This window comes from Gorilla gorilla, chromosome 14, assembly GCF_029281585.2.
Source record: "Gorilla gorilla gorilla isolate KB3781 chromosome 14, NHGRI_mGorGor1-v2.1_pri, whole genome shotgun sequence".
NCBI lineage: Eukaryota > Metazoa > Chordata > Mammalia > Primates > Hominidae > Gorilla > Gorilla gorilla.
In genome coordinates, this window is record NC_073238.2 from 95,853,992 (window position 1) to 96,142,349 (window position 288,358).

General features: G+C 35.1%; 3 long non-coding RNA genes, 1 other non-coding gene and 1 pseudogene across 7 annotated transcripts; 3 read left to right on the forward strand and 2 right to left on the reverse strand.

The window, feature by feature from the left end:
* Window positions 1–24,153: 24,153 nt before the first annotated feature.
* Window positions 24,154–27,013, reverse strand: LOC129526500 (uncharacterized). 2 transcript variants are annotated; one of them, XR_008671158.1, is made up of 3 exons: window positions 26,899–27,013; window positions 25,865–25,986; window positions 24,154–24,305 (listed from the first exon to the last, which is right to left on the reverse strand). It is a non-coding gene; the product is annotated as an uncharacterized lncRNA (long non-coding RNA). The 2 variants fall into 2 exon arrangements; XR_010130685.1 differs by lacking the exon at window positions 24,154–24,305 and adding an exon at window positions 24,760–24,838.
* Window positions 27,014–58,705: 31,692 nt separating this feature from the next.
* LOC134757083 (uncharacterized) lies at window positions 58,706–112,142 on the reverse strand. The gene is made up of 3 exons (XR_010130686.1): window positions 112,007–112,142; window positions 82,824–83,004; window positions 58,706–58,745 (listed from the first exon to the last, which is right to left on the reverse strand). It is a non-coding gene; the product is annotated as an uncharacterized lncRNA (long non-coding RNA).
* A 125-nt stretch (window positions 112,143–112,267) lies between these two features.
* LOC129526273 (uncharacterized) lies at window positions 112,268–180,830 on the forward strand. 3 transcript variants are annotated; one of them, XR_010130687.1, is made up of 6 exons: window positions 112,268–112,351; window positions 153,352–153,435; window positions 168,780–168,933; window positions 170,643–170,793; window positions 172,577–172,670; window positions 180,296–180,830. It is a non-coding gene; the product is annotated as an uncharacterized lncRNA (long non-coding RNA). The 3 variants fall into 3 exon arrangements; XR_008670908.1 differs by lacking the exon at window positions 153,352–153,435 and having other exon boundaries at window positions 112,290–112,351; XR_010130688.1 differs by lacking the exons at window positions 168,780–168,933; window positions 170,643–170,793; window positions 172,577–172,670 and adding an exon at window positions 156,934–157,061.
* Window positions 127,607–127,716, forward strand: LOC115930525 (U6 spliceosomal RNA). The gene has a single exon (XR_004067154.3). It is a non-coding gene; the product is annotated as a U6 spliceosomal RNA (small nuclear RNA).
* Window positions 128,846–135,028, forward strand: LOC134757051 (HIG1 domain family member 1A, mitochondrial-like; annotated as a pseudogene).
* Window positions 180,831–288,358: the final 107,528 nt, after the last annotated feature.

Genomic DNA, 288,358 nt, shown 5'->3' on the forward strand with positions numbered 1-288,358 from the left:
TTTTCAATTTTTGGGGGAACCTCCATATTGTTTTCCATAGCAGCTGCATCATTTTACATTCCTGCCAATAGTGTACAAGTAAGTGTTACAATTTCTTCACAGCCTCACCAACATTTGTTATCTTGTTTCTTTTTTTTTTTTTTTTTAATGGTTTCTTCTTTTTTTTTTTAATGGCTCTCCTAACAGGAGTAAGGCAATATCCTTTTATGGCTTTGATTCACATTTCCTAATGATTAGTGACATTATGCACTTTTTTGGTATACCAGTTGGCTATTTGTAAATATTCTTTGGAGAAATGTCTATTGAAGTCCTTTCTCCATTTTTAAGATTGGGTTATTGGTATTTTTAGTTTGTATTTTTATTTTTTGCTATTGAGTTGTAGGAGCTCCTTACATATTTTGAATACCCTTTATCAAATATATGATTTGCAAATACTTTCTCTCATTTTGTGGGTTGCATTTTCATCATGTTGAATGTTTCTTTGTTGTGCAGAAGGCTTTAGTTTTATATGGTCTGACATCTATTTTTGGTTTTGCTACCTGTGTTTTCAGTGTCATATCCAACACATTATTGCTAAATGTCCAGAGGCTTTTATGTTTTCTTCTAATAGTCTTAATTTGAAGTATTACTTTTTTAAGGCTTTAATCCATTTTGAGCTAAGATTTTTGTATGATGTAAGATAGAGTCCAATTTCATTCTTTTGCATGTAGACATCCAGTTTCCCAATATTTAAATAAAAACTGTCCTTTCCTAAATGTATACTATTGACACTCTTGTCAAAGATCAATTGACCGCATATGTGTGAGTTTATTTCTAGGCTTTCTGTTCTGTTTCACTGTTATATGTGTCTAGGTTTATGCCAGTACCATACTGTTTTAATTCCTATAGCCTTGTAATATATTTTGAATAAAGAACTATAATTTCTCCACCTCTGCTCTTCTTTATCAAGATTGTTCTAGCTATTTTGATATTTTTTTGCGGTCCCTTATAAATTTTAAAATTCTTTCTGTTTCTGTAAAAAAATAAGTCATTTGGGATGTTGATGGGAATAGCATTGAATCTACAGATAATTTTAGGTAATGTGTACATCTCATCAATATTAGATCTTCCAACTATGAACACAAAATGTCTTTCCATTAATTTGTGTCTTTAATTTCTTTCATTGATTTTTTTTTTTAAGTTTTCAGTGATGAAGTCCTTCACTTCCTTGGTGAAGTTTGTTCCTAAGTATTTAAATCTTTTTTTATGGAAGATAAAATTGTTTTATTTCTTTTTTGGATACTTCATTGTTAGTGTACACAAACAGATCTGATTTTTGTGTGTTGATTTTTAAAATTAAATTAATTTTTAATTGACATGTAATAATTATATTTTCATACAAGTATATAATGTGTAATGATCAAATCAGAGTAATTGGCATATCCATCATCTCAAATATTTATATTATTTATTATTGTTGGGAACATTAAAAACCCTCTCTTCTAGCTATTTGAAAATATACCATAAGTTATTGTCAATTGTAGTCACCTAACAGTGCTATAGAATACTAAAACTTATTCCTCCTATGCGTTAACCAACCTCTTCCTATTCCCCCACCCCTCTTTCCTTCCCAGACTCTAACAATTACAATTCTATTATCTACTTTTATGAGCCCAATTTTTTTAGCTCCCACATATGGGTGAGACATTCTGCTATTTATGTTTCTGTGCTTGACTTATTTCAGTTAACATAATGTCCTCCAGTTTCATCTATGTTGCTGTGAATGACAGAATTGCATTATTTTTAAGGCTGGATAGTATGCCATTGTATATATATGCCACATTTTAAAAATCCATTCATCTAGTGATGAATATTTAGGTTAATATCCTGGCTATTGTGAATAGTGCTGCAATAATTATGGGGGTGCAGGTATCTTTTGATATACTGACTTTCTTCCCTTTGAATAAATACCCAGTAGTGAGATTGCTGGATCATATCATAGTTCTATTTTAGGTTCTTTGATAAACTTCTAAACTGTTTTCCATAATGGCAGTACCAATTTAACCTTCATACTGACCATAAATAAGAATTCCCTTTTTCTCTGCATACTCGCCAGCACTTCTTTTTGTTTGATTTTCTTTTGTTTTGTTTTTGATGAAAGCCATTCTAACTGCAGTGAAATGATGTCTCACTGTTCTTTTGATCTGCATTTCTCTGATGATTAGTGGTGCTGAGCATTTTTTTTCATATATTTCGCCATTTTGTACCTTCTTTAGAGAAATGTCTATTTAGAGCCTTTGCCCATTTTTTAATTGCATTTTTTTTTTCTGTTGAGTTCCTCGTCTAGTCAGGGTATTAAAATCCCTGTTGAATAAATAGTTTGCAAATATTTCCTCCCATTCCATAGGTTATCTCTTCACTTTTTCAGTTGTTTCCTTTGGTGTGTAGAAGCTTTTTACCTTGATGTGATCCCACTTATCCATTTTTGCTTTGGTTGCCTATGCTTTCTTTTGTGATCTTACTCAATAAATATTTGCACAGACAAAATGTCCTGGAGAGTTTCCCCAGAGTTTTCTTCTAGTAGTATCATAGTGTCAGGTCTTAGATTTAAGTCTTTAATCCATTGTGATTCGATTTTTGTATATGGTACTAGGAGGGGTTCTGGTTTCATTTTTCTGCCTACAGATACCTAGTTTTTCCAGCATCATTTATTGAAGAGGCTATCATTTCCCCAATTTATATTCTTGGGACCTTTATTAAAAATGAGTTGACTATAAATATCTGGATTTACTTTGGGATTTTCTATTCTGTTGCATTGTTATATGTGTCTGTTATTATGTCAGTACTGTCCCGTTTTGGTTACTATAGATTTATAGTATAATTTGAAGTCAGGTAATGCAATGCCTTCACCTTTTGCTCAGGATTGCTTTGGCTATTTGGGTTATTTTGTGGTTCAATAAAAATTTTAGGATATTTTTTCTATTTCTGTAAATATGTCATTGTTATAGTGATAGGAATTACATTACAACTGGAGATCACTTTGAGAAGTATGATAATTTTAACAATATTATTTCAAGTTGTGATTTATGTTGATAATTTTTCTTTTTTGATACAAGGTGTCTGTCTGACATCCAAGTTGGAGTGGAGTGGCATGATCCTAGCACACTCCAGCCTCGAACTCCTGAGCTGAAGCAATCTTCCAGCCTCAGCCTCCCAAGAAGCTGGGATTATAGGTATGCACCACTTCACCCAGTTGATTTATTTGTATTTTTATTTTTAGTAGAAACTGGGTCCCACTATGTTGCCCCAGTTGGTTTTGAACCCCTGGCTTCGAGCAATACTTCTACCCTGGCCTCCCAAAGCTCTGAGATTATAGACATGAGCTGTAATACTACTGGGTACTTCTTATTCCTACTGGGTATTTATTCAAATGCCAGATATATGTTGATAATTTATTCTACAGCTTTACTGAATTGGCTTACTAATTCTAAGAATTTTCTTGTGGAGTCTTTAGGAATTTCTACATGTAATGTCATGTCATTTTCAAATGTTCTTTTATACCCCAAGAAACTAGCAAAAGAAAAACCAATTCAGCCCAAAGTTAGCAGAAGAAAGGAAATAATAAAGATTGGAGCAGAAAAAAAATAGAGAGTAGAAAAACAATTTTAAAAATTGACAAAACTAAGGTTGGTTTTTTAAAATGATAAACAAAATTAACAAACATTAGCTATACTATGAAGAAAATGCTTAAATAAATATACTTAGAAATAAAAGAGTAGACTTTAAAACTAATGTACATAAATAAAAAGTATTATAGAAACTACTGTGAATGATTATACACCAACAAATTGAGAAACCTAAGAGACATAGACTCTTTCCTTGAAACATAATCTACAATGACAGAATCATGAAGAAATAGAAAATTTGAACAAACACACAATCAGTAAAAAGATTTAATTGGAAACAATACATATATGATTAATTTACATTTATTACAGTGTCCTAACAATGTAAAGTCCAGAATCAGATGGTATCACTGGTAAATTCTACCAAATATTTAAGAAAAAATTAATGTCAATTAATGCTTCCAAAAAATTGAAGAGGAGGGAATATTTCCAAAGTTATTTTATGTGCCCAGCATTACCCTGATACCAAAGCCAAAGATACTGCAAGAAAAGAAAACTACAGGCCAATATCCCTGATAAACACAGATGCAAAAACCCTCAACAAAACACTAACTAAACAAATTTAACATCAAATTAAAAGGACCATCTACCATAACTAAGTGGGAGTTATTCCTGGGGTGTAAGGATTATTCAGCATACGCAAGCCAATTAATATGATACACCACATTAACAGAATGAAGCATAAAAATCACGTAATCATCTCAATTGATGTACAAAAAACAATGGACAAAATTTAGCACTATTTCATAATAAAAACTCAACAAACAAGGTATAGAATTAACCTCCAGATAATAAATGTCATGTATGACAAGCCCACCAGTAGCATCATGCACAACAGTGAAAAAATAAACACTCTTCATCTAAGACGAGAAAGATGACAAGGTTGCCCACTCTTGCCACATTTACTCAGCAAGTGCTGCATGTCCTTGCCAGAGCAATTAGGCAAAAAAAGCATTCAAATTGGAAAGGAAGAAATGAAATTACTGTTGAAAAGATTAAGTCTCTTAAAATGTATATTCAAAAACAGCTTTTAAATCTTATATTTCAATGGTGAATAGTTATAATGAACATGTAGATATTACTTTGGATTTTATATTATTTTGCTTTTCCCAGGATTTGGTCCCTTTTTCATGTTACTTTTTTTAGTGGAATGAACATACTCCTGCAGATTTTTATCCTTAAGGGCAATTTGTGGTGACTGCCTCTACATTGGAAGCCAAGGAAATCAAGTTTTTACCTCTCCTTTCCACTTATATAATCAGATTTTAGGCAATGGAATTGAGTGTATCCAATTTGAGTAACTGGATGTTTGCCCCCCAAACATCATGTTGAAATTCGATCCCCAGCATTGGCGGTAGGGCCTAATAGAAGGTGTTTGAGTCATGGGAGTGGATTTCTTATAAACAGATTGATGCCAGCCGTGGGATCGGGGACAGGGAGTATGAGTGAGTTATTACTGTTAGTTTCCTTGAGAGCTGTTTTTGAAAAATAGCTTAGCACATCTTTCCAGTCTCTCTTTCACCATGTAATCTCTTCACTTGATGGATCGCTTTGCCTTCCACCATGAGCGGAAACAGCCTGAGGCCCACACCTATGCCAAATCTTGAAACTTCTAGGCAGGAGAACAGTGAGCTAAATAAACCTCTTTTCTTAGTAAATATATATAGTACATATATTATATCATAAGTTATAAATTACCCAGCTTCAAATAACAATTATCTACATAACTTTTATACAGCAACACAAAACAAACTAAGACACCAACCTAACAATCTTTAACAGAATTCTGACTCTTTAGCCAACAATGCAAGAGCTACTTTGAGGTTGAAAATAAACCATTACAACTTTAGGGCAACAAGATTAGTGGCTGCAGAGTCCAAAGCAGACTATCTTCACTTTGAGATACTGTATTTTCTGCATTGTCCCTCTTGCCTGCAGAAATCGCCTTGCTGTCTGTCTTTTCCCACACTTAGTTAGCTGGCATCCCATCTATTCCAACATCTCAATAGATTTCCAGTTTCTTGCTTAAGTAACTGAAATATGGTATGGTTACTATTGTTTGAAATCACCCATTCATTAAATTATTCAACAAAGTTCATTGATGTCTATTCAGTGTCAGCATTGTTTCTGTCAGTCAAGATATATCAATGAAAAAATCAAATATTCCAATGTAAGCTTATGTTTTAAAAGAGAGACATAAACCATAAACAGCAAACATAGTATGTATATTATATCATGTGTTAGCAGTTGATCAACCTTAAGGAAAAATTAAACAAGGTAAAGAAGATCTGGAAGATGGACAGTCAAGAGCAGAAAGAAGAATGAAGTTTCTTATTTCTTTTTTGATGTATCCATTAGATCCATTGTGATCTCAACATCCTGAGAAATTAAAGCATCTTAACATTTAATAGAAACCTGAACTTTTCTTCATAACAACAATAAATGTTCAGCATAAAGTTGGGTGGAAAAAGTATTTTACAAAATACTACATGTTACTTCATTATATAAATTATATCGGTAATAGAGAATGCTAAAAAGTGAATTGAATTGTTCTTAGGGTTACTTTCTAGTGGTGAAGGTGTGAATTATTCATTTAATTTTTAACTTCTTCACTGTCTCAGAATTCTTACATTTCCATGTATAACTTTATAATAAAAAACTAAATTAATAAAATTTAACTTCCTGGTAAAATGATAGTTTATGAACTCTCATGTACTCTAACCAAACTTGCAAATAAAGCTTTAAGAAGTCACTAAAGAATACAAAAATTTCTGACAATATCGATCAATGATATGAATGACCTGTATATCAGAGACTGAGAAATTTCAACTAACTGAAACACTCAAGGGAACTGAATGCAAAAAAAAAATCAAGATCTAGTCAAGCATCAATTTTGAACTAGAATAATGATAAAAGTACAACACTAAAGTGAGCAATTACATATAGGCACTATTCTGAGAACTTGCATATAATTTTTATATACTTTATTTATTAGTTTCATCTAATTTTTTCATGAAAAATCTCCATATTACTGGCGAATAAACCAGTAGGCCTGTTATTTGAAGGAAGGCCTGACTTTCATCAAAACCTCATCCCAATTGTCTACTCACATTTCGTAGTCATGGGAGTTGGATACACAAACAAATCCAATTTAGCACTCTCCCCATTATTGGAAAAAGTTATTCTTCCAGTAACCAGGTCAGTCTTTGCCACCCTCATTTCAATCTTGCCCAATTCAAACAATTATGTATATATGTGTATGTGTGTGTCCACCTCAATCCTGATAAGCAACAGAGTTTTTTTGGGATTTGATATGGTTTGGCTCTGTGTCTGCACCCAAATCTCATCTTGAATTGTACTACAATAATTCCCACATGTTGTAGGCGGGACCAAGTGGGAGATAATTGAATTATGGGGGTTTTTCCCATGCTGTTCTCATGATAGTGAATGAGTCTCACAAGATCTGATGGTTTTATAAAGGGGAGTTTACTGGCACAAGCTCTCTTCTCTTGTCTACTGCCATGTGAATCATGCCTTTCATCTTCCACCATGATTGTGAGGCCTCCCCAGCCATGTGGAACTGTGAGTCCATTCAACCTCTTTATTTTGTAAATTGCCCAGTCTCATGTATGTCTTTATCAGCAGCATGAAAATGGGCTAAAACAGTAAATTGGTAGCAGTAGAGTGAGGTGCTACTCTAAAGATACCTAAAAATGTGTAAGTGACTTTGGAACTGGGTAACAGGCAGGGATTGGAACAGTCTGGAGAACACAGAAGAAGACATAAAGATGTGAGAAAGTTTGGAACTCCCTAGAGACTTGTTGAATGGGTTTGGCTAAAATGCTGATAATGATATGGACAGTGAAATCCAGGCTGAGGTGGTCTCAGATGGAGATGAGGAACTTGTTGGGAACAGGAGCAAAGGTGACTCTTGTTATGTTTGAGCAAAAAGACTGGTGGCATTTTGCACCTACCCTAGGGATTTGTGGGACTTTGAACTTGAGAGAGATGATTTAGGGTATCTGGCAGAAGAAATTTCTAAGAGGCAAAGCATTCAAGGGGTGACTTGGTTGCTGCTAAAGGCATTCAGTTTTATTTGGGAAGCAGAGCACAAAAATTCAGAAAATTTGCAGCCTGATAATTTGATAGAAAAGAAAATCCCATTTTCTGGGGAGAAATTCAAGCTAGCTGAAGAAGTTTACATATGTAATGAGGAGCTGAATGTTAATCCCCCAGACAATCAGAAAATATCTCCAGGGAAGATATGTCAGAGGTCTTAACATCAGTCTGTCTTATCACAGGCCCAGAGGCATAGGAAGAAATAATGGTTTTGTGGGCCAGGCCCAGGGTCCCCATGCAGTATGCAGCCTAGTGGCTTGGTTCCCTGCCTCCCAGCCACTCCAGATGTGGCTAAAAGGGATGAATGTAGAGCTTTCGATGTGGCTTCAGAGAGTGCAAGCCCCAAGCCTTGGCAGCTTCCACATGGTGTTGAGCCTGAGAGTGCATAGAAGTCAGGAATTGGAGTTTGGGAACTTCTGCCTAGATTTCAGAAGATGTATGGAACCAACTGGATGCCCAGGCAGAAGTTTGCTGCAGGGGTGGGGCCCTCACGTAGAAACTCTGCTAGGGCAGTGCAGAAGGAAAATGTGGGGTTGGTGCCCCCCACACAGAGTCCCTTCTGGGGCACCACCCAGTGAAGCTCTGAGAAGAGGGCCACCCTCCTCCAGACCCTAGAATGATAGATCTACTGACAGCTTGAACTGCACATCTGGAAAAGCTGCAGACACTCAACACCAGCCTGTGAAAGCAGCTGGGAGGGAGGCAGTACCTTTCAAAGCCACAGGGGCAGAGCTGCCCAAGACCATGGGAACCTACCTCTTGCATCAGCTTGACCTGGTGGTGAAACATAGAGTCAAAGGAGATAATTTTGGAGCTTTAAGATTTGACTGCTGCACTAGATTTTGGACTTGCATGGGGCCTGTGTAGCCCCTTTGTTATGGCCAGTTTCTCCCATTTGGAATGGTTGTGTTTATCCACTGCCTGTATCCCCAGTGTATCTAGAAAGTAACTGACTTTCTTTTGATTTTACAGGCTCATAGTTGGAAGGGGCTTACCTTGTCCCAGATGAGACTTTGGATTGTGGACTTTTGAGTTAATGCTGCAGTGAGTTAAGACTTTGGGGGACTATTGAGAAGGCATGATTGGTTTTGAAATCTGCAGACATGAGATTTGTCAGGAGCCATGAGCAGAATGATATGGTTTGGCTGTGTCCCCACCCAAATCTCATCTTGAATTGTACTCCCATAATCCCCAAGTGTTGTGGGAGACACCCAATGGGAGACAATTGAATTATGGTGGTGGGTCTTTCCTGTGCTGTAATCATGATAGTGAATGATTCTCATGAGTTCTGATGGTTTATAAACTGTAGTTTCCCTGCACAAGCTCTCTTCTCTGTCTGCAGCCATGTGAGACATGACTTTCACCTTCCACCATGATTGTGAAGCCTCCCCAACCACATGCAACTGCAAGTCTATTACACCTCTTTCTTTTGTAAATTGCCCAGTCTCAGGTATGTCTTTATCAGCAGCATGAAAATGGTCTAATACAGGGTTGAACTCTGAGATTTTAGTCTCTTTTAATTTGTGAGTGGGAAAGAACTTCATTGACAGCCTTTAAGAAGTAGACTTAAATTATAGGAGGATACAAATAGCTTTGCCTTCTCATAAAATGAAATACACACACAAACACACAGAAAAAATTTTTCTATATCAATAGAAACAAAAAACAAAGTCTTTCAATAAAGTTTAATGAATAAATAGGAGATTAAGATCTTTAGTTAATGTATAGCTATCTCAAGTCAATTTAAAAAAAAAAGCTAAGTCTCTATTTTGTATAGAAGAACTCTTCCAATTACATTAGCACTAGCTTAAAAGATTCCAAACTAGAGCATTTATTTTACCACAACTGGTTCTTACCGGACATAACAGATAAAGAACCATGAATTCTTGTGACCTCAGTGTGCCAAACTCTTTCTGGACCTAACTGTAGACATAATCTTGACCAATCAACAATGGTACTTGTTTTAACCAGGTGGATACAGGCCTATGGACTCATTCTTATGTGGTTAGAATATTTTCTTTTTATTCTTAATGAGTCACTTCCTTTCTTTTTAGCATATACAAGCCCTTTAACATTTTTCCTAGCAATCTGGTCAGTGGATTTCTTCACTGTTACATGTCCCCTTGTCTGGCAAGAGGAAAGTGTTTTTATCTTTATATTGCAATCTAAATGAGCAAAAACCAGTATATGTTTCAAGAAAACGTTAAATACCAATGACATACAAATTTAGCTAAACTACACATTTACTGATAATGAAGTAAATAAAAACAAAATAAGAATAATTTTATATTCGCTCAAGAATTTGTTATTATATGGGGGATGAGAGTATATGGAAGTGAATAAAAATATAGAGTAACTGTCTTTAAGTATTTGATTGTATTTTTAAACACTGAAAAACAATACAAATCTAAAGTATGGTAAAATAGGTGCTATCACATACAACTTCATATATACATTGATGCAACAATTTTGAAAAGTAGTTTGCTAGGATACAACAATAGTTATAACATGTGCATATTCAACAATTTTACCACTTGAGCCTCCATCTTGAGAAACTTTATATTAAAAATTATTTGCAAAATTTTTGTATGCTTACTTATAATGAAGAATTAGAAATAATCGAAAGATACAGTGAAGGAACTACAAAATAGATTATGCCAAATCTGTGTAAACTACATTATGAAATACCAAAAAAGATGCTTATGTAATATCTACCAAAATATAATAAATGACTCAAAATAAATGTTACTTATAAGAAAACAAAATTAAAAATTGTATAGTAATATAACCTTATTTGTGTAAAATATGCTGAGAAAAAAGTGAATGTTAATAAATAACAATATTTAAAATTATTTGTCTTTAGGTGATCCTTTTCTTTATATTTTTCTATATCACACATTTTCCAAAATAAGAACATTTTCCTTTCTAAAATTTTTTTCAACTTTGCTGTTTCTATGTCATTTTGTTTTGACACTGAAATGTTAGGTTATCAGGAATTAGAAAGACTTTGATGTAATTTATTTTACTTTTTTTTCTTTTTAGAAATTCTGTGGGGTAACAAGTTGCTCTCACATTGGCTTTTTAAAATACATGTATATGTTTGAAATACACATGCACACAACTAAGTTAGATTAGTCCACCTTTACTAATAGAAAACTACAATGTAGTGGCTTAAAAGGAGAAGGAATTCTGTTTCTCATGGTTCAGTGTGAATGAGTGCAGTATTCAAAAACATGAAGTCAGAGTCCAGTACTCAAGTTCTGTATCACTGAACATCCTGGGGAAGGCCACCAGTCAAAGAGCAGCAAGAGCACACCTAAATTAGGATTATTAGCTTGCTTCAGCTAAGGAGAAAGTTCTTCATGAGAGCCATCTAACCTCCTGGAATCAGTTCAATAAGTGGTTACCTTGGGAAGCTTTTATTAAGAGTCAGAAGAAATGAAGCTAGGCTGGGCATGTCTTTGCTCAGAAGAAAAAATTGTTACCATCTTGCATTAGCTTTGTGGTCTTTTTGAATAATAATTATATTACCAAAACAAGAGAGAAAAATAAAAGATCTATAGCATTGCTAACATCTACTGTATGTAATTTGTTATATTTTTTGTTACGTATAATAAATAAATGCTATTCAGGCTCTTCTCAATATTACATGCTTACATTTCAGCTAAGAAAATGGTAAATTGTATTCCATAGACATATAACTTGTAGAAAAATCATTAATTTAAAAAGAGCCATAGCCAGGCGCTGTGGCTTATACCTATAATCCTAGCTATTCACGCTGTCTAGATGGGAGCATCCCTTGAGTCCAGTAGTTCCAGGCTGCAGTGAGCTATGATCCTGCCACTACACTGCAGCCTGGGAAACAGAGGGAGTTCCCCATCTCTTGAAAAAAAAAAAAAAAGCGGCATCCATATTCTAAGTATAAATTATTATTATTTGTCTAGGTTTTGCCAATGCACTTTATTATGTAATATTAAGTATTGATTAAACTTACATATGGTATACAATTAGCTATTTCTTTCCTAAATGTAAGAAATCTTGTTATGTTTTTATGTTTTTAAGAAGAGGGAAACTAACCTGAATCTTAAACACATTTCATGTATGATGCACTTCCTATATTACTCTTATAAGACAAAGACAATATCAAATAAAGAAAATCTTGACAATTATGTAGTCATAAGCTTTTAAACAAGAACCAAATAGATACTAGATGAATTTTCTCCTTTGGATATAAAAAAAAATACTGAAGATCTAGTCATTTCGGGCAGCTGCATTCCATATTTAGGAAAAGTTATACAGGTTTTTTTTTTCAAAAAAATATTAAATATTATTAAAATATTGAAAGAAAATGAGATATGTTATGCATGTTCCTAGTATATCCCACACTAATAAACACATTTTTACAAAACTTTATAATATAATAGATATGTAATGATGTATTTATATAATGTGATTGTTTTCTAAAAGCAGTAAAACAAAATGTTCAAAGTCTAATTATTTATATATATTAATATTATGTTTGGTAAATTTTTTCTTCTAATTGAACTTTTAAAACAGTTTTAAAGTACTGTCAGAAACTTATGGTGATGACTTTGAAAAATAAAGGATAATATAGGAAATGACTAGTTACACTGCCTCAGTGAGTGGATTTTTGTGTGTGTGTGTGTGTGTGTGTGTATTTTTTTTTTTGTGGAATGTTGTATGATACCAGAGCAATGAGCCCCTGGTTATTAAAAGAGTGTCTTTTATGAAAATCTTAAGTTATCGATTGGCAATATAAACTCTACTGTTTAAAAAGAACTTAAAATATGAGGAGAAAGAAAAAAAATGCTGAGATGAAACAGGTCCATAAAATACAATGGAGTATAAAATGTAGTTTTAATATAGAAAAATAAAAATGATGTAGATACAGAGTGGTTCTCACAAGGAAGTATAAATGTTAGTTAAAAATACTTTGGGGATATACACAAACAAGACTGATATATAAACATGGAGAGTAGTTTCAATATTCAAATGAATTTACACAATGTATACAATATACATACAAATATAACATTTATTTGAAATGCATAGGTTGGATTTAATAGATGTAACACAATATTAGATAAAGCCCCATTTAAAACCAGTCATCTTTAAAATCAGGTAGATAAGTGTAAAACTTTTTCATATTTTAAAAAGCTATGATTAATTTTATTTTACTTTAGAATTATTTTTAAACAAATTTAAATGTAGTAATGCTATTTGTCAAAAATGCAAATGACCCAACACAAGTCTACATGTTAATAACATGAGCATTGTTAGTAAGCAAACTAGTCAGAGAGGTGATATTTTCCTTACACTATTAAAAAATTGTGTCAAGAAAATAAATAGCTATAATAAAAGTATTCTGTCAAATGGCTATACTTTTATAAAATCACATCAAAACATTGGATTTACTTCCTGATTTCTTTTAGCAGATAAATGCTACTCAAGTGAAAGAAGGCAATACCTCCCCCTCCTCTGGGGATGAGGGGTGAAAGGAATTTTTTGGAAATGTGTGAATTTTCGAGTTTATAATAATGACTGCAAAGAGGGAATAGAATTTCAACCCCAGAGGTCAAGAAAGCAAACTGTTTTCTATGACCCAGAAAATGTCTTCACAGCAAAGATGAATCATGTAACCAAAATGCCAATAGTGGCTTTGTTGATAACAAGTAAACTGAGCAAACAGAACTGTTAACTTTGTACTCAATTTGGATCACTGATAACATCATGATTAATCAAGGGAAATGTACTTTATACGGCTCACGCCTGTAATCCCAACACTTTGGGAGGCCGTGGCAAGCAGATCACTTGAGGTCGGGAGTTTGAGACCAGCCTGACCAACGTGGAGAAACCCCATCTGTACTAAAAATACAAAATCAGCTGGGCATGGTGGCATATGCCTGTAATCCTAGCTGCTCGGGAGGCTGAGGCAGGAGAATAGCTTGAACCCGGGAGGCAGAGGTTGCAGTGAGCCGAGATCATGCCATCGCACTCCAGCCTGGGCAACGAGAGCAAAACTCCATCTCAAAAAAAATAAAATAAAATAAAAATAAATAAATAACCACGAAATAAGATATAATACCTTAGATTACAGAAAATCTAGATAATTCTGTATTATAATGCAGAAAAAATATATTATGATACAAGTGTATTATAATTCTCTATTATTATAAAACAGAATTATCAAGGGAAAGAAGGGCATCTTGCCTTTCCATACCTAACTCCGTATTTAAAAAAAAATTATCAATGCAGTCCATGTTTTAAAGCTTTTTTGATTGTGGTAAAATGCACACATCAGAAAATGTGCTATTTAAAGTGCACAATTCAGTGGCAGTTAGTGAAGAACCTTACTCCTGGCTAAAACCCTACCTGTGATTTTTTTAGGCACAAGTACAGGCAACTACAAAGGTTTACCTGGCAGGCCTCAAGAAGAAAGGCTGCCTTCTCCACATCAGACTTGGTGCATGCACAACAAACATGCTGCAGTCTCTGAAGAAAACTGTACTCAAGGACTCAGGCTCCCCAGGCCAGTCATGTACTCAGGCATAGCTGCAATTCTAGCCCAGGTGCCACCATTCAGAGGCCTCTTTATGGTCTTTATTGGACAAAAGCCTTTCTCAGATGTCTCTACTAAGATCTCACTATGGGATGCGGGAGATTTGAAGACAGTGTTCCCCACTCTGACTGGGGACTCAGCACTTTATTGTTCTTAGCCCTTCCCCCTCCCACTTCCTCTGGCTTCTAGTCCATAAAGCAGCTGGGGCCTTTTGTTTAAATTCCCTTGGCAGTGAAACGACCACTAAGCCTGTGCTGATCCACCTAACCCTTTTATGACACCGTTACATGTGGAAAAATGGAACAGTGTGGGAGCTGGAACTTTCCCTGGGTTAGCCTCTTTCTTGCACTATTTCAGGAAAGGATTAACAGGCCTGGCTGTTAATTTCATTTTGACTTATGTAAATGGACAACTTTGACACATGACATGTCAGGTCTTTCAGGTACTGACCACAGGTTCTCAGGCCCTCAATGTTGTAGAAATAAATGTGAGGCAAAAAGAGTTTTTCCCAACAAGGCTTTTTTGGGGTTGATGCCTGGGCAAAATGGAGGCAGCACAAAAAAGAGATAATTCTCTGGCTGGCTCCCCAAAGAGAGTGAGCAGAGTAATTTTAAAGAGGTTAAAGCAAGAAAGGAGTGACGTTTAAGCATACAGAGGCAGGGAGTGACTGGTACCTGCCCACTTTGGTGACAGGCTTCTTCATGCATTGCATGTGAAATCTCCACCCCTAGGCGTGATCGTTGGTAGTATAATGAAGCTAAGGTAAAGGTTGATCATTCTGGTCTTGTACATATGGGGAAGATAGGGTTAACTCCCTTAAGTAAGTTTTATGGTGGAAGCTGTTTATTTTAGCTTCCTCAAAGTCTTGCAGTCAGTGGGTATGTCACCTTAGGCAAGATTTAAGGTGTGGCTTCAGATGGCCTGGCTGGGGACCCTGCTGGCCACGGGGCCCCTGCTCCTCACCAATTGTAGTAGATGCCCTCAGTGGGGTGCGAGGTGGTGGCGGCGAGTCTTGTCTCTACTCTCTCTCACCCCCAGCTCAGCTCCTGACATTGGTACATTCACAATATTGTGCAACCATCACATTGTCTAGTTTCAGAACATTTTCATCACCCGAAAGAGAGATGATAATGGAATAAATATTTCTTAGCAGGTGGAGGGGTGGTTATCAGAAACTTCTAGCATTATATAACACACATTCATTTTCAATTAAGTGGATTGAATTTTTTAAAAGTTTTCATTAAGGGACACTAAAATATTGAGAGCTATGAATGGGAGTGAATTAAGGTCTTAGACTATAGCTGTGTTCAAGCATTTAAAGAAGTATCTGTCATTTAGTTACCATTTATCTATTCAAATCCAAAGGATAGATTAAAAAGTGGAGATTAGAAATTTCAAAGAAATATAAATAAGTGGAATTTGAGCATTTTTAAAAGCTTCTAATATTTTAAAAAATCTTTTAACAATGAAAAATAAACTTTTTCAATTAGAATTGTATGAAACTTTCTAAACTTGATGGAAAGTTGAATTAGATGATACCAATTTTCATTTCCATAGGTAACTATTGCTGAGTTAATTTGCTTATCAAACAGAATTCAGAGGTAAAAATTAAAAACAATATCACTAAGATCAAAACTATTTTACATATTCCAAAATATTTTCATTTCAATGTTTTCTATCTGAATCCATTCTTCTGTAACTCAATTAGTCTGTGTCTTGACAGTAAACATAAACAGCAAGTATGTTAAAGAGAGGGAATTTAATACATAAGAGAGTTACGCAGATGATACTGAAAAATCTAAAATAGCAAGTAAAGGGTGATGAAATAATTCAAAGAATAATAACTGTAGGAAGCAGCTACCATTTATATAGCTGAGGAAACAATAAAGGAATGGATGATGTTACTAGAATGAAAGAAAGAGATGGTGTTACTAGAACAAAAGGGCTCAGATTTTGTTGATTTATATTATTCCAGCCTGCAGAATATGTGTGGGAATCAATTTTAAGGATGTGGTTTGAAAGAGTACAGAATGTATCATTGCACAGGGCCAAATGTGTTGATATAGCCGCACTTCTCAGAGACTCTTCATTTAATATGTTAAATCTGCTCTAATATTTTGTTAGCTTTGCTGACTGAAATCTGGGCTTAGCGGTTGCCAACATTCAGGGAGGCCGAAATATCAGAAATTCTCTAACATAATGTAGAGGGAAAAAATTCAAAAGCTTAGGAAAATAGGAATGTTGGAATGGACGTATCATATGCCATCTGCTTCCCCATTATATAGTATAAGAGGCCTGAGAGGATATCCCCTTCCCTAAGGCAGTGATAATACACGACCAGAATGGAGAGAGACACATCATTAAAATGCACTGTAGCAGCAGTCCTCCGTAGGCTGGGGAAGATGGTGGAAATGAATCATTCACTGAGATGGGCTTTCTTTTTACAGTGATGATGAAGGGTCCCAGAAGGGTGCAAGCCCAACAAAATATTTACATGTTAAAGCAGAAAGAAGGGGAATACGTTCTATAATAAACAGCAGAAACAAAGACAGAACAGGAATTCTGTGACTCCCATGGATTTTTAACAGATGCTAATTAGTAATAGAATCCTCAGTTTGAGTAGAATGGCATTCAATTAAAGTATTACTTGATGTTTGTGACACAAACTCTGGATTTGGTGGACAGAAACCTTATTTATTGAAGCAATTGTCAGAGTCCCTTCAAAAATATAAATTATAAATCTTCCTCCAGTCTTCCCTAAAAAGACTTTCAGTCTTTTCTATGTTCACTCTGCATCACGGAAAGGGAAAATTTGGTAGATTTCCTGTTATTGATTCTGGTTTTGTGGCAGGCCAGATCTCACTAATGCAGGCTACCATAACAACTGTTTCAGTACTGAGTGGTTAAGTGAAGTATTAAAGACTGAAAGAGCCAGTTTTCTTATACAAAGGCTGGAACGTAACAAAAGCCCACCAAGAGTTTTGCCTAGGCATTTCCTGGGCCTTAAAACATGACAAAATAACGAAGGAATTCTTAACAGGACCCATTTGGGATTAAACAACTTTTATTAGGGATCTGAGGAAAATCCCCAGGCCTCCACAAACAAGTGGAGGAATTCCCCAAACCTCCCTGATTTAGCAGGAGACAAGATAAAGGTAATCACCTCAGCACCTGGACCCATTTAGATTAAGTAAATTTACTGAGGCTCCAAAGGACGGTCTTGAGGACTCAGATCTTAGTTACAGATTAAAAGAAGTTAATCACTTATGTCTTTAGATGAATGCACACTTACACATAGACATATAGCTTAGAAGGTAGATAAACTCTGGAAGACTTTGTAATTTTCAGTTGGTCTGGTGATATTTTCCAGGTCTTTTATGTGTAACCAACCGATTACAGAAATAAAAACTCTCTTCCTCTCCAGTTCATCTGCATCTCATTATTGGGCCATGAGAGCATCAGTAACCAAAAATGGCATTAAGGGTCACTGGTCAAACTGGGGATTATGAGTCAGTCCAAATAAGTAGTCTTGATTCAAGTTCTTCTTCAATCAAGTTTATCTACATAAATATCTTATAGTGTGGACTTAGTTTCTAATATAATTATATTCAGTAACTGACAGAATACCCACATTCAGTTCTCTAACTGGTGAGGTGAATTATTATCGTAAGAATAACCACATGGAAGTCTATGAAAACGTTTCTCCCTATTTGTTTGTAATCTAAGAGCAATGCTACTTCCCTGTGAGTACTGCAGAGATTAGCGTCACTATAAAAGACTTCAAAGATGCAGAGCTAGTAGTTCCTGTCACAATGTTATATAAATAACTTCTTTGTCCATGCTATTTGAGAAATTATTGTGAATTAACATAAACTTAATTGGGGAAGACATAAATTGCAGCTGCTTTTCCAGCTGTGGTAAATTAAGGAAACAAGTCCTTATATTCTCTGACACATGACATTCGGTTATTGATTTAGCAGATGGTTTTTTCTATACCAGGAGTGCCATGGGATGAAATGCATTCCCCTGAAATTCCTGTGTTGAAGTACTAACCCACAATACCTCAGAATGTGATCTTCTTTGTAAATGAGATCATTGAAGATGTAATTTGTTAACACGAGCTCACACAGGGGTTTGGCGGAATATAATTGAAATCCTTTATAAAAGGGGAAATTTGGACACAGATACACACACAGGGAGAACACCATGTGAAGATTGGAGATATGCTGCCATGAACCAAGAAACTATTAGAAGCCTGAAACAGGTATTTTCCTAGCGCTTTCAAGGGGAGCATGGCCCTACCAACACACCTTAATCTCGGAGTTCTGTGGAAAACTAACACAAGGGCTCAGAGATGTTTTATTTTGTTGCTGTCATTTTTGTTTTTCTGTAAAGGGACATCTAGTAAATATTTTAAGCTTTCTAGGCCATTTCATCTCTAACACAAATACTTAGCTTTTGTATAGCACAAAATTGTGGCAGGAAAATAGAGTCCGGAGGGTGGGAACATAAAGCCAGTTTACACTTCAGCTATAACAGGAAATATCCTCTCCATAGGTCATAGGCCGTAAATGACTTTGTAACTTTACTTCAGTCTCTCCATTTACACAGGGTGTACCTGAAGTAACCAGTGGAATCCTCTAGGGGGTATTTAAAGACTCAAAAAAATTCTGTAATGGGGCCTTAGAGCCCCTATGCTCTGCCTGCTCTCACACTGTGGAGTGTACTCTATTTTCAATAAATCCCTTAGTCCTTTCCTTGCTTTGTCTGTAAGTTTTGTTCAGTTCTTTGTTCAAGGCGCCAAGAACCTGGACACTTTCCACCATTAATAAAATTAGCCATAGGCAGTATGTAAAGAAATGAATATGACAGGATTCCAATAAAATTTAAAAGCAAACACACAAGCAAAAAGACAGTGGGCTGAATGTGGTCCATCTGGTTGCTCTGGTTTGCATATCCTTATTTTAGACCAATTGGCAGTGCAGTGCCAGCAACATGTTTGTTCTCACCTTGCAGCAACAAATGGGTATCTTCATAGTTTTGCCTCAGGGTCGTGCCAACTGTTCTGCCTTCTACCACATTTTAGTCAGTCTAGATCTTGATCATCTTGGCATCCCATGGAATAACTGACCCATTACATTTCTGACATCATATTAATTGGATCTAATGTGCAAAGGTTGCAACTACCTGAGACCCTTTAGTGTGTTAGAGAGTGAGGAATAAAACCTGTTCCCTCTACCAAGTACTTTAGCAGTCAGGGTCCATCGAAGACTGCTGAACCCACACTAACTATTTAAACAAAAAGAATTTCAAACAGGGAATTAGTTATACATGTAACAAAACTGGAAGTAAAAACAGGTGATGCTGAGATAACACAGATATTGCTTGCAGGAAGCAGTTCCCATATCTAGGCTGAGGGGAATATAAAAACGTGGTTTACAGTAATATGGGCCCTGTCTTCATCGATTTGGGCTGCTATAACAAATATGATAAACTGGACAGCTTGTAAAAGATAGAAATTGATTTCTCACAATTCTGGTGGCTGGGAAGTGAAAGATTAAGGCGCCGGCAGATTTGGTGTTTGGTGAAGGACACCGGAAGTTGTCATGCTGCTGCCTCCTCACTTGGCAGAATTGCCAAGGCAGCTCTTCAGGCCTCTTTTATAAGTGCACTAATCCCACTCATGAAGGTTCTCTACTCTCATGATCTAATCACCTCCCAAAGCCCCCACTTCCTAACACCATCACATTAGGGATTAGGTTTCAACATATGAATTATGAGGGGACACAAGCATTCAGATCATAGCATGATTGATTACAGGAACTGATCATTATGCTATGTGATCAGATGTCTGAGGGACATACAACATAGCTAGGGCTCAGACCTCTGGAAAACCACAGCACTATTGGTGCTTAGAACTAAGTTCTGGTACTCAGAACTACAAAACAATGTGGTTGGCTGGTGTAAGTACCCCCGTGGGACATGGAATGGCTGTGGCTAGCAACGATAAAGGAAGCTGAAATCTGGGCTCTACAACTGGTATAATACTGACTTAGACTAGAGAAGGGAAGATTTTTCTCTTCCCCAAACTCAAATGTTTTCAACTGCCAGATTCATAGATGAAGGCAGCTGGCAATGCGTTGCAAATTCAGCCCCAGAAAAAGAAAGCCTCTAAAAGAAAGGCCTTAAGGCCAATAGAATATTGATAAAGAATAAGCAGGAAATATAATGAATTGCTCTTTTAGATATTTTAATTCAATTTCAAATGTTTATGTAAATGAAAGTTTTCTGGAACTAGAGAAAATATACCTCTTGATTACACTCTGGGTATGCATAATTTCCAGGGGGCAGAGTAGAACTGTAGAGGACAAATACTAAATACGTTTGTTTTTGTAGCTTGACAAAGCACAAAGAAGGGAACAATGTTCAGTCTGGCTTTCAGCTGTGATGGTGTATCATGAACAAGTAGGAAAACATTGCCAAATGTAAAGGCATGGGAACAGTTTCTGTACTTATCAGCTTAGAACAGGCATATTAAAGAGATTTTCTATTAAATGTCATTATGCTTGAGAAACTACCAAAATAAGTCTTGTAGGGTAACGCAACTCACTTTGTTATCCAACATCAAAGTGTAACTAAAATGACCCAACCAATGTTCAAAAAGGAAATAAAAATGTATCTATGTTGAGAAAACCGTCCACAAATTTATAGTTTCTACAAAATTATATACTGTAATATGTTCAGTATAATTAGAAAATAACATCCAAAAATTTTATTGTCAATTAAAAGTAATACTAACCATATCAAAAACAAAACAGAATGGATAACATGCAATTTAAGAGACAGAGCAATGTGTAGAAATTTTAAAAAGGCTTATTTATTACCAACAGAAACCGAATTATATATAATAAATGTAAATATAATTAAGATAATCAAGAATTATTTTACTAGTAGAACACTCAAAAGAGATAAACATTGTGAATGTAGTATTTTGGCAAGAATGTTATTTGCCTATCTCTCCCTATTTATGTTCCAAAATGTAGTTTATAAACATACAGTAAGTTTTGTCAATTCATGCATTTATGTTTTAAATTTGAGATATATGTTTTTCAACATGGATTCATGAAACAATTATACAGACAAGTATTGAACTTATATTAATAAATGAAAACTATATGTGTTTTATTATAGACCTAACTAAATGATAAATATACAGTGTACTGTGCATAATAACATATCTAGAGTTAAAATTTTAAATGTCTTAATGATATGAAATTTCATGTGCCAGTTTGAATTAGAAATTAGTTTTACTTCTATTCCTGACTCCTTTTTTATTTGTGCATCATGTAACATCTTTGGATTCTTCTCAGTGTCCCAAAGTCTTATTTTACCACATCCTTTTTTTATTGTGATGGCATTTTCTGTTTCTTGGCCCAGTTACTATCACTATTCTTAAATGTGCACTTATGTTTCACCTTAATACTTTGTCTTATCAACCGTCCTTTCTTAAAAAGCCTTCAGGATATTTCTTAAAAAGCCTTCAGAATATCCCTTCAGGATATTCTGCATATAGGACTGCTTGTTGCTTTTGCTTCTGCAACCTGCTTCTGCCTAGTATGACTCTGCTGTCCTCTAGGTGTATCTCTGCTGTCTCCAGTATTGCAGATGGGGAGCACCTGGGCACTTTTCTATTGGGAAGTCACAATCTGATTAAAATAAGATCTGAACCTCAATTTCATACAGGACACAGAGAAAATAAGCATAAAGGAGATAGAGAAAAAGGGGGCAGCATGGACAACATCAAGGGCAAAGGGAAAACTTGAAGAACATGTTTCTATAGATGTGAAAAATATTAATTATAAAGAAACTGTATGGTTGATCAAGACAAAAGCTTCCAAATAAAATTCCTTTAGAATAAATTTAGTTCTTCACAAACAGGTACTTTGAATATAACACATTAACTTAGAATGGTAACTTCTGGCTCATTTGCCAAAACGAATCAATATGTAGAAGTCAGTTTTCTTGCCCATGGTCAGGATCTGGTCTGCAGGTGCCTTTAGTGTGTCAAAAATAGTATTAAAATATGAGCATCACTGAAAATGTTAAAGTAAATTACAAAGTAATCTACATTTCCACTACTTTATTTACAATATGTTTACCTTCAATTTATAGAGTAATTGACTAGTAATCAGTTACCCAAATAAGAGTTAATTTTCTCCCACGAAAATGTTCATAGTGACGATATTGTTGCTATTGGTTCAGCTACTCAACAGTATTGATTCCAATGTCCCAAGATGGATATTGAAGCTCCAAATATCACATATTCTTTAAGTAAGGAAGAAGAACAAAGAAGATGCTAACCACATTGGTCATCTTTTATGAAGAGAACAAAAGCATTGTCATAGTCCTGAAACCCACTACAGCTGGTTTACTTTTTTGGTCCACAATTGATTCACATAGACATTCTTAGCTGAAAGGAAGATCAGAAATAATCACCAGAGTTAGGTATTTGCTGTCTTTCCAGAATATTTTTTTTAACTCACAAAGAAAAAGAGAACAGATTTGGAGTAGGTAGCACACAATGTCAAACATACCCACATACATACTTTGTATGTACCACATACAAAGATAAGAAGAACTGAAACATAGGACCCCGTTTCTACATGGCATCAATTGGCTGTAGTTGGAAGCATATCCTTTCCACCGGATATCCCATTAATTTTATTGCTTGTGAGTCTCCTTTATGAATTTCTGATTATGATCCCCGTATTTCTTTTTTTTTTTTAACTTTTAACTAAAAAGTAAACTTTAATGTCGAAAATGCAAACTTGGGGAAGACAGAAAAGATCACACACAAGGCTGTCTCTTCACACTTAGAAGGTTGCACAGCGGCTGGGCAGAGGTGCTCCTCACCTCCCAGACAGTGGGCAGCCGGGCAGAGACGCTCCGCACTTCGCAGTTTGGCAGCCGGGCAGAGGCGCTCCTCACTTACCAGACGGTGGGGAGCTGATTCCCCTTATTTCTGTATGTGTTAGTCTGTTTTCACAGTGCTATAAAGAAATACCCAAGGCCGGGTAATTAATAAAGAAAAGTTTAATTGACTCACAGTTCCACATGGCTGGAGAGGCCTCAGGAAACTTACAATCATGGTACAAGGTGAAGCAATGACCTTCTTCACATGGCAGCAAGAGAGAGAAGTGCAAAGAGGGGAAGTGCCAGACACTTATAAAACCATCAGATCTCAGGAGAACTCACTATCATGAGGAGAGCATGGGAAAAACCAACCCTATGATCCAATCACCTCCCATCAAGTCTCTCCCTAGACATGTAGGCATTATGGGGATTACAATTCAAGATGAAAGATTTGGATGGGGAAACAGCCAAATCATATCTCTGTAGTCAGAAAGGAATTGACTATTTATCTTAGAGCATAAAATGGCTCTATTTAATGACTAAGCCATTCTTTAAGACAGTTTCCCCATTTTTTCAGTCTCTCTTTATACTTTGCTTAATTTCCTGGTTTTCCTCAGATTTTTTTCTTTTTATTGCCTTTTTTTTTTTTTTTTTTTTTTTTTTTGCTTCTATCTCCTTTCTCTACTTTTTCTCTTCTCCAAATTCTGCTTTTTGGTTGTGATCAGATACATTTAATAACACATTTTTTTGTTTCCAATCCCCTGCATTATCTTTTCATTGAAATAGTCTCTCTTCTCCTCTCCCCTTCTCTCATACCACATTTTGTGCTCCCAACTCATTTCATTTTGTTTTTCACTCTCACCTTCCATTGTGCTCTTTCTGTTTACATGCTATATTTCACTGTTTTCCTCATTGTTTTTTATAGCTCGTTTGTTTTCTGCTTTGTAGCTGATTGTTTTTCTCCTATATTTCAAGGTCATAGGCCTCAGTCTCTCATAATTTTCTCTATTGAATTCTTGCTTTTACTTCTAGAAGAAATTCACGTAAATTTGAGTGTGATGTGAGATTTTCCAATAATTAAACACATTCTTTTACTAGTAGAAGATTAACCAAATTATTCCTAATTATGTAAGCATCCAATACACATAAAACTGAGTTTGAACACTTCCTTAAGGAAAAAGAATGCGATCTCATCAGTTTCAGTAGGGTTATATAAAGTACTTTGCATCAAGTGCAGACTTTCTTATGTCATAGAAAAAGTCTTAAGAAAGTAAGCTGAGAACTATAATGGCAAGATAAACAAAGAAACTGAGAGAGGACATAGATGGGTGGTAGAATGATTAATGCTGTATCTACTCAGTACAGGTGTTTGGTACTTAAGCAAGTGGTTAGAAAACAAATTGAACATTTATTCTTCCTGACAAAGGGATTAAGAAATGTGGTTGATTATACCTTTATAAATGAAGCTTTGAGTAAACTGCTGTCTTGATTGATTTCTTTGGTATTTGCTAACACTGCAATTGAACGTTCTGTTGGGAATTCTTTTGTTTGTGTTTGCTTCCTGAAGATGTGAATTAACTTTTAATTAATGGAATTAATAAAGACATTATGAAACAGCAGTGATTGGTTTATTAACAACTATACTGGATCTAACTAAATACAAAACATTTCAAAGGCATAAGACTTTCTCAACATTAAAATGACAAAGCTTAGAGAACATTTCACTAGCACTTGATGGTGAAAATAATCTTACAGTGGAATTTAATAATGAGTCCACCACCCTACTGTTTATTTGAAAGCAAAGAGCCAGGTTTTTTCATTCCAATTTATTCAAACTAGATTTCATCACCCATCAAGCATTTTGAGCACTTTCTACTTACCAGGCACTGTAAGGATACAAAGTTGAATACAACAGCAGGGGCGGTTAATACATTTGAAGATCTGGCAAGGTGGTATTAATAGCCAAGATGAGGATTATAAACAAAGCAAAATGATGCTCTGAAATGAAATCATTTGAGTGGTGGGAGCTTCTCTTGGACACATTGGTCACAGAAAGCCACTCTGAAAAGCTGCTACTTAAAAATGAGAGCTGAAAGGTGACAAATGGCCAGCCATGTAAGGAGTGAGCAGAAGAGCATTTGAGACAAGGGATCCCAAGCAGGTCAAATCACCTTAGGTAGAAATCAATTGGTTTGTCAATAATCAGAAAGAATTACCAGTATAGTGGTAGGATATTGTGACCGTTGGACTTTGGCAGCTAGGTCAGTTAAGAAGTTTATATATTGTTCTAAGTGCAGTGGGAAACAGACTATTAATGTGGCTTTCAGTTCCATAATTTGTAATGAAATACATATTTGTTGTGAACTTTTAACACTTATAATACCATTTGTTATAAACAAATGCAACTATATGTTAAAGAGGGAAGTATAATAAGCCCTCATACATCTGTCACTGAGATTACACTACTAATGTTTTTATAAGTGTTCTTACCCTTTCAAGTGATTTATCTTCACACTCAAAGGGCTATCACATGCCATTTTTACATACCTAATTTTTGGAAAGAAGCATATATGTCTTTAACACATACCTCTTGAGAGACTGCAATAAATGACATATTCATTTTTTGTAGATGTAACTGTATAAGGTGGATGTTACTGAGCAAACAACGGGCTCGCTGCTGCGCCACACACAGAGGTCAATACAATGGCACTGGCGTTTGAGAAAAGAAAGGTTTTATTGCAAGTCAACTGGCAAGGAAATAGGAGGAAAAACCTATCTCCCTGCGCTGGGGTCTGGGGGGCAGGTTGGATAGGCAGAGGATATTTATTGGGAAGATAGGAAGATATGATGAGGTGTGATCTGATTGGATCATGCAGAGATGGAGTAATGGGTTCTTGCCTCTTAAGTCCATACTGCAGCAAAACAAAGTCACTTTGTTTTCATTATGAGTCTTATATGTTCTCACTTAGGAGGAGGAGCTCAGTGATGAGAACACATGGACACATAGAGGGGAACAACACACACTGGTGCCTTTCAGAGGCGGGAGGGTGGGAGGAGGGAGAGGACCAGAAAAATAACGAATGGGTACTAGGCTTAAACCTGGGTAATGAAATAATCTGTACAACAAACCCCCATGACACAAGTTTACCTACGTAACAAACCTGTGTTTGAACAACTGAACTTAAATAAAAGTTAAAAATAAAGACAACAAAGTGATTTTAAATATCTCATAGTCAGAAACAAAAACTTACAAGTATTGTGGAAAGATACCTTGCTGGGATTTATTAAATATTAAATTCTTCTTAACTAGCGAGTACCCATTCCTATAGTCTTTATCAACAAAAGACTGAGGCAAGAGAAGGAATCAGTGACCATGAACCACCAACAGAGGGTTTGAGTGTTTCTCTCCTCACACACATCTTGCAAATCGAATGAAGAATCAGGGTAGGAGCAGCATCAACCAAACATTTTAGAAATTGAGGACTTTTCTGGGGCAGACAATCTCAGAAACAAGAGGGTTTGGAGTGACCACTTTCTACAGCTTGTCAGAGGTGTAATCAGGCAAAATGTCCTTCCTTAGCAAACTCCTCCATCTCACCACAGGACCCCCGAAATACTTACACTTTTGCACCACCAGAGTGCCAGTGTTTAGATGCCATTCATAGCAGCCGATTGCTGTGAAATCAGGAAACATAGTGAACCAAGAGTAATTAATGATATTCCCTCAGAAGAGTATCTTTCACATTTCTTTTCTCTCTTTCCTACCTAACATGACAAAAACAAAACAAAACAAAACAGATTTGGAGTGAAACTGAATAACAGAGAATATTTTAATATACGCAACTAGTCAGAAAGTTGTAAGATCTTCTGCCATGTCATTTTATCACTCAGGAGCCTAAAAGAAAATTGATGTTATATGCAATTTAGTATGATTTCAGGAGAATTAAATAAATGGGCTATTAACAAGGGTGTGGATAGGTCATCAAAAAAGACACAGGATAGTGCAGTAGCCAGAGTTAACAACAGCAGGACTGCAGCTTCCTTAAACCTGAAGGAGAGAATGGTTACTGGATCTCAAAGGAGAGTCATATGGCCAAACCATAATAAGAGGACCTGTGACCTTCAGTCACAGGTGAGCTGGAAAATAAATGTGCTGACCTAATTCTCCTCCTCTGATCTCCTGCCTGGCTTCGCATTAGCCAGTCAGACTGGAAGCCAGAGGTTAAGAGATATCTCTATTTATTCCATACAGGTCAACTCCCTAGGGAAGAGATCAGTGTGGGGAAAGGGTGGGAAGTGCATTTGGAGAGACAGGAACATTTCTGGTACATTATTAAAGAAAAGGAATTGAATACTCAGCAAAGCATAGCTGAAGTAAGTAGAAAAAAGCATTATGTTTTAACCCACGAAGGTCAGACTATAAATTAAACTAATATCTAGACTTCTCAGAAACATGGCTCTTGAAAGTTACTGCCAAGAATTTAATATAATTATAGTTTCTAGAATGTCTTTCTCATTTTTTAGATTAGATTTAGAAAAGAAATAATTAGGTATTCTTAGAGTAAGAAGAAAAAATAATTCAGTCAAATGAAGAAATCTAAATTTCTATCTTCAAGACAAGCTTTGCTGTAGAGTTCTTAGAGAAACAGTAAGAGACGTGTAATAGTAATAGAAGTGAAATTGCCTTTGTCATCAAAGAGAACTGAGTTTGGTTCTTGGCTCTGTAATTTAATAGCTGAGCATTATTAAAGTCACTTGTTCTTTTGGAGCCTTGATTCCTTCCTCCATTAGATATTATTATCCATCTACAAGTCGGCTGTAAAGATTAAATGAGACATAATAACAGTAAGTATATTATCATTTTGACTAGCCCATGGCTCACCTTTAATATTCATTTAAAGAAGTTAAGTAATTTTTTAAAACGGGGAAGAAAAAGAAAGTTGGTGTATCAAAGTAACATGAACACATCGTAATTGAATACTTCCAATTGTTTTGTATTTTTAAGAGAATTTAAACATTTTGGTCTGACAAAGACAAGTGAATCACTATCTACAAATAGGCTTAGACATTTTAAGAAGGGATTTATTGTTCTAGGATTATGATTTCCAAAAATTAGCTGTGACTAATTAAGGCTATTGTTTTCTAAGATCCCTGCATATTTTGTCATTAAGAGAAAACAAACTGATTATCCAAACAGTCATCCTGAGTGACAAAGTCAGGGAAAAGTTGGGAATTGGGCAAAGGGCTAGAATCAAGATACAATTTCTGACAATGAGAATGAATCTTCTGAAGTAAAATTACCTAGGCAAGGCAGAGCACAAAGCACTGGTGGCCTGCCTTAAAATAACCAGAGCTAAGCATCCTTGAAAAAGATTTGCTTTTCAGGAAGTATCGACTGATGCTTAAAGCTCTGTGCTTGACTTGTACTCCAACAAAAGCTTCATGCTGTTACCAAAGTCATATATGCAAAATGCAAATTAGGTTACAGATTAAATATTTCTATTCATTTCAAAAATATGTAGGAAATGATTCAAATGTCTTCTTTAGAAATAAAAGTACTAGCATCTTCTTAATCATACGTACACTGCTCTTAAGGCATGCCAAAATAATTGTTAGTTCCCTGGATCTATCATATTCCTTCTCACTTCTGCCTCTTGACCTTTTTCCTCTGTTTGCAATTTCATATCTTGTCTTACCACCTCTCCTGCCAGGGCTAGTTCCTATTTTTTTGTTTATGACTTAGCCCAAGACTTGGCTTTGCTGAACCTCCATCTGAATTAAGTGCGCCAGCCCTTAGCAGAACATTGCGCTATACATTTATCTCTCATAACTTTTACTATACTATGATATTACTATTAGATTCCTAACTAAACAGTAGTTTACCTGCTACATAATATTTTTTCCCTAAATAAATGCATGAATGGCTGAAAGAATGGATAAACATTAGAGGCCTGATAATATCCTGCCATTAATGAAGGCATCAATAGAGGTTTGGTTAAGGGGTACAAAAATACCGTTAGATAGAATGAATAAGTTCTAGCATTTGATAGTACAGTGAGAAAATTATAATTAACAATTGTTAATTTATTGTATGTTTCAAAATAGTTAGAAGAGAAGAATTGTAATATTCCCAATGCAAAGAAAAGATGCATGAGGAAATTCATATCGAAATTACTCTGATTTGATTATTACACATTGTATACAGGTATCAAAATACCCCATGCACCCCCAAAATATGTATGATAATTATATATCATTTTTTTAAAAGACATGGTTAACCTTGACTTGATGTCCAAAAAATGTGACTTAAGGTCTTTCAAGCTGCTTAGTAAAGTTCATATTCTCTTTACTTGTGTTATTTCCTATTCTACTATAATGTATTTTAATTATTTTTAATACATATTCAAATTTAACTTTTTATTGAATCTAGATTTTATTGAATCTTTTAGAGGAAAAAATTCACAACTTTTTCTCTAAAAGAAAAATATTAGCTCATTTAGCAAGTTTTATGATATAATCAGCCCTATGTTGCCTTCACCAAGTATGGAACACTTGGTTAAAAATAAATGCTTAGGAGCAGGCCAGGCACAATGGCTCACGCCTGTAATCCCAGCACTTTGGGAGGCCAAGGCAGGTGGATCACCTGAGATTGGGAGTTCGAGACCAGCCTGACCAACATGGAGAAACCCCGCCTCTACTAAAAATACAAAATTAGCGGGCATGGTGGTGCATGCCTGTAATCCCAGCTACTCGGGAGGCTGAGTCAGGAGAATCAATTGAACCCGGGAGGTGGAGGTTGTGGTGAGCCAAGATCACGCCGTTGCACTCCAGCCTGGGCAACAAGAATGAAACTCCATCTCAAAAATAAATTAATTAATTAATTAAATTAATGCTTAGGTATTAATGAATAGGTTAATGCTGACTCAGATTCTTCCTTTCTTAAGTACATGTTAGATAGGTGCAACACTAGGAGAAACTTGAGATTCTAATGTTGTTTGACATTAACTAAGGAGGTTTATCCTTCATATCATTCATGAAGATGTGAATTAATTTCTAATTAATGGGGGGACTAACAAAAATATTACAGAACAGTGTGATGGTGTTATTAACTACACTGGATGTAAACAAACACAAAATATTCTGTTTCATAATATCAACTGTGTTTATAGTTGCTCTATTTTGGTACAAATATAAGAGATATGTTGGTATAATAATTATAGTGCATGCGTTATGGTTTTCAATTATTTACTTGAAATTATTCATTTGTATTATGTTTTTCAATGATTTACTTTTTATTATAGTGAGTATTGTGGTACAAATATTATGCTTTATCATTTATTTTTTAGATAAATATTTATGCAGTATTTAAATCATTTTATTTATATAAAAATGCTATTTGTTTACTACAGCTTGTAAGGAAGCACCTTCCCACCAATAAAAAATTATTTAGATGAAATAAACCTGAGGTATTTCTTGAAGCATTCCATAAAAATTGTTTCCACATGTATATAATGAATGGTGACACAATAAGAATAGGAATAAAATCACTAATCTGAGAATTGGCTACTAGGTAATCAAAAGATTGGAAATGAAAGTGTACTGAACTAAGGTGGAATTCTTAGGAGATGCTATTCTATGAAGGTAGTTTATGGGGAGACTGTGTGACTTGAAGAGGCAAGATTCCCCTTCACAGGCTTGGTAGTGAAGGGAAGGAAGAGATGGAGGGTAATGTTCTTGCAGACATAAAAAAGATGCACAAAATTAGAAAACGTATCACCACCTTCCCCATTCTCCCCCCAAAAAACACTACCTAAAAAAATTAGATTTCATTGTCTATCTACTAAAATGGGCATCTTGAACTAAGCAAGCTAGTAAGATACCTTAAGCCTTCATCCTATCTGCGTTGAAACGTTACTGCTGATTCACAAAAATAATGTTACAAAATAAATAGACAATAGAAGAAAACATTCATAAACCACTACTATAAGAAAAATGACAATGAGAACTCAATTTTATTAAGAAAATCTCCTCCAAACTATAAAGCAAAAACAAAACAAAACAACAATAACAACAACAAAACTCTTATTCAAATTACGTATCATTAAACAAAACTTCTTGGTTATGAAATAACTCCTCCAATCACAATTAAGATTGATGGACAGACTAAAGAAATAAATCTTAGTGAAAAAGTTCATGCCGCCAAGGGTTTATTCCATTCAATTAAAATAAAGATTTAATTTGCTTGAGAAGTTTTTATAATTACACTAATCCGAAGTCAGCATGGGGTCATTGAATCTAACATTAATGTTTAAGTTATGCTGTTATATCAACTTCATTTCCTTCAGCACACAATGATACCAATTTGACTTTTAAAATGTGTCCTAAGAATTATAGAATCAAGTTGTTCATGTATTAGAATGGAATTACCACCCACTACCTTAAAATGAACAAAAATTAATAGATTTAGCGAGAAAATGGTTACGAAGAAGGGTGCTTTCTTTGAGAGATCAAGGGCCAGAGGCAACAGAAATGTTATTTTGATCTTACATTATTTAAGACACACATGGATGAATTTGTAAATAGGATACTTTAATCTTTACCGAAGATATGGCAGAGTAGTCCTAAAATATTTTCCTCACACAAATATTAACAATGATTGACACAACTGATAATAAGACTACATCATTCATATCCTGTGGTGACCTTTTGCTTCAAATATAAAAAAAAGCACCATGAAAACACTATATCTTATCACACTCATTTGCCCAATCATGTTTGTGTCAATAAATCAAGAGTTTGGATAGGTTTTCCAATAACTCAAAATGCCAGAGATTGAGTGAATGTATTAATCTTTTAGAGGAACAGTTTGCCTTGAGAAAGTACTGGCTCTGAAATTATTCCTCGATGATTAGACTGGCTGATAAGGAAGTCTAATTAGGGTAAAACAGGGGTATCACTGCTTCCTGGAAAAGAAATGATAGAATGTCAAAACTCAGAACAACACAGAAAAAACTCAGAATATTATGACTCAGAAAATAGGCTTCCACTATGATTTCCACATAAACAATTTTGGAATCAATAGTTTTTGGAGGCAGGTTAGAGAAATTGGTCTTACCGTATTGGCAGCTAAGATGAAATAAGGAGAATAAAATGAACTGTTCAGAGAATAGTGTATTATTTAGAGAATAAGATAGTATTTGTTTTTAATTATATTCAAGACATGCACACACAAAGAAACAAGCTCAACATATAATAATTTGAGAATATAATTTTCACTCTAATAATATTCAGAAATATGTGATACTATTCTGAAGCTTTTGCCTATCATTTCACAGGGCTGGGTACATTCTTTGAGGCATTAGTTAATGAAATGGCCCCAAGTTGCTGGAGAGAGTCAGTCTTCATCCCCCTTCCTTCTGGAGGAAATAAAAGTGTTTAAGGCTTTTTAAAAATCAGGGAGGACATATTTCATGAGTTTTCTCATAGAAAAAACTACCCTACAAAATCATAACAATGTTTTATATTTGGAATGATTTTCTTTTAACAACATTCTGTCAACTCTAAATATGTGTATTCTATTATTAGTGTCAACTTTTCAATAGGGACATTTTCAATTATCCTAATTCCCTTTTCAGATAAATGAGATCTATTTTTAAAGAACAGATGTATAGACTTTTTAATATTTTGTATTGTCCGTGCTTTGTTAATTAATTCATTCAACTTGGTTTAGTGACTCTTTAAAAGAAGTAAAAGCCGATTGTCATCCTATTAATAGGCAAAGTCATTCTTGACTAGAAAAATCAGTCCAAAGCACGCCCTCCATAATTAATACAGTCTATGTTTAAATAAACATGACTCTTAATCTTGTCAACTTTAAAAACATAAAAACAAATTTTATGCATATTTAATCTTATCAATAATCTTTCTACTTTTAGACAATGTGATTAATATAGGATTTCAGAAGGCAAAATAATGCATAATTCCTATTTTATCATTACGCTTCCCTCAGGATTAGAATTGGGCAAATTTAAAGGTCTTACTAATCTGTTACTAATTATTAAAATATGTTCTTATTTTTTAGGAGTAAACTCATGGAAAAGACAACACTTCAAAGTTAGATTTACTTGTTTTATTTGATTAACCTTGTTAAATGATTTATTTTTCTTAGAATTATTCAATGTTTATAACTTTCTGCTTACATGTTATACTTTTAATAGACATTAAAAATTATTTTTTAATTAACAGACATTTTTAAAGTACTGAAAAAACACAGATTATACGTAACCAATTATGTTGCAATGATAAAATGTATTGATTTGACCAAAATGGTAACTAACCTGTTTATTTCTAAATTACAATCACAACATTCAAACATTATCATTATTTAGGTTAAGTTTTTATCTCCTGAAAATTGACGACCAATTTATCTTATTATATTATTACTGTTTTAAAAGTTTGAATTGCTTTTTACATTATAATTATATGGTTTCTACAACTTTTCTTTTGAATCTCCCTATAGTAAAATGAACTAATGAGCATTTAAACATGTATGCAAACATAAAAATACATATACATAAAATATACATATACATAAAATACATACATACATATACATAATATACATAAAAATGCATATAAACATGTAGATAATGTATGTGTCTATATACACTCATACATACATATATACACACTCAAATAAGTACATGCACATACATGCATATATTATTAAAATAGTATATTATTATTTTATATAATAATGTATGTATTATTTATATACATTTATGTGCATTACTTATTTTATATGCATTTATATATACATGTACATATATATGTATACTCACATTTATCCAAAGAAGAATGAGAACATTTAAAATTTATACAAAGTAAAAGGCAAAACAGTACAGAAACCATAAAAAAAGAGATAATGGGAAAAAACTTTCAAGTATTTGTATTGATTCGAGTAGACCATAAAATTCATCTAAATATATTTTGTTTTATTATTTTTGGAGTTATGGAAATAAGTTAATATTTGAACTTTTTTGAAGTCATTCCTTATAAAAACAATTCAGAAGTTACTATCACTGGCAACACTGAGATTATCTTGGTAACTGATCATTAGGTAAGTGTCAATAATAATTCTAAGTAAATATCTTGGTCTCTTACGGCAGAATTTCTTTCTGTTCTTATATTCTTTTGTTTTTTGCACCTAGCGCTGATACTGGCATAGGCTGGGAGTAGGGGTGGGGGCAGATTACTAAACATCCAGAAGCTGGATGGCAGAAGCCTTGCTTTAAAAACTTGTCTTATGAAATACATAGGCAGAAGCAAATGAAGCAGGGCATTACAAAAAATAATGAAGCAGGGAGTTTCAAAAAATTGGTCAGCAATTGTTAACAAACTTGGTTTGTGTTTTTATAATTAAAAAACTTTCTTTACCAAATGTTGAATTCAGTCATTTTCTTAGAACCTCTTTATATGATCACTTTCATTATTGTAAAAATGTTAAAAAAAAGTCGGAAGGTAAATCTGTCATTTGTCCCCTTTATAAATTTCCCATTAAATATGGTCTTTTGTTTATCAAAGTTTTCTAATCTCACCCCTGAAATTTGTTTGGTGCAAACTCCAATTTTTCCTATTATATTTATATACTCCAAACACTTGCCTATTAGTCATCATAGTTCATTGCTTTTACTTTGCATGCAGAGAATTATACTTAAAATCATTTTGACTGATGATATACAATCAATTCTCTAAAGAATAAACCACAATATTGAGTTCATACTCATCAAGTATAAATAACATGTCGTTTTGATTAATCCTTTTTCTATAATTATTTCCTAATTAACTTGCTATATAAATGATGTTAGTTTTGCAAATCATATGAAACATTTTATAATAAATGTGTACTCCCAGATGAGTTTATTCAATTGAAACATTTCCCTAAAAGGTCAACCTATTGGAATTATATTGTTCCTATAGATTAATATCAGCTTTTAAAAGCAATTACCATTAAAATATAATTGTAAGATCTAACTATGGATCTAACTTTGCCACTTATATTACTTTAAAAAACAATGTTCTACTTCTGTTTAAATAAATTATAATTTAATACGACAAAATAGATAGTAATTATAATAAATTCATATAAAATTACACGAGTTTTGGTTAAAAACCATGATACAGTTTAAGATATTTAAGTTGCTTATGATAATTACTCTATTATGCAAGAGGTTATAATTATAAAAGCTCAGAAGTAGAAATTTATATATTATGAGTAATATACCATGTGTACATATATATGCAATACTCATTTAATATCCACTTCCATGAGTTTTAAGCTTCCAATGTCTCCCTGCATTCCTAGGCTGGTAGCCCCTACCTCCATTATTAAAATGAACCAACTTAACATCTGTTCCTGACCTCATAACAAAGAAGTTCTGAGGACTATATGCTTTGTTGATTAATTCTACCAAGCAATTTACAAAGGCATGCATACTGATCATTCTTAAACTATTCCAAAAAATATAAGAGAACATTTTCAAGCTCATTCCCTCAGTTTAGCATTACTCTGTTAAGAAACCCAGACATAATATTATAGTAGTGTAAAACAAAATTACATACCAGTTTTCCTTATGAATATAGAAACAAAAATTCTTTACCATTTAATCCAGCAATCCCATTACTTGATATATACCCAAAGGAAAATACATCATTCAACAAAAAAGATGAATGCGCTAATATATTAATTGCAGTCCTATTCACAATAATAAAGACATGGGATTAACCTAGGTGCCCATCAATGGTGGATTGAATAAAGAAAATGTGATATAGGTACCCTATGGGACACTATGCAGCCATTAAAAAAGAATGAAATCATGTACTTTGCGGCACTGTGGATGCAGCTGGGGGCCATTATCCTAAGTGAATTAACACAGGAACAGAAAACCAAATACCACATGTTCTCACACAAGTGGGAGCTAAACTTTGAGTACACAAGGACATAGAGATTGTAATAATAGAAACTTAGGGCTACTAGAAAGGGAAAGGAAAGAGGTGGGGAGTGGGCTGAAAAACTGCCTATTGGGTACTATGCTCACTGCCTGGGTGATGGGATTATCCATATCCCAAACCCCAGCATCACACAATATACCCATGTAACAAACCTGCACATATACCCTCTGAATCTAAACAAAAGTTGAATCTTTTAAAATCCTCAATAAAACACTAGCAAACAAATCCAGCAGCATATTTTAAAAGATTATATACCACGAACAAATAGCATTTATCCCAGGAATGCAAGAGAAATTCAACATGTAAAAAGCAATCATGGCTGGGTGCAGTGCCTCATGCCTGCAAACCCAGCATTTTGGAAGGCCGAGGTGGGCAGATTACTTAAGCTCAGGAATTCAAGATCAGCTTGGGCAATATGGTGAAACCCTGTAATTATAAAATATCCAAAAATTACCCAGGTATGGTGGTGCACGCCTACGTTCCCAGTTACTCAGAAGGCATAGGTTGGGGGATTGCTTGAGCCCAGGAGTTCGAGGCTGCAGTGAGAGATCGCACCACTGCACTCCAGCCTGGGTGCCAGAGGGAGCTCTATCTCAGAAAAAAAAAAAAAAAAAAAAAAAAAAAAGGCATTCAAATTGAAAAATAAAAAGTAAAACTGTATTAATAATAACATGACTTTATATACAGAAAATCCTAAAGAATTTATAAGAAGCTATGAGCACTAATACATTCAGCAAAGTTACAGAATACAAGTACAACACCAGAAATGAGGTTTATTTCTATATACCAGCAATGAACAAGCAAAAAAGGCATTAGGGAAATAATTTCATTTACAACTGCATCCAAAAGAATAAAATAGGAATAAATGTTAAAAGCTGTCAGACTTAGACACTGAAAACTACAAAACACTGGTTAAAGAAATTTAAAAATAGCCAAATAAGTGGGAAGACATTCTATGTTCATGTTTTAGAATACTTTATATTTTTAATATGACAATATTCCCTCAAATGATCAACAGATGGAATACTAGTCCTATTTAAATTTCAGTGTCAATTTGCAGAAATGGAAAAGCTAATTCTTAAATTTATAGGGACTCTGAACAGTCAAAATGATCTCCAAAAAGAATACAGTTGAAGGACTCACACTTCTCAATTTCAAAACCTACATAAAGCCACATTAATCAAAACGAGGTGGTACTGGCATAAGGATAGACATACAGATCAATGTAATACAATTCAGAGTTCAGAAATAAATACTTCTATTATTTTGTTTTTAGAAGTATTATTATTATAAATACATCTATGGTCAATTGATTTTCAATAAGATGCTGTGAGTACTCACCAAGGAAAGAATAGACTAATAAGTGGTGCAGGGAAAACTGGATATCTACAGGCAAAAAAAAAGCAAGTTGGACCCTTATTTCACATCACACACAAAAATTAATTCAAAAAGGATAGACAAACTAAATAGAAGAGCTAAAACAACACAACTTTTAGAGAAAAGATAGAGTGGATCTTCTTGATCTTGAATTTGGTAATGATTTCTTAAATGTGATAACAAACCCACACACAACAAAAGAGAGAAAATTGGACTTCATCAAAACTTTAAAAAATTGTGCATTGAAGGACACATGAAGAGAATGAAAAGGCTGGGCACAGTAGCTCACACTTGTAATTAGCACTTTGTGAGGCTGAGGTGGGAGGATCACTTAAGCCCAGGAATTGGAGACCAGCCTGGGGAACATAGCAAGACCCCGTTTCTACCAAAAAATAAAAAAAAAAAAAAAGAAAATTAGCCAGGTGTGGGGATACATGACTGTAGTCCCAGCTACTTGGGAAGCTGAGGCAGGAGGATTGCTTAAGCACAGGAGTTGGAGGCTTCAGTGAGCCATGATTGCATCACTGCACTCCAATCTGTGTGACAGAGCAAGACCCTGTCACCAAAAAAAAAAAAAAAAAAAAGAGAGAAAAGAGAATGAAAAGACCACTGTACAAAATAGAAAAAAATTTGCATATCAGGCATCTAATACAAGTTTTGTAACCAGAGTATATAAATATTCATATAACTCAAAACAAATAATCTAATAAAAATGAGCAAATCTTGAATAGCCATTTCTCCAAAGAACATATACAAATGGCCAACAAACAGAGGATTCTCAATGTCATTATTAGGGAAACACAAATCAAAACCACAGAAATATACCACTGTATATGCAGTAAAATGGCTATAACAAACAAAAAATGAAAAATAACAAGTGTTGGCAAAGACACGGAAAAATTGAAACCCTCATACATTGTTTTTGGGACTATACAATGGTGAAGCTACTGTGAAAAAGAGTTCACTGGCTCCACAATAAGTTAAACGTAGAATTACCATGAATCAGCAACTCCACTTCTAAATATATATCCTCCAAATTGAAAATAGGGATTCAAACATAAACGCCTTAACAAATGTTCATAGCAGTGCTATCATCATAGCTAAAAGGTGAAAACACCCTGAATGTTGATCAGTTGGTAAATGGATAAAGAAATGATGCCATATCTATACAATGGAATATTATTTATCCACAAAGAGAATAAAGTACTAATACCAGTTACAACATGGGTGAACCTTGAAAACATTATCCTAAGTGAAAAACGCCAGACACAAAAGACCACATACTGTACAATTTATTTTATGTCAAATATCCAGAATTAGCAAATCCATAGAGACTGCAAGCAGATAAACATTTGCCTGGGAGTGAGTGATGTTTGCCAAGATGAGATGTGGATGGGGACACAGCCAAACCCTATCATTCTACCCCGGCCTCTCTCAAACCTCATATCCTCACATTTCAAAACCAATCATACCTTCCCAACAGTCCCCCAGAGTCTTAACTCATTTCATCATTAACTCAAAAGTCTGAAGTCCAAAGTCTCATCTGAGACAAGGCAAGTCCCTTTTGCCTATGAGCTGGTAAAATCAACAGCAAGTTAGTTACTTCCTAGATACAATGAGGGTACAGGCATTGGGTAAATACGGCCGTTCCAAAAGAGAGAAATTGGCCAAAACAAAAGGACTACAGGCCCCATGGAAGTCTGAAATCCAGCAGGGCAGTCAAATCTTAAATCTCCAAAATGATCTCCTTTGACTCTATGTCTCACATCAAGGTCCACACAAGAAGTGGGTCCCTATGGTCTTAGGCAGCTCCCTCCCTGTGGCATTGCAGGGTACAGCCTCCCTCTCAGCTGTTTTCACAGGCTGGCGTTCAGTGTCTGCGACTTTTCCAGGTGAATGGTACCAGCTGTCAGTAGATCTACCATTCTGGGGTCTGGAGGAGGGTGGCCCTCTTCTCACAGCTCCACTAGGTGATGCCCCAGTAGGAACTCTGTGTGGGGGCAATGATCCCACATTTCCCTTCTGCACTGTCCTAGCAGGGGTTTTCAATGAGGGCCTCACCCCTGCAGCAAATTTCTGCCTGAGCATCCAGGCAGTTCCATACATCTTCTGAAATCTAGGCAGAAGTTCCCAAATCCCAATTATTGACTTCTGTGCACTCCCAGGCTCAACACTATGTGGAAGCTGTCAAGGCTTGTGGCTTGCACCCTCTGAAGCCACAGCCAAAGCTCTATGTTGGCCTCTTTCAACCATGGCTAGAGCAGCTGGGATGCAGGGCACCCTGTCCCTAGGCTGCACACAGCTGAGGGACCCTGGGCCTGGCCCATGAAACCATGTTTTCCTCCTAGGCCTCTGGGCCTGTGATGGGAGGAGATGCCTTGAAGACCTCTGACATGTCCTGGAGATATTTTCCTCATTGTCTTGGTGATTAACAGTGGGCTCCTCGTTACTTATGAAAAGTTCTGCAGCTGGCTTGAATTTCTATTCAGAAAATGGGATTTTCTTTTCTATTAAATTGTCAGGCTGCAAATTTTCCGGGCTTTTATGCTCTCTTTCCCTTATAAAACTAAATGCCTTTAACAGCACTCATGTCACCTCTTGAATGCTTTGCTGCTTTGAAATTTCCTCTGCCAGATATCCCAAATAATCTCTCTCAAGTTCAAAGTTCCACAGATCTCCAGGGAAGGGGCAAAATGCCTCCAGTCTCTTTGCTAAAACCTAACAGGAGTCTCCTTCACTCCAGTTCCCAACAAGTTCCTCATCTCCATCTGAGACCACCTCAGCCTGGATGTCATTGTTCATGTCACCATCAGTATTTTGGGCAAAGTCATTCAACAAGTCTCTAGGAAATTCCAGACTTTCCCACATGTTCCTGTCTTCTTCTGAGCCCTCCAATTTGTTCCAGCCTCTGCCTGTTATCCAGTTCCAAAGTTGCTTCCACATTTTCGGGTATCTTTTCAGCAACGCCCTACTATACTGGTACCAATTTACTGTATTAGTCCATTTTCACACTGCTGATAAAGACATACCCAAGACTGGGGAAAAAGGTGGTTTAATGGACTTACAGTTCCACGCGGCTGGGTGAGCCTCACAATCACGGTGGAAGACAAGGAGGAGCAAGTCACATCTTACATGGATGGAGACAGGCAAAGACAGAGATTGTGCAGGGGAACTCCCCCTTATAAAATTATCAGATCTCATGAGACTTATTCACTATCAGGAGAACAGCAGGGGAAAGGCCTGCCCCATGATTCAATTACCTCCTACTGGGTCCCTCCCAAAACACAAGGGAATTCAATGTGAGATTTGGGTTGGGATGCAGCCAAACCATATCAAAAGTTTCTTAAATTAGATGGTAATGATGGTTATATAACTGAATTTTACACTCTGAAGTGGTTAAAATGGTAATTTATTTTACATGTTTTAGACAATTAAAAAAATAACTATGCATACTGAATATCAACATGCGGGAAACTCATTCACAGATTAATTCAAGGAAAATTAACCTTCTCCAAGTATTAAGTGGCATATTTGTTTATTAAACGTATGATTTTATTTTCTCTTTCTTAAATAAAGAAACTTGTTTACAGAAGCAGGGACTGACTAGTGGGCTACTGCTATGCTCACTAGTGAGCATGCTTTATTTGCCAAAAGGCTCTTCTTTTTTTGCTCTGTTTCATGTTAATGAAATTCCACTTATAGTTATTTTACATGCTCATATCTTTGATTAGGAAAAATGCCTTTTGAATGGAGTCACTTATTATCAGCCCATCTCTCCTTTGGATGAAAAGTTTAAAAATAAGCATTTTTAAATATAACTAAAGCATTATTTTAAGAATATTGCCCTATCATTAAAAGTAATTGAATATAATATTTTCACATATAATTTTATCCCTGCCTCATTTTTTTACCCTACTTACGTCAAGTCCCTGATTTCATCATGCTTTTAATTAAAATATGTCTGGATTTTGTTTCTTTCTCATTAACTGATCTGCCTTAACCCTAAGGTAGACTCTTATCTCACACCAGGATGATTGCGTTAGTTTCTTGTTCTCTCTGATTTTAAGGCCTTTACATTTCAACCCGTTTGATATGCTTCTGCCAGATTATGCTTCCTAAAATATAGCTTTTACATATTTCTTATGCTTTAAATTCTGCTGTGATCCTCCATGCCCTCATGATCAAGTCTAATTTCAATTGTGTGTTATCTCATGTATTTTAGCAAATTACTGTTCTTACCTATATCTTTTTACACTTTTTCATTATTTGTTGTCATTTCACGATGACTAATTTAAACATAAGACTATTGTATTAGTTCATTTTCACACTGTTATAAAGATATACCATAACTGAAACTGGGTTATTTATAAAGAAAAGAGGTTTAATTGACTAACAGTTCTGCATGGCTAAGGAAGCTTCAGGAAACTTACAATCATGGTGAAAAGGGAAGAGGCACGTCTTACATGGTGGCAGGCGACACAGAAAGTGAGCAAGAACAGGGAAAACTGCCTTCTAAGACCATCAGATCTCATGAGAACTCACTCACTATCACGAGAACAGCATGGGGAAAGCTGCTCCCATGATTTCATCACCTCCCACCTTGTCCTGCCCTCAACAGGTAGAGATTATGGGGATTACAACTGGAGATGAGATTTGGGTGGAGACACAGAGCCATACTACATTGACTATGCATAGCAAGACATGCACTATATGTAAACAATCTGGTTTGTCTCTTGAGACAGAAGAAATATAATTGAATTTTAATTTTAGGATTTATTTCTTGAAATACTGAGAAAGTCACAAATTATTGAAATTAGTTTCCATATCTATACAATGAAAATTTAAAATGTCTCCTTTCTATCTCCTATAGTTTTTGTGAAGTCACAATGAGGTACTACATGTTAAACACGTTGAAAATAAGAGTTGATACTAGTTTGCATACAGTGCCATCATACCTTACTCATGACAGAACAGCAAATGTAGTACTTTCTACCAAATGTTTTTAAGATAGGTATAGCTCTGTCCTTTGTCATTCTTCTTTCTCATTATGCTGTGTAACTTTATCGAAGAGAGGAATGAGTGTAAAAAATTGGCTTCGTGTGAATACTCCTCAGGTCAGTGGAGAAGAAGCGTTATTTTTATTCCCGATTATTAACTACAACCACAGTCTGGCCTTCATAAAGCCAGCACAAAAGATGACTAATTGCAGGAAAACAGCTACTCCTAAAATAAAGTTGTGCTGTAAATATGTTTATTATTTTCTCCTTAGATAAGCAGAGTGTTGTCTCTAAAATATAAAATATAGCATTAGGAATACTGATCTTCTTGGTTGGCAATTTTTAACAGTAATATCTCAATGTTGAAAATTTCCCATACTAGTTAACTAATTTATTTATAGAGCACAGCAATATCTCTAACTCTGAAAAAAATTATCTTACAATTGCTTATTCCAAAATTCTACCTCCAAGAAGCTATTATGTTGAGCCAGTAACTGGTTAGTTTAATGTGGTCATATTTTTGTTTTAAATTTGATTTTTTCCCCTTTCACTGAACAAGAGCTATGCTGAGAATGATAGCCTCTTTCTTTCTTTCTTTCTTTCTTTCCTTTCTCTCTCTCTCTTTCTTTCTTTCTTTCTTTCTTTTCTTTCTTTTTTCTCTCTTTCTTTCTTTCCTTCTTTTTTTAACAGAGTCATGCTCTATCCCCCAGGCTGGAGTGCAGTGGCACTATCTTGGTTCACTGCAACCTCTGCCTCCCGGGTTCAAGCGATTCTCATGCCTCAGCCTCCTAAGTAGCTGGGATTACAGGGGTACACTACCATGCCCAGCTAACTTTTTGTATTTTTAATAGAGATGAGGTTTCATTATGCTGGCCAGGCTGCTCTCGGATTCCTGGCATCAAGTGGTCCGTGGGCCTCAACCTCCCAAAGTGCTGGGATTACACGCATGAGCCACCATGCCTGTCCAGTAGTCTCACTTTTAATAATGAGAAGGTAAAACTGAAGACTTGATTTTCTATGTCTGAAAATCTGTGGTTTGCCAGCTACATGGACAGAGACAAATATACCATATTCCTGAAGTCCTGTTTATTTTATTTGTTGCTAGTATAGTATACATAAAAACAAAATATTTTCATGTCCTGAATGCAATTGTAGTTGGAATACTTTTCTGCTTAACCTTTTTTTCTGTGTGAAATTATAAAAACTATAGATGAATGGATGAAATATTTTCTTTATGCTCACGATAAATGTGTGACACTAGAAGAAACAAGACTACGTTGAGTTCCCAAATGTGATGCTGCCTCATTCAGGAAACTGCTTTTGTCACTTTTCCCAGTTCAAAGTAATTTTTTTGTGTGTGCAAATTGTTCTTTCATGATATATGCAATGAAACAGGAGGTATAGAATTAAAATGGAAAGAAAATTGGAATTAGAAAAGATCTGGCTTTATGTGTGAATAGAAAAGTTCAATCCATATAGAAAGTCATGAGGAAATTTGAGACCCAAATATTTCCCATTCTAGAAAGAAAAACAACAGCAATCTAAGGTTTATCTCAAGTTCCACAGCTGTTCAAGTTCTATTTCATTCGCCCTATTGAAGGCTAAAATTCTAGTCTTTCTTCTTTTCCTAGTTAAGCCTCAGGTGAAAAAGCTTAAGTTAATCATACTCCTCAAACATACACATTATTTCCATCAGCCTAAGGCTTTTTATTCTTTATCAATTTGTTTATATGCTTGTTTGATTTTTTCCTTTTATCTTCATTTTCACCATTTTGTGCAAATCCTTATATTTACATATTTCTGTAGAAAATGTATTATTGTGCACGTGTATTTTAAGTTTGAATATGTAATGCTATTTTATAGATTACATTGTCATTTCAACTACATTTTCCAAGACCATCAGCATTTCTGTACCTTCTGCATAGTATTCTATGATATCCATCCACCACTTTCTATAAGCTCACTCAAGGATAGACACACAGGTTGCTTCAACTCCCTAGCAAATAAACAACTATACACTGCCTACCCTTGTATATGCTCCTTAATGGTCATATTGATCATGGCTTTGGTATATATACCCAGTAAAAGAATTGCAAGGGCATAGCATGACATAAATTTTATTTTGAAATATAATTTATAAATTTATCAATATAAGTTGAGCCATTGAATAATTTAATACCTTGCTTGCAAAAAAGGTAAAACAATATACCATGCCCTCCTTCTACTTTTCCCTTTTCCTACTTCTACTCAAGCTGTTCTTCCCAATATTTTTTCTCTCTCTATTCAAATCCTGGTTTTCATATTTCCAATTTTTAAATTGATCTTTTTTCAAAATTATCCTTAGCAGCAGAGCACTTCTTCAAAGAAAATCAGGTGTATAGAGCAAATTATGTGTGCATGTATGTGAGTGCATGTGAGTATGCATATATATGTGTACACTCATACACATATCAAATCAAAAACTTCCACTTTCATTGAGTTGGGTTGGGAGCTGTTCCACTGCTGCCTGCTACTCCCTCCCCTAGGGGCATCCTGGGAAGTTCCTAGAGCAGTAGCATCAGGTTAAAAAACTCTTAAATCTTTGAGATAGATTTGTACAAGTTGGGAGGAATAATAATATATATTACTCTTTAATAGATATTCCAGTATAATTTACATCTCAAAGCATCAAATTTAATGAGGAGTACAAGGAAGCAGAGTTTCATAAACTCACCAAAACTCAATGATTTTATAGCAAACAATCTCTTTTCCCCTTTTACTAACAGAATGTGTTCTATTTGGGTAGTTTCGCAGAGACAGATCGATGCAAGTTGAGCTTTGTCACTGTCACTGACCAAACTAGACATTTTACTATGTTAAGCATGTTAAGAATGAACACAAATTTTCCCGTACTCAGTATGCATATTAACTTTGAGTACTGTAGGAATTAAGAATTGCATTTCTCAGAATTAAGGATACATTTGTGGTTACCGTGCAAAAACTAAAACAGAAAAATCTCCTTCTCCTGTTATTTTCACTTTTTAAAATCCTTCCTCAAGCTGTGGTTTCCTCACATTTTATTTGTCTGTTCTTTTTCAAATGCAAGCCTTCTTACAAATCCCCTTCTACTCCAAAGCCATACCTTCATTTTTCACTTAAAATATGCATCTGAAGAAACACCTTTAGCTAAATTTTCTTTTGTGTATATATTTGTTCAATTTGCAAACTTCAAGCCAAGAACCATATCCTATTTTTTCTATTGTCTGTCTTAAATACCAAGTTTTTGTTGACGTTTTGTTGAATTTTGCAGCACAAATTACATTCAATAAACCAAATATGCAGAACATTGATTAAACATTGAGATCTGTGATATACAGCATAATTTAAGCAATTTAGTGAAAGCTCTGAAATGATTTTGCCTACTTAAAGCATTTCCCTTTATTCTGTATAATCTTTAAAAATCATAATTCATAACAGTGTCAAATTCTATTTATTTCTTAGCTTAAATGACCTAATCTACCTTCAGGAATATCTACATCTGTCGGGGGTACCTGGAAAACCCAATACTTCAGATGTCAGCCATTACAATATTGCAACAAATTAAACCAGTAGATGGCAGTATCACTCAGCAAAATTTAAAGTTGATTTTTTTAGGCCTTTGTACAATAATCATAGTATCCTAATACTTCCCCAATAGTATGAGCTGACAAAGGTCTTACTTAACCATAATCAACCTTTATTCTCTGGTAGATTAAAATGGTTAAATATACTTGATTGTATCAAACTCAGGATAAAACTTTGTTTTTTTTTAATAGGTTGAACATTTGTACCTTTGGCTTATTGCTATGTTTTGTGTTCATTTTACAAATATATAATTCTAGAGACACTTTACACATTTTTTAAACATTGAATTTCGTAATTTAAATTACAATTCTGAAAATAGTGTTCTCAATTTAGAAAAAGTGTAGTTTAGCTATTTTATATGATTATAAGTGCTGCATACTGCTATATTAAACCCTCAGAAGCATGAGGGCTCTGATAGACTTTGCCTATATTATTGAAGTAAGTTACTAGGCTTTTTTTTTTTTTCTTTCTAGCTAACTTGTTTGCTCAGATAACTAACAATATACCTAGTCTTGTGGCTCTGCTTGTCTTTACTGGCACTGCAATGCAGTTCATACTCTCATTTATCTTACTGGGTTAAGTAGCAGATGATGATTCATATAATTTCAAGAGATGAAATGCTAAAAGTAGCATAGGCTATTTTACATTGCAGATAATCATAAGTCAACATTATTAGGTTTTGTCTATTAAAATTACTTTAATTCTTACAATATATTTTAGAATACTGAATAGAAAAATAAAATTTCTATTAACATGTTTGGAATTTAATGTAGAAGAGCTCATATGAAGTAAATTAGAATTTGGAGTGGTTGATGTTATTTCACTTGTTCTGTTTCTCCAGTATTCTTAAGACAACTGACTGCGTCGTAACAAACTATTAGACTATTTCTTACATTTAATATCTTCGCTTTTTTAACGAAGGGCAAACAATTACAGCATTTGTATGAAAATCTACCATTAGCTAGAAGCAATGTTTGTACTATATACTTAGAAGTAAAGATGTGACTATGAAACATAGTGAATTGCATAGGTCTAATAAGTCTGGTGAGTCAGTTGCTTAATGAAAATGAATCGAATTGAGTAAAGCTCCAAGTGTATCCACTGGAGTAAATGAATGTTCTAAATTCTGCAGAAAGCAACTGGAGTGTGTCACACAAGCATCCAAAGAAAACAGGTGGTGATTTCAGATTTCCCAGGTGAGGATTACAATCAAGTTGCAATTGTGGATCTCTCCTGTGTAAGAGCAAATACGGATTGTTCTTTAAAGTCATGCTCTGCTGGTGTTCTGTTTGCTGCAGACACTGCCTTTTCAAGCGATGTCTCGTTTACAGGCAGGTAAATTCATCCTTTTGCCAAGGACATTCGTAATTGTCAGAGCCTTTGCTGTTTTCTTTGACTGGGGTGAATCAGCTGTTTAACTAAACAGTGACTATACATGCTCACGCATTTCTTCTTTCTTCCCCAGCTGTACCTTTCTTTCATGTTTTATGAAATGCCCCCTGCTAATCAAAGCCAAACAGTGCATAATGGACTTTCGTGAAAGCTGAAATGTATTTATTTCAAGTGTGGAGCATTTGAGCAAGCTGTGATTTAATCTTTGCTATCTGTTTTTCCTTGTCAAGTGATTGGCAGGAGGAGGCAAGCACAATCCATTTTTCTGATTAATACACTGCCATGCACTTTGATTTCCTCCACGTGAAGGTTACAAAGACTGCTGGTGCCATCAAGGAAAAGATGAGTTCTCATACAGGAAAATGTCAAATGCATCCTGTTTTGTGAAGATAGCTGAGGCCGTGAGGTTCAATGGAAGAATCAGGGCTTTGGAGTCAGAGAGGCCTGGGAATAGATTCAGCTCACCAACTTCTTTGCCTTAAACGGGTGCTTTACTACCTGGCATTACTCCATGGGGCACCCAACCCATCCTACCGGGATCATTTACCCACCTAAATCCTACCAGAATAACATTTTTGAGTCAGTACCAGTCTACAGATAAGTCTTACAGTCATGTTTGGCAGCATTTTCTGTTTCTCCTGGCAGTAAGGTGATACGTGTCTTTCAATGAATAGGATTGGTTTTCAATTCAATGAAATATTATAATCCTTATGAATTTCCATTTCATCACAGGAAAACAAATTTAGCAGTTCTTACTTCCAGCAGTTGTGTTAAGCATTGACTCTGGTGCATATATAAAGTAACTGGCAAATAATAGAGGTTCATTTATCATTAATCACAGTCTTCCATCATTTTTCTAGTGTAATCACTGCAAAGGTTGTGAATAACAAATTGTTATAAGAAGGAACTTTTCTGTATTTCCACAAATGGAAATGAGCTATTTCATGGAATTAATGTGAGCTAATATCCAAAAATTTCCTTTCTTCTCTTAAATTACTCTTTAAGAGAAGGTAAGGGGACATTTAAAGGAAGGATATTTCTTTAATTTGTCAGTTTATTTTCCCTATGTACGTAAAGTTATTGATTATAGTATTTCCAGAGCTCATAAGTCAATCAATTATCATTTAATACATTATTGATAATATATTATAAAATAATATTAAGCAGTTACTATATTTCCTAAAGGCACATGACCACTAGTTGTGTCTTAAGCAATTAACAAAATAGATTCTATTCATTATCGTAATATTGAATTGTTATTGACTCCCATGGTCAAGCAATTTAACATTATATACTCACTGTAACAGACTTAAAATGAGAAGAAGGACTTATTTAATTTGGAACTTAATGACTAAAAGGTAACCTGAATTTGAAAATATTTCACATTGCCAGTGTCTTCACATTATGAAGGTCTATGGGTTGAATAGGGTGTTGAGGTATAAACATTTCTTTGAAGTTGAGGTAAGGCAGATTGAATTATACATTTGTTGGAGTACTTGCAACGTGAACTTCTAAAGTTCATTTCAACTCCTGCTTATGTCTCATTTAAGCCTGTATCTCCAAAACAATTAACCTCTTGAATGCAGAGAGCATGTCAGGGTGATTTTGGTTTATACGGGGATAAAGTAAGCACCTCTGTGATAAATGATTTATCTACTTTCTTAATTTTAAATAGAAGCAACCCTTTATGTAATTCTAAATAAATTTGCAAATTCAAGAAATCTGTTTTTAATATACTGGGATTAGGTTCTTCTAATATTTTTAATATTGGTGATAGTGATCCAACTAACAATTACTTCTTGGTAAAACATATATGGTTAGTAACAATACTATTTTTTTCTCAACTCGTGTGTCTGCTAAACATTTTTTAAGTGTTTGGAATCCTAAGTACAAATTCATTTTGATATTAGACTATTTTTTTCTATAGAACTGGGGATAAAACAGGAAGAGAAAGTATATGCTTGGTAACAATAGTTGTCTTTAAATGATAGGATTTTAGACTAGCTCTTTGAAAAAAAATGCCTCAAAATAGTGCATCTTAGTTTGAAGGCTTAATCCTAAATAAATGAATTACATAAGATGGCTACGTAACTGGAAAAAAGAGGGTGAAAAAAGAGGGGAAGTAAACAATTTCCTCCAAAACAAGCATTTAAATTAGGAAGAGATTACAAACAAAAACCCTAATCTAATTTATATTAATTACATAATTTACAGTTTTCTTTTTTCTATATCTTCTTTCTCCTCCATTTCTGCTTTTTCTCTTTCTTTCTCTCCCTTATTGCATTAGCTCTTTGTTTAGATTTGGAAATTTGCTGATTCTTTATGAATATAATTTGTTCTTTTAATTCATGGGTGGCAGGTGGAACCCTCCAAAATAACCATTAAATTGAGTCAAAACAGGTATTTAAGGGGGTTTAAATTGCTAGACAAATGTAGGATATTAACTGCCTTGTAATTCTGAACAGTTTAATTTATCCAGCAGCATAAATGTTTGAAATGTTAATGTGCTTGACTTTCCTCTTTTTTTTTAATCCCTTTCTTTTCTCTATTGCTTAGTTTCTTTGATTTTTGTTTTTTATTTTGCATACATTAGTTCAAGAGGTTAGAGAAAAACAGAAGTCATCTCAATACTGGCCTGTTCGGATGCAAAATTAACCCCTCAGCCACCTTACACACACACACACACACACACACACACACACACACACACACACTCATGTCCATGTATATGTACATATACAGACATAGAACTTATCTCTATGGCATATGTGCACCTTAGAAAAGTAAAAATCTCACGTGAAGAGTCTAATGTTCCTTATTTCTATTTCTGTAGTAGAAAAGAATCAGTGGAAGTAAAGAAAAATAAGTACATTTTGTTCACAAGTCTGGTACTCATGGTGATTGACAAGATTTCAAATAAAGGGTACTGCATCTCAGATTGACTGCTACCCCTACAATGTTAGAAAATGATAAGGAAATGGCCACATCCCAATAGATAAGCCAATGTATAGAGAATGCATAACTCTCAGAAGTAACTGATAGTAACATAAATCTGAAAAAGATTCCAAAAGTACTGGATCTGAAATAGTACAAACAATGTTTGAAGTTGGTTAAGGAGTTACCAGTTACTTGTGAGAAGGAAGTTTGCTAATGCACACAGCTTGATTTAGTGATTTCATTCTGTGATATACATACCACAGAAAAATTCTTGTCCAATGTACAAAATTGTTCCAAGTAAAATAGTAGATAATAAAATTAACCTGGAAAACGTTGCTTAAAAAATAATGAATAAATAAGTTGTGGACGATTACCAGAATGTAACATTAGGTAGCAATGAAAATAAATGAACATAGTTGCATAACTTAAATTAACAAGTATAATATTTAGCTAAAGATTATATAATAGAAGAATATAGCATTTAACCTTTAATATACATTTCAAAAACTAGCAAAATGAAAAATATATTGTAAAATATGTTTATTATATATTTATATGTACATATATGTGGGGTTTGTGTGTATACATAGATAATATGTGTAGTAAAAATGAAAATAAAAGCAAAGAAAATGACAGCAATTTTTTAATTTTTGAGACGGAGTCTCGCTCTGTTGCCCAGGCTAGAGTGCAATGGTGCAATCTCGGCTCACTGCAACCTCCGCCTCCCAAGTTCGAGCAATTCTCCTGCCTCAGCCTCCCTAGTAGCCAAGATTACAGGCATGTGCCACCACACCCGGCTAATTTCTTTTTTTATTTTTAGTAGAGACAGGGTTTCACCATGTTGGCCAGGCTGGTCTTGAGCTCCTGACTTCAGGTGATCCGCCCATCTCGGCCTCCCAAAGTGCTGGGATTACAGGCATGAACCACCGCACCCAGCCAACAGCAAAAATTTTAAGACCTCTAGAGAGCAAAGCAAGGAACACCAGTGGGTTTCAAAGGTAAGTAAAATTCTCAAATTATCAATGTCATTACTGAAAGTTGGAATTTGTGTTAGTAATTATTTTAGCTATCACATATATTACATATATTTTTGCATGCATGAAATGTAAGAAATATTTTAAAATAGAAATAAAAAAATAAGTAATACAAACCCCTTTAAAAATAAATATTATTGGGAGTAGTCATTTGCCCTTTATGGAAATAAAAATTGGAGTAACCTCTTCAAAACAAATTTGTCAGTATGTACATAAGAAATTCAAAATGTGTCTACCATTTGCCCCAGCATACGACTTCCAGAAATTTCTCCTAAAAATATACTTATGGGTGTGTGCAAGGTCGCAGTTATAAGGATGCTTTACCCCCTGTACTGTGATTTATGATAGCAGAAATTATGGCTAAAGCAAATGTTTGACAATTAGGGAACAATCATATAAATAAGGGTATGTCCACATAATAAATTATGCCATAATTATTCTAAATAAATAAAATAATGCTGCATGTCACTATTGTCCATTTCAATGTCCACATTCTTTCCAAAGTTTTCACAGCATATTTAGCGCTCAGAGATGTTCCTTTACATTTTTGTCACTTCTTTCAAAAACTTTTTTCAATTATAAAAGCTTTTATTATTTTTGCCAGGTTAATTTTAAATTTTGCTTTGTTTTAACTGACAAAATATTGTATATATTTATTGCATAAAAATATAGTTTTAAAATATGTATACATTTTGCAATGGCCAAATTGAGCTAATTAACATATACATTACTTCACATAATTATTAATTGTGGTGAGAACACTTAAAATCTACTCTCTTAGCAATTTTCAAGAGTATAATACATGTTATTAATTATAGTCATTATAGTTACTTATACAATAGATCACTTGATCTTATTCTTCTTCACTAATGGAAATTGTGTATTATTTGACCATCTCCCCCAAAAGACAGGTACAAGTATTCCTTGTTTGTACTTAACTACTTATATATTTTTTCTATACCGGGGCATATATAATACCAATTATATGTCTTCTATTTGTTTCAATTTATAATTTAAAGTCTATATATACATTTAAAACTTCTATTTAAAACACATTGCTTCAAATATAATTGCTTATTTTTATCACATATAGTAGGAATTACAAATAATGTATCATAAATGTTTCTAAGTGACTGAAAGGCACTGATGAGCTTTGGCATGTGAGCATCCTAAAAAATAATGCAATGCAATATCTCTTTACACCTTTGTAATAGGCATGCCTGAGAAAGCTGGATAATGCAGAGAGCTGGTTGTATGCAAGACAGAAAATCACTCCCACACTTCAGGTGGGCGGGTGAACTAGTGTAGTCCATTTGTAGATCAGTTTGGAAAAGTCTAGTCAAATAAATATATGACCCAAACCTTCAATTCCTGGAAGTAGGAGCCAAAGGAATGTCTACATATAGAGGATTGTATTTTACATAGTATTAGGGAGTTGGAAGTGATCTGTGTTCATGGTTGGGTAGGGCATAGCAAAATGTGGTAAGAGCACAACATGAGGCACTTGGCTATAGATAGAATCAGTAAACTCCATAAAGACATAGACATGTACTAAGTATGCAAACAAAAAGTAGATTAATCTTAGAATTTTAGAGCAGAGTAAAATGAGTTGAATAAAAAACACAAAAAATGTACACTTCCACTTTCCTTCTAACTCAGGTCCCAGATTAAGCTATTTTAACAATGAGACCCAAACGTTTGTTTGATATGCCCAAGGTTACCACAGTTATTATATTCTTTATTGGTCTATTTTTATACAATCTGCATGCTAGCTAAGCATGGTTTTTAACTTTGTAAATGGTTGTTAAAGGAATGAAAGAAGCAGGAGGAGTAGAAAGGGGAGGATAGGAAGAAGGAAAAGAGGAAGTAGAGAAGAAGGGGAGAGAGACCGTAAGTCTAAGATATTTACCATCTGAAACTCTAAGGAAAACTCTTGGCTGGTCTTTGCTATTAACAGTCATTCAGGGACCCATCTCCTTTGTCTTACTGCTCTGGGCTTCTCAATCTGCAGCAAGCATCAATATCACCCACCTATAAGGCTGTAAACCAGATTGCGGGCCCCATCTCTGAATTTCTGACTCAGTAGGTCTGGTACACAGCCAGAGAATTCACAATGCTGAAACTAACAGTTTCTGAGGTGAGACGGATGCTGTGTACCTGGGAAGAACACTCTGAGGACCAGTGCCTTGGAGCACTGCTGTTAACTTGCCTACTTGAAACCACATTACCCCCACATCTGGGTAGCACAGAGTAGGAAGTAAGAGAAACAACACATTTAGTATTCTGAGGCTCAGACCTGGAAGTGTTTCACATCACCCTGCTTTCATTCCACATGGACACACCAAGCTGCAGAAAATTCTGAAAAATGTAATTTATAATTCTATTACTGTTGAATAAGGTGATGATGAATTTTGGTAGAAAATTAGCAATCTCTGCTACTGTAGTATTTACATAAATTAAAAGTGCATGAAAATGAAGTAAAAAATGCCCATTATAAAAGAACATATGGAAACAAAAACATGCATATTAAATCATGAAATTGATTGCCTCTGTGGGAACGGAAATGGGTGCTTGTGTGTGTGTGTGTGTGTGTGTGTGTGTGCATGTAATTTTTCACAGACCAATTAATAATGTAAACTGAGTAAAATAATTCAATTCTCTGCACTTGAGGTTAAAATAAAAAATCAGGGCTAGGCACTGTGGCTCACTCCTGTAATCCCAGCACTTTGAGAGGCCGAGCGGGGTAGATCACTTGAGGCCAGGAATTCGAGACCAGCCTGGCCAACATGACAAAACCCCGTCTTTACTAAAAATACAAAAATTAGCCAGGAGTGGTGGTACGTGCCTGTAGTCCCAGTTACTCAGGAGGCTGAGGCATGAACTGGGGAGGCACAGGTTGCAGTGGGCCGAGATCATGCCGCTGCACTCCAACATGGGTGAAAGAGCCAGATTTTGTCTCAGAAATAAATAAAATAAAATAAAATATCAGTCATCCTACAAATAAGCATGTATTTACTTCAGAAAAATACATATAAATTTGTCTTGGAAATTTAATTTATTTTTATACATTGGTTATAACTTAATTACCTAAGTTTTTGAGTAATTATAGTACTTAATTTATTTAAAATTTGAAGAACCTGCCGTGAGCAACATGAGAAACAAAGGCTGAATCGGTGCTTATTCAGACTTATTAAAAATGAAAACTAAAATGATTTGCTACTACAGCTCTTTGTCATAGAAAAAACAAAAGCCCATTTTGGTTCAAAGCCTATGATACTGCAAAGCTTCAGAAGATTTGGCGATTTGTCATCACTAAGAGAGATATTATGTTATTAATATAATAATAATAACATAGCTGACATTTACCAAAACTTATAGTACAATGAGCATGCTGTACTAAGAGTTTTGCATGTACCTGCTTATTTAATCATTGAAATGACTGAATGAGATAGGTACTACTACAATCACCACTTTATGTACCAGGAAACTGAAGTACACACAATAAAATAAGCAAGATCGCTAGTTAGTATCTAAGAGCCAGGTTTGAAACTTCTGTTGTCCTTCTCTCTGAGCCTGCATTTTTCAGCCACTACCTTAAACTTTCTGTTTGTAGAAAGAGAACATTGTTAAACACTGTAATAATGAGGGAGCAGCACACACACCCAGTGTGTGCACAAACACACAGAACATCATTAGTACATGAAATAAAATGTTTTGCTGTGATGTTTTCAGAGAAAGAGAGGATAAAGTCACAGTCACAGAATTAGTAAGAATAGCTTCTATATTCTTCCTAGTCCTAAAATAAGCTCTGCTCTTCTGTGATGTACTAAGATAGAGAGAACTGTTGTTTAAATAGTGGAAATAATGTTATCTCTGTTGGTCAGAGGTGGCCGAATGACTTCTTTTTGAAGGTATAACCTTGAAAATGAAGTTAAGTTCCTCAGAGATGAATTGACAGGTACTGACATCTGTTTGTATTTTCCACATTTTGAAGAGGAAAAGAGCATTGGTGCTTTCTTATCTCCAAGGGGAGGAGAGGTTGATGGTGATTATTCCAATCCAGGGTTGGTGAACAACTGCCCTCTGGCCAAATCGGCCTAGCTGCCTATATATGCAAATGAAGCTGTATTGGACTCCAAGCACACTCAGAATTTAGATAGCAGGTATAGTTGATTTCCTGTAACTATGGTGTAGGGATTTTTTCTCAACCCCCAAAAGTTCATAGTTGGAACAGACCCTTATTACAGAAGACAGATTAACAAGAGAAAAACAAACAAGTGGCTGGGCATGGTGGCTCCTGCCTGTAATCCCAGCATTTTGGGAGGCCAAGGTGGGTGTATCACGAGGTCAGGAGATCGAGACCATCCTGGCTAACATGGTGAAACTCCGTCTCTACTAAAATACAAAAAATTAGCTGGGCGTGGTGGCAGGCACCTGTAGTCCCAGCTACTCGGGAGGCTGAGGCAGGAGAATGGTGTGAACCCGGGAGGCGGAACTTGCAGTGAGCCAAGATCGTGCCACTGCACTCCAGCCTGGGTGACAGAGCGAGACTCTGTCTCGAAAACAAACAAACAAGTACATTAACACATATATTTCATATACACATGGGAGACACTCAGAGAATGAGTAGTTCTAAAAAGGTGGCTTTGAATTCCAACTTATATAGCATCTTCAACAATGAATAGTAAATTTTTAGAGAAGTAATAAGACAAAGGAAGAGGACTTTCAGTTTCCACAGGTGGTCACTTTGGGGAAGGGTAAATAAATGGCAGAGAAAGACTGCTTAGCAAAGCCTGTTAAGGTATATTCCTCTGGTACCATCTCCAGGTCCATAAGGGTCTACAGGTGTCATCACTGGTTAATGTTTGCTCTCCTTGGTTGAAGGGGGAAGGATACCTTTTCTTTGTAACTCTGTGTTCTGCTTTTAGGCAAATAGGGGAAGGACAGAAGCTTTCCTGAATCTGTTTCTTCTTAATTTCTTCAGCTCAACAATCCTTCATATTTGGGGTCAGCATATTCTAGTCTCCCACAATGGCAGGGTTGAAAGGCCTTCGGGACCAGATATATTTACTACATCAATGATTAGGAAAAAATTTCTAAACTGTATTTTAATTCAACAAAAGCAACTTGCCAAGATGAGGTTTGGGGAGCTCAAGTTTAAATCAGTCAGTGCTGACTAATGACACTCTCCTAGCCAATTGGATTAGGTTGAGAATGGGCATGTGACCTAATTCAGACAATGAGGCAAGAGGGGAGGTTTTCAGAGTGTGTATGGAAAATATTTCTCTAGCAGCATGTAGCAAAATGAATAGTGTCACTCCCAAATTATTGCTTGTCTGGAACTCAGAATATCTTAATTGGAAGTAGAATTTACGCAGATGTAATCAGTTAAATATGTTCCTAACAATATCCTGCTGGGTTTAGGGTGGGCCTTAAATTCAATGACTTGTGTCTTTATAAGTATAGGAGACAGCACAGAGACATACAGAGCAACAGTGTCAAAGCAAAAATTGCAGTGGTCAAAGTTAAGCAGGTGAGAAAGACTTTATTTGATTATATTACAATAGGGTAGAGAAGCTAAAACTCAGGCTGAGATCAAATCCACTGACAAAAATGGCAGATATTTTAAGAGCTGGGGTGAGGGGATTCTAGGCCATATGTTTTTGTTAATTAGCTTTACCCAAAGGAAAATAAACTTTCTTATCCTATCTTTTTGAAAATAAACTTTCTCATCCTATCTTCTTGAAAATAAACTTCCTCATCCTACCAATCTTCTTGACAGGAGGTAGTTTTACTACTTGGAGCAAAGTGCTCACTTTAGTTAGGCTCCTACTCTCCCAGATAGACCAAATTTCCTTGATAATTACATTTCAAAATATGGCTCTCAAGTTTTGAGAACGATAACTCAGGATTTTAAAACTGTCTAGTGACTTTGAAAAAGATTTATATGTCAAAGAGGCAGAGAACAAATTTGCAATTGCATGTTTTCTAAAGTAAATGCTGTAAGAAAAGGGAGGAAGAGCAACCTCCCTGGTTAGGTCACCTGGATTCTGTAGGGGCCAGAGTAGGAGGGAGGTGAGGTCTTAGAGGCAGAAAGAAGACTGTCTAAGGTTTATACAAGCTGAGGGAAACCCTGAGGCTGGCTTGAGCAAAGCCCATGTGTTGGCAGAGATAGGATTTATGCTGCCACAAACTAAGGATGCCAGGACCTACAAGAGGCATAGGAAGAATACTTCCTTAAAGCCTTCAGGGGGAGCATGGCTCTGCCAGAAACTTAATTTGGGCTTCTGGATGCTTGATCTGTGAGAGAATGCATTTCTGAAATTTAAACCACCCAGTTTGTTGTGATAGGTGATGGCAGTCATAGAATATGAATATACTATGGGCCATAAGTCTTCTTTCTCGTCGTGTTTGGATGTAGCCCTGGAAGTAATTGGTAAAAATCTTACTTTGGGATTAATTACACCCACTGTGGAAACCTGAGAATTGAGAAAAATTGTCCTAGTAATATCGATGAAATGCAAAATCAAGTCAATATACATTGGGCCTCTATTTATCCATCTTGTTTTTTGAAGCAATAAATGCCATTTAGGTTGATGTAGTTTTGAGATGGAACCCTGTTACTTGCAAACAAAAACATCTTAATTGGTGTATGCACTGCACAACTTGGGAGAGCAGCCCCACATAGATTACAGTGTGAATGGCACTTTCTGGAATTATTCAAAGCTGCAATTCTACCTACTTCCTTATGGTCATTTTGCATCCTTCAACATTATACCAAGCAAAGTAGTTTGAATGCTCTGCGAGTCTCGGGGTTACCACTACTACCTTTTGGGAGATATACTGTGAGAATTAAATAGCAGCATATATGAATTATTTTGTAAATTATTTTGTCTTTTAGAAACTTTATTTAATTTGTAAAATGTATATAATAATATGTACTTTGCATAGTTATAAGCATTACATGTGAAAGGAAAAATAAAATCACACATTATGTCACATATTAAAAAGTAATAGATTTACTAAGAATCTAAAATTTGCTGGTGCTGTTACTATGACGATGACCACAGCAGTTTCTCCTCCTCCTCTTACTGAAGTTATAAAATCATTGCAGGCTCTACAAACAAAAGAGGCTATAGTTGTATGAAAGAACACATCTGTAGCACAGCACTTTATTCACTTCAATACTGTAATCATCAAAGCCGAGTACAAAACACATTCATACATTTTTTGATGAAAAATATGCTTAGAAAAAAGCTAATATGTAATAAGTGGGCAAATGTGACCTTGAGAAAACAAATAATGAACTAATATCAATCTAATCATATTTAAGAGGAGCAAATGGAAAATCTTACTTTTACAAAATAATGCACAATTTTGGAGGAATTACAATACTTGATTTATTAGACACTATACAAATGAAGACAATAAAGAAGAGACTGGCCTAAAAATTGACAAATAGATCAAACAAACTAAATATACAGCTCAGAAATTGACCCACCTGTGTAACACAAAAATAAAATTCTAACCAATCACCCAAACTGACTAAATGGACCCCTTCTTGGCCAAGGAGATTGCAAAACAACTTGTAAACCAAAATTAAAATTCTAAGACCCCCAACCATCTGAATGGACGCCTCTCAGGCAAGAGCATTCCAAAGTTAACCTGAAAATCTAGTTCAGGCCATGATGGGAAGTTGGGGATGGACATGCCTCATTACCGTTAACATCAACGCAGACCTTGATAAGACTGATAGAACAGCCTCTTTAAGTCTGATAAGAAACGTTTACAATCTATTCTCTCTGAAGCCTGCTACCTGGAGGCTTCATCCGCATGATGAAACGTTGGTCTCCACAACCTCTTATCATAACCCAGGCATTCCTTTCTATTGATTCCAGGTCTTTAGATAATAACTCAACCAATTGCCAATCAGAAAATCTTTGAATCTGACTATGACCTGGAAACCTCCCACCCCACCCATCAGTTCCTTTTGTCTTGCTCTTCTGGACAAAATCAATGTACATCTTACATGTATTCATTGATGTCTTATGTTTCCCTAAAACAAATAAAACCAAACTGTAGCCTGACCACATTGGGCACAAGTCCCATGTCATCAGGATGAGGCTGTGTCACAGGCATGTTCTTAACCTTGGCAAAATAAACTTCTAGATTGATTCAGTCTTACCTCATATCCCTTTGGTTTACAAAGCTTAAAAACAGAATTCTCAGTCATGATGGGAAGGGAAGTTGGACATGCCTCATTGTACCCCTCCCTTTTGAAGTTTAAGCACAACAACTGACCAGCGATAATGTTAAACTAGAGATTATAATACTGACAAAATAGACTCTTTGGGGCAATAAGATACCAAATTATAAAGAAGACCTAAGGTCATGCCAGGCAAAAGTTAAGTCACACCTGCAGGCCATCTATCTTGCTAAATAGCATCTTTATCTTAACTAAACCATTTGTTTCTGTTGATTCCAAGTTTTAGGCACAGCTTTATTCCTTTAACCAATTGCAATAAACGAATCTCTGAATCCACCTGTAGCCTATAAGACCTCGTTTCGAGGTATTCTTCCTTTTGGGGCCAAACTAGTTACACCTTCCGTGAGTTGATTTTTGTCTTTGTCCGTACCTCCTGCCTGCCAAAAAGATGTTAAACCAAACCATGATCTGACCACCTCAGGGCCACTTACTCAAAGCTTCTTGAGTCTGTGTTTTCTCTGGGTCTTGATCATGCGTATTGACTCAGAATAAAGCTCTTTAAAAATTTTACAGAGTTTGGTTTTTCTGCTAACACATATATGCATTCATATGACACTTTTAAAATTAGACAAAGTAATCCAATGGGGATAGGATGCTTTTTCAACCAACGGTGTTGCAGTGTCTCAAACCCATATGAAAAAAAATACTCTATTTCACTTTATACACCAAATTTAATTCAAAATGAAGCATAGATCCAAATGCAAATGCTAAAATTATGAAACTCCAGAGAAAGGCACAGAAGGTATCTGGTCATGGCAATAGGTGAAGGTTTCTTATATTAGTCATGGAAAGCAGCACTCAAAAAGGAAAAAATAGTTAAATTAGGCTTCATTAATATTAAAATATCTGTTTATTGCCAGGTACAGTGGCTCACGCCTGTAATCCCAACAATTTGAGAGGCTGAGGCAGGTGGATCACCTGAGGTTAAGAGTTCAAGACCAGCCTGGCCAACATGGTGAAACCCCGTCTCTTCTAAAAACTACAAAAATTAGCAGGCACCTGTAATCCCAGCTACTCAGGAGGTTGAGGCAGGGAGAATCGCTTGAACCCGGGAGGCAGAGGTTGCAGTGAGCTAAGATCACACCACTGCATTCCAGCCTGGACGACAGAGTAAGACTCCATCTCAAACAAAAAAAAATTGTTTATTAAAAGACCCAATTAGGAAAAAGATTTGGCAAGACACAAACTGGAAGAAAATTTTTAGAAAACACATATGGCTTAAAAACATATATTTAAGAAATAACTGATAGCCGTAATGTGTAAAAAAATCATTTTCACTAAGTGATAAAAAGATAAACTAACAAATGTTAAAAAAAATGAGTTGAATAGAAACTTCACAAAACAAATAAGATACATAGATACAAAAGGCCAAGAAGCACATGAAAAAATTTTAATATCTTCAGGCATCAGGAAAATACAAATTATAGTCACAAAATAATACTAGCTCACATCCACCAGAAGAAAAATAAAAAAAATTCATGGCACTTTTTTTTTGCTATTCAGTGGACTCTTTTTGTGAAACAATGGAGGAATGTAAAATATATAGCCCCTTTGGAAAAAAGTTCTGCCAACATTCTTTAAAACTAATTATTGTTGTTCCTGGTACAATGCAAAGAATTGGTAGAAATGTAAAATGTATAGCCCCTGTGGGAAAAAAAGCTCTGCCCAATTTCCTTTAAAGCTAATTGTATATTTACTCTACATTCCAGAAATTTTATTCCTTGGCATTTAGCCAATGAAAATGAAAACATATTTTTACAAAAAGAATTTGTACCAAAATTCAAAGCAAATGTATTTTTAAAAAGACAAAAAAAACCCCACAAATTTTAACTATGAATTGTAGAAGAATGGATAAGTAAGATGAATTAATTTATGATTTGAGATATGTTAAATAGACATGCAATAAAGCATCTATAACAAAAGTATCTTGATGGTAGTTACATGGGTTTTCATTTTTAAATCCTTTGTTTATTTAATTATTTATTTATTTTTGAGATGAAGTCTCACTCTGTCACCCAGGCTGGAGTGCAATGGCTTGATCTCGGCGCGACCTCCACCTCCCAGGTTCAAGTGATTCTCCTGCCTCAGCCTCCCAAGTAGCTGGGATTACAGGTGCCCACCACCACGCCTGGCTAATTTTTGCATTTTTAATAGAGATGGGGTTTCACCATGTTGGTCAGGCTGGTCTCGAACTCCTGACCTCAGGTGATCCACCTGCCTTGGCCTCCCAAAGCACTGAGATTACAGGGGTGAGCCACTGCACCAGGCCTCATTTTTAAATTCTTTAATCATTGCTGTATAAGTTTTTATTATAAACTAATAGCGAGAAAACTGCCAGGTGCAGTGGCTCACGCCTGTAATCCTAGCACTTTGGGAGGCCGAGGTGGGTGGATCACCTGAGGTCAGGAGTTCGAGACCAGCCTGGCCAACGTGGTGAAACCCCATCTCTACCAAAAATTAGCAGGGCATGGTCGTGGGTGCCTACAATCCCAGCTACTCAGGAGGGTGAGGCAGGAGAATTGCTTGAACCTGGGAGGCAGAGGTTGCAGTGAGCAGAGATCATGCCACTGCATTCCAGCCTGGGCAACAGAGAAAAACTCTGTCTCCCCCTTCCAAAAAAATAATAAATAAATAAAAATAAAATATTTGGGAGAAAGCTGTTCAAAAGACGAATAGCCCACTTCTGATAGCCACATATAACATGCAAAATTGGAACACTCCAAAGGATGATCTTATGAGTTGGATGGATGAGAGGTAAGGAAGGGTCACTGATAAACAGGACCAAGGGCTTCATAAAAGGTCCTTAGTGAAATCATAAAGCAGCTTACAGCGGTGGGTGGGTGGCATAAATGGAAGAGGTCAATAAAATAGAGCACCTAGGAGTTTAGTGTGCTCATTTGGGGGAAGCAACATATTAAATCATCTTCAGCTGCAGTGTAGAGGAACAAGAAAGATAGTTAAGTATTAATTTCACAAATACTGGATAAAAGTATTCACATATATAGTGTAAAATATATATGTTGCTCTTTCCTTCACTCAAATGTTAAGAAGGTTCTTTGGGTGTCCTGCTTGGCACCCGGGTGTTTGCCTTTCACATTTGTGCGTTGAGTGCCTCTGTGAAATGGAAGAAGTTTAAAGAGGCTACATTGATTTTCGTTAGTAAGATTCTCTTTTTTTTCTCCCCAAATCCACCAATTGCTTCTAATTTCACTTACATAAAGTCTAAAGCCTCAAAATACCTAGAAAGATCTGGTCTCTGTGAGTGATCTTGCTCACCTCATTTCTTGCTGCTTTTCTTCTCACCTACTGCATTACAACAAATAGTCTCCTTGCCACTCCTGGAGAAATGGAAGGCCTTCTGCTGCCTTGGAAACTTTTCATTTACTGCTGCCTTCACCTGAAATTATTCTCCTCAGATACATCAGTCACTAAATTGTTTATTTCCTACAGGTCATTAATGTAACACTACCTTATGCGTCAAGCCTTCTCCAGCCACACTATTAAAAACTGCAATCTTCACTTCTCTGTTACTACTCCATTCCCATATTTAATTTTCTAACACCTAGAGCAATATAATTTACTCTATATTTTGCTAACCAAAATTCCTATTTGCCTTTCTCTTGCATTACATTTTAAACTACATTGGATATATAATTTTCCTTGTTAGTGTTCACTGGTAATCTTGAGGACTGAGCAAAGTGCAGTTCATATAACTGATGCTTGATAAATAATTATTTTTTGAAATAGTAATACATGAGTAGAATGTTTATAATTACTAATATTTTAGCACATATTATATACGACTTTTTTATTCTAAGTGTATTGCAAGGTAACTCATGGAATTCTCACAACGACTCTATAAGGTAGATATTATCATCCCTATTTTATAAATAAGGAAACTTACATAGTAATAATTTCAATAACTTTCTCAGGGTTAAAATCGCTAGTATGTAATGAAAGCTAATTTGTAATACAGAGTAGAAATAAAGGGGAGTCATCTTAAGATTGAACTTTTTAGGCATAAGAGAAAAAAGATAAATTCTAGGGACCCGTGCTGTGATCTGAGAGACTTTGAGAGGTAGGTATAAGATATTGAGATGTTTTTAGGTTTGTTTTCTTTGATATATGATATGGAAATAATGTTGCTGCCTCTATAAATATTGCAGCAAAATTTACATAAATTTAAAGCTATTTGACTCATATTTATGACTTTGTTGAAAATAAGATTTAGCTTACAATTTATTTGGGTTATATGTAAATATAATCTTTATTAAATGTAAGGGGTCAGGCTGTAGTAGGTGGGCCATTGCTCAAAACATTTCAATAAGGGTGCAGAGCAGGATGTATAACTTAAGAGCTTCATTAATTCATTTGAAGCTTGAATCTGTAAAATAAAATCTATGGTCAAACTTTATAATTTTATGAAAGAGAGATATATATGTCCATATTCGTATATTATACTTTATATTGTAATTTGTATTTTAAAAATTATATTAGGTCTTGTCTCATGTTATTTAACATACTTTATGCATATGGCATTTTATATTAAGCACAAGTATAAATTTACATTACTTCGTAGTGTCACTGTAAAGTTAAAATCCTAGAATTGCCTTTCCAAATCTATTTTGTGCCATGAAAATACAGAATGAACTATTGACCATTCTTCTGCTGCAGAATATTCAGAAGATTTCATTTTTAATATTAAAAACACATGCATCAGTTGACATTTCTAATTAATTTTATCTTCAAATGTCAATAAACTAAATTAACAAAGAGTAGTATCATGACAAGTAAAGTCATAATCATTTAGCAATATTTTTAATTCTACATTTAGGATGGAAATATTAAAGATTTTTGAACAGATTCTTTTATATTTTCTTGTAATTTCTCTTCCCTTGAACACATCAAGACTAAAGCTTTAAAACTTTCATTTTACTTTGATTTCTAAGATTCAAACTTCATTTCTACAGAGATAGAAATTGCAAGTTTGGCTGGTAGCTAGTAACCAGGTGTTAGCTATTCACTTTTTTGTTTCTGCCAAAAAGCTAGAAGCAATAAAATGAAATGTCTGTTTGCAGGGGAGAACTTCTAAATTCAATCACAGGGTAACACTATCAAATTGAAAATCTATTTTTAAAAACTCAAATATCTATGGTAATATTTTGGTAATGTAACTTCCTGTTGTACACACATCAGAAATTTTCAGACTTCCTATTCTGTGTTTGATGTTACATTAAAAGACATGGATCAAATAAGGATATTTTTTAAAATTAAATATAAAAACTCAATTTAAAAAATTGGTTTATTTGGAAGAAATTTTGTGTAGTATATGAAAAGGTAATTGTTCTGTTAAACACTTAAAACATTTTGTGTTTAATATTTCAAATAGTCTTGTTTCATAATTCTCAAATATCTGTTACTCTTAGGGTATCACTATCAGAGGTCACAAGATGATCTGTAGACACAGTGGGATGTCTTGCAACAAATCAATTGCTAAAAGCAGATAATTTAAATCACAGCATGTTGAATTATGATCTCTGTCCTTACAGGTTTTGAGTTACAAGTGCAAACAACAATTGATATCTTTTAATAACTCTTCATACAATAATGCCCTATTTTTAAATAACTGTACCTATGTGAGGCTAAGTAGCAGGATGAGTTATACATAGTAATTATTTCAATACATATCTCATATTTGAATTTGGCTAATTTTTGGCTAGTTACCCATTGGATATATATGCAACCTAATTTATTGTTATCAATAATTATTCACAATCATTATATCAATTATTAGACAAAAAATTAAGGTACTTTAATTTATAGGACTTGCCATTTGAACTCTACTTCCAAGTCATCATCAACTGCCAGTGGTACTTGGTAATTAGAATGTAGTTGCTTTCCTTCCCATCAAACCAATCCCATCAAAACTATATCTGACTATGTTAAATGGATTTCTTCATGAAGAAATAAAAATCAGAGTGATTTCCCTTTGACTCTATTTTGGGTCTGTTTACAACACCATCAATGATATCAGTCAATAAACAATGACTAAATCACAAAAATACCTGCTAAACAACTAAAGACTAAAACCAACTAAGGACTGAAATAGATTTCACTACAGTTGAAAATGACAGAAGCTAAGAAATTGCATAATCTTTCCAGAAAATAAAATACTAGAATGAACTCTAGAGTAAGTGTGAGCCTGGATCCATTATTAACATAGCCGTCGACGGGCTTCATTGGGCTCTGGTATTTTAGCTATTTCCTTTCTCTAGCTCATATAAATAATATTGTTTTCTTCTGTGGCTTTAGTGAGAACACCAAGGTGTTACAATAGCATGCATGTGCATCTAGTATTGACTACTTCCTATTCCAGATGTAAATTTGTCACAGCCAGCTGGGCCATTTCATTGAATATCCAAAGGCAATATTGAAAGTAACATATATAAAACTGCATTAATTAACTATTCTCACAAGTAGTTCTCCTTCTGAGTTATCTTTCCTGCTGTTGCTAATATTTTATTACTGTTGCATAACGTGGAAACATCTGAATAATATCTGCCTGTCCTCTTCCAAAGTCCTTGTAGACACTTATAGTGACTCCTTATAGTCACAAATCCTATTCATTAGCTCATGCTTACATCATCTTAATGCAAATGGCAACTTCTTTCAGAAGATATAGAATGCTGGAGAATGTAGCAAACTGAGTCATTAACCCTCAATTGTATCTGGAAATAAAATGGTTTTGGAAAACATTAACAGAAGAAAGGTAGCAGTTATTCAGGCAACCTATTTATTCCCCATTTTCATTCCCACCTTCTCCCTCAGCAGAAATACATCTACACACACATCACATGCACATAAACATCTACATACACACACATATCCACCCTCACATATGCACATAAACTCACAATCCAAAAGAGAACTATTCTAGAGATGTTTTATATTCACAAATTTAACAAATATGAGTATCTCTCTTATGCCAGGCATTGTCCTGACACAAGGAATATGAGCTTTTGATAAAACAGCAGTGATTCTACCATCATGAAGCTTATTTCCTTCATGGTCTGCTAGGCAAAACAAAATTTAAAAGGCAAATAATAAATGATAGTTTTCAAGTTGTAACGTGTTCTTTGGATAAAGCACACATGGGAAGAGATAGATAATGATATAGAAGGAAGATGGTTTCTTTTGCAATTTTTCAGAAGTGACAATTAAGATAAAACTTGAAAGGTAAAAAGAAATAATATAAGCAAAGAGTGTGAAAGAAGCATTCCATGCAAAACTGCAAATATGCCCAAAGCTCCTACCATAGGAATGACCTTGTCATGTTCATAAATAAATAAATAAGCTGAAATAAAACTAGGTGATATGGTTTGGGTCTGTGTCCCCACCCAAATTTCAAGTTCAATTGCAGCCCCCAGGGTTGGAGGTAGGGCCTCATGGGAGGTGATTGAATCATGGTGGAGGGTTCTCATGAATGGGTTAACACCATCTCCTTGGTACTGCTCTTGTAATAGTAATTGAGTTATCATAAGCGCTGGTTGTTTAAAAGTGTGTGGCACCTCCCCCATCTTTCTCTCTTCCTCGCACTCTGGCATGTAACATGTACCTGCTTTCCCTTCAACTTCCATAATTGTAAGTTTCCAGAGGCTTCCCCACAAGCAGAAGCTACCATGCTTTCTGTACAGTCTGCAAAACCATGAGACAATTAAATCTATTTTCTTTATAAATTACCCGGTCTCAGGTATTTCTTTTTAGCAGTGCAAGAATGGACTAATACAAAATATTGGTACCAAGAAGTGGGGCATTGCTAGAAAGATACCTGAAAATGAGGAACAGCATTAGAATTGGGTAACTGGCAGAGTGTGGAATGATTTGGAGGGGTCAAAAAAGACAGGAAGATGAGGAAAAGTTTGGAATTTCCTAGAAACTTGTTGAATGATTGTGACCAAATTCTGACAGTGATTTGAAAAGTGAAGTCCAGGCTGAGGAATTCTCAGGTGGAGATGAAAAACATACTGGGAACTGGAACAAAAGTCACTTCTGTTATGCATTAGCAAAGAGCTTGGTTGGATTGTGGTCCTGCCCTATGGATCTGTGAAACTTTGAACTTGAGAATGATGATTTAGAGTATCTGGCTGTATTAGCATGTTTTCATGCTGCTAATAAAGACATACTCAAGACTGAGTAATGTATATTATAAAGAAAAGAGTTTAAATTGATTCACAGTTCCACATGGCTAGGGAGGTCTCACAATCATGGCAGAAAGTGAATGAGAAGCAAAGTCACATCTCACATGGTGGCAGGTAAGAGAGCTTATGGTGGGGAACTCCATTTATAAAACCATCAGATTTCATGAGACTTATTCACTACCATGAGAACAGTATGGGGGAAACTGCCCCATTATTCAACTGTCTCCACCTGGCCCCACCCTTGACACATCAAGATTATTACAATTCAAGGTGAGATTTGGGTGGGGACACAGAGCCAAACCATATCATTCCACTCCTGGCCCCTCTCACATCTCATGTCCTCACATTTCAAAATCAATCATGTCCTTCCAATCATCCCCCAAAGTCTTAACTCATTCCAGCATTACATCAAAAGTCCAAGTCCAAAGTCTCATCTGAGACAAGGCAAGTCCCTTCCACCTATGAGTTTGTAAATGCAAAGGCAAGTTAGTTATTTCCTAGATCCAGTGGGACTACAGGCATTGGGGAAATACATCCATTCCAAATGGGAGAAATTGGTCAAAATGAAGGGGCTGCAGGTCCCATGTGAGACTGAAATCCAGTGGGACAGCCAAATCTTAAAATTCTAAAATGATCTCCTTTGACGTCATGTCTGACATCCAGGTTATGCCGATGCAAGGGGTGGACTCTCATGGCCTTGGGCAGCTCCACCCCTGTGGTTTTGCAGGGTATATCCCCCCTCCCAGCTGCTTTCACTGGCTGGTATTGAGTGGCTGTAGCTTTTCCAGGTGCACAGTACAAGCTGTCAGTGGATCTACCATTTTGGTGTCTGGAGGATGGTGGCCCCCTTCTCACAGCTCCACTAGGCAGTGCCCCAGTAGGGATATTTTGTGGGGGCTCCAACCCCACATTTCCCTTCTGCATTGCCCTAGAAGAGGTTCTACTTGAGGGTTCCACCCCTGAAGCAAATTTCTGCCTGGACATCCAGGCATTTCCATACATCTTCTGACATCCCAAACCTCAGTACTTGACTTCTGTGCATCTGCAGACTCAACACCATGTGTAAGCCTCCAAGGCTTTGGGCTTGCACCCTCTGAAGCCATGGCCTGAGCTACACATTATCCCCTTTTAGCCATGGTTGGGATGCAGAGCACCAAATCCTGAGACTGCACACAGCAGGGTGGGCCTGGACCTGGCCCAGGAAACATTTTTTCCTACTAGGCCTCTAAGCCTGTGATAGGGAGCCTACCATGAAGACTACTGTATCTGCTTTTATCTTATGTTTGTGATTCCTGAGGGGAAAAGATGGAGTATAGTAGATTATTCTGCATTATCTTAAATTTGACCAAGTGGCAGGATCAATTCCATTTGTTTTGCCAATGTGGCATCTTTATTGGAACAGATCCATACAGTCTCTGGAGAATGTTATGCAGCTTTTCATCTAGATAATGCATTTTTTTTTCAAACCCCATTAGTAAATAGGATCAAAATCAATTTGCTTTTATGAGGGAAGAATAGCTATGCTTTATCACTTTCTTGCCTAAGCTATATCAATGTTCCTCCAGGTCACTGTCAACCTTGATCATCTCGACACAAAGAGCATCTTGCTAATACCACATACACTGTCACACAGACAGTGCTACACAGATAGAATGGTGGGATGGCCTATGAAAGGCCTAAGTTTCCAGCTTTGGGATCAATTTATGTGGGATTGAGCCATTATCCCCTAGGAGGCATATATGCGTTGGTCAGATGCTAATATAGGTTACTTTGTCTCTAATATCTGGAATATCCATGTCTGGAAACAAAGGGTCAGCCCCTGTCACTCACTCTCAGTAGCCTACTTGCCAACTGTATGCTTCTTGTTCTATATATATATTTATATATATATGTGTGTGTATATATGTGTGTATATATATATTATATATACACACACACACATATATGGAGAGAGAGAGAAAGAGAGAGAGCTGTCACCAGGCTGGAGGGCAGTAGCACAATCTTGGCTCACTGCAACCTCTGCCTCCTGGGTTCAAGCCATGCTTCTGCCTCAGCCTCCCAAGTAACTGGGATTACAGGCATGCCCCACTGATATTAGGTCTCCTTAGAGATCCAATATTAGGTCTTCTTAGAGATTTTTCTTCTTGAGTTTGGGGCTGGAGGGTTCACACTGTCAAGGAAAACAAGAAGTGTTACAATGAACAGGAATCTGTGACTGTCATTTAGCCACTTTGACTTGTTATTCCTGTGGATCAACAGGCATGGAAAGGAGTTAGTATACTATCAGTGACAATTGACACTGATTACCATCAGAAGCTGGGGATGCTGATACAAATGAGTTAGGGAGGAGTATGCCTAAAACCTGTGACATTCACTGTGACAAATCTTGTTGTTTTGTTGTTTTTGTTGTTGTTTTTGAGATGGAGTCTCACTCTGTTGCCCAGGCTGGAGTGCAGTGGTGGGATCTCTGCTCACTGCAACCTCTGCCTCCCAGGTTCAAGCAATTCTCCTGCCTCAGCCTCCCGAGTAGCTGGGACTACAGGCACCTGCCACCACGCTCGGCTAAATTTGTATTTTTAGTAGAGATGGGGTTTCACCATGTTGGTCAGGATGGTCTCTATCTCTTGACCTCATGATCCACCTTCCTTGGCCTCCCAAAGTGCTGGGATTACAGGTGTGAGCCACCGTGTCCAGCCCCAAATCTTGTTTTTTAATACTAGTAATAACTGTGAAAGGGCAATTGCACCGAATTTAAACTAACGAAAACAATTAAGGGATAAAGGCTTGGTTTGCCCCTACCAGGCAAGCAAGCTGGACCAACTGAAGTGCTGAATGAGGGTAAAGGAGTTCTAGAACAGATGGTCGAGGAGAAAAATGATGGCATACCTATTATGGAACATGGATGTGAGACGTGATGTCAAACGAAATCATTTTGGAACTTTAAGGTTTAATATCTGCCCTATTGGATTTCAGACTTGCATGGGTACTCTAGCCCCTTTGTTTTTGGGCAATTTCTCTCATTTGGAGTGGGTGTATTTGCCCAATGCCTGTAACCTCATTGTATCTTGGACATTTGAGTTAATGCTGGAATGAGTTGAAACTTTGGGGGACTGTTGGAAAGGCATAATTGTGTTTTAAAATGTAAGGACATGAAATTTGGGAGGGGTCAGGGGCAGAATAATATGGTTTGGCTGTGTCACCACCCAAATCTCATCCTGAATTATAGTTCCCATAATCACACATGTGGTGGGAGGTAATTGATACTTACTCTCATGATAGTAAGTAAGTTCTCAAGAAAGCTGATGGTTTCATAAGGGGCTTCCCCCCAGCTCAGCTCTCATTTTTCTCCCTCCTGCTGCCATGTGAAGAAGGACGTGTTTGCTTCACCTTCTGCCATAATTGCAAGTTTCCTAAGGCCTCCCCAGCCATGCTGAACTGTGAGTCAATTAAACCTCATTCCTTTATAAATTACCCAGTCTAGTGTATGACTTTATTGTTAGCTGTATGAGAACAAACTAATAAAATTGGCTACAGCCGTGGGAACTATAACTTATGGGAAGAGACTCTGAGTTTAAATGTATTTGCATTTAGGGTCTCAGAAAAGTAGTGTACACTGGGTTTTCACAAAAGCGGAGCCCCATGTTGTGGAACTGGATATTGGAAGAGAATAAGAATAATTTGGTCTTGTCAGTGTAGACTACATCACTTACTCTTAGATACCACTTCAAGTTCTCTTGCACTGGGACACAGCATATTGTGTCATCCTTGCTACCATAGAGAATGGCCTCCTGTGTGCACAACCATCACATTTTGTCTCTTGCCCATGCTCTATACCATTCAGCTGCAATGCTAGGTTTTGTCTTCTGCACAGAGTCCTAAGATGCCGTCAAATTTGCATTGTGCTCATGTGTGTGCAACCAAAAGTGCAGGTTAATATCTTATAGGGAAAAGTCTTTGATCAATGTAATACTGGAAGCAAAAGATAAATTATTTCTTCTTTCTTCATGTGGAGGAATTTCCAGAAATTAATATAGTTTCCCAGATAAGATTTCTGAGAAGCCAAGTAATAAATTATACAAGATAAAAAATGGTAGCTAATTTAATATGCACTTCCAAAATTTTTCTCCTTTCTCAGTCTCATTACCTTTTAAAATCAATACTGTATTCTTGGTTTTGTACCTCTTCATCAAATATTAGCACACGATATTTTTCTCATATTATATTTCCTAGGACACCCATGCCAAGACAAATGTAGATAAGTGGACCAGTTCTCTTACTGAGTAAATATCTATCTTACACACATTTTTAGACAAATTTTGGATACTCTTACTCTCTGTCTCCTTTTCTTCTTTCTAAGTTACTTAATGTAACTACACCCCTAGCTATCTTATTTGTAAAAATTCCATCTATTCTTTAAGGCCCTAAAAGATTCCTGTTCTAATTGCTCGTACTACTATTTTATAAGGTTTTTCAAGATGTAATTTTTAAATATTATAAATTGTGTTAATATTCTACCTTTCTATCTATATTTTAAGTTTATTCATGCCAAAGATTGTGTCTATTTCATCTTTCTAGTACTCATCACACCTATTACAGTCTTTGTAAAATGCAGTATAAATGTTTACTTTGATGGTAATTTATGTTTTCTTCTCTGTGTTATTTTTTTTTCCTCTCTCTACACCTCCTTTTAATAAGCAGCCAGGACGCTGATGCTCTCATACCTCACAAGTGTTAATGTTTCAAGGTTTAAAGCTTTTGTACAAACTACCTTCCTACATTTTTCTTCTTAAATTCTCATTTTGTGGGACATTAGTCACAAAAAAATGAGTTTTTTTGGAACACCTTTTAGAATAGCAGCTGAGAGGATGGTTTTCTGCCTTAAATGTTTTTTCCTGAAAGATTATTGAGATCAGATGGTTTTGCTGCTATAATTGACTCATGCCCTGCTGGGTATTTGCATCCTCAAAGGGCAGTAAGGTCTCAGAGGGGGAATGGTTACATAATGCATCCAGGAATACTGGACATTAAGCTTTAGGGATAATGTAATCCATCAAAAATTTTGTGCTTTAATTGCCTCACTGAAGCAGTACCTTCTGAATTATTACACAGGCCTCAGGGGGGGCAAAGGAGATTGAATAATGAGTAATATTAAGTTTTCCAGCAAGCATACAAAACTGCAGTTCAAAGTGAAGTTTTATTAGATTAAATAAAAAATTATAATTTAAAATTTCTTTTATCCCCTAGCTTGTGGACTAGGATTCATGGCCATCAGACTGAAAATAAGCAATGAATTGAATTGGTCATACATCCCAGATATCTGAGTGAACAGTCATTCTCCTGCTCCCTTTTTTTTTTTTTTTTTTCCTCCCTGTAGGCTATTCTCTTTAGCAGCATTAGCTAAGTATTTGTTTGCTCCTAGGCTCTGGATAACATGAAGTCTTTTCAGTCATACCCTTTAAACACCAAGATCTTCTTTCTCCCTTAAAACGTGCATTTGCTTTTACCCTTGAGTTTTCTGTTATCTTCGTAGCTGGCTGGGTCATGTGAGTCTATTTGTCATAGCTATAAATCAAATCTTGATTAGTTAAGACCATTTTCCAGCCTCCACATTCCCTATGAATAGGACCTTAAAAGCCAGTCAAAAGTAATCATGTAGTTTTTTTTTTTATTATTTTTCCTTTTTTAATCACTTCTCTTTATTGGTTATTTAACTTTCCTAGTCTCTTATTTTTCAGAACCAGTATAATTACTTCTTAAAGCATATAAAACCAGATGGCTAAAGTGGACACAGAGAATGCTTTAACTTACCAGCATTTACAAGGTTTCATTCAAGATAATACAACAAATATTTTAGTTGATACATTTTATTTTAATTCATTGTTTTGAAATAGGTATTTTTGTTTTGTTTTGTTTTGTTTTTCTCCTTTTAAGACAGAATGTATTTTTAGTCTCTGGGATTTGCTCTAAGTATTTATTATTTACATTTTGAAATTGAAGGAATCAAAAAGTAAAGTGTCTTTTTTTGAGACTGAAAATTGGAATTCAATGTGATTTTCAGCTTTCATTGTTTATATGGAAACACTTTATTGCCAAAATACTGACAAGTCCATTTCTATCAGGAATTTTGATTCTTATTAAAATTATAAACTATTAGTTTGATATTTCTTCTGTTTTTTTAAAATCTGTGTTCATATATGTTAAATATATTTTAAAGTTTTTGAGAACTCGGGCTATGAGGGTGATGTCAGGTCTCAGGAGGTATGCAAGTTCATGTGTCATCGTTGGGAAAGATGAAAACTAGCATCATGCAAGTGATTTGTATCAGTTATCTCTTTCTGCATGACATATTACCCTAAACTTTTGCAGCTTAAAGTAAAAGACATTTATAATATCATAGTTTCTGTGTATCAGGAATGTGAACAAACCTTAGCTGACTGAATATCTACGTCTCAAGTTCTCATACAGGGCTGTGGTTAAACTTGCAGCCAGGGCTACAGTCTTGGCTAGAACAGGATCCACCTCCAGGACTTACTTATATGATTTTTTAGTATTGAGTTCTTGTGAACTGTTAGACTGAGGGCCTCCTTTTCTCTCTGGCTATTGGACAAAAGCCTTTTACAGTCCTTGCCACAAGGGCCTGTCTATAGGTCAGCTCAGAATATGGCAGTTGGCTTCCCCTGAAGAAAGTGTGTGTGAGAAAGAGAAAAGGCACTAAGAAGTATAGTCTTTGTGTAGCTAATCTCATTAGGAACATCCCATACTTCTGGCACATTCCATTCATTAGAAGTGAGTTAATAAATCCAGCCCATATTCAAAGAGAGAGGATTACAATGAGGCAAGGATCACTGAAAGTAGTCATAGAGGTGCCTACACATAACTATTGGTCAGCTCTTGTGAATAAAATGCAACACCACAAATAATAAAATAAAATTAAAGCAAGAAAGGTGCATATTTTTAAAAATAATATGATATTATTTAACCTCCAGACACAGCACTTTCTCAACTACAAATTCTTGCTATCTTGTGAGAACAAATTCTTGCTATCTGGAGTTAAGAAAACATAAGTGAGAAGAATATAAGTGCTGGAAATATTTGACATTTACAAAACTTGTGAAGTGAAACGTGTGGATTGTGAAGTCGTGGTTCAATTTGACTATGCCATCTTTAAAGGGAGATTAAAAACCTACCTCTGACATATTTGCAGATCTGGTATTCTATGATCTGTTCCCATACAGATTCAATAGCAAAATAATGGCCCTATCTGCATTGTTATTTTTAGGTTTAAAAATTGTTTATCCTTTGCTAATTAACCATTGAAATACAGCTCCTGGAGACTATAAATAATTATAAACATTTTTAACAAATACCATCGCAAATTTCACATAAGAGATGTTGCCAAACTTTGCTGAGTGATTTACCGAAGGGATGCCCAATGGAGTTTCTTAGCATGGATCTTCTAATACTTCAATTTATCTCAATGCAACTCTTCACGTAAAATAATTATTATAAGCTTTCTTTCCATATAATAAAATGAAGTCATATTTAGGTTTTTCTGATTTTCGTATAGTTAAATAGTTATTTATTCTGTGGAAAATTTGGGGCTACAGCCTGATTATGAATGATGATTTGAACATAAAACTGGCTAAATAAATATTTTTTCTGAACCATTAGACGGCCTCCAACTATTTAAATGAATGTTGATGCATTTAGAATCAGGAAAACAAATATTTTTAAAAATTATTATTATACTCATTCTATTATAAGAGCATACACTCAAATCTAGGCAATAATACCATAGCCAAATTATCTCTGCCCTAAAATGTTTGGTCTCTGTCTCTTACATGATTTTGTTAATTGGTATTTTCTCTGTGCCCAGAATCTCCAAGTTCTGTTATTTTCTGTGGAAATGAGCTGTGGTGAATTAGGTGGTTTTCGTCTTTGGTAGCCCTTTATCTGTCTGCATTCACAGAGACATGAGTAGTCTCTTAAAAGATGTTTGAGTATCTTTACTAAGGCCAAAGTAAACGTCGTTTTACATTTATTTATCAATATTAACTGAACAGAATTTTAACAAATATTGACAACACTGGGGATTTTTTGGTATCTGAATGCAATTATTTTGGCATGGGCATTTTTTCTTTGGTTTAAATAGTATAAATTTGTTTAGAACTAGCATAAAATCATAATAGAAAATATCATGAGATTTTACTATAAAATCATCATCTATAATATGTTTGTTGTCAGGAAATGATTTTCAGTAATGTTCATATTGCTTAACCTGGGAGCATATCTTTTTTATCACATATATTCTACCCTCTTATTTGGGGAGGAAGAGATCTTGAAGACCCTGCACCTTGTCCTTAGGCTAACTTAAGGATATGGCATAAACACTAAATTATTTGCTTCCTACACTCATTGCCCAGCCATTCATCTTCTCTTCTCCCCTACTGACCTTCAGGACCATTAATGCTTCAAGATGTTATGTGAGTTATGAGTTTCTAATTTATGTTCAGTGAATTCAATATATTCTAAGAAAAGAGGAGTAATCAATGTGACTCATTCTTTGTAAAATTTCAAAACAGCATAAGAAAACCAATTCAAGAACAAACAAAATATTGCCAACGTTCTCTGAAATATGAAAAACTTGGGGATGACTAAGACTTCTTTCTGTACATGTCATATTTGCTCTTTTATTGACTTACCTATCAATACCCATGGCAGCTGGAAGTCACTCAGTTTAGATTAAAAGATAAAATTGGTGGCCGGGCGCGGTGGCTCATGCCTATAATCCCAGCACTTTAGGAGGCCGAGGTGGGTGGATCTCGAGGTCAGGAGATGGAGACCATCCTGGCTAACACGGTGAAACCCCGTCTCTACTAAAAATACAAAAAAAAAAAAAAAGCCGGGCGTGGTGGCGGGCACCTGTAGTCCCAGCTACTCAGGAGGCTAAGGCAGGAGAATGGCGTGAACCCGGGAGGCGGAGCTTGCAGTGAGCCGAGATCGCACCACTGCACTCCAGCCTGGGCGACAGAGCGAGACTCTGTCTCAAGAAAAAAAAAAAAAAAAAGGTAAAATTGGTGAGAAAAAAAAAAACCCATCTACTGCACAGGCACCTTTGAAGAAGTTGGGGTTTCCGTTGTGAATCCAAACCAACAAATCCAGCCTTCAGAATTCTCTGGCAGTTTGTTTTCAGGGTTTATGAAAACACTGAAAACTCTGGAAAACATGAAGTCTTTTCAGTCATACCCTTTAAACATCAAGATCTTTTTTCTCCCTTAAAATGTGCATTTACTTTTATCCTTGAATTTTCTATTATCTTCGTATCTGGCTGGGTCATGTAAGTCTATTTGTCATAGCTATAAATCAAATCTTGGTTAGTTAAGACCATTTTCCAGCCTCCACATTCCCTATGAATAGGACCTTAAAAGCCAGGCTTCAGAATTCTCTGGCAGTTTGTTTTCAGTGTTTATGTATATTCTGATGACATAATTGCTGCCAGCCTTCCTCTCCACAGCACAGACAAAGCTTTCAGACTTTACTTATTCCTATTCTTAGATAATCTTAAGAAATATTCTTTGGTCTTCTGTCAGGATAAATTGTCAAAAACATCTCTACATTAACTTTTAATAGGCGCTGCCTCATGAGAATACTTACATTTCAGGATAACATATCAGCAGTTGGGCGAGTGGGCTAAAGCATGTGCATTACAAGGCAAAATGGCGAGTTTAACTGGTATATGCCCTTCCACTAGGAACACTCACCGGTAAACACTCACTTCGGTAAACACAGTACACATGCAGCCCCTCCCAAGTGCTGGAGGCCACTGAACCTGCAGACAGCCTGACAGCCCACTCTTGCTCACTAAAGCTTGCCTTGGTCTCTCACTCTGCCTTATGCCCCTTGGACAAATTCTTTCCTTTGAGGAGGCAGGAATCAAGTTGCTGCAGACCTGTATGGATTTGCCACTGCAAACATACTTTGGTAGTGATATTAAGAAAATATTTTTATAAAAAATTGTCTTCTAATGATAGACATTCAAAATATCATAATTGGCTTGGGAGAGGTGCCACTGAATTTACGTTAGAAATGTGACCACCAAATTCGTTATTTCTAAACTACATGTTTTATATGTACATAGGAGTGAATGAAGCAATTTAACACTAAAGACAGGCTTTGAGGTTGCCTTCAATATATTTCTGAAAATCAATGTGCACTCTGACATTTCAAAATTCATTTTTTGCATTGCAATAAAATTTCATCTATAATTCTTAAGAACCCGGTCTCTGGGTTTGGAGCATATTCTGGGTTTGCTATTGTCTCAAGGATTTGGCAAGCTGCCTTCTCCTTCCTGTGATTGTTGGCTACTGAGCTCCAATTTTCTGTTTCCTTTCACCCAGAGTGAAGTATTAGCCTTTGTATGAGTAAGAGTCTACTCTTGCTTTACACTTTTGAGAGAGACTGTAGTGAGGTCCCCTCATCTAGCAGTTGTCTCTCAAGATTCTTTCTGAAATGGTGTGGTTGAGGAGCAGTGTGCTACAGGAGTATTGCATTTTACTCCTGGTGGTGGTCATCCTAGCCTTCTCCCAAGAATGTCATTAGAAAAGGATCTCAGCTATCCATGTAGAGGCCATGAGCAGCCTCACCAATCCTCTCTACTTGCCTCTCTGGATCACAGAAGGATGCGGTCATTTTTATTCTATGTGACATGCTATGCTTCACTAGTGATGCCTGATCACTAGTCCATGAGCCCTACATCATCCTACAGCCTTTCTCCTTGAATCCTGCAATCAGCAACAAACACCTTTGCAGGCTTCTGATTAGCATATGAAAATCTGTTTGTGGTTATATGCTATGAATATCTACCTTTCGAAGCAGACAATCCACCTAGGGCCTTAGGATCTCAGATTTTATTGTATTATGTGAAATATTTTGTCTAGTTAAGATACATATATTAATTCTGTAATATTTTTAAATTTTGAAAATATGTATTTTAAATTTTGAATACACACACACACACACACACACACACATATTTCCTTAACAACAAGATGTAAGTGGTTGATAGCTGGTGTTCCCAACCAAAGACTGGATGATGGGCAAATAGTGTAGTTGAAAAAACTTTAGAGTTAGACATAAGTCATTAATATAAAGTTCCTTTGGGCAAATTATTTAAACCATCTGAGTTTTAGTTTTGTTATCTATAAATCCAAAATAATTATTTTTCACAAAGTTGTTAAATAAGTTGATGCATGTAAAAAAAAGCACAGTGGAAGAACCCATTTGAGAGATAAACCTGTTTGTCCATATTTTCTTCCAAACCCTCTATATTATTTTCATGGTAGTTTCAGTGGATAGACTGCTTGGCACCGCATAGGGTGCACTATTTCAATCATTATTAAGCACAAAATTCAGGTTACAACACCCAGAAGGGATGCTCTCTCTCTTTTCTTGGATGAACTTTTTAAATTCCCTTTTTCTTTCTTTTTTTTTCTTTCCATTTTTATTTTCTCTTTCACTTCTCAAGAAATAACTTCTTATTCTATCTCACTCACACCAAACACTGACATTTGGGAATCCCAGACCTTATCTGTCTCTTTTCTAGTTCCTTCCACACATTCTAAAACAAGTCCAGATCTATGTACTTGTAAGTAACAGATGCTTCATTTGTTTATTTCCTCCCTCCACCCTTATATTTGATTTCTTGTTTGAGGAAAAACGACCATCTAGACAGGCCATGAAAAGTGTCTGCACTTGTCTGTTTTGTTACTTGGTAAATAATGTTTTGAAAGATCTGTACCCTACCCTACCTTACAAAAAGCATAAAGTTCTGGTGCACAGACCTTATTTTAGTTCTTAACAACTTCATGTGTATAAAAAAAGTTTTCAAAATGTAAATGTAAATTGCTACAAGATCACTGTTAATATCTTATCGTGACTAGTTTAAAACTATATTTTGGGTAGGTGACAGTTTACTATATTCTGCATCTAAGAAACTTTTTCTCATAATTTAACTTCGGAAACATGTTTCCATAATTAAACTACTCCAGATCATTTGTGTTTAATTATTCTGAGACCTTGGATTAACAGTCTTCTATAAAAACAAAGTAAAACAAACATAAAAACAAAAAACTTATCCTTAAGGTTTAATGGAAGATCAATCTTATTTTGATTTTTTTAAACACCTGCTTTCTGCATTTTAGTAATCTTTATAAAAAATTAAGCACTAAGAAGATTAATCATTATTATTTCTCTGTAGTGATTCACATGCACACAAATACCACATTTTAAAACACTTAATGAATTAACTTTCCTAATTTCAAATCACAAGGCAAAAAGAATGTCTGATACTCTTGGTGCTATGTATTTGGAAGGTGCCCTCGGTGCTATTTTAAATGCTCGATAGACTTAACATTGTGTAAGTATGAAGTACACTGAGTGTTGCCTTTTTCTTAAATTCAAATGAAACCATTTTAAATAGATAATCTGCTATGTGACCAAATGAATGATATGGAGACAAATAGAAGGTTGAAATAGAAGGTAGTTCATATATTTCACACAGTAATAATACCGTTTGTAAATTTATTGCAGGCAATATTTATCCTAACCCCTGCATCAATTTTTTAGCAATGAAGTTTGTGAGTTACATGAATACTATACACATGTAATACTAGTATATATTAGTATATATACTATATATGTATATGCTATATATGTATATGCTATATATATGCTGTATATATGCTATATATATCCTAGTCTTTCCTCTTCTCATTGGATATTGTTAAGAGATCAATACAAAATTATATTTAAGAGGTAATAAAATCAAAGTATAGAGAGTTTAGTTGACTTATACATATATGTGTGTGTGTGAATCGGCCTTCTTAAAATTTCTATGTCACAAATCTAAAAGAGTCCTTTAAACCCTCCCTTATAAATAATTATATGATGACAATTGTATAAAGTTTAAGTTGAATGCTATCAGACGTCAAAGAGAAGTGGTTCTCCAGGAAAAAATAATAAGAAAACAATTATCAAAAAAGTATCTTGACTTCTGGATGTAAGCACTATAACTGAATTTTACAATCTGAGTTGATACTAACATCAGTCTTTATTGAGTTGTGATTTTCACTTCAGACAATAAAAATGTATTACCTTTTCTATAAGTTTTACCCAGGGTAATCTTGCTTTAAATGTGTTTCTTAGTTGCCAAGGCAACCAGCATTTCTTATCTTGCCATTTACACTTATTTTGAACACTTATTGTAGGTTTTTGGTCCTTTTTCTTTAAACAATGGCCTAACAAATATATGCAATATCTGCAAAAGTTATTAAAAATGATAATTTCAAAAATTATTCTGACTCAGTAGTAATTTCATCTTTATTAATGGTATTGTTCATCACAGTCACCTCCTATTTCACTTACCAAGTAAAGGTTACTAAAAGAAGAAATAAATGTATGGTTATAGTAGAGTAATTGCAAGCAATCATCTACCTGTCTAGATTGACTTAAAATATTAGCTGAAAATAAATATGTATATCTATTAAATAAAAAGTAATACTGATTAAAGTACCTCAAATCTGGCTGTATTTTAGAAGCCTTCTTTAAAAGTTATAATGAGAATGAACTAGATAATTTATTAATCTTTTCTCTTAACATCTAAAATTGTGTGCATGTGGGTCTCACTACTGAATGCTACCATAGGATAAAATACAGTTAAAAACAGGAGGTGAGAAATTAAATATATATTTTGTATGTGTTATAACTCAAAACATACACACACAATTTGTTAGAGATCAAATTGTTATTAGTGATTTCATTATGCTCATTTTAAAGAAAAATGTAAAGTTAAGACTTGTGAAACTTAATTGAAAATATTTAGAGATTATTGGTCAAAAATACGTCATTGATAATAACTGTATTTCCTCAGCTATTTGTCATAAAGAAAGAGAATTGATTAGCTTGAGTTAAATACATTGTTGAACAATAATGTATTTAATGTTTCAGTGTTTGGGGCTATAAATTTGTAGGATAACAGCTCAGAAAGAGATTTTTCTCTCTTCATATCCATCGTTGAAGCAGAGCTCAAGTAAATATACAGTCAATATAATACAAAGGTCAATGAATATAAGTACTATGGGTTTAGTCTACATTAAATGTCATGGACATTATGTATGTGTGGATGGCTTTTGGAGATCAGATTGTATGCAGAGGACAGCATATAAAATAAACTTGGGAGAATAAATGAGAAAATAAGAAAAACAGATCATTTTTGTGAAAGAGAATATGAAATCAGATATAACCAGACATAAAAATTGAGTATTTCAGTGAAAACAGGAATAAATTATATGATTAATGATGATAATCTCCTTTGTTATTGAAAATGTTTAATGCTAATATGAAAAAGCTGTTCATAGTTTGAAGTGAAATAGCCACTGAAAGATGACTCAAGATAGCCATTTTTCTTTAAGTGACTAACCACAATTTGAATAAGTACAGAAATAATTTAATTTTTAAGACTTATTACAAAAATGAGGAAAAATTAAGTAATTTTGATATTCAAAGAAAACATATTACAAAAAGCTTTACCATAAAAAGTGTACAAACCCAAGTGAGGCAGCATATTGGGAATTGAGATTGTTAACATATCATTAAGGGTTTTTTTTTTTAATATTCCATTTATTGCCAGGAACAATTATTGGCTTTCTCCCACAGTCTCACTAGAAATACTTACAAATTTCATATTGTACTTCAAGATGTTTGTATGCCTTCATTCTTATGATATTAGAAGAAACTCATAATCAACTCTCAGATACTGGAGCCCAGAAGACAGAAATGCTCAACAACATTTAAGTGAATGCTCCTCATTTCATTTACTGTCTCACACATCATCTAAGTAAGATCACAAATCTCTCCTACAAAGAGAAAAATGATGAATTTGTTTACTCTTTAAAAAAGTAGGACAGGTATCAGTGTGACATTGAAAATCCCCTTAGGTAAAAGATAAAGATCCAGAAAATTATGAGACTTTGAGGGGCCAAATTATTATTGGATGTCTAATATCACATGTGGCTGTTTTTATATTGATGAACTTAACATATAAATTATGTTCTACATATTATTCATAGGACTTTCTTAATACATGGTTATACATTATTGATTAAACATTCTAATGTATTTACTTAAGAAGACAAAGTTTAATTGCTTAGTTTCTTTTTTCCCGAGGTTCACTGAGGCATAACTAACAAATAAAAATTGTATATATTTAAGGTGTACAATGGAATATTTTGAGATATGTATACATTGTGAAATGATTACCACGATCAAGCTAGTTAACATGTCACTTCACACAGTTACCATTTTGTATGTGTGAGAATACTTAGGATCTACTTTCTCAGCAAATTTCAAGTATACAAGATACAATTTTTAACTATAGTCATCATGATGGGCATTAGCTCTCCATAATTTATTCATTTTACAACTGCCAAGTTTGTCCCTCTGACCGACATTTCCCCATTTACCCCAAACTCCTACCGCCAGTAATCATCCATCCATCTATTCTTTGCTCCCATGAGTTCAACTTTTTAGATTCCACATGTAAGTGAGATCATGTAGTACTTGTCTTTCTGTGTCCATTCCAATTCTTATCTGTTTTCCGGTGTGAAGTAATTTTTTTAGACGATTTTATAATCTGTTCTGTTTCAAGGCTTTCTTTTGTCCTTTGTTTTCTGCAGTTTGAATATGATATTCTTCAGTACAGATTTTTGGGGTATTTGTTTTGTTTGAGGTTTCCGAATCTGTGGTTTGGTTTCTGAATCTGTGGTTTGGTTTCTTCTATTAGTTTTGGACTATTCTCTGACATTATTATTTCAAATATTCCTTCTAATTTTTGTCTTTCTTCACATTCTGGTATTCCAATTACATGTATTATGTGTACCTTGAGAAGTTCTTCCACAGTTCTTGAATATTCTGTTCTACTTTTCTCATCTTTTCTCTATGAATTTCAGTTTGAGACGTGTCTATTGACATCTTGAAGCTCGCTGACTTTCCCATGGCTATTTCCAGTCTATCAATGAGCCCATCAGAATTATTTTTAAATTCTCTGTGGTAGTATTTTTTATTTCTAGTGTTTTCTCTTGATAATTTTTTGGTGTTTTCATCTGTTTGCTTACTTTAGCCATCTGTCCTGCTTGCTGTTTACATTTTTACATTAGAATTCTTATCATATAATTCATAGTAATTTCTATTTCCCTGTCTGATAATTACAAAAGCTGTGTTGTATTTGAGTCAAGTTTGATGCTTGCTTTGTCTTTTCAAACTATGTTTTTGTTTGTTGGCTGGGTCTATCTATATCTATCGTCTATATATCTGTCATCTATCTATCTATCTATCTATCTATCTATCTATCTATCTACCTACCTATCTATCTGCATCTTAACACACTTCACTTTAGGCTGCAGTCTGAATGTTTTTGTTCCCAACAATTTATATGGTGCAGTCCTAACCTTCAAGGTGGTGGCATTAGGAGGTAGGGCATTTTGGGAAGTGATTAGGTCAGTGAGGTCCGAACACTCATGAATGGGATAAGTGAAATGAGCGGAATTAGAGTTCTTATAAAATAAGCCCTAGAGAGCTCATTTGTCCTTCCACCATATTAAGGACACAGCTAGAAGGTGACAACTATAAGCCACAAAGCCACCCTCACCAGACACCAAACCTGCTAGTGCCTTGATCTTGTACTTCCCAACCTCTAGAACTGTGAGAAATAAATTTCTGTTGTGTATAATCTACCAGTTTATGGTATTTTGTTTTAGAAGCCCAGACTAAGACACCTTCTATTTTGTTGTTGTTGTTGAAAACTAGACATAATATGAACCAAAATAAATATACCTTTAGTATGAGGTTTTATGTTCACTTGGGAAGGAGTTGGGCTATGTTGAATATTTGCTGTGGCAATAGGTGTCAGAGTTTCAAATTCTTTTAGTGTCCTTCTTTTTGTTTCTTCTGTTGTCTTTGGGTTTTACTTAAAGAAAAAAATCAACAAGCAAAACAAAAAATCCTTCTTACATGTGTGCCTTGTATCTCCTTCAGCTATAATCCGCTATTATTACACTGGAGCCCTATATATGTGGTGGGAACGTGTGGGTGAGGGGTAGAGATCTACAACATTGTAATTAAAACTCAATGTTTTAGTAGGTCTTTGTTCTTGGCTTGACTTCCACACATTTTCTTAGCTCCCACCTCCCCCTCACCTTTTCTGAGGCAGTTGGGCTAATATAGCTAGAGTTGTAAAATTGCCCTTCTCCTGGGTATTAGAGTTGTAAAATTGACCTTCTCCTGGGTAAGATATAGCTCTGATAAAGTCTTTTTCCCTGCAGAGTAGGCCTTTGTTTTACAGAAAGATCTCAGTGGTTTTCAAAATAGTTACTTTTCCCCTGAACTTCCAGAACACAGGATTTTTTCTTTTCTGTTCACTATCATAACCTATGAGTTCCTATGGGTAAATTTCACAAAATTGTGGAGGACCATCCAAAAGGAAGGCCTCTAGGACTTTGCTTATCTCATGCTAATCCACATCCGGCCTCAGAAATTCACCAAAGTTATAGTTACGATGTTGTTCCCGCACCGAATGGGTGTCCAGCTGCTGGTTCTCGCAGACCAACAACGAGATGCAGACTGACTGGGAAGGAAGGGAGCTTATTTCTGCAAACTGTTAAAAGGAAGAGCTCGGAGTAACTCACCAGACCAACTCAAAATTACAAGTTATCTAGTGCTTGCATACATTTAATACACCTATAAGCTGAAAGCCAAAGTGTTTCACTCTATTCTTTATCTAGGGTCTGGGGTCTAAACAATTACTGCAAAGCCTTGGAAAAAGTATTTAATTTAAAGTGGGTCCTGGTACAAGGTGTACAAGAACGTCTCAATTGTTTTAATTAAACTCTGAAGTCTGAGAAAGCCCAGGCGGGGTCTTAAATGGACTTGGTTTTATATTCTAGCCTTTGTACTAAGGCACTGGTTTCCCCAGTTCTTTAATGTTTAACTTATGTATTCATCAGAGTTATAGCAAGGTGTTGGTGAAAGCTGACTCCTCTGTTTGGAAATGGAGACCTGGTCTGCCACGTTTTGGTAAAAAATGGAGGTTTTGATCAAAAGTAGACCGTATATACACGGTAGTCCCTTATGATTAAAATGAGGCTGAAAAATTCCTATGGCATAGTGGCATTGTAGCCATCATACTATGGTAGTGCAATGCATTACTCATGTGTTTGTGGTGACACTAGTGTAAGCAAACCTCTTGGGCTGCCAGTCGTATAAAAATATCACACATGTAATTATGTACAGTACATAAAACGGGATAATGAAAATAAACTTAGTTTCTGTATTTTCTGTAATATACTTCTTGTCATTATTGTACAGTGTACTCCTACTACTACTAAAATAATTGTTAATTGTACAATAGCCTCAGGCAAGTACTTCAGGAGGTGCTCCAAAAGTTATTTTTGTTATTACAGGAGATGATGCACTTATCTCAGTCATTAAGTGAAATATGACTGCACTCGTTTAGGCCTACCAGTTTATGGCCCCAGTGGCTTCAGCCCCAGGTAAGCAGATCTTTGATATGACTGTCTACATTCACCTGTCTCCAGATTTTGGAGTGGTGGTTTACCCTGGGAATCACGACTCTCATGAGTCAAAGAAAATTATTGATTTTCAGTTTGTGCAACATTTTTTTTCTATGTAAAGACAGGAGTGGCTGTATGCAAGGTATTTTCACATTGCAACTGGAACTAGTAGTTGTAGACAGATTTTTAAATTCAAAAATAACTCGTTTTATTTTTCAATTCACTTAGTATTTTATGTGATTATGCTATCTGTGTCAGCTAAGCTTCAAATCTGCATATAATCGGATTTGTTCGAGGAACAGATAAGGGGACTAAGGAGAAGAGTTTCCTGTTTTGCCAAAAGTAGAGGAGAGGAAACGATGGAGAAGCGGGCCTGGTGACTGAACTCTCCTACCCGATGGAGGACTAGCTGAGACCTATTGAGGAGTGGATGAATTTATTTTTCTAAGAAGAAACTCTGATAATAGAGTTGGTGCTTAGACTCAGGTGACAATATGCAAAAAAGAAAAAATGAAGGAGTGAGCTCTTCGGTTATTTTAGTCATGTGGAGTCACTTTAGTACTTGGAAAACAGATTTGGAAACATGAAAAAGATTGCACGCTGGTGTGTTGATTTCATACTCACAAGAAGAATCAGAAACACTGGTGGAAGCTAAGGCATTTATGTAGCATCTTCATCAGAGTTCAGCAATTAACAATTAATAGGTTTAGAATAGGAAAAAGGGAAATGGCCATAGCAAAGTAATTATTGCTGGCAATTTTTTTAAGCACATATGTAACATTCCCTGGAGACCAACAGAACATTCCCTGGAGACTAACAGAAATAAACAGCTCAATGCGAGGCTCATTTCCTGTAAAAGCAAGTGAGATGGGACACAACAAAATTTGTGTTATAACTTTTACTCTGATTTAAAATACACGATGGCACAACTTGAGAAAATTTAAATTACACATTTAAAACCCTTTCTCAAATTAACCTCTACATAAAATCCAGTTTTACTTTGACATGTGTATATTAAAATCTGAGTCAAAAAATGAAATGCATTAGATTATCCTTAAATGAAACAGCTGTTTATGATACTGTTCTTAATTTCTTTGCTAGTTACAAAGATATGTTACTATAACTGCAAACGAAAAAATTTTAATACAAAACAGCTAATATTATTTAAAAAATACTATAATACTTGTCTTCTGAAACAATCTAATTTCATATTGAGAGCTAAGTGACATTTTTATTTTCTAAGTTTCCAATCTTAAGAAAGGAAGACAATTAGAATGAATGTGGATACATAATTGATTCTGCCAGGCTAGAAGGGGAAAAAATATTTTTGTCAAAAATGTCAAAAATATTTTTCCTTGTTGTTATTAATTACAAAGCCCTAATTAAATAATACCCTGAGAACTCTAAATCAATGACAGATGACTTTGTCCTTTAGAAGGAGCAGATGGGAAGATGTCAGTATAAATTTGAATTATATTAGGTTAAAGGTATAAATAAACATTATTATCATAAAAATGACGTGTCAAAACACATTTTAGCTAATTTTTTTAATACAATTTGTCACTCTTGCCTTTTTTTAACCCTTTGACCAACATCTCCCCATTTACCTCCAATCCAAGCTTCTGGCAACCTCTGCTCTACTCTCTGCTTCCATGAGTCTGGCTTTATTAAATTCCATATATAGGTGAGATTGCATCTGGAATTGGTGGGTTCTTGGTCTCGCTGACTTCAACAATGAAGCCGCGGACCCTCCGGTGAGTGTTACAGTTCTTAAAGATGGTGTGTCTGGAGTTTGCTCCTTCTGATGTTCGGATGTGTCCAGAGTTTCTTCCTACCGGTGGGTTCGTGGTCTCCCTGGCCTCAGGAGTCAACCTGCAGACCTTCACAATAAGTGTTACAGCTCATAAAGGCGGTGCAGACCCAAAGAGTGAGCAGCAACAAGATTTATTGCAAAGAGCAAAAGAACAAACACCACACCGCACGCCAACAGACGGCAGCCAGTTGCTCTTGCTGGCTAGGTTGGCCAGCTTTTATTGCCTTATCTGGCCCCACCCACAGTCTGCTGATTGGTCCATTTTACAGAGAGCTGATTGGTCCATTTTACAGAGAGCTGATTGGTCCGTTTTGACAAAGTGCTGATTGGTGCATTTACAAATCTTTAGCTAGACACAGAGCACTGACTGGTGTGTTTATAATCCTTTAGCTAGACAGAAAAGTTCCCCAAGTCCCTACCCGACCCAGAAGCCCAAGATGATGTGGTATTTGTCTTTGTGTGGCTTATTTCACTTAACTAATGTCCTCTATTCTTGCTATTCTGTCTCATCTGTTTGTCCTTTCTTTTCATGAAATGTTCTATAAAATATTCTAGAATATCTTCAAAATGTTTTTACTCTTAGATGATTAAGGATAAGTTCCAATTAAATTTCCTTCTCAGAGAATGCTCTCTCAATTTCCCATTGCTTTATTCTGTATTTTTATTGGAAAGTTAAATACCAATTTTTGTTATTATCATTTTGAAGAAAATCAGAAAAGAACAAATACTGCCTGTTTATATATCATAATACATAGAATCATTTTCAAAAGAAATATTTTCCAGGTTGAATTTCAGTGAGAGAGTTGAAAGACTTTATATCCCTCGTTTCTTTACCCAGAATTTAACGTGATACTGTTCACTAAACAGAAAAATTAGTATAGCAATATCTAAAACACACGTACACTCAATGCATATTAATAAGAACATAAGAAAGAGCACAGGTATTGCTGCTTTTCTATATTTATTAAGCTTTTCAATTTTAAAATATTTACTATTTCATTCTCATGATTTAGAGAAAATACAGTTACAGGACTTTGTTTACCTTTGATAACCTAGTTAAGAGTAAAGGCATTTAGGGAAGAAAAGCCAGTGAAGTATATATTAGATATATGCCTATACTTCAAATAACATTAAATCATTTCCTGATCCTTGGAGAGAAGTTGCAGAGATTTAAGAGATATGAATTCTATCTCCAATTGTACAGCTATTGTTATGCCTGTACTTTTACTGCAAATGATTAATAATGTGAAATTAGTCACTGTGGGGAACTAACAGTATGATAAGTGTCCTCTTTAAATTAGCTCTGAGGAAGAAACATTAATAGATTCCTATTGCTTCAGTTGATTTTTCTTCTCAATTCTCTATACATGTTGAAAGGTTTTGAAGACCCTAGACAATACATTCAGTCTTAGCGGTAAAAAATTAAATAACTGGATAATTATACTTGGAAAAGTTAAATGAAGAGATGAACTGAATATTATAATTTTATACATCTTTGCTATCAATGACTCACCCCTGTTGATAATTCATAACATTCTGTCATTTGCATATTTTCTCATTGTGCTTTCTTCCAGAAATGTCATACTATTGTGGAAGTATTAATAATTTATTAAAAGGTCCAATTTAAAAATCCTTAAAGGACTAAGACTTGACTATAACAATGATGCATGTACTATAGAGAGCTGAAATATACCATCTTTGTAAATTTGTATTATAATCTAAGGTAAACAAAATCTTAGAATACAGATCTATTAATGTATTGCACAGTCCAGGTGCTGAGTTAAGTAGGTAAGTTTGTGAATAATGCAATGTCATTTGACTTTGAATTGCAAATTTGAACATTAGTTTTATTCTGTGATTTTGAAAAACACATATTACATGGAAATAATAAATTTAATTTAACTTAATTTAAATTGCAAAAAATAGAGGTGTGCATTAATCTGGTTATCACACCTGTTCAGAATTTATTACCAGCTCTTCATTTCACGCTTGTGTTGAACGTTATCTCATGGGAGAAAGACAAAATATGCTCCTTACTTTGCATTTCCCTTGGAAGGTATGATATATGAGCTCACTCATGAATTAAATTACCGCCCTTGGGATATGCAACTCTGTAGACTTCATATAGATTTCCATATAGTAATCCCCATTAGATTACTCTCATTTTTTAAAAAGTAACTTTTAGTGATTCAGGCACATTCGAAGGAGGGGAGGGGGGTAAAATTTGTATTGATTGTCTACTAGAAGTTATTTCATGTATCTAGCAAAGCAATCTTCAGCCTTTTCATTTCCATTTTGCAAATAATGCTTGAAAGAGAATTTAAAACATATTATAAGCTTCTTAAAGATTAAAATTAATTCAAATACATTTATGTTAATCAACTTTCTGTCATATTTCTCCTGACCTTTATGCTTTTATTTTAACAAAGGCAGATAGCCTTCATAAACTAAATATCTGTAAATTAACTCAAATTTATAATTCATAATCAGGATCATTTTTATAACATAGAAATGACTTAAGTTACTGATTGACATTGCTATATTTTAAATGCAAATGTTATGTATTAATCTAACTGTATATACTTTATGTCCCATCTTAAAAATTTGAGATTAGAATAAGGACACAGATCAAGCTTGAAACTAGAGAGCTTTCCATATATTGTTCTAGTGATCACAATGTCTTTTGTAAAAAATTGTCAAGTTGTTTTCTTCAGTTCAGTTTAAGTCATTAGTCTGAAGAGTTTTTCGAGAATTGTTAAGTGAGCTACACACATCTTAGAGTATATGAATTGTTTTTTATCCTAGACTCTCTTCAGCCAACTCAAATCAACAACAAAAATTAAAAAATAAAATCCAGTAGAAGATAAGGGACTTCCTGCCTCCCTCTATTTTGTAGTAGTTTGTATTGTTTGTTTAATGTATGTATTGATACCCCCTACAAAACATCTTTCCATGCAACCCTTTCATTAGGGAAAGCTGTCTTTCCCATGCATTGACTTCAGGCTTGCCTATGTGACTTTGACCACTGGGTTATAAACTTAAACAGCCATCATATAGTTTGAAATGCCCAATTTTCAGATACTAATTTCTTTCTTACTTTAGATTCTGGAGTCAAGAGTTCATGCTGTTTCTGCCAAACAATAAAAACACATGGAACAACAAAACTTAAACCTTTGTTGAAAAAAAACCACTAAAATTTGGTATTTTTTTATAGTGACATAACTCAAGCTGATTTATAAAATATTCAATTTATGTTATCTGACAGCATATATTTGCATTCTTTCGACTAAGTTTACTGACATAAAATAAAATTCCAGTGTCTTCAATTGGAAAGCAAGATGAGATTTACACATTTACTTTAGATAATACAACTAATTAAAAGCTAAAATGCACTTGCTGATTTGATGGCAAATTTAGTTATACATGATTTTGCTCTATTTAACTTTGGGTGGATTGTGATAAGAAAGAATTGACCACAAACTACATTATTCCCAGTATATCCCTGAATCCTAGAGCATTAGTAGCACTCCTTGATTTATCATTCCAATCTAATTTCACAGAGCTAGTCTATCAGCACACTCACTTTGACGATTTTTAGCTGAACTATAGCAATTCATTTATAACATTCTCCAAACAAATTTCAACTTCACTAACAGATTGTGCTTGACTGAGGCTGTTTGTGATCTAAAATAGCTAGGATCCTAACATAAGCTTATAATGAAATGTCTGACAAGACTTTAACATGGGAGTCTCCTAATGATTTTGTAATGTTTTGACAATCTTGAAAATATGTTTTTAAAAGAGCTAGCAAATGCAAGTGTTCCCTAAGCAAAATATCCCATCTGTTCAAAAAAATGTCTTAAGATACCAAAAGTACTAACCACAGTGCAGGAATAAGCAGTCGTGTGACTTAATTTCTTTAAATAAATGATCCTTTTATTAAATAAATAATAGGAATTATAGAAACCTTTAAAATCTTGAGTCTGTAATTCAACTGCCCAGTAATCTTTCAAGGTAACTAAGAGAATTGTCAGAGATCCCTCAACTGTAGCAAAGTGTGTCCTGAATGCTCCTATTAGAGGAGCTGAAAAGGATGTTTAAAACCTTATTAGTTTAAAGTACAAAGAAAAAAGGTGAGTTTTATATTAAAGAGTACTGAATATGCTGCCTTTAGACAGCTATTATGAACATTCATCATTTATTGCTCCAGTTGAGGGAATTTTGACAATTCCTTTTACAAGTCACCTTTAAAGCTACTCTGCCAAACTGATGAGGCCGAAATATTGATTTGAATTGTCCACATGTTAGCTCAAATGATTGCAAGTCAGCTTGAGTTCTTTGTTCTATTTTGAGTTTTCCATCTGTATTACCTCAAGAAGGTTACAGTGAACACTTTCCTTTTGTAGATGATACATAGGTTTTTTTCAAGATTTAGTTATTTTGCATGCTCTATTTCATATTATAGATATATACACCTCAACTTATTCATTTCAAATGTAATAAAACTGAGGTTCTGGGAAATAAAATAACCTATATGGTTAAAATAACTGAAAATGTGTAGAGTGAGAATTTCTAATGTCAATTTATTACAATGTCTTGTCTGCCTGCCTGTCTTCCTTTCATTCTTCCATTTGTCTCTTTTTCTATTTCTTTCTATAGGAATGTCCATTTTTTTCTTATAATTTAATCTTTAAACACTAGCAGGCCAGGCAAGGTGGCTCATACCTCTAATCCCAGCACTTTGGGAGGCTGAGGCTGGAAGATCACTTGAGGTTAGGAGCTTGAGACCAACATGGCGAAAACCCGTCTCTACCAAAAATACAAAAATTAGCCAGGCATCGTGGCACATGCCTGTTAATCCCAGCTACTCAGGAGGCTGAGGCACAAGAATCACTTGTACTCAGGAGGTGGAGGTTGGAGTGAGCTGAGATTGCAGCACTGCGTTCCAGCCTGGTGACAGAGTGAGACTCCATCTCAAAAAACAAAACAAAAAAAACAAAATGCTAGCAAATAAAAGTGTACCTATCATCATGAAGTATAAAATAGACACATAAAAATTTATTTTGATTTAAATTTATCTCTATTTTTACCAATTTAAGAAAAATTTGAATATACTTTATTTAGATAAGACATATTTATTAAATTAAAAATAAATATTTATCTCATTTTTAAGGCTTCATTTTAGCTAATATATTCAGAAGGATTAATATTTTTGTTTACTTTATATGTTCACAGACAATCACATTTGGATTTTAGGCTTTCTCTAACCATGTCAGCAATGTTACAATCAGAAACCTAACTAAATAGCAAACACCAACCGCCATTGGTGGTTTTGCATTGGTAGCTTCTAATTGCTGTTTCAGATAGCAACACTGATGTTCAAAGGTAGATTTACCATGAAGTTAATGGGTCTTAAGCTACAGGGTCCCTCACTTATTAAGACTGCTTCTAAATTAACAATTTTTTTTTTTTTTTTTTGAGATGAAGTCTTGCTCTGTTGCCAGGCTGAAGTATAGTGGCCTGATCTTGACTCACTGCAACCTCCACCTCCCAGGTTCAAGGGACTCTGCTGCCTCAGCCTCCTGAGTAGCTGGGATTACAGGCATAAGCTACCATGCCAAGCTAATTTTTGTATTCTTTTTAGAGATGGGAATTTCACCATCTTAGCTAGGCTGGTCTTGAACTCCTGAACTCAAGGGATCTGCCCACCTTGGCCTCCCAAAGTGCTGGGATTACAGGCGTGAGCCACCACGCCCAGCCTAACAATAATTTTTATACCTAATTTTATGATTATACATTATTCTTATTCTTAAAGAAGTTCCTCAAATTACAATGTTTTACACTCCAAAAGTTTGAATATCCCTTTAATTATTCTATGTATTAATACAAATTAAAAATCTTTAAAGCCTTTCTAATGTGTGCCCCCTTTCTCTTACAGTTATGATCAGTATTTGGTTATTTTAAAAACGGATTCAAAAAGAGGAATGTTCATGTAATTTACAGTTCAAATCAGGTCACTTTTAAGAGGTAGGATAAGCTAGGTTTATACCAGACAAACTGGAATATATAATCTCTTGATATAAGCTAGAATGTGAAAAAATTGTATAAAAATTCAGCATTTGATTGTATCGACAAACAAAAGAGAAGTTTCAGGAGGGCCTGACAAATGGTTTCAAATATTTGAAGGTTGAATGAATTAAAGATGTACTTGTGTTGTGTCTCTTGTAAATAATAAAAAAAAATCAAGAATTAAATTTGAGTTCAACATAAGAAAGAACTGCCTGTTCTCCTTTCTCCTGTTTCTTTTCAGAATTAAAACTACCCAACAGCAGAAAAATCTTTCTTGTGAACCAGTATTTACTTTGTCACAGGAAATATTTTCACAGAAATAAGATGACCCATTAAAAGATAAATAATGATGAGATAACTGCATTGGCTGGAAAAAGTTTTGTGAATTATACAATTGGAAGTAGATGACATAGTGGTTAATAGCTTTGCCTCCACTGTCAAACACACTGGATTTGGATTTCAACATGTTACTACAAAGTCTAGAATTTCTGAAAGGACATAGAAATTCATGTCTAGACAATGCTAACACTTTATTCATATCATTATAACATTATTTCAAAATGTTAACATTAACATTTTATTATTTAGACCTAAATAAAGTGCCCGAACACTCGCACTTATGGATGCTAAAAATGATCATTTTCTATCTAAGAAGCAAAATTTTGGAAGGTATATCCTTAAGTTTGCCTTGGGAAAACACACACACACACACACACAAACACACACACACACACAATTATCCAGCCTAAGAAAATAAGGAAATGTCTCATCTCACATGAAAGAAATGTAAAGTAAAGGCTCTAAAATAATTAGCTGATTTTGGATTCCTGGTCAGCTTTCACAAAGTCATCTGCATCCGTATCAGAAATTATAAACTCCTGTTACCATCTGGCAGATGTTTGATCATGTCAGTTTATACTGAAAAACATGTACACATGAGTCGTTAAACTGTAGTATCAATAGGCAGCACAAGTACCTGGTATAGCCCCTCTCATTAAGGAGAAGAAAGCATGTTATGGAAATGGAAGAAAACATTGAGATTCCAAGGCTGTTCACATTGCCCAAAGGTATTTTAAATTTGGTAATGAAATCTTCTTAGATAATACAGTATCTCTTTTGTAATTGAACATGAATATGTTTCCACAATCCTGAATAAAACTCAGAAAACTGTTACATTTACTATCCCTAAAACCTATCCATATTAGTAACATTAACCTAAGTTAGTTTGAGCTTTACATTTTCATTTTATAGCATTCCATATATTTTAAGCTCAATAAATAAAACAAATCATACCAAATGTTTGAGCTAATTAAGATTATATGGAGCCTACCATCATTCCTCTTGTATCTCCACATACTCTTGAGTCTTAGGTTGCAAGGCCAGGAAGGAAGCCTCTGATATCACATAGCAGATATCTGGAGGATGCTAAAAATATTTGGGTATAAATGACCCCTTGCTACTCGTATTATTCGGAATAGATAATTGAAACACAATTGCCAGATCATAGTATAAATGTCTTCAAGAAGGAAATGAGCCATTTATTTAAATAGTCATTTATATGTTTATGTACTTATACATGCATTAATATGCTTACATATGTTTGTGTGTGTGTGTGTGTAACATAACAAACATGAGAATGTTCATATCTCCAGAAATGAAGCATCATCGTGATTCTATTTATTTTCATAATTTTTTAAGTACAAACTATTTCAAAGTTGCATAAAAGTATAAAAACAAGTAGATCTATTTGAGAATACAAATTCAGAAAAGGTAAAACAGATACAATTTGCCATCTATGTAAAATATGCAGAATGTAAATAATCACTTTATTAGTACTGTAACTTGACAGTAAACTGTAGATTATTTCTCATTTGCATCATTTGTCTTCTTTCTATTATGTATAAGCATATTTTTAATTGACATACGTACCTTGATGAGTATGTATATATTCAATATGTGTACAGATGCAATTATTCTCTACAAAGGTAAAAGCTACATTACTTAAATCTTTACAATATAATCAATTTTCAAGTTATTATAGTGTCTTTACAACATTGAATTGACACAAAGTTTAAATGTTTTGAAAAAGCAGTAACTATATAAGCAAGTTTCTTTGGAATTTGTGTATAATGGTCTGTATTTTCTTGATGATTTTTACTGTTTCAATCGCATTGGAAACAAAATAACTATAAGCTTTTAGTATCACATTCACTATTAAAGGGGATACAATTCATTCACTATTAAAGGGGATACAGTTTTGTTTTTATTAATTTATTTTTCTTCATTCTCTTTTTGCATGCTGTTTCTTATTGTCGTTTTATTATACTGTAGTAATCATTGATATGTGGAAAAAGCATTCCCCTCTCATCGTTACAATAATGATATTTTATAGGAGGCTAGTTGACAGAGATCAAACTAGCATTCTTCCGTGACTCCTCTATTTATTGATCCTGTGTGTCTGTGTTCTAGTTATCAGGGCCTGATGGGACCTAATTTGATTTCTTGCTTCACTTTTTTTTTCCTTTTTTGAATTAAACTGAGAGTATGGTTTTTTTATTAAAATAATTTAGTTGATTAGTAATTATTTGGAAAGACAAGCGATTTTTAACTTATATTTTAGGGACAGTGAGTCAATTCCATTGAATTCCTTTTTTTTTTTTTTTTCTTTTTGAGACTGAGTCTTGCTCTGTTGCCCAGCCTGGAATGCAGTGGTGCGATCTCAGCTCACTGCAAGCTCTGCCTCCTGGGTTCATGCCATTCTCCTGCCTCAACCTCCCAAGTAGCTGGGACTACAGGCGCCTGCCACCATGCCCTGCCAATTTTTTGTATTTTCAGTAGAGATGGGTTTTCACCATGTTAGCCAGGATGGTCTCGATCTCCTGATCTCGTGATCCGCCCGCCTTGGCCTCCCAAAGTGCTGGGATTACGGGCTTGAGCCACCGCGCCCGGCCCCATTGAATTCTTAAAGCAACAACATACTTACAACTGAATGGGAAATACTTCGGGCACTCTCTGATGATTTGATTGGTGTTAGAAGCTGAGGGGAACTTTAACAGAGAAACAAGATGGCTCTACTGTGAAACATATGCAGTGTTACCCAAATTGTGATTATGGGAAGTGAAAATATGAAAATTCTTAAAAAATATTTTCTATTTTTATTCTTTTGTGTTTCTTTTTTGTTTGTTTTTTTCTTAGGACCAAAGTAAAAAGTTTAATGAGTTGTCAGAAAGAAAGAAATATGTCACGCCTCAGAATTTTGGAAGAATTAGGAATTTTAGGCATTATCTATAGAATCACTTTATTTGTAAAGTAAGAGGACTGAGTATCCAAGAGTATCTTATATCTGACATTCATCCTACCAATGGAGCTCTTCAGAACAACTTCTGACTCTGACATTACCCTTTGTTTTAAATATATTTTTCCCACTCATTCCTCAGTTGTAATGCTACTTAGTTGATTGACACAATTCTGTTTCTATCACTATTAAGGGAAATGAGTATTTACAATCCACCTTGAGATGGTTATTTATTTCTTCCTCTAAAACATGACTTAACTATACTCACAGCCTCATGGTTATTAACTGTAGTTCCTCTCTCTTGAGTAGCAAAGCAGACAGGATTTTAAATAAGGCAATTGTTTTCATTTTTGTTTGTTGACTAATAGAATTAATTAATCAGACTCAGTATTATTAAGTATAATTTTAATAGTTACATTTATTTAATCCAGGAAAAAAAACATTTAGTAAAAGTCTGGATCTATATTTTTTAAAAAAGAGAAAAAATTCAAGTAAACCACATGGATTTCCAAATACTGCTAAAGAACTCATAAGATGCATAATTATCCATGCTTGGTTTGCCTATAATTTTCTCATTAACCTTTCTTGTCTCAGCCCATTATAACTGGTTTAGATGTATTTACAATGTTTCAGTATACTTACTTTTTTCTACTTGGGAATTTTCTTTTTATTTTGTATCAAATGTTTCTGGTCTGAAAGTGATCAGCCTCCGCTGTTTTCCACTCAATTTGCTTTTGAGCAGCATCTTATCTGAGTCCTTGTGAATGCATTCAATTATTATTGTTTCTAAGACACTGGTGCATTTGGAGCAGCATCTTATCTGAGTCCTTGTGAACGCATTCAATTATTATTGTTTCTAAGACACTGGTGCATACATACTTCGTTCTTTGCAATGCCTCTCATTGTCCCCTCTGGCTTCATTGAAGCAGTTTCCTTCACCTAGTCTCTTCCCTGATTTTGGTAGCCAGGCCTGTGATGCCAAGATATCTGTCCTAGAAAACTTCTCAGTATGCTCAATCCACAAAATATCTTTTCCTGAAGGTTTAGTCATGCATCACCAGCCTTGAAATTTTAAGGATGGTCTTAACACTCAGAATATAACCAGCATATGTCTTTAAATGTTATCATATGTAATAAATTATTATTAGCTCAGAATTAACAGATAAATAAGAATTCTTCATCTTTGTATCCTAGTAATAAGCACAATGCCTGAAATGTAGTTGGTATTTAGTAATGCCTGTTGAAAGAAGGATGCCTTGAATGAGCCATGAATCATGTAGTGTTTTTTATTCACAGGCAGAGATGATATTTCAGAATTCTTTTCTAGTAGATATGTTTCACTTCAAGATTCTTAAGTTTTCTTTAAACTGTACCCTTAAGCTTATGATTAAGTGGTGCTTCAGAATTTAAATGTGTTCATAATATATAGACTTGTCTACCATGAATATTTAGGAACCTAGATACATGAAATGGCAGATAGTGTTATTTCATTATGATATATTTCATTTATCCAGAGGCAGTAAAATAAAAGCATGCCATTTTGTAAAGCAGGCTTATGAAACCATCTATATTATTTTGCATTTTTATTGTTCTATTCCTCTAAGGAGCTCAAGATGCTCTATCGAAAGGTTTTTTACTGTAATGATAAACTGCCCAGAATACCTTTGACACAGGTAAACATGCATAAAGTCATACCTAAGGCTGCTTTCTCTATTATAAATTTATTCTGTGTTAAGAAAAAAATGGGAGCACTTAATCACTTGAAAGTCTAAGGCAAAACTGTTGAAGTCATCATAGAATGTCCCTAAAAAAGTCGACAGCAAAGAACGTTTCTTACTGTTTTACACTAGCAATAATTTGTTTTTGTTTTTTTGACCCTATAGATTTACTGGAAAGGGGGTAATGATGTCTAGTTCAATTTTGGTATTATAAATTTGCCCAAATTTTATTAATCTTTACATAAAGATACAATAAATATGTTAAGAGCTCATAAGTTCTAATATTCTATAAAGTATGTGCAAAAGTAATTTTAAAAGTAGATTTATGCAAAAATTATTATATGTTATTTCATATGCTATTGGTACTTTATGATATTATTCCTATAAAAAGTAATTTTAAAAGTAGATTTATGCAAAAATTATTATATGTTATTTCATATGCTATTGGTACTTTATGATATTATTCCTATAAACACTAGGTAAACAAAAGTAATCTTTTTAGTAGTCATTTTTATTTAAAAAAAGGTGCCGTACAGAGAAAAACTTTGAGAACGCTGGGTACATGGAACTTTTATGCAGTACTGTAGGAAAGCAATATGGGAATTTAAAAATCATAAAACTATTCAAAAATTCTTTTCCTCATGCATACAGACATTTTTCAAATTTTATAAAGGTGGAAAGGCTAAAGATACACCAAATGTTCAGCAATACAAAGCCGATTAACTAAATAAAGTATAGTCACTTAATAAAATAGTATGGAAGTTATAGTAATAACAGTAATCTCAAGAATGATCAGAATACATATTGCTAAGTGAAAAAAATACAAATACAAATTTTACTTATACTATCACTAAAGTATTGTAGACATCTTATGTGCCCACTAACACAAATTGAAAGAAATTACTCTGTTGCCCAATCTGACTAATTACAGAATCAATCTTTTCTATTGAACTCCATACCCATTTGGCTACCACTCCATATCAGTTCAATACAGTGTCTCTAAATAGACTGCTTTTGCTATAGTTTTATACATTTTAAATTCCATAGCTTGAAATGAAGTTTCTCCATTTGCTGTTCTTGCCTACCTCTCCACTCTAATTTCTTCCCACTTCAACAAAACACTTCAGTTATAATAAATAACTTGTGATTTCATGAAAATACGATGTATTTTTATAATTTGGGGATATTAGGCATATTATATCTGCTCTTTGCAGTACTCCTCTTTCCTCTTGTTGAGCGAGCCAACACTGGTCATATTCTAGAATTCTACTCAAGTGTTTACCTCCTCTTGGCAGCTTTCTTGCCCCATACTTTCCAACACAGTAGTTGTTAGATATTTCATTAGGAGCTACAATGACATCTTGGGAAGTTGTTATATTATATCATTCCATATATTTCTAAGGTCCAGGATTGAAGCAGTATTTAGCAACCACCTACACATTTTTTAGCATTATTAAGTTAAATAGCAACAAATAGAAATAGTTGCATGTCTTAGTATAGTGCATTATTGCTAAGAGATTTTTTAAATGTACTGGTTATACTGTGTTTTTTTTAGTATAATATTAATTGTATTAAGTATCTTTTTTTATTATACTTTAAGTTTTAGGGTACATGTGCACAACGTGTAGGTTTGTTACATATGTATACATGTGCCATGTTGGTGTGCTGCACCCATTAACTCTTCATTCAACATTAGGTATATCTCCTAATGCTATCCCTCACCCCTCCCCCCACCCCACAACAGGCCCCGGTGTGTGATGTTCCCCTTCCTGTGTCCATGTGTTCTCATTGTTCAACTCCCACCTATGAGTGAGAACATGTGGTGTTTGGTTTTTTGTCCTTGTGATAGTTTTCTGAGAATGATGGTTTCCAGCTTCATCCGTGTCCCTAGAAAGGACATGAACTCATCATTTTTCATGGCTGCATAGTAATCCATGGTGTATATGTGCCACATTTTCTTAATCCAGTCTATCATTGATGGACATTTGGGTTGGTTCCAAGTCTTTGCTATTGTGAATAGTGCCTCAATAAACATACATGTGCATGTGTCTTTATAGCAGCATGATTTATAGTCCTTTGGGTATATACCCAGTAATGGGATGGCTGGGTCAAATGGTATTTCTAGTTCTAGATCCCTGAGGAATCGCCACACTGACTTCCACAATGGTTGAACTAGTTTACAGTCCCACCAACAGTGTAAAAGTGTTCCTATTTCTCCACATCCTCTCCAGCACCTGTTATTTCCTGACTTTTTAATGATCGCCATTCTAACTGGTGTGAGATGGTATCTCATTGTGGTTTTGATTTGCATTTCTCTGATGGCCAGTTATGATGAGCATTTTTTCATGTGTCTTTTGGTTGCACAAATGTCTTTTTTTGAGAACTGTCTGTTCATATCCTTTGCCCCCTTTTTGATGGGGTTGTTTGTTTTTTTCTTGTAAATTTGTTTGAGTTCATTGTAGATTCTGGATATTAGCCCTTTGTCAGATGAGTAGATTGCAAAAATTTTCTCCCATTCTGTCAGCTTATGTAGAAAGCTGAAACTGGATCCCTTCCTTACACCTTATACAAAAATTAATTCAAGATGGATTAAAGACTTAAATGTTAGACCTAAAACCATAAAAACCCTAGAAGAAAACCTAGGCAATATCATTCAGGACATAGGCATGGGCAAGGACTTCATGTCTAAAACACCAAAAGCAATCGCAACAGAAGCCAAAATTGACAAATGGGATCTAATTAAACTAAAGAGTTTCTGCACAGTACACTGTGTTTATAAAACAACAAAAATTTACACTTAAACTTCAGTGACATATAAATGAAATATTATTTAACTGCAAAATCCAAACTGGTCAGAATAGGTCAAAATGAAAAAAAAATCTATATAACCTGAAGGAATTATACAGAATATTCATTTTGATAAAGTAACAGTTTTTTTATAATATACCAAAGCCATTAAATAATTAGGTATGAACCAAATGTGTGCATGATGCATACAGACAATTATAAAATGTTGACGACAGAAATCAAAGAAGTCTTAAATTAATGGAGAGATATACGACATTTATAGACTGGAAGACTCAAAATTGTTAAGATGTAAATCCTCCCCCAGATTGATCTACAGATTAAACAGTCATAATTTAAATCTCAGAATGGATTCTGGTAGAAATTTATAATTTAAACCTAAAATTTACATGAAAAACAAAGGATCTAGACCAATAGTTTTTAATAAATGAACAAGGTGGATACCTCATACTATTATTAAATAGTAAGTGATTTCAAGGATTACTATATAGAGCCACAATAATAAGTATACAATGGTTTTATCCTAAAGATTGACAAATCTGTCAATAAAGCAGAGTCAAAATACTTCCACATATATATGGGCAATTGATTTTTGACAGGAAGGTCAAATGGAGAACGGATGAACTCTAGAAAAACATGGTATATGAACAATTGGATATCCATATGCAATTTCTGAGAGAGAAAGAGACAGAGACAGAGAGAGAATGACCCTTGCTTGACCCATTATGGCCACTGTGTGTGTGTGTGTGTCTGTGTGTGTGTGTGTATAATACATATACAGTAACACAGTGTGCAATGTAGGACTAAATTTAAACAATAAAACTTCTAAGAAAAAAACATAGTAGAAAATGTTTGTTACTTCAGGTAAGGCAAAGATTTTAGGTAAAAATCCCAAAGCAGGACTGATATAAGAAAAATTTATAAGTTGCCCCTCATCAAAATTAAAAAGCAAACCCTTGGAATAGAGGAGTTAAGAAGGATAAATCACATAATGACAGTAGTAAATGCAAACATGAAATTGTTTTGTCTATCTCTAAATAAATAAAACTTTTCATTTATTTTATGACCTTTTTAAAATTCTACTGGTATAGTGCACAATCAATGATATCAGATTATATTTCAATACATTTGGGAACTGGTTATGTTAAGTACAAAGGCTTAGATCATATATTCCACTATCAAAATCAGGGATAAGCAGTAGTTTTCCTAATGATCCAGATAGTAATTATTTTAGGCTTTGATGGCCATAAATTTCTGCTACAATTCAACTGTCGTTGGAGCTCAGAGCAACCATACAAAACAGGTAAACAAATAGACTTATCCAGTGGATCCCTATTAAACTTTATCTATGAAAACAAGTGGCTAGTCCAGCCTCATATTTTGTCAAATACCAATACAAAATCAATCATAGCCATGGAAAATCTTTTTTAGGTTACTGCTAAGTAACATAAAATCATAAAAATGGCTTGCCACTTTGAGTATTGAAGGTTTTTGTAGATACTCTCTGTTTGTTCATGGGTTTCTGTTTGCCAGATTGATTGTTTGCTTTTGTTCTTTACGTATTGCAGTGAAAAGATGCTAAACCACAACTTCAGTTTTACACTCTCGTTCTTCTACTTATTAAATTTGGTTTGAATCACTGAAATTTTCTGAATTTCACTTTCTCCTGCAAGTGTAAAATGTAATAATCATGAGGATTAAAGGAAATTCAAAAATCACTTTGAATCTAAAATCTATTACACATATATAGCATTGCTTTTGCTGCCTCATTCCCTACCCATTCTTCATGGTTGCTTCACTTCCAGGTTTGACTAAACTCTACTAAAGATCCTGACCAATAGCATTACCACGCATCCACCTTTTCTTTGAAGGAAGGACATTCTGCATTGATACAACTGTTATCCAAATGTTAGCATTTGGATAGCATTCTAAATTGCATTCTAAGTAGCATTCTAAATTGATTTCTCTTTTCTAAGTGTTTTCCTTTGGTTGAAGCAATTGTTTCCTCCCATGCTACCAAAGTTGTCTTGCACAAACTCATTATTCAACTGCTGTTAAAATGTGGTGATTTATTACTCCCTGTGCATAGAAACTCCTTTTTGTGGTACATAGGAGAACACTTCGCTTTTCAGCCAAGTGCTCAGTGTAACCCCTACCATTTCGTGCTCCTGGGCACTCCACATGGAGAGGTCTCATCTGGTATATAGTCGTATACCTTGCCTCTACCTCCCTCCTTCTCTTGACACTCTGGAGAAGCAGCCAGGCACAGCTCCTGTAAGTCCAATTGGTTGTGTGTCTCTGTCTACGCTCTGTAGGTGTCACACCAAAGACCAACCTTCTGGCCTCAACAATGATTTTTGAAGCTGCTATGGCCATGTGGATGTTGGTAACAGATGTATATATAAATTATCCTTATTACTATTGTACCCCCCCACACAAGTAAAGATTATTTTTTCTTAAAAAGAAAGTGTATCTTGGCTGTGCACTGTGGCTCAGGCCTGTAATCCCAGCACTTTGGTGGACCATTAGGTGAAGAGATAGAGACTATTCTGGCCAACATGGTGAAACCCCATCTCTACCAAAAATACAAAAAATTAGCTTGGTGTGGTGGCGTGTGCATGTAGTCCCAGCTACTCAGGAGGCTAAGGCAAGAGAATCGCTTGAACCCAGGAGGTGGAGGTTGCAGTGAGCTGAGATTGCGCCACTGCACTCCAGCCTGGCGACAGAGCAAGACTCTGTCTCAAAAAAAAAAAAAAAAAAAAAAAAAAGAAAGAAAAAAAGAAAGAAAGAAAGTGTATTTTAAGGTTTTAAAGATAAAAAAAACTTAAGCTCTTTCTCATCGTACATAGAATCTTGGCACACATTAACTTAAAAATCTTATCTCCTACCACTTTCCCCTTCCCTATTTCATGTTTGTGTGTCCTATATTCTGGTTACTCCAATATACCCCTTATTCTTTAAATAAGCCATGATTATTTATGTTCACTCTGTGCTTTTCCCTATGCCCTTCAGATTTCTTCCTATTTTGATGCTACCTCTTGTGTAAGACTTATTTGTACATGTCCTTGGAGTGAACATTCATATTTTCTCTTCTGTGTAACACTTTGTACTTATCTATAAATGAGGACTTTCTAATATACTCTCAATTTTATAATCTGACGTCCACCACAAATCTATTATCTTCTTAGCTCAGCCCAATGTAGTCTTCTTTTTATCGATATTTTCTAGTTCAAAGCCTGGAATAGAGTAGAAATTCAGGAATATCTGGTAAAAATGAATTAAAATTATGAAAAAGACATGATTTTGTCTCATAGAAAAACACTACTGTAGCATTTTCAGCTTTAGTGTCTTTCCCTACATTTTCTTGATTTATAAGAAATGATTGCTAATAACTTTATAATAACTTTTGGTAACTATATATATTCTATTCTTGATATCACTGGAGCTGTGAATTTAAGCATATTCAAATAGTTCAAGTTATCCATTGCTCACATATTCTTTATTCTCCTTAGAAATTGTGCCTTCTTATTCCTTATATATCTTCCTTGGGTTTTCTTATATGAGTTGACAGTTTAGATAATGACAGAAGGAAAAAGAAAATTGAAAGTTACTGCCTGTTTAGTGCCATCTGCTATTATATTTCCTTTTGCTAGTTGCTCAAGGAGCAGCTTTTTAAAATTTAATTTTGGCAATACTTTTCTATACGTTTTCAGCATCCTTCCCCCTTCCTTTTTTATATGCTGCATATCTCTGATTTGGCTTCTCAAATATATTGCTACATTTTCTACTCTGAAAAAGGTTTAAGATTTCTCTAATGCCAGTCACTTGTCAACTTTGATAGGAATCTAGACCTAGATTGGAAAATGTTTAAGAATTAGTCTATACATACAGGTCAGGGTAATTGAGATGCCTCTGCTTTCTGCATCCTTTCTGTCATCTTGGTTTCCAAAGATTTAAAACACAAAGGCCATTAGAGTAAGTATTACTGGGAACATAATTTTCCTTGAATCCTTTTGTCTTTCCTATCCAGTAACTTAGCTATATTATCAAAAATGCCTCAAATTTCACAGCCCTAAATGAGCACAGTATCCCTGAGAGCACTGAATATCAGCCAAATAATGCCATTTTGCTACTATGGGTTCTATCTCCATTTTTGGATGAGTTAATTTACTAAAAGTAGAAAAATAAAAGCTATATATGCTAAAATATTTATAGCAAAGTATATTTTTATATTTTATGATCTTTTCTAAGACATAAGTTACACACACCAGACACACACACACACAAAATTTGTTTCATTGTACTACATTACATTTCCCCCCATTATTTGCTTGCCTAAATTTGATCTTCTCTAACAGATCTCCACCTGGCCTGCGCCCCTTTCCTCCATTAAAATGGTAAGTTCTAGAAGCCCAAGAGGACTCTTTGTAGAGGAAACTGACATGAGGATAAAAGGGAGTAAAACCAATTCATAGAGAACTTTCAAAACCAATTCAGGAATTTCAAACTTCTTCAGAAAAGAAATGAAAAATTAGTAAGTATTTGTTCAGAGGAAAAGATTTAAGCAAACTTTTGAAGTTGTCGTGAATGTGTAGGAAGAACTGGAAGACAGACTAAAATTAAGGGATGTCAATCAGACAGATGAGGGGTAGCTATATGAGATGAAATAGTATACACATTCTATCTACTGCTATAATAATTTTAACTAGAATGATGATAGGTAAAAGAAAAAGATAAAGAGGCTAAATATGTTTAAATTAATTTGGAAGTTAATTAAATGTGAGAGGAAAGGGGCAAGAAGAGATAAAAGATGCCTCCTAGACAGAAAAAGGGAGCTATATTTTTAGGGTCATTATGTGCCTTATACTGAAATAAAAGAGATTTTCCTAACCCATTTCAAGATCTCCTTTTATTAAAAAAAACTTATTGTAATTCTTGATCTACACAGAAATACTTGTAAGAAAGATAATTAGAATAATATAGGTTTGAACAATGTACAGATAGTGACATAAGATGTCATTTGAAATGGTTAAAATTTTAGTAAATTTAAAGAAAGTTGATTTAAACTTAGCGCTGCTTTTCTTAAAATAAATTATAATGATCGTACAATTATGGGTTACAAAAGTAATACCACTCAAATGTGCATTTTACAATACAGATGATTTAGAAATATTTTAGCTGTCAAGCCTAAAAATACAATGGCATTTTAACAATTTGTATAGTAATAATGTATACACATTGACACAATGCACAGGTCATGAGTAAAGGTTGCTTACTTGTCACACAATCAATATATCTAGATAATCAGCACCCGGGTCAAGAAATAAAATGTTATCAGCATACCAAAATCACTCTTCAGTACTTCTGTCAATAACTAACTTCACTCATTTCTCTAAACGTAATAAAATCCTGTCTTCTATTGCATAGACTTGTTCTGCTTGTTTCTTTGAAATTCATACAGTTGGAACCATTTGTTCTTTATTTATTTTCAATTACATTAAGTTTGTGAATGATCCATGACATTGTATGTAGCTATAAAAATGATTAAAGCTAAAATAATAGAAAAAATAATGAGTTTTAAAACTTACAAACATCAATGAGACAATTTATGGCTATATTTATATGTGTGCATTGGACAAGGGTACATGTGTTTTTATCTTAAGATACACCTTAGTCTGGGCCGGAAATGGTGGCTCAAACCTGCAAATTCCAGCACTTTGGGAGGCTGAGGCAGGAAGATTGCTTGACGCCAGGAGTCTCAGACCAGTCTGGGCAACATGGTGATACTGTTTCTTAAAAAAAATTTAAGTATTAGCTGGGCATGGTGGTGCATGACCCTAGTCCCAGCTCCTCTGGAGGCTGAGATGGGAGGATCTCTTGAGCCCAGGAGTTTGAGATGGCAGTGATCTTTGATCGCGCCCCTGCATGCCAGCCTGGGTGGCAGGGCAAGAAAGTGAGACCCTATCTCTTATAGAAAGGGGGAAAAAAAGGAGAGAGATACACATTAGTCTGAAGTGGATTTTGTTGGGTCTACTTATCTAAGCTGGAAATACATTATGCATAATTTGCTTTCCTGCAGCGTTCTGGATTAGAGTCAGCCACAAGAGACGTGCACGCATTACGATTTGGAAGGCAAAAGTACACCAGCACTTATTTTCTTGTCACATTCAGAATACTGGTGCGAGGCACCAGGCACACTGTGGCTGTTCAAGCATATTGTTGCTGATATTCTGACTCCTTGTGGAAGTAGAGTGGCATCCAGCCTTACAGAGCATCAGCCAGATCTTTTTTTTCACTTTCTCTGATTCATGGGCAGGCAGGTGCGGCTGCTGGAGCAGGGAATGGGCCTGCAGTTTATTTAGCTCCTGTCAGATTCCTAGCTCCAACTGCTCTAATTGCAGGGCTAGGTGTATGTTTAGCTCTATGGAAGGAGGTGCCAGCTTCTCCTGCATATCTCAAACTTCATCAAAAGCTGGCAGCTTGGAGGTAGTGAGACACAGAGGTGAGATCCAGTTCATCAAGGCGAGTTCCAGTTTGTCTTCGCAGTCTTCTAATTCATGTCTGTCTTGCCTTCCCCACTGCTTGGCCTGCTGATTTTAGGCCTGGCCTCAGATGCAGACACCACAGCCATACACACACACTGTATAACCACTTTCCAAAATTACCTGAGGTCAAATCCTTGTAATAAATCTGTTATTCTGCAACACTCTTAGTTAGTGGTCCTGCTTCTTTAATTACTCACTATTCTGGGGCAATTAGTTAATTATCTCAAAACAAAAAATATTTTACACATAGTCACACCGTTAAAATCAACTAAGTATATTAAAATATTTCAGATTGCTTATTTCTGAATGGTAAAATTCTTTATAAGTTTAAAGTGCAAGGAAACATTTATACAGATAAACCAATTAAAATTCAAATGTAAAAATGAAAACTTGTGAACATTTAAATATCATAAATATAAATGCCAGCAACAGATTACAAAAATATTAGGATCTTACTGACAGACCTTAATGTCCTTAGTATGCAAGTTGGATTTGTAAATCAATACAAAATATGAATATCATTTGCTGTACTTATTAGGAAAAGCAAAAATAAGTTAACATTTAATAAATATAATTTCATACGTTAAACTCATTCATTCTAACAAAATTGCAAATTAAAATTTTTTGCCAATCAATTACAAAAAGATTAGGTTAGGAGACAAATGGTTTCTTTGATTGTAGACAAAGTAGTATTAAAGTATATATAGCCATGTGTTGATTAACGGCAGGAACGTGTTCTGAGAAATGTGTCATTAGGTGATTTCATCATTATGCAACATCATGGAGTGTACTTACAGAACCCTAGAGGGTATAACCTACTGCACACCTGGGCTATATGGTATAGCCTATTGCTCTAGGCTATAAACCTATTGTGCTGAAGACTGTGGGCAGTTGTAGCGCAATGGTAAGTATTTGTATACTCAAAACATACCTAAACATAGAAAAGGTACAGTAAAAATACAGTATAGGAGATAAAACATGGTATACCTGTAGAGAGTACTTATTACAAATGGAGCTTGCAAAAACTGGAAGTTGCTCCAGGTGAGTCGGTGAGTGAGTGGTGGGTGAATGTGAAGGCTTAGAACATTATACTGCTGTAGACTTAATAAACACTGCATACTTACACTTCCCTAAATTTATTTTAAAAAATTCATGTTTTCAGTAATGAATTCACCTTAGCTTACTGTAACCTTTTTACCTTGTAATTTTTAATTTTTTAAATCTTTTTGACTCTTTTGTAATAGTTTAAAACATACATTGTACAGCTCTACCAAAATATTTACTTTCTTTGTACCCTTATTCTGTAAGATTTTTTCTATTTTTAATTTTTTTCCTCTTCTTAAATTTTCTTAGTAAAAACTGAAACACAAACACACATGTTTGCCTAGGCCTACACTGAGCCAGGATCATCAATATCACTGTCTTCCATCTCCACATCTTGTCCCACTGAAAAGTCTTCAAGGGTAGTAACACCCATGGAGCTGTCATCTCCTGAGATAACAACGTCTTCTTCTGGAATTCCTTCTGAAGGACCTACCTGAGACTTTTTTACAGTTAACTTTTTATTTAAATAAGTAGAAGATGAACATTCTAAAATAATGATAAAATATGTAGTATAGTAAATACATACATCAATAACAGTCATTTATTATTATTATTATTACTATTGTTATTATTTATTTATTTATTTATTTTTTTGAGACAGAGTCTCCCTCTGTGTCCCAGGCCAGAGTGCAGTGGCGCGATCTCGGATCACTGCAAGCTCCGCCTCCCGGGTTCATGCCATTCTCCTGCCTCAGCCTCCCGAGTAGATGGGACTACAGGCGCCCACCATGACGCCCGGCTAATTTTTTTGTATTTTTAGTAGAAACGGGGTTTCACCGTGTTAGCCAGGATGGTCTCGATCTCCTGACCTCGTGATCCACCCGCCTCGGCCTCCCAAAGTGCTGGGATTACAGGCGTGAGCCACTGCACCCAGCCTATTATTATTATTTACTATACATAATTGTAAATGTGTGATACTTTTACACAACTGACAGCTCATAGTATTGTTTTCACCAGCGTCATCGCAAACACGTGAGTAATGCATTGTGCTGTGACATGACTATGGCAATGAAGTCACTAGGCGACAGGAATATTTCATCTCCATTATAATCTTATGGGACCCCTGTTAGATAAAGGGTCATTCATTGATCAACACGTCCTTATGCTGCCCATGACTGTAGTTGAACTTAACACCAGTTATAGTAAAGAACATGAGCAATAAGTGGCCTCAATAAATTAACACATTCTATTATGTGCAAGCCATAAGTGGGCTCAAAAATTAGCACATATATAACACATCAATGTTACCACTATCAAGAGTGAGAGTTGGAGTATAAGAAGCATCTCAGAATGTCCCTCTATTCCTTCTAATCACTGCATTCTCACTCCGCCCAGGATACCACTCTCCTAACTTCTAACATCATAGGTTAATTTTCTCCTTTGGATAACTTGACATAAATGTAGAAAACCTATTACTGACATAAAAGAAGAATGAAAGAAGATTCTTTACTGGGGAAAGTTGTGAGGGTTCAACAAATCACTGCTAAATTATGGAAGGAAGTTCAATAATTTTTACATTTGTTTAGGCCGAAACTGTCTCCTTCATGATTTGTGGGAAACAATCCTGGCAATTATTGTAGTACATTTAACAATGATTAAGTAGATTTAAATTTCCATTTTCTTACAAGCACTTTTGGTTGTTTCCAAGGGTATTGGAGGCCAACATCCACATGAAATGTGTCCATCTGTTTAAGCATATGTGCCAGGCAGCTAAACTTACAGAACGACCGTCAGGCCCCCTCAGGATATGTATGTAGTTATTTTTCTTTTAAATAAGCAAATCAGACTTCTAGAATATCTTGGTGGTTAATTTTATGTGCCAACTTGACTGTGCTAAGGGATGTCCAGGTAGCCTGTAAAACATTATTTCTGGGTTTGTCTGTGAGGGAATTTCTGGAGGAAATTAGCATTTGAGTTATTAGACTGTATCTGAAAGACCTACCCTCACCAAGGTGGGTGGACATCATCCAAGATTAAATAGCACAAATGGCAGAGGTAGGGCTCATTCTTTCTTTTGCTTCTTGAGCTGGAAGATCCATCTTCTCCTGCCCTTGGACATAAGAGCTCCTGGTTCTTGGGCCTTTGGGCTCAGGGTTTATACTAGCGGCCTCCCATCCCCACCCCCAACCCCTGCTGGTTCTAGAATCTTCAGCCTTGAACTGGGTGTTACATCATTGGCTCCTCTGATTCTCAGGCATTTTAACTCAGACTGAATTACCCCACCAGCTTTCTTGATTTTCCAGCTTGCAGGTGGCAGATAATGAGACTTCTCAGCCTCCATAATCATGTGAGCCAATTTTCATAATAAATCTTTTCATATATGCATATATTTATAAATATGTATTGTATCCCTTAAATAGATAACCTATAGACTATAGATCTCAATTTATGGTTTTATTTCTCTGGAAAACTCTGACTAATACACATATAAAGCCTGGCTCTGGTGTGATTTATTTTTTCTTCAATTTTAACATGAAATTGATTAGGAAGAATGTTACATCAAATAAAACAGTTTTATTATACAATGAAAAAGAAACACTGTACTTTTAAATATCAATTGTAAGACATGCAATTTTAAAATAGTTAAAATAGAAACAAAGGTTAATATTCTTTTCAGCTAGATGAACTAAAAGGAACCTGGTTCACGCTCTTATTTAAAATAAACAAAAAAGGGACAAAATATAAAGCAACAGTTTTTGAAACACAGGGTATGAGGCAATGAAAGACAATGATTTTTGAGAGAAGGGAAACCAATGAGGGGGTCCCTCAATCTGCCAACGCCTACTACTGTGTTGGGGTGTTTTCTGGCCATGGCTCAGTGATGGTAAATTTAGGTAGTCCACATCACAGAAGAGGAGAGATGGAGCTCAGAGTATGAGGCAGCCAAGGCAGCTAGAATTCACAGAACAAAATATTGAAGAGGAGAAAACTGTGCAGATAAAAAACTTTGGAGATATAAGAGGGTTTCTCTTAATTATTTAGCTGAGTAGAGAACAGTGCATGCATTTGAAGAAACTGAGACCAGGGAAAGAACCACCTGAAGGATTAAAGTCAACATGCTTCATGCTCACATAGGGCCAGTAGAGCCTGGTCTTGTCATCCAAACAGGAAATCCTCAAGATTCATGGGGCACTGGGTAGTGTATCAGAAGAACTTGACTTCAGCAGTGAGAATGATTGGCCCTAGGCTGAGCACTACCACCTAACAAATCTTAAAAGAAATAACCAACAAGGTCAAATTGTTTCACATAACTATCTCATAAAAAAGCTGAAGAAAATGTACAGGAATACAGAAGTACTGAGGATCTAAAAAGGTAGATTCACAATGTCTGGCATCCTATACAAAATTATCAGGCATGCAGAGAAGCAGGAAATTATCACCCATAAGAAGAAAAACCATTCATTGTAAACTAACTCAGGACTGACATAGATGTTAGAATAAGACAGGATATTAAAGGTTATTGTAATTATACTCCACAGGTTTAAAAAGTCAAGCACTGACACAAGATATTTTTTAAAAAACTCAAATCATACTTACAGGGAGCAAAATTATAGTATGTGAGATAAATTGTCCTTATTTGCAGACAACATGATTATCTCTGTATAAAATTAAACAGAGTTTACAGAAAAAAAAAGCTGCTAGAAATGAGTTTAGCAAGGATGAGAGATAAAAAAATCAATACATAAAAATCAGTGGTATTTCTATGCACTATTAATGCTACTTGGGAAAAAAGTAGCATTTACAAAAGTATAAAACATGAAACACTTCAGGATAAATACAATAAATAATATTAAAAACCTGCATATTGAAAAATACAGAACAATTTAAGGTACATAAAGAAACATTAATGAATGGAGAGGTAAACCATATTAAAGATTAATGAAAAAACTCATTATTGTTAAGATATCAATTGTCCCCAAATATATCTGTAGATTTAATACAATCACAATCAAAAGCTCAGTAGACATTTTTTTTTGGTGTGGAAATTGACAAACTGAATCTAAAATTCATGTGAAAATTAAAAGGAACTAAAATACCTAAATAACTTGTAAAGGCAGAATAAAGTTTAAGGAGTAACACTACCTGATTTCAAGACTTAATAGAAAGTTAAAACAACCAAGAAAATATTAAGTTATTGGCATAAAGATAGAAAAATATTGTCTGGAAAGAAAAGAACTGCGATAAAAAGAATAAGGATGTGTTATTATAGAATTTTGCAAGGGGAATATCTTCTCTAAAGAAACTAAAATACTAAAAACGAATAGTAGGTTCTGTCTGGACAGCAGTAGACAAAACAGTGATGATCTTGGCCTTATGGAGCTGATAATGTAGTAGAGATAGCACTGCATAGCTCGGGGAGGTGACTATGATTATACATGAAAAACAAAAAAGAGGAAACAAACCCTTTGCACACAATGGTGTATCTTTAATTAAATAAAAACTTGAATAAATAAAAAACGTTTATCAGCTGTCTTTGAGGATGGAAATTTTTGGAAAAGATTAAACTTCCTTTTATTCAAATGGATAGAACAAAACAATGTATTGATTATCTGGTGAACCCTGGGAACTATTTATTCTTTACGTAAATTGTAGTGCTATCATGTATATTGTTGCTGAGTTTAATGACTATCTAGATGAGCAGAGGATTAAATTAAATTTCATTTATTGATCTTATTCATGAGAGGCTCATAGGTCCTACAGCATAGAAATAGTTCATAGAAGGTGAAATTAAAAAAATAAAAGATAGTATTTTGCAGCTGCACAAAGTAGTATTAGTATTTTGCATGCATAAAATGGTTGTATGTATCTTTAAATTAATATTTCATTCTTCAGTGTTTTAGTCAGTTTAGGCTGCTGTAACAAATGTCATAGATTCGGTGGCTTAAACAACAATTTGCTTCTCATAATACTTGGAGCTGGGGAATTAAGTTCAGTTTCTCATGAAGGCCTCTTCCTGGTTTGCAGTGGGACTACATCTGATTTTCTGTATTATCACATTAGAAGGTGGTAGGGAGAGAAAGATCTGGGGTCTTGAATCCCATCCTGGGACCTCACTCTCATGATCTCATCTAAATGTAGTTACCTCCCAAAGGTCACACCTCTGACCACCATCACACTGGGGGGTTAGGCTTCAACATTTGAGTGCTTTTTATTTTTATAAATTTAAGGGGTACAAGTGCAGTTTTTTTGTTTGTTTTTTGTTTTTTGCTTTTTTTTGAGATGGTGTTTTGCTCTTGTTGCCCAGGCTGGAGTGTAGTGACGCAACCTTGGCTCACTGCAACCTCTGCCTCCCTGGTTCAAGCAATTCTCCTGCCTCAGTCTTCCAAGTAGCTGGGATTACAGGCATGCACCACCACACCCAGCTAATTTTGTATTTTTAGTAGAGACGGGGTTTCACCATGTCGATCAGGCTGGTCTTGAACTCCTGACCTCAGCTGATCCACCCACCTTGGCCTCCCAAAGTGCTGGGATTACAGGCATGAGCCACCGCGCCCAGCCCAGTTTTTGTTACATGAACATATGGTGTATTGGTGATGTCTGGGCTTCTATTGTTACCACCAACCAAATAATGTATATGGTACCCATGAAGCAATTTCTCATCCCTCACATCCCCCCGCCCACCTTCCCACACTCTATGTCCATGTTAGCTCCCACCTGTAAGTGAGAACATGCAGTGTTTGACTTTCTGTCTTTGAGTTGTTTCACTGAAGATAATGGCCTCCAGTTCAACATTCAGTCCATAGCAGGTTTCTATAATTGCTAATGATAGTTGCAAATACTCAAAGCTCATTTGTGTTATGTATTGGACCTCCTGTTGCGGTACTATCCCAGTTCCCAACTGTACCTCTTTCTTTCCTCTTTAAGTTGTAACTTTAATGAGTAAAACTTGTGGAAGATTCAATATCTTTTACACAGTAATTAAAATAATCCTACACATGCTACAAGCTGTTAATAAATTACATTAAGTAAGGGAAGGGGCAATTGTGTATCAGATATGAAGGAGATAGCCTTAAATATAAATTGATTGTTGATTTTAGAAAATATTTGACCATATTACTGACAAAGCACCTCAAACTTTCTTTAGAGGTAGAAACTTAGCATTACTAAAATACAATATGCATTCCATTTACTGCAGAATTTTCCAATTCATGATAAATTATTAGTACACACTTTGCATTACAACTAGCATGGATATGAAACCCAGACCCAGAAAATCCTTCCCGGTTCGTGGATATGCCTATGATTTTTTTTAATGTCGCTGCTGTTGAACACACACATTACTTTGTTTGTAGTGCCATCCTCACTTCCATTCTCTAACCTATGCTTTCCTACTCATCTTCACATATTTCATTTATTTTGTTTCTAGACAAAGAAAATTACACTTCTCTATTTGCTTTCATTTTCTTTACAAATCACTGTTATAGCATTATTTCATGGTTGTAAATTTTTAACAGCATTTTAATGTGTTGGGGGCTACATAAACGCAGAACACTAGGTTTTGTTAACGTGTGTTTGCCGAAATGTCAAAAGTGTTTCTGGCACAAGAAGTTACACATTCAATGCTATTAGTAGATGGAAAGATTGGCTAAATGGTAACTATTGTTAGATGATGTTTGCTAAAGAAACAGTTTGGTAATAGGATTGTTTTTAATACTTGCTTAGATAAGCAGACACATTCCAAGTATTTTGAGGGGAGAAACATCTGTGCTTTTTAGAATATTTAATTTTGAGAAGCATTTCGTAATTTAAATAACTTATTTTTCTGTTTTAGAAATATCTACCAGAATCTTTTACATGTTCCATCTTCCTAACAGCTTATTATGTAATTGTGCTCTGAGGGATAGAAAACATCCTTTAAAGATTAGAATCAGTTTATGTATTCAGGTATTTCAGGAGGTTCAACAAGAAGACAGAAAGGAATACATTTAATTAGAGAACTATAGTCATTTCTAGGAGTTTCAGGTAGACATAATTTTTATAAAGCAGCATTTCATAAAAGACAATATGAGACTTCTGTGTAAATAAAAATGATCAATGAAAACAAAATACTTTTTACAGTGTAGACCAGGATGTGTATTCAATATAATTACCTAAATATAAACAACAGAATGGAACCAATTTCCAAAACTTAGTCTTTAATTTAGTCAGCATTTATCCACTTTCCTAAGAATCATTATAATAGCCCTACTTTCATTATATAATATTTGCAAAGGGATGTCTTTTATGCAGAACATGATTGAGCTATTTAGATTAAAACTATAATTACAAATTGCTTTATCAAGTTTATAATCCTCTGATGAGAAAAATGCGTTATTTACTAACCATTCTAATGACCTCACTGCTCACATAGACATTTTTGGCAAACCTTCAAGGTAAGTTTCACCAAAATTCAGAAACACATAATATTGTAGTTAATAAGCAAACTAAGCCTGGAATATAAATATATCCATCCAAATAGCAGAATTTTACAGAGATTATGGATGTCTCTGGTTTTATGAGTAGATTCTTTTATTAAAATATTTGTTTTTACATTGAATTATATTAATATTTGAACCATACTTTAAAAATCAAAAGATGATTTAGCCATGTAATAATCAAGTGCAGTGTTTTATTATTTCACCTGCTAGTTTTTCTTCCTCATGTCAAATTTTAATTATGCTCAATGTATTCTAAACATAGGAAGAAAGATAAAGGATTAAAATAGTTATTACATTAAATAATGCCTATCCTTCCCAATTAAATGTAAGTTATTTGAAGTCAAGAATCCTTTTTTGTTTGACTTGGTATTCATAGTTTTTAGAACAATGCCTGGCACATAGCAGGTAATTAGTAAATGCCTTGTTAAATTTCAAATGAAATACTCAAGCAAAATATATAAATGGTATTGCTAATGGAAACAAATATTTTAATTTAAAATTGTAATGAAGCTTTGTGGACTCCAAATCATTTTATTACTTGGACAAAATAATTAGCAAATAAAAGTCTGTAGAAAGGAGAAATGGCAGAGTGCTCTTTAATACAAATCTTGTCTTTTATATAAGAACACTTAAATGCCCAAGACTTATAACATGGGTTTTGTTAAATGTTCATAACATGTGTGAATCCTTCATCAATATTTGGAAATAACTCTGAAGAAACATATTGATTTTATTTATATATGCATTTACACTGAGTGTACCATTCTTTCTATACTACTTCAAAGAGAAAATTATTTTTTCTTAGAGTATTAATGAGCTTCTTAATACTTACTAATGAGTAAGTAAAATTGGATATCTGAAAATAATGCTTTTACATTAAAAAGTTTGGTTCAGCAAATGAGAGTCTACTTGCTTGTTCAGTTCTGCTCAATTTTGCCTGTTGCAGAACAAACACATTTGGGTTTTAAATATATTTTCTCTAGAATACTTTTAAGCAGTCAGTGATCATCTCCTGGCAATTATCCTCTTCTGCACTTCTAACAAAGTAATTTCAGGTTTCTCTGAAATGTTGTCTTTTTTTTTTTCTTCTATTTAAGTTTGTGATTTGAATTGCATTTTCTGGCTAGGCTGATTCTATTTCCTTGAGTTCAACTCTCCAGTAACATTTTCAAGTGTATCTAAGCTTACATTCCAAGGTCAGTAAGATTACTGTCGACAGTCTAAATTCTATGTTAAAAATTTCAGACACAATTGGGAATTGTCATGTTATATTTTTAGCCTGAAGTTGTGTTTACACAGTTTTTTATTCAGATGATCAATTATTTTTAGCAAATATGCCTTTGAAGAAAGCAAAATAGACATTTCATGAATAAATTAATAACCTTATACCTAGAACTTTCATTAACTGATTTCTACTTGTGTTAGTATGCTCTTGCATTGCTATAAAGAAACACCCAAGGCTAGGTAATTTACAAATAAAAGAGGTTAAATGGGCTTATGATTTTGCAGGCTTTAAAAGAAGCATGATGTTGGCATCTGCTTCTGGTGAGGCCTCAGGAAGCTTACAATCATAGTTGAAGGTGGCAGGGAGCCAGAATCTCACATGGTCAAAGGAGGGGCAAGAAAGAGTCAGGGGAGGTGCCACATTCTTCTAAACAACCAGATCTTGTGAGAACTCACTCACTATCTTGAGGACAGCACCAAGCCATTCAGAGTGATTTGCCGCCATGTCCCAACAGCTCCCACCAGGCCCCACCTCCAACATAGGCAATTACATTTCAACAGGAGATTTGGAGGAGACAGATATCCAAATGATATAACTACCATTTTGATTGTGAAGCTCTTCTTTGTTTGACATTAGATGAACAGAAAGATGAATAGAAACTGTCATTTTTTTTCTTTCTGGGGCAGTGGCTCCTGCCTATAATCTCATCACTTTGGGAGGCTGAGGCAGGAGGATTACTCAAGGCCAGGAGTTCAAGGCCAGCCTGGTAAAAATTGTGAGACTCTCCCTCTAAAAGATAAAGAAAAAAAATAGCCAGGTATGGTGTTGTGCAAGTGTAGTTTCAGTTATTGAGAGGCTGAGGCAGAAGGATTGCTTGAGCCCAAGTGTTCAAGGTTGCAATGAGCCATGATCACACCACTACACTCCAGCCTGGGCTACAAAGCAAGACACAGTCTCCAAAAAGAAGACATTATCATTTTTCAGGATAGGAATATACATGATAGAGAAAACTACATATTAACAACTGACTACAGTAAATGTGTTTCACTATGACATATTGAAAATTCAAGTTTAATGTAGTCTCTCCCTGAGATAGTGGGAGGAAAATCCTCAGAAATGTGGTATGATGACTTTTTAAACTTGGATTTCAAGGGTAAGTGCATATACCATCTGTTTTCAAATATTTTATAAACTATACATAACTTAGCACTTGGTCACAAACTCTCTACGAAGAAATGTTTCCATTCGTTATATCAACATTCAGTGCATTAGAGAAAAGGCCAGCATTAGATACAATTGCCCACTCATGAGTGTATAACCTTCTAATGACTAGGAGTTAGGGGAGTAATGGCCTCTGCATGTTATAAGGATATGAATGCGGAGTGGAGAGGGAAGTTTGTTGCACTTTGCATCTTGCATGTTTTAATGATGCTTTCAGCCCAAATTGACTCTAAAATTAGCTTTCATTAAAAAAAGCAACTAATAGGAAAAAACTGGGCCCAATATTGACAAGCCATGATTGAAAAGATTCATTAAAATCTCACATGTCACCAGACACACATCTTGAGATGTGATTCACAGGTCCTAGGAGCACAATCCGCTGAGCAGTGATACGGCTTCAAGGAGATATCAATTTGCTGCCAATCCTTTCTCCTTTTTTTCTTTTGTTCACTAAACTCAATAAATAGTGCTGTTTTACTTGTACATAAAGATTCATGGTACATAGAGTTTTCAGACATGTTGAAAAATATGGGAGAGAAAGAAACAATTTTAATGGGGTGTGTATATATATTGATGGAGCTAGTTCTGAAGCCATTTGTTGATGTTGGCAAGAGGATAAAGTAAGAGCAGACTAAGTTTAATTTATTGTTTCTACTTCCTTGGGCTCTGAAAAAAGATCTTGGATAAGGGCTTTAAAAATAAGCACTGCATTTAATTGCTTTTGCAAAGAAAATCTTTCATGTTGATAGCCATAAATATTAATGAGTTATAAGAATAGAAAAATGAGATAATGGGAATAGAAGCCTTCATCAGAATAACAATGCATGAAAATCAATTTTAGGACTTCAAATTCCAGCCCTGTTTGGGTAACTTTTACTTTGCTAACCTCCTACTGAAAGCAACTATGAAAGCTGGATAAAGAACATAAAACAACTGCTTGAATTCTTCATTATATAATCCAGGCAACCTGAACTTTAGTGGTCAAAAGAACAGAGAAAACAAAAATCCAGTCTGGTGAGATTTTCAAATTAGTCTCTTGGACTCTCTCGTTGGGTAAATTCCTTTCCTTTTTTTCTTATTCACACATCAAATAGGGAAACTGCCCTTTTAACTCACTTTAAGAGGAACATGGTACTCTAGGAACACGAAACATTTGTTCTAACTAGAAGACAGAGATTGGCATTTTGGAGTTCCACGAACACCAGGAGTTGTTCAGAAAGATCCTGAACTGCAGAGTGAGGCTAACCTACTAAAATTCACAGAGGTAAAACTTAAAAAATAAAGAAATAAACAAAGGGTACTTCTATATATTTTCCAGAAAGAAAACTTCAAACACAGATAGTTTAACCAGTTATATTTACCAACACTTTAAGAAAGAATTAACACCCATCTTAAACTCTCTAGGGAAGACAAATTTAAAAATAAAGCATCTCTTAATTTTCTTTATGAATTAAGCATAATAACTAAAACAACAAAAACGTTACAAGAAAAGAAAAATTATATCTTAGTTTTTTACTTGAAATCAGATGCACAAATGTCTATAGAAATTTTAGCAAATTAAATAAAGTAGAACATAAAAAGATTATATATCATGATTAAGATGAGTTTATATCAAGAATTCATTTTTAATTTAATATTTAAAAAATCAATAAATTTTAGTATACCTACAAAATAAAGGGAAATCTATCAATAGATGCAAAGACCTTTGACAAAAATCATGATAAATCAAAAATTTGTTTACTCATGATTAAATATCTCAGAAAACTGAAAATAAAATTGAACTTTTTAAATCTGATGAAGTATAACCAATAGCTAATAAAGCAAAAATAGCATCAGTGATTAAAAACTGCAAATCTTTCCTCTGAGATCAATTACATAAACATGTCCACTACCACCAATTCTAGTCAACAATGCAGTTAGGATAGCAAATAAAAGACACATATAAATATTGAAATGGAATAAATTAAACTATCCACATTCAGTTAAAATCTCCAAAGGAAAATGAAGACAATCTATAAAAATTTAAAATAACTGTATTTGTTGTTTGATTAAAAGTTAATATACAAGAAATTAATTGTATTTTCATATTTTAGAAAAATCAGATAAGCCATCGATCATATCATTAGAAGCTTAAAAATTTACATTCATCTAACATTGTCTTTATATGGAAAACTATAAAACATAATTGAGTGAATTCAAAATTATAAATAAGATGAAAATTTTACACTTATAGATTAAAAACTCTATATTGTCAAGACTTCCCGAAATGATGTATTGAACAAAAGCTAATGAAAACAGTGGCAGTTTTTTTCAAAATTGTTTTAAATTTATATAAAAGTCAAAATGGCTAAGTTAGCAAAAATACTTTTGAAGAAAAATAAAGCTTAATATTTACACTGTAAAATTTCAAGGCCTTTGGTTAAGATGCAGTAATTCAAGCACTGTCTTATTAGTGAAAGAATACATAGATACAGGTATGTAACAAAATGGAAAAAACAATCTAATGTATATGTGATCACCAATTGTATAACAAAGTAACTACAGCAATGACACTGCCATGGCTTGAAGCAGAAGTGTTATTTTCAATAAATCTGTGATTTTTAAATTGAATTCTAGGATATCAAATTAAAGGGACTCATGGACTTGAGTGGGAAAAAATTACAACTTAACCTGTGCTAATCTCTAAGCAAGGTTTATTATTCGTTTCATATATGAATATAGGCAGAAAATAGCATTAGTATTAGCAGTACCTGGAAACTGTCACCAATAAAAATCATAGATTTTGCAGTTATTGAAGAAATCTTGAAATGCCATGTCAACGTATGGTATTTGAAAAATCAAATTAGCTATCAGACTTGCTGCTGAATATTGTTACTATTTAAATTATTTTTCTTTTCTTTTTTTTTTCTTTCTGAGACAAAGTCTCAATCTGTCGCCCAGGCTGGAGTGCAGTGGTGCGATTGATCTAGGCTCGCTGCATCCTCCACCTCCCGGGCTCAAGAGATTCTCCTGCCTCAGCCTCCCGAGTAGCTGGGATTACAGGCACGGCACCATCATGCCCGGCTAATTTCTGTATTTTTAGTAGAGACGGGGTTTCACCATGTTGGCCAGGCTGGTCTTGAACTCCTGATCTCAGGTGATCCGCCTGCATCAGCCTCCCAAAGTGCTGGGATTACAGGTGTGAGCCACCACACCTGGCCAATTATTTTTCATATTTAAAAATCTTATTCTGCTAAGACGTAAGCTTAGCTTTCTTTTTATTTCCAATAGATTTAATGTTACAAGTATATATAAGGATATAGAATCAATTGGGTATACTTATGGTAAACAAACAAAAGACCAAAAACAACAGCAACAACAACAACAACAAATAATATTTCCCTAATTAACATGGTACACAGAAAATTGTTTCCAGATGGACTTACATCTTTTTTTTTTTTTTTTTTTGAGACAGAGTTTCACTCTTGTTGCCCAGACTGGAGTGCCATGGCATAATCTCGGCTCACTGCAACCTCTCTCTCCCAGGTTCAAGCGATTCTCCTGCCTCAGTCTCCTGAGTAGCTGGGATTACAGTCATGCGCCACCAAGCCCGGCTAAGTTTGTTTTTTAGTAGAGACAGGGTTTCTCCATGTTGGTCAGGCTGGTCTCGAACTCCCAACCTCAGATAATCTGCCCACCTTGGCCTCCCAAAGTGCTGGGGTTACAGGTGTGAGCCACTGCGCCTGGCCTTGGACTTATATCTAAATATGAAATTAGATCAATAAAGCTTTTAGAAGATAACATAGGGGGATATTATAAGGAACTTGCCAGTGGCACTCTTTTTTCTTGAACAGAAAATAAAAAGCACTATACAAAAAAAATGACTAGTAAATTGGACCATTTTAAAGTGAGTAGTCATCAAAGGGCACATTAAGACTGTGAAGAGTCAAGCCACAAGATTAAAGAAATATAGACAATATAATATTTGATATTTAATTTTTCTAAGAAAATATTTAAAAACTTTTTCAAAATAATAAGTAAAAGAAGACAAAGAACTCAATAAAAAATGGGCAAAGGGCTTGAACAGGTGTTCATATAAGTGTCTTCCCAATGGGTCCTAAGCTTACCAAAAGATGTTCAAAGTTACCAGTCATCAAAGTGCAAATCCAAACACAATGAGACATATAGCAGTGGCATATCTACTATTACTTTTTTTCTTTTTTAAAGTACTATAATGATCAAGCATCGAAAACATATGGAGCAACTTGAACTCTTCAAGTCCTATTGGTGGAAGGGGAAGTTAGAAAAAAAATATTAGAAAAATGTTTTGCAGTATCTTCTAAAGTTGAACTATGCATTTTCTATGACCCAGACCTTGTAGTCTTAAATAGAAATGCTTACATGTGTTCATCAAAGGGCATCGACCAGAGTGTTGATGCTTAATTCATTATGTATCTAAACTAGAAAAAAATAGTCCATCATAGCTGAATGTATAAATAATTCCTATTATATTCATATAATGAAAATCAGCTTGATAATGGAGACAAACCATTATTTGAATCACTTAACAATTAAAAAAAGTTTTATTGATAAATTGGCAAAATAAGCTAGACACACAAGAAACTTTATGATTTATGTAAAATTCAAAAGTAGGCAAATTTTACTTATCTTATTTATGTTAGAAAACTGAATTATAGTTAACTCTGGAATGGAGTTGGCATGAAAGAAGTTTTGTAGATGTTCCATATCATTCTGTGTCTTGACCAGTGTGGTCACTACATGGGTGTATACATGTGTTTTAAAATATGCATTAAATTTTACAGTAAGGTTTGCAAACTTACTGCATGAATGTTTGTTTCAGTAAAAGCATTTCCTCTACTTAATACCAGCCAATATCCGTTTACATGAAAACAACAATAGAAAACTTACCAACTCATTTTTCATTAAAATGCCAAATCAAGATGATCTATTAGACATATATTCTATAATGAGAATGTAATAAAATTTTCTCCATTTTTAATGAAAATGGAGTAAGTGAACATGAGCTTAAACTGTGGGTAAACAAATATTCTTAGAAACTAGGTAAAGAGTTGGAAGAAATGTTATGTCTATAGAAGCTGAAATTAAACAGAAGGCAAATTACAGAGATTGCTTACTGCTTTATTTGCAAATTTATTGTGCTTGTAGCACAATAAATTATTCAATTTACCCCAATTATTGACTGATTGTTGTGTTCTTAGAACTGTTAGGTACTTTAGAAAGGCACAGTGCCTTTTAATTATCTGCAAGACTTCAGTCCCAATCTGATATCTGAGTTCAGAAGGGACAGATCAGGCTACAATTTTTAGACTACATGTACCAATTCCAGACTCAATAAAAAAGTGACTCTTTCAATATTTTTATTAACTGTGTTGAAGATATCTAGAAAGACCTTGAACCCAGTCACTGACACATCTGATATGTAACAAAAGAAACAGAAATCCCAATACAGAAAAATAGAGAATGAGTCAAGGATTATTCAGGCACAGACAAATAACCATTGAAAGTATTTTTCATGCTGGGGTTTCCATTAGATCTTAGAAACTCCTATTAACAGTTAGGTTCCCAAACCTCTGAAATAATAACATGTACTTTCTTCAATCAACTCTTCTGTGTAATGTGTGAGCAGAGGATCTTAATAGCCTATTTCATATTGGGAAAGAAGGACTAAAGAAGAAGGATCTGCCTAGATTATTGCAAATGCCAATACTAAACCTGTCACTGGTTATTAAACAAATACATACATGAAAGGAGAAAAAAAGGGATATGAAAATTTAGCAACATAATAAACAAAGAAGAATATAGAACTCAAGGTACGAAGTACAACGCACTTTTGAAACAAAGATCAAAGGAATGTGGTATATAAATTTTAGCAAGCATCTATGTATACTTTAAAATTTTGTGTAAATTTGGATTCTAAAAGTAAGAGAGTAGTATAAAAAGAGCTTATTGATATCCATGAAAATTTTAAAGAAATACAAATATTAGAATTTTATTAGAAATATTAAGGTTCAGAATCAATTATGTAAAGTATCAGATGATAAATGTGGGACAACACATTTAAATTTGCTCTGATGATAGTATAATGATAAAGAACAAAACAGATCAAAAATAATGTGTAAAGTCATACATCTTCAAGTAGACATTATGAGAAATGGCCTATATCATGTGAATCAGAAGCAGTAACAGAAGCAATAATCACATTTAAAATATGACAAAACTGTCTTGAAACAGTCTGTGACTTTCAAAGGTTTGGTATGGATCAGGCAATATAAGGAAGAGGTATAGTGTGGTTAACATTTTGAATTTCCAGGAGAAGTAAAGAAAAAAAGGCAGAAAAATAAAAAGTCCTTCTACACAGAATGAAAAACCATGGAGGCCTCCAAATTTTTATTGATAATATTGAACTTTGGAAGATAAAATGGTAAATCACTACGATTCTTGAAGGATTGGGTTGGTAACCAAGCATTTCTATGCAAGAAAACTAACTAATATGGGAAGAAACCAAACAAACAAAATATTAAATATGTGTCTACGGGAGTGGCTGCAGGCATATGCCCAATGCAAAAGGCAGTTTTACATTGTAAAGACATTTACATTTAATGCAATGTAAAAGTTTTACATTTACATTACAATGTAAGAGCTGGATCACAATAAGAACTTTAGAATATGATATCATAGAATACATTTTTTGAACAAATTATGAAATCAGTTCATGTAAAATCACATGTAGATAATTATAAAAATAGTTATGAAATAATTCAAATATATATATAACTAAAACAAAAGCTATAAAATAGTAATAGTAATAGCAATACTAGCATAATGTTCCTTAATTGTGATATGTTGACATAATGTAGACAATTCTTAGAAAATCAGTACACAGAAATAATAAAATTGAATTTTGTTAATCTACCTTGGTATGTGTCAGTATATACTTTATTTCCTTAACTGGGTTATTTAAGAAATATGGACATTTTTAAACTTGATTTTAAGTTAATATATTTTTAAAATAGTATGAAACTCTATACATTTGCAACAAATACAGTAATATAAAAACAACGTATGCTTGTGGGAAACTTAGAGAAAAACAATTGCAGCAAAAGGAACAATAGCAAATGAAAAGCATAGAACAACAGAACTAAGACCAAGTAGATTATTTTGATAATACTACACTGAGAAAACCATTACATCAGGTCAAAAATTAATATCTACGTGTAAGCTATTTACAGAAAATAAATGTAGAACAAATCTGCTTTGAAAGTTTAAGGTAATAATATGGAGAAAAAAATGTGTCCAATAATTGCAAAGCAAAGGTATGCTTAAATAATAAATGCTAGATAATGTTAAAGTTAGAACAAAAATATTAACTTAGTCAAAGAAGATCTTATATTTTTTTAGAGTGTGAACCATAGTGATTATGATGAAAACACAATATGGATTAAGTAGAACTCTAGCAGATAAAAAAAATTAAAAGTTTAAAGAGAAAGCCGTAGAAAGGCATTAATAATGAGTCCGGTTTAGCACACATCTCATAAATTGATAGGTCCAGCTCTCAAATATGAACATAACATTGAGTTTCTGATAACAATCAAAGTGTACTGAGCTATACTTTTTGTTTCCACAGCATTAATAGAAGATTTGTTTCAAAAAGATCAAGGTGCTTGCCTCTGTAGCACATATACTAAAATTGGAAGGATGCAGAGAAGATTAGCATGGCCCCTGCCCAAAAAGCTAAAAATAAAAATTTTAAAAAGAAGATCAACTAATACAAACCAGTGGTAACCTCAAAAAATTGCAGAATTATATAGCTAAATTTTTTGATTGGGATACCTACCACTATACATTAATAACAAAGATGAAAAATGATGCCAATGATATCTAGGAAATGATATGGAGGGATTCTCAGGATATACGGTTAAATAGAAAAAAGAAATGTGTAAAATAGTATCTACAGCATGCTACCTTTTGTATATATACTTGTGAAAGTCCTATACGGCATCTTCTTTCAATACAAGGCTATTGGTCTACCTTGAAAATTTTTCGTTTAGTGTAGCCACTTTCATCAATCATCTTACCTAGATCTAAGTAATTCGCTGTACCTTCTATATCAGCACTGTTGCTTCACCTTGCACTTTTATGTTATGAAGATGGCTCCTTCCTTAAACTTCATGAACTAACCTCTGCTAGCTTCAAACTTTTCTTCTGCAGCTCACCTCTTTCAGCTTTCATAGAATTGCAGAGAGATAAGGTGTTTCTCTGGATGAGGCTTTGGCTTAAGGAAATATTGTGGCTGGTTTGATCTATCCGGACAACTCAAACTTTTCTCTGTATCAGCAATAAGGCCATTTTATTTTCTTACAATTCTTGTGTTCACTGGGGTAGCACTTTTAATTTCCCTAAGAACTTTTCATTTGCATTCATAATTTAGCTAACTGTATATCCAATTGTTTAAAGACACAAACCAACATTTTCTGATCCACAAGGGTTCAATGGTTTTTGAAAAATAGAGCTTCACAGATACGAATTTCTAGATGTAACTGGAAAATACTGATAGCTCCTGATTCAATGCTTTATTTGCATTCAATACCATGAAAAGGAAGACATTGCTTATTTGGAAAGTTAGATCCAACTTATGTAGCTCCTCCCACACCTCATGTTTGGCTGTTCCTCATTGATTTCTATATCTCTTTCCCCCTTAAATACCACTGCTTTTGCCTATTTTTCCCCTTTTTAAATTTAATTTTAAACCATGTGAACACACTTCAAAAATGTCTTATCATATATATATAATTTTAAACCATTGCATTAGTTCCTTTTGTTCTTATGCAGTTTACAATTGGTATTTATAAAAATTTAATTTTCAACCATCTACAGAATTGTGAGAAAACTGGATATCATGACTGCTGGAAAGAGGATATTTGAGGAGGTAATTTTTACCTCCATCTGTATCAACACTAGCTTCATTTTTCATCTATAGCAAAAGTTCTACTTAATATGATGAGACTCATTGAAAGTAAGAAAGCAAAAAAAAAATTCATAAAAACACTAACACTGCAGAACTTGATACCCTCTTCTTAAAGCAAAACCTTGATTATTTATAATCATAGCAATGAAGCATATCACTATCCTTTTATCTCTTTATAATTTATTCGCACGTCAATGGTCTACAACTTAACATTAAAACTTTTATTTTTCTAAGAAGCAAATGTGGTCTCAAGTTAACTTCCAATCAATGCTTTTCATAGCTTTTTGGATGCAAACATGGGGAGTCATTAAATTCACAGTTCAGCTCTTGTTCTTTGCTCTTTAATTCTCACATTTTCTTTCTGTGTTAGAGGATCAAAGAAGACGCCTTCAAATAAATGTGCCACATTATAATCCTTTAGATTTAAACCACAGGTTCCCTACCCTGTAGCTAAAGCATCTACTTCTATAGTAAGCTCTGCTCATTTGGATACAACTTGAAGAAAATATCTATTAGCCTTTTTCTAAGTGCATTCACAAATTGTTTTTAAACACTTCTATAAAACAGAGAAATAATAACTAGTCTAACATTTCTGAAAGAAAACACTTTTGATAATATAAAAATTATATATTCATGAAACAAGCAGTGCTAGAGAGGTTAAACACTGCAAAAAGTCTAATTTAAGATGCAATTATGGATCACTCAGCTTGCTTTCTGGGAACCATGAGAATTTTAAATCGAAGTGAGTATAAATTACAGCTCATTGTGTCCTATTTAATTTACTTATGTCATAACATTTTCATATCTAATGTGATATATTATTCAGTCATCTCAGTAAAATGTTGCCTTTTTGTTTGCAGTATCATGATAATAAAATTGTCTATTTAAATTTTTTAATAAAAAATAAATGCTTTGTACTTTCTGAAAACAAATGCAACATTAATGTATTACTAAGAAAAAATGCCACAAAATCATTACAAATGTTTAAGCCCTGTTAACGAAAGACATCTAACATGACTGTTTCTTTCTGAAAGATCAATTTTAAAAATTAGTATTTTCACAATTAGTTTGATGGTGAGCAATTGTTACACATTCAATATATGATTTTCTGTAATAATGGGCAAGGATGCCCTATCTACATAACTTTCTATCTGGTGGTTGGAATGTTCCATCTTACAACATCTTACATCTTATAAATCTATATTTTGCAATATAGATTTAAAACAATTACCAAGTTTTAGAAAGTGACCATTTCCTCAAAATGAGACAGATCTTCACAATTTTTATCCAGGACATTACCAATAATACTTCCAGATTTCCCAGCCACTAATCCAGCTTCTCCTCCATCTCCATTGTTTATGCTCCTATCCTAGTTAAATAATGTCTGCCTTATGGACAGAGAATTCTGCCTTATAATGCTTTTTATGGTACACAGCAAAGGTATTCATTTGGGCACAGAATGAACAAATAAAATATAATATTAAAATATTTATTTAATTTTCTAAACATTTAAAATCAGACTTCTAAATGAAAGCAGTTCATTTATTATTCATTAAGTTTACTGAATTCACCTCACTACTGAGTGAAATACAATACTCATCTTTCTGAAATACAGTAATATCTAAAGAAAAGAAGCATATATGAGACAAATTTTTTCAGAACTCATTAATTTAAACTTGCATGTTTCATGTCTAACTGCATGTGCAGAGACTATTAAAATCTAATTCAACCACATTGATTACTAGTGTTAAGTATACCATAGCTTTTTCTGCAAGCTATATTTATAATATAAATGATTCATATGCCATATTTTAAATAAAACTACACAAAAATGCTACACTTGATTTCTGTTATTAAAGCTTTATGGGAGGTATATCTTTCCTTGTGAACATGGTCATTTATCAAATGTACTCTATGTACTTATATGGATATCCTAAAATTCTCTGAATTAGACTCAAATTTTTCCATAGAGCTTCAGGAAACTTAATCATTTTAAAATATGATATTTTCAAGGATGAATCTTGAAAATACTTACAATCTATTTTGATACATGATTTCAGTGAGGAATCAGACTAAATAAAATACTTGACAGTTCACATGAACAATGAGATTTGTTGTGGCTTATGAATATTTGAAAATGTGGCTGTTTATATGAGTTGATCAGTTATTTCTATGAAGATGATTCATCTGGCAACTTTGAACAGATGTGATTTTTGAAAGTAACAAATTTCAGGTAATGTAAATCCAGATTAATTTAGTCAATGAACCACAAAAGTGACTCATATAGCAAATATTTATCAAGTCAACGAAGGTCAGAATATGATGATTACAGTACACACCTCACTTTTAAAAAATAATATGTCTAACAACCAAATTACAACTATATTGTCAACAGTGTGTAAAAAAAGCTTGATAAAAATGTGAAAAAAAGAATTCAATAGGTAAGAGATATCAGAAGTTGGAAATTCTGTTATCTGAGATACCTGATATCACTGTGCACCTGGAAATAAAAACGATGTCCATTTCACAACTTCCCTCCTTGTGATCTCAGACATACACACTGGCTTTATCCTAGAGTGTCATTTGATGGACAGCTGGACAGTCATCCCTCAAGTGACAGTTTGTTCATTCTGGTTTTCTGTGTTTTTTGTTCTGACTTTTCAGTTTAGGTTGGTAGCTACGACCAGCAATGATATGGGCTTGAGTTGTAGAAGTGTACTGACAAGAAGTTGCTTATTGCAAATAAGTGCAGAAGGTCAACAAACCAGAAGTCCAGAAGTAATTTGAGTTTGGAAATCAAACATAACAGTGAGGCAACTGTCAGGTGATGAACTCAACGTAGACTGTTATGGAAGGATGAGCTGTCAGATCTCTCATGAGTGATACCAGAAATGAGCCAAAGCTATCTAGGGAGACAGAAAGAAAACTCAGGGGTCAGAGTTCCTGCACGCTAGAAGTAACCTAAGTCAAGTTCTAGTCAAGTTTCTATCAGGTCACTGGGGACATCCAATGCTCTTATTAAGTCCTAGTACAGAAAATGTCTAAGCTATTAGGAAAGAAGTCTGTAAACTAAAGTAATAGCTAGAATGGCTCTGAAATTCTGAATAATAGATACTAAAAAGGGACTTTTATTTTCTTTAAAAATGACCACATTCAGATGAATCAATTTTTAAAAAGATGAAATACATTATAAATATTATAAATTTGAAATAAATAAAATTTTCTGTATCATGACATATCCAGCTTATAGGCTGGCTCCTTTCATTTAGACACAAACTCTGGAAGACCTTCATCAGTCATTGAACTAAAATCTATGATAGGAAGCAGTCACTTTCCTTACTGATATTTTAAATATTAAAAAGTTAAATTTCAGAAAAGTTTTAAAATTAAACTTTTAGAAATTATATTACAATACCATTGCATACCTACTTTTGATAATTATTTAATTAATTTTTTTATTAATTTGAATCCAAAGAACTGTTCTCATTAAGTCCTTTGGAAATTTCATGTATTTTTACTATTTTTACAACCTAGGGTGAAGTTTTTCTCTTTAGTTATGATTAAGCTTTTCTCAGTCTTAATGATTAAATGTGTTTTTAAAGGAAACATAAGCTATTCACCCATTCAAGTTCACACACACACACACACACACACACACACACACATTGAACCAAGGGAGAAAGATTAGATATTTATTGTACTTCAATTGCTTGTGGCTTTCTAGTGATAGCTAAGTACCTGTCCACCAACCCAGCTCTCCCATATTTCTTATCTAATAACATTTAAAAAGCAAATGGAAATATAATAGAAACAAAAATTGAAATCTGATCTACAAAATCTTAAATTATCATCATTATGTGTAATTAACTCCATAAATCAATTGGCATACTATCTAAAAGCTGTAATCGATTGACTTATCTCAATTTTATATGACTAATATTGACCAAATAATTAAAAATTATTAAAAATAAAGCTCATGACTCATATGCTCTTCTTAGTTATGCTATATGACAGAACTATTAAGACAATTAACAATTAAATCCTGCCTATCACTCAGCCTTGTGTTTATATTCACTTATTCATCAATTCAAGAAGAACTGTTTGAATAACTAATTTACATCAGGAGACAGAGTAGTGAAAAAAAACAGACAAAATCGTGGCCTTTCTAAAATGTGCATTCTACTGGAAGAAGACAGATAACAAGTGAACATTATAAAATATTAGACATAAAATATACAGCATCCCTGGTGGTGATCACTGCTTAGACAAAGGAGAATAGGGAATGCTGAGGTGGAGACTGCAATCTGAAATAAGATTATAAAAAAAGGCTTCAGTGAGAATGAGATTTTAGAGCCTAAAGAAGGTGAGAAAATGAGCCTTGCAGTTATACTGGAGAAAAGCATTCCAGACAAAAATAACAACTGCAAAGGCCCATTGGCAAGATCTCTGTGATTGAATTCAAGAACCAGCAAATTGGTCAGGGTGAAAGAGCACAAATAGTAAAGGCACTAAAAATAAAAGAAGGTGAAGACAGCGAGGTAGGAGGAAGGCAAATCATGTGGGGCACATTTTGGATTTCACTCTGGGTGATATGGGAAGTTATTTGTGGGTTTTGACTCTAGAGAGTCTAATTTCTTTTTGTTTTTTTTTTGTTTGTTTTTTTTTTTTTTCGAGACAGAGTTTCGCTCTGTCACCCAGGCTGGAGTGCCATGGGGTGAACTTGCCTCCTGGGTTCAAGCGATTCTCCTGCCTCAGCCTCCTGAGTAGCTGGGATTACAGGTGCCTGCCACCAAGCCCAGCTAATTTTTGTATTTATAGTAGAGATGGGGTTTCACCATCTTCGCCAGGCTGATCTTGAACTCCTGACCTCGTGATCTGCCCGCCTCAATCTCCCAAAGTGCTAGGATTACAGGCATGAGCCACCATGCCTGGCCTCGTTTAACTTATTAAAGTTAAGTGCAAGATAATACTGCCTCACACTTATAGATGGATAGAAGAATGGGGACTAGATGTTTAGATAGATATTCCTTAATACTAATATAATAATATGTATTATGAATAATATATAATTTGTATATTTTATTAAAGTGTATGCATATTAAAGAAACTAATTCCATTTTAGTTTCTGAAAAAATCTTCTTAATAAAAGTGTTTTTACATCCATACAAATTCCTCTCAGACCTATGCCTCTTTAAAAACAAGAAACATTAACACAATTTTCACAAAATATTTATAGAAAGCATTTATCTTCACATAATTAAGGTTATGTATGAAAAGCCTACAGCTAAAGTCATAATAAAAGAGGAAAGGCTGAAAACTTATTCTCTAAGATCTGGTACAAGGCAAAGATGCCTCCCCATTCAACATAGTACTGAAAGTCCTAGCCAGGGGAGTTAGATAAGGAAAAAAAAAAAAAAAAAAGACATTCAAATTGGAAAAGAGAAGTAAAATTCTCTCTCTTTGGAGATAACATGATCATATATGTAGAGAATCCTAGAAACTCAACAACAACAAGAAAACTGTTAGAAATAATAATCAAATTCTGTAAACTTACATGATTAAAATCAACACATAAAATTTAGTGAAATTTATGAACACTGACAACAAACCTTTCAGAAACGAAATTCAAAAAACATTTGCAATGTTAACAACAATAAAAATGCTTAGGAATAAACTTATCCAAAGAGGTGAAGGACACTTACACTGAAAACTATAAAACACTAACGGAGGAAATTAAAGCAGACACAGATAAAAGGAAAGACATGGAGTGTTCATGAATTAAAAGAGTTAATATTGTTGTTTTCTCACTTTAGGGAGATTCTTTAAGCAATTACATATCAGCAGACACAGATGTTTTCCCTTCTTCATATGATGAAGATCAGGGACCCAAACGTTAGAAAGGCTAATGAGGCACCATTTGTCCCCATTGGAATGGCTGATTTCATAGCAATTGTTGTATATGGGTTATACAAGCTGAAAAGCAGGGGGAATACTAAAATACACCTTCATTTGATCCACATGTGTGTGGCAGCTCAAGGCTTTGTTGTAGGAGCAGTGACTGTTAGTATGAGCTATTCCATGTGTCAGGAATTCTGGGAAAAACATAAGCCTTAGAAGAAGAGATGCCGTCTTGATCTTGTTAAAGGAGCTTGCTGTAGTTAGACATCTTATTATTGAAGTTATATGTTAATGTTGAAAATAAACTATTTGAGTGTGTTCAGATTATAACATGGTGTTTTGAATACTGACTTCCTTTCTTGCAGGCTCATCTTGCCTGGTGACCAAATTACTAGTGACTAATTTACTAGCTAGGTCATTCAGGGGAATCAAGTTAACACAAAAGAAACACATCACCTAAATGCAATTGATGGTGCTAAAGTGTCCATCTTCTTAAACTGTTAAGATGCAATTCATTCTAAAAAAGATAGCAGACCAACCCTGAACCCCAGTTTGCTGAAGAATCTTGTTTTGGATGTTATATAAGAGTCCTATTTGCCTCAGTTAATTTACCTTTTTTTCAGCCTGTGTTGTGGACTGGCTGGCTCTTTTAGAACTCTGTCAAAAAAGTGCATGGAATATAACTTGTAAAGCCTCCCACAGTTGCAAGTATATATATATGTGTGTGTGTGTTTGAAGCAAATCTAGAAAGTTTACAAGAGAGCTGCACAGTAGCAGTGTTTATTGAAGAATCACAATTGCAAACATAAGAATAATTTAATTATTGATTCTATTTGAGTTATTTTGTAATTGCAGAACTATATATTTGCTGCTGTTAGAATAATCTTTAAATGTCGTCTTGAAATAGAAATAAGTATTTTAAGTGCTCATGCAAAGGTAAATGAAGAACACTTTTTAAATGTATGCATTGTTTATATTCTCCATAAGAATGTTTAACGTTTAGTTGTCAACATATATATACTACTGGGTAGTAACGGCCTTTCCAATATATAATTAGGGGAAACAGCCAGGAGAGGTTCTGCAGCCTGACATCCAGCACAGTTTCTATTTGAAACTATTTCTAATATATTTGTTTTTGCCAAAATTCAAACATTTTTATTTGGATTATATAAAGGAATCTCTAAAGTGGGAATTCCAATTTCTTTCCCTTGTTATGATAGGTAAAAAAAAGAAGTTAGAAAGCAGTGTGGTTATCCCTAAGAAGATTTTTTTCTTTTTTTGAGACAGAGTTTCGTTCTTGTTGCCCAGGCTGGAGTGCAAAGGCGTGGTCTCAGCTCACTGCAACCTCCACCTGGAGTTTAAGCCATTCTCCTGCCTCAGGCTCCCAAGTAGCTGGGATTACACATGTCCACCACCACGCCCAGCTAAGTTTTTGTATTTTTAGTAGAGACGGGGTTTCACCATGTTGGCCAGGCTGGTCTTGAACTTCTGACCTCAGCTGATCCACCTGTCTCAGCCTCCCAAAGTGCTGGGATTACAGGCGTGAGCCACTACACCGAGCCAGAAGATTTTTTTTTTTTTAAGGTCGATCTGATCTTGCTCATCTAGAAGTGTTCAGAAAATCAGTCACTTGGAAGTCAGAGCCCACAAAGACTGATCATACTCTGACAATAGGATTATTTTACAGAAAATCTCAAAGCACAGAGATACATCTCAAATTCATAAAATGATATATAAAATTAACATACATTTTTGTATACTTCATATGATTCAGACGTATGCTAAAGATAATATGTATTATCTCACTTAATGCTCAGAACAACCTGTGATTTCGACTAGTTTCTATCACCTCATATAGTTCATGAAACATGGTTAGAGAGAAGCGACCTCTCTAAACAACCCAGCTAGTCAGTGACAGACTGGAACTTCAGCTTCATCATGTCTGGTGGCAAACTTCATGTTCTTAAACATGAAGCTGGGATGGAAAATTTTGACCAGCTACCGAAAATGACAACTGTAATTTCACCACTGGTACTTTATTCTTCCACATGGCTCCAGAGAATGAAGAAAACGTTTGCAGTATTCCTTCATTGTTACTTCTTTACTATATTTTGGTGCAATACAGTCATATACAGATACATTATTTGAATGAAAATATTTATAAAACGTTTATGATTTTACTTACAACCATCTAAGAACAATCATAGAACAGGTATGGTTGAAAAGCATCTCTTTTCCCATGTACTCAACAACAAAAAATAAATGTCACAGAATTAATTTTAAAAAGATTATTTTGTAGAATAGTTTTTTAATCTAGTGAATGGAATATGTGTGTGTGTGTGTGTTATATACGTATATATGCATATGTGTGTGTGTATATATATATACACACTCTAGAAGTTTTGAATATTAATCTCAAGCATTTACAGCACAATATTTGGGTGTTTCTTTGTCAGACAAATATGAATGCACACCACAGCAAATGAACTGATCTTTCAATGTGGTAATTATGAAGCTTTCTTCATGGTATTGCTAATGATCCAGAACCAATTATGACTGATAAATCTAGCATTTGTCAGCACTCAGCAACTTTGTACCAAATGAAAGTTTAAAATATGTTTTGTCTTCATAAGATGTGATTTGATTGAGCAGCTATCAAAGATGGACAGTACAACCGCATTGTTTCCACTGTCAATTTCTTTAGTTAAATGGCAAACTCTCTGCATGACTGGAGAGGGTAAAGGGCCAGAGGTTAGTATTTTCAGTTAGCTCATCATGGTACTGAAATGAGTTTTATTTCCATATTGTTTTTTTTTTTTTTTGTCACAGTATGAATAGAAAGGATGCTTGGCTGCATGCACCTCATTTAAAATATCACTCAGACAAGTCATGCTTGGTGAAATTCCCTGGAGAGAATTTAAGTCCAAAGGACCATGAATATGGCAAATTAAATTTAGTTGTTTTTATATTAAATGATGCTGCCTCTTGCATTGGTTCATATTTAAATTTTTACGTGCAGTGTTTTCTCAACTGTAGTTTTTAAAAAGTGTATGCTTACAATTAATTTCACTACTAAGGCAAATCACCAAAAACCCAGCGGATCTTCAAAGACCTTGTAAAGAATCTTGTCAATCACAATTCATATTTCAAACATCAATATTTTGTAAGCAAATGTGCCAAGCACAAGTAATGCCCATAGGTAAAAACTACAAAAGGTTCATGGCTTCATAATTAACATAAAAGATGAAAGCTCACTAAGAATGAAAATAGATATGTGGTAAGTATTGAAGCAGCAGGAGGCAGCCAAATGGCTAGGCAGATAGGGGCAGGTCCCCAGTGAAACCCCACCTGCAAACCAGAAACAGTTTAAAGCCTGAAAGCCAAGCTACAAGTTAAATACTTGGACCAGGTTAAGAACCTGTCTTTCTGTTTGGTGTGCTTTCCTCTGATTGATCCACATCCGTCATGTATTTTACATATATCTACCCTTTCCTAATTGGTTTTCTACACTATTGTGCCCACCTTTGAGTAGTGTCTTTGCTTTCACCTTTTTTTTTCATACTTACAAACCAATCAGCACACACTCCTTATTCTGAGCCCATAAAAGCCCCAGGGTCAGCCATATCAGAGAATTTTTTCTGCTTTCAGGTAGGGGACCCACCCCCTGTGTTCTCTCTTTGCTGAGAACTTTCCTTTTGGTTAATAAATTCTACTCCACTCACTCTCCGGTATGGTATCCACACACCTAATTCTTCCTTGTTGTGAGACAAGAACTTGGACCTAGCTGAGCTAAGGAGCAGAAAAAAGTCCTGCATCAGTATCAAATGATTGTTGTATTCAATCAATACAAAAAAGAGTTTGGATAAGGAAGAGATCATGGTTGGCTTTACTATTGAGACAAATTTATAGCAGATACCTATGAAGGTGAAATTTAAGGAAAAGAAGGACAAACAAGAGGTTAAAAGTATTAAAGCTAGGGATAATAATTAGGAAAAGACAGAGGGCAGAAGAATGCCTAATATGTGTGGACAGAGTAAGAACATATTGTGAGTACAGGGCTCAAAATGCCAATGTTGTGGGAACACCTCGAGTTTTAAATTTAAAAGTATGAATTCAAAAATGATTTGTTTTATTTTGTTTTTTCTCTAAAGAAACATATTATTTTAATACTTTTAAAAAATACAATAAAGCAAAAATCTTCTAGCTCTGTTTTATAAATTCAATGTCTTCCTATATATAAATGCATTTTACAGCAGTTTGAAGTTCATAGCAAAATTAATTAAAAAAATACACAGTTCTCATATACCCCCTACCATCACACATACACAGTTGGTCCCACTTTTCATATCCACCACCAGAGGAGTTATAAATTTGTTGCAATCTATAAACCTGCATTGACACATCAATATCACTCAATGTCCATAGTTTGTATTAGTGATCACTTTTGGTGTTGTACTTTCTATGGATAATAACATATATCCACCATAATAGTAACATATAGATTATTTTTACTACCTAAAATCTTCTATGTTCTCTTTATCCCTGTTCCTCTTTTACCCCTGGCAATCACTAATCTTTTTACTGTGGCCATAGTTTTGCTTTTCCAGAATGTCATATACTTGTGTTCACACAACATGTAGAGTTTCACATTTGCTGCATTCATTTAGTAAAATGCCTTTAAGATTTATTCATGTCCTTACATGGAGCTCATTTCTTTTTCACACTGAAAACTATCCTGCTGTCTGGATATAGTAGAGTCTGTTTATCCATTCACCTATAGAAGGATATCTTGGCTGTTTTCCAGTTTAGCCAATTATGAATAAAACTGCTATAAACAGCTGTGAGCAGGATTTTGTGCAGATATAAGTTTTCAACTTCTTTGGGTAAATACCAAGGATCATGATTGCTGGATCATACGTTAAGATTATGTTTAGTTTTGTAAGAAACTGCCAAACTGTCTTCCAAAATGTTTGTGTATTAGGGTTCTCTTAGAGGAACAAAACAAATAGGATATATATATATATATATAATTATATATTCATAATATTATATATTATACATTATACATAATGCATATTATATATTATTATACATAATGTATATTGTTTATTATATTTTATATTATATATTTATTATTATTATATATAGGGGAATTTATTTTATATATTACATATATAGGGGAGTTTATTAAGTATTTATTTACAAGATCAAAAGATCCCACAATAGGCTGTCTGCAAGCTGAGGAGCAATAAGAGCCAGGCTGAGTCCCAAAACTAAAGAAGTTGGAGTCCAGTGTTCAACAGCAGGAAGCATCCAGCATTCGAGAAAGATGTAGGCTGGGTGCCTAGGCCCATCTCTCCGTTTTATGTTTTTCCACCTGCTTTATATTTGTTGACAGCTGATTAGATTACACCCACCAGATTAAGGGTGGATCTGTCTTCCCCAGCCCACTGACAAATGTTAATCTCTTTTGGCAGCACCCTCACAGACACACCCAGGATCAGTACTTTGTATGCTTCAATCCAATCAAGTTGACATTGAGTATTAACCATCACAGTCTGTATCATTTTGCATTCCCACCAGCAATGAATGAGAGTTCCTGTTGCTGCACATACTCACCAGCATTTGGCGCTGTCAGTGTTTTGCATTTTGCCCATTTTAATAGGTGTATAGTGGTATCTCTTTGTTTTGATTTTCAATTCTCTAATGACATATGACATCGAGCACCATTTCATATGCTTGCTTGTCAACTGTCTATTACTGTATATCTTCCTTGGTGGCATGTTTGTTCAGGTTTTTTTTTTTTTTTTTTTTTTTTTTTAAGACAAGGTCTGGGTCTGTTGCCTAGGCTGGAGTGCAATGGTGTGATCTGGGCTTACTGCAACCTCTGCCTCCCAGGCTCAAACCATTCTCCCATCTCAACCTCCAGAGTAGCTGGGACTACAGATGCATGCCACCATGCGTGGCTAATTGTGTTTGTATTTTTGGTAGAGACAGGGTTTTGCCATGTGGCCCAGGCTGGTCTCAAACTCCTAGGCTTAATCAATCCTCTTGCCTTGGCCTCCCAAAGTGCTGGGATCACAGGCGTGACATGTTCTTATTCTTCAGTTTTAAGAGTTCTTTGTATATTTTGATAAAAATCCTTTAACAAGTATGTTATTTGCATATATTTTCTCCCAGTCTGACTTTTCTTCTCCTCCTCCTTGACAATGACATTCATAGAGCAGAAGTTTTTAATTTTAATGAAGTCTGACATCAATTATTTCTTTCATGGGTGCTTTTGGTGAAAGTCATCACCTTAGCCAAGGGCATCTAGATATTCTCTCATGTTATCTTTTAAGAGTTTTATAGTTTTGCATTTTATATTTAGGTTTATGATCCATTTTGTGTTATTTTTGGAAGAGTATAAGGTCTGTGTCTTGATTCATTTTTTTTTTTTTTTTGCCTGTGGATATCCAGTTGTTCTAGCACCATTTTTTGAAAACAAAATCTTTTCTCCATTATATTGCATTTGCTCCTTTGTCAAAGATCATTGGCTATTTTTGCAAGTCTGTTTCTCAGCTATCTATTCTGCTTCATTGAACTCTTTGTCTCTTTTTCTCTCACATTATCTTTTGTTTGGTTGCATTATAGTGTACTCATCTAGCAATTCTCATAACTTGAAGTCAACTTGTAAGTCCTTTTTACTGATTTTTCCCCATAGCCACATTGTTTACTAAAATTTGCATCTTATTTAATCTTCTTACTTACTCCAGACTATCATGATGATATCTTTTATTGTAACTTAAACTACTTAAAGAACGTATGTTTAAAAAAGTGTGACATTGTTTCTTATGTTCCTTGATGTATTAACAACAGCAAGTAGCCAAGGAAAGTACTAATTGTCTTTATACCAAGGTAGATTTTAATGAGTAGATATTTGTTAGAGAAAATGATATTTTGGAGACCAAGAAAAATTGTTTTGTTAACCACATATTATTAAGATTACCTGTAAAAAAATAAACTGAATTTTAGAAATTAGAATCCATGATACCAAACCATAACAATGGCATCTTTGAAAATATTCTGAGAAAAATATTGTAGGTCTCCCAGTATTCTTTTTAAGCTGCATTTTTAGCTACAGTGTCTTCTGTATGGTAATTATTATTACTTACGTTTAAGATAAACTCCAATAAATACCTCTTTTCTCTGTCTTAGGGCTTAGAAATTGAGCAATAAGCCCCAAATCAAGGCAGATGAGAACCAAAATACCATTTTAAAAACTGATAAATATGGTTAATATCTGCTGCCAAGCAAATATTTAGTGCCAAGTAGACTCTTGGCACCAAATTAGCTTCACAAGCTGTTTACACAACCACAGTATTGTTAGACAAAGATAGGACTTCCTGTATATGTCCTTGTCAATTTAACACTCATGGAGACACGGCTTCAGAAGCACGTGACCTAGGCAGTCTCTCAGCGCCTCACACTTAGTTTAATGTTGTCATGTATCCATCTTGAAATTTTTAATAATTTTTTCTTTGAATTTGTGCTTAGTAACAAAGCCTGATGGGCCAAAGAATCATGAGTATGAACAGAGGAGAGATGCACAATGTTCCTGTCCCCCATTCCTGGCTTCTCTATTTGCATATAGCATTGACGATGTTCCTGAGTAGAGAATTCCAGTGAACCCACAACGCATGGATGTTCGGGAAGACATAAAGAGTATAAGATAAGCATCTTACTTTTGTGTCTGAGTAAGAGGGAAACTGACAGTTCCCAGAACCCACATTTCTTATTTAAAATGTAAGTTGCTTTTAATACAGAAAGGAGGCAGTGGTGTTCTAGAAAATATGAACAACTGAAGAACCCTGTTATAGCTTTTCTTATTCATGTTATTTCCTTGAATTAGCCAACAATTTACACTGAAATTGATAACATATAAGAAGTGAACATAATTTTGTTCACTAGTTCCTACTCTTCAGAAACTGAAGGTTGAGAGTGTTTGTAGAATGTATGCATTAAGACGTGAAATAAAAGTTTTTAATTAGTTCTGTGTATCATTTCTACTGTTTTAGTAAGAATGAAATGCATGTAGAAATATGAGCCACAGGATACTGACTGTGCATTTTTCTATTAAAAAAGAACATTGCACAATATAAAGATGAATGGTAACATTTCTGTTAATAATTTAAAATTTTACTTTTTCTTTACTTAGAACATTACACAACAAAGAAAAAAAAACACCAAGACAAGTGGAGAAAGAGCTCATAGGACAAATAAAAAACTTTGTACTTTAGTAGCTTTACAACACATTTTCCCACCATTTTCATCTTGCACAGAGACCCATAATTTAGGGTGTTTGCTCTACACAGATGAGTACATAAAAATGCATACTTATGTGCACTTGGCTCTGAAGAGTGAAAGAAAAGAGTATAAAACAGTTACCTCACCTGCAGTTCATATTTCTAAACTCATCAGTGAAATTAAGTCATTCCTCTCAGGTTAGGTGTGAGTGAGGAGTTGAAGGAAAAAACAGAGGCTTATACTAATGAAACTTCCACCTCATGAAAAGAAACACCAAGAGTGGAAAAAAGCACTGACATTGAAATTACTGAAGTTTTGTTTTGTTTTATTTTTCTCATACCCCATTGGGTTTAACCCATTTGGTTACGCTACAAGTCCATGTTGGTATAGTATGATGAGAAGGTACTGGAGAAGATGAGTAGTCTATAATGGCCCGTTCTGCTCCACTATCACTCTTGGTAAATCCTTTTTGAAAAGGAATTACAATATTATGTGTTTGCTGCAATTTCTGAAATGAGTAAGATCAACTCTATGATTAACAATATAGTCACAGCTGAAAAGTCACTCTTTATTCCATTTTTGTTTCCAAATAATGTTCCTCTAAGTTTTACAATAGTTTATCAGTATTTTTGAAATGATGTAGAATAAAATATTAAAAATCAAATGATAAATGCATAAAGATATGTCAGTAATAAATTCCATCAACATAGAAATAATCCAAATTTAAATTTAAGCTCTCTTCCACTATCAAATTCCCAATGAGACATTATGGTCCATAGATTTAATTTCTTTGCAATCAAAGTCTCAGTATATTAAAACTCAAAGAGTTTAAGTCCTAAATCAATTATCTCACCTTTCAAAATTAAAAGTCCCGAGAATTTAAAGTCTTCTTTAATGTCTTATTCTATTTACTGCTTAGACAGAAGGTATTTATCCCTAGTAAGGACCTTGCCTGTTCGCAGTTACAGACTGGGCTATCTTTTATTGGAATGGTATAATTTGTCAGTTCCTCAAAACTTTCATTGGCATAATAACATAGATCTCAAGATCTTACTTATAAATATGTAACAATTACAAACACACAGAATAGTACACAAGTCATGTGTGTACAATTTGAAGTAATTGGGTAAAGTGAACATCCATATGCCCACCCTTTTTGTTAAAAATCAGGATACCCATGGCACCCAGTACCTCCCAGCTCTATGTTCTTTCTCAGTAATTACCACTCCATCTTCTCTGAAAGTAATTGCCCTTTTGACTTAGGTTATTAATGGAATATTTTGTGTTTGTCTTCTTTCATAAGGTGTTTTGTTTATAATATTCATCAGTGTTTTTGCATGTAATCGTAGTTTGCTCACTTTTATTACATTTCACACATGAATTTAACACAACTTATCCATTTTACTGTTGGACAAGTATTATTGTTTTCTTTTTGTGTCTATTCTGACACTTTTCTCTCAGTGAACATATATATTCATTTCTGTAGGGTATATAACTGTGAGTGGTCAAAGTTATATATTGGCCCACATTTAATTGATATTGCCAAATACTTTCTCACTTTTATGTACAGGGTTACTTTCCTGTCAGTAATGTGTGAAAGTTCCCTTTCCTCTACATTTGATTTTTTTTTTTAAGTTCATGTTTCTGGTGGTGTGGTGTTATCATACTAAATGTTTTACTTTAATTTCCATGCTGACTAATCAAGCTGAAGCATTTTGCATTTTATTCTATGCACCAGCTTTCCTTCTTTGTTTTTGTTTTTGTTTTTTTGTTTTGTTTTGTTTTGTTTTCTTGAGACAGAGTCTCGCTCTGTAGTCCAGGCTGGAGTGAAGTGGCACAATCTCAGCTCACTGGAACCTCTGCCTCCCATGTCCCGGTTTAAGCAATTTTCTTGCCTCAGCCTCCCCGGTAGCTGGGGTTACAGGCACGTGCCACCACGCCCAGCTAATTTTTGTATTTTTAGTAGAGACGGGTTTCACCATGTTGGCCAGGCTGGTTTTGAACTCCTGACTTCGTGATCCGCCCTCCTCAGCCTCCCAAAGTGCTGGGATTACAGGCGTGAGCCACACCATGCACCAGCATTTTTTTTTCTTTTTTTTTCTTTTTTGAGACGGAACCTCACTCTGTCACCCAGGCTGGAGTGCAGAGTGGCGCCATCTCGGCTCACTGCAAGCTCCGCTGCCGGGTTCACGCCATTCTCCTGCCTCAGTCTCCGCAGTAGCTGGGACTACAGGCGCCCGTCACCACGCCCGGCTAATTTTTTTGTATTTTTAGTAGAGACGGGGTTTCACCGTGCTAGCCACGATGCATGCACCAGCTTTTAAGGTAATAATCAAGTTATGTCAATGAAGAGAAGGGAAAACAATTATAGAGTAGGCAGTTCATATTATCCGTCAGTCCTTTGAAGTTTTAAGGTATGATATACGTACACTCTCTTATCCCCAATTAAATCATTTCCTCAACTAAATCTGCCTATTAAGATCTCTGTCGTTCCAGCCTCTCTTGATACCCTTTCTTTCTGACAATCTGTACAAGTATAATTTAAGATTGAATAATGCAACTGGCACCCTCAGGCTAATTGAATAAGCTAACAATCTTCAGAATCTATGCTTTCTTGAGGCTCCGTCAATTCTGTATGTTTGCTTGGCTGAGGTGGTCATGTAAGTAGCATTTTTACTTACCTGCTGAGATCTACTTGGCCAGTGTTTCATTTCAGATTATCCTGGCTTTGATACTTTGGTAAAAGTCCAATCATTCGTATTGCTTTATTGAGGGCTTCTTGCCTTTGCTGTAGGCTTTAGGCATGCAGACCATTCAGCAATTCACTGAGAGTCTGCACAGTGCTGCTTCTATAAAAAGATAGGTTGCTATAGATGAACCACTGTGAGCTGTTCTATAGATGTGAAAAATACTGAAAAGCATCACCAAAGTTAAAGTCTCCCACCCTGTTAGCACCATAAATCTTAGTAACTTCACAGGTATTTTGTTTTATGGAGCGAGACTTCCAAATTAAGCTTGTCATTTCCTTATAGGAATTTATTCCAGAATTTAAGGGTTATGTAACAAAATCTATCATTCTAGCAAAAGTCTACCTCATGTCCTAGAGTTCAAACATTTGTGGGCATAATTTAGACAATGTAACATTTAGTCTTATTTAGTTATATTGGTTGATTAATTTTTATATTTTACCATAGCAATAATTCACTGTGTTTTACAACCTACCAGCTTTGGATAGAGGTGTCACACCGTACTTACACATGGTTGATATTCAAAATATGAGTACAGATACTAACCACAACATTGAAACAGAGTTCTAGAGGATGCCTCTCACTCTAGGCATTATTAGATTAGTAAGGTGGCTCATAGAGGAGGTTCAGGGATCCCAGAGGAAGGAACCAAGGAAGCCAGATCAGGAGAGTATAGAGGAAGTTTTGGTCAAGAGATAGTTATTAACCAGCACTGCTATGTAATATTTCACATTCTATTCACACATTGAATTTGAACTGAATGTCATCCCTTACCCTAACATATTTCAGCTCATCCATTACCACAATTTAGAGATTTCATGTTACATTCCACATCCTGGTAATGGTTCCCGCATGAGTTTTGCCAGTAGAAGTGGAAACTGTCAGAAGTTAGCATTTGTATTAGTCATTATGGGCTAGACAGTGCTGTGGAATAATCTCAAAATCTCAGTGGTATAGAACAATTTATTCAACTTCATGTCCTTCAGTAATCAACAGGGTTCTTTACCTGAGGTCACAGGCTGATGGGCCACCAACATAAAGCACCACCAGTCCCTATGGCAGGGTTAAAGAGCACAGTGTCTGCAGCACTGGCATTCACAATCTTCTTACATCAATTTAACTTATATTTTACTGGCCAAGATAAGTCTAAGCTTGCCAAGGACACAGTTAAATTCGAGGTAGCAGGAAAAACCAGAAATATTTACTACCAAAGAATGGAAAGTGGCCTAGGAAATCTTACTTCTCAGTTATTCAAGAAATAAAAATTCTACTCCCTTTCTGTCATTCAAGCAAAAGTCTTTGCATAGGCAACAGGTAGACTTTTCCAGAATAATTTGTGTCTCATCCTCATCAATGGAGCTGGATTCTTTAACTTAGAATGAATAAATGTGGCTCAGAAATATAAAAATAATTAAAGTATTGTCAACCCCAAACAAAGATATGCCAAGCAGAAAAAACAACAAATATCCATTACACCAGATAACATAGATACCAAAACATCTGATCACATAATTCTCTCAAATTGTTGGGCGTTTTAGATTCTCCTGAGACTAAAGCAAATAAATAACACAATTAACAGAATTTTTGCCAGTATCTGAAAGTGATGATACACTTCAAAGGGGCACTTTATTCCTTGTAATATAAACTCTTTTTTAATAGGTTTTATTTTTATTTGTTTTTTGCTTGTGAAGGTGGTGCCATTTTGGTTTCAAATGGCTTATCATTTATCTGTTTGCTTATTTATTTTTGTAACATGGGTAATGTTTTTTGCATTATGTATTTTTAACATTAGCTGCATCCAGATTGTCAGTACTAAGAATAGTATTTGATTGTTAATTCAGCTGTCAGGAAAAAAATTAGTAATGTTAACTCTATTATCCCTGCCAGATTTCTTTAAAAACTGAAGTGATAGTGTTGCTATTGATTTAAAAAAGACATAGAATAATGCTCTAGTCTCGTGGAAACTTGCATTTGTGACATACCGATGTGACTCTGATAAAATGAAGATATGTTGGCTGAAGAGGTGTTTTCTGAAACTCTGAGGCATATCATCATGTGGAGGAGGTGGAAACAAGGAAAGGGTCATTAGCTTTATCAATGGATTTTCAATGTTGGTTACATTAGCCTATTTTGGGCTAAGTAAAAGATGCTCAGATAAACACATATCAGCAAGTGCAGAAAGAGATTGCTTGGTCAGGAAGCTTTCAAGGACTCAATAATACTGCTTGTTGGAAATCCTTTTGAGCCATTGAAGCTTTAAGTCCTTTTTGCTATTAATACTTTTGGCTGATTAAGCAAAATTGACTTAAAAAGGGTTTTTTCAGAATCTATGAAACGGAATTCCCTTTAAATTCCGTAAGTTGATGTAGATCATATTACATTCCAGGAATTTTGATAGTTAAGAATGGCTGAGTTAAGAATGGTGCCGAGTGCATGGTATATGTGTTGAAAGAAATAAAGAAAAGGAGAATGAACTGGAAAAGTTATCAGAAGCCTTAAATAATGCCTTTTTGGGGTTACTGACAAGTAGGTCTTATACTTCAGAGAGTGCAGTATATATAGTGTTTACAATTGAGCATTAAAGTGATTTATTTAGTGCTAAAAACAAAATAAATACATGCATATATAATCTTATTTGGATGTTACATGGCATATTAAACACAAGTATATAATTCTTACAGCAGCTAGGATTATTGGTTTAGAATTTTCATTTCCCTGTGTTATTGCACAGCACCCCTTACAGATGGCCTCATAGTCATGCAACTTGCTCTCACAATGGGATATTAATATACTTGGCAAGAGCAGAGTTTTGACTTGTTTTCATGTGTATCTGTCATTACTTCTTCATTACAAGGGATGCTTTGAGTTTCACAGAGTAGAAACAGCTCCCAGACTATAGATGAGCCCGTCAACTGACCTGCAGATGTACGCATGAGAAATATATATGTATATATATATTTTCCAAGTTTCCATTGTGTTTGTTACTCAAGAAATGCTGACTGATACACCTCCACCTCTATGTTTTTCTGATATATTTTTAAAATGATGGTAAGGAATAAAAATGAAAGTCTATACCTACATATGCAAAAAGAATCAGAGAAAAAATAATCAATTTTTTAAGAAGCATGAAAACATATTAATAATAGCCAGGGACTCCACAGAGCAGAGGAAAAACTAAGAACTTGTAGTGAGAGAAAGTAGAAAGAAAGATATTTTGCTTGCAGGTAGCCTGAAAGTTTTAGGAGGTTGAAATTCAAATTTTTTGCTAAAGGTGGAGGCTTAGATGACGCTGAAAAGCAAATGTTCAATGGAAAGTCTTTAAGAAAAACAATCAGATTTCTAGATCTCTGTCACTATCCGAAATAATAAGTCAGATACTCCTTGACCACCTGGCAGTAGATTCAGTAGCTTTAACCAAAGGAATCGACAATGATAGGAGGAATAGGAGAAAAACAAAGAAAAAAACAAAAAATTGGTATTACACTAAAGAAGAGAAGGACTGTTTCTAGAAGAAAGCAGTGTTGAACAATATCATATGCTATGCAGAGGTCAAACAAGTTAAGGACTGAAAAGTGTCCTGTGGGTTTATTTAATGTTGGCTCTTTGTAACCACCAGTTTTTCAGTGAGATCAAAGTAGAATTTACCTTGAGGTAGTTTTCAAAGTGAATTAGATTGAGGAAATGAATACAGTGACTGGTTTGAGGCCCTTCCTGAAGCCTCCAAGCACAGGGAGAATAGAGAAGCTATGTTGCCTGGAGACAGCCAGGGAGTCAGAGTGTTTCTTACTTATTTATTTGTTTTTATATAAAAAAGAGATTCTTGGTACATTTAAATGTTGAAGGACAGGAAAGAGTAGAGAGAGAAATTTCTGATGCAACAAAGAAAAGGAGGAAACTACGAATCCATTCTCTCTTTTCTGATTTCCATTTTTTAGGTGAAAGACTTTTAGTGTGATTCCTTTATGTTTTTGATAAAAATCCTACTTTTTGGTAATTTATTGAAAACAAAATTAAATTAGGTGCAAATTTTATTTTGCTTTTCTTTAGCTAATATTTCAAATGCATTTTTTTATTTCATGAGTAACCTGTTTTCCTTTACATTGCAGAATATTTGTATAAGTCCCCTGTCCATAGGAGAGACTGTGGATACTCCCATCTACAGGTTTCCAGCCTTATAACTCAGTGTGTGTAGAATTCAAACTGCCAGAACTGCTTCTCTTTGTCTCAGGCCTTTTCCCAAACCTTAGTGTTTGTGCCCTAAAAGAGAGAGGCCAAGAAATTAACACTTACCACCCCCTATCCCTAAACCAAGACTGACAAGAGTTGATGTGTGATTTCCTCAATTTCTTGGCTAGCATGGTCATATAACATTGAGTTAGGTGTTTTAAACAGTTTCCCAGGCAGAATTAGGCTTTAGTCATTTGCAGCTGTAATTAACTTGACAACACACTTATCCCTTACATTTCCTCACTCCTATATCAGCCTTTGTTATACCTCTCAAATAAAATACCTCAGCTAGCATCCTTGTCTTAGGGTCTATTCCTAGAGTAGTTACTTTTTCTTGATTTTTTTTTCTGAATACTATTATAATATTTGCCTTGATTTTAAGGGTATAAATGGATATGGTGAATTTATTTAACAGGCCAGCAATACTATAACCTGAAAGGCTTAGATAGAGAAATGGACCAGTGGACACTCTATAATTTATCTTTGAGCTATGGGGTGTGTGTGTGTGTGTGTATGTGTATGTGTCTGAAGTCACTTACTGTCAATCAGTCAATATCCTGATTGACTTATTTGGCATATCCAGCTGTAGGAAAGCCCAGTTTGCTTATTCCTAACAAACATACTGTCAAGTTAGAGACAACCTTACATTATTCTATCTTCTGTAGATACCAAGGACCTTGCAGCTTTTTCTTTCACTATTTTAAATGGCTACTGACTACTGCAGTAAAAGTGTGTGCTCCCAACATATTCCATGTGTAATCTCTATTTCCTGCCTTTGCTACCTCCAATTAGGTGATAATAATGATGTTTATTTGGCATCCCTTGTGGACGTATTACTTTCTTTTAATAGAAAGTTATAATTAAGTTCAGAGAAACTTCCTGCAAACTTGTCCTATGCACATTATGCCTAATATACTCTTTACAACTTATGAAATGCAAGCACTAATCTTTCCTAGCTCTGCATAGCTCCATAGAATTTAATTTTTCTTAATTTTTCTAAAATTGTAAAAAATTCACTGGGAGTCTTTGATGGAAAGTTATGTAACTTGATTCTTACAAACAGAAATTGGAGGATGTCAGAGAAAGCAAAAGCAAAAAACCCAGGAGGTGCAAATTTAGAAAATCATGTCATACATGACAAAGTGTTGAATGAACCACATTAGCTGTCGTTCAACTTATAAAGCTGAGAATAAATCATGGAAATCCTTAAATGGAATAGTAAGTAATTTGGACTTAGCTTATTAGAGATGAAAAAGCCTTAGAAATTTTGGAGTAGAACACTCATGACGAGTAGTTTAGACATAGTAGGCTGAAAACTAAGCCTATTTGGAAATATGAGTTAAAATTGGAAAGTAATTTTGATACTTTAAAATAGCATATGTAAGATAAAATGTTTCCTAAAACTAAATTAATGACAGTAGGAATAAACGTGAAGTATTGAAGAAACAAACAAACAAACAAAACACAAAATTCCCACCTGCGGGGTAAAGCTTGCAGTTAGTCAACCCTTTAACAGATTTTAACTCAGAATGATTGGTAGAAGTAGGCTGCAAGTTCCCTTTGGTGGCTCTGTGAAACAGAAAGATACAAGGATTTCTGTGGTCTGATAAGAAGTAAATCAGAAAGTTGTACATTGGGGTTTATTACTATGTTTATCAGCTGATGGTTGAAAAGAGATGTTTGGAAATCATTACGATAAATGCAATTACTTTTATAATGTTCAGCAGTCAATTCAGTATGTGAGCTATGACCTGCTGTAGTGTTTAGGAACACAGACTACATTAGACAGTCAAATTCTTTGGCTGGTCATGTAAAAATTACTTTCCTAAGCTTCATTTCCCTCATCTTTTAACAGGAACAACAGAGCACATACCACAGAATTATTATAGAGACTAAAAGAAAAAAAATGCACTTCAAGCATTTAGCAAAGTGCATTTTACCTGGCAAAAACTCAATTCATGTTGATAATGATGAAGTTAATAATGAAGATGATCATTATAGTGATGATACTGTGGATGATGGTATTCAACATGATGATATTTATAATGATGTCAATGATGATCGGGAACATAATTTCTATTTCCTCTTTAATTGGATAAAATGTCCAACTTTGAAGGGATAAACAACAGCATATTACTCTTTGAACAAAATTCAAATAACACATTTATAGACCTCTCACTATACTCTTCTTATGTGGTGATATGGTTAGGCTTTGTGTCCCCACCCAGATCTCATCTTGAATTATAATCCCCATAACCCCCCTAACCCCACTTGTCAAGGGAGAGACCAGGTATAGGTAATTGAATCATGCGGTCAGTTTCCACCATGCTGTTCTAGTGATAGTGAGTGAGTTCTCATAAGATCAGATGGTTTTGTAAGGGGCTTTTCCCGCTTCACTCAGCACTTCTCCTTCTTGCCACCTTGTGAAGAAGGTGCCTTTCTTCCCCTTTGCCTTCCATCATGATATTAAGTTTCCTGAGGCCATGCTGAACTGTGAGCCAATTAAACCTAATTCTTTTATAAATTACCCTCTCTCAGGCAGTTCTTTATAGCAGTATGAAAATGGACTAACAGATGAGGCTATCTAAGTATATAATTCAATAGAATGCAAACAGTTTTCACTATAATTTTGACAGACCACATTTCTTATTCTTAAATGATGAAGAAGTCCTTCCCACTAATATAGTCATGCTTCACAGGAGCAGTTTTACAAGCACCACATCTGCCACACACAGGTAGCAGTAAGTATAATATTCTAAAATGTATCTTTAATCTATGTCTGTGCTTAATTATGATTAATTTGAAAAACCTGGTCACTGTATTATGTCCGACATAATTGACATCAGACATGTATTATATTTAGGATACTTTATGTGCATTTAAATACATATTTCTTTAAACAACTTATCAATGTTGGCTAGTCATTCTTATATTTCTCCTTGAATGATACTGACTTTCCTGTCACCCTTAGACACCTTTTAGAATTTATGTCAAAGATTTTCATGGTAGCTACACTTTTTAGTTGTTTCATAATTAGTAAGTTTATGAGGGCATAATGGCCTATTATTCTCTACTGATTTGTTTGAAATTTGTTATGACTTTAAAAAGTAGAACTTTCAAAGTTAATGAACATTATAGATAGGAATTATAAACAGAATATTAATAAGAACCGATAATTCAACCAAATAGGTCTTTTCTATGTTTAAAATCATCAAATAAATGTGCCTGGCATTTGTATTATTTCCATCTATTTGACTTCGTTTTGTATTGCTGTAACAGAATACCACTGGAAGGTCCAAGATCCAGGGGCCCACATCTGCCAAGGGCTTTCATGCCGTGTCATCCCATGAGGAAAAGCAGAGGGTAAGAAGGCATGAGAGACAAGAGAGGGCCAAACTCACTTTTATAACCACCCACTCTCAGGATGACAGTCAGGCCCCTTCTGTGATAACAACATTAATCCATTCATGAGGGCAGAGCTCTCATAGCCTAATCACCTCTTAATAGTCCCACCTTTTTTGTTTGTTTGTTTTTGTTTTTTGTTTGTTTGTTTTGAGACGGAGTCTGGCTCTGTCGCCCAGGCTGTAGTGCAGTGGTGCCATCTTGGTTCACTGCAACCTCCACCTCCTTCAAGCGATTCTCCTGCCTCAGCCACCTGAGTAGCTGGGACTACAGGCACAGTAATCTTGCCCAGCTAATTTTTGTATATTTAGTAGAGATGGGGTTTCACCATGTTGGCCAGGATGGTCTTGATCTCCTGACCTCGTGATCCGCCCTCCTCGGCCTCCCAAAGTGCTGGGAGTACAGGCGTGATTTACCGCGTCCAGCCAATAGTCCCACCCTTTAACAACATCACAATAGCAATTAAATTTCAACATGCGTTTTAGAGGGGACATTCAAACCATAGCACCTTCAATGTAAGCAACAGAATAATGTACTCCATCTTAAATTATTGAGTGTAAGTTTTATTTTAGGACATTATTTATCTTATCAGAACCTATTTCCAGAGATTTGTATCCATTGCTTCAGTAACAAAGTAATAGCTACTTAGAATTGTGTGTATATTTATAGAAAGAGTATTTTATTTTAATAGAACCATATAACTTTCCAGTAATATTGGAGAATATTTTCCAAAATGAGGGCAAGTGATTGCACTCTTTTCTAATGCATTATCTTTATTAAATATTTGACTTTAAAGCACCATCTGTATTTACTCTTAATAATATACATTTATTACATATACTATATTCCTTAATGATAATACTTAAATCCAAATCATATCTGAAGTTGATTATGACCATCTGTCTAGGAAGATCACCTATGCGATGTATTGAGTAATGGCTATTACCATACACTTTAGTTTTCTAAATGCATCATGTAATTTATTTAGGTGCATATTGCTGGAATTGACTTGAAGGTAGCCTGATATATTTTTCACTTATTTTCTAACTGTTGCCTATGCTCTTTTGCACCACATAATGTTTTAAATTAGTAACTTGAAGCCATTTCATTGAATGATGTTACATATATAGTCTATCCGGCAAGGCAAAGTTATTGTCTCCAAATTCATACTTATTGCACCAATGGAAATTTTAATCTAAAGGAAAACACCTTCTAGTAATTGAGCCTAATTTTAAAGTACCTTTTCAAAAGCTTTTATCTATAAATGTATGCACACCTACCTCACATTAAAATGCCCAAGGGATGGAATTTTGAATAAAAATAGCAAAATAATTAAGCTATTCTTCAGGTTAATCTTTTTTTCTGAGAAATTCTTAATAGGACTTACATTTATACCCATTCAGATTGTCCACAATAATAACTGTGATCCTTGTTAAGAATGTGTAAACAGAAAAGAATTAAGTTTGTCTTCCATTTTATATTCTATAAATTAGAAAGTGTTCTGTAAATATAAAACTGTCTCCAAATTAACTTTCTATTTACAAAACAACTCCAGAGATGTCAAACTCCATTACTAATGTTAGGAATGATGCTCTAAATTAGCCTGAAAATAGCAAGTGGGAAATAAACATATAAAATTACTGGTCCAAAGAATCACAACAAAAATACACTCTTTAAAAATGCATAGAAGCATAACAATTCCCAATGATTTTGCACAAATTTGTAGTCAATTTAAAATGTTTCACTGCCAACAGAGAAAGTGAAATGCTTTTCTGAAAGGAATGGAATATAATCAAAATTGTTGTGTTATTCTTCTGTTGTAATTTGACTGCCAGAATATTGCTATCAAAATTAGTATTAAATTAATTATAACTAATTATCGATTATTATATGTGCAAAGCGAATATCACATTACTTAGTAGAAAGTAAAATAAGGGCAAGTTTTGATTTTAGATAGCTAACATATAGTTTAGAAGAATAAACACATTCGAAATCTATGTACCAAAAAAGTGTCAAACAAATTAATATTCAGCACTATAGTATAATTGATCCTAGAGTAAGTTGATCAGTCAGAAGCTTAGTCAATTTTGGGAAAAAAATATATAGAGGCAAAATGTTCAAAAGATACAGGCTGGAGATTGGGAAAGTGTGTAGTAGCTTAGAAAATATGTAAATATGCAAAAATAATAGGTGCTGATGGTGATGAAATTAAGACAGTTTAAATGTAGCAAGAATCATACTTATTACTCCACTTTCAAACTTCAGATTTTGCATCCACTTGATTTATTCAAATTTATCCTTACCTTATTTCTGGGAGACATAAAAGACATTTTATTTCTATTACAAAAAATATGACCTAAGCAGAGTTTAATTTACAAAATAACATGTATATAGATAAATACTGTGTTCTAATAAAAAAATATGACCTAAGCAGAGTTTAATTTACAAAATCACATGTATATAGATAAATATTGTGTTCTAATCAAAAGTTGTGGCATGTTGGAGCTAAGCATAAACAGAATTCAGAGACGAACGTTTCCATTAAAGATTTCTGAAAATGTACTTGCCTCATTCAAATTGACTCTTATGTTCATTAAATCTAGATACAAGTTTCTTAAATGTGCACCTCACTTTTACCTTGACAAACTTATTCAAAGTTAATGATAGAAAAAATAAATTATTCTTTGTCATCCAATTTCTAGAAGGAGACTGGCAACTGCCAAAGGGTAGATCAAAAAGCTTGAAGGTAAAAATTATTACCAAGTCCCATGATTCTAGAAGCTACATTTTACAGTTCTGTCTTCAATAAAAGTGACAAGTAAAGCTATTGTCCATTCTGCTTTAAAAATAAATCCCTCAGAGTAATTTTTAGAATAGTTTTGGTTGTTTGTATCAAGTTGCACTTGAGCCTAGATTTTAGTAGTAGTGGATTATTTTATCCAAAGGGAAATAGCAGTTTCCAGCCTATATATTATGCCTTAAAAATACTGACTTATGTTTCTCTTCAGATTACTATAATGTAAAAGAGTTCAATGAGCTCTTTGTTTCCCATAGGATCCTGTTCTCTGCAAATGCAAACAGTTCTTTTATTACAAGGCGTTTTCAAGGGGAAGAGAAAACTCATTTGGCAGATAATGTTAACCTTTTAAAAAATCAAGCGTGTTAAGCTCAAGGTGACTATGCAGATAAATCAGGCATATGATTCATATCTTCCCAGACTGAAATATATTATTTTATATTTATATTAGTATGCTTATTGCTTGTGCTAAGATACTGAAATCTAATGGAAACTAAACTAGTATTATTTTTTCCTAGCAAGGAGAGTCAGATCCAGAGAAAAGTGACACATCTAGATACAAATTCTAGGATCTTCCCGCCTTTCAGTATCATCACTGCTTTTTCACTTTGACACTATATGAACTTCTAGGTTTCATATGAAACATTCTGTATTATTTTCAGAAATAAAAGAAGCTTCATACAAGATAAATGGCTAAGATGGCTTAACCTGTGTAAAATGTTACTAGAGCTTCCCAACTCATCTGAACTTACACCCCTACGTCTAATTCTTCTGAGATGGAAACTGAAAGGTGTGTTAAGAGCCTGATTATTTGTGGTTATGAGGTAACCGAAAAGGATTGTGCAATAAATATAAATGTAACCCATGTGGGTTAAGAAATAAATACCTTTTTTTCATCATTATCCTTAACATCAATGTGTTAAAAGAAAAACCTTAGCAAAAATAAATTTATCTGACTTTAATTGAGCAAAGAACACTTTACAAATTGGGCAGCCTCTGGAGCCAGAGGAAGTTCAAAGACTCCAGTGCAGCCACATGGTGAGAGGAGGTTTACAGACAGAAAAAGGAAAGTGAGGTACAGGAAATGGAAGTGAGGTACAGAAAAAGCCAGATTGGTTAAGCTCTGCGTTTGCCTTATTTGAACATGATTTGAACGGTTGGCCACCTTTGATTGGCCAAAACTCAGTGATTGGCATAAGAGTAGGCTGTTTACAACTCCCTTTAGGTTGTACAGTCTGTTTACAACTCCCCTTAGGTTGTAGTTCACGAGGTACAGAGCCTTAAAATATGTAAGGAGGCAGCTTTCAGCTACACTTGATTCAACAATAGCAAACATTATATCATGCCTGGCTAAAGCACTTAAATTAGCAACTTATTCAATTGTAATTACTCTATGAGATGATACAATAGTGGGCCACTTATCCAAGACAACTCACATTATGCTTCATAACATTTGTAAAATCAAATGCTTAATTTAAAAAATAGCATTTGTAATCCCAGCTACTCCGGAGGCTGAGGCAGGAGAATTACTGGAACCCAGGAGGCTGAGGTTGCAGTGAGCCAAGATCGTGCCACTGCACTCCAGCCTGGGAGACAGAGGAAGAGTACCTTTCAATCAAATTAATTAATTAAAATAAATAAATAAAAACTTTTATCCTGTATGCTCTTTCTCTACCCTGCTATCATGTGCAGTAGCTTAGTATGGTACAAATTAGAGAAATTCAGAGAAAGTACATCTGCTCTGCAAATCGTCAACATTCCTAGGCCTAAACTAGTAAGGAAGTACCAGGAAGAGCTATACAGCAAGAAGTCAAAGTCATGCAGTGAGAATGATTAGCATTTTTTAGTTCTCATACTATGTTTTTGCTTAACTCAGTGATATACAGCTTTTCCCACCTAATTTGAAGGCATGCACAGTTCTTAACTTTATTTCTGTTTGATTCCTTTGTCTGCAATTCAGTTTATTCAAAACTAGAAGGACTGAGGAGAAATGTGATGAATTATGTACAGGTTATTGATAACCACTCCTGTCAGTGTCAAGGAAATTGTGTCTCCAGTATAGGGAATGAGGCTGCAAAATTATCCACTTTGGGAAATCACACATTCAGAGAAACAGTAAGTTAGAAAAGAGTGCCTCGAGAAGGGAAAATCAAATATAAAAAGCCTATTTCTGAGTCTCAATTTTGGACCTATGTCTCAGGATATTGGACCTAAGGTGCACTTGGAAAATGTCATCACAATAGAAATAAACAAAGGTGTATGTTTGCTGTAATGATTCATCCATGCAGTGACTAAAGTTAACCGGACATAAGCCATGATGAACCATGGAATAAATCCACAAATTAAGGGAAATAACACTATTCTGAAGTGAGCTTTATAGTTGGGGGAGAATATATAAGTGGAGGCTAGATGTATTTAACACAAAGAACTATTTGTACATAGAATTTCATGAGCTCACCAGAGGATGTCTAATACTGGCTAGTTGTGATAGAGACAGGAGACAGCCAAGGGTCCCCAGCGAAACTCTGCCTTCAAGCCTAAATCAGCCTGAAGGCTGAAAAACTGAACTGCTAGTCCCGGAAGAAGCCCACATTTCCCGACTGATTCTCTCGGAATAATGCACCTACAAACTGGGAGGACGAGGTGGAGCCTCTGAGAGTTCATGTAGTTTGAATGGGTGGGGAGCCTGACCTCTTCAGTTCCTATGCGGTGACCTGGGATTCAATTTGTCAGGTGGGAGACCTGCTAGCAGGACTCTCTCTGGCTTTGCCGAGAGTTATTTTTCCTTTACTTTTTGCCCAATTAATTCCACTCACCTTTCTATGTCCACAAGCTTAATCTTTCCTGGTCTGTGACAAAAACCCAGTTTTAGCTGAACCCTGGAGAAAGTTCTGCAACAGTTGGAAACTATCTTTAAACATTTTTATAAGTGCATTTTGTTTTCAGGAAGAAATATATATTGGCTCTTGTCACTGGTTCCTGTCACAGAGCTAAAACCTTTGTAGTTTCCTGTGTTGTTGGAGTGATAGGAGGAGATTTTATTCTAATCTGGTGGCTCTTGCCAGCCCCTAGATAGCTTCAGGATGGGGGGTTGGATGCCAGAAACCTCAAGCCTTGATTAGAAGCCTGAAACTTTCCCCTTCAACCTTTGGGGAGAGGAAAGGAGCTACAGATTAAATCAATTGATTATTCCAATGTGATGAAACCATGAAAATCCCTAAATAATGAGGTTCAGAGAACTTCCAGATGGTGAATACTACCATCTTCCCAACTCCACAGAGATTGAAACTACCGTGCTTGGGACCCTATGTGCGTCTTCATCTGGCTGTTCATTTGTATCCTTTATAATAAACCAGTAAAGTGTATTTCTGAGTTCTGTGAGTTATTCTAGCAAACTATTGAACCTGAGGAGGTTGTCTTGGAGCCCCTAATTTATAGCCAAGTATAAGAGACCCAGGACTTATGATTGGCACCTGAAATGGGGTCTGGCAATCTTATGGGACCGAGTCCATAACCTGTAAGCTCTGCATTAACTCAGGGTAGTTAGCGTCAGAATTGAATAAAACTGTTGAACACACTTGGTTAGTATCCAGAGAACCAGAGAACTGGTTGTTGATGCTGAAAAACACTACAGAATTTCAAAAAAGAAAAGAGACAGGTGGATGTCAAACAAGACTATAATAGACCCAGTCGTATTTTGTTAACCATGGTGAGTCAAGTCATGAATTGTCTTTGGAACTAGTAATAAATGTGAGAGTTATCACCAAGAAAATAGGCATACCCTTTTGCCAGAGATGGAGTGAAGGAACTTTTAATTGTAGTTAGATTATCTCACTGACATGATCCAGTTTTGGCAAACTTCTAGGCAAAGAAATGTCGTGTTATCAGAAGAGTGAAGAACCAGAAATGAGGTGGCTATGTCCTAACCTCCCAAAAGTACCTCTAACAAGCAAAGTCCAAGAGATGGGGAAAATTGGTCTCTAACTCCAGATGGTGTTTCATAGTTAGCAAATATTTAAGAGTTATTTGATAAAATCTACTGACACCTAGAAGTTTGTTTTGCTTTAGTTATGGGACACATTTGCTGCAGTTTGTGGACACAGTGATAACTGTGTGAACTGGGATAGCATAGGTTGTACTGCAGTAACAACACTAATCACCACAAACACAAGAAAAAAAATCTCACTGACATCAAACAACAAAGGTTTATTTCTTGCTCATTGTACCTATCCACATGGGCAGCTTGGCCACTTGGCTTCATCTTGTTCTCCTCTCTCTGAGACCAGGAAAGAAGGAAAGAGTACTATTGTGGGAAAGAGAAATGATAATATGAATAGTTTCTCATCAGGAATTAGATGCAATAAGCTAGAAATGACATGTGACTTTCACTTATGGCTGACTGGTAAGAATTAGTTTAAAGCTCCAATAAATCACAAAGAATCAAAAAGTCGAATTTTACTATGTGTTTAGAAGAAAGAATAATTGGAATTTGATCAAATAATGTCAATGACTTTGAGATATTTTCTGCCTTCTACCTATGCTTGTTCTAGTTATTCTTCTAAGCAATTTTATTCTCTCTCTCTACACATACACACACGTGTGCGTGTATGTATATATATATATATATATATATTCCTCATGACTTTCTTAAAATAATTTTTCACCACCTGTAAGATAAAATATGGAATTACAAGGCTGCAGGGGAAAAAATTAAATCTTTTTCTTACCAACTAAAAAGTTTATAACTGAGACCCTACAACAAAAGACAGATTAACAAGAAAAAACACATACATCTATTTCTTATGAGTTTTATGTGACATGGTAGCCTTCAGAAACAAAGACCTAAAAGAAACAAGATAAACTGTGTATTTTCAAGTGTAAATTTGATGGAGAGCAGACAGCTGTGCGTAAGTGTAATTGGACAAAAAGGGTATGATCTTGTTACAGTAGTTAGTTAGGAATGCACAGGGCAGGAGAGGGATCCCCCACCCACGAGGAATGTCAGGCGACAATCAGGTGATGGTCTGGCAGTTATCACACTGCCTGTCTAAAAGCGATAATTGGTTGGGCTGGTGCCAGGGAGAGGCAATTTCCTGATGGTCCAGCAGTTGTCACACTAAAATGATAATTGGTCTCAGGCACCAGGGAGAGGCAATTTCCCAAGGGATAAAAACATTTGAAATTGGTAATCAGCAGCTTCCAATAAAATCTCAGGAATTGGGTGAGTAAACTCCAGCATGTGCATTAGGAGACAAAATGGCAGGGTATAACCTTCCAGAAGCATTCCACCAGAAAAGGTAAAAATGCCTCAGGCGATCATGCATACAACTCCAGCAAACACTGTGCATGTTCACCTCTCAAGTGTTAGCAGGCCACCTCACATGTGGGCAGCCCACCCTAAGGGAAGAATCACAGGGAAAGGGACGCAAGGCCCTGCAAGTATGCCAACATATAAAACCCCAAGTCAAATGCCTCACTTGACCTCCAAAGTGCCTGCTTGGATCTCTTTCAAGTGCACTTTCCTTTGTTTCCTGCGACAGAGCTTTTTAATAAACTTCCACTCCTGCTCTGACACTTGCCTCGGTGTCTTTTTCTGCCTCATGCCCCTCAGTCAAATTCTTTCTTCTGAGGAGATAAGAATTACGGTTGCTGCAGACCCATAGGGATTCACCACCGTAACTCGGTTATTTGCCAGCACTATCTGATGGGAATAAACTCCAGGGGGAGAGACTTAGCATAGCCTGTTTCTTCAGTTTCTTCTTGGCATCTCTGTGTCTTCATTGATCCCCTCTGGGTATAGAGAAGGATCCTCACGAATGAGGGTCTTATGATTTTCTTTAGAGGAAGATCAGGTCAGAGAATTTTTCATAGCCTGCTTCAGGGAAGAAAGGTATGGGGAAACTTGAGTTACCCTTTGCTTATGTAGTTTTCTCAATTTCTTTTAGCTTAAAATACTCCATATAACAAGATGCCATATTTTGGGATAACATGTCCTGAACCCCATCAAGGTCTTTCATAAAGTGGACCTACATCTCCTGTCTCACATCTGGTCAGCTCATAACATTCTATGGTACAACTGTACCAGATGAATCAAAATCCTTGTAATGCTCAGTACAATTTCATATATATTTCCCAGCTAGAATTTCTCCCTTCCCCTTGTCATCTGCTTCTCAATGTTGTATTTATTCAGTAAGAACCAAGGTAGTCATCAACGTACTTCACTTGAGGCATTTAGCACATTCTTGAGTCTGCAACACGCTGCAGACTTGATAGCTCCATGAAGGCATTGAATACTTTGTGTTGTAATTATTATTTGTCTACAAAGATGTCTTTGTTACTAGACTGTAAGCTATACATGATTTATGCATTTGTATGCCTTACACTAGGCCCAGTACCTGACATAGAAATCATTCCATAGATGCCTATTGCATTCATAAAATGATTAAATGAACTAATATAGCACAAATTGTTTTGTGTTATATTTTATATTAAGTGAACTAATATAACACAAATTATTTTGTACTGCTTTGTTCTTTATAAGGCAACTAAAGCAAAACCCTACACTTTACATCTCTTTTTATGCTCAGGATCTGAAATAGGATTTAGAAATAGATTCTAAAAAATTGTTTTCAAATGAGTTAACGAATAAATACTATTTCTGGACTAACAATAAATTTCTTTCTTAGTTACATTATTTTTAAATGAGCACAAAAATACAAGTTTAATTGTAACAAATATATAGTGGAGAGAAATCTTAGGCCAAATTGGCCAAATTATTGTTATTGGAAAAAAAAAGTAGATTCACTAACACTAGCCTTAAAAAGTAAAATCCTTACATGAGAATGACCTGAACAATTGATCTGCTGTCAAGCACTCCAACCAAGGTGATTAGTCTTCCATAAATAGCTCAATTTTTGTCTGTCTTCTTAAAAAAAGTTCATTTTACATTATTAAAAGCCACAGGCAAAGCTGGAGTTTGTCTGAGTTTAGGGTACCTGGGGAAGATTGGAAGTCCTTATGCATAGGAAATTAGTTTCCAAAGAGGAGTTAAGGAACAAATATTTTCAGTTTAATTGTTTATTTCCTAGAGCCTTACAGATTGTTGATGACAGTTTGTCATCAACAAACTCATAAATACTATTCAGCCATCACTATTCATCTATTCACTCCAAATCATGAAACTACAGAAATGGATATAGAAATAGATTTTGTAATAAAATATTCAGGCCCTGTAAGATTTCAAATTTCAGATAATATTCTCAGATTTTAATGTAACTTAAATATATCATTACAAATATACCTGTGGCATATTCTGGCATCTACAGTGCATTTCAGGATTTTAATAAATAGGCAAATCTTCAAAGATAAAGTAAGACATGAACAAAAATGGGAGATAAACAATGATAGTGAGAATTCTATATTATACTTGAATGTCATAAGAAACTGAAATTCATGTCATTTCATGTTTCCAGCATTCAAACTGAATAACGTTTTTTAGACTTTTCTACTTCTATTTGGAATCTCATTTCTTTACATTTTCTGTTGTTGTTGCCACTGAAAAATGATACAGACTTCTTGCTTTCTTGTTTAAGGAAATAACTGTTGGAGACTGAGGATCTCTGTTGCAAATTTCAGCTACAAAGATCTAAAGCCTTCAAAGTGTGTTTGTAATGGAAATTCCTATAGAATTTTTAAATGACATAGGAATTGAAGGTTTAAACATTATTTCATAAAAGCCTCTTTTTTCTTCTTTGATTACTAACATTTAAGAGTAAAAATTGTTTGAAAACCAAGGATTTATTTTACTTTAGAGTTTGCATATGATAAGAATTTTATCAACAAAACTTCTGTCTCAGCACTTAACCCACTTCAAATACAAGTTATACCAAAGAATCCTCCATCTAATACACAGGGCTCTAAAGTAGCTTGGTAATTGAAAAAGTTTGCAATTTAATAAAACCTCAGTCATTGTTTTTTTTTCTATCATAAAGAATTCCTATATTGCCAAAATATTCTTATTTTTTAGATACCTATGATTTTTTTTCCTAGTTAGATATTAAACTCTGTCCAGTAGTAATGTGGAGCTATGCTGACAAGCGGCCACTTAAGCAATTATCAAATTGCAAGGTGAAATGGAATAACCCTGCTATCAAGTAGATTCTTAATAATATGCCATAACTGAATGAAGACATCAATGAAATACATTTTAAAATAATTATACATCATGATAAACTTACTAAAATTAATTTCAAACTAGAATTATAACAATAATATAAATTTACTCGTAAGCAAAGTAACTTGACCGAGTCAAGAAATTAGATTAAATGTACCAAAATTTATCTACTTTTAAATTTAAGGCATATGTTTGCATGATTTAGGATATTGTAAAATGGTAGAAAAAAGAGCAGAAATCTTTAAGAATATATAAACTGGTGTCCAAAGCCAAATTGCAAATGAGAGGACATTTGATTTTAGACATAAAAATGAATAAACCTGAATATATATACAATGGAAATTACAGCAAAGATAAATGCTGAGGTCACTTAAAAGTTTTATTAACGATGAACTAGCTCAATCTTTTTTTACTTCATTTATAATAGATTGAGAAAAGTATTTGAGATGATGAAACTGTATGCAAAATAATTTAAATCTCAAAGCAGGAAATGTCACTATGCACATTTTATTGATGTTATTAATAATAATATAAATTTAAAATATTGAAATACAGTCAGGGAAATTATGTCAGGGATTAGTTCAGTTCTATTGATAGTATATGGTAAGAAAAACTACTTCTAAAATGAGATATGGCTAATATGTTCTTTCACTATTGCACGGTGCTATTTACTCATTCATTCAAATATTTATTTTTATCTAGGTCATTCTTTCTTAAGGAAACACATATTAAAATATTATCTAGTGCAGAAATTATTTTTTGGCAAATTTTTAATAGTTTTAGTGGAAGTTTAAACACTTTGATTGATCAAGGAAGGAAAATTTGATACACTACAGTACAAATTTAACAAACCAAATTGATATACCTATTGTTTTAAAGGAAGATTGTCTCTTCTGGGTGATAGATAATGAAGAATTCAAATGGAACCTCAGAGTCAGCCACACACAAGTATCACCAGATATATGTCTTTCCAACCTACATTTACTTCCATGGCATCATAGACTATAATTTTCTTCTACCAGTTCCAGATTACTTAATTAAGCATGAGGATAATCTTAATAAAAGTGTATCGTTAACTATGGAATGTATTTTTTTCACAATATTGTTTTCACTCAATAACAAATAGCCAGGAAAATGATCATAAAATGTAGTACTTTAGTAGATGTAATAGATAACTAACTTTAAATAAAACCCTAGACCTTACTTTTTTGTTGTTGTTGTTTTGAGACAGAGTTTCACTCTTGCTGCCCAGGCTGGAGTGCAATGGCACAATTTCCGCTCACTGCAACCTCCACCATCTGGGTTCAAGCAATTCTCCTGCCTCAGCCTCCTGAGTAGCTGGGATTACATGTGCCTGCCACCACACTCAGCTAATTTTTTGTATTTTTAGTAGAGAGGGGCTTTCACCATGTTGGCCAGGCTGGTCTCGAACTCCTGACCTCAGGTGATCCACCCGCCTTGGCCTCCCAAAGTGCTAGAATTACAGGCGTGAGCCAATGTGCCCAGCCCCAGACTTTATTTTTTAAAACTAGTTTTAGGTTTATGACAAAATTGAGCAGAAGGTAGAGTTCTTCTAAGCCCCCTACCTTCCCCCAACATGTATAGCCTTTCCATTTTCAGTACCCACTACCAGAGTTGTACATTTATCACATGGATGAACCTACCTTGACACATCATCATCACCCCAAGTCCACACTTTACATTAGGTGCATTATATGGGTTTGGATAAACGTATAATGACATGTACTTACCATTATAGCAACACACAGAGGATTTCCACTGTCCTAAAAATCCTCTATCCTGTTCATCCCTTCCTCACTCCTAGCTCCTGGCCACCACTGAACATTTTATTGTCTCCATAGTGTTTTACTTTTCCAAGATGTTGTATTATTGGAATACATTAGTAAGTGAAAGAAGCCAATCATTAGTAAGTGAAAGAAGCCAATCTGAAAAAGCTGATACATTATGCAGCTTTTTCAGATTGGCTTCTTTCAGTTACTAATATGTATTTATGTTTCCTCCATGTATTTTTATGGCTTGATAGCTCATTTCTTTTAGTGCTGAATAGCATTTCGTTATCTATAAGTACCACAGTTTATTTATTCATTAATCTAATTAAGGACATATTCGCTACTTCCTGGTTTGGGCAATTATGAATAAAGCTGCTTTCATATAAGCATCATTATGTGGGTTTTTGTGTGGACAGAAGTTTTCGACTCCTTTGGGTAAAGATCAAGGGGTGCAGTTGCAGGATTATATAGTAAAAGTATGTTTAGTTTTGTAAGAAACTGCCAAACTATTTTCCAAAGTGGTTGTACCATTTTTCATTCCCACTAGCAATTACTGAGTTTCTGTTGTTCCACATTCTTGTCAGCATTTTGTGATGTTAAAGTTTTTCATTTTGGCCACTGTAGAAGGGGTGGATTGGTATCTCATTGCTGCTTCCATTTGCATTTCTCTGATTACATATGATGTTGAGCATATTTTCATATGCTTATTTGTCATCTGTATATCTTCTTTACTGAGGTGTCAATGGTCGTAGCCCAATTTTTAATCAGTTTTTTTCTTACTGTTGAGTTGTAATAGTTCTTTGTATATTTTGAATAACAGTCCTTTATCAGATATGTCTTTTGCCAACTTTAACTTTTAAATGCATTTTCTCTATATATAGTAACAATTCTCTACATCTTTGAAGACTTCTTATAATATCACTAAAATGCATTGATGTGCCACCCAAGTTTTATGCATATTTCTTAAATTTCTAACTTCTTTATCACTATGTCTGTGCATATTCTCCTATTTTTTGTCTAAAAAATAAATAAAAATTGATTCTCTATGTTTATTTAAGACAGCATTTTACCATTACATTTTTGAAACAGTATTTATGAAATTTTTAAATTTTATGATTTAATTTTGTCAAATTTAGGGAGATAGATTTTTTTGAACAAGCTATCGTGCCACAACTAAATATTTTATAACAGTCTTTTCTAAATGAGAAAACATAAATAAAAGTACATAATTAGTGACAAAACATTTTTTCCATATGAGCATTCTTTCAAGGATAATGATTTAGATATGTCTGAATATATGAAATATTAGTATTTATTTTGATTATAATAACTCACAAAATTTCAGGTTACAAAAGGTGCACAAGGAAACTTGAGAACACAATGCACATATTATAGTTCTGGTTATGGTTTGGTATATATATGTGTATATTGAAGCCTATCAAATTGTGTACTTTGAGTATATGTAGTTTATTTGCCAATAGTACATTAACAAATTTATTAAAAAGTCAATGACCAGTACATTTAAAATACATGAATATTCCTGCATCAAAATTTTAACTCAGTAAAATCCAATAAAAATGTTGACGCAAATAAGATCTTGAGCTTTTATTTCCATTTATCATTTTCAGCCCTCATCCATTCACGTATATGTCATGATAATAATGTGCAATCAAAAGTGGCTTCAGATTTGAAGAGCGATACTCTGTATGTGCAGGTATTAAATATCATTATAGATTCACATTTAATTGTAGAATGCAAGTTCACTGTTGGTACAGAAAACGAGGCCTAATATGCCAATGACACAAACTCACCTAAAAATTACTGTGAACAACCATTACAAGATTGCCTACAACTAAATTTCCACTTTTAGAAAATAAATTTTATACTTTAAATACCAGTTTAGCTTCTATAGAGACTACGTAAATCTGTTTCAACTCTGTTACAACTGCTTTCTGATATCTTCTCCTTTAAAAACATGTATATTTTTATAAATAGATATAAATTCATATACTACATATACATATGAATAACTATCCATACAAAGAGCAATTTCTTTTAATCTCAAAGTATTGTTTTAAAGGTAGATGATATACATGTCTATTTTTTGGTCCAATTATATATTTTCCAGTTTTGGGAACAATGCTTTGCATAAAACCCATGCAATTTCAGTAATCAGAATTTAAAATGAAAACTATGTATTTTCAACAAATCTCCTTGTTTATCTGTACAAAGCAATACTGAATTCTTAATAAACATCTATGGTTTTTAATGATATAATTAATACTAACTATTAGGAAAGAAAACATTAATGACATAAGAGAAAGTAAAGACAAGTATTCATTTTGCAATGGTGCCTATGCATATGGTGACAGCGTAGAAAGCAACATCTGCATCAGTGTAATGCCCCCAATTTCTAAAATTTGAAATATTAAGATAATTAGTTGAATAACACTCAGAATTGTTTGACTCCAAGCAGAGGTTCCAGCCTCATTATGATACTGAAATTATTTTACCCAGTTCTTCCCCATTGGTTTTTATTCCATAGTCTGAAGCATAGAATGACTAGTCACTGAATCAGATTAGAAAACATAATGAACACTGCAGGAGCACTGTTGTACCAAGGAGCCTGACGGTCAAAGAAGAACTGCACTTGATCTTACGCACAATTAAGCACAGCACCAGACGCTAAGTACCCCAGGGTAGGTCTTCCATGTTTCACAATTTAGTTCAAGTCTGAGAAATCAGTCTGGTATTCAACTACCTATAAGTATGTATATATTATACTTTTATGTATTTATTTGTAGATACATAGATGTATGTATGTACACATATATACGTATATATCATACTTTTATGTAATACATATCTATTTATCATACTATTTTATGTTTCATGATGTAAACTCTGTTATATCTTAGAAATAAGACTATTGGTAACATTAATAACATATTCATTTAAAAATATTTTAGTCACAGATTCTTATTCATTGCTGTCTTGATTAGCATAATACTAAGACTGCCATGTAATATGTTGATTAAATAAAATTCATATTAATAAACTGTATTCATTTACTTTTGGGAAAACATCTGAAGAACATGATTCCTTGAGCTGTATTTATGCAATGTTGTGCTTAATTAGTTGGGAGTGAAATTCAAATATGAAACATAAAATCAAAGGCTTGTTAAAAAAGGTTGTGCATGAAATTTTATGACTACTATTGTTTCTCGAAATAATACGTTAGATAATAAAATTTTAAAACAGGGAAAACTTTTTAAATTAAGTTTTGCTATGAAGCTTTAGAAAAAAATAATGTGGAGAAAATTGTAATGTAAGTGAAACATAATAGTCCCTCTCTTCCATGCCCCTGGTGTCTTTTACCTCTATGATCATCTTGAAAATTGATGTAGGAAATACACCAGTGAAATGAACACTTCAATTATTAAACCTTGTACCAACCTTAAGTTCTACAAACCTATGATTGAACTCAGTGTTTCCTCACTATGACCCCTCAAAAGCTCTTGGAAGTATATCAGTTCCATTAAACTTCACTCAAGCTCCAAAACTTTAATAATCTTGCTTAAGTAACCCCTAATTCCCCACTTCAGGCTAATATTAAACTTCTCTTCTACAAATACTCCCCTAAAGGATTTCATTCAATCCCCTTATGGCTTAAAAAACATCTATACACTGATGACTCCAAAATATGTATCACCAGTCCCTACTGACTTTTTCATGAATTCCAGTTCAATGTAATCTACTGAAAACATAACATTTCAACCAAGACACTTAGCTGGCATTTCAAACTATACATGTTCCAAACCAGACTTTGGTTTACTCTCCCATGCCTGCTCCCATTCTGACTTTTCTGTTTCAATTTACAAATCTATCATCCATCTTATCAACTTTTTTCACACTTCAGATTGAAGATCCCATCTTCAATCTTACTGCCATTATCTCCAACTTATGTGCGTTATTCAACCATTTATTTTCACCTCCTTAGTTCCTAGTCACTATTATCTCTTTTGCAACAGCATATCAACTTGTCTCTAAGTTTGCATCTGATCTACTGAATTCTATTTTCCAAATAGCTATTAGAATAATTTTAAATGTTAAGTCTGAAGATCATCTTACACGGTGATCAAAATTTCCCTTTACTTTCCATCAAACTCAGAATCATATATCATACCTACATGGTTAATGAAACACTAAAGGACCTACTTTCTCTTACATCTTAGAACCCATCATCCACCATTTCCCCTCAATTGTTTCTGCTAAGCTACTAGCACCTGTTGTCACCTCCAGGGGTGGAATGTTATTGCGTGAAGGATAGCCAAAAAGCAAAGAATGTAACAATGTCTACCACCAGGACCAGTGATCCCAGCATGTAAACTCACTACGTTGTTTGCAGGTGTCAGGGTTACGAAGAGAGGCACAAATTACCCAGACATTGGATGGAACGTTTTACTCATTTAGCAAGAGACAGAGCAGGTTTAGCCTTCATAGTAAGCCTTGGTCCCCCATGGCTATTGCCTCTTCTCCACAAACTTCATGTACTGCAGGTAAAATATCTATTTCTCTCCCCATAAGAAATAGTAATAGCAGTGGGATGGGCCAGGTGCTGTATCACGCACATGTTTTACCAAAACAAAAAAGTGTACATCAAGCCCAGATCATGGAAAGACATGCCCCCAAAAGATGATACATTCAGCACAGCCTGCGAGGCCTCTTTATCTCCATGTAAGGAAATGTTTTCTCCGGGCCTGAGGCTCACTTCTATGCAACCTTGTAAGGGTTGTCAGGCCATGTGTGACGGTCAATCCCCAATTGGCCCTGGATTGGCTACTGAAATAGCAGATAAAGTACATAAAATTTGGTAGGGCCACCTCTTGTCCCCAAATTTGTAAGGAGAGTTGTGTCAAGTGAACCCCTGAACAACACTTTATAGATGCAGTTTGCTCACAGACCCTCTGTCATTTTGAGACATCAGGGTCACTAGGAGAACCAGACCCAGGAGGATGATGAGGCCTCCCCAGCAGATAATTCTTAACCAGGAACCCCAAGTGCCTGAATTAAAGCAATTAAATAGATCACAAAATGAGCTTCACAGGTAGGAGGGGTGTACAGCTGATGATCTCCAGCCTGAGCATGGATCTCCTCCAGCTCAGTTTCTACCTTCTCTAAACTATTGATATTTACACAGCAAAGGGTGTTGGTAAAAGCACAAATGCCAACCTGTTCTGCTAGCAGACAATGAGGCCTGTTCAATTGTCCATTACCACATTGACTACTGAGTTTATTGGGTTTTGTTGATCTTGTATGGCCTAAGTAGGATTATTAGCTATTTCCGCCATGATTAAGGACAGATTGTATACCATTTGTCCTACAGCTTGTACACTTATGTCTGGTATTAAAATAGGAGCAGCAGAATAAAACCAGCTGTGAGTTTGTACTACCAGGAGGACGTTATAAACCAGTCAGTGGTGGGTTAGCAAAGTGGATCCCAATTGCACCCCCTCTCAAGCCCTTTATGTAATTTTTTAACATAAACTATGGGCCCTAGGGCTCAAAGGCAATAAGATTCTTTGCCCAAGGGCAAACACTCTGCTGCCCACTAAGGTCCACAGAGAAATCCATAACCCGGAGGGGTGCAGGTGACCCCCATCAGGGATTTGTGATTATCCTGTGTAGACTTGTTATATACAGTCTCAGTTCGTTTTGCAATCTGGTAGCAGGGAAAGAAAAAAAGGCACATCCAAGCCTGAAATGCCAACATAGATCAGTAATGTGTGTTCCAGCCTAGGGATTCTTTCCTGTCATATCTTTTTTTTTTTTTTTTGAGATGGATTCTCGCTCTGTCGCCCAGGCTGGAGTGCAGTGGCACGATCTCGGCTCACTGCAAGCTCTGCCTCCCAGGTTCACGCCACTCTCCTGCCTCAGCCTCCCTAGTAGCTGGGACTACAGGCGCCTGTCACCTCGCCTGGCTAATATTTTTGTATTTTTAGTAGAGACGGGGTTTCACATGGTCTCGATCTCCTGACCTGGTGATCTGCCCACCTGGGCCTCCCAAAGTGCTGGGATTACAGGTGTGAGCCACCGTGCCCGGCCCATATCTTAAGTCATATTAAAGCAAGGGACTCAACAATGTGTCTGCACCTGGACGTATAGCAGTGGAGTCACTTGGCATTTTAACCCAGCTTGCAGGTGATCCAAGTCCTTGCGTATCTACCAGGGCACAAAATGGATTAAGAAAGATGTTCAGCCTGGGGTGAGAAATCCAGTGTTGTTTGAACTCTCCTCCTCTCACCGTGGCTATGCTTATTTTCATTTGTGTTATAATGTCAGGCAAGGCAGTGGCTTCTGCAGGAATAAGAAGAGGAATGATTAATTCTCCCAACTTCCTTCTGAGACCAGGGATGATCTTATCCAACAACCTGGGGTAAGGATTACCTGGATTTAGCTGACTAGGCTGTTTGTTCATATCCTGAGGCTCCAGTCTTTGTAGAGATCCACTGCCCTTGTTACTTGACCCATAGGCACCAGTCAACCAACTTAGGGAAGGAGGTCACACCCTAAACAAATTTGGCATGTTCTATATTTCCTATATTTATGGGTGGGGGCGGTGGTGCTGGGAGTCCCAGGCACAACCAGAGGAACCCTAGTACCTTGATATTCTGTCCCCTCTTCCCCCTTCCCTATGGGGAATCCCACAATGGAGAGGTGCCCAAAGATAGCCTTGCCTACAGGTTTGAAAAAGGAGGCTCCTGTAGTGTTGCCATTGTGGCCTAGAACATGAACCAGCACTGCAGGGTGCATTTCAGAGTGGGGGAAATCTCTTGGGTATATTGCGGTTGGGATTTTGAAACAACAGCCTAATTAGGCAACTTCCTGGTCCTTCACTTCCCTCCCCAAAGTTCAACATTTTTTACATGGATCGTAGTGCCATTTATTTTTTTTTTTAAATGCTGGAATGTAGTATTGATAGGGACTGGAGGAAGAGAAATTCTAGGCAGACAGCGGCAGGTCCCTGGCAAAGCCCCACCTTCAAGCCAAAAAACCTGAGACCATGGCCCAAAGTAAAAACTGATATTCCTGTTTTCTCTCTTGAATGTTGTGTTTTCCTAAACCACCCATGTCTCTGCCCCACCCCATCCTGTGCCTATAAAGACCCCCGACTCAGCTGGCAGAGAAAAGAAGCAGCTAGGTGTTGGGGACTATGGCTGACATCAGAGAGAGCAGCTTGACTTCAGAGGGATGGCTTGATGGCATAACTTTAGAGAAGAATCCGGCTGGAGATGGCTGCACTCCAGAGGAAGTTTACCTACCCTCCTCCCATCCCCTTTTCAGCTCTCCTTTCCACTGACAGCCACTTTCATCAGCAATAAAATCCACCACATTTATCATCCTTCAATTCATTCATGCACCCTCATTTTTTTTTCCTGGATGAGGGACAAGAACTTGGGATCCACGAGTGTGGATACAAAAAGCTGACACACCATCCCTTTGCCCTCACTGGTGGAAGGCAGCTGCCTCATGCAAAGAGGCAGAGAGCCCACTAAGCTGTTAATACTTAAGCCGTCTGTGGACAGCAGAGCTAAAAGAGTACTGTAACACACTCTTTGGCTTCATAGGTCACAGGCATACACTCTTTGATGCTGCCTTGGGGCTTGCATGGAATTTGCTCCTGCCAGCACTGAAAAGTGCTTGCCCTAGCTCCTGCACCCACTTACCTGGGTGCTCCCTCCCGCGAGAGTTGGAACACAGCGGGTCCAGTGCATGGAGTTTACTCCTCCTGGCGCCAAAGCAGCCAGCTGGTTCCAGCACGTGTGTACTCCAGTCCTGCCTCATTTGCTCATGCACTCCCTCCAAAGAGGAGTTGAGAGTGGCAGGCTGAGTAAATGGGGCACCACTGTCTCAAGTCCCATGAAGGGGTCTGGGAAATATCCTGCGTCAGTATTTAGTGTCCAAATGGCTTTTGTTAAAGGAGAGTATGACCCAGTTAGTTGACCTTTTGATGGCCTTTGTGTGTTCATGGTTTACACCACCCATCCAATTGCTCTACTGCCCCGTTTGCCCAGAGAGTACAAAACATTCGTCTTATGTGGTGGGACTGTGTCAGTTATTGTGTGGTTTGTGCAGTGAATGTGGTACCTTCAGTGAATTAAAATCCTTCTGGATATCTAAAAATATGGCAGAGGTGTTTTCTGAAGGTTACAACAGTGGCACTTATGTTTACATGGCACACTAGAAAGGCAGTCTCCTGTTTGGAATATGTACCATGGCAATGTATCAGAATCCATGACTGAAAACAAGGGGTCCTAAGTGGTAAATATTCCACGCTCATGTGAGGCCTATGTCTTGGTTAATTTAGCTCAGTTTTCCATATTGCAAGGCCAGGGGTTACTGAAAGATATTACACAATTCTATCTTATTTTTGCCTTTTTTAAAGGGTAAATTCTCATAATCTTGTCCATTTTTGCACCTGAGGTGAATTTTTATGTTCCACTGTGTCATAGACTTAACACACCTGCCTTGCCAGAGGGGGCTAAGAGTGCATGCGGGATGTTTCTGCCCCTGGGGGAACAACAGTTGTGGTGATTTGGTAAGTGCATGCTAGATCAGCTTGTGAGTTTCGTTTTGTTCCCTTTTGAATGGTCCTGTGTCACAGGCACCAACATGAGTGATGAATAGTTTTGTTTTTGTTTTGTCTTGTTTGTAAGCTGCTGTCACTGTCCCTGTCCCTACACAGGGGGGCCCTTAATGTTTAATCATTTATTTGCAAGTCATTGGACCATACAGTTAGCCTGTTTGTAATAGCCCATGAGTTTGTAAATATGTAGCAGAGTTGCTGTCGGAGTGGCCTGCAAGGCCCTCGTTACTACTGGGAGTTCCATCCATTTCATATAGTGTCCTTGTCTGGTTTCAATTCAAAGGTGGCCATCCTTTGGACAGATGGCAGCAGTGCCCTATGGGACTCCATGAGCTTTGAATTTGCAGATCTATTAATCAACTGAGCCATACCATGAGCTGGAACATCTTTGAATCAAGAGCCCCCCTTAGTTAAGGCAGGTGCAGTAACATCCCCTATGAGCTGTTTAGCTCCCTCTGGCAAGGCAGTTACTTATACCTGGAGTAGGTTGACTTCCTGGGACCCTGATCTGAATCCTTCTTGGAGGTATCATTTTTATTTAATAATGGAGCTTTGGTAAGTGTGCCCTTATTTTATTTTATTTTATTTTATTTTATTTTATTTTATTTTATTTTATTATTGTATCAGTAGGATTCATGAAAATCTGTATGAAGATAGGCATCTCAGGTTTTTTGTTTTTTGTTTTGTTTTTGAGATGTAGTCTCACTTTGCCACCAGGCTGGAGTGCAGTAGCGTGATCTCGGCTCACTGCAAACTCCGCCTCCCGGGTTCAAGTGATTATCCCACCTCAGCCTCCCATCCCTCCTGTAGTAGTTGGGACTACAGGCGTGCACCACCATGCCCAGCTAATTTTTGTATTTTTAGTACAGACAGGGTTTCACCATGTTGGCCAAGATGGTCTCGATCTCTTGACCTCGTGATCTGCCTGCCTTGGCCTCCCAAAGTGCTGGGTTTACAGGTGGGAGCCACCACGCCCAGCCTGGCAGCTCAGGTTTTAAGATTACCTGCAATGCTGCAGTGGTCAGTTGCTTTGTTTCTATTAAAGCGCAACAGCAGGTTAGGAGTTTCTGTTTGAAGGGGGGTGTATCTGGTGGATGATGCCTTGGGTACTTTGCTTGTCTAAAATTTGAGGGGCTGATGTACCCCAGTAACAATCTATTGTTGTCATAGGCTCCAATCTTCATGAGTAGTTGTCACAGAGACCTATAGCTCCATAGAATTAGTGGGCTCCATCAGCCCAATGGTAGGGCCTGTGTCACTGCATTTTGCATGGTTTCCAGAGTCTATTGTTGTTGGGGTTCCTATGTAAAGGTGGCCACCTTGCAGGTTACCTTGCATGAAGGTCAAGCATATCCAGATGTGGTACATGTTGTCTGCAATAACTAAATAGGCCTATCAGCTGTTGAACTTCTTTCTTATTAGTAGGAGTCACTATGGTCAGCAATTTTTGTTTGATTTAATTAGAAATAAAATTACCTTAATAATTTTATCCAACATCTCTGATTATCATCCTGAGTGGCTCCCAAGAGCTACATTTGTTGAGCATGACCCCATATTTTATTAGGGTTGATGGCCCTGCCTGTCTGTGTTCTAGTGTCTGTGACCTTACGTAGGATCTGGTTATCTTGTTTTTAAGTTAGGCCATCAATGATGATGCCATCAGCATAGTGGATGACAAGAACTTCTAGGAATAATTTGGCTTGCTGAAGAACTAACCCTACCCACTAGTGGCACATTACAGGGAAACTGAGGTAACCCTGGAGAAGTAAAATATGCTGTAAGCTGTTGCATGTGACCTTTATCACACAAAGAGATGGAGAAGAAAGCATTAGTGAGATCTATAACAGCATGCCAGTTTCCCCTGTGGGCTACCAGTACTTTGGGGATAACAATAATGTCAGGTACCGAGGGTGGCATCTTGGCATTCAATCTGTGGTAGTTAGCCTCCAGGCTTTTGAGACTTTTTTTTACAGGATGGACTGGCTGCTAACTGCAACAGGTTGGTGTCTAACATTCTTGTCTGCAGCAAGTCCTGTATCAACAGGGCAATGCTCTGTGCCTGGTATGCTGCACTGCTTTTGTTGAATAATCCTTCAGGACTTGGGCTTGGGTAACTTAGGTGACCAGTAAGGGTGAATGCACCACTCTGTTATGGCTTGAATCGTGTGTAATGAAGGGACATATCCCCCGAGGCAACAGTGATGTTTTGTGCCACAAGCAGCCAAAATGTCTATAATGCACTCAATTGTGTGAACCATGATTACTGTTGCCCCAAATGGCCCAAGAACCCCATTTGTAAGCACACGTGAACCTGCATGTGAGCTACGTTAGCTATGCATCACTGTGTTTGTCCCCAAACCTCCTACTTTCCATAAGCTTAGCCCTACCCCTGTGGAGGCCTCTGACTATTATGATTTGATCACCAGTATCCATGAGCCACAAAGAAGTTTGAATTCTCTCTTTTTTTCTTTTAATTTGTCAGGCATGTGAGTCCATTAGGCCCCAGCAGAGACTCAGAGACCTTGGTCTCATTCCTAATCATTCTTTTTGAGGGCATGAAGTCAAGATACATGCAAAGGGGATCACATCTTCCTTGTCTGATTCATTGCACTGAATTGGGATCATATTCCTCATTGACTTGGTTGGGGCATCAGAAAGCCTTAAAAACCCATGCACCCCTGTTCACAAAACATGTTCAGGGACTCTGAGGGCTACCATGCAGGATTCTAACTAAATCTGATGTGGGTCTTCCTCTCCTCTTTTTCTTTTGCTTAACTGAGGGCCTTACCCTCCAAATTGGGGGAACACACTCTCTGCCTCCTTAGAGTGTTGGCAGTCTTTTTATATTTATTTTTTTGTCCCATGGATTTTTATTTTTACTACCCCTTGTCTTAACAAGCAAAGTCACATTACTCTGCAGGCTGGCCTTATTCCCTTTGGTTTTTTGTTTGTTTGTTTGATTTTTCCTCTTGTCACCCATTGAGGTCCCCTGTTGGTTCTCTGGCATTGTTACCACTACCATGTTGGGTTTCCATTCATCCAGGCCTGAATTGCAGGAAATCACTGAAACCATCTGCCATTTGCATCCTAATATGAACCATTTCTGTAGAGCTTCTCCATTGCTTCCCCCATGGTCATTTCAAGGGACAACAGAAAGAGTAATGGGGTCTTCCAATGGGGATGCTGTGCTTCATGAAAGCTTGCAGTGTGGCTCAGGACAGAACTATCTTTTTCACATTTACAGGGGAAAGGTTATATAGCCAAGAATCCATGGCTTTTACCCCAGAAGCCATTAGAGCTTTGTGAACATTTTTTTGAGGGGTAGTTCAGGGAAATTCCCCACTGTTGGGAATATTGCTCTCAAGCTTCCCTCAACCAAGATCATGAGCGACATGGGCTGATATCAGTCTCCGTTTTGTTAGTTGTTATGTCTGATATTGGCAATAAATGTTCTGTATGAGAGAACTAGTTCAAAAAATTATAATCCATTACTATTAAGCTTAAAGCTATCTTTTCTTCTAACAAATATTTACTGAGAACTCTGTATTGAGATGATGTTATACTGGAACTCTGAGATGCATCAATAGAGAGTCCTTTACCCTGGTCACTGAGAAATCTACAATCTAATGTCAAATATATTTAATTAAATTGTTAGAATTAAACATGATTAGTGCTTTAGTAGTTGTTGAATAGGTTGGAAGGTAGAGAAGAAAGGTAGAAATCCTCTCTGGAGTGCTGTGGAACAAATGGATGCTGAAGAACAAATATGCATTTGACATGAGAAAAGAAAAGGCAATGCAAGCAAGAGAAAAACTTGTAAAAACACAGAGTTATCAAAGATGGGAATTGAAAGAAATTCTGAAACATCACTTTGATCTGAGCTTGGGTAACCTAAATGGGATAGAGGAGAGGTGTGAAGAAAGATTCTCAGCATAGAAAAAGGTTTAAGTTTAAGTTAGAAAGGTAAGGGGGAGAAAGTTTAGTAATTCGGTTGTATAAGACAGAAAGGGAAAATTGCCAAAGCCTTCCGGTAAAGAATATTCATTAACCTTAAATGAGAGCCACAGGAAAAAAGATTTGCTTTCACAAATGTTGTGTATATCAGCAAGACATAGACCGTCTGAAAACCCTGTTATTAGTCTGAGAATAAAGCTGACACACAGATCATATCAAAACTGAGAGTTTCAAAGTTCTTCAAAGAAATAAAGCTGGGATTCTTACGGTACCATACATGATCTCACCAGAAATGTCCAGCTAGATGAGCCAACAAATCCCCTTAATTGTTCACACCAGTGATGCACCACACAGACTCAAAATGATCTGAGGGGCTTGTTTAAATATTAGATATAGCAGTGTTAAGATATTTCAGAAGTATGTAAAATAAAACACTTTTAATTTAAAATTTGAGATAAGTATTTTTAAACTATTAAATACATTTTTGTTACATAGAAATATGTTAAATTATTAAATAAAAAATAAAGTTGCAAACCAAAATATACTCCATGATTCCATTATTGTGAACAAAATAACAGTTAAATATAGAAAGTTTTATATATGTTTTAAGGGCTCCAAAATGCAAAGCAAATGGGGAAGGATGTTTACCTATGGGAAGAAGAATGGCATTAGGTATTTTGATATCTTAGTCTTTTAAAATAAGCTTCAACACTTATATTTATAGAATACATGTGCAGTTAAAATATTTTTAAAGGGAAAATACATATTAATAAATATTTTGGTGAGGTACTATAATAAAACTGAAATTTTATAATAGGGGCTTAGATTAGATGATAAAAATTTGGTATAGAGAGAAAAATAAATCTAAGTAGACTAATATAGTGAAGAGATTCAAAAATCAATACACATAGAAAAAGAAAGCCCATAGGCAAACTCAAAAATGCCAAATATTAAAAGAAAATAATGACAACATAGTAATAAATATTAATGATATGCTGTCATTCAGATCTACCTGCAGAGGAACTATGAGACAAACTAAATTCAGGCAAAATTGAATGTTTTCTTCTAGAGACACAACTTCAACAAATAAGAGTGACCTATGAACTATTATGGTTCAGTTCTACTTGATAAATATTGTAAAATAGACAAGAATTATGAATACTAACACATCATCTCAGACCTAATTTTATTTCTACATATGTACATATATATGTCACTTCAGCAGATGCAAAATAGTTTAATAATTGTAAGCAATCAGCTATTCCTATGACATCTTTACAACAAATTGTATGTAAGCAGAGAAACTATCTATTGATTTCTAAAAATCAAATAGCCAAACATTTTATGAATGCTTCACATTTGCCAGAAACTGTTCTAAAAGCTCTAGATGTATTAACCCATTTAATTTTCACAGAAATTCTATAGATTAAATATTTCCTATCTCCCTATTTTTTTTTTAGATGAACAAGCAAAGACCCCACAAGGCTAATTTTCAGAGCTAGTAAATGAGAGAAGAGAACACAAGGAAAATGAAGAAAGACAAAATATTAGCATCTCTGACATTTACAGAATAGATGGGAGAGAAGAACCTGGAGGAAAGCTGTAAAGGGTACATCAGAGAGTTAAGATGAAAATCAAGGGCATATGATACTAAGAAGGAGTTTCTGGAATGGGAAAGGGGTCAAAGGTTTAGAATTCCACTGCCATAGAGGAACATCTGGAGACTCTCAATGACTCTGACAAGGTCAGTTTTACTGATATGAAAGTGATGGCGGGAAGCCAAAAGTCTGACAGCAATAGATTGAATTAGTGAATAGGTGATTTCTGGGCTAAGCTTTGAAGGAGAGTAACAAAGTGGGAGAATGATTGCAAAGAGTATGTTATCATGAGGTGGCTTTGTCATCACCAGCATCTTCATTTCCTAGACCGAAGCTCTTAATGTTTAGTTTTTTGTTCAATATATAGCCGTTTTTCTGAATTCTGCCCACCTTGGCCCCAGAGCACTGATAATCCATAGACAAGATCTTAAAAAACAAATATTAAAAAGAATAATCTCAATGAATCATCATGGATTCATAACTTTTTGTTACTCAAATCTGCCTGCAGAAGACTATGAAGTCAGAATGAATTTAGGCAAAATTCAGTAATTTTCTCATAGAAGGAAATACTGTTTCAACCACAGACATCTGAAAGACTAAGGAACTCATATAGTTCTACTCAACTTGATACAAACTGAAAAAAGTCAACCATGTTTATTGTCTTTTTCCACATGTACTCAGACCCACTCTCCTCTTGCCTCCATGGCTCCTATATCCCAATGCTTGAGAAACATCTTTACAACTATTCCAACCCAAACTTCTGATTCCTTCACCACATTGGATAAATAAGCTCTCTGGCTACCTTCATAAGTTCTTGAACATTACCATTTCTAGACACTATTATTACTAGACTTCCTAAAACAACCAAGGTGACTACTCTAATGATTCTCCTACCACAAGCAAACAAATTTGAACTGTACTGTACAAGCAAATCTCATAGCAACATGTTCAGTATTTGGCAGGCATTCAAAAAGTACCATACCTTATTGTAAATAATGTGTGCTGGTAATAATGTGGCAGACACTGAGTATTTGTTTGTTCTTCTTCCTGGGAACACTAGTACTTTACATTTCAATTATATGTGGTCAATTGGCTAAGCAATGACAGATATCAAAAGACTTTCAGATTTAAACTCAGATTTAAACTTTAAAAATTTGCTCTGGCTGAAATGTGGAGAGTGAATAAATGGTAGGGAAAATCTATATTTGGGAAGAGAATATTATAATTTTAGGCATGTTGATTTGTATTGCAAGTTTAAGAAACTGGTGACTATTTTTAGGAGGCAATTAGATACTGGAGAGTGAGCCTCAAATATAGGATTTGAGGCTGGGCATGGTGGCTCAGGCCTATAATCCCAGCACTTTGGGAGGCCAAGGCTGCTGGATCACCTGAGGTCAGGAGCTCTAGAACAGCCTGGCCAACATGGCGAAACCCCATCTCTGATAAAAATACAAAAGATTAGCTGAATGTGGTGGTGGGTGCCTGTAATCCAAGCTACTTGGGAGGCTGAGGCAGAAGAATTGCTCGAACCTGGGAGGTAGAGGTTGCAGTGAGCCGAGTTTGTGCTATTGCACTCCAGCTTGGGCGACAAAGCAAGAGGCTGGTTGAAACAGTATTACCTTCTATGAGAAAATTACTGAATTTTGCCTAAATTAATTCTGACTTCATAGTCCTCTGCAGGCAGATTTGAGTAACAGAATGCTGTGAATCTATGATGATACATTGATATTTTTTTCTGTCTCAAAAAAAAAAGATAGGATTTGGGCAGTACGTATACATTTGAGATTTATGCATGTGTATATGACAACTGAGCACATGTTTATGAATTTGGTTAATTAAGGGAAGGTTATTGATTTGATTTAAAAAGAATATCTATACTCATTAAGTGGATTTCCTCTATTTCAAGTTTGCAAGGAAATGGTTAGTATGTAGATAATAAGTGTCAAGAGATGTAGGTGGTAAGTTGGAGAGTTTATGTTGAGAAAACCAAAAAAATGATGCTTTGGTAATGAGGGTCAAGAAAGGAAAAGTGACTCACTCAAGCTGACAGTTAATAAATTAATACATGATGGAGATGGAATTTTTAACTTTTTTTAATTTCTTCTTTAAAAAATGGGATACATGTGCAGAATGTGCAGGTTTGTTACATAGGTATATGTGTGCCATAGTGGTATGCTGCACCTATTGACCCATCCTCTAAGTTCCCCCCCCACCCCCCAGCAGGCCCTAGTGTATGTTGTTCCCCTCCCTGAGTCCATGTGTTCTCACTGTTTCACTCCCACTTATGAGTGAGAACATGTAATGTTTGGTTTTCTGTTCCTGTGTTAGTTTGCTGAGGATGCTGGCTTCTAGCTTCATCTATGTCCCTACAAAGGACATAACCTCATTCCTTTACGGCAGCATAGTATTCCATGGTGTATATGTACCACATTTTTCTTATTCAGTCTGTCATTGATGTGTATTTGGTTTGGTTCCATGTCTTTGCTATTGTAAATAGTGATGCAATAAACATACACGTGCATGTGTCTTTATAGTAGAATGAGTTATATTCCTTTGTGTATATACCCAGTAATCCCAAGCAAAAAGAACAAAGCTGGAGGCATCATGCTACCTGACTGCAAGGCTAAAGTAACCAAAACATCCCAGTACTGGTATCAAAACAGGCGTATAGACCAATAGAGCAGAACAGAGAACTCAGAAATAACACTACACATCTATAACCATATGATCTTCAACAAACAAGCAATGGGGAAAGGATATCCTATTCAGTAAATAGTGCTGGGAAAACTGGCTAGCCATATGCAGAAAACTGAAACTGGACCCCTTCCATATGCCTTATACAAAAATTAACTCAAGATGGATTAAAGACTTAAATGTAAAACCCAAAATCATAAAAACCCCAGAAGAAAACCTAGGCAATACCATTTAGGACACAGGCATGGGCAAAGACTTCATGACAAAAACACCAAAAACAATTGCAACAAAAGCCAAAATTGACAAATAGGATCTAATTAAACTAAAGAGCTTCTGCACAGCAAAAGAAACTATCATCAGAGTTAACAGGCAACCTACAGAATGGAAGAAAATTTTTGCAATCTACCCATCTGACAAAGGTCTAATATCCAGAATTTACGAGGAGGTGGAATTTCAAGCCAGGATTGCTGTTCCTAGGGTCCTGGCTTTGAAACACATGCTCACTTGTGAGTTATTTTGATATCTAAAACTTCATTAAAGTGCTTGAACTGCCAGTGAAACTATCAGTATTTAATTGCAGATATCTGGCACTGATGTCTTTTCCAGGAAAAATTTTCAATGTTCTCAGGGTTCTTTTGTCATTAAGGTAAACAATGTGAAAAGGTGAGCTGATATTTAGACAAGCTGAAATGGTTATTCTTTCTTGAATAAAGTTTGCTTGAGGATGAAACTATAAAATAAAACCATAATTGCAAATCTCATTTTTTATTGAATCAGTCAGTAAAGCGTGTCTACTATATGCCTACCAGACACTAGATCATTCCTTTATTTTATAAACCATTCGTTTGGTTCATAATTTGATGAATATTTTCCTCATAAACATGATAACTTCCATAATATTAGTAGTAATATTTTTGGATAATTTCTATTTTTCAGGTATTATGTAAGTATTTTACATGCATTATATCACTTAATGTGGGAGCCTAGAAAGTCCATAGAATATTGTGAACATTGAATGTGATTATGCACTTAGAGACCTTAGGTCAGATATTTAATAATAAAGCAGACATATAAAATAAGTAGAATCAATAATCCCATTGTAAAAAGTGATAGTGGAAATTAAATACACTAAATGAATGGTCAAAATCATATAAAACTGGGACAAGACCTAAGGTTGTTTGGCACCAAATGACATACAAACTTACTGGCTGATGATTGCTTCTCAGAACCAATATTTTTCACTGCTTCTTCTGAGACGTCTATGAAATTTTTCATGAGTTTGTGATATACTGAAAGAAGAAAACACATTTTTAAATCTATATTTTATTTTACTATTGATTGCAATATTGATATATGTGTGAGTATGTATTAAGGGATTTTTTTATTGAGCATTTAACAGATTTCAAAATTTGTGCTATTTGCATAAGTTGTCTCAGCAAAGTGGAAGTGGTGTCTGAAAATCTGTCTTCTAGTCCTATTGATGGCAGCAGAAGCTCCAGTTGACCTGCCACTACCATCATGCCAGCTGCAGCAGGGAGGTGTGGGCAGGGCTGCACACTCCATGAAACAGGCAGGAGCCTCCCCTTCATAGTGGGGCTGCAGCTGCCCAAATTGTGACTGTAAATCAGAGCCTCCCTGTGCTCTTAGGGGGCTGGGAGCAGTTAGGAGCCCTGCCTCCTGGGCACAACAGCAGCTGCCCAAACTGCAGCTGCAAACTCAGGCATCACTGCACTCTTGGGGGCCCAGGAAGGCCGCCCTGTTCTCATAGGCTCTGAAGTTCCTGCTCCTGCTGCCTGACTTCTCCCTGCTGTTGGTACCTGCTCTGATCTCAGGGCAAATTCAGGACCAACTCTAAGTGCCATGAGTGGCAGCAGGTGGCAGACAGATTCCTGGGTGGAAGGGGGCATGTCCTGGTGAGGCCCCACCTTCAGGGCAGGGAGGGGCTGAAAGCTGGGGGCTGGGCTGCTAGTCCCATAAACTTTTGTGGGAATTTGTGGTGTCTTTTCTTGACCCATGGACCAATCAGCATGCCCTTCTTCCCCCTCTGGAGGCCCATAAAAGCCCCAGACTCAGCCAGAGCTGAGCAGATGGGACAACCAGCTGCAGAGAGGGTAGCTCCTGCAGAGAGCTTCAGAGATCTGCAGAGATGTTGGGACTACCAGCTGCAGAGAGGAGCCACCCACTCCAGGGCCTCCTCTCTGCCGAGAGCTGAACCCTCAATGAGACAACCTGCCTACAGAGAGGAGCTACCCACTACAGGTCTCCTCTGAACTGTTCTAATACGCAATAAAGCTCTTCTTCTCACTCACCCTCCACTTGACTGAGTACCTTATTCTTCCTGGACACAGGACAAAAACTCAGGTAAAGGTGCCACCAGCCACAGAGGTTTCTGGCCAGAAAAGCGACACCCCAAAGATCCTGTGACATTATCTTTTCCACTATCAAATTATTTGACTATCTCTCACTATTTAAGTTTTTTTTAAATGCAAGCATGGGAAAGAAACCTTTATTAACTTAAGCAATAAATAAATTACTGGGAAGAACATAGAGGAGCTCACAAAATTGAGAGAAAAAATAAAGAAGGAGATGCAGGTAACACAGGGACCAGAGTTCCTCCAGAATACAGGATTGTAGTGTCCAGTTTCTTCCAGATGCTGCCAAACGTATGATTGAGCATCAAACATTTCCTTTATTTGAATAATGCTGTTAAGGTTTCAAAATTCAGAGAAAGAGTATTAGATTGGCCAATCATGGTGAGGGCATAATGACTGAAAGTACAATCAATCTTCCTCAAATTAAAAAAAAAGTATTCAAGAAGAGGAAATGGAAACCACATTGCTAAAAATAAAAAGATTCTACATCATACATAATTGGGGAATTACAAATTAAAACAATGCACTACCACTTAGAATGATCAAAATCCAAAACACTTGACAATGTCATATGCTGGGAAGGATCTGGAGCAATCAAAATTCTCATTTTTTTGGGAATGCAAAATAGTACAACTACTTTGGAAGACAGTTTGGCAGTTTCTTAGAAAGCTAAACATAATCTTACTGTATGATTAATCAATCATGCTCTGGTATTTATTCAAAGGAGTTTAAAACTTATGTCCACACAAAAACATGCATGTGGATGTTTACCATGATTGCCAAAACTTGCAAGCACCAAAATGTCAATCTATCAAGCCTCAAATGTATATTAACAAGTGAAAGAAGCCAATGGGAAGATGGTATATGCTGTATAATTTCAACCATGTGACATTCTGGAAAGGTGACAGCAAAGAGATATTACTGAGATCAGTGGTTGTCAGGGGTTGGGGAAGGGAGGAATAAATAGGGAGAGCACAGGTGGTCTTTAGGGCAGTGAAACTGTTGTGAATGATACAGTAATGGTGGATACCTGTATTTTACATTTGCCCCAAATCATAGAATCTAGGACAACAAGAGTGAAACCTAATGTAAACTATGGACTTTGGGTGATGATGATGTATCAATATAAGTTCATCAACTGTAACAAACATACTGCTCTGGTGGGGGATATTGATAATGAGGGAGATGGTGCATGTATAGGGGCTGGGGTATATGGGAAATCTCTGTACCTTTCACTTAATTTTCCTATGAACCTGAAACTACTATAAAAAATAAAATCTATCAAAAAAAACAAATAAGACCCACGAATTATTAACTATACTTATAAATAATATATTAACTCTCTGACCATATGTCTTTATGTAGCAGAATTTTTTATATTCTTGCCAGAATAAGGAAATTCTTTTACTTATTCTTCTACCAGAGTTTAAGGATTGTCACAAATAACATATAAAAGTGCTTTGGAAATTGTTATGTAAAAGTACTATTATTTTATTTTGATATAAATTACAGAAATTGAATAAATGAGGAAAATAATCTCAGAGTAAGTGTACAAGGAGTGATAATGGATAGAGTTAAAGATAGAAGAGTATAAAATTGTGACATTAAATATATCATTTATAACTTTTTGTTTTTCATATTTAATTTATTGTTTCTCATTTTCAAAATTCCTGTTGAAAACAGGAATTTTCTGAGTTCTCAAGCACTGCATGGTATTTCCTTTAGGGCAACATCATTGCTGTGTACTTGTTAAATACCTAATACCACATGTATGTTAGAAGAAGATTTGTTCTTTGTATTAAGAATTCTCAATGAATGCTTATTTAAGGTAGAGCCACAGAAAGGAGAATGCCTGCCTCACCTGTTGCAGGTGGGTACAATCTACTTTTTGCCTCAGATTCTTCCCAGTGTGCTTGTAAATTCAGACAGTTCTTTGGAACTTATTCTATTTCCTTCTGCCTGCAGAAAGGCTTAGAAATATGCCAGCCACATATAGGCTATTACTTAATGAAAAGAGGTTTTCTCCTGGAATTAATTAGATGTTGGGCCCAGCAAAGAAAATGTATGTAGCAGGAGCAGTTCTACTTTCTTTTAAAAAGGAGGGATAATTGAGTTGATTATAGTGAAAAATGAATCCCTGATAGTAAAAATTTAGAAAGAGAAGACAAATAAAGAACAAATTATTTTTTACAAGAAACTCTTGAACGAAAAATTGTCCTAACAAATGGGTATTCAGTCTTCACTTTATCATTGTCTACAATCAACACATAGGACACAGACTATTTAAAAACATAGATTTCTTCAAAATACAATCGTGTTGTCAAATACTTTCGAAAGACAAAAGGTGAAGCTGTGAACAGCATGTTAATTTCAACAGGAAAAAATATCTTTATCTTATCAAGGTCAAATGAAATTTAAAATGTATTATAGAAAGTGATAATTTACTGATGGCAGCAGCAGCTATAATGCATGTAATATAAATTGATAGCAAGAGACTGTTGGCTATGTTCTTTGATTAAATACCTGGGACTCGATTCTTTTTAAAAAATGCCTAAAAATACAGTTCTCGTCAGCCACAGAGCATTGTGTTCTGGGACATTTTGTGTGATTTATGCAATTTATATTAGCCAGAACTCTTATAGCATTAAGCCTCTAACCACCAAAGTGTAAAACTAAATTATTATTTCAGTGGGGATAGGAGAGAACATTTAAAAATATTCAATAATGCTATAGTCCAAATGCTTTTCATGGCTCACCATTTTTCATATTAATCTAGTTCAGAATGCTGCTATTAAATTAACATTTAATTATTATTACATTGTGACCACTTGTAACAGGCAACTAAACACTGAACTAAGCCGTAACATACATAGCACACAAGAAATTTTCTCAAAATAGTTATTTTATGCTTTCACTGACAAGAGTACATATTGCAAATCTCAAGTAAGAATATTGCTCTCAACAGCATAATATAATCTTTAGTTTTTACTATTTCATTTTGAAAATAACATAACTGAGTTATGTCACACTATCATGCCATGGCAAGATGGAAAAAAATATGAGCAATACATTTTAAAATGTATGTTGGTGGCAAAATTTAGAGAAACAATTCATAGTAGGGCTCTACCCAAACTTGCACTTGGTTATAATAGAGAAGAACACAGGAAAGAGGAATAATATATGGTTATAAATATTTAGATACCAAATCATTGAGCCATGGTTGATGACTTCCCAAGTGCTTCTCTACCGGCAATGTAGGAGTTATCTACTCCTAAACTAAACAACTAATACAATAATTCCTTGATAGTCAGGCTCTAATAATTAGTTCAGTCTTCTACAGGAAAAAGATCCGCGACAAAATTACCTAGCACATAGTGACCAAAATCTGTGTTAGTTTCCCGTTGCTATTGTAACATATTACAACAGACTTAGTTGCTTATAATCACAAAAATTTATTATCTTATTGTTATTGAGGTCTGAAGTCCAAAATGGGTCTTACACGGCTAAAATCAAGGTATCACCAGACCTATTTTCTTTCAGTTTCTTCTGTTCCAGGAGTGAATCTCTCTCTTGCCTCTTCCTTGCTTGCTTGCTTGCTTCCTTCCTTCCTTCCTTCCTCTCTCTCTCTCCCCCTCCTTCCTTCTTTCTCTCTCTCTTTCTTTCTATTTTCTTCTTTCTTCGTTCTTTTTTCTTTCTCTTGCTCTGTCACCCAGGCTGGAGTGCAGTGGCATGATCTTGGCTCACTGCAACCTCCGCTTCCCAGGTTCAAACAATTCTCCTGTCTCAGCCTCCTGAGTAGCTGGGATTACAGGCATGCTCCACCACGCCTGGCTAATTTTTGTATTTTCAGTAGAGACTAAGTTTCACCATGTTGGTCAGGCTGGTCTCAAACTCCTGACCTTGTGATCCACCTGCCTCGGCCTCCAAACTGCTGGGGTTACAGGCATGAGCCATCGCGCCCAGCCTTCTTGCCTTTTTTAAATTCTGGAGGCTGCACACGTTCCTTGAATTGTGATCCCCTTCCAGCAATTGGATCATTCTGACATGTCACGTGATGTGTTATTACATTATCTTATATATATAGTAATATATGTAAATAAATCCTTTTTCATGAGGCATTTGTCAAAATCGTATTTTTCAGTGTAGTGCCAAATTCCAACAACCTTTTAATTCCGAACATTGAGGAGAGTGTAGTGTCATCTAAGCAAAAGAATATGTGAAAGATCTGCAAAATCTTTCTTCTCAGAGAAATAATACTATATATAATTATTATTAGTGTCATTTACATGAATTAAACATATTGGGAGCTCAGGAAAATCATTTCCAACATAAATAATATTTGTTCAGTTACTGTTTTAATATAATATGATCAGAAATGTCTGTCTTTCTAATATTATCATACATTTTTAAATAAAAAATACTGGTATTTAAAAATAATTGGGTCAGTTTTTACAAGCACTATTTTGCAAATGGCTTTGATTTAGTTTTGCACTCTGTTTTACTAGTTTCTACTCAATGAAAAATAAATTTGATATGTTGGCAATAAACATAATAATCATTGTACAAGCTATGTATTAAATTTATCATAATTATTACTATACTCAAATGTACTGGATTGAAATAATGAATAGACAAAAAATGTTCATAAACATTTGCATGTCAATTTTTACTAAGTAATTGCTTTTCTCTTCATATCCCAGATACACACTATTCCACTCACCTCTTACTGCTCAACTCAGGTGTCATTTCCTCCTGCATTCATTCCTATAAACTCCTTCCGGTTTTCAAGAAGCAAAATAAATATTTTATAAATTATACGCTTTTCAGGTAATCAACTTATGAGCTTTATAGAGACATTAATTTTTGCCTGTTCTTTTGTATTTCACCAGTGCCTATCTTGAGGGTTGGAACATATGTAGTGGATATTCTATTGTATTTGCTGAGAGATTGATGGAATCAATGATAAATGAGTAAGTGAGGGTAAAATTTGGCATTCAATACTATTGTAAATTATCCTCCATAGCTCTATAAACTCTAGTGGTTTTATCCATAGCCCCCAACAAGGCAGGTCCACATCTGAATCTCTAGCATCAGTGAACCTGAAAGCCTTATTTGAAAAAATATATATGCAGATATAATTAAAGATCTTGAGATCAGAACATCCTGAATTACTTGGTGGGCCCTAAATCTAAAATGTTCTTATAAGTGGCAGAAGAGGTAACAAAAGATACCCACATAGAGGAAAAGGCAATGTGAAGACTGAGACAGAGATTGGAGTGATGTGGCCACAAGCCAAGGAAGCCAAGTAATACAGAGCCGCCAGAAGCCAGAAGAGGGAAAAAAGCATTCTTCATTGCAGCTTCCAGAGGTAGTACTTCCCTGCTGATAGCTTGATTTGGGGCTTCTGGTCTCCAAAGCTATGGGAGAATACCTTTCTGTTATTTTAAGCCACCAAGTTTGTGGTAATATCTTCTGGCAATTCTAGGAGACTTATACAAGTATTATAGGAAAATATAAAATAAACAGAAACCAACTTCACTATCCTCAAGAGCCTTGTCTATTTAAGAGCAGCTATCCACTTATTTCCAAACACACATACACACATTTATACAGACAGACACTTACACACCCATACACAACAAATGAGAAATCCACCATATCAAAAATTGAAAATTAATATACATATACATAATTAATGTTGAATAAGTGCAAAGTCAATTTCAAAATGTGTAACTTTATGTCAAATTATTTGATTTATTTGGAATGTAAATGGAACTTTCACAATAATAGTTTAATTCAGGTATTATATCATCATATCTATTTATGTAAATTGATTTTCTTAGTTGATTATCAGTAATGCTATTTCACAGTTTGGAAAAAGTAGATAGAAAATATCTTGAAAAAGTCAAATAAATAGTAACTGATCAAGAATGAGCAGAATTGAGTGTTGAACTGGATTTCTCCCATGCATTCTGGCTGCTTGGAGTCATTTGATTTGAGAACCCATTATTAAAGTTGAGTATTTGTCACATTAGGTCCAGCTTCCCAAGACAGAAGTCAGGAATTCATTATCCCAGATACTAATCATTTACACTTTTTTAAAGGTCAAGAATGAAGGCATAGAGACTGCTGGGAATCCTGGTATTTGGCAATGGCGGTGGGGGGCTCTGGCTTTTGAGAGCAGTGGTGAAAAAAGATTTGGGTACTGCAAAATACGGCACCCATGTCAGGTTGGTGAAGCAGAAAAGTCTCAATGGGACTTTCACTCAGTATTTTTAGCATTTTCTTTGAAGGATCATGTGCAAGTCTCTGATTTTCTTTATAATTACTTTTTTTTTCTTCAAACTGCTAAAGTGAGTTTTCTTTATAGAACTGACTCACTCCAATTACAAATTAGAAGAGAATGAGATGAAGAATTGAGGAAAGCCAAGGAAGTTTAAGTTTAGATTGGACAGGGGGTGATTATAAATAAGTGAGTGATGATTTGACATTTTATATGAGAATATTGGAAAACATAAACAAATTTTCTCCTCTCCTATATCTAATTGGATTACTCAATCACATTATTATTTCTTTTTTATATGTCTATGCCCCCTTCCGTTTTCTTCTTCTGCTAACTCATTGTTGCAGTAGTCTCCTTGTTGATTTCCTGGCATTCAATCTAATCTTTATTCTTTACGTAAAAAAGTAAAATATTTCTAAATAACCATATCAGGATGTCAATCACATGATTGAATTCATTTCTCTAGTCCAAATAAATAAAGTCATGAATAGATAAATGAGTGATAGTATGTTGCCATCTGCAGTGGATCTTAACTGGTTCAACATATACTGGCAGCAAAACAAAGGAATAGTTTTGGTTGATATAAAAAATAAGAATTTGCTTTTTTATCAATCACAACGTTTATTAACTGGTGTGACATGTCATTTCACTATATTAAATTCAATAATTACAGCATTTTATCTTTGTGTTCTAAATTTACAGTGAAAAATAACAACAAATTGTTTCTACTAACCAAAATTGTTTTGTTGTGTTTTATTGTAAACAATTTACACTAAGCCAGATGCAGTGGCTCACACCTATAATCCCAGCACTTTGGGAGGCCAAGGTGAGAGAATTACTTGAGCCCAGGAGTTTGAGACTATCCTAAGCAACACAGCAAGACTCCATCTCTACAAAAAGTTTTTTAAAAGCCACTGTGGTGGTGAATGCCTGTTGTCTCAGCTACTTGGGAGACTGAGTTGGGAGAACTGCTTGAGCCCAGCAGTTCAAGGCTGTAGTGAGCCATGATCTTGCCACTGTACTCCTGGGCAACAGAGCAAGATCCTGTTTCAAAAGAAAAAAAATCCTTAAAAATCTTATTTTTATTAACATTTTATTTTCTTTGAATTTACTGCTATTTTTGTAGTAAAATGTACCTACAAAAACATTGTTATTTTAATCTACTAAAGGAATTATTTTTGTTTTAATACATTTGGATGCCAAAGCAATAAAATGTACTCCTGACATTACTAATGCAAATGGTATGCCTTTAACATGAATCTAAATGGTAAATAGAATTACAGAATACTTGAAAGTATAACTATTCTTTTTTATGTATAATGATATTCTTGGGTGATAAAAAGCTTTTTTTGTTTGTTTGTTTCAACCATAATGAAGTTCCTGTTTCAATGTAATATGTAAAGCAGGCATATTCAAAAGCATGGAAAGAACCAGTGTAAATTCCTGAACAAAATATTTCAAAAGGTTCTATATTCTAGAATTACCTTGCTAAGTTTACATGGATCTCTCTCTATCATGATCCCTATACACCTGCTGAAAACATTTTATGCCCCTTTTTGAAAGTACCTTTTGAGTTGATTTATGCATTAACTCCCTTTCTACTACTACAAGAGCAAAGAAAACACCCTGTACAAAGCCTTATTTGAACACCTCAGCTACATAAAAATGCTTACAGTATTCACTAATCCTACCACTCACTTTTTGTATATCACGTACAATACTATAACATTAATCTGTAGATATAAAAAGTAATGTTTCTCAAAAATCATATGATAAACTTCAGGAACACAAACACTAGATCTAAAACTTGTTTGATTTCTAGGCAGTAAAATTTATTGCTGTTTATAGTAAATAAAACTTAAGTCAAGGCTACAACAGTTTTGTTATATTTATTTTCTTATTTAATTAAAAATCACTTCATGGTATGAATATCAATATCCCCACAGTGATAAAAACTAATCACTATAATTTTTGAAGATATTTCCTTAAAGTGATACCATGAAGAGAGTTAGGATCTGAAGGCTAATCCTGTGCTTCTCCTGCTAAAATTCATGGCCTCAGGATTGAAGGTTTTCTTACAAAAGGATGAGTTTTCCCTATCTCATGTTCCAAAGATTCTCAATGCCTGAGTACACAAATTTTAAGAACAAAAGACCCTAAATTTATTAATTATTATTATTTTCTTACCTGTTGGTTTCTGCTTGAGAGGCCTAATTTGCTTCTTCAGCCTGGGAATTTAAATTTTCTTCCATGGCAGGAAACAAAGGTCATAATGTGTCCGGAATTGGTGGGTTCTTGGTCTCACTGACTTCAAGAATGAAGCCACGCCCCTCGCGGTGAGTGTTACAGCTCTTAAGATGGCGCGTCTGGAATTTGTTCCTTCTGATGTTAAGATGTTTTCGGAGTTTCTTCCTTCTGGTGGGTTCGTGGTCTCGCTGGCTCAGGAGTGAAGCTGCAGACCTTCGCGGTGAGTGTTACAGCTCTTAAGGCAGCGCCTCTGGAGTTGTTTGTTCCTCCAGGTGGGCTCATGGTCTCGCTGGCTTCAGGAGTGAAGCTGCAGACCTTCGCGGTGAGTGTTACAGCTCTTAAGGCGGCACCTCTGGAGTTGTTTGTTCCTCCAGGTGGGCTCGTGGTCTCGCTGGCTTCAGGAGTGAAGTTGCAGACCTTCGCGGTGAGTGTTAAAGCTCTTAAGGCGGTGCCTCTGGAGTTGTTGGTTCCTCCAGGTGGGCTCCTGGTCTCGCTGGCTTCAGGAGTGAAGCTGCAGACCTTGGCGGTGAGTGTTACAGCTCATAAAAGCAGTGTGGACCCAAAGAGTGAGCAGTAGCAAGATTTATTGCAAAGAGCGAAAGAACAAAGCTTCCATAGTGTAGAAGGGGACCTGAGCGGGTTGCAACTGCTGGCTCGGGCAGCCTGCTTTTATTCTCTTATCTGGCCCCCATCCACATCCTGCTGATTGGTAGAGCCCAGTGGTCTGTTTTGACAGGGCGCTGATTGGTGTGTTTACAATCCCTGAGCTAGACACAAAGGTTCTCCACTTCCCCACCAGATTAGCTAGATACAGAGTGTGGACACAAAGGTTCTCCAAGGCCCCACCAGAGTAGCTAGATACAGAGTGTCGATTGGTGCATTCACAAACCCTGAGCTGGACACAGGGTGCTGATTGGTGTGTTTACAAACCTTGAGCTAGATACAGAGTGCGGGCTGCTGAATTTACAATCCCTGAGCTAGACATAAAGATTCTCTACGTCCCCACCAGACTCAGGAGCCCAGCTGGCTTCACCCAGTGGATCCCGCACCGAGGCTGCCAGTGGAGCTGCCTGCCAGTCCCGTGCCCTGCACCTGCACAATTCGGCCCTTGGGTGGTTGATGGGACTGGGCGCCGTGGAGCAGGGGGCGGCGATCATCGGGGAAGCTCAGGCCGCACAGGAGCCCACGGAGGGGATGGGAGGCTCAGGCATGGCGGGCTGCAGGTCCCAAGCCCTGCCCCGCGGGAAGGCAGCTAAGGACCGGCGTGAAATCGAGCGCAGCGCTGGTGGGCTGGCACTGCTGGGGGACCCAGTACACCCTCCGCAGCCGCTGGCCTGGGTGCTAAGCCCCTCATTGCCCGGGGCCGGCAGGGCTGGCCGGCTGCTCCAAGTGCGGGGCCGCCAAGCCCACGCCCACCCGGAACTCCAGCTGGCCCGCAAGCGCTGCGCGCAGCCCGGGTTCCCGCTCACGCCTCTCCCTCCACACCTCCCTGCAAGCTGAGGGAGCCGGCTCCGGCCTTGGCCAGCCCAGAAAGGGGCTCCCACAGTGCAGTGGTGGGCTGAAGGCCTCCTCAAGTGCCGCCAAAGTGGGAGCCCAGGCAGAGGAGGCGCCCAGAGCGAGCGAGGGCTCTGAGGACTGCCAGCACGCTGTCACCTCTCAATAATACAAAACTCCTTCACTTGCTTCATTTCCATAGGGATATGACAATAGTTTTAAATCTTATTTTAAATCACAACGAAAAATCTTTGGACTTCAGTTTTTCATTACTTCAAAAATTATGTATTCAATAAATATTTGCGGGCCAAGCATGGCGGCTCACACATATAATCCCAGCACTTCGGAAGGCTGAGGCAGGAGTGTTGCTTGAGATTAGTAATTCAAGATCAGCCTGGGCAACATAGACAGAATTCATCTGAAAAAAAAAAAAAGAAACGAAAAAAGAGTGAGAGAGAAAGAGAGAGAAAGGGAGAAAGGAAGGAAGGAAGAGAGGGAGGGAAGGGTTAGCCTAGTGTGGTGGCATACACCTATAGTCCTAGCTACTTGAGAGGCTTGAGGTAGGAATTGTTCGAGTCCAGAAATTTGAGGATACAGTGAGCTACGATCATGTCACTGCACTCCAGCCTGAGTGACAGAGCAAAACCCTGTCTCTAAAAGAAAATGCAAAATAAATAGTTAAGTTTTAATTAAATGAATGAGTAACTTCTAGTATTTCTATATGTTTACTATTATTATATGAGTTAAAGACCAGATATTATTTCCCACCATAACTATTGAAAGTGAAACTTTTAATTGGTTCATATATATAACAGATATCTTTGGTCTATCTTTTTAGGACATTTAGATCTGCAATTTATTAAATATCTGATAATGGCCAGTTGCTAAACCTCCCTTAATTCAAAATTTCATATATAAAATTTTGAAAAATAGCACCTAAGATTAGTAATTATTTTTAAATAATAAAATCAAATTGACTAATGCATATAAGAGCTTAACAAGTTAATTAATTTTCCATTCATTCATTTCTTTGTGAAAGAACTAGAAAATGATGTTATACCAGGTATGAGCTAGGAAAGAATTCTCATGTTTTAGTATATTTGCATTCTCAAAGGTTCTCCAATTTAAATTAGACATATGCTATCATTTTACAGTGACATAAAACAGGTATAGAAGAATCACATGCAAGGAAAAATAATGTGACTTGCATATTAGCATTTAATCTTGCCACTTTTTTACATTCTCTGTCAATATATCTTCACATTTAAGAAACAGTTGTGTTTGGGGGTTTTGGGTGGTTTTAGTCTACCAGGCAACTTCTCCCTATAGGTTTGATCCACATCAAAGTTGAATCTCAGATACCATCTAGTGTTCAAGCAGTTTATTCTGGCAGCACTCAGAAGATGCATAGCAGGAGCAGACCGGCAACATAAGCCAGGTACAGTCAGGGGTTCAGATGACCAACTGGCAGGAGAGTGTCTGTCTGGAGACCAATTTCAGAGTTTGGGTAACACTTTCCCCTTTCTTTTACCTGTATTCAGTCCAGGTCAGTTACCAGGTATTTCTGTCATAAAGGGAATCTAAGCTCTTCTTGCAAGGATAGCTTTGTGAGCTTCTGTGCTAAGATCATTCGTGAAAAGTTCTGGAGAAGCCACAATTGGATGTGGAATATCTGGCCACCTGAAGCAACAAAAGGCAATAGGCATGCTAGGGTTTGGAAAACACTATTACATAGAAAGGCAAAAGAAGTTGAACAGGGTTGATGGCAGCAGGTTGGAGTTGTCTTGACTGCACAGCAATGGCAGACCAGCGTGGAGCACAAAGACCAGGTGGTTTCAGAACTTCATAGTAAGGTCTGGAAACACTATGCACTGGAGGTGATGTCACAGATGCAAAGCTTGCTTGTGGAGATTGACCAATCAAACCAAAGTTTCAGGTCTTGTCCATTCCAGAATACTGCCAAGTACAACTGAGATGCCAAGTGTTTACAGGCATCACAGGCCATAGAAATGATGCTGTAGGTGGTCCAAGAAAATACGGGGCAAATACACCAGTAAAAGTCTTGCCAGGCAGTGATGAAGTTGGGGTTAGTAGGACAAGAGGGGCAACCATCCTGGGCACAGCACGGATGATAGCAGTAAAGGTATCTTCCAACAGGTAGAAAGTCTGTGCTTAATATTCATCATGCACGTGACAAAGCAAGGGACCTGGCAATGCTGGATAAGTGTGGAGGTGCACTGGTAGTGACCTCCCTGAAGTGAATTTGTGAGGACAAGGCATAGAAGTGATTGTTCATGAAGCAGCTCCTTGCAGATGGGAAAGACCTGAGCTGGGGTTACGAGCTGGGTGAATGTAGAAAAAGCTCTTTGCCTGTAAAGTTGCTACAACATTAGAAGAGTCTGAATAAAAGCTAAGAAGAAAGATGAGGGAGTGTCTGTGGAAGCTGATCAGAAGGGAATCTTTGCTATGTGCTGGTGTGTTGGAAGAAAGTGGAATTTTTGTAAGCAGAGATGAAGGCACATGACACAGGGAGGCCAAATATGGTTAAGCAACCAGTGATATTAGCCCACAGCATCATTCACCTGGTAGAGTCTGAGGGGAGGGAAAGAAGTAACCATGATGTCCCAGTTTCCACGTATCACAAGAATGACACAGGCATCAGGGATATGGTGCTGTGAGGTCTGTTGCAGCAAGTGCCTTCCTCCACTAGTGATTGTTAGCATTTTGCCAACCCAGTGATGGAGGCCCCACAGGGTAAACAATCAAAGTGAAAAGATCAGTTAAATCTGGGCAAAACTCTCCTAAGTAAACACAGTAGAATTCTATCAGTGCAGGGCCGACAAGGGGACACTGCCAAGTCAGGCCACTCCGGAAGGGGCTTCGGGAGATGAATCTACAGAAGGTCTGATTGGTCCCAGTGCAGAAGCATGGCAATGGTGTTTGAGAGTTGGTAATTGGGACAGTATATGGGAACACAACTCATGAGCTTCCTGATAGTAGGAGTGGGAACACAGGGCAGGGTACGACTTTCAAGAGTGGAGATGTAATGATGCTGATATTTTAGTAAGATGAGCAGAGCCTTGTCTTCACTGATCAGTTATTGAATTTTTGGTGGTAATGACCCAAAGGGTACTCATTGGCACAGGGGAGGCAGTTGCTGATCTGGGGTTTGTGGCAGATGAGGTGAAATTAGTAGTAACCAAACCACAAAGTGGAAGGCCCCTACAGAAAGGTTCCCAATGTTGAGCATTGTGCAGAGTGTTATCATCACAATTGTTCCACAGCCCACAGAAGAGGAGGCTCAGAAGGAAAAATGCTAATAAGCAAAAGCAGTGGTGTCAATAGCAAGAGCAAGGATATGTCTATCTACGGGTCCAAATATTATTTGCCCATGTTAACTTACTGTGATAAACAAAGGTCAGGCAATGAGCTTCTGAGAATTTTAGGCTCAGTGTGTTCCCGCGGCTGCCAGTAATTGGCTTGCTTTCAATAAGAGTTGATTCCAGAGTTGGTTTTCAGAGCACTTTGCATGGCAGCAACATGGTGGGCACCATAGGTGGAGGTAGAATCATGTGTAGGGTGGCCAGTAGCATGTTCATTCTGGTAAGTAACATTAACTGGAGGAAGAGAGTTAAGAAGCCTTTGAAGGGATGCTGTGTCCATGGGAGGGTGGCCCAAAGTTGTGGGGAGCATCCCCAAGGGGACAGACAAGGGGAAACATTAGTTGAGGGCCCCTGTCCTGGGGCCAGCAACAACAGCTGTGGCAACATCAAAATCCAGTTGTTCCACATTGGGATAGGCAGGGCAGAGTAAAGGACAAGGCAGAAAGTTTGAAAATACAACAAGTCCTTGGAGATGAGGAGTAGCAGGCCCCAATGTGTAGCTGTTAATATGGGCCAGCACCAGGAGCAGATGTTGGTCAAGAATGAGTCCAGCAGCCAGCTTATTCTCGAAGAAGGACCTTCTTCACTAGCCCATTTATGCTCTCAATTAGTCCAGCTGTCTGTTGTCTGCTGGTATGGGAGTGAGAGGTCCAAGTGATGCTACTCCAAGTTGATAGTTGAGCTTGTCTAAGATGCCCCAAAGTCAGGTGTGTACAGGATAAGACAGCTGGTTCAGGTACCTTATTCTCTACCGCAACAGCAGAAATGTGGGTAAGCTCATCAACCTTTTTCATATATTTAGAGACAAGATCTTGGCAACTGATATGAGCCTAGACATAGAACATGAAGATAGGCCACATGGTGCAGATACCAGCAATGCATCGCCAAAGGGAAGCACCCCACAATGCCAGTCATGGATTGTCTACTCTGAGGCCACTCAGCTTCTAGACCATACAGCTAAGCTATTGGCCACAGCTCGGTCATTGGTAAAGATGTGAATTTCAGGATGGCCTTGGATGGTAGACTGTTCATAAGCCAGAGCATTTCAATCTGTTCATTTTTTTATAACTGGATTTTCTTTTTTACTTTTATACCAATGTTTCATTTTGAGGAGTAGTGTAAAATCTGGCACATCAAACTCATGATCTCATGACTATTACAGCTTAACATATTGATGAATTAAACATAAGTTGAATTAAAAAAGTACCTAAGAAATGGTGGTAGCCTATAAATGTGGGTTGTGTATAAGAATGACTGAAGATAAGGAAATACCTAAGATATTAGAATAATTTTTAATATTATACCTGGCATGCAAGAAAAGCTCAGCAGTATGTCAAGGAAATTAATAAAGAGCAACAAAACACTTTCTTACAGATTATTTTATTTACTCCTGAAGAAAACACACATTTTTATGTATTCTTAAGCCCAATTTTCTGAATTCATATTCTGTAAAGACACAAGTTTAATATATTGTATCTTTGGTTACAGGTAAAATGCCTAGATATCCAGAGAACTAATAATTCAGCCATGTTACCCTGACATCAAGTTTGGTGCTCATTCTATTGAACTAAATACACAAGATTTTGAGACTTATAACAAAATTTTTAAAGCAGAAGGAAACAGAAATGTTTCTACGGCAAATTACTTACATAAACTTATATCTGAAAAGGGGATGTTCAATACCTCATGGCCAGCGATGGTAGGCTCTGTTATATCAACAAGTAAAGAATCCTGATTGCAGTAGATGCTTTTTAAAACATGTATTACTCCCATTTCTGCATTTAAATTTTTAGCAAACATTTTATGAGTAAATGTCAGAGTCTAAATGTAAGTGACTAGCTGTGATTAAACTTTCAAAGATTAAGTACATATTTCCTTATATGTACTTCTATTAAAAATAAAGATACACTGCCTCGAATGTAAGTTAAAGGCACCCCTGCTGGGAGGAAAGGACAAGAGAACATTAGTATCGCACAGTTTGAAATGACAGAATATGGTGTAAATTTTTGCTACAATTCAATTTATGGGACCAAATATTAATTTTTATAACCATGCTACCACCAAAATGGCATGCTCTGTATAGTATAAAATATGCTTACTCGTTGCTCCCAAAGTAGTATGAAAAGGAAGATTTTTAACAGAGGTACGTGTGCTATACAAGGAGTGAAGATTCTGCAGCATGTCATTTTGGGCAGCTACAATAGTCTCTCTGCCTGGATTGCCCTTAGCTATGCTTCACATTTTACTTCTCACAGACTATAGAATGTCTAATCTAATAGCTCAGAATTAAAATAACCCACCATTTAACCTTCTTTCTTTATATAGGCCTAAAAGCATGAAAAGAGTCCCATGCAATCTATGTCAGAGTTCATTTCATCTCCTTAATTTGGGAGACACATGTATCACAAAACTTTTTTTTAAAAGAAAGTGTTGAAACTCAGTAATTTAGTTACTGAGGAATAAGGATATAAAGAGAGGAACCTTATATAATCACCAATTCAATATTCTCAAAGAGAGACATAAGAAAAGTGTATTTATAAAATAAATGCAGAAATCAATAAGATAAAAATATGAGATCAGAATTCTTTGAGTTTCAGACATAATCATGAAATTCAGAAATACCATAAAATCATGGAACAAATAATTTAAATACCAAAAATCAAAAGCAGTCAGTTAGGGAAAACAAAGATCAAAAATACCACAGAACTCAGAAAAAACATCTGAAGCTCTCTAACCGCTGATAAAAAGACGAAAGATATGTAAGATAATCTAGGATGTGAATAATATTTATTATAGCAATTAGAGAAGTAGTGAAGTAAAATTATCTATGAAAGATATGACAGTTCCTGAAAAGAAGTACCAAAACTAACACTATGTAGAGAATAATAAAACTAAATTAAGGGAAAAGAAGTAAGTATAATGGATGTTAAGAATTATTAATGTGGCCAGGTGTGGTGGCTCATGCCTGTAATCTCAGCACTTTGGGAGACTGAGGTGAGTGGATCACTTGAGCCCAAGAGTTCAAGATCAGCCTGGGAAGCATGGCGAAACTCCATCTGTTTAAAAAAGAAAAAAACAAAATGATTAGAAATGTATCAGATAATTAAGGAAAACAATAAAAAATGAGAAGTAGGCATCATCCTCTATGTAAGGAATATCTGAATAATGATGATCATAGTGGCTACAGACTATTCCATTTTTACCACGTGCCGGGAGCTATATTCTAAGCAAAATTTATAGGTGTATCCTTTAATACTGAAAAAAATCTTATGAGGTGGGTGATGTTTCGGTTGAGATCAAGGAAGGAGTCTGAGCCAGATTATTTCGACTTGAATTCCAATTTTGCCACTTACTGGTTGTGCAACCTGTATAAGTTACCAAAACTTTCCGTTTCTCAGTTTCTTTCTCTTTATTTCTCATAAGATTGTTATGAAGAATAAATAAGTTGTCAGGTGAAAATTGCCTTGAATGAGAAGCAACATATAGTAAGCAATGTCAAAATATCAACTTGTCATTATAATCACTATTATTATTTCATGCATATGAGGAGATTACATCACCAATCACAGAGAAGTAAAATAGCTTGCCTAATTTTATAAAACTAGCAAATAATTAATACAATAAATTTACATCTTTAGATTTTGGAGGAAAATATGCAGATAAGAACAGCAAGCCATATACCTTTTCTAAAAATAAATATGAAGGTGCAGTTGCAGTGGCTCAGCCTGTAATCTCAGCGCTTTGGAAGGCCAAGGCAGGAGGATTGCTTGAGGCCAGGAGTTCAAGACCAGCCTGGGCAACATAGTGAGATTCCCATCGCTACAATTTTTTTTTAATTAGCCATGTGTAGTGGCATGTGCCTATAGACCAAAATTTTTGGGGCCTAAGACCAACGGATGGCTGTTATCCTTTAAAAGTTGAGAAAGCCATGTTGTTAGACATGGGGGTATGAGTTAGCAGTTCTTATGAGCTTTCTCGGTAAATAAGGGGTTATGAGCCTCTGTTGTCAGATTCACAATCTGATGTTTTGGTTAAACTATATTTACAAGAGGTAAATCCAGTAATAATATCAGGGTTGAGGGATAGAAGGAGGATGGGGGATAGGTGTATAAATATGAGAGTGTTTTCTCGTGTAAATGAGGGTTTTATGTTGCTAATGTGATGTGTGAGTAAGCCTCATTGTGTTGTGCTAAATATATAGAGGGAGTATAGGGCTGTAATTAACATGTTAAGTCGTGTAAGTAGGAGGGTGATATTTGATCAGGAGAATGTGGTTACTAGTACGGAGAGTTCTCCGTACTGGGGAGGCCGCGGCAGGAGGACTGCTTGAGCCCAGGAATTCAAGCCTGCAGTGAGCCATGATCATGTCACTGCACTCCAGCCTGAGTGACAGAGCAAGACACTGTATCTAAAAATAAAAAATAACAATAAGTATGTATAACAGAGAAGGGCAGAAGATGGAGATGGGTATATGACAGAAAAATACAAAGCAAACATAAAGGAATAGCATCTTTCCTTACATAATAGCAACAACATTTCAAGGTTCCAGCAGATAAGCAGGAGAAATGATTGTAATGATTTAAACAGTAGCACTCAGGCAGTGTTTGGTTTGTTTTTCCTCTAATCTATGTTCATCATATAGTTGTTTGACCCTACATCATACTTGCACAGGAGATAGCACAATGTTCCTTCCACATGACTTTTACAAATTTCTGTAGCTTGAGCAACCTTCAGTTGTGCCACGTATAGGGATATATCTTATATCAATTGGTGACATTTCCCAAGTGTTTTAACCAAACCAATATGACGATTACCCAAATCAAGTTTAACATTGAATCCTGACTGAATGACAATTGTCCCTTCAGCTTATATATGTTTGGGGATGAGGGTTAAGTTTCGGCTCATATATTGGCCTCTTAATTAAAGGCAATAGTATCTTGAATACCTTTGCCAGAAGATAATTAATAATCATGAAAACTTTGTCTCTGTCTTAGGATATTAAGATAAACATTTATATTATACACTTTTAAATCTTAAAATATGATTGTTCTTGATTGAGCCATAAGTCATTTTAAATTGTTTTGTAAAGGAAGCAAAATTATTTGCAATATTATTATAATATCACTCAAAACACTAGAATTAGATACTTTTTTAAAAATGTCTTTATACCAATTTTTGACAATTAAATGAACAATGGCCATCCTTCATATTTACTGACATTTACTCTCATAAGAATAGTTTCAAGTATAGAAAGCAAATTATAATATTCACATCTGGAAGATTTCAGAAGCATTCTGACAAAGAAGCATTCCAAAAACTCTATGAAAGTTCCTAATGTGGCTATCTAGTGTATTCCTAATATAGGCACATTAGGAACTTTTGTAGAGTTTTTGTAGTGGAACTAGTTTTAAAAGCATGCATTACTAATCTTTTTGAATTAACCAAAGGTGTTTTTATTCTAACATCATTCTTTAAGGTTTGGTTCTGGGTAAGTATTATAACTTGTTTCTCTTTTCAATGCTGTATACTTACTTAAAAAGAAATACATATTTTCTAAATCAAGAAAAAAGATTCTCATATTTTCTTTGAGAGATTTTATCCTGTGCAGCTAACCAGATGTCATTGTATGAGCTATAGTCATTTATGGTGTGTTAGCAATGTATACAAAAATAAGGCAATAATGACAATACAAAAGAAAACATGATTGCTTTTGTGTAGGTAAATTAAGATTTAAAGAAGGCAGATATTTAATCTTAGGTGTTTTCTCTCAGTTTTAGTTCAAATTAAATTCCATATCTTTTTTTGGCCAGCAATATACCTTTTTGTGGCTCACAATGTCCCCTTGTTCATTTTGTACAGGAAGACTTGTGGAGTGGCATGCGTGTTTCTGTGACCTTAAATGGCAATGCGAGCTGTGAAAACAGTCACTCCTGAAGGAGTAACAATTAGTCCTTACACTACGATGGCAAAGAGAAATGAAGCATACTATCTTTAGTACTTGAATGTAAGATTTTTTTTTGTTTGCCACACATTTATTTTTCAATCTCCTTCCTCTTTCCTTTACTGATAGAAAAATTTTAATAAAAATCTGAAGTCAGGTTAATGCAAACTGAGTCAGCAGAATTTTCTCATTTATTTCTTTTTCATTGACCATTTATATCAGTTCTATATGAACTTTATATATAACTTATTGTTTTTATCTAAGTGGTAGTTAGGTCATTAATATTACTTTATACTTAAATTAACTTTTTGAAAGTTGAAAAAACTTTAAAGTATACTGATTTTTCAATTAAGTCATGTATGCCTTCTGACCCCATCCCTCTGTATATAAAGATCATTCTTTTTTTAAAAAATAAAATATACCGTGTCTATAATATGGTCTCATAAGGGCCTATGGCCCACTGTAACACCTCATAGAGATCCAAACTTCACAAATAGAATAGAAATGTGTTCTAGCTCTATCTCAGGTCTTTTCTCTAGTACTCCATTGTGTCGTTTGAAGATAATCTCATCTTAGTCCATTTTCTGCTGCTATAACAGAATACCACACATGGAATAATTTATAAAGAAATGCGTTTTATTGGGCTTATGGTTCTGGAGGCTGGGAAGTCCAAGATCAGGGGGCTACATCTTGTGAGAGCCTATGTGCGGCATCATAACATGGCCAGAGACCATGCAAGGCTCAAGAAAGATTTTATAACAGAAGCACTCCTGCCATAACTAACCCATTCCCATGTGGCATTAATCCGTTCATGAAGGCAGAACCCCCATGATCTTATCACCTTTTAAAAGCCCCACATCCTAATAATGCTGCAATGACAATTAAATTTTAACATGAGTTTTGGAAGAGACATTCAAACCATAGCAGCCTCTAATTTAGAAGAATCACCTTGGAAAGTATCTCGTGACCCTCAAGTCCATTGAATTATGTGTGCACCTATTTGCAAAAGACATCAAATGTTCTATTGGGCTCCAGCCTTTGCCAACATGTCCTACTGCCAACATAGGCACAGGTACAAGCAAACACACACACACACACACACACACACAGACACACCAGTTTTATTAAGTGTGAAACAGCATTATGTCTAAAAAGCAATGTACATGCATTAATTAAAATACTTTACTTTTTAAAAATTCAAATGTTCATCTGAGCTTTCGTCAAGCTGTAATCTTTTTGCTGGTGGAGGGCCTTGCCTACATATTGATGGCTGGTGACTGATCAGTATGGTGGTTACTGAAGGATGCAATGCCTGTGGCAATTTCTTAAAATAAGTCGACAATGAAATTTGCCACATCAGTGGACACGTCCTTTCAGGAAGGATTACTCTGTAGCATGCTGCTTGATAGTATTTTATCCACAGTTGAACTTCTTTCAAAACTGGAGTCAATCCTCTCAAAACCTGCTGCTACTTTATCAACTAAATTTATATAATATTCTAAATCCTTCTTTGTCATTCCAGCAATGTTCACAGCCTCTTCATCAGGAATAGATTCCATCTCAAGATACAAATTCCTTTACTCATCAAGACTTGCTCAATGCAGGGTTGCCACAAACATCCAATTTGTAAAAAGCACAATAAAATGAATTTCCATATAATGAGTTATGCCTGTATATCAACAATCCAAGTCTATTACTTGCTTTTCTGATTTGATTGATCCAGTTCTTAGTGGGTTGGGTAAAGCTTGACATGTTTGGAAATAGTTTCTTACTAATATTAGCAATGTCAGTTTTTGACTTTGAAACCTGACAAGATAATTATAGTGAAAAATGAAGATAAACTTGCTAGGGTCAGTTAGTTATATAGAGTTAGAGAAAATTTCTAATGTGGAAATTTACATTAGAAACTAACCTTTATTTATGCTACCAATTTACCACAGTCTCTATGCAATAATTTTTACTTGATTCCTAAGTGCATATAATGCTTGCAAATACCAAATCAAAACATAAATAGTGTTTTATCCATATTTCTGTTAATTTACTATTCAATTATTGTGCAAAATTTAAAAATTTGTCTAATTTAGATTTTTTGTTAATGTATGCTGTACTTTTTTTGTTAACATATCAAAGTAGATTTGAAAAAAGATAAAAAGAAGCAAGGGTAAGTGGTAGTCATCCTTGATGATAGTTATTTCTTTACTAAACTGTAAGACTTCTTAAATTGAGGAATCTTTTTATCTATAATCTTAAGACAAATCACATTTATTACAAATTTATATGGCACTGCCATTTCTTTAGTTATATTGTGTTTACAATGATAGGACTGTACTTTATATGCGGAACAGCCTATATCCCACCTTCCATGTCTCTGAGGTAGAATCAATGAATGTGATTCTTCCCTGAATCAGTTCTGGCCACATCACTGTTCTAAATAAAATTCTCCACTGAGAAAATAGATAGTAAAAAAAAAATCAGAAAACATGAAAAATAACAGCCCCACAATTTTCTGTTGTATTATGGTGTTGAGGGTCTCTGTCCCTTGCAGAGGAGTTAATATTTTGTAAGAGTCTTCAGGGTTGCATGGGGAGAGGAAGTATAAGGACAATTTGATCAATTTGTAACCTCCAAAGTCTCTACAAGGTCAATGTTCTTTGTATTTGTTTAACAGGTGTTTATCTCATACTCATTTATCTTAAAACTTAGCTCCTTATTCATTATCATGTTTTTCTAGCCAAAATAACTGGGTCCCCTTCTCCTGCTTTAGTTATTCTAACTTTTGAATATATGATGTTTGCCTTATGATCAAGTGATACTGCCTTGCTTATTCCTGCATTTTTCTAAAATTCTAGTTAAGAGTAGACAATGGAGCACACAGAAATGATGTAAATTAAGGGACAGCTGGATGACAAATGCTTCAAAGATCACTTTTATACTCGTATAGTGAATCTGAATGTGGAGGAGTCAGTGCATTCCTGGTAGAGGGAACAACGTTTGTAGACATATTTATTTCAGAAAAAAGCATTATGTGAGTCTAAATATATGTTTGTGGAAATAGTAAATACATTTGTATAATTTAAGTCAGTATTAGAGACAATAAGAGGTAATCCAGGTCAGGTAGACAGAGGCCACATTAGACTAAAAAGAAACAAAAACAGAAAACCAAAAACTTGTTTCTTAGCATATGAGAATGTGGATTTCATCCTGTATGAGAGATTCTAAATAAGGATCACCATAGCAAAATTGTTCTGAAAACAGGGCTGAAGATAATTAAAAACATTAATGTAATGATTTATTTTAAAGTACAGTTTACACAGGGTATTCAAACATATATTAACAACAACCTTTTGATATAGAAAGAATATCCACAAATCTTCATTTGGTGGCATCAGCAACACTACTACTTGTCTACTGTTGTTGAATGTACACATTTCAAACTTACATCTTTTAACCCACATATAATAATTAATTTCATGCCCAATCCTGCCTTTTTAGTAACACTAATAGCTAATACCTGCAAAGTATTCAAGATGTAGTAAACACTGTTTCAAGAAGTTGGCATTTATTAAAAAAGTTTAATTTTGCTTCTAAGACTATAAAACAAGTAATACTATTATTTCCAATTCACAAATGAGGAAATATGATATAAAAACATGAAGTTAAGCTGCCCTCGGTGTTAAAACACACTAAATATGGACTCTGTACTTCTGTATTTTAGTCCTTGTGGATGAACTGTAACCTAGCTTAATAGTCAGACAAAATTGAAAACCTAACTTAATAGTATACACCCATAACAATAGCTGAGTGTTGGCCAATCCCAGTGGCCATACTTCAACTGCTCATAGACTGCTGTGTTCAAATTATATTGAACTGCATTCAAATAAGGCAAACACCAAGCTGTAACCAATCTCGCTGTTTCTGTACCTCATGTCTGATTCCTATACATCACTTTACCTTTTTTTGTGTATAAATTTGTTCCGACTACTAGGTACCCCTGGAATCTCTGTGAATCCACTCTGATTCTGGGGGCTGCTCAATTTGTGAATCATTCATTGCTCAATTAAACTCCTTTAAATTCAGCTGAAGTTTTTCTTTTATCAAAAGTCATCCTTCTAATATATAGTGGAGCTAAGATACTAACCCAAAAATTATGCCTCAATAGTCCAAACTTTTAAGTGCAATTTCAAAACACCTCTTCCTTGATCATAGTAACATTCTCTCTTCTGTATGTATTATTGATAGAAAATTACTAAACATAAAAAAAATCTCGTTGCATCTCTGTATATAGTCGTATTTTTGCAAATATACAGTGCAGTTAAATTTAGTGTGAGAGCTTTTCTTCACTAGACTCACAGAACCCAGACTATCCAAAAGATATTGAGATATACAGTATTATTTCCTGCTATGGTTTGGATGTGGTTTTTCTCTGCTAAAACTCATGTTGAGATTTGATGCCCCTTGTAGCGGTGTTGGGAGGTGGGGCCTGGTGGGAAGTGTTTGGGTCATGGGGTAGATCCCTCATGAATAGATTAGTGTCCTCTCAGAAGGGTGAGTGAGTTCTCACTCTTGTAGGAATGCACTAGTTAAAAATAGTCTGGCTTCTTTGGTTTCTTTCTCTTGTTTTCTTGCTAGCCATATGATCTCCTTGCACACTCCCACTCCCCTTCCACTTTCTATTATGAGTGGAAGCAGCATGAGACCCTCACCAGATGCAGCTGCCCAGTCTTGGACTTTTCGACCATCAGAATTGTGAGCCAAATAAACGTCTTTTCTTTATAATACCTAGACTCAAATATTCTGTTATAGCAACTTAAAATGAACAATTACATTTCCATAATTATAGAGAAAAACAACTGAACTCCTAAGGAAGAAATACGCTGAGGCGCAAGTATTTTTACTAGCCTCAACTCACTGCTAGCTTATACATAAACTTACAGGAATGTGCCCCTGGATTTTCTCTATTGGCTACTTCATTACCAATACAAAATCAGTCCCCTAGTGAATGACATTTCCATAAAATGTAAAACATAACTTACTCTTCATCAATTCACTATGGAAGCTTTATATTTCATTATAAATAGTATATCTATCTATATAAAATATTGTGTCCATATTATTCTAAGATCACATAACTGTCTGGTAGCCTGGTAAGGCATCCTGACACTTGGAGATATTTTTAAATGATACAATAATTTATCCTTAATACAAATATTAACATAAATAGTAACTCATATAAATCTCAGAATTTTTATTGATCATAAAAAGTAAATTCCATGTCTTTACTTGGTGAATTTAACCATTCTTAATGATTGGTCCTGTGGGAACACCATTCTTTTTTTTTTTTTTTTTTTTTTTTTTTTTTGAGGCGGAGTCTGGCACTGACACCGGGACTGGAGTACAGTGGTACCATCTCAGCTCACTGCAACCTCCATCTCCTGGGTTCAGGCGATTCTCCTGCCCCAGCCTCTCAAGTAGCTGGGAGTACAGGCGCCCACCACCATGCTCAGCTGATTTTTTGTATTTTTAGTAGAGACGGGATTTCACTATGTTGGCCAGGCTGGTCTCAAACTCCTGACCTCATGATCTGCCCACCTTGGCCTTCCAAAGTGCTGGGATTACAGGCGTGAGCCACCAGGCCCTGCTGGGAACACCATTCTTTAAAGAGTTAATGAAGAAGATTGAGGAGTAGCCAGGAAGTCAAAAACTTTACTGCACACTTTACTGAAAGTAGAAAAGCAGGGCATTTCTAGAGGAAGGTTGACCTGCAGCGTCGACCACCGATAAGTCAATTAGGGCAATAAACCACAAGTTACTAACACATTTTGAGAACCATTCAACCTCTAACACTTCACTATGTTTATCTCTAAAAGTGATACATTCTGACCACGCAGAATTGAGTTAAACTATCCACTGCTGAACAAGACCTAAACAGTCACAACTCATTCTTTCTTTGCTCATTGAAAACAAAATACCTAAAGACAGAAAACAAAATACACAGTGTTTTTTGTTTCCCATTTAGTGTTCTTCTCACAACATAGCTCACTATCTTTGTGAAACTATTAATTGGTACCTTAATCTAAGTCTTACTTACTTTACCAACTGATGTGGAAAATAATATTTAAAATTATTTTTAAAGTCTTAAAATGTTGTTGTAAGGATTAAATCAGTGCAGTTTGACTGCTTAAGAGACTTTGAAACAGTGAGTACCATCAAATTGGATGTTTCTGCTGCTGTTGATGATAATGATGATGATAAAATAATAATTATTATAATAATGTTATTTCAATGTCGTTATGAGGATGCAGTACATGTGTTGCTTAAGATTATTTTGTTTTTCTTTTTTGTGTCCAACAAGCCTCCTCATCAATTTAATGGATCATTTTAGGTAAATGCTGAAAAATTGAATAAGAAATCCTGAGAATATCAGTTTTTTAAACAATGAAATATTAATATTTACATTGCTGAAAAGCCTTGCTTTAATTTTCCCATTGACCTTTTGTTGGAGCTTTCAGTAAACATATGTAATTTTGTACTCTAAATTTAATCAATTGTGACATTAACAGTTCACTAGAAAAATAAATTAAACTATTTTGGAAATTGGATTTATAATACTCTCAGAGCATGTCATCATTGGAAAGGAGGGAGGTAAGAAAATGGAGAGGGATTATATTTTAATATGAATAAAGAACAACAATTTATATTTGACCTATTATTCTTTGATGGGCAATATATTGAATGACTGTTAATTACGTATAATATAACACATAAGCAGTAGTTTGGATTTAGAATTTTCAGAATCTAATTTTAGTAATGTAGCTAACAGGAAGAAATACTTTCATTAAATTTGAAACAACATTTTAATGTTTTTATTTGAAATTAATGTTTGGACTATTTTAATGCATACATCTATTTGTAATTAACTATTTTCATCTCTTTTTTTCCCTTACTAATATCCATTTCTTACATAATGTCATACTCTGTCTATTCCACAGTACCAACATTTTCATAAACTGGGTGTAAATGGTTTCCCTTCAGTGATATAAAATAAATAGGCTTCTGTTTCCAGTAGAGGAATTCACTGCCCCTAAAGTGTTACTTTTCCTCCTAAATTTTTCACTTCTATAGCTTTAGCAGAATCTAAGTGACTAAAAGGACAATATTTTAGATCATTACACCTTCCTTTCAAATTGAAATGCCACTCTACTTTCCTTCTGATCGAATCACTAGTAGTTTGTGTGTCCAGTTAAAAGCTGAACACCAAGTGCAGAAAATATACTGTATACTCCTTCTGTCTTCACCCTTACAAGAAAGCTATAACTTGCACAACAAGTTATACTATAAATCCTAACATCTAATCTCATTGAATAGCTGAATGTATTAAATGAAAATTGACTGCAACTATTTTCCGAGGGAATTCAATCTCAATACAGAGGAGCATTTCTGGTAAGCCAGACAATTGCAATATATTTAGTCTCTCAAGTTCATGCAGCATAAAAAAGTTTTTGATGTAAGGCTTTTATCTTTTAAATTTTTTCCTACCAATTTATCATGCATTAGCTTATAAAACATATACCAATTATCACAAATGCAAAGCACTGGATTTAAAGTATCAGCACTCATTGAAATTCACTAAGATATTTGATATTTAATGTTGGTATACTTTTTGCTCAGTGTTCTTAAGAAACCAAGTGGTTCCTTTTGAAACCTAATATCAAGATTTCTCACTTGTTAAATGAAATGGTTGCAGTTTATTTTCAGCTTTCTAATGTTAGAAATATGACATTTTAAAAAGTAAACCTGACTTTACACAATAAATATGAAATGAAGAATATCATCATGATAAAGTAATACATAATAAATCAAAAGATTTGAAAATATTCCAAATTTATCTGAAACAAACATTAAAAACTTCAAAGTCTTAATGTCAGAAAAAGGTCAGAACACTATAAAATACATGCCTTGACAATGTTCTCAAATAGAGATCAGGAACATTTTTTAAACTAGACTTTCTGCATTTCTTAAGACAATTACAAATTTGATTCTCTGCTTATGGTTTCTTTCTTTTATTTTGTTCTTTTCTTCTTCCCTTCCTTCCCTTCTTCCTTCCTTCCTTCCTTCCTTCTTCCCCTCCTTCCCTCCCTCCCTCCATCCCTCCCTCCCTCCTTCCTTCCTTCCTTCCTTCCTTCCTTCCTTCCTTCCTTCCTTCCTTCCTTCATGTCTTCCTTTTTTTCTTTCCCAAGAGCCATGAACTCTATCTTGTCAAGACAAATTTTATCTAATTTTTACTAAGACCCTGTTCACAAAAAATTAAACTAACATTTATAAAATGCTTAAGATGTGGCAACATTGTTTGAAGAATGTTAAACAGTAAATTTTAAAAAAGTAAACGTAGAAGATTATCTCCACAACATAAAATTTAAAGCTGAAAGACAGACATTACAAGTGCTAATGAGAATATGCTGCAAATAGAATGCTCATTTACTTCTGGTGAGAGTTAAAATTGGAGAAAACAATTGTGAACACCTTTATATTGCATCTAATAGAGGTAAATGCTAGCTGTTAGCCTAGAAATTTCACTGCTAAGTACATTCCATCAGGAATGTAAACATATGTTCCCTAAAAGAAATGCACAAATGTGTGTATACACATATTCCTCATAATAGCCCAAAACTAAAAATCAGTGCTAAACAACACTAAAAAAGGTAAGTAAATTATCATATATTAACACAGTGGAATATTTGTCAGCAGTGAGAAAGAACAAATTACCACTTTGCAGGGATAATATTTTGCTTGTGCAAAAATATGATAGACTCTCACAAATATAATGTTAAGCAAAAGAAACCAGGTATTAAAAAGTGCATACTGTATGATAGTGATTTTTACAAAGTTTAAATACAGGCAAACAAATATATGATATTAGAAGTCAATTGGGGCTTGGCATGGTGACTCACGCCTGTAATCCCAGCACTTTGGGAGGCCAAGGTGGGTGGATCACTTGCGGTCAGGAGTTCCAGGCCAGCCTGGCCAGCATGGTGAAACCTTGCCTCTCTTAAAAATACAAAAATTAGATGGGTATGGTGGTTGGCGCCTGTAATCCCAGCTACTCGGGTGGAGAATCGCTTGGACCCAGGAGGTGGAGGTTGCAGTGAGCCAAGATCATGCCACGGCACTTCAGCCTAGGCGACAGAGAGAAACTCTGTCAAAAAAAAAAAAGTCAATTGGCAGAAGGACTGGAAATTGATGACATGGACATACAGGAAAATTCTGGGATTCTGGGGTGCCAAAATAATATTTGGGAGCATTCTATTTATTGGTTTATTTTTATTATTATATAATAGTTGTACATATTTTGGGGGTACATAGAGTGTTTTGATACATTCATACAATATATAAAGATCAAACCAAGGAAATTGAAACATCCATCGCCCCAAATATTCACCCCTTCTTTATGTTGGGAATATTCCAAAGCCTCTGATCCAGCAATTTCGCACTATACAATGAATTATTGTTAAATATAGTCACCTCTTCTATGCTCTTGAGTGCTAGGTCTTATTCCTTCTATCTAATTTTATGTTTGTATTTATTAATCAACCTCTCCTCATTTCCCCCTCTTCCCTACCCTTGGCAGCTTCTAGTAGTCATCAATCAGCTCTTTATCTTTATGAGATCCACTTTATTCAGCTCCCAGATATAAGTGAGAATATGTGGTGTATGCCTTTTCCTGCCTGGCTTATTTCACTTAACATAATGACCTCCAGTTCCATCCATGTTGTTGCAAATGTAAGATTTTTTTTCTTTTTCATGGCTGAATGATATTCTGTTGTGCATATGTACTGCATTTTCTTTATTCATCCAACCACTGATGGACTCAGGTTGATTCCATATCTTGGCTATTGTGAGTAGTGTTGCAATAAACAGGGGAGTGCAGGTATCTTTTCAATACATGGATTTCCTTTCTTTCAGATGTATAAGCAGGAGTGGGATTGCTGGATCATATGGTAGTTATACTTTTAGTTTTTTGAGAAACCTCCTTTCAGTTTGGGAACATTTAGGGTTGTAAATAGTAAAGATTACAAGGTTCAAGAATATATTGGGAGCTGTTACTGTACCATAGGGTGATGTGAACATAGTCTATAGGAGCCAACTTGACGTTTGTGTGTCCAGATTGCCACGCTTAGTCCATCTGATGGATTTCAATCCATGGAAGGGGACTCTAGTCCTGGGATGTCATTAAAGTTCCTCTTCCATTCTGCTGGCATGGATTATTTGCATTGAATATCAGCAATTGTGTGCGCCTGCTGCTTTGTTCCTGGGCCTTTGACTTTAAGGGTACAGAGCCCCCTCATAGTGTAGGGAATTCATGAGGAAACTTGATTTCCTAAAATTTTAATTGAGTCATCTTCTGCCTGTAGAGAAGCAAAATGCCAGATACTTCTTTAATCTTTGCGTCACTTTACTACATGCCTCGTGCTATTCTCTGCGGCACTTAGACTGAGCCCAGTTGTTCTTTGGAAACTTGTCAAAAAAAATGACTTTTTAAGAATTAGCTCAAGAATCTCATCATAAAATGAGATTTTAAAAGTAATCCTATTGGATTATGCTTAGGTATGCTTTACTAACAATAATTAATTTACCTATTGATATTTTAAAATTGTGTTATAATTTTATGTTTTAAAACACCACTTTTCTGCTTATTCTGCTTGATAACAAAAATGTCAGGTGTTTAAAGTAAGTATCCTAAAGTTTTCAAGGCATGACTTTAGTTAAGAAATATAAAGCAAATTGGAATAATATATTTAAGCTATTTTGAAAGAGTCTTTACATTTTCTGTTATGTTTAATCTGACAGTAAATGTCAGCTGAGTTTCTGATGTTTCAAAGTATTAATTGGAAATTTATTTCAAACTTTCTCTATAAAAGTTTGACTATGGCATTATTTTTAATCTTCGGATTTTATTATCATTAAGGAAGTTATGAATATGACCTATAACATTGAATAAAGGTATCCTAGCACAAATGAATCATTCCATAATTTCAAAACAACATGAAATGTATACAAAATGAAATAGTAAGCAAACATGCTGATTAAAAATGCATCAATACAAAATTTAAAGCCTGCATATTATTTTTGTTACTTGAAAGGAACAAATTGACTTTTTATTCTTGGAAAATAAGTATTCTCTAATATATTTGTTGAATAATAATCAATGTTAAATTCCTAAGTTTACTTGAGTCTCGTATGGTTAGATTTAGTATAAGGAAATAGAACTTGGAAAGGCATTTAGTAGACTAGAGGATGGTTAACAACACAGACTCTGGAGTTAAAATGTCAAAGATGAATCCTAGTTCCAGCATCACATTGGGTGCCTGAGTCTACAAATGAATAATTATTTCATAAAGCTTTTGTGAGGATTAAATAAATTAAAATACAGAGTGATAACAGTGTGTCTAGGGTATAAGAAGTGGTTAGTTGGCAGAACTGTTTTAGGAAACACTCTCCTACCCTTCCTAAACACTCTCCCCTATTATGACCCTTGGAAGATAATGGCTTAGCTCAAATTGATATTATATATAAAAAACTAATGAGTCTCTTGAAGCGAATTAAATGTGAAGTCAATATTCCATTTAAATAAATCTTAATGATGTATTTCAGAGAAGAAAAGATTCTGCTCTAATATCTCTAAGAAATCTGACCATTGACTCAATAGCTATTTTGTAATTTAGGCTATGCAGCAGTGTTAATTTTAATTTTTATAACTCTAGAAACATATGAGACTGTTAAAGCTTAATAAAATACTTCATTATAAGACTTCCATTTTAGCTGTTGAAGATTTCCTAAGTTTTTATAGGAGTATTTTCTATTAAACTATAGAAATGCCTGTGTAAGTCTTCAATACATATGAGTGTGAAGGGTGGAAATATATCATGAATGTCAAATATTAACATATTATGATAATTTTAACCTTTTTAAAGGATTTTTACTTTATTCTCCATTTACTAAACATGTTTAATCATATTTTGCTCTTTTGTTCTGGTCATTGTCACTATTATCTATATTAATCTTCTTATAAATGTTCTCAGCAGCAGTATTCAAACATGGTTTGCCACTCACTCACAGAACCTGATATGCATTAGGAATAATCAGTACTCATCCTGCATCTAACCCAGAGTCTCTATTTATGAACATGTATTAAATCCAAGTATCATTTAATAAAGAAAATTGTCTCAATCCTGATTAAGATGGCCGAATAGGAGCCTCTCCAGTCTGCAGCTCCCAGTGAGATCCATGCAGAAGGTGGGTGATTTCCGCATTTTCAACTGAGGTACCTGGTTCATCTCACTGGGACTGGTTGGACAGTGGGTGCAGCCCGCGGAGGGTGAGCCGAAGCAGGGTCGGGAGTTGCCTCACCCAGGAACTGCAAAAGGTCAGGTAATTTTCTCCCCTACCCAAGGGAAGCCATAAGGACTGAGCCTGAGGAACTGGGGACTCTGGCCCAGATACTGCATTTGTCCCACAGTCTTCGCAACCCGCAGACCAGGAGATTCCCTGCGGTGCCTATCCAACCAGGGCCCTCAGTTGCAAGCACAAAACTGGGTGGCCATTTAGGCAGACACTGAACTAGCTGCAGGAGTTTTTTTTTTCTCCCCCCGCCATACCCCAGTGGCACCTGGAATGCCAGTGAGACAGAACCGTTTATTCCCTTGGAAGGGGTGCTGAACCCAGGGAGCCAAGTGGTCTGGCTCCACGGGTACCACCGCCATGGAGCCCAGCAAACTAAGATTCACTGGCTTGAAATTCTTGCTGCCAGCACAGCAGCAGTCTGAGATCAACCTGGGAAGGTTGAGCTTGGTGGGAGGAGGGCGTCCACCATTGCTGAGGCTTGAGTAAGTGGTTTTATGCTCACAGTGTAAACAAAGCCACCGGGAGTTCGAACTGGGTGGAGCTCACCTCAGCTCAGGAAGGCTACTGTGGCCAGACTGCCAGATTTCTTCTCTCTGGGAAGGGCATCTCTGAAAAAAAGGCAGCAGCCCCAGTCAGGGACTTTTAGAAAAAACCCCCATCTACCTGGGACAGAGCACCTGGGGAAGGGGCAGCTGTGGGTGCAGCTTCAGCAGACTTAAACGTCCCTGCCTGATGGCTCTAAAGAGAGCAGCGGACTTCCCAGCACAGCGTTCAAGCTCTGCTAAGGGTCAGACTGTCTCCTCAAGTGGGTCCTTGACCCTCATGTGTCCTGACAGGGTGACACCTCCCAGTAGGGACTGACAGACACATCATACAGGAGAGCTCTGCCTGGCATCTGGCAGATGACTCTCTGGGACAAAACTTCCAGAGGAAAGAATAGGCAGCAATCTTTGCTGTTCTGCAGACTCCACTGGTGATACCCAGGCAGACAGGGTCAGGAGTGGACCTCCAGCAAACTCCAGCAGATCTGCAGCAGAGGGGCCTGACTGTTAGAAGGAAAACTGACAAACAGAAAGAAATAGCACATCCACTCAAAGACCCCACCCGAAGGTCACCAACATCAAAGACCAAAGGTAGATAAATCCACAAAGATGGGGAGAAACCAGCACAAACAGGCTGAAAATTGCAAAAACCAGAATGCCTCTTCTCCTCCAAAGGATCGCAACTCCCCACCAGCAAGAGAACAAAACTGAATGGAGAATGAGTTTGATGAATTGACAGAAGTAGGCTTTAGAAGGTGGGTAATAACAAACTCCTCCTAGCTAAAGAAGCATGTTCTAACCCAATGCAAGGAAGCTAAGAACCTTGAAAAAAGGTTGGACAAATTGCTAACTAGAATAACGAGTTTAGAGAAGAACATAAATGACCTGATGGAGCTGAAAAACACAGCACGAGAACTTTGTGAAGCATACACAAGTATCAATAGACAAATCGATCAAGTGGAAGAAAGGATATCAGTGAATGAATTTCAACTTAATGAAATAAAGTGAAAAGACAAGATTAGAGAAAAAAGAATAAAAATGAGCAAACAAAACCTCCAAGTAATATGGGACTATGTGAAAAGAGCAAATCTATGTTTGATTGGTGAACCTGAAAATGACAGGGAGAATGGAACCAAGTAGGAAAACACTCTTCAGGACATTATCCAGGAGAACTTCCCCAACCTAGCAAGGCAGGCCAACATTCAAATTCAGGAAATACAGACAAACACCACAAAGATACTCCTTGAGAAGAGCAACCCCAAGACACATAATCGTCAGATTCAGCAAGGTTGAACTGAAGGAAAAAATGTTAAGGGCAGCCAGAGAGAAAGGTCGGGTTACCCACAAAGGGAAGCCCATCAGAATAACAGTGGATCTCTCTGCAGAAACCCTACAAGCCAGAAGAGAGTGGGGCCAATATTCAACATTCTTAAAGAAAAGAATTTTCAACCCGGAATTTCATATCCAGCCAAACTAAGCTTCATAAATGAAGGAGAAATAAAATCCTTTACAGACAAGCAAATGCTGAGAGATTTTGTCACCACCAGGCCTGCCTTACGAGAGTTCTTGAAGGAAGCACTAAACACTGAAAGGAACAACTGGTACCAGCCACTGCAAAAACATACCAAATTGTAAAGACTGTCAATACTATGAAGAAACTGCATCAACTAACGGGCAAAAGAACCAGTTAGCATTATAATGACAGGATCAAATTCAGACATAACAATATTAATCTTAAATGTAAATTGGCTAAATACCCCAATTAAAAGACACAGACTGACAAACTGGATAAAGAGTCAAGACCCCTTGTTGTGCTGTATTCAGGAGAGCCATCTAACGTGCAGAGACACACATAAGCTCAAAATAAATGGGTGGAGGAATATTTACCAAGAAAATGGAAAGAAAAAAAAGCAGGGCTTGCAATCCTAGTCTCTGATAAAACAGACTTTAAACCACAAAGATTAAAAAAAGACAAAGAAGGGCATTACATAATGGTGAAGGGATCAATGCAACAAGAAGAGCTAACTGTCCTAAATACATATGCACCCAATGCAGGAGCACCCAGATTCATAAAGCAAGTTCTTAGAGACTTAAAAAGAGAATTAGACTCCCACACAATAACAGTGGGAGACTTTAACACCCTACTGTCAATATTAGACAGATCAACAAGACAGAAAATTAACAAGCATATACAGGACTTGAACTCAGCTCTGGACCAAGTGGACCTAATAGACATCTACAGAACTCTCCACCACAAATCAACAGAATATACATTCTTCTCAGCACCACATCACATTTATTCTAAAATAGACCTCATAATTGGAAGTAAAATGCTCCTCAGCAAATGCAAAAGAACGGAAATCATTACAGTCTCTCAGATCACAGTGCAAAAAAATTAAAATTTAGGATTAAGAAACTCACTCAAGGCCAGGTGCAGTGGCTCACGTCTGTAATCCTAGAACTTTGGGAGGCTGAGGCGGGCAGATCACGAGTTCAGGAGATCAAGACCATCCTGTCTAACACAGTAAAACCCCATCTCTACTAAAAATATAAAAATTAGCTGGGCGTGGAGGGGTGCCTGTAGTCCCAGCTACTTGGGAGGCTGAGGCAGGAGAATGGCATGAACCCAGGTGGCAGAGCTTGCAGTGAGCTGAGATCGCGCCACTGTACTCCAACCTGGGCAACAGAGCAAGACTCTGTCTTTAAAAAAAAAAAAAAAAAAAAAGGAAACTCACTGAAAACCACACAACTATATGGAAACTGAACAACCTACTCCTGAATGACTACTGGATGAATAATGAAATTAAGACAGAAATAAAGAAGTTTCTTGAAACCAATGAGAACAAAGACACAATGTTCCAGATTCTCTGGGACACAGCTGAAGCAGTATTTAGAGGGAAATTTATAGCACTAGATGCCCACAAGAGAAAGCAGGAAAGATCTAAAACTGACACCCTAAAATCAAAATTAAAAGAACTAGCAAAGCAACAGCAAACAAATTCAAAAGCTAGCAGAAGACAAGAAATAACTAAGATCAGAGAAGAACTGAAGGAGATAGAGACACAAAAAAACCTTTCAAAACATCAATGAATCCAGAAGCTGATTTTTTTGAAAAGATCAACAAAATAGATAAATCACTAGTCAGACTAATAAAGAAGAAAAGAGAGAAGAATCAGATAGATGCAAAAAAAAATTATATAGGGATATCACCACTGATCCCACAGAAATACAAACTACCATCAGAGAGTACTATAAACACCTCTATGCAAATAAACTGGAAAATCTAGAAGAAATGGATAAATTCCTGGACACATACACCCTCCCAAGACTAAACCAGGAAGAAATCAAATCCCTAAATAAATAGATAACAAGTTCTGAAATTGAGGCAGTATTTAATAGCCTACCAACCAAAAACAGTCCAGGACCAGACAGATTCACAGCTGAATTCTACCAGAGGTACCAAGAAGAGCTGGTACCATTCCTTCTGAAATTATTCCAAACAATAGAAAAAGAGGGAATCCTCCCTAACTCATTTTATGAGGCCAGCATCATCCTGATAACAAAGCCTGGCAGAGACAAAACAAAAAAAGAAAATTTCAGATAAATATCCCTGATGAACATCAATGCAAAAATCCTCAATAAAATACTGGTAAACTGAATCCAGCAGCACATCAAAAAGTGTATCCACCACAATCAAGTCGGCTTCATCCCTGGGATGCAAGGCTGTTTCAACATATGCAAATCAATAAACGTAATCCATCACATAAACAGAACCAACAACAAAAACCACATGATTATCTCAATAGATGCAAAAAAAGGCCTTCAACAAAATTCAACAGCCCTTCATGCTAAAAACTCTCAATAAACTTGGTATCGATGGAATGTATCTCAAAATAATAAGAGCCATTTATGACAAACCCACAGCCAATATCATACTGAGTGGGCAAAAACTGGAAGCATTCCCTTTGAAAACTGGCACAAGACAGGGATGCCCTCTCTCACCACTCATATTTAACATAGTATTGGAAGTTCTGGCCAGGGCAATCAGGCAAGAGAAAGAAATAAAATGTATTTGAATAGGAAGAAAGGAAGTCAAGTTGTCTCTGTTTGCAGATGACATAACTGTATATTTAGAAAACCGCATCATCTCGGCCCAAAATCTCCTTAAGCTGATAAGCAACTTCATCAAAGTCTCAGGATACAAAATCAGTGTGCAAAAATCACAAGCATCCCTGTACATCAAGAACAGACAGAAAGCCAAGTCATGAATGAATTCCCATTCACAATTGCTACTAAAAAAATAAAATACCTAGGAATACAACTTACAAGAGATGTGAAGGACTTCTTCAAGGAGAACTACAAACCATTGCTCAAGGAAATAAGAGAGGCCACAAAGAAATGGAAAAACATTCCATGCTCATGGATAGGAAGAATCAATATCATGAATATGCCCATATTGCCCAAAGTATTTTATAGATTTAATGCTATTCCCATAAAGCTACCATTGACTTTCTTCACAAAATTGGGAAAAACTACTTTTAAACTTCATATGGAACCAAAAAAGAGCCCACATAGCCAAGACAATTTTAAGCAAAAAGAACAAAGCTGGAAGCATCATGCTACCTGACCTCAAACTATACTACAAGGCTACAGTAACCAAAACAGCATGGTACTGGTACCAAAACAGATATATAAACCAATGGAATAGAACAGAGGTCTCAGGAATATTACTACACATCTACAACCATCTGATTTTTGACAAACCTGACACAAACAAGCAAAGCAGAAAAGACTCCCTACTTAATAAATGGTGTTGGGAAAACTGGCTATAGCCATATGCAGAAAATTGAAACTGGACCCTGTCCTTACGTCTTACACAAAAATCAACTCAACATGGATTAAAGAGTTAAACATAAGACCTCAAACCATAAAAATCCTAAAAGAAAACCTGGGCAATACCATTGAGGACATAGGCATGGGCGAAGACTTCATGTCTAAAACACCAAAAGCAAAGGCAACAAAAGCCAAAATAGACAAATAGGATCTAATTAAACTAAAGAGCTTCTGCACAGCAAAATACACTGTCATCAGAGTCAACAGGCAACCTACAGAATGGGAGAAAATTTTGCAATCTATCCATCTGACAAAGGGCTAATTCCCAGAATCTACAAAGAAGTTAAACAAATTTACAAGAAAAGAACAAACAACCCCATCAGAAAGTGGGCGAAGGATATGAACAGACACTTCCGAAGACATTTATGCAGCCAACAAACATAAAAAATGCTCATCATCACAGGTCAGTTGAGAAATGCAAATCAAAACCACAATGAGATAACATCTCACACCAGTTAGAATGGCAATCATTAAAAAGTCAGGAAACAACAGATGCTGGAGAGGATGTGGAGAAATAGAAATGCTTTTACACTGTTGGTGGGAGTGTAAATTAGTTCAACCATTGTGGAAGACAGTGTGGCGATTCTTCAAGGATCTAAAACTAGAAATACCATTTGACCCAGCCATCCCATTACTGGGTATAAGAATAATAAATCATTCTACTATAAAGACACATTCACACATATGTTTATTGTGGCACTATTCCCAATAGCAAAGACTTGGAACCAACCCAAATGTCCATCAATGATAGACTGGATAAAGAAAATGTGGCAGATATACACCATGGAATACTATGCAGCCATCAAAAGGGATGAGTTCATGTGCTTTCAGGGAAATGGATGAAGCTGGAAAACATCATTCTCAGTAAACTCACAAGAACAGAAAACCAAACACCGCATGTTCTCACTCATAAGTGGGAGTTGAACAATGAGAACACATGGACATAGAGAGGGGAACATCACACACCAGGGCCTGTCAGGGGTGGGGGGCTAGGGAAGGGATAGCATTAGGAGAAATACCTAATGTAGGTGACGGGTTGATGGGTGCAGCAAACCACCATGGCACGTGTATACCTATGCAACAAAACTTCACTTTGCACATGTACCCCAGAACTTAAAGTTAAATAAATAAATAAATAAAATTGTAAGGGGACCCAGATTAAATTATCATTAGTATATTTCCTTTTACTAAGAAGCACACAATCAAAAATAAAAGAAGAAAGAGATTCTCCCTCTGTTCAGACCAACAGCATTGCCAGCTAGGAAGCTTTGGTTTAGACGTCGACATTTTAGCAAATGTTCATCTTTACTAAAACTAGGCTCTGCCAAGAAGTTTAGCTTGAGATATAATCTCTGGTTTAGTGGTTGGGGATTCATTTCTTGACTGTGGGCAGTATTTTTGAATTTGTTATTCCTTTGTGATTTAGGAAATATGCTTCAGTTCTATGGCCTGGAATTTATTATAAGTGATTCTCATATATTTCCATACCAGAACTAGAGAAATAACCACTGGATAAGTTTGGGAATCTATTGTACCCCCTGTGAGAAGAACTTGAGCTAAAAGTCCGTTGAGCACCTGACCTTCTTAAGCCCCTATTCTCACTGATGGACCACAGTAGTGTTTTGGGCCTCCTGGAATTAGTCTTATGTCAGATCCTGTATATAACAATTCTCAAAAGTCTGATTATTTTTCTTTTCTCTATGCAGAGTCACCTTGGCAAATGCCCATGGTTGTCTTCAGGGAAGGCTAGGAAAAGATTAACAGTAAAAAGTTCTGGCGGTATACTTCCTCAAAGAGTTCTAGCTTGCCTTTCATTCAAAAGGTTCTGGGTCTCCAAAGTGGCTTAAGTCTGAAAATTAATTGAAGGGTGTGATACTCAGTTTTTAAGCTACACTTTTATTCACTTGACCTGGAACTCTTTTTCTCATATGCAGATCAAGTAAGGATTTAGGAGACAGCCCATCTGTTTTAATTCTAATTGCACCATGATTAAGTAGAAAATTCCATAGGCCTTTTTCTATTTGTCTGTAAGACTATTTTGGTTACTGTTTTGACTCCTCTGTCCATTACAGTAACCATTTTCTTGTCTTTGGTGATTAATTGCCATTATTTGACACCTGCTACCTCAATATCCAATATCCATATTGCCTTTAGAAATCTCAGCTTGGTGGCAGTCATCCCTACTGTAATTTCTGACCTACAGAGAGGAATGACCACAAGGCTCTTGAAGAAAGCCAGGGCTCCCTTCACAAATTTATTTCCCACAGGTGTGGTAAAAGGCATATCCTCTGGACTGTCCCAGGGTGGGTGAGTAAGTCTTGCATGATAAATCCATTCTAACATTTTAATATCCCTAAACCTTTAAATAACTTCCTCTACAGTATACAAAGGCAGTTCTGATATTCCAACTTTATTTACTGTACGCCATTTTTGGTCTGCATTTTAGCTAACCAACCAAACTATTAGGACCCATTCTAACTCCTCAGGCTAAAATAGTGAATCCAGAATCTTACCTTAGTTGGTCCATATCCATATATCAGGTTTGATACAACTTTATGTTTCTTCCCTCATTGTCTCACATATTTCCTACCAACTCTTACACATATTCTTATTGGAATAGACAGAAAAATCATGCATTTCTTTGGTGTGTGGTGATTCGTTTTTCTTGTGAGCCACACTTGTATCTCACCTTCTGAGGCATACTGGGACTTGAGTCTAGTTATAGATCCAGAAGCAAAGAAGGGTGGTAAATGTATGTCCTGAGAATAATCAGCAGTGCCTTTCAAGAAAACTCCATAATAGAGGCCATTATAGTTTCTGCAGGAAATCGCAAGGTAACCTCCTCAAACAGGAGGAGAGATGCTGCTTATACTAGCAAAGACTCAGCAAAATTTTGGGTTTTCCGTGTTTCCAGCTTCCTAAACATTTTCCCCCATGTCCTCATTCTAGTTTTCAGGATTACATTTCTTTCTAATCAAAGCCCTCATTTAAACAGTAGTCAACTCATAGGTTGGGAAGTCAGTTTGTATTCTAACCCTGCCTCTTGCAAGATAAGACTCTAGGTATGGTTTTCAGAGATTTCAATCCTGTGGCTATAGGAAAGAAGGGTTTCTTTCGGGGCAGACCTAGAAACTTTTAGGTAATTTATGTGGAGCTAGACACTGAGCTCATCCAATTATTCCTCTACTTTCTCCAGTGCAGTTATGAGCACCCAATCTATTTCATTATATACTTTAGTTTGACTAAAATGTTCCAAGGTACAAATATATGCCACTCAAATTTTATGAACTAGAAATACATGTCATTCAAAACTTTTCCTTTTATGGATATTTGGTTAGGAATATCCAATGATGGTGAAATTTTGCACATATCTATTGCCACATTATGCCATGCACTGTCACTGGAAATGAAGTCATTAGTGCTTTAAGTCTAGTCACACTAGAGAACAACTCCAGAAAACATAGAACCAATTCAGAAAAATCATGTGTAAGATTCTATTCCTCTGGAACAATTCTTGGTGTCAACATCTGTATCAGGCAAGGTCCCAATGGGGAAATAAAAACAGTAGGATATATATGCATGTGTGTGTGGAGAGAAAGAGAAAGAGAGAGAGAGAGAGACATATTTAGCAGGCACAAACAGTAATAAAATTAAACTCCAGGAAGCTTAAATGATATCTAACCCTAAGATGATGAATATCTTCTTAACCATGACAATCGGAAGTAAAGAGGAAAAAAAATTTAATATAAACATGTGTTTTTGTGTTTGCGTACATATATAGTATACATATGTACATATACATATTGTATATGATATGTACAATTTTATTTACATATATAGTTTTCTAAAGAAGAAGCTTATATGAAAATCAATAACCAAATCTTTTAGTTAAAATATGTGACAGATGTATGACTAATATCTAAATTATATGAAAAATTTTTAAATATTGACTAAAAATTATTTGTCTAAGTGATATTTCAGTAGATTTACGTACAGAATTGTGTGTAAAAGCAAATATTTTCAAAAGCATCTGAAATTAAGATTATTAGTGATATCAATTTTATAACTGGAAAACCTAACCATTTTAGTATGAAATACTATTTTCAGGGAGAAGAAGAAAGTAAGAGAAATTTTTTAACATATTTATGAAATATATATTCTTTTAGGAAATCTTAAAAGTTGAGTTTTTTTTGTTTAGTTTTTGGAAATCCCCATTTACAGTTTTCCATCCTCTAAATCCACACTGTACTCTTCTTATTCCTCTGGCATCTTTTGTAAGTATAATTTAATTCCATTTTTACATAAAATCTCAGATATAAATCTTTCCTAATCTGCCCAGTGTGAAAATGAATACACTTCTCTCCTCTACACTGCTTTTACCCATGAAATTTGCCACAATCTCACTTGTACTAGCATATTTTCAGGTATTTTTATTCAAATGAATTGCATGTTCTTCTGTAGAGATTAGCAATGCTTATATTTTGTAATAAGAAGCAATAGCATACCATCTAATTCAGCATCTAATACAGCTGAGATCTGTGGATGTCTATGAAGTCACTTCAGGAGCAGTATTTAACAAATCTAGCCTTTAGACCATGTATTATTTCAATATTATTGCAGTGTTAATTTCATATTTACACTTTTCAAAAGACATATTTAGCAGGCACAAACAGTAATAAAATTAAACTCCAGGAAGCTTAAATGATATCTAACCCTAAGATGATGAATATCTTCTTAACCATGACAATCAGAAGTAAAGAGGAAAAAAAAATTTAATATAAACATGTGTTTTTGTGTTTGTGTACATATATAGTATACATATGTACATATACAGTATACATATGTACATATACATATTGTATATGATATATACAATTTTATTTACATATATAGTTTTCTAAAGAAGAAGCTTATATAAAAATCAATGACCAAATCTTTTAGTTAAAATATACTGTGACAGATGTATGACTATCTAAATTATATGAAAAATTTTTAAATATTGACTAAAAAAAAACTCCAAAAGAAAAATATATAGAAAATTCATTGAACATCAAATTCAAATTTCTAATGTAAAAGGTGTCCAAGGTCACAAAAGGTATTCAAGGTCACAAAATACTCATAGAAATAAAATAAGAATGAGGCATCGGTCACATCCGAAAGGGCAGGAAAAGTTAAGATAGAAAAATATGACTATTAGTGACTTTTGGAATGCAGGATCATGGACACTCTTACTATTGATGGAGGACTCTTAAATTGTTGTACTTTTGCAAAAGTAATTTGGCAGCATCTCTTAAAACTAATTTTAAAAGTACACATATATTTATATAGCACAAATCCATTAATAGTCATTCATACAAACCCAAAGACTAGGATGTAAGTATATATATTCAATGATATTTCATATGCATTTTTGGTAATGGTAAAAAATAAGTCAATGGAAAAAAATGAATGAGTGACTCTACCGAGGTACAACCACTTTATGAACTGTAGCTCTTACATTAAAGGTCTAATTTGATTCGTTGGGGTTTTGTAAGGTAGGGATGAGTGACAAAAACAAGATGAGAAGTGTCTAACCCCATGATAATATTGCTGTAAAGCTAACACTGATGAAATCTGTGGGTATGTGTGTGTGTTGTGTGTGTGTGTGATGAAAACATAAGACCATCTGTGAATTGTATGTATGAAGTGTTTATGATATAGGCAGTAAGGGGCTTCCACAATCAGAGAAGCTGCCGCTTGATGACTTTTTGAACCTGAATCATGAAGGTAGTGGTCCACAAAAGCTCAGGAAAAAGCAGCTGTGCAGTTTATGTCTTTCCACAGTCCCTTCTACACCTGCAGCAAAAGAATAAATGGCCCCTAAGAGCTTTTCTTCAATCTTCCAAATATCATGCCAGGGCCTCGCATTGGCAGTTTCTCATCTGGAAATTATATGATAAATGTAGATCTCAGCTTCTCATCTGGAATCAGCTGTAATGTGTATAGAGCATGGGAGGATAAACACCATACCTATAGGGGATGGAGTAGGTGGCAATGGTGAATAAATGGTGAGTCAAAAAAAGAGGAAAAGGAGACAGATTAATATGAGGAGAGAAATGTTTGCTTTAAAATATGCAGTGCATAGTTTCATAGTTTAATCCCATTTACCTAAACTTTTATGTGTGTGTTGTGTATACCAACACAAGCACATATACAGACTATATGGGTGTTTAGGGATGCATGTTGTTATCTAGTGTATTTCTAGTGTATTTTTTAATTAATAAAGAGGCATTCAAGTATTAATATGTAGTATATATTGTCCAGTGAAGCAAATGAATTTCAGACTACTGTCTAGATTAATTCTATTTTGCAAAAACAAAGATGTGTATGCTGTGGCTGTATAAACACATATATGTAACAGAGGAGAGAAATGGAGATGTACTAAGGTATAAATCTTGTAAGAATACCTGCAATAAAAATTATGATTTTAGGGTACAATTTTAATGTCAATATTTCTCATCCCCAATAAAAGAGAATATTATATATCTACCCTTAGATTTTTAGATATGTGTTTTAATCATCTGTAATATAATAAGCATTATTATTAAATATCAAAAGAAACTATAAATCTTACAATTTATAAACATATGTATCATAATACAAAGGTTCTGGCCATATCAATTTCTTTCCTTAATTAAGTTCTTATTAAGTGCTAGGCACCATGGTTTTGAGAACATAAGCTCATTTTTGCTGAGAAGAATTCTGTTATAGATCAATCTAAAATTTTATCCACGATGACTATCTGATACCCGAGAATGAAAAGAAAGATGAATTTCACAAACAGCTATGGCTGGCTTATTTTGATTTGAGAACTGATGATGGAATATCCAGTTAAAATATCCGGCTAAACAGATGAAGACTAAGCAGCTAAGCCAAATTTCTTTAAGTGCTCTTACTATATCCCCAAAAGAAATGTGAATGAGCCCACTTATGGTAGCCATTACTGTTCAGTCCAGTTTCAGAGACACAGTGATTTAACAGATGATGCTTTCTCAATTAAACCAGTCTGGTATCGTATTCATGAATATGTTTTATTCATCTGAGAGTATTAAAAATAAAATAACCTCAAGTAAACAAAAGTAATATTGATATTGCATTGAATACAGTTGTGGTTCTGTAATGACAACCTATTTTTATCTATTAGATGCATGTTTTGGTACATATTCATGTGCGTTATTTAAAAGATATATGCATGCTTTCAAATAGGTTATAAATAAATTTTTTTTATTGTCATAACAGTAATCAATGTCACTTTAGGTCAGACATTCATATATGTGGGGGTAGGTATGTATGTCTGTGTGCACACCTCTGTGCATGTGTGGTATAAATCCATTTATTTTTACGTATTGTACATTAATATAATTTCTAAAATAACCAAGAAATACAATTTTTACATTATTGAAATTTTACAAAAATTGGTGCTGTATAAAGTTGGAATAGAGATAGTCCCTAAGTTGTTTGTAATCTTAATTATAATGTATCAGAAACTTGAACTATGTTATTTTTATTATTTTTATGTACATGCTGAAATCTGTTACAAAGTTTGCCTAAAATAAAAAAGTAATAATTAGTTATTACATTTTATCCAAAATGAATAAAATTGATAAATTTAAGGAATATAATATTGAGAACAAAATTTGAAAAAACATTAAAAAAATTCGAGCTGTTTACATGTTTATGGGGGGAAAAAAGAAAGGAAATCAACAGACTAACTGTGACCACAACCCTAAAACCAGGTGAAAGAACTCTTGTATTTTGGTTGTTGATTAAAATTACTATAAATGTTTTTAAGGTGCAAATCTTTTATGTATAAAATGAAGATTCAGTTAAAATATCTAGATAAGGTGCTTCATGCATGGCAGTTAGAATAGTGCTTATCTCAATATTTTTATGGTAATTTGAGTTCAGATAGAGTTCAAAAGAAAATGATTTATGCTTATGAAAGGATATTTGCCTTGGAAAGATTTTAAATAAGTTTTCTAGCTTGGGGAAATGCTGTTTATTAGATTAATGGTGAGTTTTCTGACACTGAGTAAGCAAGCAAGGTGGACATTTACTTTTCTGGTTGACATTTTAAAAAATGATAGTCCCTTGTGAAAATACTGAAACCAAGATATAAACCATTCATGTTCTTTTGTATAGTTTTTCATTACTGTCACCTGCTCTCCCTCCTTTTTTCTGTTTCCCTAGATCTCAAAATACTACCAGTGTTCATGGTTTATTAATAATTCTTATGTTATTGTAAAAGTTTGAAAATGAATTCAGTCATTCATGTGCACTTTACTTTATTGCACATTGATTAACATTTCAAAGTTGGCTTGATTTTCTGACATGATCTGAGAGCTGGAGTGTAGATACTGAATACAGCCACAAAGAAAACTTTCTTAGAAATAGAAGCCTCATGCTGGCATTGTTGATCTACTTCAAAATAAAAAGGTGGATTTTTGAAAAAGCCAAGAAAAATACTTCTCCTTACATACTAACACTGTGGGAGAAATCAAGACATCAGTCCAGGAAATAGACTTACAAAACTGGCTACTCATGAACAATTGACTATTATTATTATTATTTTCAGTGAAATTAGATTAGAATATTTTCTAGGTAACATCTCTAACACACATAAAGTCATTGCTCCACACTGGAATAATGTCTGAGTAAATACATCTTCATAAGAAACAACTATACACTGATTTTGGTAAAATGCACACATAAATATACACATACACACACACACACACACACACACACACACACACATAGATATATATACATACGCACACAGTTGATCATTGAACAGCTTGGGAGTTAGGGAAGCCAACGCTCTGTGTATTTGAAAATCTACATATAATTTTTGACTTCTTTAAACTTAGCTACTAATGGCTTACTGTTGACTTGAAACCTTATGGATAACATAAACAGTCAACACGTATTTTGTATGTTATATGTATTATACATTGTATTCTTACAATTAAGTAAACTATAGAAAAGAAAATGTTATTAAGAAAAACATAAGAAAGAGATAATACATTTACAGTACTGCACTGTATTTGTTGATACCGTAAGTTTACATTATCTCTTTATGAGACTGTTTGAAATGACAGGCAACCACAGCTGCAAACATCAATCTATGGTACAAATCAAGCAATTCAACTTTTCTTGTAATGTCACGACTTTTCTCTGCTTTTTGGGAGCACTTCCAGCATCACTAGTAGTACTTTGTAAGGGTTTCATGGTGTTATTCAAGGTATACGGTATTGTAATGAACAGGATGAAAAATATACCAGAAATAGGAGAGATTTTTTTTTTTTTACTGCAATATACAACTTACTGGAGAGATGAACTGCTCATATGAAGAAGATTAGTGGCATAAGGCGTTTTAAGTGAATAGTCAAAAAACTTGAACTCACTGCATTAGCAATGGGAGGTAGCTTTGAAATTATTACAGAAGAGTATTTACTTAGTTAATTTTGCACAGTTATGATCTAATAATCCATCTTTATATTCATTTACATTTCTCTGGACTGTGAATGACACCATGTAGGATCTATAAGTGTTTAGTAAGTTTTCATTAATATTTTTAGTGTTAAGTATAAGTTTTAATTAATTTCAACTTTTTATAATAGATTTGTGATATTTTATGTTAGTAAATGATGAAATAGAGTAGTATCTGCATATGTTTTATAAGTTCGTAACATACCTAGCTTTTTCTTAAATTTTCATTAATTCTAGACTACATGGCTCATCTGTGAGTTTTTTTCAAATTGTCACAAATCTCTAAAAATTTTTCCAATATATTTATTTTTTTTAGAAATTGACATATTAATAGACCCATTCAGTTCCAACCTGTGTTGTTGAAAGGTAAACTATATGTGTGTGTGTATATATGTATATATTTATATTTATGTAATTTTATGAAGAAGAGGTGACAAAATCTGTATCCCTATCAAAAAGAGATGGAGACATTTCAGCATGAAATTTGTAAAACTATAAATATTTTCATATACATATTCCAGCATCTTCTTCTGTATTACTGTCAGAACATCACAGTCTTTTTTTGATAATAAGTAACTTCTTTCACTGGACATTTCATCTCTTGCTTCTATCCCAATATCTCCTTAGCTTGTGCCTTCCTTTTCTCTCTAACACATTCTAATATAAAACAAGGCAAATTGTGTGAAATAAGGCCAATGGGGTATGCATTTTTCAGTGATCTTATTTGCAATCCAGGCTGCAGAGTTGAATGATTCTTTCACATCCTCCAGTAGCATGAGTCACACTTTTATAACTGACATAAAATATGAATCTACTAAACAGGCCACAGTGAATGCTTATGGAGGGAAGAGACAAATGGAGAAAGTTAAGAAATAAGGGAGTCAATTACTTGACATTTTGGTCATAGATTTGGAATCCATATACCCAATATAGAGCCATAAGTAATTTTTATATTAATATTAAATATTCTCACTCTATATTTCACAGTTCCAAATTAGCAGATAACACGATGCAATAAATTCTGCTCATAAAGTTATAACAATATGTCTTTTCCCAATTTTAGCTATAAATACTAAATGCTTGGCTAATTTTATAAGCTTAAAGCACATTGGTATAATATTTTATAATTTTTTCCTTTTTTGCCTTCCAAAATGCAACAACAAAATACTGCAGCACATCTCAAATGCTGTCCTTTCTTACCTCAATTTGATTTAATGTTACCATTCTCATTTCTAGTACAATAGAAAAGTATTAATGAAAGTGTCTTCAAGTTTCAAAATTCAAACACAAAATATAAATGTAAAAATAAAGAATTACCAGAAAACTTTATGGGGAAAAGTATATCAATAGCTGGAAAAAATGTAGATCCCCACTTTATTACTTACATTTAGAATAGACCCATGTCCCCATAAATATATATACCTCCTATGTACACGTAAAAATTAAAAAGTAAAAAGTAAAGTAAAATAAAATAGATCCAAATGGATACAAGCTTTAACACAATCAATCAAAAACTTTCCGGAAGAAAAATTATGAGTATTAAACAATAATAATTTTGAGGAGGGGACAGCCTTTCCAAATTAGTCATAAAACCCATAAGCCATTAAAGAAAAAAAAGTGATACATTTGACTCAATTATATTTTTACAAATAGAAAAAAAAGCAAACATATAAAATTAAAATGTAAAAGACAAACTAAAAATACATTCACAGTACATGTGACTAATGAAAATCTATTTCCTTCATATATAAAAAAGTTTTGCAAAACAGCAAGCAAAAGAGATATGCAAAAAACAGTGAATAATTGGCTACAGACCTGATTAAATGCAAACTACAGAAGTTTCAGTTTATTAATACAGAATGAATAAAAATTTCTTCTTTATTATATGTTAATATCAATTACATTAGATACTATTCACTTTTATACATTTATAAGTTAATTTTTTTCATATTATGCCAATGTCTCTCTGTGTGTACTGAATGGAGTAATTCATTCATTCCTTCATTCAGTACACATTAATGGAGCATCCAAGTGCACAAGACACTCTACTGGCTATTGAGTATATTGCAGTAAATACAACACAATTTCTTTTCTTGAAAGCTGACATTTTAAATAGGAGAGAGAGAAGCAAAACTAACAGACAAACAAATGCACAGTAAAACACCAGAGAGAGATAAGTGCTTTAGAATATAGTCTCACTATTTCACAATATTCAGAATATTGTTCACTATAATGTGAAACGTTTTATTATAAAATATCTGAGAAAAACACTTTCCAGATATTTCCAACTACTTGCTTGGAAAACAGCAAGCAGAAAGTCTCTAAACTGAATGTTCATTTGGTAAATTGGAAGAACAACAAAGATGTAGGCTACACTGAAAGGGAATAAGTGAAGAAAATAGGATAGAAAATGACAATAGATAGGGCCCTAGAGGCAAATCCTGTAGGAACACAAGGGATTATTTTTTAGCTTGTCAATAAATGATGAAATGCACTGGCCATCAGAGAAATGCAAATCAAAACCACAATGAGATACCATCTCACACCAGTTAGAATGGCAATCATTAAAAAGTCAGGAAACAACAGGTGCTGGAGAGGATGTGGAGAAATAGGAACACTTTTACTCTGTTGGTGGGACCGTAAACTAGTTCAACCATTGTGGAAGACAGTGTGGCAATTCCTCAAGGACCTAGAACTAGAAATACCATTTGACCCAGCCATCCCATTACTGGGTATACACCAAAAGGATTATAAATTATGCTGCTATAAAGACACATGCACACATATGTTTATTGTGGCACTATTCACAATAGCAAAGACTTGGAACCAACCCAAATGTCCATCAGTGATACACTGGATTAAGAAAATGTGGCACATATACACCATGGAATACTATGCAGCCATAATAAAGGATGAGTTCATGTCCTTTGTAGGGATATGGATGAAGCTGGAAACCATCATTCTGAGCAAACTATGGCAAGGACAGAAAAACAAACACAGCATGTTCCGTCTCATAGGTGGGAATTGAACAATGAGAACACCTGGACACAGGATGGGGAACATGGCACACCAGGTCGTGTCGTGGGGTGGGTGGAGGGGGGAGGGATAGCATTAGGAGATATGCCTAATGTAAATGACGAGTTAATGGGTGCAGCACACCAACGTGGCACATGTATACATATGTAACAAACCTGCACTTTGTGCACACGTACCCTAGAACTTGAAAGTATAATAAAAAATAAATAAATTGATTAATTAAAAAAATAAAAATAAATAAATAAATGTTGAAATGAAGTGTGTGTGTGTGTGTGTGTGTGTGTGTGTGTGTGTTTGTGTGTGTGTGTGACAGGGTGGGGTGGAGGGGGAGAGAGAGAGAGAGAGAGAGAATGAGTTAAGTGTTACTCCAAGCACCATGGAACAATGATGTGAATTGCGGGTTAAAGTTCTTAGTAAGATATACAATGAAAGGGATGGAAAGGGCTTACGAAGAATAATAAAAAGTTTGACTGTAAACTAATTGATGTTTAATTGTTGGCATGTGAGCAGTGAATAAATACAAGATTTGGTGAGAACCAGTGTAACTGTGGTAGTCATTAGCACATTAAGAGTGCTCAGAGCATGGAACTGCAAGAGATCATGTAGAGAATAGTGAAGTCCTAAAAGTACAGTTCTGAGTCGCTGAAATATTCAGAGGCAGTGAGTTTTTAAAAAAGTAATAAAATTAACTGAGAAGGAGTGCCTAGTGAGGGAGCAGGTGAACCGGCAGTGCAGAGTGTCACAGCAGCCATGTGGAAGGGGGTGATCACCTCTCTCAGTACTGCTGTGTTTTAGTCTGTAATATTTATAATTAATACTAATCAAATTAATTATAACAAAAAGTTTACTATGGACTTTTTTCCTAACATCCTTCAGATAACTATGTATGCAAATATTTTAATCTTCAGAGAAAACTTGATTTTTCTAGAGTTTACAACAACTAGTAAAGCTGGAGATGTTTCTGCCAGTTGGGTTTTATAATTCTTATTTAATTGAATGGATGTTTAAAATATGTTACCTAGTTTAAAAAACGCTTTTGATAATAATTCAAAACCTAATACATTTAGTTAAAATTGCTCGTTATCATCAGGTCTGATTCATGTACAACCAAGAAAACTTTTGCATACTTTGCAAATTTTATATTTCATTGTTTTCAGTTTGATAATTTTGCTTTTGAAAACTATATTTTCATCACTGTTTTTCTTTTATTAATTTTTGATAAGAAAAATATTATTTGAATATAATAAAATAATATATTACTCTAAAGAGAAACTGATGAAAAACTGTACTTAGTAATAGAAAATAAAACTAAAAAGAATAAACTCACACCGTTGTACACTGATCTTTAAGTCTGACAAGTTTATACTATTGTTAGCTATGATGACTCATATGCTTTCAAAGTGCTGTGAAATATTTCATCCTAGAATGATCCTTGACATAATGTAGCAATTAATATTTTGGAAATTCACTATTGATTGTTAGATCTATATAGAAAAATATTTTTCTCATGATTTCATATCAGCCTCACTTTCTTAACAACCTATGGAGCTAATTATAAATTACCAATGAAAATAATGTTTATTTTTCTTTAAAACTTGACAATGTGATATGTAATATTATGAGACAACTATTTACCTTTTAATATTAAGATATATCGAACTGAGGCAGCCTAAAGTGCTTCCAAACACAGAGTTTAAAGACTGACAATTTGTTATGGAATAATTTGGCAAAATGAACATAAAAACAAATAGCAAAACCATGAATGCTGAAATTAAGAGTGAATGTCATCAAATCTCATTTAATTTTCCTCATAAACAAAAAAAAATTGATCAATCTTTGACTGATGAGGAGCCAAGTATTTCTCTCTTGGAACTCTGTATTGTCTCGTTCAATAATTCAAAATCACTGCATGCTTAATGTGTTGTTAAGTAGTCGGTAAGTACAAATAATACAACCTGGCTGCTCCTTGCTACTGCTCCCTACCAGTGCTACAAAAGAGTGGCCACAAAAGTTATTGGCACATGCTGGGGTGTGCTGTTACTGAATACAGCATAGACTTACCAGGGGATTTCAAAAGAAATTGAGGAATCACACTCAAATGTAAGCATGACAATAGGAAGCATGCTTGGATTTCAAAGACAACTTACTATCCTTCATCACTTCCAGTTGGGTGCATACCATTTAATAAGGCATGGACAAGCTTAGAACTATTTTTTCTTACTAAAGTATCCCAAAACAACCAGCTAAAAATAGTCTATATGCTAGAAAGGCATATTTGGCAACTAACTTGGCTACATTAGAGGCTTTCCAGTAGTTTATTTATTTACTTTTTAAAACTACATTACTGAATGTGGGGTAGAGCTCATTAACAGAAAGTGCAGATAAAACATGTAAGTGCCTGAACTCAGCATAGATACAACAGGATGCTTTACAAATAGTACTTCTAATCTTGCGTTAAAGTCGTAAACTGGTTCATTCTTTTTCTGTTTAAAAGATTGAATACCAGCCTAGTCAGGTTATTTTTTGAAGGAAATATTTTGGCAAGGGATAGATTTCTAAGCTATGGCTTGCTATTTTCCTAGTTTTTTTTTTCAGTCCATTACTGAAAGACTCAGTGTTTGAATTTTTGATATCTTTCTCAGGTACCTTCCACGTGGCTTCAGCCATCCATTCATGGCTTTCACCAAATTGCAGTATCATGAATAAATTTGGAAAGATCAAGGTGTCCTGGGTTATGTGCTTCTATGAAAAGTCTAAATCCATTGACAAGTTTCTGGGGGTTTTCTCCTGGGACAGAGAAAACTTTCACTATTGCTTTGAGCTCTAAGTTTTGTTCATGGAATAAAGGTGGTTAAAGGAGCAGAACCAGTCGATCTCAGGGACTAACTTTATAAGGCGTTGATCTAGTTTTCTAGACTTGGAAGATAACTGGAGTTATCTTGGAGTGGGAAGATAACTGAAAAATTAAAATGAAATCCTAAGCTCTTCAAACTGACTGAATGCTCCCCTTTTGGTCAAGAAGACCCCGAGAAGCCTTGTAAACTGAGTTGCTGTCCATGACAGGATGCAAGATGGGACACATCTCATTATACCTACACCCTTGTTAACTGCCATTATTAGGCTTTCTTCTCTAAGAGCTAAACAGAAACTAGCCCTTTAGAAAGACTCTCTCAACCAGCTACTGGAAGCTGACCCTCCCTTTTGCAATTGGGAATAAGCAACCGACCAGTATTCCCTCCAGTCTACACAGGATGTTGCAGTGAGTTTTCATGGCCTCTGCTTCACCTTTTGCTGTCAGAAGGCCGAAAACTTCACTGTTGAACCTGGGTCCCATGGAGAGTTATGAAGTTTAATTGTATATGCATGCTTCTCCTTTCACAATTCTTTATGATTCCTTCATAGCTTTTTGAATATGTGTATTTTGCCACTCCTTTCTGCATAAATCCTGGTATTTTTCTGACAGTCCTCCAAGTGTCCGTTTCTGGTTTCTGGCTGGAGACTATGCCTCCCAGCTTGTCAGAATGGCCACCCTGCAGGCTTCCACCCTTTATGAGAAATAAAGCTCTTCTTTCCAGGTTTATAAACCTTGTCATTCTTCAGCTGACATAACTTAGTGAAAAGGCTAGCAGATTCAGAGTAATTAGATGGAGGAGGATAGAGGGAAAGAAAGAAGGTGCAGTTGGAATTGAGTTAGTCAACATATAATTTTTTCTCACTAGTTACTTAAGATTTTCATTTGCCTTTTCTGAGGAGTCTTTTGGAGATGAAATTTTGACTCATTTAGTCTTTTAGCAGCCTCTGCATGCCAATAAAAAATACATCCCTTTGTTTTTGAGGCTCTCAAAATCCCTTTTTCTTTTCAATATGCCCCATAGATGAGCAATTTTTGTTTAGGTTAAAATCTCCCCATTGCAGCCACCAGAATTCTAAATTATTTGTGGTATGGTTTATGCATTTCTTTAGAAAAGGATAGGTTCTGAGATGTAGAAGTCCCAGATGTCTTGGATTCAGATGAACTCATTACTCCCTTTCTTTTTGTAACTTTACCTAGAGTGGACCTTCCTACTGAACCCAGTCCAGTTTTTGTCTGACCCATGCTAATACCTGAGACCTCTCTGTTGGAACCAATCTAGTTTCTGCCATGACTTCTGAACCCAGTTGAGATAAAAATGCTCAAATAAACTCAGAGAACTCAACATACATTATGGAGCTCTTATTTAAGAGGGACCTATTAATGGTGACCTCCCAATGTTCGGTGCAAGAGGCTCAGAGGGGTACCTACACCTATTTTCTCATTGCTCCTAGTCATCACTGAAGGTCTACTTCAGATGATCACCTCTCCCATCATAACTGTCAAAAGAAAAGCTTTAGATATAATAAATTGTCAGAGTTTATTTGAGAAAAAAAAAGACTGTTATGAATTGGGCAGGGCTCAGAAACAGAAGAGGTTCTGAGAGTTCTGCTGCAGCACATGGGTAGCTAGCTTTCATAGGCTGATGTGGAAGGAAGACAAAGAAAATATATCTGATTTGTTACAGTGGAAATTCCCAGTTAGAGGCTAGTTGATGTGAAAGGTGGCTAGATGGTTTCTGATTGATAAAATGTCTAAATCTGTTTTATGATTTACATTGAGCTTTAGTTTGCTTATGAAGAAACTACAGGGCTACAGATGCCCCAGTCCGATGGCCCCCCAGTTAAAATTTGATTTAATAAAACATAAGTTTAATTTTTCCACTGTTTGAGAATTTCTATTCTGGTCTTTTAATGGAAGCTAGTCAAACATGCTTGCAAACATTCTCTTTACATTTTTTAAAAATGGATTTGCTCTTTTAACAAAAGGAAATGTCCTTTTTTATAGTTTTCCTTTTGAATTAAAATCTCTACTATGTCTGTTATTAAATTGCTACATTAACTTTCTTTTTTGAAGTGTGGGCATGGTCTATATTTTTCAATGAAGTTACTTCCTGGAGATTTATATTTAAGGAGAGTTTCTTCTGAACTGAATATAGTGCATTTTCTTCATTTTATTTTAGAATAAAGACAGATATTTAATTGGATTTTTGTGTGTTTATATACAACATGATTTCTGATATATTTTTATTTCAACCTATGATCTTATTATGTGTTTTCTTTGTCCCATAAATTTTTTTGCTTCATTTATAATTTATTTTGAATGAATTTATTTTTTGTACATTCTATATAATTCACTTTTAATTTCTATAGCACTTTCTTGTATGTTAAGTAGCTATTTTTGTTTTTTTTTGAATTATTAAAAAGGAGTTGAAAACTTGGCAGTATAATTTTCCTTTAAAAAGTTATATGCAATCTGAAGTTACCTCAGGGGCTAATTAGAAGGCATTTTTCTTTCATTTTTTCTGTTTTTCTTTTTTTTTTCTCCTCCTTCTCCTTCTTCTTTTTTTTTTTTTTATAGAAGGAACTCTCCCTATGTTAACCAACAAGTTGTAGGTTAAAAATAAACTCATTCAAAATAAATTAGATACCACTGTTACACTGACCTATGAAATAATTAAGGCATATTTTACTGAAGATTTTAAAATACCCAAATATAGAAAATTATTCAATGTCTGATCATTTTAAAATATATTGTAAACAAAACATTTACCCTTCTTGGGAGAAAAATTAAACAGAAATATCTAAAGAATCTGCTTTTCCATCTGCAGTTATTTACCTTAATTATACCTTCATTATCTCATTACAGCTGGCTTTTTTCCCCCCTAGCAGTCTGTTCTCTACTCTGTCTATCCATTACTTTTGGGGGAAACAATCAAATATATTAATGTTAATTCTCTTCTTAGGACTCTATTGTGGAACTTCATTCTCTGTAGCAAAAATCCAAAATTATTAGCGGGCCTGCCAACACCCTTCTCAATTTAGTTCCAGGCTAACTCAGCAAGTACTCTGCAGCTCAAAATCTCTAGCTTTCTGTGCAACAATGTCCTGATCATATCTTACTGCAGCCTCGAACTCCTGGGCTCATATGATCCTCCTGCTCAGCCACCTGAAGAACTAAGATTACAGGTGCACTGCACCACACCCAGCTAATGTTGTTGCTATTGTTGTTGTAGAGACGGGGTCTCACCAGGTTGCCCAGTCTGATCTCAAACTCCTGACCTGAAGCAATCCTCTCATCTTGGCCTCCCAAAGCACTGGATTATTGGTGTAAGCCTCCATAACTGGCCTTAGCTTCCAATTTTTGTATGAGTTATAGTTTTCTTTGTTTGGAAATGCTTTCCATCTTATTTACTACTAGAAAAGAAAAACAATACAAAAGACTTTACCCAGTATTTTAATATCTGTGTCACATATTACCATTTCATTTTAGTGTTTCTTTACCTCAGTCTAAATTACAGCTTACCTTGATTGCCTAAAAATGGACGTTAAGGTGACAATCAATTGAGAAAGGGACAAATGAGGCCCCCATCAGGAGAATTCTAGCTCAGTGATTATAATGTTTGCATGTATTAATACCTAAGTCAATCCTGCACTTACTCATAGAGGAAAAAAAATTATGTTACTTTTGCTCTGTTATATTGGACATAAATCCCTTCTTTAGGAAATTTGTTATTAATGCATCATAATACTGGCCATTTGTTTCACCCTAAATTGTTAAAAATGACATTTTGATTAATGTTATTAAGACCACATAATCATTTCACCTTCGTTTGGAACCTATTATAAGTATAGAATTTTAGAGTTTTATAATCTGTTGGTAGATGATAAATAAACCAAGTATATAGCTAACAATAAGTTGAAGAATAATAAGACATTTAATATTAGCAGCATTTGGGAATGCCATATAAGCATGGAACCCAAAAGAGTTGAGAAAGATTCTCAAACTAAACTGACATTTTAAAATATTTATTTAAAGATTTAATTTAAAAACATTATAGTCAATAATAATCTTGCAAAAGATTAATAATTTAAGTGCACAATATTCAAATTTCATTCAGATACCTAAAAATCAATCATATTTAATAAACATATATTTAATCCTTGTCATACTTTATAATGTTTCATATAGATTAGCTTCTTTTGTTAAAGTTACATTATTTCAATATCAAAATATATACATTTAAAATAAAATTTCATGAATACTAGAATCAGGAAATTACATTTAGTGTAATTTCAGTGTTTAAGTAAAGTAACATATATAAACTTTCCAGTCTGGGATTACGTTCTTGATTTAGTCATTTTTTGTGCAAGTTAGGACTGTACTGCTTGTGCAATCATTTGAATTTTTTCTTGTAAAAATAATCATTAACAAAGATATGATGATAAATTTCAACTAGACTCCTATTCATGAAAATTCATGTAGTCATTACCTTAAATAATTTTGTTTCTCAAGGTTTCCTAAAATTAATGGAATATATTTCACATGAATAGCCTGCTCCATATTTTTAGGGTAAACATGATGTATCTTGACATTATAGTTATCTTTCATCTTCTTTCCTAAGGAACTGAACAGACACTAATGGTCTTGTCCCAAGTTCCTTCTTATCACATCCATGTATTTTTAATGTTTCTCTTTTCATTTTAAATTCTGTTTGGAAATTTGTGAAAGGATTTTGGCATGACTCAGAACAGAGTTATCTTTTAAAATCAGGATCTAGCAATTCATTTAAAATTGAAATATGGCATACCTGTGCAACAAAAAAGATTTCAAAATATCTCTATGTAAGAATTTTTATTAAATAATAGCCATTTGATCCATAGTCAATTCTTGTGTATATTGTCTTTTCTTTTCAAAATAAGGATGCAGGTTTTTAGGTCAATATATACCAAACTATTTATTATTATAATTGCATACCACTAAATTCAAAATTACTGATATCCTTTAAGTAGAACATAAAGAGATTCCAAAAGGGAAATACATAGAGGGTATAGTGCCTCATTTTCTCTACCTAGGACTTGAGTAGAAGACTAAGATATTACAACCTAGTTAACTTGATGTGGAGTCAGAATAAGAGAGAATGGTGTTACATGTACCTTTTTTATTTGGGACTATCCATGCATAGCTTGATGTGATTTTACATGGGAGGTAAAGAGTAGAGAAGCAAGAGGCAATGTTGAGTGAAGTGCCTGAACTGATGGGCCAGTGTAACCTGACAGACTCATGAATCTCTAATTTAAGACAAATGAAACCAGTGCCCAGATAGCCATTAATGATTAGGAAGTGAGTAATTGACATTTCTCTAGGCAGTTATTAACTATAACCTTTAGCTGTTTATTTAACCATTGATAGCTGTGCTGCTTATTTGTAAATGTCACATAGCCTCACGATAGTTTCTGCAATGTTCCTATAGATAACATCTCACTATGATGGATCAAAAGATGTTGTCTAAGTTGTTTGTCAGGAAATGAAGACTCAGCCTTGAACCTAGCTCAAACCAGTTGAGACCACCAACCCTTCAAGTAAGTTTGCATTAGTGTCTAATGGTTGACTTTTTGATGTTAAAAAGAAGTCAAAACTCCACCCCTGGAACCAAATAAAAGCAAAAACAAAAACAAAAGCAAAAGACCCTCAATGACTAGGACCATGTTCTTGTGGATCCGTTTCTGAAGTGAAAGGTGACCCAGATAGTTGCACTCTGGTACCTAATCCATGGTCCCTGGAGTTTCCTCCATCCCAGCCAATCAACAGATGGCTCCTCATAACCCAGTCCCCAACCCCTCAGTCCAGTCCCTAAAATACTCCTGCTTATGACCCATAAATGAGGTGGATTTGAGAATTGCTTTCCCATCTCCTCACTTGGGTGCCTCATAAATAAATCCTTGCTTTGCTGCAAATCTTGATGTCTCAGTGATTGCCTTGCTACACATTGGATAAATGAGCCTGGTTTGGTAACACAAACAAAAAACACCAAAAATCCTTGGGAACTCAAAATTATCGAACTCCTAAGTCTGAGAGCACTGGAATTTTGAGCTAGGGAAGTTTTAGAGGAGGAAGTGTAAAGAACCAAAGGCGACTACAGTGTTATTTTTTATCTTAGTGTGGGCATATATTCTAAAAGGAATCTTCCAATCAGTCTTGTAGCAATGAGTAAAGTGAAGATAGATCACAATGCTAGGGAATAAAATGGATGACGCACTTCAGCCAGAAGATAAGCAATGCCAAAGAATGAAATGGGATAAGATCGTCAAAGAAAGTTCTGAAAAAAGTAGGTATTTACCCATAAGTGACAAAGTACTTGACTGTTGTTCTAATTTTTGAATTTGGCTGAAAAATCTTAATTGGAATAAATTACAATTTAGTGATGCTATAAGATTCTGTTCCATATGAGCTGGATATTTAAAATGATGTTTGAGTTAAAAAATATTTTAGAATTTGAAATTTTGGGCCGGGCATAGTGGCTCACGTCTGTAATCCCAGCTCTTTGGGAGGCCGAGGTGGGCGGATCACAAGGTCAAGAGATTGAGACCATCCTGGCCAACATGGTGAAATCCTGTTTCTACTAAAAATACAAAAATTAGCTGGGCATAGTGGCACGTGCTTGTAGTCCCAGCTACTTGGGAGGCTGAGGCAGGAGAATCCCTTGAACTAGGGAGGCAGAGGTTACAGTGAGCTGAGATCACACTACTGCAATCCAGCCTGGGAACAGAGTGAGACTCAGTCTCAAAAAAGAATTTACAATTTTGAACAGACCATTAAATCACTAATTATGTTTCTAAAATTTACAAATAGTCTCTTGCCTTCTTGAATTTCAGGTTTAAGGTAAACCTACTTCTTCCTCACTCTTTGCTCCCCAGTTGATTACAGGAATGCTCACACTGGCTTGTTCCATGCCACTATTGTAGTGGATGGTGTCTGGCCTCAGAACACTATACACCAAAATACGGCATCTTGACAGCTGAGAAAACCACAGCAGCAAGGTCACTCTGACCTTTTCCCATATTTCTCCGCTGAAGGATGCTCATAAAGAAATTCTCTGACCTACCTTGCCTGAAACTAGGTTGTAAGATCCTCATTCCAGAGAAATCCTGTACTATACCTGGAGGCCAAGAAGAATCTGAACAGTTTCCCCAGTGTATTACCTTCAGGTAACAATTACTCCCTTTTTTGGTTCAATTATATTTCTACATGAATGTCTGTTTTTCATTAAATCGAAGGAGAAAAATACACTTTCTGCAGGTCTTTGGGTCTTGCTTTTTACTTGTCAATCTTTTTTGTTATAGGAGTCTCAGTTATGCACCTTGCAATAAATTAGGAAAACAAAGTACTTTTTATTCTTTAAATATTATTAGAAATATCCCCCATTCCTCTCTTAAAAATTATTTCAACTCAATCTACAAACTTCAAAATTCTTTACTTTTGATATGAGGATCAAATATGTGAAACTTCTTAAGGTACAATTTAGAAAGAAAAATTTGAAAGACAAAACTGCTATAATTTATTTAGTCGGGTACCATTTCTTTTTTTTTTTTTTTTTTTTTTTGCGACGGAGTCTTGCTCTATTGCCCCGGCTGGAGTGCAGTGGCACAATGAAAGCTAACTGCAAGCTCTGCCTCCCGGGTTCACGCCATTCACCTGCCTCAGTCTCCCGAGTAGCTGGGACTACAGGTGCCTGCCACCACGCCCAGCTAATTTTTTTTGTATTTTTAGTAGAGACAGGGTTTCACCATGTTAGACAGGATGGTCTCGATCTCCTGACCTCGAGATCTGCCTGCCTTGGCCTCCCAAAGTGCTGGGATTACAGGCATGAGCCACTGCGCCTGGCCAGTCAGGTACCATTTCTATGTTTCAGTATAGGTCAGTATAAAAATGGGATTCTTTCAGATATCCACACAACCAACAAGAATAATGTTAACATGACTAATTTTCTCTCATATTATTATTATTAGAAAATTATGCCAAGCCTCTATTTGAATAATTTATAGTTTTATATATTTTATATCTTTATTTATTTATTTATTTATTTTTGAGACAGAGTCTTGCTCTGTTCCCCAGGCTGGAGTGCAGTGGCGGGATCTCACCTCACTGCAACCTCCACCTGGTGGGTTCAAGCGATTCTCCTGCCTCAGCCTCCTGAGTAGCTAGGATTATGGGCGCCTGCCACCACACCTGGCTAATTTTTATATTTTTAGTAGAGATAGGGTTTCACCATGTTGGCCAGGCTAGTTTTGAACTCCTGACCTCAAGTGATCTGCCCACCTCGGCCTGCCAAAATGCTGGGATTACAAGCGTGAACCACTACGCCTGACCTATATTTTATATCTTTTAATTTTATTTATTTTATATATTTCACATGCTTAAATTTTAATAAACAACTTTCATTTTGTTTTTTGTACATATATAATATTTGTGCATACTTATGATGTACATGTGATATTTTGTGACATGCATAAAATGTGTAATGATCAGGTCTGGGTGTTCAGCGTATCTATCACCTCAGGTATTTATTGTTTCTATGTGTTAGGGATACTTCAAGTCGTCTCTTCTAGCTATTTTGAAATAGACAATACATTTTTGTTAACTATAGTCATCCTACACTGCTATCAAGCATTAGAACTTATTCCCTCTGTCGAATTGTATATTTTTACCCATTAGCCACCCTGTCTCCATTCCTGGTCCCCACACCCTACCTACCCTCCAGTACGTATCATTCTATTCTCTACCTCCACGAGATGAAACTCTTTGGCTCCCACATATGATTGAGAACATGCAATATTTTTCTTTCTATACCTGGCTTATTTCATTTAGCATAATGACTTCCAGTTCCACCCATGTTACTGCAAATGACATGATTTCACTCTTTTTTGTGGCTAAATAGTATTCCATTGTGTAGATATATAATGTTTTCTTTATCCATTCATCTGTTGATGGACATTTAGGTGGATTTCATATCTTTGCTATTGTAAATAGTGCTGCAATAAACATGGGTGCAGGAGGAAGGTATCCTTTTGATATACTGATTTCTTTTCCTTTAGATAAATATCCGGTGGTGGGATTGATGAATTGCCTGGTAGTTCTATTTGTAATTTTTGGAGAAATCTCTATACTGTTTTCCATAGTGACTGTATTAGTTTACATTCCCACTAGCAGTTTAAAATTTCCCTTTTATCTGTCATCCTTGCGAGCATCTGTTACTTTTTGTCTTTTTAGTAATAGCCATTCTAACTGGCTATATTGTCAACTCCTTAAGCTTGGTCTATACTGTAAACTCCTTAAGGTTGTCATTCCGGAGTGTAAGTTTAATCATTATCAACAAATAATGTTAGAATTTTTATAGTCACATTCCTTAAGTGGTGTTATATATAAATAAAAATTGTGAGATCACATAATAGGCTGCACTAAAATATGAAGAGTTGTTGAGCTGAAGACAATTAAAAAGTAACAGAGACAGAAAAGTTCTCTGCCCTCCCTCTATTTGCCTAAAAGTAGGACATAGACTTACAAAGACAAAAGGTATTCTGTGCCCACTCACCTACTACCACAGAGAACAAAGGCTAATTACTGAAGGCAACTTTAGAGCTTTATCAGCCTGGAGAGGGTCAGAGGAATCTATATTAACAGGCTTTGCTAACATTTATCTGCCAATTATTTGCCTTTCCACAAGTTGCAGCCTCTAGAGACTCAAAGCCCTTTTTCTATGTCTTGTCACTTCTCTAAAAATGTACTGTTTTTGTTGAAGATGCTATATAAACTCAAATTCAAACTCACCTCTTTGAGAATTTTTCATTTCCTGGGTGTGTTCCATTTATATATGAAATCTGCATGTTAATGAACTTCTGTTTGTTCTTCTCTTGTTAATCTGTTAATCTGTTTTTTGTAACAGGGATGTGTTTCAACTAAGAATATATGGGATTTACTCTTTCTTCCCTTGTAGAATCTTGTGGACATAGAGTAATATTGAGATGGTGATTCATAAGCAGGGAAACCACTAATTTCAGAATTCTATCCTAAACAGTTAACTTGTTTGAGTTTGTTAAACGTTAAATATATATATTCCTTTGCTTTCGAAATTCTTTTCTCATATAAATAAATATTTGTTCTTCAGTAAGGTAGGCCGAGAGATGCCACAGATAGAAAAAAGAGAAAACATTTGTAAGTATTAAAGTTACAAAAATAAGAATCATAAATCCTATAAATCAGTAGGGAAGGAAGGAAGGAAGGAAGGAAGCAGGGAAGGAAGGGAGGAAGGGAAAGGAATTTACTTGCAGGTATGTTTTAAGAGTGGTTTTGACAGCAGAATGCTAAATTTCCTAGGTATTTTGGGAAATTCAAGAAAATCAGATTATGAAGTGTAGGAGGCTGATAAAGTGTAGGCCCTGTGGATCTGTTCTCTCAGGATAAGCCATCACAAAATCGAACAAACTTTTACAAAAAGGAATTCAGATATATATAGAAGGCAGTAAATAAAACAGAGGCAGCTGCTTGTTTATATCCTGGTGTACTTTCACACTCTGAAGCCACTGACACACAGAGGTGCTGACAAAGATCAGAAGGACAGTGAACAAACACAACACCAAAACAAACTCTGCTGTGCCCTTTCTTGACAGCAGGGCTCAGAGCAGAGTCCCTCCAACTTCCTCAAGCTCCTCTGGTTCCTGAGAAATGTCTCTATGAGAACTCTCTTTTCATAACTCAGACATAAACAATCTAAGGTGAAAAAAATATCAAAGCTGTGTGCTTCCTTAGAAAGTAGGCATGTTCAAATCACATCATGTCATTATTTCTCAACCTACAGACTGATTTTTTTTTAAAGTTCAGACCAAACAGTTAATAATGGGGTTAAATAAAACAGAGAAATTTATACCCTCTGAAGGTGCTATATTAAGCAATAAAATTCAATGATGTCATGCAAACAATTGGGCCTTGAAATATTATTCTTTATTACCAAGAAAAATAAGGACAGGTCTCCAAATAACAACAAAACATCACTGTCAACCATATTCCAAATAAACAAATCACACAATCACAGGAAAAAAAAAACAAATAAAACTCTAGCAATAAACATGAGCGTGCATAGGCATTCTTCCAATGTGAGGACCACACTTAAGAGACTCGGTTAAATGCTGAGCTGGATCTCTTATTCACAAATTTCCTTGAATGTTACAATATCATGTTACATTTACTAAGCCTTATACAATATCATTTTGATAAATGATTTTAAAGAGATTTAGGATATATCACTCCGATATATACCATCCTGGCATCTTGATTATTTTGAATAAAAACAAATTGCACTCAACCAACACAGAAATAGTTCTTCATCTTCCACTCAACTGCCTAAAATAACGTTCTCTTTCGTAAAGATTTATATCCATACGGGATTTTTTTTTTTTTTTTTTTTTTTAGTAAGGATATCTGTAACAGGAAGCGAGCTGCTCCCAGACAACTTTTATTACCTAAGAGAGTTTTGTCTGCATAACGAGGCAACCTTTGTTCACCATACATTTCTTCTCCTCACGCTCCGATAATTTGACTCTACCACCTCTCAGGAGCCTCAAGCCCCTGTTTCTTTCTATAGCTCAGGATGTGATATAGACTTTCTTCATCTGGCCCTTCTTTGACTCTGATATTTTTGTGGGACTCCTGTGCACAGAACCAAACAAATTTACAAAAAGGAATTCGGAGATATATAGAAGGCAGTAAAGACAATAGAGGCAGCTGCTTCTTTTTATCTTGGAGTACTTTCACAGTTTGGAGCCACTGACACACAAAGGTGCTGGCAAAAATCAGGGTGGTGAACAAAACAACAAACACTGAAGCAGACCCTGCCATTTTCCTTTTTTAGTGGCTAATCTTGCCAGGTTATTTGATGAGATTCCTGGGTTGGGAGGGTGGGTGGTGCATCTTAACGCAATTGCATTTCTTTTGAACGTGTTTCCTTAGTCCAATAAGGAAATTCCAGATGTTGCAGAATTTTGCTCCTTAGTTCTACTAAAACTGGGTTCTTGTCACACAACCAGGAAAAATTAGGCACACATACACATTGAATGGAATGTATTGGGTGAAAAGAAAAGAAAAGAAAAAAAGAACTATCAGCAAAGCAAGGGGGTTCCTGCTAACAGGCCGCCATCTCACAGATTGATTCCAGGACGCATACATGAGCTGAAGACAGCAGGCTCCTCCCCTGTGTAAGACTCAAATTCTCCATAGCTCCACCCACTTCCGCCAGTGCCTGTTTCTGGCTCCAGGCCGCTGGGTGAAATGCCCAGACCAGCCCTGGGAAGCTTCTCTCATCTGCACAAAAACATCTGTTGTAAACACTTGTGGGGCAGGTTGGAGATTCTCTAGGGATCCCTTTTTATCTGTCTAGGCATGTGGCTGTCTCACAGAGACAGTCCCTCCCCGTACTAGGGGGTAAGGAGAAACAAGAGAAGGGTAGAAAGTTAGGCTGCTTTTTGGACCTCGCGATTTCTTTTAATTCAAAGTACTAAGCATGCCAAACTCCATACTTCGGAGTATTGTTCTCTGCACCCAACAGTTGCATAGCAATCTAGAAGGAAAACCTCAAGATTCGGCTTCGTTCTCTGCACTAGTAGTGAGAGACAAATAAATTTCTCTCTTTTGAGCCATTGTCACTTTGAGTATCTTTGTTACAGGAGCATGGACTATACCCTAACTAATACTGGTGGCATCATTCTCACGTACTCTTCCATTGCTTGCCTTTTAATTCTATATTACATTGTGAGATTTATCCATGTCTATGCATCTACCTATAATTTATTCATTTTTCCTGCTTCATACCAGTATTATGTTGTACATTATAAAACACAAATGTATAAAAAGGAAAATCATGTCTTCCAAGTAACTCATGAGTTAAAGATGGAGTCATGGTGAAACGTATAACATACTTGTGTTAGGGCAGGCAGATAGCTAGACATGAGGAGGAGGGGGAGCCCTTAGAAAAGGGAGGTCTGGACCTCCAGGGACCACCTGAAACCTGCGTGTTAGATATGGGCAAGGAGGAGGGGAAATTTCTAGGCAGAAAGAACGCCCATTAAGATGCCAAGTAATCATTCACTCTGCAGTTAACCTGTCAGCATGCAGCTAGATGCATGTTGTAAGGGGAAGAAGGCAAAGAAGAAATGCCTAAGAGATACACAGGCACAAGCACAACCCCTGTACAACCTTCCTGGGGGCAGGGTGCGGTAATGAGCAATGCAACCATTAAGTAAAATTTATATCCAACACCAGGCCCATGCATGTGCACCAACTAATAGGAAGGGAGGGTCCCACAAGCCTGGGGTGGGAAAGGAGAGGACTTAAAAAATAGGAGCGGGAAAACCAGACAAAGAAAAATGGCGGAGACCTCAGACATTGATGGGTAGGAACTTCAAGAAAAAATCCAGCTTCATAAAAACCCAACGCAGAGCTTTCAGACTGCTGCTGGATCACTCCCTTGCAGTAACCTGCTCTGCCTCATCTTTCAGAGTGTACTGTCTCTCTAAATAAACTCTCTGCTCTGTATTTTCCTTCAATAAATTCTCTTTTAAGCTAAATTAATTCGTTAGCAGCATTCTTTCTCCAAGTAAGACTAAGAACCTAGGATGACTGCACTGCCTGGTAACATTTATATTTGAAATCAACACAAATTTAAAAACTTCTGAGATGCAAAGAAAGTGTTATTTAGGAAATACCTATAACCTTAAAGTGCACATTTAAAAAATACTGAAAACGTCCATGTGCGGTGGCAAACGCCTGTAATCCCAGCACTTTGGGAGGCCAAGGCGGGCGGATCACGAGGTCATCCTGGCAGATCGAGACCATCCTGGCTAACACGGTGAAACCCTGTCTCTACTAAAAATACAAAAGATTAGCTGGGCGTGGTGGCGGGCGCCTGTAGTCCCAGCTACTCGGGAGGCTGAGGGAGGAGAATGGCGTGAACCCGGGAGGCGGAGCTTGCAGTGAGCCGAGATCGTGCCACCGCACTCCAGCCGGGGCGGCAGAGCGAGACTCCGTCTCTAAAAAAACAAACAAACAAAAAACAATCAAGCAAACAAATAAAACTGAAAATAAATTAAGTCTTCATTTCAAGAAGCAAGGAAAAGATAAATTTTAAAAATAAAAGAAAATATTAAAGGTAATGAAAGAAGAAAAAATCACCAATAACCCATAAAACCCTTAAAAGCATAAATTAATATTATTGTAGGGGCCGGGCGTGGTGGCTCAGGCCTATAATCCCAGCACTTTGGGAGGCGGAGGCGGTCGGATCACAAGGTCAGGAGTTCGAGACCAGTCCAACCAACATGGTGAAGCCCCACCTTTACTAAAAATACAGAATTAGCTGGGCATGGTAGCAGATGCCTGTAATCCCAGTTACTCGGGGGGCTGAGGCAGGAGAATCGCTTGAACCCGGGAGACAAGAGGTTGCAGTGAGCCGAGATGGCGCCATTGCACTCCACCCTGGGCGAGTAGAGCGAAACTCTGTCTCAATAATAATAATAACAATAATAACAATAATATTGTGGGATGTCTAGTTGGGGAAACAAAGTATGCTTATGTGTGTGTGTGAGGGACAGAAGGAGAATTTGATGTTTTATATAAAAACCCTTGAGAATACTAAAAGTATTGAAAAATAATTATACTGTCCTTCAAATTAATGCATAGAACTAGGCTAAGATAAAGTTTATTCAAGGCCTATATTTTAAATTCATTAATTGTTAACAATGTATAAGTAGCAATATTAGGATAAAAATATTTCCCTATGTTTTAATTAGCGTGATTTTTATAGAATGACAGTCTAACATAAAGCAAGTGCTCAGTAAATTCACCTAGAATAAATAATTAAATGCAAGATTGAATAATAAACCTTCAAAGATTTTGAGTTAAATCTTGCACAAAAGTAACTGGAATTTTTTGTGATTGCTATTGGTATATTTTAATCCAGATAATATTATATTAAATGCATCCATATATTTTTAATGTTGTTCATCTCATTTTTTCTGTTCTATTTCTCACTCAGTGCATCACTGTTCTATTTCAGCTGCTCTAATAATGAATAAAACACAGTGAAAATTAGCCCTTGGGGGTTTGGCAACCTTAAAATATTAAATAAACAATAAATATTAGGAAGCTGTAATTTTGAAATTTGCCCAGTAACATTTTTGTTTACAGATGTAACAGACAAACCCACAGGCAGCTGAATTATTTTTTTCATCACTTTTCACTCATATGTATGTGAAGGAGCATTTTATTCTAAAAGTTGCCAATTTTGTCAAAACACTCAACTCATGCATGTTTTGATTCCTAAACCCTGTTTTTCTTGCTTTTTTTGTAATGGTATATATATCTCACTACTTCGTATTTATATCTTCTTCTTTAAAAAAGATAAGGCTTATAGAGACCGAGGCGGGTGGATCACGAGGTCAGGAGATCAAGACCATCCTGGCTAACACGGTGAAACCCCGTCTCTACTAAAAATACAAAAAATTAGCTGGGCGTGGTGGCGGGCGCTTGTAGTCCCAGCTACTTGGGAGGCTGAGGCAGGAGAATGGCGTGAACCTTGTAGGCGGAGCTTGCAGTGAGCCGAGATCACACCACTGCACTCCAGCCTGGGCGACAGAGCGAGACTCCGTCTCAAAAAAAAAGAAGAAAGAAAAAGATAAGACTTATAAAACGGGCTATGGTAGGGGGAATGAAACTAGCTAATGCAAAGGTGAGGGAAGAAAAAAAGCCAAAGGAGATAACACTTAGGTGATGTAATAGAGCATATAGAATTTATTCAATTACAAGGCAATTCCACTTAAGCCTGCGGAGGAGAACATAGTTCAATTGTTTTCGAATCACCACAAAGTAAATTTTAATATTAAAGGTTGAGTCTCTTTGCTTTGCACCTTAATGTAAGCAAATCAGTCTAATTTCTATATTAATTTGCTCTAAAGGTAAAACTAAACTGAGTCTCAATAGGAGGATATTTGTATTTCGTAATGGAGAGAATGAAGAGTCACAATAAATGGGAATTAAAATGTAAGTTCAAAGTAAGTTACAGAATCTCCTTTCAAAAGGTCACATTTCTGGCAAGTCAGTGGAAGAATTAGTTGTTTGCTATTACTGACAAAAATATATAGACATATATATGTCTATTCTATAACTACTATCCAGTGGTTATTCACCATTACTGGAATTTTTTTTTCTACATAAGTGTAGACATTCTGAAAGACAAGATAATACATCTACTTCAGAGCTAGTTTTGATAATTTTTAAAAATATCTTTTTTCAATTTAAAAATGATAATTAAAAAATTAAAGTAGCTGGAGGTTCAGGATCCATGCATGATTCTCAAGAATTCTGTGAAATCTTTGAAATTGCATGCACCTTTTTTATGTGTACAGTTGATTCTGGAGCAATGTAGGCTTGAACTGTGCTGGTTTACTTATATGGCAATTTTTTTCAGTAAATACAATCGATACCTGTGCATCCTGTATCTACCACCAATGGATGGCTGGAAAATACAGTATTCGTGGGATGTTTATACTGTATGTGGAGCAAGAGTTGGTAAGAGGCAGGCAGGCAAACTTGAAACCAATTCCCCACATACTTGGGGACAACTATATATGTCCTTGTATATTTTGGGACAGATAATCTGACACTACCTTTATATTTTCTGTAATCCAAAGTAGTTGACCAATCATAGAACCATTGTATTCCCTTAAAATGTAAACAGATAATAAAAGATTTAGATTAAGCAAAATGAAGAGTCACAATGAATTTTCTTTAATGTAGCATGATCACAAATACCAATTGCCATAGAAAATTATTGCTGGTGTATTTTATGCATTCAAAAATATTCTATTGATCTATGATTTGTTTTATTATGTTAATGAAAACATAAAAGTGTAGGCATATTGCATGCGTTGGCTGGTCATTTGGTAGCTATGTTTCAGATAAACAAAAGGAGTTCATTTCAAACAGATCAAATAACATGTATTCTTTCCTAGTATGCTAATAGAGAGGAGTCAATAAGAGAAATATCTTCAGTTACTACAGAATTGTCAATCTTAGTTTGCTTTTTTTTCCTTTCAACAAGCCAACAATTGAACAATTGAAGATTTCTTTTGACCTTTAAAATATCAATCCATTTCACTGCAGGAGGCAAGAAGAAAGATATTAAGCAGCTTAAGGATATACACATATACACACACATGCTTTGTGTATACACATTACACACATACACATGATCCCCACACATGATTGTTCTAATCTAAAAGCAGTTTTATTTTTCTATTAAGGTGCAGTGTTCTTTTCCTTTCACTTCTCTAGGACTGATTCCAAGAACAGAAATTAGCATTTAACAATGGGACAAGTGGAAAGGGAAAATAAATATGACTCATTTTGTTTTTTGCTCTTAGGCATAAATGCCTTTTCCCCAACTTATTTTGTATGGCTGACTTTTTCTTGCTTGCTTTAAGCTACAGCGAAAGGCTATTTATTTTTAAATTGACCCATGGTAAAGTTTGGTAACTACTGTCAAACAAACTTGGTAAGGAAACACACTTAGTGGCTATTTTCATCATTCTGTCTCTCTGCTTCCATTTGCCCTGGAAAGGGAAAGCAAGAAAGATGTTATCCATGCAAATAACAAGTGCATATTAAGAAATCATTGACAAAAAGTTATAATCAGAATATGTAATTCTCAATCTTCAGAAAAATGTTTCTGCCCTGGCCTGAATTTTAAGAAGGAAAAGAATGCGATTATTTAGTTAATACTTTTGTGTCAATAGTATTCTATTCTAATATCAAATATCTAATTTTTAAAAATTGTTTTATCTACATCCGTAATACTCTTTACTTTTGACTTACCTAATGAGTCAGATTAACTTTTTGAGAAAGATATATTCTTTCTTTTTTAAAAACTTAAGATAATTTCTTTCTAGAAGATAGAATGTGGACTATGAGAGAATGAGGTTCTTGTATGTCACATATGTTTTACTGAACGTTAATGAATTAAAACACCAGCTTTTTCCAATATTACACGTATAAGAAAAAATGTATTAATCAGTTTACCAACAGTTGTAGTGATTCAAAATGACTGCTGACAATATTAGATTTTTTCCCTGCAATAATTATGTTACATTAAAATAAGCCAACTGGTGTAATGCTGCTATTAAGCAGAAAATATATTAATAAAATTTGAAGTAGACATATAAATACAATTATAATGTCCAGAGGCACTGAATGGTAATTCAAATCATACTTTTAAGTTTCAGACATAAACATTTAACACAAAGATGATTAATCTTGACAACTCTAGCAAAATTACTTTATTTTTCACTTGGAGAAGCGCTCATTTATATCGCAAAACCATTTGTTCAAAATTTTTATAGTAGGCTTTTAAGCAATTTCTTTTTTTATTTAAGCGTTCTATACAATGGTAAATATGTATCCAATACACTTTGGAAAAGCATAAAATAAAAGTTTTGGGGTTTCTCTTTACTTTAAAAGGATTAATGTAACCATTTTCAAATAAGCGTATTCATAATCTTAGCAATGAACAAAACAGCAAATCCAAAAGGGCTCTTTTGCTTAGGAATAGATGTACTGAAACTGGAATCAAATCTGTTCAGTGTGTCAGAATAGAACTCCTAAGCACTTGTGGTAGATTATTGTTTGCTAGATGAAATTTAAGGACTCCATCTGTGGAGCTTTATTTGCAAATTTTATAACTCAAATTTTGGATGTAATAATGTGAAATATAATAGATGTAGCTGCAAATCACATTACCGCAAATGAAGACAGACTATGTGACATGTTTAAAATGTAAGATATTTTTATTTCATAACAATATACTCTAAATAGTATGCTACTGTTTCTTGAAAGATACCATGCCTCATTCATTTTATACACTGTAACAGAGTGTAGACACAAATAAACACAAATAAATACTTTCGGTAATGTAAAAAATATGTATAGAAATTAATAAAATATTTTTTCATTTGTTCAACACCATCACTATTTACAGAAAAACTGGTAGAATAACACAGGTAATTGATTATACTGTTGGTTTGGCAACTGTGTATCTATATTTATCTATCTACATAAGAAAAACAGAGATATACAGACAGATTAATGTTTTATCTGAATCATCTAGCTCCATGTGTCCACAGCTCTTAGACAAGTAAGGTAATACATTTTACTGGTAGTTCAGAAGATGCCAAAACACATCATAACAGTGATTAAAATAAGCATACTTAATGCTCACACATTACAGTGATATACATAATGGAACATATTACAATATTATGCCACTTCTTTAGGGAGGACATTTTGGTCTGATTACTTTTATAATGTCCTCTCATAGACCCTTACAGATCCTTTTTCATATCCTTCTTAATTCTTTAAACTACTTCATCAATATCAGCCTTTCCCACCTTTCCTTACTTCCCATGATAATTAGGACAATATATTGCTCATCAGTTAATGCTCTGATAATTACAATTATCTCCTATAATTACACTAGAGCATCATGTAATTATAGACCAAGTATAGTGGAAGCATATAATTAACACAGGAAACATGCTAAGATTTGAAGGATTAAAGTCAGTTGTGTACAGACTATTATGGACTAGTTTAAATAAATATTCAAAAAGAGTAAAGACTGCGTTTGCAGTTTTATTTTCTTGTGTTATGATAGGCTTTTTAATTTTTGCTGACTGATTGATAGACATGTTGCGTCTTGTAATAGAATTTGAGGTATATAGGCTTAGCGTGTGAGAATTTATGGTAAGTTGAATAGGATTTGGGCTGTTTTGATGTTGGTTGTAGGTAGAGGTGCCAGAGCTTCCAATTCCTCTGCTTACTTTTGTCCCTCCTCCTGTCTTTGGATTTCCTGTAAACTGCTGCTCAGAAAGATTCTATGTCTTGTCTTTAACCTATAATCCAATGTTATTATACTGGTGGTAAGGTGTGGGAGAAGAACATTCTGTAACTTTCCAAGTAAATTTCAGTCGGTTACTGTGGTTTTCCCAATCTATTTATTTGAACCTCAGTCCTCTGTTGAATGTGTTTTTACCTCCTTACGTGTGACAGGTAGGTTGGAGAGAGTTCAGTGGGAAGGAATCCCCTTTCCCTTGGTACAAGTTTTCTGAAAAGGTTCTTTAGCCTGGAAGGTAGGAATTTTCTGTGGAGAAATTACTCTTCACCAGCCAGACCCATAAGGAGATTTTTCTTGAATTCTAACAGTGCAAAGTGTCTAGAGAGAAAGCCCTTAAAAGTGTTGAGGGAGGAGACAATAAGTCTGTGCCGTCTCAGGAGTTTCTCATTTTCGCACTTGTCCACAGTCAGCTTCCAGCAATTCTAATGTTCCTAATAGTTTATAATTTCAAACGTTTTTGCTCCAGGTAGTCAGATCTCAGCTGTGAATCTGGGTTTATCTGCTGTCCAGATTTAGGGCTGATGGTTTGCCCTACAACCTCAGCTCTCTAATGGGCCAAGAAAAGGTCACAGAATTTTATTTTGTCCACCTATTTCTTGTCGTAAGGAGAGGAGTGATAATATATTTCTGTGTCAGAGCTGCAACTAGTACTTTCTGTCAGTATATTTTAAATTACTTGTTCATTTTTTCCTTAGAGAAAAACATATTTTTATAAAGTTAGTGGATGTTCACTATAAGGTACAATCTTAGTTGTCAAGGGTGGGATGAAATTCTGCGTTCTATTTTACTCTACACCTGATACATACTTAAGTTAGAGAACAGGAACACTTTGTGGACAGCTATTCCGATTGCTAAAAAGGGATCCTGTTATGTATTGTGACTTCGACATATCAGAACAAATGTAACACCAAGACTCTAAAGAAAGGAAAAAGTGATAAAAAATATATCTCTCTGCATACCCCAATTATCTGTTATCCTGCTGAGGGTAATTGCATTTTGCATTTCACATGACTATTATTTGGCCCAGAAGAGCTGGTTTTATGCTGTGAAACTTGTCTGGGTTATAGTGTTCTTAGGAAAAAATGGAAAGAGGAATTTTTTAAAGTTCCATTTCCTCCAAGCTATTAAAATCAACATATATCTTTTTGGATAACTTGCCCCACTGCCTGTGTACTAGTACTGGGAGTGATAGGGAGGAGAGAGTTCTATGTTTGAAAGGTTATTTAAATTAAGGTGCAGTCATACATTATATGATCTTTTCAATGATTTAAATGTTGTTATTGTTCCTAGGAATAAAATTTTTTTTCCATAGAAAAGTAAAACTTCTGATGAAAGTATAAAGCAAGCTTTCTTTAAATATTAAAGATCTTGAATTAAATTAAGAAGAGATTGTGTGAAAAAATCAGTCTGTATCCTATATCCAACACACATTGTGAATTTGTTAGTACATTTTGAAATAATACATGGTAAATATGGTTTTGAAATGGAATCTAAAAAGGCCCTCCCCCCAAAAATACTTACAGTGTTTGTATACATATCCTCATATATATTGTGTATGTATACATGTGTGACTGTATGTGTGTTGTGTCAGTAAAGTGAAATATCAATATTTAAGTATGTAAATCACAGGTCATCACAAATAGAGGTAACGTTTGTGATTATTTAAAGCTGCTGCTTGAAGTGATGTAGCATTGAATGACCAGTAAATGTGGACATAGGGAGAGGATGCCAATGAGAAGCCCAGGGGCAAAATGTGCCTTATGAACAATTAGTTTTTCAAAGCTGTTAATTAGTTTTCCAAAAATAAATATCAAAACATTTTAGATAAATAATTCAATGTCCGTAATCACCTGTGAAGTAGAAGTTCTGACAAAAGTACATGCAAATGATTAACTGGACCTGCTTTGTAACTAGCTTTAAAATGGGGAATGTATTCTCCAGGGCATTACCATAATTCCTGTTTTACACATCCATTAGGTTTTGCAGTCTCCTCTAAATAACCAAGTTGGTGTACTTTCATATGGAGTGTACCCACACACATTGAAACATCAAGAAGTTTGAACAGATTAAAAGAGGTACCATATTTTTGCCTCATAGGCACTTAATTTATGTCACTAGGTCATGATATAAATAGTTGAACATAGAAAATGATATACAATAGACTTTTGAAGTGTTCTTTTACTACCTAGCATTTATCGTTGTAATGTCATTACATTATAGTATATTATATAATAGTGTATTTTTGCTATTATGAGCCACATTATTCTTCCTTATTTTACTGTACTACAGCATTCATGACTTGTATGCCACACCATATCAAAGTTGTTCTGTATTTCTGACAAAATGAATGACTTGCTGCGCCTTCTCTGAATATACTGTTCTTACCAACTGGACTACTCCAGCATTCATCTTCTCCATAGCTATAAAAATGCTACCCATCAATCAAGAGTTAACCCAAATATTATATTTTTTGGAAGCTTTCACAGAAACACTTATTACACTAATTATGTCATCGTAAATCTATATTAATTGTATTTTAATGATTGGATAATTAACAAAATAAATGATTGCATTGCATATTTAAAATGTATAAGTGATACAAAAGAAAGATCAGAGGAAGAGGAATTAAGACATTGGGCCTGGTAGGGAAGGCTGTAATATCGAACAGTATTGTCAAGATTGAGAGAGTGAAATTTGAACAAAGACTTAAAAGTGTGCAGCAATTAGCTATGCAGATCTGTGGGAAAAGAGTATTCAGGGCAAAAAGAAGAGATAGAGCAAATGCACTAAAGTGGGCTTGTGCCTAGTGTCTTCCAAATACACTAAATAATTGAGCTAAGTAACTGAGAAGAAAAGAATATTAGGAAGCGGCCTTTTCCACGTGGTTTGTCATGATATGCAGAACTTATCAACATTCTAAGCTCTCACTAAAATATTTACTTGATTAATGCTTTGTGCAACAGTGGACAAGACTGGTGACATTGTGAGCTGTACATATTTTAGTTTCAGACTTCCTGGATGAAAGCACAACAGCGAGGTTAGAGGTTCTACCATACCAGCACTCCTTAGCTTGTTTTTGCAAATAAACTTTTAATTTTAATATTGCAAAGCAAATCTTAACATCAAAAAGTCATTATCAAATATTTCTATTAATATTAGCAAAGGAAATAGTCTCAAATAGAAAGCATATGATAAAAAATTGAATTGTGGTTTGTGATACAGATACATTTAATGGTTAAAAAAGTTAAATAGCAACATTGTTTAAGGGAAATAAACATTTCACTTCATGCAAGCATACTTATTTCAAGCATCTATAGATTCACTTTGAAGAATATATCATATGCCAGTTGTTAAACATCTCTTTTTATATTAAATCAGTATATTTAACTCTTAAAAGTGCAGATATTTCACATATAGACATATACTGGCTTATGAAAACCTAAGTTTCAAAAAGAATTTCACCATTTGTATTAGTTATCTATTGCTGTGAAAAAGTTACTCACAAACTCAGTAGCTTAAAGTAACAAACATTTATTAACTCACACTTCCTGTGGGTTTGGTATCTGGGCACGGCTTTGCTGGGCTTTCTGGCTCGCGTTTTCTCACAAAGTGTCAGCCTGGTAGCAGTCTCATTCTAAGGTTCAACTGGGATAGGATCCACTTCCAAGGTCACTCAACAGGCTGTTGGCATGATTCAGTCCCTCATGGGTGGTTGGCCTGGAGCCTCATTTCCTCACCTGCTCTTGGTTGAAAGCCTCCCTCAATCTTTTGACACAAGCTTCACCAGAATGCAGCTCACAACATATCTGTCTTCCCACAGAGTGAAAGTGAGACAGAGAGATGTGTGTTCCAGACAAAAGTCACAATCTTTTTGTAAGCATATATTGACAGTATGTTATCACTTGAATTGTAAGTAACCGGTTTCAACCCACACCGAAGGGGAGGAGACTGAACCAAGGCATGAATAAATAGGAAGGGAGGATAACTGGGGACCTTCTCAGAGGCTGCTTCTCATACTGTACAAAGGAATTCTATGTTCATTCAATTTGAGCTTACTTGCAAGTGTTCAAGCTTTACAATTGCAACACATTAACATGGTAACCTATATAAAAATATTGCATACATCACACGTGTATATCACATTTTCTGACCATCCATAAGCCCCTTGCAGTCTGATTTTTGTTCTTATCAATTAATTGATTGAAATCACCTCATTGCATATTACCAAAGCTACAGTAATGCCAAACATAATACTGTTTCCTTAGTAATCAATGCTTATTTCTTGATTGATTTTCCTTTGTCATACCTTCTTTAAAAGCACTTTTATCTTTTATTCTAGATGCTTTGTTCTCTTGTTTTCTTTAGAACCTCTGTAATATTATGGTCTTTGTAATATCACACACTGAACAATAAATAGAAAACGTAAATCATTGTAGCTTCACAGAAATCAGCACCATGTGTATGATATTTTCAATTCTGGTTAATTTTCCTTTCAATCACCCAGGCTTGAAACTCAATCATTCATAATTCTCTTTCTTACCCCTATATATGATCTGGGTATAAATGTAATAATTTGTGTTCAATCATTTCCTACATATTTACATGATATACTGCAATATTTACAAGACATATATTTTTTCCTCCTATACATTACTCATACCAGTGACTTTTGTAAATTAAACTTCCAAAAGAACCCACCTCTGACTATGAAAAAACTATGAAAAATTTTTCTCATTGGTTCATAATTTCTACAGAATGAAGCCTAGAATTCCAAGATGACATTAACTATCTATGGGATCTAGCTCTGAGATAGAATTTTTTAATTTTTCCCAACTCTACTGTCTTATGTGTCCACATACCCATTTAATCAAGAGTTCTCAATGATTTTTTAACTAATGATCTTTATGTTTTACACAGCAAAATTTAGGGGAGATACAATGAGTTCCCATGTGTCCCTTGTCCTCACAGGAACAAAATCTCCCCTAATTCCACACTACAGTGGTATATTTGTTACAATCCATGCACCTACTTAGACACATCATTATTACTTACAGTCTGCAATTCATGTTAAGGTTCATTCTTGGTGTTGTATATTCGAGGGCATTGGCAAATGTGTTATGACATGTGTCTGCCATTGTAGAATCATACAGAATAGTTTCACTGCATTAAAAATCCTCTGCTCTACCCATTCATTCTTCCTTCCCCACACCAAGCCCTTGCTACCACTCATCTTAGTACTGTCTCCGTTGTTTTCCTTGTCTAGAATGCAATATAGTTATTTAGGTTGGTACAAAAGTAATAGCTGTTTTGCCATTACTTTTGCACCAGCCTGGTATAATCATCCATTATGAAGTCTTTCCACAAGGATTCTTTCACTTAATCATATTCATTTACATTTCCTCCACGTCTTTACATGGCTCAATAGCTCATTTCTTTTTAGTGCTGAATAATGTTCCTTTGTCTGGATACACCAGAGTTTATTTATTCATTTATTTACTGAAGGACATCAAAGTTGCTTCCAGTTTTGGAAGTTATGAAAAAAGCAACTGTAAAGATTCTTGTGCAGGTTTTTATGTGGCCATAAGTTTTCAGTTTATTTGGGTAGGTACTAAGGAGCATGATTGCTGAATTGCATCATAAAAACATGTTTCCTTTTCTAAGAAACTGCCAAATTGCCCTCCAGAATGGCTATACCATTTTGCATTTCCACCAGCAATAAATGACAGTACCTGTTGCTAAACATTCTTGAAATCATTTGGTGGTGTCAGTATTTTGGATGTGGGCCATTCTAATGGGTGTAAGGTGGTATTTCATTGTTGTTTTAATTTGCAATTCCTTGCTGACATATGACACTGAACAACTTTTCAAAGGCCTACTTGCTGTCATTGTACTTTCTTTAGTGAAGTTGGTGTTTAGTTAATTTATCCATTTTTAAATTGGATTATTCATCTTCTTATGCTTGAGTTTCAAGAGTTCATTGTATATTTTAAATAACAATGTATGTGTCTTTAGCAAATGTTTTATCAGATGTGTTTTTTCTGTGGTTTATCTTCTCATTCTCTTAATATTATCTTTATCAAAACAATTTTAAAAAATTTAAATGAAGTTCAGCTTAATAATTGTTTAATTTATGGATTGTGCCTTTTGATATTCTAAAAAGTCATCTCCAAACCCAAGATCCTCTAGGATTTCTCTTATGATATCTTCTAGGAGTTTTATAGTTTGCATCTTACATTTAGATCTATGATTCACTTTGAGTCATATTTTGTGAAGAATGTAGGGTTTATGTCTATGTTCACTTTTTGAATACTAATATCTAGTTGTGCCAGCACTGTTTGTGAGAAAAACTTCTTCTCCATTGTATTGCTTTTCTCTTTGGTCAAAATTCATTTGTCTACATTTATGTAGGTCTAATTCTATTTTGTTCCATTGATTTGTCTATTGTTTTTTTTTTTACCCAAACCACACTGTCTAGATTACCTTAGCTTTATATTGTCTTCAAGTTGGTTAGTGTCAGTCTTCCAACTTTCTTCTCCTACACTATGAAATTGGTTATTCTGGGTCTTTTGCCTCTCTATGTAAACTTTAAGAACAGTTGGTCAACATCCACAAATTAACTTGCTAGGATTTTGATTTGGATTGAATTGGAACTACAGATCAAGTTGAGAAGAACTGATATATTGACAATATTGAATTTTTCTATCCATAAATATGGAATATTTCCCAGTTTACTTAGTTCTTCGATATCTTTCATTGGTTTCAAGTTGTTTTCATATAGGTCTTGGATATATTTTGTCAGATTTTTACCTAAGATTTCATTTGTTGGGTGCTAACGTAAATAGTAATGTATTTATAATTTTGACTTTCATGTACTCGTTGCTGGTACAAAAGAAAGTGATTAGATTTGTATATTAACTTTGTTTCCTGAAATTTTGCTATAATTGCTTATTAGTTCCAGCAGATTTTTTATATTTTTTAAGATTTTCTACATAGATAATTTTGTCCTCTGTGAACAAAACAGTTTTATTTCTTCCTTCCCAATATGTATACCTTTCATCTCTATTTCTTATCTACTGCATTTACTAGGACTTCCACTACAATCTTGAAATGCAGTAGTGAGGGGGCATCCTTGTCTTCTGCCTGATCTCAGCAAGAAAGCTTCAAATTTCTCACCATTAAGTAGAATGTTAGCTGTAGGATTTTTGGTAGATGTTCCTCATCAAGCTTAGGCAGTTCCTCTCTATTCCAACTTTGCTGAGAATTTCTATCATAAATGGGTGTATTTTGTTAAGTGTTTTTACTTTGTCTGTTGATATGATTTTTTCCCTTCAGGTGCATAATGTGATGTTTTATATTAATTACTTTTCAAACGTTGAACCAGACTTGCATATTTGGGATAAATCATACCTGATTGTGGCTATAATTATTTTATACACTGTTGGATATAACTTGCCAATATTTTGTTGAGAATTGTTACATGTATATTCATGAGATATATTTTGCTGGTTTTGTTTTCCTGTAATCTGTTTGTCTGGTTTTTGTATTAGGGTAATGCTGTGTTCATACAGTGAATTAGGAAGTACTTCCTCTGCTTCTATCTGGCGAAATAAATTGTAGAGAAGTGGTATGATTTCTTTTATGAAATACTTGGTAGAATTTACCAGTGAACTCTTCTGAGGCTGGTGCTTTGTGTTTTGGAAAGTTATTTTTTGTCAATTTCTTTAATAGATATAGGCCTATTAGATGGTCTATTTCTTTTTGTATGAGTTTTGCAGATTGTGTCTTCCAAGGAATTGTTTTATCTAAGTTATTAAATTTGTGGGCATGGTTGTTCATAGTATTCTTTAATTATCTTTTGGTGTCCATGGACTTTGTGATGATGTTTATTCTTTTGCTAATGATGTTAATAATTTGCACCTCTCTCTTTTCTTATCCTAACTAAAAGCTTATTGATTGTATTGATCTTTTCAAAGAACTAGCTTTTGGTTTTCCTCATTTTCTTCATTAGTTTCCAGTTTCTGATTTCGTTGATTTCTACTCTAATTCTTACCATTTTTATCATAAACGAGTGCATTTTGTCAAATGCTTTTACTGTGTCTGTTGATATGATTTTTCTTCCTTCCTCTTCCTCCTCCCCATTCCCCTTGTTCTTCTCCTTCTCCTTTTCCTTCTCCTTCACCTTCTTCTTTCTCCTCCTCCTCCTCCTGTTTGGTTGGATTTAGTTTGCTCTTCTTTTCCTATTTCCCTAAGGCAAAAGCTGAGAATTAATTGTAGATCTTTCTGGCAGGACACTGTGGCTCACACCTATAATCCCAGAGCTTTGGGAGGCCGAGGTTGATGGATCACTTGAGGTCAGGAGTTCGAGACCAGCCTGACCAATATGGTGAAACCATGTTTCTACTAAAAATATACAAAAATCAGCCAGGCATGGTGGTGGGCCCCTGTAGTCCCACTTACTCAGGAGGTTGAGACAGGAGAATCTCTTGAAGCAGAGAGGCGGAGGTTGCAGTGAGTGGAGATTATGCCACTGCACTCCTGTCTGAGCAATAGATCGAGACTCCATCTCAAAAAAATAAATAAATAAATGAATAAATAAATAAAAATAAAAAATAATTTAGATCTTTATTTTTTCTAATATATGCATTAAATGCTATAAATTACCTTCTAAGCATTGCTTTTGCTGTGTTCCATAAATTTTAATAAGTTGTATTTTCATTTAAAATATTTAAAAATTTCTCTTGCAATTTCTTCTTTGACCTATGTGTTACTTATAACATGCTGTTTATTCTCCAGGTATTTGGGAATTTCTCAGCTGTCTCTTGGTTCTTGATTTGTATTTTAATTTCACTGTGGTTTGAGAGCAGACATGTATGTTTTCTATTAAATTAAATTTGTTAAGGTATGTTTCATGGCCCAGAATGTGGTTTATCTTGCTGAATATTCCATGTGAGCTTGAGAAAAATATGAAATGTACTGTTTTTAATGAGGTATTCTGAATATACATTACAGTCAATCATGTCCTTAGTGATTTTTTTGACTGCTTGAATCTGTGTACTTCTAATATAATAATCATAAAGTGTATGTTTGGCTTTATAGGTAAAGTAGGATTTTGTAAACAACATGTAATTTTATCTTGCTTTTTTATCTACTCTGACATCCTCTTTTAATTGATGAATTCAAACCATTAATATTTGAAGTTATTATTGACATACTTGGATTAATATCACAATATTTGTTAATGTTTTCTATTTGTTGACTTTTTTGTCCTTATTTTAATCTCTAGACTCTTTCTGCAATTTGTGGTTTTAATTAATTACTTTATACAATTCAATTGTTTTCCTTTCTTAGGATATCATCAATATTTTTTTAATTTGTTCAGTAGTTGCCCTTTGAGTGTGCAATGTAGATTTACTAATCCAAGTCCACTTTCAAATAACAAATAATATACTACTTCACAGGCAGTGCAAGTATTTTATGATAAAATATTCCTTTGGAGGGGGGTTGATGTCAACAAGATGGTAGAATAGAAAGCCCCACATTCTACTTACCCCGTGGAAACACCAATTCCACAACAATACACTAACCTTACCTTTGTGAGTATCCAAAAACCTTTGTGAGTATCCAAAAACCAGTTTAGAGGCTCTCACTTCCTAGGCATGCACACATCCAGCCATGTCAAAGCCTGCAGGAAATTTTGTGGTCCTCACTCACCAGATTCCTTCCCTCTGGTATACCACAGCAAAATGGATGGAAACTCCTAAACCTTAGCTTTTCCCTAGGAGGAAAAGGAAAGGTTATAACATACATCTAATCTTCAGACTTTTAAGGGTCTACTAAGAAACTGGTTTCTGTTTTGCCTGAATCTAAGTGCTGACTGGAAGGGCATCAGGTTTAGGGCTGCTGAGAGCAAAGGCAATAGTTGGAACCAGCACATAGCCAGTCACAGGAGAACTAATGCTGTGTGATTGCACTGATAAGAGTTATATAAATTAGTCATTTCATAGGAGCAGAAGGTAGAATGTTAGTTCTCATGGAATAAAAGATAAGGGAGATAATGCGGAAATTCACTGCATTGAATATCGAAATTCAGTCCTAGAAGATGGGAAAGTTCTAGAGATCTGCTGTATGAAAAGCATTTTAAGTCACTGTTTATAACAATTTTCATAATTATTTTTCAATAATTGTACCTTGATTATGTTTATGAGATAATGAAGTATGTGAAGCCAAATATCAAGTACAATTTTTATCCCCCATAGTCTCAACAATTTGCCTTCTGTTCAATGTTTATGCAATTAAAAATAAATTTATTCACAAATGAATAAAGGAAAAACAATGAGCGAGCTATATTATAACATTATTTGAAATTATGCATTTTACAATCTATAGAATAAAGCACTGTAGCTAAATTTATACTTGTGGAAAACAGATTACCGGTTTTAAAAATTATTTAGAAGCCATTTTTGCCATCCATTATTTCATATGTGTGATATGTGTGATTCAGATAATTGTTTACAATTCTGTTTTTTGATAAATTTATGTTTGAACATAATCTGTTACATAAAAATCAATAATTAAATGTGACACTATTGGTATCAACAATTTTTATGGCCAATGAGAGTAAAATAGGCAGAAACTTGTAAAGCTTATTGCACAGGACAATAGTTACACTGAATGATATTAATGAGAAATACTATTTTCATTTAGCTTCAATGCATAGTATAAATTGACATTTTCATTTGTAGAATATTGTTGCTCACTATTATTATTAATATTATTATTTTTTAGATGGAGTCTCGCTCTATTACCCATGCTGGCATGCAGTGGTGCAATCTCGGTTCACTGCAAACTCTCCTCCCGGGTTCACGCCATTCTCCTGCCTCAGCCTCCCGAGTAGCTGGGACTTCAGGCACCCACCACCACGCCTGGCTAAATTTTGTATTTTTAATAGAGACGGGGTTTCACTGTGTTAGCCGGGATGGTCTCGATCTCCTGACCTTGTGATCCGCTCGCCTCGGCCTCGCAAAGTGCTGGGATTACAAGCTTGAGCCACGGAGCCCGTCCTGCTCATTACATTTTCATATACAAATTAGGCTATTAGTAGTTATAGTTCTAAACTTCATGTTTTTAGTATTCTTGAAGATTGGATGTAGCAAGCATATCAGAGTTCATTTAGTCAAATTATAACATTGTAGAATGTTAGTACATCTCAGGAGAATTGATGGAAATTAAATGAACTTAACTTTCCAAGGGACAACACAAATTATGATGGTATTTGCCAAGGTCTTAGGAGGAGGGAGAAACAAAAAACAATTGCTGTTCAATGGGTATAGAGTTTCAGTAGTGCAAGATAGAAAAGTTTTAGATATTTGCTGTACAACATTGTGTTTATAGTTAATAAAACTATGCTATACACTTTAAAAATTTTGTTAACAGGATAGATCTCATGTTTTTTTTCCACGACAAAAAAAATTAAAAAAAAATAAGGAACTGATTTCTAAGAAATATGAAAGTGCCACAGAATTGGGTTGTGGCTTTATTTTTTTTTGTATTTAATGAAAAGACAATGTCTAGGAAAATAACAGAAGCCTTTAATCTTTTTCTGTAAGAAAATATAAATATTTATTTGTAGTTATAAGACTAAAGAATAACTTCCATTTTGTCCCATAGACAGATAATTTACTAATAGCTAATACTTATTGAATAATTGCTATATGAAAGACCCTGATCTAAATACTTTACATGTATTAATTTATTACACATCAGTTAGTAATATTATTTACAATGTAACAAAGTAAAAACTCGTGCTCAGAGAGGTGAAGGGTCTTGCTGAAGATCACACTAGTTACAACTGGTTGAAGTCTACTTCTGGAAAATACACTTTTAGAGATTTCACTATCCTGCCTTTTGTAGTTCTCAAAATCTCTTATTTTTAAACAATTTATACTAGACGGAAGAAAAAAATCATGTTAATCTGATCAAAACATACCATGGGAATGCACTGTTGTACTTCACCAGAGTTGACAGAAATTAAATGATATATTAGGGTGCTAAAGATGGCACTCTGAAAATACTGCTACACTCCTAGCATTCTGTAATACAATGAAAGGAGAATTAAGGAATTTTAGGAAATTATGCTATGCGATATTTGCAAATAAACACATGTATAGTCTTTATCTCTACATTTTGCCTTTCTTATTTAAAAATAACTTCATTGATATAAGTCACATATAGCATAATTAATTTATTTAAAATGTACAATTTAATCTGCTGTGTGCAGTGGGTCACACCTTTAATCCCAGCTACTCAGGAGGTTGAGGTGGGAGGATTGTGTGAGGCCAGGAGTTTGAGACTAGCCTGGGAAACAAAGAAAGACTCCTATCTAAAATATAAACATAAAATAATGTGTCCAACTTAATGGTTTTTAGTATATTTGCAAATATATGCAACCATCCCAATTTTGGAACATTTTCATTACCTCCTAAAGCAACTCTATATAATTAAAATATCAGCCTCCTCTTTTCCCAGCCTGTCACCATTAATTTACTGTTTGTCTCTCTATATTTTTCTATTCTTGACTTTTATATAAAATACTCTTCAGTTTTCATATTATATAAACTTTTGTGAGTGACTTTTTTTTTCACTTAGCATAACATTTCTGAGGCTTATCAAAGTCATGGCATGTATCAGTGTTTTATTTATTTTCAAGGTTGAATAATATGACATTGTATGAATAAACCAGATTTTGTTTATCTATTCATCCTTTGATGGATATTCGGATTGTCTCTATATTTTGGAAATTATGAATAATACTACAAACATTCTTGTGTAAGTTTTTTCTGTGACATATATTTTTATTTATCTTGGGTATATAATTAATAGTCAAATTGCTAGGTCATATAGTTACTCTATGTTTAATTGTTTGAGGACAAGCCTAACTGTTTTCCAAAGTGGTTGTACCATTTCACATTCCCACCAGCAGTGTATGACAATTTCAATGTTTTCACACCGTCATCAAACCTTGTTATTATATGCCTTTTCAATTCTAGCCATCCTAGTGGGTATGAAATGGCATCTCATTGTGTTATTTTCATTTACTTGATAATTTATGATGTTGAGCATCTTTTCATCTGCTTATTGGCCATTTGTTTTTCTTCTTTGGGAAAATATTTATTCAGATTCTTTGTCTTTAAAAAAATGGATTGTCTTTTCATTGTTATACATGTTCTTTATGCATTCTAAATACAAATCCTCATCAGATATGTGATTTGAAAATATTTTCTCCCAATCTGTGATTTTGCCTTTCACTTTCTGTATGTTGCCCTTTGAAACACAAAGTTCAATTATTTTATGAAGTTTAGTGTACCTATTTTTGATTTTCTTTTGTTGCTCATGCTTTTGGTATAATAGCTAAGAATCTCTTGCCAAATTCAAGGCCATAGATATTTACCCTTATATTTTCTTTTAGGAGTTTTGTAGTTTTATTTCTAACTTATAGCTCTTTTATTTCAAGTTAAATTTTGTATATGATTAGGTATGAGTTCACCTTCATTCTTTTGTATGTGGCTATCCAGATGTCCTAGCACCACTTACTGCAAAGACTATTCTCTCCCCAGTTGAACAATCTTGACACTCTTGTAGAAAATCAGTTGATAATATATGTGGTGGCTTTTTCCTGTACTCTCAATTTTATTGATCTATACTTATATACTTTTCCAGTATCACACTTTCATATTTCCTCTTTTAACATAATATCACAAGACAGAGAAGAAAAAGGTTTCTGATAGAACATAAATTTTGACCTATGTGCCACTAATTTAAATGTAACTTTTATCACATATATTAGCTGAAAATTATTGAAATTAACTGGATTGATAAAAGCAAAAAAGTGCAAAATTAATTGATTTTCCATAATTGTATTTTATAATGATCTTTGTTCCTTCAATTAATGTCTTAACATGTCAAATAACATGTAAATTTGTATTTTTAATCTTGAAAATAGCTACTTAATATTTAATGAGCCCATACCTAGCTCTAGATGAGTTACTATTCAGATTAAGTTCTAAAATCCTTCATTTTACAGGACATTATCTTCTTCAATATTTCCCATTGACACTTTTCCAGCTTTTTAAATATCTTGTGTTTTTCTTTCTTCTACAGAAAAAGTTTTCTTAAAGATATTACTCTTTCAAATGTCCTTTATATTTTTAATGTATTATCTCAGTTATCCTTGATTTTTACAGACAATTTTTATATTTTGCCCCAATCATCTTACAAAATATAAAATCACAAATACAAAATAAATATGTAGATAAAACCTACCTTTATACATACTTTTATAATCCTAACTCTTCAGTCTAATCTAAGAGCATATGACTTGTGTCTGCATTGTTTAGGGAGAATAAGTAACTAGAGGTACATTATATGTACTGGCCCTTTTACATGAGATTATTTGCTTCATATCTTGTAGCAAGAGGGTCCAGAGTTTGTTTTGATACAGAATTTTTCGTCTCTATTGCATCAGACTTTGTAGCAAAGATATATACCCAAGGAAAATACCCAAACAACTTAGTCTTTGCCACTTTATTTAGATAATTCAAAATGCATTTTAAGATTTATGGAAGAAGAACCTCCTTTTTTCAGCCCCAATGAAATCCTGTTCATATTATAGAGAGTAAAATAGTTTTTCTGTCCTGTGAAAAGGTATGTATCTTATAATAGGAACGAATAATTATTGAGAGCCCCAGTGTTTAGCAGTCAATGTAAATAGCCCACATGTAGAAACTGAGGAAGGTACTACTATTAATTTTACAGATGAGGAAATTGAAGCATGGAGCATTTGAAAAAATTCTTCAATAGTACACACCTCAGAAATGGAGGAAGGAAGATTGTTGTCCAAGCTGTGTGGCTGTTTCAGCTTTATATGCTTTTTTGCTGTATTATCAAATTATTATAAGAAGATATGCTAGAGCATAATATTTCTTATTTCACAACTCTATGTGAACATAACTGCAGATCAAAAGGCAGATAAACAAGATAAAAAATTAAAGAGTGATATGAGGAAGAAATTGTAATAGATTTTTGTGAATTATTTATTTAAACCTTAAGATAATTCTAATAACATAATAATACCAGGTCCTTATTCATGAGGCCCTGACTGTAGCAGACACTCTGAAAGTAATTCTGTATATATGAAAAATGTATTCAATCTCTGCATTAATCTATGTAAGCAATAATGCATAAGTGAAGGCCACTTGGACTACACGAATGCCCCAGGGATTCTTTCTTTATAGGAAATATAATTTCTAAATAATTAGAGTTGACAATAACTCATTAATAAATATGGGGAAAGAGTATACTAAACTGTAGAAAACCATAATGTTGAGGATTATGGTTGGTCTGCATGTCCTTTTTTATGGAATTTCATACATAATTTGTTATATTAATATTTCAAAAACCTCAGCATAAAATAGCAAACAACAAGTATAGCAACACATTTATCTCAACTGGTAAACACATTAAATTCCAATCAATTTAAGTTTTTATTGCACATTTCTTATTTCAACTTATAAATCTTAATGTTCATGTGAGTTTGAAAGTTTTAGAAGCTCAAATAAACTAATTGAATAATGGTTATTTAACTGATAATCTTTATTTCTTGCAATTATTTATCCTATAAAAATAAATTATGTAACAAATGTTATAATACCCCAGAGTTATAATACCAATTTGTTGCACTGAAATTTTTGTTTAATTGACAAAACTTTTCAATGCATAGTGATAATTAAGAAAGTTTATGTTTATAGTATGAAATATATTAATATGACATAAAAATACATCGAAAACACATTATTATATACCTAGAATTATTTATACTGACATATTTATAATGATACACCATACATGATTATTATAATTCATATAATTTTATACATGCAGTTAACCACTTTGAGCACATATTTTTCCACACAAAATAAACATATCCATATAAAATTACTTACAATTAAAGAATTCCCATTATCTTGCCCGTTGGATTAGGAACATACTTTTAGATTTGAAGATTTCAATTAACTGAATGGTATGTTTCCCCAGAATTTTTATAGGAATTGCATTGAAGCTGTACATGGCTTTGCACAGTATGGTTATTTTCATGATACTGATCCTTCCAATCCATGGGGATGAGACGTATTTCCATTTTTTTGTGTCATCCATAATTTCTTTCAACAGTGTTTTGTATTTCTTGTAGAGATCTTGTATATTCCTAGGCATTTTATTTTATTTATTTTTTGTAGCTGTCGTAAACGGAATTGAGGTTCTTGATTTGATTCTCAGCTTGGTGTCGGTTATTGTTGAATAGAAGTGGTGAAAGTGGGCATCTTGTCTCATTCCAGTTCTCAGAGGGAATGCTTTTAACTTTCCCCTTTCAGTATGATGTGGGCTGTGGGTTTGTCATACATGGCTTTTATTATTTTGAGGTATGTTTCATCTATGCCTAGTTTGTTGAGGATTTTTTATCATAACAGGATGCTGGATTTTATCTAATGATTTTTCTGCATCTATTGAGATGATCGTATGGTTTTTAATTCCATTTATTTGATAAATGACATTTATTGATGTGCATATGTTGAACCTTTCATCTCTGGAATGAAACTGGCATGATCATGATGAATTATTTTTTTGATAGGTTGTGGAATTTAGTTTTCTGGTATTTTGTTTAGGATTTCTGCATCTAACGTTGATCAGATATATTGGTCTGTAGTTTTGGAGTGATACTGGCATTGTAGTATGAGCTAGGGAGCATTCTCTCTCAATCTGATGGAATAATTTCAGTAGAATTTGTATCAATTCTCTGAATGTCTGACAGAATTTGGCTGTTTGTTTGTTGGCAGTGTTTTTTTTAATTAGGCATTCAATATTTCTGCTTGTTTTGGTCTGTTCAGGATTTCTATTTATTCCTGATTCAAGCTAGGGTGATTGTATATTTCCAGAAATGTATTCATTTCCTCTAGATTTTCTAGTTGATGTGCACAGAGGTATTTATAGTAGTCTCAAATGATCTTTCATATTTCTGTGGTGTCAGTTGTGGTGTCCCCATTTTCATTTCTAATTGAGCTTATATGAGTCCTCTCTCTTCTTCGTTAATCTATCTAGTGCTGGATCAATTCTATTTATCTTTTCAAATAATCAACTTTTTGTTTCACTGATCTCTTCTTTTTTTCTGTTTCAATTTCATTCAGCTTTCCTCTGATCTTTGTTGTTTCTTTTCTTCTGCTAGTTTGTTCTTGTTTCTCTAGTACTTTGAGGTGTGACATCAGATTGCTAATTTCAGACTTTTTGGTGTAGGCATTTAGTGCTGTAAGCTGTCCACTTATCACTGCTTTTGCTGTATCTCAGAGGTTTTGATAACTTATGTTATAGTTATCATTCATTTCAAAATTATTTTTAGTTTCCATCTTGATTTCACTGTTAACCCAAAAAAGTCAGTCGGAAGAGGATTGTTTAATTTCCATGTATTTGTATACTTTTGAGGGTTGCTTTTGAAATTGATTTTTAGTTTTATAACGCTGTGGTGTGCAAAGATACTTGATATAATTTCAATTTTTAAAAAATTATTGAGATTTGTTTTGTGGCCCATTATGGTGCACCTTGGAGGATTTTCCATGTGCTGATGAGAAGAATGCATATTCTCCCATTCTTGGCTAGAATGTCCTGTAAATATTAGGTGCATTTGTTCTAGGCTTCAGTTATAGTTCAGTGTTTCTTTGTCAACTTTCCCTCTCAACTATCTGTTTAGTGTTGTCAATGGAACGCTAAAGTCCCTTAAGGTTACTGTTGTGCCATCTCTCTCTCTTTTCTTAGGTTTAGTGGTAATTGTTTTATGAATCTCGGAGCTCCAGGGTTAGGTACATACATATTTAGAGTTTTTATATCTTCTCGTTGAATTGATTCTTTTATCATTATATATGACTTTCTTTGTCTTTTTTAACCATTGTTGCTATAAAGTATGTTTTCTCTGATACAAGAATAGATACTCCTGCTCAATTTTGGTTTCCACTTGCATGAAATATCTTTTTCTACCCCTTTACCTTGAGTCTATAAGAATCCTTATGTGTTAGGTGTGTCTTCTGAAGACAACAGATATTTGGTATCTAATTTTTTTAAATGCATTTTGTCAATATGTGTCTTTTAAGTGGAGCATTTAGCCATTTCCATTCAATGTTAATATTGAGATATAAGATATTGTTCCAGTCATCATGTTGATTGTTACCTAGTGATTTTGTTTTCTTCACTGTATTATTGTTTTATAAGCACTGTGAATTCTATGCTTAGAAGAGTTCTATTCTGCTGCATATCCACCTTTTGTTCCAAGATTTGTAACTTCTTTTAACATTTCTTGTAGGGCTGACCTAGTATTGATAAATTCTCTCAGCATTTGCTTATCTGTGAAAGACTTTATTTCTCCTTCATTTATGAAGCTCAGTTTTGCTGGATACAGAATTTTTGACAGACAGTTTTCTGATTAATAAGACTAAGGATGGGATCCCAATACCTCTGCCTTTTAAGTTTCTGCTGAGAAGTCTGCTGTTAGTCTGATAGGTTTTCTTTTATAAGTAACCTGATGCTTTTGTCATGCTGCTCTTACAATTCTTCCTACACATTGACTTTAGATAGCCTTTTGACTCTCTCTCTTGTGATGTACTTCTTGCAATACATTTTCCAGGGGGTTCTTTGAGCTCTTGTATTTTGATGTCTAAATCTCTAGCAAGGCCAGGGATGTTTTTCTGAATTATTCTCTCAAATATGTTTTCCACACTTTTTACTTTTTCTTCTCACTCAGGAACACCTCTGATTCTTAGCTTTGGAAGTTTTACATAATCCCATATTTCTTGAAGACTATGTTTATTTCTTTTAATTGTTTTTTTCATTATTTTTGTCTTACTGGGTTAATTTGAAAGCCTCATCTTAAAACACTAAAGTTATTTCTTCTACTTTGTTTAGTCTATTGTTTAAATTTTCCACTGCATTTTTAGTTCCCTAAATGTGGCTTTCATCTCCAGAAGTTATGATTGGTTTTTCTTTAAAATGTATTTCTCTTTATAAAATTTTTCATTCATATTCCAAATTGTTTTAAACTTTCTTTGTGTTGGTTTACACCTTTCTCATGATTCTCCCTGATTAAATTAACCAACCTTTTGAATTCTTTATCTAGTATTGTAAAGATTTCTTCTTGGTATGGATCCACTACTGGAGAGTTACTGTATTATTCTGGGGGTTTTATAGAACCCTGGTTTTTTCATACTGCCAGAATTATTTTTCTGGTTTCTTTTTATTTGGGTAGACTATTTTTTTCCTATTTTTTTAATTTATTTTTTATTTAACTGGGTTTTTTTGGTTTGTTTGTTTGTTTGTTTTTTCTCTTTTTTTCTCCTGAGGATGTGACTTTCATATTTGTAGTTTATTGTTAACTAGCTTTGGCTCTTGGTCCTTTCAGCAGCAAAGACTCTGTTTGAGTTTTCTAGTTATAGAGAACGTTTGTGTGATGGCTTTCTCAGAGGCTGGTTGTAATAGCAATGTGCTGGACGTGTGAGTAAGTTCACAGTCTCTTGTGGGGAGTTTTCCTTGTGTTTCACAGTTTAGGCTGCTGCTTCTTTTAAAGCGTCTGTGGTTTATTGCAGTTTTTCTGTTAAGTTCCCATGTTGCTTCTTGGAAAAAAGTTCACAGCATGAAGCTCTACACACTATTTTATCTTTACAAGTAAAAGAGGCATACTACAATGCCCCCAACCCACCATCTTGGAAAAAAAAATTAATTATTTAAAAATACATATCAAAATCTCATTACTTTCTACTTATTTTACTATATTTTAATATTAGACAAACTCTTGAGGTTATTCACAGCTGTTGTGCCTGTGTGCTGAAAACAGACTGGTATGTCTCAACATCTCGCTTCACAAGTCAGCAGTCAATGATGTCCAACTGGCAGCTTAAAATCAAACATGATGAAAGTATGTACACTAGAGAAATTAGAAAACTCTGATAATCAGGGCTTATTGTTTTTTGTTGTATAGACTTAGTACAGTGGTAGATAACATAATAATGAAAATTCAAGATGCGTGGGGTCTATGAATACTACTTTTTAATAGCTAAAAAACAGAAAAGTTTTCTAGTATTCAAAAAGTATTATAAAATGTAGCAAATAAGTCATTTGTGTCATTGGAGAATAGTTAACATTATGATATATTCTTCATTGTTTTACTTTTATCTTTCTTATTAATGTAAATAAAAATAGCAATTAACTTTATGTTTGAACTACACTATTTCATCTATTCATTCATCTATTGCTAGAGAGGAAAGAGTTAGGCAAAATGAATTCAGGCAGTTTATGAGGATTGCTGAGCTATATGGCATTTATAATAAACAACATTGTATATTTATTATTTAAAAATGGTATATTCCATATGCCATATCATATATCCTGTATATCAGTAAAGTTTATAATAAATTTACGTGCTTATATACAACTAGTTTATTTTATTCCAGAGAACTAGTGTTTAAACATTACCAGCATATTAGTAGATTCTGTACATATTCTGGCTGATGATTGATTCCTCCCCAATGATTGATTCCTCCTAAAACTCCTAGGGACCCAATTTATCTGTACTAAGACCTACGGACTAAGAAAACCAGTTAAGAAATGCCAGGTCTCTGTGAATGTTATTATCTGATTCACTGGAAATATGCATGGATACTTTACACCAAAAAATGTCGACAGTGGAAATATAATTCGTGGTTATATGCCAGCATGTTTACCTTTACTGTTATCATTAAAGTAGTTAAGCTGCATATCTCTTAAGCTTTAAGTTATATAAGGTAGGAATCAAAAACCGGCCATTTCTGTCCCGGATAGAAAATGAGTCACATATTATATACCCTAAGTATTCTCCAGAAAGTCTCTCTCACTAAATTGAGACCAATATAAAACATTATATTATCTATATTTCAAATAACTCAACCCAAACTGAAATGAGGTATAAAGTATTTTTTTCCCAGCAGAATAAACTTCCAGTGTGATAACTGGCAATACACTGTGTTGTCACTAAGAAAAAAACTATGCTAGATGAAACAGGTGCTGTAGATAAAAATGGGAATAGCATAGTATTAAGTTCCAAGGAGTATTTGGTGTATTAAAAAGTTGTTTGTAGATGACATATCATTGAACTTTGATTTTTAATGAAACTACAATCTCCAGCTGCTAAAATTTCCTGGACGTTTACTATCTCCCACGTTACACATATTACCACACTGCACATACTACATACATGTATACTACATTCTACTACACTAAGCAATGTATCAACTCTATATGAAAAAATCACTTGTATATAGATACATACAAATATATATATTAACAAATATATACATACATATATAAAATACACACACACAGTTTCAAGATCACATACTTAGTAAGAATGTGAATTAGGATTTGAACCAAATTTTTGTAAACAGTAAGGTTAATTTTTGAAAGAGTATTTCATAAAAGTAACTAATAATTTCATCTTCAATGAATTTCATATCCAGGGGAGGGGATATGTAGATACACCCAGACATACAATAAATTGAAATAGATTTTGAAGAGTTAAAAACAGATTTTGAAGAGCTAAGAATAACTTTGGAGCTTATTAAATTACATCCTTCATTTTACGGATTAATAAGTAAAGAACAAAAAGTCAGAGTTTGGTTTAGTTCTAAGTAGCAGAATCAGAACTCTAGTTTTTAGTGTATTTTCACAAGCTTAACTGAAAATATGATATTAATGTCATATTTTTACATCAATTCAATATAATTTAGTTACACATGAGCAGAAAAATTATATGACTTTTCTTTATAACTTCTCTTATTGAAGTATGTTTATATTTATTTAATTTTTAATATAGCATCTGATCTTACTCAAAAGGATAATAAATAAATACTGACTCTGTTTTTAAAAATTACATTGTTCATAGCCTCAGAAAAATTATTATGAATATGAACTGTGGTATTTTATTTAAAATTATTGTCCTCAAAGTGTGTTAGAGGACAAATTTACAGATTATACCAATTCTTTTGTATCCAAATTCAAACTAATGACTAGAATTCAGATAGAAAAATGTGGAATTACACATTTGAGTTGGGAATGGCCTCTTAGGCTTTTTAGCCTGTCTCCCTGCAAGTAGGAGAATCAATTTAATTAAACAGTGTGAAGAGAGTGACAGATGAAAAGCACATCAATCCCAGAAGGTCTGGCATGACTTGAAAGACAAAATCTATCACAATGGATTAAAAGCACAACGTAAAAGACAAACAGACAGAAAGACTTGATTTATATGCCCGCTCTATCAGAGCAAGGATAATGATTGTACAAGCCATCTACTGGAAGCACACCCTAGCTGTAGAGGAAGAGTGTCAGACCAGCACAGCCTCCAACTGACAAAGCAACATAAACTCTACATTTAACTTAGCCATTAGTTGAATCATTTAGACTTTAGAACAACTTACAAAACATTCAACATAATGACAAGTTTAGACACTGCACTTTAAATTTGTTGAGATTTTGGCATGTTCTGGGTAACTTAAAATTCCATTAGAAAACACTTGGAAAACAAATCACTGGAGTGTACAAATTTGAGAAAGGACATATTAAATATTGACATGTCAGAGAATTAACTCACTGGCTGTACTTTGAATCTTCATAATATTGGTAAGGGACATTTATTATCAGAAATAACATCTAAATTTTAGGTAATCATCTACACAAAACATCGAGGAAATAATGCAGATCAATTCTTTACATTTTCCCATAAAGTCTTTATCAACTCCATCTCCCTTTGTGGAGTGTCTCTATTTCTGTTCTGCTTTTTCAATTTTGACTCATTGTTTTTTTCTGGTTTTTTGTTTTCTTTTTTTTTTTTGCCTATTCCATCCTGACTCCACATTTTTACTTCCTCCTCCTAAATTACATAGCCTTAGAGCTAGTTATTTTAGTGCAGGGTTGATTAAGGATCTTCATGTCCTCTGCTCAGAGGACAGAAATGAAGAAAAATAAAATATTCCAACCGATATTCAGACTAGAATATCTGAAATAAAGAACAATTTTCTATTGATAATACTGCAGTTGATTAATCTGTGATTAAATTTTCTAGTCATCATTTTAAAACACTTATGTATTTTTTAGTAATTCTTAAGGTTTTTTCAATTATTTTAATTTGGTAGGGTAAATAATTTCAATGGATGTGTTTGGCCTTGAAATGTTGACGGGATGGGTGGGATATAGAGTTTTTTGTTCTACTATCAATGTGATATCTCATTGTGGAAGATCTCACATATGTGTATTTTGTATTTGTTTAATAATTATAAATTTAAATATATTCACACAGATCTTTTGATAATTGGGAGAGGAAAGAAGTGAGAGTGTCTTTTGTAAAATCTACATATGGGTATGGTTGCTTGACTATCTTTGCCACTTTATTGTTATAATAAATAAATAAAATATATTAAAGAATAGATATTTGCAAACTAATTTTATATTATTTAACTTATTGCTGTGACTTGAATGTGTCTCTTAAAGTTCATGTACTGAAAATTTAATCCCCAGTGCCACAGTGTTGAAAGGTAGAAGTTTTAAGACATGATTAGGTCATGAGGGCTCTCCTCTCATGACTGGATTAATACTGTTATCACAGGAGTGGGCTATTTATTATAACAGTGGGTCCTTCATTTAAAAAATGAGTTTGGTTCCCTCTTCCCCTCCATTCTCTTCACCTTCTTCATGTCGGCTCCCTTGCCCTTTTGCCTTTTGCTGCAGGATAACTTAGCAAAAACGTCCTCACCAGATGCAGACTCCTTGACCTTGGACTTCTCAGCCTTCAGAACTGTAAGATATAAATTTCTCTTCCTTATAAATTAGCCAGACTCATTTCCTCTGTTATAGAGGCACAAAAATGGACTAAGATGCATATAAAGAATAATAAACAGGGCCAGGCATAGTGGCTCATACTTGTAATTCCAGCACTTTGGGAGGCCAAGGATTGTTTGAGGCCAGGAGTTTGAGACCAACCTGGTCAACATAGTGACAGCCTGTATCTACACATAATTTTAAAAAGCTGGGTGTGGTGGTGCACACCTGTAGTCCCAGCTATTTGAGTGGCTGAAGTGGAAGGAGAGCTTGAGCCTAGGAAGTTAAGGGCAGTGAGCCATGATTGTGTCATTCCACTCCAGTCTGAGGGACAGAGCAAGATCCAATCTCAAAAATTAAAAAAAAAAGAATAATAAACAATAAAAGTTTGTAGATTTTCATTTGACTTTCAACATTGTTAGTTATTCCCTACAAAGCAAATGATGCAGGGTTGAGTTTCCCTAAAAATAAGATGAGGAGTCAACATGTACTACTTTACTATTGAAAAAGGATTAAGGTTAGATTAAGTTTTCTTTAAAAACAAAACCCTACATTTGAAAAGCAGATCATGAAACTACAAAATATTGACTAGACTCTCTGACTTCATGGGAAGATGATATTAGACAAAATTGTTAGAAAAGAATATTTCAAAACAAGTGTTGGGAAAAATTTTCTCAATGCCTAACATATTCAGACATAGCTGAAAAATAAAATATTAAAAGAAAGACGTTCAGCATGTTTCCCACTTTATAACTTTTGACTCTTTGGAATATTTATACTTGAAACTTAACTTCAATAAAACAGCATTATTATTCAACCTTATATGTTTGGGAGAATTGTCATAGTTTAAATTTCTTTTAGTCTCTACAGATACTGTATGAGAAGAATTTGTGATAAAGGCATCCAATAACACAGAAAATGTTTGAATAAAATATTTTGTGTTTAATGAAAGCATATTGAGTACTTCCTCCAGATTACGTATGAAAAGCTAATATATGAGTTTTTAAGAGCAAATTTACTGTTTTTTCTTTTTTTGATAATTAATATGGTTTGCGATATGACCAACCAACATTGAATCTAAAAATAATGTCAGCAATTGGTTCAATTATTTTGCTGCCTATTAAATGGTGTGATATCTGTACTTTATAAGTCAGTGTAAATCTTTAAGGAAAATCAGATTTAATATCTATCATTTTCTTGCATATTCAAATGGTACTTAACATGGTCAACACACACACACACACACACACACACACACACACACATACACGCACAGAATTTCCTTAAGAGATAAATTCTCAGGTAATGATTATATAAATAGAGAACCTTTTAAAAGTAAGTTGACACCCAAGGGGTTTTAAAAGTAAATTTTTTGGGGATATCAGAAAATTGTGCTAGAAAAACTGTAAGTATAAACTGAAATTTTTGGATTATATAAATGTAGAATGAGAACTATTGTTTTATGTAAATATAAAAATATAAACATATTTTCTGAGCAGAACTCAAGATTGCAGTACCAAAAGTAGTTAATACTCATCTCGTTTGGTCTTTAAACTTTGTATGAGACACAGGCTTTGTGTAACTGAAACTAAGTTCCTATGGCTAGATATAAGCAATCTCATTCATTACTTAAATGCTGGCTAAAGAATTTCTATAAGTTGGTCTTCGAAAAAACTGCATAGAAGTTTCCTAGGATCATGTACTTAAGATGAATCCCAAATATGTGAAAAGAGTCAGTGTCAATTTTAAAAAATCTAGATAATGAACATAACTAAGTAGAAGCAAAGTCACCAAGATATCAAATTGTTTAGAATTTAATGTATTTAATTTTCATTATATGTTATGCCTTATTGTGATACTTAATAATTGCAACACTTGTCCATAAAAGCATGTTTTGCTGCACTCAGCTTCTACTCACTTCTACTCTAATTTCAAAAGCCTTGTTAAAAATTTACGTCCTATATTCAAACTCATTTCCACATACATATATTACTCCATGGATTACTTGCTAGATACAGACATTATATAGACTTTTAAAGTTAGAATTAATAGCATTTACATAGTTTATTTTATGTAGAATTTATATTACAGTTTTATCTGAATAGGCAGTCAAAGACTGTAGGCCACAGAGGCAAGAAGTGAAAAAGAAAACCACTTAGCTCTGTTGAGCTACCCAGAGACTAAGAACTTAAAAGCACCATCTTCAGGATAGGATGCCAGTCAAAATTATTTATAAAAATTTATTCATAGGCGCAGGTGTTACCATTCCTCAGTTTCCAGACAGAAAATGTCAGGAAACAGAGCATCTGATTGGATATCAGAGACTTACATTCCGGAAACATATTTTTCCCCCAGGAGAGACAAGGAAATCTGGAATACAACAGGAGAGTGTATGGGGTAAGAATTGAAGCAAAAAAAAAAGAGGATGGGTTGGAAATCTGCATGTGGGACAACTAGAGTATTGATCTTGTTTCCCCATCCAATGTGCAGACTGAGAACAGGGATTTTAGTATCTATAGATAAAATGAGTGGGGGCCTATTAGTCTCATCCTCCAAAAAATGAAAGTCCTCTGAGAAAATAGTATTATTATTACAGGTTGCTTTCACATCCAAATCTATTTGCTTAATGAAATATGTTTGGATAATTGTGACAAGTAGATCTTAATGGCACAGGGGTTGCCCTGGGAAGCTGAATCTGACATGGAGATTGATGTAAATGGAATGTATTGAAGAGTGCTCTCAGGATCAATACCTGAGGATGAGAAAGGAACAGAGGTGAGCAGAGAAAATGTTGAACTGAAGTTCAGGTTCAACGAAGGTCTGAGCTAATTCTCTGGTGATTCTGGATCTTAATCCTTAGAGTTGGACTTTACGCCAACTTACTCAGCAGTGTTCAGTTGGGGGATGTCCTAGGAAGAGATGGGTGACTTTCTTGAGGTGACTCTTTAGCTGAGGTCATGGAGAGGAATTAACTGAGAGCTGTTAGCTGCCAGTATTCTCTATTAGATAGAAAACTGAGGACTTGGGTTCTGCAGGCCAACTACAGGCAACTCATGACATAGTCCACTATAGTGCACCTTTATTTCATACAACTTTAGAAGTCTCAGCAGTTAATGTATCACAATCTAATTCTCCCTCTGCTGAATTCTGTATTCTTGAGTTTCCCAGAGTCACTGATGCCAAGAGCATTTTCCAGTACATTTCATGCATGCAAATCTCTGAGTCTATTTCTGTGAAAACCAATGTTGGATATTTGCCCTAGGTGATCCAATGAACACATACTTTCAAAAACTTGCAATTTTTGTGCTCTAGGTTTAGAAATTTTAGTTCCTAGAAGGAAAATTCTTCTAACAAGTGGCTTTGCAAGGGTTTCACTAATCCTCAGATTAAGACTGCTCCCTGCCCATTCATTTTAAGCTACTTGTCCCAAAAGACCAGCAGTCAGTAGAGAAGTCACTATCCAGTCAGGGAGAATTCTGATTATTAAGATATGGTAGGCTTTCTGTGACCCAATGGGATAAAGGAGTATGTATAGCATCTGAAAGATCCATATAGTGTGTCTTATGCTCTTCATTTCATTTTGTTGGTAAATTGACAACTGGTAGCAAGGCCTGAGATGGGAACGGTGTGGGGAGGATAACACCATTCAGCTATGAGGATCTGAGTGACTACATCAAGTAAATCACCTATGCCCACAAAGGAACTAGCTGAGGCTGAGCGGATTTAGGATGGTAGAGGAAGAATATGGTAAATATAAGGTGTGGTCTTCAGACCAGATGGATTAGAAAGACTATAATGTGTTTCTGTAATTGTTATCTGCAAAATTTCCCCTAGAAAAAGGGATTAAAACATTGGTTTTAAGGAGCTCTAGTTAATGAATTAGGATTTGAGACATACTGCAACCAATAAAAACAAGGGGAAGATCAATAAGAGAAAAACAATATATTTTTGGCATTAAAAAATAAAAATAAAATAATTCAAAAACATTATTTAAGGTAAAATTGAGAAATACTTTATGAAAATAAAACAAAACAGTAAGAAGTGACATAAATGAAATACAGGCATACCTTGTTTTACAGCGGTTTGCTTTATTGTGCTTTGCAGATACTGTGTTTTTCACAAATTGAAGGATTACAACAACCCTCTGCTGAGCAAGTTTAGCCTGGTGCCATTTTTTTCCAATAGCATGTGCTGACTTTGTGTCTGTCACATGTTGGTAATTCTTGCACTATTTCAAACTTTTTTATTATTATTATCATATCTGTTATAGTGATCTGTGATCAATAATCTTTGATATTACTACTGTAATTGTTTTAGGGTGCCACAAACTGTGCCAATATAAGACAGCGAACCTAATGAATAAATACATTTGCTCTGACTACTCCATCGACTGGCCCTTCTCCCATTTCTCTTCCTTTCCTCAGGCCTCACTATTCTCTAAGACACACAATATTAAGATTAGGCCAATTGATAAACTTCTAACGGCTTTTAAGTGTTCAAGTGGAGTCACAAGTCTCTCATACTGAATCAAAAATGAAAAATGATTAAGCTCAGTGAGGAAGGCATGTTGAAAGCCAAGATAGGCTGAAAACTAGGCCTCTTGTGCCATACAATAAGCCAGGTTGTGAATGCAAAGAAAAAGTTCTTGAAGAAAATTAAAAGTGCTACCCCAGGGAACACGAGAATAAGAAAACAAAATAACATTATTGCTGATATGGAGAACATTAGGATAGTCTGGATGGAAGGTCAAATCAGTTGCAACGTTCCTCTAAGCCAAAGGCTAATCCAGAGAAAAGCCCTTACTCTCTTTAATTTCATGAAAGCTGATAGAGGTGAGGAAGCTGCAGAAGAAAACTTTGAAGATAGCAGAGGTTGTTTCTGGAGGACTACCAAGAAAAGAAGCCATCTCCATAACATAAAAATGTAAAGTGCTGATACAGAAGCTGCAGCAATTTATCCAGATGATATACCTAGGATAATTGATGAAGGTGGTTACAGTAAATAATAGATTTTTCATGTAGATGAAACAGCTTTCTCTTGGAAGAAGATGCCATGTAAGATTCCATAGCTACAGAGGAAAAATCAATGCCTGGCTCCAAAGCTTCAAAGGACAGGTTAACTCTTCTGTTGGGGCTAATGCAGCTGGTGACTTTAAGTTAAAGCCAGTGTTCATTTACATTCTGAAAGTCCTAGGGCCTTTAAGAATTATGCTAAATTCGTTCTGCCTGTGCTCTATAAATGGATCGGCAAAGCCTGGAAAACAGAACATCTGTTTACAACATAGCTTACTAAATATTTTAAGCCTACAGTTGAGACCTACTGCTCAGAAAAAAAATAATTTCTTTCAAACTATTACTGCTAATTGACAACATACCTGGTCATTTAAGAGCTCTAATGGAGCTGTATCAAAAGATTACTGTTGTTTTTTATGCCTGCTAACACAACATCCTTTCGGCAGCCGGTTGATTAGGAGTCATTTTGACTTTCAAGTCTTATTAGTTAAGAAATATGTTTAGTAAGAAGACATATATATGTGTGTATATATGTATATGTATATAAAGAAATAAATTTTGTAAGGCTATAGCTGCCACAGATTGTAATTTCTCTGAATAATCTGGGCAATGTAAATTAAAATCCTTCTGGATAGAATTCACCATTCTAGATACCATTAAATACATTCATGATTAATGGGAGAAGATCAAAATATCCACATATTTAACAGGAATTTGGAAGAAGCTGATCCCAACACTCATGGATGATTTGGAGGCATTCAAGACTTTAACGGAGAAAACTGCACATATGGTGGGAATAGCAAGAAAACTAGAATTTGAGGCACAGCCTAAAGATGCAATGGAATTGCCACAATGTCAACATAAAATTTTAACAGATGAGGAGTTTCTTCTTATGGATGATTGAAGATAATGGGTTCTTGAGATGGAAAATATTCCTGGTGAAGATGTCATGAAAATTGTTGAAATGACAAAAAAAGGATTGAGAATATTACATAAACTTAGCTGATAAAGCAACAGCAGGGTTTTGAGAGGATTGGTTCCAATTTTGAAAGAAGATCTACTGTGGTTAAAATGCTATCAAACAGCATCACATACTACAGAGTAATCATTCATGAAAGGAAAAACCAATCAATGAAGCAAGCTTTATTGTTGTCTTACTTTAAGAAATTGCCACAGCCCCCTCCGCTTTCAGCAACTACCACCCTGATCAGTCAGCAGCTATCAACACTAAGGTACGACACTCAAACAGCAGAAAGATTACAACTCCTTGAAGGCTTTGATAATAATCAGATTTTTTTAGCAATAATGTTTTTAAAATTGAAGTATGTA